The sequence below is a fragment of the Heloderma suspectum genome, chromosome 2, assembly GCF_057233095.1.
Source record: "Heloderma suspectum isolate Gila_16-S chromosome 2, 16-S_ref, whole genome shotgun sequence".
NCBI lineage: Eukaryota > Metazoa > Chordata > Lepidosauria > Squamata > Helodermatidae > Heloderma > Heloderma suspectum.
In genome coordinates this window covers 255,379,828-255,668,185 of record NC_139459.1, presented here as the reverse complement: position 1 = coordinate 255,668,185, position 288,358 = coordinate 255,379,828, and the positions used below count along the sequence as shown (strand labels likewise).

The 288,358-nt window shown below is 43.5% G+C and overlaps 4 protein-coding genes and 1 long non-coding RNA gene across 16 annotated transcripts; 3 read left to right on the top strand and 2 right to left on the bottom strand.

Moving 5' to 3' along the window:
• Nucleotides 1-48,925: 48,925 nt before the first annotated feature.
• On the bottom strand, nucleotides 48,926-65,274 carry IRF1 (interferon regulatory factor 1). Of its 6 annotated transcripts, none has more exons than XM_084838837.1 (12): nucleotides 65,174-65,274; nucleotides 63,967-64,131; nucleotides 60,242-60,349; nucleotides 58,524-58,617; nucleotides 57,689-57,788; nucleotides 56,728-56,904; nucleotides 55,840-55,880; nucleotides 55,098-55,224; nucleotides 54,479-54,589; nucleotides 53,168-53,202; nucleotides 51,909-52,047; nucleotides 48,926-50,058 (listed from the first exon to the last, which is right to left on the bottom strand). In XM_084838837.1, the coding sequence occupies exons 3-12, from the start codon at nucleotides 60,271-60,273 to the stop codon at nucleotides 49,964-49,966; spliced, it is 951 nt and encodes a 316-aa protein (XP_084694963.1). In that variant the 5' UTR covers nucleotides 60,274-60,349; nucleotides 63,967-64,131; nucleotides 65,174-65,274; the 3' UTR covers nucleotides 48,926-49,963. The 6 variants fall into 6 exon arrangements, with proteins under 6 accessions (XP_084694963.1, XP_084694964.1, XP_084694967.1 ...); XM_084838838.1 differs by having other exon boundaries at nucleotides 51,909-52,044; XM_084838841.1 differs by lacking the exon at nucleotides 60,242-60,349.
• A 32,015-nt stretch (nucleotides 65,275-97,289) lies between these two features.
• On the top strand, nucleotides 97,290-178,648 carry RAD50 (RAD50 double strand break repair protein). Of its 6 annotated transcripts, XM_084838832.1 has the most exons (27): nucleotides 111,225-111,450; nucleotides 115,349-115,515; nucleotides 117,668-117,846; nucleotides 118,589-118,672; nucleotides 121,248-121,399; nucleotides 125,336-125,521; nucleotides 127,324-127,528; nucleotides 129,187-129,315; nucleotides 132,218-132,383; nucleotides 134,749-134,942; nucleotides 136,445-136,651; nucleotides 138,402-138,584; nucleotides 138,933-139,090; nucleotides 143,599-143,774; nucleotides 144,880-145,117; nucleotides 147,310-147,499; nucleotides 147,852-147,978; nucleotides 149,426-149,619; nucleotides 149,785-149,895; nucleotides 153,258-153,350; nucleotides 153,430-153,543; nucleotides 157,670-157,797; nucleotides 160,295-160,519; nucleotides 171,150-171,235; nucleotides 172,035-172,177; nucleotides 174,085-174,218; nucleotides 177,988-178,648. In XM_084838832.1, the coding sequence occupies exons 3-27, from the start codon at nucleotides 117,718-117,720 to the stop codon at nucleotides 178,172-178,174; spliced, it is 3,939 nt and encodes a 1,312-aa protein (XP_084694958.1). In that variant the 5' UTR covers nucleotides 111,225-111,450; nucleotides 115,349-115,515; nucleotides 117,668-117,717; the 3' UTR covers nucleotides 178,175-178,648. The 6 variants fall into 6 exon arrangements, with proteins under 6 accessions (XP_084694960.1, XP_084694959.1, XP_084694957.1 ...); XM_084838834.1 differs by lacking the exons at nucleotides 111,225-111,450; nucleotides 115,349-115,515 and adding an exon at nucleotides 97,290-97,308; XM_084838833.1 differs by lacking the exons at nucleotides 111,225-111,450; nucleotides 115,349-115,515 and adding an exon at nucleotides 97,959-98,003.
• Nucleotides 178,649-188,754: 10,106 nt separating this feature from the next.
• Nucleotides 188,755-198,104, top strand: LOC146354424 (uncharacterized). Its single transcript, XM_084829806.1, has 6 exons — nucleotides 188,755-188,836; nucleotides 189,678-189,782; nucleotides 190,438-190,532; nucleotides 193,192-193,251; nucleotides 195,577-195,708; nucleotides 197,946-198,104. The coding sequence occupies exons 1-6, from the start codon at nucleotides 188,755-188,757 to the stop codon at nucleotides 198,051-198,053; spliced, it is 582 nt and encodes a 193-aa protein (XP_084685932.1). The 3' UTR covers nucleotides 198,054-198,104.
• Nucleotides 198,105-237,188: 39,084 nt separating this feature from the next.
• LOC146354423 (uncharacterized) lies at nucleotides 237,189-241,729 on the top strand. Its single transcript, XR_014787425.1, has 3 exons — nucleotides 237,189-237,303; nucleotides 238,377-238,496; nucleotides 239,852-241,729. It is a non-coding gene; the product is annotated as an uncharacterized LOC146354423 (long non-coding RNA).
• A 592-nt stretch (nucleotides 241,730-242,321) lies between these two features.
• On the bottom strand, nucleotides 242,322-280,840 carry KIF3A (kinesin family member 3A). 2 transcript variants are annotated; one of them, XM_084838827.1, is made up of 17 exons: nucleotides 280,707-280,840; nucleotides 272,661-272,943; nucleotides 270,379-270,523; nucleotides 269,562-269,646; nucleotides 267,905-268,010; nucleotides 266,318-266,457; nucleotides 264,995-265,192; nucleotides 263,998-264,172; nucleotides 263,039-263,137; nucleotides 256,346-256,502; nucleotides 252,792-252,972; nucleotides 252,057-252,167; nucleotides 248,743-248,868; nucleotides 247,760-247,813; nucleotides 247,183-247,251; nucleotides 246,904-247,028; nucleotides 242,322-245,584 (listed from the first exon to the last, which is right to left on the bottom strand). In XM_084838827.1, the coding sequence occupies exons 1-17, from the start codon at nucleotides 280,710-280,712 to the stop codon at nucleotides 245,536-245,538; spliced, it is 2,109 nt and encodes a 702-aa protein (XP_084694953.1). In that variant the 5' UTR covers nucleotides 280,713-280,840; the 3' UTR covers nucleotides 242,322-245,535. The 2 variants fall into 2 exon arrangements, with proteins under 2 accessions (XP_084694953.1, XP_084694954.1); XM_084838828.1 differs by lacking the exon at nucleotides 280,707-280,840 and having other exon boundaries at nucleotides 272,661-272,949.
• Between the last annotated feature and the right edge of the window lie 7,518 nt (nucleotides 280,841-288,358).

Below are 288,358 nucleotides of genomic sequence, written 5' to 3'. Positions count from 1 at the left end.
TATGAAGACCTACAACATCTTCTAGAACTAACACCAAAAAAAGATGTCCTCTTCATCATAGGGGATTGGAATGCTAAAGTAGGAAGTCAAGAAATCACCGGGATTACAGGCAGGCATGGCCTTGGTGTACAAAATGAAGCAGGACAAAAGCTAATAGAGTTTTGCCAAGAGAACATGCTGATCATAGCAAACACTCTTTTCCAACAGCACAAGAGACGACTCTACACATGGACATCACCAGATGGTCAGTATCGAAATCAGATTGATTATGTCCCTTGCAGCCAAAGATGGCGAAGCTCTATACAGTCAGTAAAAACAAGACCTGGAGCTGACTGTGGCTCAGATCATGAACTGCTTCTTGCAAAATTTCAGCTTAAATTGAAGAACGTAGGGAAAACCACTAAACCATTCAGGTATGACCTAAATCATATCCCTGATGAATATACAGTGGAGGTGAGGAATAGATTTCAGGGATTAGACCTGATAGACAGAGTGCCGGAGGAACTATGGACGGAGGTCCGTAACATTGTTCAGGAGGCAGCAACGAAATCCATCCCAAAGAAAAAGAAATGCAAGAAAGCCAAGTGGCTGTCTGATGAGGCTTTACAAGTAGCTGAAGAAAGAAGGGAAGCGAAAAGCAAAGGAGAAAGGGGAAGATATATCCAACTGAATGCAGAGTTCCAGAGAATAGCCAGGAGAGACAAGAAGGCCTTCTTAAATGAACAATGCAAAGAAATCAAGGAAAACAATAGAATGGGAAAGACTAGAGATCTTTTCAAGAAAATCGGAGATCTCAAGGGAACATTTTGTGCAAAGACGGGCATGATAAAGGACAAAGAAGGCAGGGACCTAACAGAAGCTGATGAGATTAAGAAGAGGTGGCGAGAATACACAGAAGAACTATACAGGAAAGATCTGAATGTCCCTGATAGCCATGATAGTGCGGTCACTGAACTTGAGCCAGACATCCTCGAGAGTGAAGTCAAGTGGGCCTTAGGAAGCATTACTAACAACAAAGCTAGCGGAGATGACAATATTCCAGCTGAGCTATTTAAAACCCTAAAAGATGATGCTGTCAATATGCCAACAAATTTGGAACACTCAACAGTGGCCACAAGACTGGAAAAGGTCAGTTTATATTCCAATGCCAAAGAAGGGCAACGCCAAAGAGTGTTCAAACTACCGTACAATTGCGCTCATTTCACATGCCAGCAAGGTGATGCTCAAAATCCTACCAGCTAGGCTTCAGCAGTATGTGAACCAAGAACTACCGGAAGTACAAGCTGGGTTCCAAAGAAGCAGAGGAACTAGAGGTCAAATCGCCAACGTTCACTGGATCATGGAGAAAGCAAGAGAATTCCAGAAAAACGTCTATTTCTGCTTCATTGACTACGCTAAAGCCTTTGATTGTGTGGATCACAACAAACTCTGGCAAATTCTGAAAGAGATGGTAGTACCAAATCACCTTACCTGTCTCCTGAGAAATCTGTACGAGGGTCAAGAAGCAACAGTCAGAACCAGACATGGAACAACCGATTGGTTCAAAATTGGGAAAGGAGTACGACAAGGCTGCATATTGTCGCCCTGCTTATTTAACTTATATGCAGAGTACATCATGAGAAACGCCGGGTTGGATGAATCACAGGTCGCAATTAAGATTGCCGGGAGAATTCTCAACAACCTTAGATACCACCCTAATGGCAGAAAGCGAAGAGGATCTAAAGAGCCTCTTGTGGAGGGTGAAAGTGGAGAGTGCAAAAGCTGGTTTGAAACTCAACATTACAAAAGCTAAGATTATGGCATCTGGCCCCATCACTTCCTGGCATATAGAAGGGGAAGAAATGGAAGCAGTGACAGATGTTATTTTCTTGGGCTCCAAGATCACCACAGATGGTGACTGTAGCCATGAAATTAAGAGATGCTTGCTCCTTGGGAGGAAAGCTATGGCCAACCTAGACAGCATAGTAAGAAGCAGAGACATCACCTTGCTGACAAAGGTTCATATAATCAAAGCTACGGTTTTCCCAGTAGCAACGTATGGCTGTGAGAGCTGGACTATAAGAAAGGCTGAGCGCCGAAGAATTGATGCCTTTGAACTGTGGTGCTGGAGAAGACTCTTACGAGTCCTATCTCGTGTGATTGGAGCCTCCTGCAACTCTGGATAAGAAAATAGGAAGAGGCTGTTGCTATGCTGGTTAACAGTTGCTTTAGCGCAGTGGTCCTGGCTTCCATGCCCTCCTGACTTAAGACAGATTGCCTGTTTTTTTTTTAATTTCTGCCTGCTTCTGGCTCTGGGTTACCAATTTGATTGTTCCTTATATTAGATGCTTTACACTACCCTGGTCTCTCAGAGTGGACCCTTAGCCTATCCACATGATGCTCTGAACAAAATCCCTTAAAAAGGAAAAATTTGCACTGTCAGGATTCCAAGGAATTTTTTGTTGCTGTATAAGATGCTAAGTCACTTGGAGATGACACCAGGCAGTTCAGCACTTGCTTGTCTGTACTATTCATTGCAGAAATTACAGAGCATAGCAAACTGTAGGATTAACCAAAAAACAATAAAGGAAATCTACATTTTAAAAAGGTTTGTCTGTAGAGCACATTAAACACACACACACACACACACACACACACCCTTCCTCATTGCTGGTATAATTCACAGAATCTCAGTCTTCTGTCTTCTTTTATCTTTGTGGTATTTCTTTCTGCGTATTACCCATTAATTGCTTGTGAACAAACATGCAAGCCCCCACCCGTGTCTTTACTGCAAGCAGGAAAGATGGTTCAGAATGTTTCTGATGATATATAATTGAGTACAACAGTTTAGGACCTGGCTACCTAAAGAAGCACCTCCCATCCTGGCCCTGAATTGAGAGCCCTGGGGAGGCCTTTTTGGTTATACTATCACCTAACGAAGTCCAGACTTCTGGAACTCATAGCAGGGCTTTCTTGGTGGACTGCAGAATGCTCATCTCCTGGAGTTAAACTGGTGCCAGCAATGGTCAGCTGTTGTCACCAGGAGAGGCATTTCAACCTTTTAGAAGGGGGAAAGACCTGCAGAAAAGCTGGGAAACCACCAACTATCAGTGGCTAGGAGAAAGAAGGTGGAGCCAGGGGAAGAAGGGTGGAACCACCTGGGAAACCCTGGAGGGCCCAAATGGGACTGAGGAGGCGGGGCTGGATTTGGTCCCTGGGTCTGAGGTTCTGCACTCCTGGATTAGATCGTTGGGCCTATGTATTAGCGCCAGTTAGTTTTATATATTTGTTTGTTTGTTTATGGTTTATTGAAAGGTTTTTTTTGAGATTATTTTTTAACAATAAAACAAACTCCCCTCATTCCTTCCCAGTCCCAACTTTCCCTCCCCTCACCCTTCCCTTCAGGTCTCTACCTCTTTTGGCTGAAGAGTGAACTAATTAATAAATAAATAAGGAAATAGAATAAAGTTCTGTGTCTTACATATTAAACCATTTACTGTTATCGCTTTCACATCTTCTAATTTGCCTATTATGGTATTATACTGAAAAGAGAGAGAAAGAAAGAGAGAGAGAAAACAAAAGTACGTCAGGGTAGAGAAAAGGAAAGGGAAAATTTGCAAAGAAAGGAAAAGAAGATGATAAAAAATAAAACAAAACAGAGCATGGTGTTGATAGTGCAGAGAGGTGGGCAGTGTGAGGAGGAAGAACATGTCCTCAACCTGCACAGAGTTCTAAAATATTCTGTCAGATATTTTGGAATTTATCTTCCCTTCCTATACACACACGCGCGTGCGCGCGCGTGCACTCACATGCTATTCATTCATGAGCTGGGAGATTAGAGTGAGATTGTTGGCTGGTGATATATATCGAATTTTTGATACTGACCAGTTATTGTCCATATTTGTTGATTTTCTTAGTTTTAATGACATATTGTGAACCACCCTGGGATCACTTTGTGATGAAAAATGGGATATACATTGTATCAATCAATCAATCAATCAATCAAGAGTCTTTCACAGCTGTAAAAATAGCAGCCCTTCTATGGGGAAGATGCTTATTTTAGCCTGCCAACTAAAAAATATAGTATTAACTACATTGACAAAACAACCCATTCTTAAAAACTTGTTTACCTTGAAGTCAATCCATCTGATTTCAGTAGAACCTCTCTGAAGGCATTCTAAGGATTGCATCCTGAGTTTTACTTATATGCTCTTCCTAATTCTTTTATTTTACTTTGCGTAGTTTACAGTTTACAGAAAGGGCAGAACCATAAGAACAACATATAACAACACACAGAACCTAAAACAAAACAAAATAGCACAGTAGAAAACCAGAATACAAGCAGCAGCTAGGGATAATAGCAGTAGAAACATTAGGGGCGTAATCCTATGCAAGTTTAGATAGAAACATAGATAGAATAATCCTATCTATGTTTTCGCATAGGGGCGTAATCCGATGCAAGTTTAGATTGAAGCCCTACAACTTCTAGCATGGCTGGTTGGGGAATGCTGGGAGTTGTAGGGCTTTGTTCTGTCTCAACATGCATGGGATTGCAGGCAAAACTAAAAAAAAAAAGCCTGGGAGAATAAAAAGAACTTCACCTGGCATTCAAAAGACAACAGCAGAGGTGCCAGGTGAACCTCACCGGGGTGGGCATTCACAACCTGGGGGTCACTACTGAAAAGGCCCTTTCTCTTGAAGCCTTGATCCATTTGGTGGGTAGGAGGGCCACAGAATTTGACGTTGGAGTCTGAGCACTTAACTGTTTCTTTGCCTGCACAATGCTGTGACACTTTTAGCCGTTCTACATGACGCATTTATTGTGTGCTCGTGATTCCTCACTCATGGTAGTTTGCAGGTGCTGTGTACGACCTTGTCATCCTCCAGGGCCTCTCCTGTTCTTTGCAACCATTACAGCGGGGGGGGGGGGGGTTTCCACTAACAAGGAAAGTCTGATATTTCTGTGAATGGCAGTATGAAACCCTGGTATATTTGTGTAGTTCCGCTATACCACAGTGCTACCTAGTGGTTGTGTAATGGAATAGAAAGGCAGAGAAAGAAACCCCCCAGAAAAAGACTTGTGTAAAGGAGCCGATTTTAATTCCACAAAGAATCCAGAAGCAGAAGCCTGAAGCCGTTGGAAAGCAGACAACTGTGGAATAAACTGCTTACCACATGGTGGTGGGATGTTTAATGGTCTTCCTAGCATTTGGCTTATTCTATTTATACACACACACACATATATAATGGCCATAATTAGTGAAAGTTGTCAATCCAGTAGTAAGACCTATCCTGAAAATCTGGAATAAATGTAAAAGCAAGCTGAGTCCCAAAGTATCCTTTGGAAATTATTTTATGTTAATTCTTTAAGAATGAATTTCAAAAAACAATGGGATCAGTGTGAGATAGCAAGATTAAGGGCACAATCCTGTGCATGTTTCGACATGGCTGGTTGGGGCATGCTGAGAATTGTAGGACTTTTTTCTGTCTAAACATGCATAGAATTGTGCCCTAAAGCATATCGTTCAAAGTGACTGAATTTTTTTTTCCATATCAAGAGATATTAGAGTAAAGAAACAACCTAATGTTCTCTATATGCCAGTTAAGGAACTGGGCTCAAAGTAAGCTCACAGGGAACAGGTTAATCATAGAATCATAGAATAGTAGGGTTGGAAGAGGCCTACAAGGCCATCGAGTCCAACCCCCTGCTCAGTGGAGGAATCCAAGTCAGAGTATCCGTGAACGATGGCTGTCCAGCCTCGTCTTGAACACCTCCAGTGTGGGAGAGCCCACCACCTTCCCAGGTAATTGGTTCCATTGTCGTATTGCTCTAACAGTCAGAAAGTTTTTCCCGATGTTCAGCCAGAATCTGGCTTCCTGTCACTTGAGCCCATTATTCCATGTCCTGCACTCTGGGATGATCGAGAAGAGATCCTGGCCTTCCTCTCTGTGACAACCTTTCAAGTACTTGAAGAGCGCTATCATATCTCCCCTCAGTCTTCTCTTCTCAAGGCTAAACATGCCCAGTTCTTTCAGTCTCTCTTCATAGGGCTTTGTTTCCAGTCCCCTGATCATCTTTGTTGCCCTCCTCTGAACGCTCTCCAGTTTGTCTGCATCCTTCTTAAAGTGTGGTGCCCAGAACTGGACACAGTACTCCAGATGAGGCCTTACCAGTGCTGAGTAGAGGGGAACTAGTATTTCCCAGGATTTGGAAGCTATGCTTCTATTAATGCAGCCCAAAATAGCATTGGCCTTTTTTGCAGCCACATCACATTTTTGGCTTATATTCAGCTTGTGATGGACAACAGTTCCAAGATCCTTCTCGCTTGTAGTGTTGTTGAGCCACGTATCTCCCATCTTGTAACTGTGCACTTGGTTTCTTTTTCCTAGGTGCAGAACTTGGCATTTATCCCTATTAAATGTAATTCTGTTGTTTTCTGCCCAGCACTCCAGTCTATCCAGATGACTTTGAATTTTGTTTCTGTCTTCCAAAGTATTAGCTGTCCTGCCCAATTTTGTGTCATCTGCAAATTTGATCATCATTCCCCGCACCACCTCCTCCAAGTTATTAATAAAAATGTTGAAGAGCACTGGGCCCAGGACTGAGCCCTGCGGTACCCCACTCATTACCTCTCCCCAGCTTGAGAAGGTCCCATTGATAAGCACTCTTTGAGTCCGATTCTGTAGCCAACTGTGGTTCCACCTGATCATTGTTTCGTCTAGCCACTTTGAGCTAGTTTGCTCATCAGGATATCACGGGGCACTTTGTCAAAAGCGTTGCTTTTGTTTTGTATATATGATATAATTCTGAAAAGAAAAAAAAAGAAGAAGAAAACTCATATTAGAGCATTGCCATGTTCAGAGTATCGTATCTTGGTTTAATAAGCCAAGATATGAACAAGACCTTTGGCCATACACAGCCCTTTTGTTCCTCCTTTTGTGTGAGCAAACAAACTTCCCTTAACTGTGTTTCCTTCACAACAGCTTCAGAAGAAGCCAGGATATTAAACCATGATTTGAAATTGGTTTCATATCCTGGCTTATTCTGAAGCTGTTAACTATATTTTCCCAGTCTGGACAAAATGGAAAACGTTGCAGGAAGCAATAATCAAAAGGCCTGCATGTGTGCCCCAAAGGTTTGTATATATCCTGGCTTACTAACCCAAGATATGATGGTCTTGACTCACCCTGTGTGTTCTTTCCTTTAGGCATATAATCTCAGCATGGATGTAAAAGAGCATGCTAAGAGAGTAGTTAAGCAGTCTCACTTTAAGGGCAGTACTGCCTGAACTTGAGGTGGTCTCTGATGTGCGTGTGCAGTCCCCTAACTTGTTGGTGTTGGGGGACTTCAGTGTACATTCAGAAGCCATCCTCATGGGGGCACCTCGGGACTTCATGGAGACCATGGCTTCCTGGGAGCTGCACCCTATTTCAACTGGGCCCACCCATGTAGCCGGTCATGCATTAGACTCATGCATGAGTAGTTACTTACTTGATCCTTGCCCATCTTGGCTCATTATGACCTGCAGGGAGAGACTCAGGGAGGGGATCAAGGTGGTGGTGAATGCTACCTCAAGGAGGGAGTGATGCCATCAGCCCTCAAGGAGGCGGTGATAAGACCACTGTTAAAGAAGCCCTCCTTGGATCCACAAGACTTGAACAACTTTTGCCCAGTCTCGAATCTGCTGTTTTTGGGCAAGGTGATTCAGTGGGTGGTGGCAGTGCAGTTGCAGGCACACTTGAAAGAAGCAGATTATCTGGATCAGTTTCAATCGGGCTTCAGGCCTGGGCATGGGACAGAAACGGCCTTGGTCGCCTTGGTGGATGATATGAGGAGGACTTTGGATAGGGGCGAACGCTCCTTCCTTATTCTCCTCGATCTCTCAGCAGCTTTTGTTACCGCTGACAATGGTATCCTCCTGGACCACCTGGAGGATACCATAATATGGTGGTTCTGTTCCTTCCTCTCTGGCAGGTATCAGAGGGTAGTTCTGGGGAGGGGACTTCAGACCCTTGGCTTGTGGGGTGCTGATGTTATTTAACATCTATGTGAAGCTGCTGGGGGCTGTCATTAGGAGGTTTGGGGTGCAGTGTCACCAATATGTTTAACACCCCAAATCTGACATAAAGTGCCTGGCTAATTAGCCCTATCACACAGATTAGTGTGCCAAAACCAGAGAGATGAGACAAACCAGGGTAGATATGCCCTTGTACAGTCAGGGCCAGAAATATTGGAACAAGGAGAACTGTTTTGGCAGTTGGCCTCTGTACACCACCACATTGAAGTTGAAAGGAAACACAGCCAGATGGGAGCGAAGTCAGGACTTTCAGCTGTAATTCAAGGGGTTTGACAAAAGTGGGGCACTAACTATTCAGGAAGTACAGCCAATGGCATACGCACACATCCATAGTTGGTGGCTCATAAGTAATGGAACAAATGGCTGACAAGCAGCTGCATGGCCAGGTGTGGCCTGTTCCCTGGGTGCCCCATGACCAATCAAGCAGATAAAAGGCCTGGAGGTGGTTCTGAATGTTACATTTGCTTTTGGTAGCTGTTCACTGGAACTCCCAACATGAGGTCCAAAGAGGTGTCCATGCAAGTGAAGGAGGCCATCATTAGGCTGAGGAAACAAAATAAACCCATCAGAGAGATCGCAAAAACAGTGGGAGTGGCCAATACAACAGTTTGGAACATCCTGAAAAAGAAGGAATCAACTGGCAAGCGCAGCAACAGTAAAAGGCCCGGAAGACCACGGAAGACAACTAAAGTGGATGACCGCAGAATTCTGCCCATGGTGAAGAGGAACCCTTTCACAACATCTAGCCAGGTCAAAAACGCTCTTGCAGAGGTAGGCATGTCATTGTCAACATTTACAGTCAAGAGATGGCTTTATGAATGTAAATACAGAGGCTTCACAACAAAGTGCAAACCACTGGTAATGCTCAAGAACAGAAAGGCCAGATTAGCCTTTGCCAGCAAACACCTAAAAAAGCCTGCCCAGTTCTGGAATAAGATTCTTTGGACTGATGAAACCAAGATTAACTTGTACTAGAATGATGGGAAGAGAAAAGTATGGAGAAGGAAAGAAACAGCTCATGATCCAAAGCATACTACATCATCTGTCAAACAGGGTGGAGGCAGTGTTGTGGCATGGGCATGTATGGCTGTCAATGGAACCAGGTCACTGGTGTTTATTGATGACCTGACTGCTGATCAAAGCAGCAGGATGAATTCTGAAGTGTATACGGCTATACTTTCTGCTCAGATTCAGCCGAATGCTGCCAAACTGATAGGACGCCACTTCATATTGCAGATGGATAATGACTCAAAACTTACAGCAAAAACTACCCAAGAGTTTCTCAAGGCAAAGAAGTGGGATGTTCTGCAATGGCCAAGTCAGTCACCTGATCTCCACCCAATAGAGCATGCTTTTCACTTACTGAAGACAAGACTGAAGGCAGAAAGACGCACAAACAAGCAGCAGCTGAAGGCAGCTGCAGTGAAGGCCTAGCAAAGCATCTTGAGGGAGCATTTGGTCATGTCCATCGGTTTCAGACTTCAGGCAGTCATTAACTGCAAAGGGTTTTCATCCAGGTATTAAAGGCGATCCTTAAGTTTGAAATGGTGTTGGGTTGTTCCATTACTTATGAGCCACCAATGACGGGTGTGTGTGTATGCCACTAGCTGTACTTCCTGAATGGTTAGTGCCCCACTTTTGTCAAACCCCTTGAATTACAGCTGAAAGTCCTGACTCCGCTCCCATCTGGGTGTGTTTCCTTTCACCTTCAATGTGGTGGTGTACAGAGACCAACTGCCAAAACAGTTGTCCTTGTTCCAATATTTCTGGCCCTGACAGTATGTATACTGTCACATCTGTATTTATTTATAATTGTATTTATTTGTGGCATTTATATACCGCTGTAGGTTTGGCATGCAATCATGGATTCTGTTGCCTAGAAAACAATTCAGCATCTTCTAATCCATCACTTTCTGTTTTAATTTTGGGGTGCAGTGTCACCAATATGCGGATGACATGCAACTCTACCTCTCATGTAAATCCTCGCCAAGGGTGGCTGTAGAAACCCTGTCCAAGTGTCTGAAGTCGGTGAGCGGCTAGATGGGGAGGAATAAGCTGAAACTGAACCCCAACAAAACCGAAGTACTTTAGGTGGGACACAAGTGGAGGTTGGGGGATGTTGACCTAGTGTTGAATAGGGTGCAGCTGCCCCTGAAGGACCCAGTCCACAGCCTGGGGGTCATTTTAGACCCCCAGCTGTCCCCGGAGGTTCAGGTGTCAGCCAACTCCATCTGATACGGTGGCTGTGCCCCTACCTCCCTAACCATCTGCTCCCATCAGTGGTTCATGCCCTGGTCTCCTCTTGCCTGGGCTACTGTAATGCGCTGTATGTAGGGATGGCGGAGAATTTCTCCCCGAAACTTCGGGGGGCCGAGCGCCAACGTGTTCGGCCCCCCGAACAAGTTTCGGGGAGAAATCCTCCGCACCCCACCCCACCCCCCGCACACACCCCCGGGACGGGACTTACCTTCGCCGAATGTCCCTCCCGGTGGCGGGTCCGGCCGGCGGTCGGCGGGTGTTCGTGTGGGGCGGGAGCAGCAGCCGGTCTTTCGACCGGCTGCCGCCGCCGCCATTCCAATAAAAGAAAAAAAACACGCCCCCATGATAGGCTACGTGACGATTAACGTAGCCTATCACGGCTGACTTTGCAGATCTAGCCATGATAGGCTACGTTAATCGTCACGTAGCCTATCACGGGGGGGGTTGTTGTTGTTTTTAAACTTTCGAGTTCGCGGCCGGGCGAGGCGGGAAGCCTCCTCCCCAGCCTGAATTTCGGCCGGGGCGAGGCGGGAAGCCTCCCCCCCGGCCTGAACTTTGCGGGGGGAGCAGCGAAGCGCCTCCCCCCCCCACGAACAAGCTTCGACAAAAGTTAAGTGACTTTCGTCCACCCCTAGCTGTATGCGGGGTTACCCTTGAAGACTGTTTGGAAGTTGCAGCTGGTGCAGAACACGGTGGCCCACCTGATTAAAGGCAGCCGTCAGCGAGATCACATCACTCCAGTGCTGAAGGAGTTGCAGTGGTTCCAGTTGTTTTCTGGGCCCAATTCAAGGTTGTTGGTATTGACCTTTAAAACCGCATATGGTTCTGATCCAGTCTATCTTATGGAGCACCTCCAGGAACACCAGGGATGCTGCTCAACGAGATCAGCCTCGGAAGGCCTTCTGTCTGTCCCATCAGCCAGGACAGCTAGGCTGACGAGGACTAGGAAGAGGGCCTTTTCTGTGGTGGCCCCCACTCTGTGGAATTCCCTCCCTAGTGACCTCCGCCATGCCCCCTTTCTGATGAGCTTCCGTCGGGCTTTGAAAACCTGGCTGTTCACATGGGCATTTGGGGTGGGTTAGGGTTTTTTTTTAGAACAAAGTTGTTTTGTTCTGTTGATTATGTTGTATTTTGTGCTGTTATTTGTATTGTACGCTGCCTAGAGTGGCTGGGTAGCCGGCCGGATGGGTGGCTAATAAATCTAAGAAATAAATAAGCCAATAGCATGAAGCAGTGACATGAACAACACACTAGCATCATTAGTCAGACAGCCTTGGGGGAAATTCTTATCCCGCTTTTGGTATAATCAGAAAGTTCAATTCCAGGACCAGCCCACCCATGAAGCAGGGTGAGGCGGCCGCTTCAGGCAGTGGAGCTGGAGGAGCAGTGAATTGCATCACTCCCCTCCCCTGCCCCAGCCAGGAGAGCCTTCCAACGACTCCAGTGGGTGCTCGAAAGAACCCCGCCAGCCACTCTCCCACTATGGTATTTGCCACAGTGAGAGAGCGGGCGGTGGGGCTGTCTGGGGCAGATTTTGTGTTGGTGGTGCCCACAGCAGTTTCTCAAATGTGCCCACAGGTCCAAAAAGGTTGGCGACTGTTGGTGTGGACAGCGGCTGATGAAATCAAAGCAGCCAGGGCACCTTGGCAGCTGAGCATAATTGGTGAAAAGCTGGGTTTACAGTTCCTTATTCCTGCCCATGTCTAAGAGAAACAATAAATATGTACAAATTTGCTTAGTTTTCATACATTTATACATGTTACGGAATTTAGCTTTTTAACACATACTTTTGGATGACCTTAGCTATTACTTTGAACACTAGCAAAGAACAGCGCATGAGTCAACCAAAGCGAGATTAAGGCTACTATCCTATGCATACTAACCTGCAAGCAAACCCCACTGAATACAATGGGCTTTCTGAGTAAGCAAATATATCGGTTTGCATTGTTAGGCTGAAATCATATCCATCTTACCTGGGAGTAAGTCCTATTGAACTCAGTAGGATCTGCTGCTGAGTAGACCTGCATTTGGTATGTGTGTGTATGTGTGTTGGAGGGGGGGCTCTTTGACTTATAGAGCTGAAGAGGATCTCTTGATCACAATTTGAAATGTACAGCAATCATATACAAATTAGCACGTATGTTGGCTACTTATGCTTTGATTCTGTGCCTGTTCTGAAGAAAGGTTTTCTTTGATAAACCTTTAATCTGGTAACCCTGCTAAAAATCCACATAACATAGCTCCTTTGAAGTACTATCTGGTTGGACAACTCCCCCATTTTGACTCCCATGGCAATAACTTTGAAAAACCTTTCATACAGACATTGAGGTTACAAGCCTGTCTAATTAAAAGGTGAAAAATCAAGGCTGTCTGAATATAGCAACAGTTCTGCTTGTTACAGGAAAACCCACCAGATTTCCACCTTCTCTAAAGAACAGGGAGTAGTTCATTACAGTATTAATAAAGCCCAGTGTTCAAGTGACTTTGCTTTGGATATCATATGTTATTAGTCTGCTTTGTTTTAAACATCAATGGATTTGTTTAAAAAAAAGTCATAACAAAAGGTTATGGAAACCATTAAAACTGCAACAGAAATGTCAAAGCAGACTGTGAGAAAAACAGTCAACAGCATGCACATCTACAAATGTTGGGATGCTCCCTTACCACTGCAAAAGCATAGGGGGAAACCTTTTTAACAGCACCTCTGTAGCTTTTTTGTTTTCTTTTCTTACAGTTGTTCAGGTTGACCAGGTACATTGGCAAAGAAGCATGCTTCATTAGTGACAAAAATCCCTCTTGTTTTTCTTTAACAGGTGTAAGTGTAGTGTTCTCTTTTAGCGATACTTGACAGGTTATAATGACCTAATTCTATAGAGGAAACATATCCTAATCTACTTGAGTGATTTGCATCCCATTCATCCACCAAGGAGCTCAGAGCCACATATATGGGGCTATGTTTTATCTTCAAAACAGTCCTGGGAGGCCAGTGACTTTGAGACCACTCTGCATATTATGCTGCAGCCGACATCGGCCCATCAGACCCTGGGGGGATCTCCACAACAATGGAAGGAGAAGTCAATGGTGGCTTACTTGGATTTTTCAAGGAATCGGCTGTGGTCCACGCAGGGCTCCATGAATGAGTACACCGTACCATTCTAAGTTGCTTCACAGGAAGATACTTCCAGGTGGGGTGGGGGGATTGGAATGAATGTCATCAGACTGGCAGGGGCTGCTCAACCAATGAGAGAGGGGCCCCCCCAACCAGGCTCTACCCCCCCTTCCCCCTGAAGCTCCTGTTGTGAAGGATCGAAGCAGCACATTAACTACTTCCAAAAACCAAACACCAAAGGCACGCAGCTTCGGCTTAGTGCTCCGTAGCCATGGGGCGGGGGGTTAGTCCCATCAGCCTTTACCTTTAACCCCATAACACTTGATTCACTGTGGCTCCAACCAGCCCCCCTTCTAACCCCCTTTGTGCTTCCCCCCCACAAGCTGCCGCTATATGACGCTGCGATGAATCAAAGGTGTGCATTAGTTACTTCCTAACAGCAAGCGACCAAACGTCAAAGAATCACAGCTTCGAGATCGTGCTTCACAGCCTTTAGGGAATTAGTGCTTTAAAATGTGCAGTGAGGAGACAAGCCTCATTGACCACAATGGGAGTTACCTCTGAGTAGACACTAATTGACTTGTCCTGGGAAACACAGGGATGGGAAACACCTTGTGAAATGCAAACCCCTGGGCAGTGCTAGTGTACCCAAAGTAAATGCGGGGGTTGGGGCACACAACAACTATAATGTGGAGAACCCGACTTAAGGAAAATAATTGCACTTAAAGTCGTCTCAGGAAATCTGTTTTTTCCACGAAAAGCTCTGGGGTGGCAGCAGGATGGCTACGACGTCATGTGCCCCGAATGACCTCCAAATGAAGCCATCTTGCAGCAAATTGACCGTGGAGACACCTCCCCTTTCCAGTAGCCTCCCCTCAGGTACTTCCTCCATTCCTGCCAATGTTCACAAACACAGTTCCAGAACCTGATAGGGTGGAAGCAGCTGAGAAAGAAATTTCTGGGGGGGGAGTGACTGGCAGGAACAGATAAACCACACCCTCCCTGCCTTTTCTGCGGTTTCCCACCTCCTGAGGTAATATTGCAGTGGAGAAGAGGACCATTGAGTGAATATTACATGCAGAAGCGCCACGTACAGCTTGGCCTTGAGAGACTGTGACTTACCCACTGGGTTGGTTAGGGCAATCATAGAATCACAGAGCTGGAAAGGTATTGGAGGTCATCTAGTCCAATGTCCTGCTCAATTGCGAATCTGCAATGCAGGATGATGCCACTACAGTATCCCTGGCAGATGGCCTTCCTCCCTCCAGTCTCTGCTTCATACCTCTAGTGAAGGTATAACACCCCCCTAAGCCAATCAGCTCATACCATTAGGACATTTCTACTGTTTAGCCAAAATTTGCTTCCCTACAATTTCCATGCATTGGTTCCAGTCCTGAACTCTGGAACAACAGAAAACAAGTCTCCATCTTCTGTGCCTTTCCGATATTTGAAGAATTGCTGTGGGCTTGAACGACTGTGACTTGGCCTAACCCACCCAGTGAGCTTCATGGCTCTTTTTTAATAACTCTGCACCTAATCTACCATCTAAACCTGATCTCCAGCCTTGCTAATATAAGGCCTTTGCTAATATAAGAACTTCGGCTTTACACACACACACACATACACACACACACCCGATCATCTATCTATCATCTATCTATCACTATAACTATAACTGTCTGTGCGTGCGTGTGCGTGTGCGTGTGTGTGTGTGTTCCAGTTAGTGCCAGAGACAGAGCCAACTATTATGTTTTCAAAGGGAGACTAGCCATTTCTCACCCATCCCAGCATGCTTTGCCGCAAGCTTCCCCACCCCCACCAAGCTCAGCTTAGCCTCATTAACACCTCCCCCATTCCATTTTAAAGCTATTCAAAAATGCAGGCTGGAGCTTTTCACCATGCCCAGCAACACCTTGTGCATGCGTGCACTTAACATCCAGCCTGAAGAAGAGTCCTGGGGAATGTGAAAGTTTTCTCATGACTTGGTGACATTTTAGGTAATCCTAATAAAGCAGGGATGGAGAAGGTGGGGCCACCAGATCCCATTGGACTGAAGTGCCCATCATCCTTCACCACTGGGCAGTACTGGCTAGGGCTGATGGGAGTTACGCTCCAGCAACATAGAATAAAAATCCGTGGAACACCTGGCTGCATTCTGTCCACTTTATAACCCTTGTATGCTTCAATATTATCTTCAGCAGTATTACCTGGTGGTAATGGTAGTTAACTGCTTCTCAGAGGAATTGTCAGGAGAATTAATATGTACGTTGAAAAGCAGAAGTTGAACTTTGCACCCCCTTTGACTGAAAAGTTCTACAGGAGGAAGGTGGCTGTGGTAAATATATGAAGTAAAGAAATATTTAGGCGGGGGTTTTCCCTGTTCAAAAGCCACAGCAGCACCAGCTCTCCCCTCTGCAACTCAGATGAGAGGTCTTGTGATGTATGACTGCAGAAAGCACCAAAGATAACTGGTAGAAGAAGGCTTCACACTACATGGAGTTTCCGGGGCGGAGGTGTGTGTGCAGAACTTAGGATACACCTTGTTTTCATGCTGCATCCTGTCCCGTTAGCTCCATCTGCTTGCAAGCACACTTGTTGTGCATCTATCTTTGGCTCGTGAACAGGGACAATTGTATTCGAGCAATTGCTGAGCTTAGAGGCAGAAATCCCGGGGGTTACTCAAAGGCTGCTAATTTTGATTTTGTAATACTTAACTTAAGGGTATCATCTTTGTTGGTTTAGAAATAACCAGTGCGGTTACCTTGAAATAATAATGAGAAGCACAGGCGTCACCAGAAGGCTCAGCCCCAAGCTGTGCTTCGAGGCCTGCTGATGCTGTCATTTCAGCCGCTCCCAAACTGGCACCCTCCGGATGTGTTTTACTACAACTCCCATCATCCTTGGGCAATGTGGCCATGCTGGCTGGGAATGATGGGAGTGGTAGCCCAATACATCTGGAGGGCACCAAGTCGGGAAAGTGAGTGTGCTGGTTGGGGATGATGGGAATTGTAATCCAACACATTTGGAGGGCACCCGCTTGAGGAAGGCTGGTTTAGCTAATGTCATTCATTTGGGAATTTGCAGAAGGCAGTTTTTTGTCTGCTTTCTTTCTAGCTGTATTGACTTAACAAGAGAAAACAGTCCTCCAAGTCAAGGCTGTTGCCTCGCATGTGTTCTTCAGTGGAGGGGCAGGGGGGTGGGGGGCGGGGGAGAAGCAATATTACAGCTGCTGTTGCTCTGGCAATACAATCTCAATAATTACACCAGGGATTTTTGTCTTGGGGAAGATGCCTCCTGGCTTTATTGGATCAAACATGGTAGGCGGATGCTGTAACTCACAGCATTTCACATTCCTCCCCTCATTCCATTTTGTCATGTCACTGGTTCACCATTCATCACATCATCCGACTCATTAAAAAAAAAAAAAACTACAGGAGAAGCTGTGCAGAAGGGAGGAGAGACAACAGGCATTGAACTCCCTCTGACAGAACAGCTTTTGTTTATAAACTGGACGTTAAGGAAATAAATGTTTCTGTTTCCTATCATTATCTTTCCCGAGTATCGTTAGGAAAACAAGCTTCCCTACTTCAAGGGGAGAGGTTTGGCAAAGGTGACTGAGCTGCAGGAATCTCTACATACTGAGATATCTGTAGATACCAACCCTAACAATCATTTTAGTCCACAGATTTGAAGAGTTAAACAACTGGTACCCCACCACACATTCTCTCTCTCTCTCTCTCTCTCTTACATACACACACACACACACAGTGACATTAGTGCAAGGGGTGGAGTACTCAGGTCACATTGCCGCTAGATTACGCCATATCTGCTTGAACTGATTTAGAGCATGTTTATTGAGAAGTAAGTCCCACTGTGTCCACTGGGATTTACTCTCAGACATGCCTAGGAGTGTGCAGTCGTCATTCTCTCCTCTGTAAGGGGAGAAAAAGGATCTCTAACAGAATCCTCCCAGAAAACTAATTCCCAGGAGCCTCTGGGGAAAGTTGTATCAGAGGGGTGTAAAGCAGGAGTGGCCCATTTGTGGCCTTCCTGATGTTTTGGCCTACGACACCCGTCAGTCCTCACCAGCATAGCCAATGGTGAGGGGCGAAGAGAGCTGTAGGTCACAATACCTTGTGGGCCACAAGTTGCCTGCCCCTGGTCTACAGGCAATATACAGCGGTTGAAGTAGCATGGATGTGAAAAGAGAATGGTCTTTTCCAGAAGCCTCTGCACTGAATCACAGTAGCGTTAGGTATAATGCATGAGAGTGAGAGCTCACTGTTGCCTTCATAACTTTGCTTTAGTGGCACAAGCAATTTCCTCCTCTCAGTTTTCTTGGTGACCTTGACTAATTCAGCAGGAGCCTGAGCCTTCCCCCCGCCCCTTCTTTTCATGCATTAGTATAATCTGTGGAGTATGCTTTATAATTGCCTAGGAATGAGGTGCACAGTCTTTCCTAGCTGAGGTGGCACTCCCCTTCAAAGAGCAAGTGCTGGGTCCAGCGCTGTCACTAGAGGCTCAGATGGCCTCCCTGGCACAGCGTGCGTTTTACCCGCCTCTGGTGGTTTGACAGCATGGGTCTTTCCAGGACAGGGTCAGTCTGGCTCTGGTAATCATCCAGTTGGATTACTGCAATGTGTTCTACACAGGGTTGACCTTGAAGACAACTGGGAAGTGCAGAACCCTGCTTCCAGAAGTTTAATTGGGACAGCTAGATGGAATCATGTTACACCCGGGCCAGCTCTTTGATGAGGCTGTGTGAATCCCCCTCCTCAGGCATGGAGCAGAAAGGAGCAGCAGATTGCACACCCCTGTCCAGAGGACCTCCTGGCACTGGGTGTTCCAGAAAGCCCCGCCAGCCACTCTCCCCCTGTGGCATTTGCCCTCTGGCTGATCTTAGCCTCCCACCCTCTGGCTCACTCTAAGGATCCAGACAGCTAGCCAGGCCCAAATGCCTGGCTCTGAGGAAGGACCCCTTCAGAGACTGGCATTTGGGCAGGCAGTGGCAATGGGGTAGGTGCAGAGGTGGGTGTGTCAATGCAGCAGCAGCATATGTGTGCTCTCTATTCAGTGGTGGGGCAGATAGTGCCGGTGCTTCTGAAGGAGCTAAACTATCTCAGCAGTGGTGCAAGATGTCCCACCGTTTGCACCTCTATCACCTCCTCCAATGTATCAAAAGATGGGTAAAGAGACGGCAATCTGCCGCCCCTCCCATTCTACCACCTGAGGCTAAAGTTTCACCCTGCCTCATTGGAATGCCAGTCCTGCAATGGCTGCCTGTTCACTTCAAAGCCCAATTCAAGTTGCTAGTCTGGTGCTTAAATTCATAAAGGACTGCAAAAATGTGTTGTTGTTCAGTCGTTCAGTTGTGTCCGACTCTTCGTGACCCCATGGACCATAGCACGCCAGGCCTTCCTGTCCTGCGCTCTCTCCCGGAGCGTGCTCAAGTTCATATTCATTGCATCAGTGATGCTATCTAGCCATCTCATCCTCTGTCGTCCCCTTCTCCTTTTGCCTTCAGTCTTTCCCAGCATCAGGGTCTTTTCCAGAGAGTTTTCTCTTCGCATTAGGCGGCCAAAATATTTCAGCTTCAGCTTCATTATCTGTCCTTCCAATGAGCACTCAGGGTTGATTTCCTTTAGGATGGACTGATTTGACCTCCTTGCAGTCCAGGGGACTCGTAAGAGTCTTCTCCAGCACCACGGTTCGAAAGCATCGATTCTTCGGCGCTCAGCCTTCCTTATAGTCCAACTCTCACAGCCATACATTACTACTGGGAAAACCATAGCTTTGATTAGACGGACCTTTGTCGGCAAGGTGATGTCTCTGCTTCTTACTATGCTGTCTAGGTTGGCCATAGCTTTCCTCCCAAGGAGCAGGCATCTTTTAATTTCATGGCTACAGTCACCGTCTGCGGTGATCTTGGAGCCCAAGAAAGTAAAATCTGTCACTGCTTCCATTTCTTCCCCTTCTATATGCCAGGAAGTGATGGGGCCAGATGCCATGATCTTCGTTTTTTTAATGTTGAGTTTCAAACCAGCTTTTGCACTCTCCTCTTTCACCCTCAACAAGGGGCTCTTTAGATCCTCTTCACTTTCTGCCATTAGGGTGGTATCGTCTGCATATCGGAGGTTGTTGAGAATTCTCCCGGCAATCTTAATTCCGACCTGTGATTCATCCAACCCGGCGTTTCTCATGATGTACTCTGCATATAAGTTAAATAAGCAGGGTGACAATATGCAGCCTTGTCGTACTCCTTTCCCAGTTTTGAACCACTCGGTTGTTCCATGTCTGGTTCTTACTGTTGCTTCTTGACCCTCGTACAGGTTTCTCAGGAGACAGGTAAGGTGGTCTGGTACTCCCATCACTTTAAGAATTTGCCAGAGTTTGTTGTGATCCACACAATCAAAGGCTTTAGCGTAGTCCATGAAGCAGAAATAGACGTTTTTCTGGAATTCTCTTGCTTTCTCCATGATCCAGCGAACGTTCGCGATTTGATCTCTAGTTCCTCTGCCTCTTCGAAACCCAGCTTGTACTTCTGGTAGTTCTCGATTCACATACTGCTGAAGCCTAGCTTGTAGGATTTTGAGCATCACCTTGCTGGCATGTGAAATGAGCGCAATTGTGCAGTAGTTTGAACACTCTTTGGCGTTGCCCTTCTTTGGAATTGGAATGTAAACTGACCTTTTCCAGTCTTGTGGCCACTGTTGAGTGTTCCAGATTTGTTGGCATATTGAATGCAGCACTTTCACAGCATCATCTTTTAGGATTTTAAATAGCTCAGCTGGAAGATTGTCATCTCCGCTAGCTTTGTTGTTACTAATGCTTCCTAAGGCCCACTTGACTTCACTCTCGAGGATGTCCGGCTCAAGTTCAGTGACCGCACTATCATGGCTATCAGGGACATTCAGATCTTTCCTGTATAGTTCTTCTGTGTATTCTTGCCACCTCTTCTTAATCTCATCTGCTTCTGTTAGGTCCCTGCCTTCTTTGTCCTTTATCATGCCTGACTTTGCACAAAAAGTTCCCTTGAGATCTCAGATTTTCTTGAAGAGATCTCTAGTCTTTCCCATTCTGTTGTTTTCCTCAATTTCTTTGCATTGTTCATTTAAGAAGGCCTTCTTGTCTCTCCTTGCTATTCTCTGGAACTCTGCATTCAGTTGGATAGATCTTCCCCTTTCTCCCTTGCTTTTCGCTTCCCTTCTTTCTTCAGCTACTTGTAAAGCCTCATCACACAGCCACTTTGCTTTCTTGCATTTCTTTTTCTTTGGGATGGGTTTCGTTGCTGCCTCCTGAACAGTGTTACGGACCTCCATCCATAGTTCCTCAGGCACTATGTCTATCAGGTCTAATCCCTGGAATCTATTCCTCACCTCCACTGTATATTCATCAGGGATATGATTTAGGTCATACCTGAATGGTTTAGTGGTTTTCCCTACGTTCTTCAATTTAAGCTGAAATTTTGCAAGAAGCAGCTCATGATCTGAGCCACAGTCAGCTCCAGGTCTTGTTTTTACTGACTGTATAGAGCTTCTCCATCTTTGGCTGCAAAGGACATAATCAATCTGATTTCGATATTGACCATCTGGTGATGTCCATGTGTAGAGTCGTCTCTTGTGCTGTTGGAAAAGAGTGTTTGCTATGATCAGCATGTTCTCTTGGCAAAACTCTATTAGCTTTTGTCCTGCTTCATTTTGTACACCAAGGCCATGCCTGCCTGTTATCCCGGTGATTTCTTGACTTCCTACTTTAGCATTCCAATCCCCTATGATGAAGAGGACATCTTTTTTTGGTGTTAGTTCTAGAAGATGTTGTAGGTCTTCATAGAACCGATCAACCTCAGCTTCTTCGGCCTCAGTGGTTGGGGCATAGACCTGAATTACTGTGATGTTGAATGGTTTGCCTTGGATTCGTACTGAGATCATTCTATCGTTTTTGAGATTGTACCCCAGTACTGCTTTTCCCACCCTTTTGTTGACTATGAGTGCTACTCCATTTCTTCTAAGGGATTCTTGCCCACAGTAGTAGATATGATGGTCACCTGAATTAAATTCGCCCATGCCTGTCCATTTTAGTTCGCTGATTCCCAAGATGTTGATGTTCAGTCTTGCCATCTCATGTTTGACCACCTCCAGCTTACCTTCATTCATTGATCTTACATTCCAGGTTCCTAAACAATATTGTTCTTTACAGCATCGGATTTTCTTTTCACCACCAGACACATCCACAGCTGAGTGTCCTTTCGGCTTTGGCCCAGCCACTTCACTCTTTCTGGCGCTACTTGGAAATACCCTCTGCTCTTCCCCAGTAGTATACTGGACACCTTCCGACCTGAGGGTCTCATCTTCCAGCGTCATATCTTTTAGCCTTGTGATACGTTCCATGGGGTTTTCTGGGCAAGAATACTGGAGTGGGTTGCCATTTCCTTCTCCAGTGGACCACATTTTGTCAGAACTCTCTGCCATGACCTGTCCGTCTTGGGTGGCCCTGCACGGCATAGCTTATGGCTTCACTGAGTTACGCAAGCCCCTTCGCCACAACAAGGCAGTGATCCATGAAGGGGGCAAAAATGTGAACGAGTGCTATATCAACCTGCCCATGTCTTAACGATAATCAGATGTTCTCTATGTATCCGTGCCAGGAGACTTTTTTATGCTGTGACAAGGGAAAGGGAGAGCCTTCTCTGTGGTGGTACCCTGACTTTGGAATGCATTCGATGGCCTTGTAGGCCCCTTCCAAGCCTACTATTCTATGATTTTATGATTCATTCCCCTCAGGGGTTTCACTGATGCTGATGTTACTAGCGTTTCTGTGCCTGGTCAAGACTTATTTGCTCGGGCATCTTAAAGTTAGTTTATGGTTTTAGTCTGTTCTGCTCTTTTTAGCTGATGGTTGTTGTTGTTTTATTGTGGATTATGTTTTTAGCATGACTAATTTTAGTCATGCCTTGTATACTGCCTTGATACCTTCAAATGAAGGGCAGTCTAATGTGCCTTTGAAGATGTATGTGACATCACATTTGTAGTTTTTGTTTCACAGACCACTAATATGGGTGATGATATTCATGGCCTCATCCTGCCCTCTCTCTAGATAAGACAAACTGCTCTAAATTACATGGGTTAAGAAGCAGGGAGAAATGGGCCTCCGTAGTGTTCTGCTGTGCTATGGAAGTTGTAGGCAATGATGTTCCAGCAGATCCTGAACTGTGCTATTTGGGTCTGGCGGGCCCGCCCTCATCAAATTTCTAAACTGCCTGAATATTGCTGCTGATGCAGATGCAGATGTTGATGCAGACAATAACTGCTACAGATCAGATATGCCATATTAAGAGCCTGAACAAGCTGCACTGCTTCAGTTTGTGATGACTGGGGAAAAGACCTTGTACTGGGTGCTTACAGCTCCTTCAACCTGTGCCCAACTGGCTTGCCACAGACATGCACTATCTGCAGCATTATTTGGGGGCACACAACTGTGAATACACAGAAATTTCCAGCGCTGTCACACTGATCATGGACATGAATCTTACAGCGCCATCCAACGCATGTTTACCCACTCTGTTCAGTGGGGCGTAGTCCCAGGGAAATGTGCAATATAATAGCACACTTATAGTGCCATCCTAGGCATGTCTACTCAGAAGTAAGCCCTATTGAACTCAATAGGTTACTCCCAGGTACATAGGTATTGCAGCCTCAATGTACAAAAGATAAGGATCCTGGCTGCATAACATCTCAACAATATTTTAGATACCAGATGCGACGTTTGGGGCCAAAAAGGTTATGCATCCCTGATATATAGCCATCTCTGTTCTGATTGTGTCTACATGTATCGGACTACAACTCCCAGCATTTCTGGCCATTGGCCATGCTGGCTGGGACTGATGGGAATTGAAGTCCAAAACATCTGGAGGGTGCCAGGTTGGGGAAAGTTCTAATAGAACATCCTATCTGAATAAAAATATTGGAAAACTGCTGAAAGACTAACACTAAAATTAAAATTCCAAACATTATGTTGTGGATAGGGACATGCAAGTTTTTAAGTACAGAGTGATGTGTCTTAATTCTGTCCTTGGATAGCATTCAGTGGAAGGGAGCATTAGTCCTGAATAGAGGTTCTAGGATTTTATTTCAGTCTTTTTTAACAAAAGAAAAAGCAGTTTATTCCATCACTGTAAGTACAAGGTTTCTCTCTATCTGCTACCTTAGTTGAACTTCTGATAATACCCAAAAATAGCATGAGATGTAGCTTCCTTCCTAAAGCAGTGAGAAAGGGGTACTTAATTGCAACAGGCTTCCTATGGCCTAAACAATGAGTATCAGGAAATAATTTGGGTTACTTTTAGCTTGTTTTACACCATGGTATCCCAATTCTTCTGTGAATGTTGCAATCAATTTGGTCTCTTTGTCTAAACTTTTATTTGCAATTCAATATGTTCTTCAACATTTGCTGATTTTAATGCCTAGCTTAGTGACACTTTTTGTGGTATTGTGGACTTTTGCTTCAATTTTAATTGTTGTTTTAATGAAACTTGTACATCACCCTGGAATTTGTTAATGAAGGGCAGTATATAAATATCTTAAGAAAATAAACAAATCCTTCCAAATATCTACCCAGGTTTTTTAGAGTTAATTAAATCATATTTAAATAGTTTATTTGCGTCTGGGGGTGGGGGTGGGGATCAAAATGTTCAATAAGGGAACTCTCACAACATAACTGAATTGCAGAGCCCCAGTTAGGGCTCTCCTAGTTCAGACCAACAACCAGCCTGAAGATGTAAACATTAGCTGCATTGGGATGTCAGAATAAACCATAGTTTTTTCATGATGGAAACAAGCCACAGCAAGCCTCAGATTTGCATATCCCCCCCCCCCCCCCGCTCCATTCTCCTTTCCACTTCTGGTGCATCTGCAAAAATTTTTTATTAACCGTGGCTTGTTGTTTTGCCTGAACCCAATAAACTGTGTTTAATCTTAACAAAGGTTTGTTTGAAAGAAGCCAACTTCAAATCATGGGTTATGAAGATGGCTTGTTTCTAACAAACTATAGTTGAGACTAAGCACAGTTTAGGGTTTGGATGTAATGCTAAACTGCAGCCCGCCAAAAACAGAAGGAAATGTTCTGATTTCCTTTGCATGGTCTCCAGGATAAACCATGCTTAAGTTTATTGTGACACCCAACCACAGCTGTTACTATCCCTAATATTTGCTCCCAGCATCTTGACAACCCATTCATATTATGTTTTAACAACACATTTGAGACTGGCCAAAATCACACATCTTGTTGAACCAGAAGCTAAATCTTGTGCTGTTGCTGTGCCTATTACTTTCAATTACTGAGACTGAAAATGAAAAATAACAATCTGATGCTGTCCTATTTCTAGGAGTTCGAGGTATTTTGTGCTTTTCTGCAGCTTCTTACGAATTCTCTTTCTCTCAGGCCCATCTTTTTCAAATACTGCCTACTTAAAATTAATATGCAACTTGGTACCCTATGTACTTTAAGATTTAAGGTCTTAACTACCAACAATTCCATCTGTGAGAATGTATCCAATAATTGTGCGAGGGCAGGTTCATATGTGTTTGCCACTAGGTGACTCACAGCTGAATACATCAGGATCTATCAGAAGCCATAGAGCAAAGGTGGGCAACTTGTGGCTCTTCAGATGTTTTGGCCTACAACTCCTATCCGCCCCACCCAGCATAGCCAGTGGTGAGGGATCATGGGAGTTGTAGGCCAAAATATTTGGTGGGCCACAAGTTGCCCACTCCAGCCATAGAGCCTGAGGTTATATGGAAGTTCTGTTTGCAGTTTGGTCCATCATAGCTCATTCACATCAAGCCTTCATGTCATCAAATGCTCGATAAGCTCTGTGAACAAGCCAAAGTAAGCAAGGCTGTAAAAGTGATTCTTTATTCATTCAATAAAATATAAATTTGCTTGCATCTTGGACTAACTGGTAATGGGATCCAGATTTAGGCATGTGCAACATGGCTTGTGGAAGCGGACTACAGCAGCCCCTTCAGTGGAACATGCTACACAGGGGATCATGGAGAAGAACCCTGCTGAATGGGGTGAGCTGTTGTGCAGGAGGGGAGGGGGGATCCCTGAAAATCAGGCAGAGACACCTTCTGTGAACAGATCCTGGATCCAGCCCAACATCAGTCCAAACTGCTGATGTCATAAGATTCTATTTTAAAACATCTGTGTGTAAGGGGATATGGAAATGTCAAAGAATTTAAGGGCTAAACTACACACTATGTTAAATGCATAGGTCAGGGGTCCCCAACACAGCCCCCATGGGCACTATGCCGCCCCTGGGGACCTCCAACAGCACCCACCAAGCTGTCCACTCCCTGCCCCCTTCAAAAAATTATTTTTAATACAAAACTTGAAAAACGTTAGCTTGCCAGATTCTTCTTCCTGTTCCTGAACCTGCCTCACTCTTTCTCTCCTCTCCCCCTTTGCCTTTCTATTTCCCCCTCCCTCCCAGCCTCTAGCCTCGCTATTTCTCTCCCAGCCACCGCTTTTGACTAACCAGGCCCTGACAGCTGCCATTATGTGACTAGCCACATCCTCTGTGGGAGCTATTTTGTGTTGGTGGTGCCCACAGTAGTTTCTCAAATTCTCAAATGTGCCCACAGGTCCAAAAAGGTTGGAGACCCCTGGTGTAGGTGATCAGATTAGTGCCAATGGAGGTTTTTTTCTTTCTTAAGCTCCCAGGTGTAGAGAGTGATTTAAAGAAAAAAGGGGCTGGGTGGGAAGGTTTAACCTCCCTGCATGCAGTTGTCCAGATCCAGATAGGGGCCCCACATGCTTACACAAAAGTAAAAGAAAAAGTTATGATCACCTACATACTATGCATTTAACACAGCATGTAGCATGTAGTTTAACCCCAAGTGGATGTGGAAATGCCAAAGAATGTCAGTCTGACCAGAAATAGAAAGCTCACTCAAAAATGATGAGAATGTAATCCATTACCCTCAGGGCGCTTACTGGCTTAAATCCTGCTAAAGGCAAGGGAGACGGGAGGGGGGGGGGATGGGGATTGTCCGTTCTTGTATAAAATGTTTAAAAATCTTTCAATACATTGTTAATAATAACAACAAGAAGTCTACTGCTGCTATCTCTTCTGCAATCACTGGAATTTCCTCACTGGGGAGGTAATGGGAATCCGAGCAAGGCTGGATGCATCTTGAATCAAACTTTTGATAATTAATTTGGATGGATCCCGCCCCCCCCCCATGTTTTGCTTGAAACATGATAGCAGTACCTTGGGACACCATTACAATAGTAACTCAGTCACTAAAATGCCTTAGGTAAGCATGAGATTCCTTGATAGTAGTGTTATATTAGTCTGTAAACTGTTAATGACTCACATTAGCTATTGAAATGTATCCAGATCTTCTGAAATGAAGCGAGCCATGTTGTTAATCTGAAAGGAACGCTGCCACGCACACATTATGTGTCAAAAATACTTGGCAGTAAGGTTCTTACTTCACATCTGTAAGTAAAGACATCCTGGCTAATCAAAAACACCACATATCAGACTCCAAACAAACAGAAGGAGAACTGCCATACAAAACACGCACTAGGGATACTTTGAGGAATAGTCGCTAGTTCTTGAGACTGGAGTGGGGATATCTATATCTATGTATCTATCACAATGTAATGAAGAAGATTACAGATTCTAAGAGATTAGGGTGTGGAGCTTGGTCATTTTGGGTTGATCTCAAGGTGGGGGCCTGACTGTGTTTGATAGGCTATAAGGTGGGGATTGGTAGATCAGGGTATGAGGTCAAAAGAAAAATCCTGGGACAGTACTTTCCTACCACTGTATTAAAGGCTGCAAACTGTGCTGAGGCCTTGACTGAATTGCTACCCTTTTATTGGCCTTTCTTTCAACAGCAGTCTGTCACAGGAATTTAGCAAGTGAAGATTTCCTCACCACTTATGTCCATACTAGAAAAGGGTTCACTTGCTAAATTTCTGGCTCAGTCTGCTGCTAAGTTCTTTTAAACAGAAAGTTGACAGCCTTACTTTGCCTTGGGTTATGTGCATGAGGGCACTTATTTAGGCCACTGCTAACAATGACAGCTAGGATAGCCCTTCCTTTGTATCCTGATGTTATCTATGGGAACAAAAAAAGGGTCGGTGCTGCCCCCTCCAACACTATTTTGGCATAGATGTCTAAAAGGTGGAAACTGCAGGGAAGATTTCAGCCAAACACTGGTAGCAACATTGGTAAGAGCTGTTCAACAGTGAATCAGGCTGCCGTGAGAGTGGTGGGCTCTCATTTGCTGGAGGCAGTGGAAGCTGGTGGCTCTGGTGTCAGTGGGGTAGTGAATCCACTCCGGGTTTCAGTCAGAATTCCAAAGGAGCTATCCAAGGTGCAAAACACCTTGGATAGCTCCTTTAGAGTTCTAACTGGCTCTGACTGTTACTGCCGTACTGACATCGGCGCCACCAGCCTCCACTGGCTGGAGGTATTTAAGCAGATGCTGGATGGACATCCATCCTTCCGCGGTGTTGTAGTTGCATCCTGCACTGTGCATCTTGCATTGAGCAGGAGGTTGGACTACATAACCTCCAAGGTCCCTTCCAACACTAAAATACTACGAAAGGGGGACACATCCAGAAGAAGGGTAGCCAGATGCAAAAGGGGACAGGACTCCTCTACCTTGAATAGAAGAGGGAATTTCAGCACACAACTATTAAAGGTGCAGAAGCCCTGTCTTCTTTTGCATCTGGTCACCCTAAGTAGGCCCCATTGAGCACAGTAGAATTTACTTCTGTATAAACATGTACGAGATTGGACTGCGTATTTCCCATTCTGATATTTTTAAAAACTGGCAGACATGTGCAGTTTTCCATCACTTTCTGTGAAGAACGGGGTGGGATGGGGTGGGGTGAGGAGGGAAGAAGCATCAGTATCACATTTCAGCTGTGCTACTTAACCGTTTGTTCTGCCAAGTGATGCTCTGCTTGCTTCTGTGGGTCAGGAAACTGTGGTTTCCTAGCAGAAGATGCAAATGTGAATAATGTTCCCCCGCCTTTTGTTTTCCTATGACTCCTCTTGCAGACTGATTGCCTATTTAAAAACAGAGCTGTGCTCAGGAGAACTATGAGAGGGGTGGGGGTGGGGCCATCACCCTGCCCCCATTCACAGAATTTTACTGTGGAGGTGGGGGGGGGTCCAGACAGCATCTTCCCCTGGTAACCCTCTGGTGTCTTCCCACCACTTCTTTCATCTTTGTTCTTACTGCTGAAAATCCATTAAAGAGAAAAAGATGGGTTAGCTGCACAGTGCCTTCTAACTGGTAGCGCGAAGAGCCCTCTCTCTGGGAAGCACCCGGTGAATTATATGTTCTCTAAACAGAACATTTGAAAGTCTAATCTTAGGAATGGGTTTCTCGAGCCTTCCTTCCTTATTATTTATTATTAAATTTATATCCCACCTTTTTTCCTCTTGCAAGGAACCCAAGGCAGCTTACATGGTCCTCTTCCTCCCCATTTTATCCTCACAACAACCCTGTGAGGTAGATTAGGCTGAAACTCAGTGACTGGCTCAAAGTCACCCAGTGAGCTTTGTGGCTGAGTGGGGACTTGAACCCAGGTTTCCAGAGTTCCAGACAAACACTCTCACCAGTACACCACACCATGTAAGCCTCCCTTCCGTGTTCTTCGGTCACTAAACAAAAACGATCAAGCCTTCTGAAATTTAACTAAGGCTGCAATCTTAAATCCACTTACAAGAGCGAAAGTCCCATTAAACTGAATAGAATTTACATCAGAAAAAAACACGCTAAGGATTATGCTGTAAGGCTGCATCCTATGCATATTTACTTGGGAGCAAGTCCCCTTCCACACAGTGGGTTGTATTTTCAAGTAAACCTGCTTAGTCCGGGCTGCAGGAAATTCTTTGTCTAGGCAATCCCGCCCTGCCAAGGGCCCACAGTCCATTGGGGGCCCACTAACAAGAGCCCCCTGGGGTTTCTCCTCTTCACCATGGCAACCTGCTTGTTCCCCTGCCTCTTGCTCTGGCCCAGACAACCAGTGGTGAGGAGGCGGAGCAGGAGATGCCGCTGCCGACTTGCCCCCTGGCTCTCCGCCTGTCAAGCAAGCAAGCGGCAGCAGTGAGGAGAAGGGGCATGCGGGAGCAAGAGCAGCGGGTGACAATGGCAGTGAGAAGGTAGCCTCGCTGAGGGTGGAAGGCTATTGAGATGTCTTGCCCAAGCCACCCCCACCCCCCAAATCCTGGAGCTGCCACTGATCGCTGCCATGGCACTAGCTGTGACCAGACTGATAACACAGGGGTGCAAATATTACTACAGGAGCAGACGAACCTATTGGGGACTGTTTCCTAAACGCAGCCACTTCCCATAATCCCACAGAGTTCAAAGGAGATGCAACATTGTCTAGACCAACTCACAAGCAGTCTCTGTATGGCCAGTTTTACTCCCAAGAATGATACTTGCTTTGTTTTTGTTAGAAAGGGTTATATGAATACATATGTGGATATTATGTACACATCTTTTCAGGTGCTTTCATTTTAAAAGCTATTTCTAAAAGGTCTTAATGTACTCAAGACAGGAAGAGTGGGAAAATATATTATTCATCACGGATGCAGTCCAGTAGCAAACATGTCTGTCACAGACATACTTCAGTGGGGTTGTTTCTGCTTTTCTAGGATATAGCTTGAAATACTATGAACACCTTCACAAAGTGGTTGGACACAGCAATGGATGCAAGTACTACAGGAAAATACAGTTCCAAAATGTCACCCCCAAGTTTCCCAAAAAAGTATTATTCTGTGTCCGAGGACAGTTGTTCGCAACATGGTCTTTAGGTAGGGCCACATGTAAAGCCACAGAACATGCATAGTGTATGTAGTTGAGGTTCACAGCACAGTCATATCCCATAAAAGTCAGTGGAGCAAATCAGAGCTATCGCATGGGGTTTGAACCTCTTTCTGTGTGGCCCAAATCTATGGTGCAATACCTTTGGGCACATATTGTATTGTTCATGTGACCTCGCCCTAACCCCTGTCCCTCACTCCTGCTCAGGGTGACAGAATTACAACTCCCAGCAAGCAGTGGGTACAGCACATGCTGTGTGTGTCAGGGGCAGGGGGCAGGGGGCAGGGGGAACAGGTACATCTGAACTTGCTGAAACAGGCCCAATTCCCCTTTTGCTTGTGGCTACCGCTGGGATTGGTAGCTGGCTGGCACTGCTCAGAAATATTTGGTTGGTTCAACAAAGTGTGCCTGTGTCAGTCCAGGTAGAGCCACACAAGCCAAGGGACTGATTAAGGTGAGCTAGGGTGGCCATGTATCTTTTATAGAGGACAGTCCTCTGTTTGAAGGCCTGCCAGAGGCCTGTCCTCTCATTTAAGGTGTCCTCTGTTTGAAGGGCTGTCTAGTCCAAGTCCGATGTAAAGATAAAGGACCACCAGAAGGAAGAGCTGGGCCTTGAAGCTGCCCATCAACAGGTAGCATCTGGAAAGCAGGCTGAGCAAGGCACACAGGTCCCCTGGTCTGTGGGAGGAGGTTAGTTACACCAGCTCCAGGCTGGCATGGGGGTGAGTGTGATCTCAGGAACCCTCCAGTGAACAAAGGGGCTTTAATACATACCAGTGCAATCTTATTCTTGGGAGTAGAAAATGTAGCAGTAACGGCTTCTAGTTTGTGAGTCAGATAGACCACAACAAACTCATTGTGAAACCATCCTGCAAATATAGCTGAATTTGATTGTGGTAAGTGTGAATTATGTAAAAAGTTGGAAGATGAGCATAACCAAACCTCTGTCTAAATATGTTTAATAAAAACCCAAGAGATTGGAAACAGCCTCAGAAGTGTGTTACGCTGCTGCCTTGCTTTCCTAATTTCTAGGAAATAGATCAGTTCGTTCCACAGCTGAATTTTCTAATATGAACCTTATACCCCTTAGAGTGCATTCCTATGGATTTTTAGACAGAAAAAAAGCCCTACAATTCCCAGCATTCCCCTGCCTGCTTTTTACTCTTTTCCTTCCTGTTTACTTTCAAAAACCTCTTTCAATGCTATTCTTAACTCTTTTCCAGAATTTACATTAGGATATACAAACTATCAGAATCTGTTAACTGAAAATCTCAAACTTCAACGTAACAGCGTGTGTACTACAATGAATGGATAAGGGTGTAGTGGTTAAGTATTACTATTTAAAACTATCTTGGTTAAATCTTTACCTGTGCGACAAAAGCCAGTTTTATTTCAGAACAGGAAGTTCACATGGTTGCCAATCATTTTATCAAGCTGTGTGTGACCCATAATGCTTGGCAAAGTCTTATTCAAACTGTGTGACTTTTTGATCTTGCTTGGAGTGTTGTGGTTTACCTTCTCATCTTTGTTATCACCATTCCTTCTTGCATTGTGGGGGCAGGGGGCGGGAGAGCTTCCAGACAAGGCTTTATTCATGCAATCATCCTGCCTCATTAATTGAGTTTTGGGAGTGGGACAAAGCCATCTTCGGCCTCCTGTGTTTTCCCACCACTTCTTTCATCTTTTTTCTTTCCACCCCCACTCCCAATCCCTTAAGGAGGAAAGGCAGAGTAACTGCAGTGTCTTTTGATTCCTAGCGCTAGATCTCTGAACTCTGACTGGAAGACTCCCAAATCTCTTTCCTTTGTCAACAAGGTCATTGCTTTGGGCCATTCAGACCTGAGGATCTGGTCTGCAAGCACAAACATGTCCATCTTAAATCCCATTGAAATTAATGGGATTTAAGAAACTTAACTTTGTACAGGATTACAGTCATAAGTCACAATCTTCTAGACAGGCCCACTCAATTAGCATGAAGGATGCTTCTTATGAACAAATGTATGATCTTATAAACAAAATATGCAGCACATGAGGTGATATACGCAGAAGAAGTCCTGAATTTTCTTGTCCCAAACCATGATTCACTGCACTGTGTCAAAAACTGAGTTGCATCATCTCACCACTTCTTGCCTTCTGCTGCTAGACTGGAAGAGTATTCACATGAACCCCACCTTGCATTCCGTATGAAGGGGAGACATGTATCTCAAAAATACTCAAGAACATTCAGTAGGCTTTTACCAGGAAAATACAATTGGGCTATGGTTCCCCGGTGCTTGTCTCCAACTGTTTGACAATGCACATATTGCTTTACTGTGTTTATATTTTCAGTTGTTTACCAGTGCAAACACCAGTGTACCTGTGTAAGCATGCTGTGTAAAGTGTGAATCATCCCTCTGATACTTCAAAGCATAAACAGAATTGGGGAAAATGCCCTTCCTAACTCTTAATAGGAGACAGTCACACTAATGGCTGGAAAAAAAAACTCCTGACCTGCCAGCCGTATAGGATCCCCTTCTGAAATTCTGTAAGGCAGACTATAAAATATTCAGCAATACTTGTGTCAAGTTAGTGTAAATTAGTGAACAGTCAGCAAGGCACAATACTACAGAAGTTTCATTGTACACTTGCAAAAGCATTCAAAACAAATCAACCCGTGTGTTACATAACTAAATACTCTGGTGCAAGAGCAAAGAAACAGAACAAGGGCTTGGAGCCAGAATCCTCATTCTGACAGCGGAACGATACCATTTGTAGATATTTGGTGGGTGCAAGGGGTGGAGAGTTTGCAGTGGGGAGGATAGGACACGGAAGTCCCATTCTGCAAGCAATATCGTTCCGCTAGCGAAGTATTCGGGAATCAACCCACCATCTATAAGTGTAAAATTCCCATTTATCTGTTTTATTTATTAGTTAGATACTTAGGAGTGTAATCGAACATCCTGGGCAAAAAAGCAATGCCTAAGCAATCATTAGAATGTGAAACACTGAAGGCACAATCCAACAGACAGCTGGCCACATTTGTTGAAATCCATGGATTCAGTGCACCTAACTCTGGCTGGATTGTTGCCGCATACTTCAATTAATTTGTGTCTAAAACTTCCAGTTGCAGTGGAAGGATATAAAGCCATTCCTGAATCATTGCCATCAAAACAACAATAACTGCTCCTCAAATTTACTGCATTTTTAATGTTCATTCATTAATAGACTCTCTTGCCTCTAAGAAAGAATTACAATCAGTTAAATCAGAAGGTAAATGTTAGGACTGCTAATCAATAAAAAGGGGTTTATGATAGGACTTTTTGTGCTGCTTTGATGAATGAATTTATTGCAAAACTGATATTCGTATGAATATTTGAGAATGATGTCAAAATAACAATATAATGGTATATAATATGCTGAATGTTATGTCTCAAATAAAACATACTGACAACTGCTAGTATTGTATTTTAGGGAATGTTGACTTTATCCATCTATGGTGGAAATGTCCAATGATTTTGAATTTTTTGAATGAATTGCTGAAGTGCAGAAATAACTGGATATAAATTGCCATCTTTCTTTCGAATTACATCACACTCACTAACAGTGCAATCCTATACCCACTTATCTGGAAATAAGCCCTACTGAACTCAGTGGGACTTATTTCTGCACAGACATGCATAGGATTGCACTGAAAAAATAGTAATGAATTAATCTTGAACCTGATGGTAGGCAGTGAAAAGCAGCCATGTTTAAATTGTTTAAAAATGTATCAAAGATATCAGACATTCGGTGGTGCCATTGGGCAGGGCTTTGGGGCAGAAATCAAGGGCTCCACTCAGCAGCATAGGCAGAAGGGCTCCCAAATGCCGAAGGGCTGGCTTACCACATTTTGAAGTAAGGGAAGCAATACAAATTGCCATCTAAAGAGCCTCTTCCCCCAAAAGACCATTAAGTCCTGAGTCTAAAATTACCCACCTGCACCACTGAAAACATTGCAGTAATGGTGAGGTTGACTGCCTGCAAGAATTGTAAGCGCCTTGAGGCCTGCTGTCTGATTCTTTGTACAGTGCCAAGTATATGGAGAATGCTGTGCAAATACATTCATAATGATGATCTTTGAAAAGGATATGATTAAAGCCTGACTACTCATAATAACTTATATTCATTTGATTCATTACTCTATATTTTTAAAAAGAAATTATATTATGGAATTAATGTACAGTACTTCTGTACCACTTAATATAATAAAATATGTAAGCAAAATACAAAAACACTTGGTTAAAATACGTATATAATACAATATAATAATAAACAGTTAAAACTGCAACGTAGATAAATCAACAAACAGTGAAACCGAGCAGCATCATGATCAATTGCAAGCTGGGGAAAGCGTTTGTAAATCAGTGCATTTTCAGAAGATGTTTAAAACTCATCACATTTTCTGACTCCTCAGTCGCATGGGGGATGGTGTTCCAGAGGATGGGCACCACTACAGAGAAGGCTCTGCTTTTGAGACATTACATGAGGACATTCTGTTGGTCACATAATGGTCCACAAAGCCTCCTCTGAAGATCTTAAAGATCAGATGGGGAAAGTGGTCTCCTAAGTATCGTGGTCCCAAGTTATTTAGGGCTTTGTATGTCAACAATGAAATTCTGAACATGCCTCAGTAGATATAAACTAACTGTTGGATTGTGCATTTTGTGTTGGGTTTCTTAGCTTACATTTGCATTTTAAGCTGAAACTAATTACAAATTAATTATCACATACTGAAGGGCAGGGACTAGTTGGTGAATGTCACTTGAAAAATAAGCTTTGCACAATAATCTACTGGTGTGGTATTGCTCTACCATGAGTAATGTTTGGGAAAATGTAAAGCTGATTGTAATGTTGAACTTAAGTGTTTGGCCATGTGACCCTCATGCTGTTTCATGAGGCTATTGCAAATAAGGAAGTATGCAACACCCTCAACAACAGAAGGAATAATTTGTTTCCAATAAAACAGCTACTTAAATATACCTGGAGTTCCCCTAAATTTCCATAAGGAATATATCTTGGCTTCTTACCAAGGTCCGGTTGCCCTCTGTATGTGTCAGCTATGTCAGTTATTGCATGCCCTTCATCTTTTCTTTATTATAGGGATGGGCTTTTCTTTTCAGAACAAAGATGGCCTGGTGTCCAGCATCTCAGACCCTGGGACTCAAGAAGCAGAGCTTCGTGATGTCAGAAGGTGGTGGCTGGTGATGTCACAGGGCTGCCAAGTCTTGACAGTTAAAATTTTCATGACTGGGTTGGGCTAAGGAGCATATCCCAACGGCAAAGGGGTGGAGCTAGATCCCAAAAAAGAGAGGAAAAGCAGGGGAGGAACCAAGATCATTGTTCTTTCAATTCGAGAGTGGGGAGAAAATTGTGAGTGATGAGTGAGATACATTTTTAAAGCACTTCCTGCAACTCCATGTGCTTCTGTGTCCACAGGGCGGAGGGGGGATCTTCACGACAATAGAATGAGAAGCACGTTGGGGTATTACCCAGATTTTCATGGAATCGGCTTTGGTCCATCAGGGCCATCCACTGCTCCTCTGCACTGCTTATTTATATAACTGTTGGTGCTACACACGGAAGTTAGTCATGCAACAGGAAATTATTCCACCAGCAGGCAGCCATCAGCTTATCTAACACACTGAGGGTCAAACTGTATGTTTTGTTAGTTATGTAGCCTGCAGCTGTCTTCTGAGTGTGACTGTGTGTGTGTGTGTTACTTCAAAGTAAGTGTATGAGGCCCAGTCTAGATCAGGACCACTACACACACACACAGGAGGTTTAATCCTTCCCCCACTTCTGCTCCCCACAAAATTCCCCCTACATGCAGCAGTTACAAAATGTTTAACTGTTGCACACAGGGTGGGGTGGGGAGCAATTTTGGGGAGAATTTCTGGGAAGGAAATAATTAAACTTTTCCTCCACATGTGCGGTGGTCCTGGTTTGGATTGGGGCCTTGTGCCTTTTTTTGTTGTTTATTCGGTCAGTCGTTTCCGACTTTGGAATTAAAAAAAAAAAAGCAAGAGGGGCAGCTGCATGCTATATAATTACTGTAATGTGTCACTTGACCCTTAGAAGAAGCAACTGAGTGTCCAGGTTTCCTGGACTAGCTGACAGCCTTGAAATTTAACTTGCTGCCCTAAGAATGAGCCCACAAACCTGAATCTCATTGTCAAAGCCTGAGACCGGGCCATTCTATTCAGAATCTAGAACTGGGCCAGGCGTAGGCAACCTGGTTCCACCAGATGTTTTGAACGACAGCTTCCATAATCCCTTACCATTGGCCGGGACTGGTGGGAGCTGTAGTAAAAACATCTGGTTGAAGAAGGCTGGCATAGATCAATAAGTGATACACTTCCCTTTTCATTTAAATTGCAACATTCTTCAGTGTCAAAATATAATGGCACTTGTTAGGGAGAAGCCGTCTGAACTTGCGTACGAGAAGTGATCTGTCTAGATTTCTTCTAATGAAGTTTCCCCAATAGTTGTGTGTAGGGGGCAGGGTTTTGTGGGTGAGGATCTCACAGAATCTGTGGGTTCCTTCACACTGAGCTTTTATCCTGTGATTGAGATTGCTCCTTCACGGAAGTTTGCGGGCTCTTTACATGACGCCGTGATCATTCACGGCATCTCCTGCGCTGCACTAAATGCCCTTTGTTCTGTTTTTAAATAGATTGCAGATAATGAGCTATCAAATTACCCTGTTGTGTTTCGTCTGTTTCCTCCATGAAAAGAGTAAAAGTGGCAAGAAGAGGAGCGAGATCAATGAAAAATAATGGAAGATTCAGATATGGGGAGAAGGAGGGGGAAAGGGGAGGGGGACAAGGAAGCAGGTGAAAAAGGGAGCCGTGATCCTGCATTTAAAACGGAAGCAGAAAGCCTCATTTTAAATGCAGGATTTTAGGCTGGTGTAGAGATGTCCTGTGGCATGAAGGCCTAAGAAGTAGGGGACACTGAATGGTAGGCTGCAGAGTGGTACGAATTCCATTGACAGGTCTTTTTGGTGAAACTGTTTTTCTAAACAGGAATCTTGGCCCCAAAGGTACTAATTAAGAATGGAACCAAGTTTATATGATGTTAAACTAGGTCAAATTCCTCTATTAATAAGAAAAATGTGTCTCATTTCTGATTATATGTAGTCATATATAAATAAGAAAACAGAAAGAGGTGAGCATCCAAAGTAGATCACAAAGAAGAGAAACAGGTTCTCAGGATGCAAGATAGAATTTATTACAGGAAGCCCAATGCATTTTGGCCTGTTTTCTTATTTTAAGCCTTCTGCAGGGGGCTGTAACATAAATGATAATAACATTTACAAATAGGACAACACATAGTTAAAACATTACTGCAATACAAATTGCCACAGAGGCTAATACATGCACTACATTATTTTAAAAACCATATAAAATCTACTTTATTCCTAAAAATAACATATAAATACATACTTATTAAAGATTGTCTCCTGTGTCAATCTCCTGGCGACTGGGAAAAAATATTTCTCAAATCTTATACTCTTTTAGTCCATTTTTTTCTTACTCTGTCAGGTGTTTCTCCATACACTCCCTAGCTATCACAGCACAGTGCAGCTTTGAGACCTTGGCCAGATTACATCAATGTGGAAACACCTGACAGAGTAGGAAAAAATGGACTAAAAGATCATAAGATAAGATTTGAGAAATATTGTTTCCCAGTCACCAGTAGATTGACATAGGAGACAATCTTTTGCTAAAAGAAAATCTGCAGAATTTTTCTTTAGCAAATATGTATTTATATGTTATTTTTAGGAATAAAGGGGATTTGGGGAGAAATCCTAAGGACGCTAGTCAGCAGCTAGATGGCCATAGTATATGTCAGTTTCTGGGAACTGACCTTGGAGCCCGCGCTCCGAGGTCAGTTCCCTGAGAACCGATCTTCCTCCCCTTCCGCGCTGCCTCTCAGGCAGCTTGGAATGGCCCCACACTCTGTGCTTGGAAAAGGAGCACAGAGCGGCGAAAACAGGGCGTTCCTGGGGGCATTCTGGGGTGGGGAAGGTGGAAATGCTGGTACAACGCATCGTATGTGTCATCCGGCAGCCACTTCCCCCACTCCGCCGTCCCGCAGCTAGACAGCCAAAATTGGCTGTCTAGCCACAAATGCAGGGAGGCTGAAGCACGGAGGAGACAATCCCCTCTATGCTTTTTTATTTTATTTATTATTAAATGTATTAATCGCCAATCTGGCTGGTCACCCAGCCAGTCTGGGTGATGTACAGCGTACAATAAAACAGTTTAAAACAGTTTTACAATTCTACAGTAAAAACATTTTCTAAAATACCCTAACCCACCCCAAATGCCTGCCTGAACAACCACGTTTTTAATGCACAACGGAAGCTCATTAAAGAGGGGGTATGGTGGAGTTCCCTAGGGAGGGAGTTCCACAGAGTGGGGGCCACCACAGAAAAGGCCCTCTCCCTCGTCCCCACCAGTCTAGCTGCCCTGGCTGATGGGACAGAGAGAAAACCATCCGAGGCTGATCTTGTTAAGCGGCCTGTCTGGTGTTGCTGGAGGCACTCCTTACGCTTCTCCTTCTCTGCATTGGATAGGCAGTCGTCTCAGAGTTCGGAGGCGGCCACCTATCCCAATAGGATTGTGGCCTTTATATGCTTTTTAAAATAATATTATCCATGTATTAGCCTCTGTGGCAATTTGTATTGCAGTAATGTTTTAACTATGTGTTGTCCTATTTGTAAATTTTATTATCATTTATGTTACAGCCCCCTGAAGAAGGCCTAAAATAAGAAAAGAGGCCGAAATGCCTTGGGCTTCCTGTAATAAATTCTGCCTTGTATTCTGAGAACCTGTTTCTCTTCTTTGTGGTCATATTTAAATAAAGAGGCAAGGTTTGGGTTTATTTTGAAATTTGGTTATATCAGAGGGTCATAATCTGAATCACTTTCCCCACCTAAACAAAAGATGCCAGTTCAGACCAAAAATAAGTTCACTGAAGTTTCTTTCCTTACCATGTTGCTAGTTGGCCCATGCAAATCTGAGACTAGTCTATGTGTGTGTGTGTTTTATTAAAATTCAGGCTGTTAAATTCAGGCTGTTAAAAATGCCTTTGGGTGCAATCCTATGCGTGTTTAGACAGAAAAAAAGTCCTACAACTCCCATGGCTGGGAGTTGTAGGATTTTTTTCTGTCTAAACACGCATAGGATTGCACCCTTAATTAATGAAAAAGTAATACTGCGAATTATTATATATACTGTGTAAGAAAAAATGGTTCCCTCACCCCTAGACACACACACACACACACACACACACCTCTTCTTTGTTTATGGTTGTGTTAGTTGCCTTTGGCGCCATTGAGAACTTTTCACCAAATGCAAATAGCAGATCCAGAGGAGTGATTTTTGTCAGGGTCAAAGCAGGAGAAAAGGATTCCTCCATTTTCTTATCAGAGAAAATCCATTAAGAGGAGAAAGACAGAATAAGGCTATTCATATGTAATAATGGCAAATCATAGGTTAATTAACCCACAATTTGCCATGATGTGTGCTGCTGGATGTTTTCCACAGCCTTTTTGAATATTCAACCCCCGATCAGGCTGATTGGGGGTTGCTAAGTGACATCTGAACCCAGACACTATGGGCTAGTTTGCACAATTGCCACAGCCCACCATGGCTTACGTAGCCCGCAGTGGGTTGCAGTGCATGCAAGCAGCCATTTTGAAGATTCAACCCTCACTGGGAGGTTGCCATGGTTAGTCATGTCATCCAAACCCAGACAGCATGGGTTGTTTGAGGGTTAAACAACCCTCAACCCAACAACAGACCAACAACAACCCAAAAAATAAGCCATGGTGGGCTGCAACAATCGTGCAAACAAGGTCTATAGGTTAATCATGGGTTAAACAACCCACAGTTAACTTAACTAGTACTACTAGGCCCAGTTCAAGGTGCTTGCAGTTACCTTTAAAGCTATGAATGAATGAATATATATGAGTGGACCAGCTTTTGTTTCTGTAGGAAAATGAAAACCCTTGAGCTGCATATAACACTTCAACAGACAGATACATTCCTAAGAACTAGAATTATCTAATCCTTCACTATCTTTTCCATTGTGTATGATAATACTTCTGTGTAGCTTCAAAGATTACATACTACATCAAGAACAATTTATTGTTTAAGCTTCAGCAGCTACAAACAATATAATAAAAGGAAAACTAAATGAAATATACAACAGAAAAATGTGCCTGTTGCTAAAACAATCAATACGAAATATCATCAAGGTTTGCAGGAAAGAGGAGAGATCGGGAAAGTCCCATTGTGTCTATTGGAAGTACTGTCACACCATTTTGGATTTCTACCTATAGAACTACCTACATACCTACCTACCTACTACCTATGTAGTATTTGCATCATTTTTGTTTAAGCTACATGCATATCAGTGCAATCCTAAACATGTTCAGTGGAGCTTGCTCCCATATAAATTCTCAAACTATTAACATTATATCTGCATTGAAGGAGAAACTCACTGCAGGAAAATATGTAAACAGGAGAAGCTGATTTTCTTTAATGAAGGACTTTTTACATTCCTTCCTTTGAGGGTAGTGGTGCCTCTCATATTTTATAGCACAGTGAACATCACAAATTCATAGACACGCTTTATTTAAAGCTTTCATGTCTACTCTCACAATCTGCTCCAGAAGACATCACAATGAAATGTTGTTGAAAACTTTCATCACAACAGGACAAACTGTATTCTAGCAGCAAATGCCTTGTAAAAAGGGACATATGCTCAGTTTGGTGTGGCCATTATTGTCCACAAAGTGTACTGACCCTCCAAAGAGTCGTCATGAAGAAATGTCTGTGTGTTCCTTTGAGCCCACAGAAAGACTAAACAAAAATGGGTGCACAGACAAAGGAAATGGAAAATTCAGTGATAAACATTTTAATGAGAGAGAGAGAGAGAGAGAGAGAGAGAAGTTCCGTGGTTGCTAAATGTTTATTTTTCATCGCATACATTTTAAAATTTGACAATTGAACATTATATAATACAAAAAGAAACTTACACCACCAACAGTGTACATGTAAGTTTGATTCCAATCGTAATAGAAGGAGAACACAGCTGTAAGCTGTCTGGTGTCTCCGTCCGCTGCTACCAGTGTAATAGGTTAAAAAACATGTAAACACTTCAGCTAGCTGGGAGAGATACATAAATCAGTGTAGAATTTGCATCACACATAGAAATAAGGACATCTCTAAGGCATAGAAAAGAATCCTCTCTATGCATATACTCAGTGCGCAGAGTAGGGCCAGTCCCACCATTAGGCAGAGTGAGGCCTCAAGTGGCAGTTACTGGGGTGACAGGGAGGCAGCCCTCCCCCCATAATTTCACCTGAGTTTCTTGAGCTAGCCTGCCCTGCTTCCACTAAGCTAGCCTGTTGCCCCCCAGTGCAGTGGAGGAAGCTGTCCCATCACCACTGTTGAACCAAGACTGTCAGCCCAGTTGGGTTCTGTATTTGGCATGGAGGGTACCATCTTTGCCTCAGGCAGCAAATGTCTTGGGCCAGTACTGGTGAAAGAAACAGTGAAATCCTGCTTCCCAATGTCCGCACATAGGTTCTCTGTGTTTTCAGGAAGTGCCATCATGAGGTTCTCCATTAGGAGGAGCGTCTACTTCAAAGGGCTGGATGAGCCCAATCTCGTCTGATCTCGGAAGCTAAGCAGGGTCAGTCCTGGTTAGTACTTGGATGGGGGACCGCCTGGGAATCAGGCTTCCTGCATTCAGCAGGGGGTTGGACTCCATGGTCTTGTAGGCCCCTTCCAACCCTATGATTCTGCGATTCTACTCCCTACAGCTGTATGTACTTAGGCCCCCTAAAGCTGTATGTTTTCAGAAGTCACATGGAAGACCTCTCAGACATTGGGGGCAGGGCCAGCGTGTGCAGTCCCTTCTTCCCATCCATGTGTTAGATATTTATGTGGAGGGGCTTATTAGCCCTTCTGCACTAATTGCTTATGTCAGCGATTTTTCGAACTGTGGGATTCCTCAGAAGCTGCATAGGGATCCCTCAGTTGGGAGATCAGTGAATCACACCTTGCAAACTTCCCTTTTGAACAGTTCCTTCTGCATGAGCAATTTCCCCTGCAATGTGTAGCAGCAGGGGAGTGTGGGGTGTTCTTTTCTAGGGAGCATCTGGTCAGCTGGTATGTGGTTACAGGAAGGCCTATCCAATGCTCTGTGTGAACAATGTACTCTAGAATATGCTTCAGAACCCACTGCAACATTTAGAAGGTCAGTGAGAAGCCCATGTGGGTTTCTTGGGAGATGAACATATCTGGAAAGAGTTCCCTGAAGGTAGACACTTTGAAAACCATGGGGAAGGGCATTTATGTCTCTCGATGAGATAGGCAACATAATAGGAGCTTGACAAATTTCACTGGTTTCTCTATGACAAAAAGTGAAATTGGTTGTGGGTGGGTGGGTCAGTTATACAAAAGTAATTGCAATCCTATATCCATTTACCAGGAAGTAAGCCCCACTGAACTCAATTGGACTGACTTATTTCAGAGTAGACATGTGTAAGATCATGGCGTGAGTGTTCAAAAACATATAGTTTTTGTTTTGTTTAAATATATTCCTTGATAAAGAGCTTCTAAAAACGTGCATTACTTCCGTAAGAACATTAGAAGAGCCATGCTGGATCAGACCAAGGGTCAATCTAGTCCAGCATTCTGTTCACACAGTAGCCAACCAGTTGTCGAGTACGAATGTAATAGCACCTTCCTGCCCACGGTCCCCAGCAACTGGTGTACATAGGCATACTGCCTCTGATACTGGAGGTAGCATATAGTCATCAGGACTATATTGGGAAGGGGGTTCCAAGTTCAGAGGGAGAGATCTGACATACCGTATGGCCCTTGGGATGCCCTCCCAAGGACCATAGGATTGCATCTTAAGAATACTATTCTTAGCACCAGTTGTGAAAACAAGGGAATGGCTTGTCCGCACTGTTAATATAGGTTTTGTATAATTGAAATTGTAATAGAAAGGGTTACTCTTCTCACCTCATAATAGTGCAGTAGCACTGTTTCAATAATTCACAATAGCGCAGTAGCTGCTTCACCCATTCAGATTATGTAGCCTGTTTTTCCCATTCACAATAGTGCACTATCATTTAATCTTTCACAATATCCCAATGGTGGATGAGAAAGGAGAGGTGTGGGGTAAACTACAGGGGCTTAATTCAGCACTTCCAGTAAACTTCCCTGATCAGGGGAGCATGGACAGGGGTGGGGAACAAGCCTCTCTCATTCACTGAGCAGCACCTACGGGGTTGATGACGTTCAGTTCTACTCCGCCCACCCAACCCCAAAGTATGAGGGGTTCAAGTGCTGTGTGATCCGTGAAAGTGGGTTTTTAGGTAGCGTATACTCCACCTTTCTTGCTTCGTGTGCCCCGAAGGACCAAAGCGATTTCATGAAAATCCAGATACAATCTGAAAGCGCTTCTCATTCCATTTCCATGTAGATTGGGCCCAGGAGTAGAGCTGGGTTTTGTCTTGATCTATTAATGGTAATAAAGCTGTGGCTTCCCCCAAGAATGCAGAGAATTCCAGTTGCGCGTGGGTGCTGAGAATAACGTGTTGGAGATTCCTTGCCCCATTCACTCAAATTACTTGGGGAGAAGAAATGACTGTTAAATCAGTTAACATCTGTTGGGCAGATGGACTCTATAGTTTCCCAAAATGGTAAATGCCCTGATCTATAGAAAGCAACACCAAAATACATGCTGGGGTGTGTGTGGAAGAATTCCCAAGACATTTCACTAATTATATTTTTATATTTATGACATCTTGGGAAAAATGGTATTCTATCGCTGCCTTCAGCTGATGGTGTGAGACTATCCATTGTAATCTGATTTGATTCCCATTAAGTTAATTCTATTTATACAGAATGCAAAGACAAACTTTCAGTAGCTCTGTTAGAAAGGAAAGTTGCAATTCATTCATTCATAGTGCAATGTCCCCAAGCATGAACTCAAAGGAAGAGCTGAGCCATATCTTGGCAGAGAAGGGGAAGATCCGTTCAGATTCTTAATATTAGTCCTGTGTCGAAATTTTTTCCCCATATTTTTCAGCCAGTCTATAGCAAAGAATTGGAAAGAATCTACAGATTTATAAATAATTGTGTGGTATAGCTATCTTTGGAATATTGTGTTGGCTGAAAACCTAGCTAAACAGATAAGGGCACGAAGACAACAAAAAGGAATCTGAGAACTTCCATACAATCTGGTATAAATTCATTGAATTTATTAACAAATAAGGCTCCCAGAGAAAACCACCAGCATGCCATGGACATATGGAAAGATACATTTAGATAATTACAACTGAATCTTAAACCCCTGAAGAACTTCTGCGGATAAATATAAGGTTATTAATACACTGAAACCCCTGTGAGCCCTGTTGACTGTAACTGGATTTCTTATGTAATGTCTGTATTTTGTTAGGATATTTTATGTGCTCATTGATTACACTGAAAATGTATGACTAAAGCTCAATAACTTAAAAAAATTGATAGAAAAGAAATTGCTTTCGGAAAGAAATTCAAAGGAGAAGAAATTTCAGAGAAATTCTCATGGGTTTGGTTCAGGGTTCTTGTGCTTATCTTACTTATGAGGTGGCTGAGGAGTATGGGTGAGAGTGTTCTCTCTTTCATTATACCATCATCTTTCCGGCAGCCTGTAGCCTCCTTTACTGCTTGCACTTCCCTCCCAGGGGAAAACATCATGAGGTAATCCTTCCCACAGAGCTTTCTCAGTTCAGGAAGTGCAGGCAGCCTGGGAGACTGTAGGGCAATGGAGAGATGTATAACAGAAAGAAAACACACACACACAGTACTCTCCAGCCACATCACAATGATTGGGTAGGATCAAAACCACCACCAAAAGAAATTCAAAATAAATTATAAAATACAGAAAAACGGAGGCCTCTTTCATGGGGGAAGAAAACTTTCAGGAAATTGGAGGACAGATTTTGGCACAGCACTAGCTCCCCCTCTTCCCCGGAGCTGTACGTGACACTGTCCCCCTCACACCCACTACAGGGCTTGCAGGGAAGGAGTGGTGATATCAGCACCTGCATTTAGAGACAAGATGTATCCACAATCACCCCTCAGAAATTAAACATTTGGAGGACCCTGGGGAAGGTACTGAACCCTGAAGAATGATAACTGAAGCTGAACCGAAATTTCTCAGAAGACATTTTTCTCAGAAAAGTCCTAAGATTTTTCTTTTCTTACCGCACACCCATTAGACATAAAAGGCAACTTTGAGAATTTTCTCCAATTTTGCTTCTCTGCTACTTCTTGTGGTGACAGCATCCCCGACTGCCCAAATTGCCCTGGAATGATGCAATACAGTAGACGCTGTTGCGGCTTGCCGTGGTAGTGCAAGCCCTCCCCTGCTCCGCAAACCCTTAGAAAAAAAGAAAGCTGTGCTAAAACCCTTGGCAGTGGTGAGCCCTACCTGTGAGAAATTGTTCAAAAAATTCTCCTCCCCTTGGAAAAATTTCATAACCTCCCCCCCTGCCATTTCTCTTCCTACAAATAGGGTGGAGAATTTTGAGAGGCCATTTGTATACACCTCTACTTAAAATATTCTGATCGCATTAACTTTGTTTAAAAAAAACATATGATTGGGAATCAAGAGCCTCATCCAAACTGAGCCATTGTTGGAGCAGTTCCATTGTAATCAACAGGAATTAAGTCATTACTTACTTAAGTCCCATTGATTTCCATAGATATAAAAAGGTAAAGGTAAAGGTGTCCCCAACCAGTCATGTCCGACTGTAGGGTGTGGTGCTCATCTCCATTTCTAAGCCGAAGAGCCAGCGCTGTCCAAAGACGCTTCCATGGTCATGTGGCCGGCATGACTGAACACCGAGGCACACAGAACGCTGTTACCTTTCCTGCCGAAGCGGCACCTATTTACTTGCAATTTCTTGCTTTCGAACTGCTAGGTTGGCAGAAGCTGGGACTGAAGACAGGAGCTCACTCCGTCACGCAGCACTCGGGTCTCGAATGGCTGTCCTGCTGACCTTCCGGTCTGCAATTCAGCATCTTAACCACTAAGCCACTGTGGCCCTGAGGGCATTTCTACACCAGCCTAAAATTCTGCATTTAAAGCGGGGCTTTCTGCTTCTGTTTTAAATGCAGGACCACAACTGACTCCCTTTACATGTGCTTCCTTTCCCTCATCCTTCTCCCCATATCTGAGTCTTCCATTCCTTATCATTGATCTCGCTCCTCTTCTTGCCAGTTTTACTCTTTTCATGGGGGGAACTGAAGCGGAACACAACGGGGTAATTTGATAGCTCAATATCTGTGATCTGTTTAAAAACGGAACAAAGGGCATTTAGTGCAGGAGGGTCATGGCAGGGTCACGGTGTCATGTAAAGAGCCCGCAAATTTCCATGAAGGAGCCATCTCAGTTGCAGGATAAAAGCTCCGTGTGAAGGAGCCCTGAGTCTGGATCCAGCCCAGCAAGAAGAAAAACCAGTTGATCATTGCATATGCTTTCGTGGCTTTGAGCAATGGAATTTCAATACAAGACACCATTGCTCAGCCTTCCCCAACCTGGTGCCTCCAGATGTTTTCAAGATGTTTCAAGTCCCATCAGCCCCAACAAGCATGACTGATCATCAGGAATGCTGGGAGTTGTAATCCAAACCATCTGGAAGGCAACGGATTGGGGAAGGCTGCCAGAGATAATGCCAGCGACTAGATCTTGGGCCAAACTAGCCTACAAAGTGGCAAGAGCAGGTGTAGCATAGTGCCAAGGAGCCTGAACTACAAATACAAGAGTCCCTGGTTCAAGTCTCTCCTCTGCCATAAATTTACAATGCAACATAAGCTTCTCTCAGCTGCACCTTCCTTCTCCCAGCAATATGGGAATAACAATACATACCTATTTTATAGGGTTATGTCAGGATTACAACAAGACAATAAACATAAAGTCCTTTGAACACTCAAAAGTAATTTTAAGTGCTAAGTATTATATTACTCTTTTGTTTTCCACTGCATATCAGGAAGCCATAGGACTGATGGCCATGTGGCCTATGCCATGGGGGCAAGCAACAGCCAGCCAACAGATGACTAGCACAAACAAAACAGCATGTTATTAGAAAAATTCGCCAGCCATCTGCTTGAAAAGCAATGCTTTAAATTACTGTTCCCCTTTCGTTCTTAATTTTCTTTTCATTTTTGCATTAACATTGTGCTTTTTCACTATGCAGAAATGAAAACCACAAAATGAAAGGGACTCAAGTCATTTCAGCACCACCCTATCCTGCAGAAACTGACATGGGGGCTATTCAGAGAGGCTATTTAGGGCACAATCCTATGCATGCTTAGACAGAAAAAGTCCTACAACATTTTGGGAATTGCAGGACTTTTTTCTGGGGATTAATGGGAAGCAATAAAACAAGCTGAACATGGAAGCCATACACTCATTGAGGTTGCCAGGGACCTTTGCTGAATGGGATTTAATTTAGAGTACATGCCCTGGTCTCCTCTCGTTTAGACTACTGTAATGCGCTCTACGTGGGGTTACCCTTGAAGACGGTTCGGAAACTGCAGCTGGTACAGAACGCGGCGGCTCGCCTGATTAAAGGCAGCCGCCGGCGAGATCACATCACTCCAGTGCTGAAGGAGTTGCACTGGTTACCAGTTGTTTTCCGGGCCAAATTCAAGGTGTTGGTTTTGACCTTTAAAACCCTATATGGTTCCGGCCCAGCCTATCTTAAGGAGCGCCTCCAGCAACACCAGACAGGCCGCTTAACAAGATCAGCCTCGGATGGCCTTCTCTCTGTACCATCAGCCAGGACAGCTAGACCGGTGGGGACGAGGGAGAGGGCCTTCTCTGTGGTGGCCCCCACTCTGTGAAACTCCCTCCCTAGGGAACTCCGTCATGCCCCCTCTTTAATGAGCTTCCGTCGTGCATTAAAAACGTGGTTGTTCAGGCAGGCATTTGGGGTGGGTTAGGGTATTTTTTAAAAAAAAAATTTATGGTAAAATTTTATTGTTTTAAATTGTTTATGGTGGGTTGTACATCGCCCAGAGTGGCTGGGTGACCAGTCAGATGGGCGATTAATAAATTTAATAAATAAATAAATAAATGGTAGGGGAGGATCTGGCCCATGAAAAAGGCATTGCTGAATAGTATAGCATTATACTACATTCCTGTGTGGACTTGCCATTGTCATTCCATTTCCAGCTAATTTCCAGAACTTCAATGCCTCTGCAGGGCTAAAGGGGTTGGATCCAGGATCTGCCTACTGTCAATGCAAAGATTCCACTCACAGAAAGTGCCTCCACCTGATTTGGAGGTTCCCCCCTTCTCTCCGTCACCACAGCTCACCCCATTCAGCAGGGCCCCCTGACCTTTTGTGTAGTATTTTCAGGGGGCTGCGGGGGCTGCCATGGGGAGGAGGGGGCAGGGAAGCCTGCTTCCACCAGCCCAGTTGATTGTGCCTAAATCTGCATTCAATGCTGAAGTCCCTGGTTCAAAGCTTTAGCGTAGAGGCAACCCTTGTCAAGACAATCCAGAACATTTCCGCACACCAATATAAAATAAAACAAGAAACAAAATATATAAACTCTTTTATTAAAATAACTGTAAACTTTTTATATACACAAACGTATATACAAGAAGACAACTATGTTTGCAGCCTAGTGGTTTGACGGCTTGCCAAAACCCTTTCCTTTATCTTGTAGTTCAAGAAGTATACACTTTACTATGAATTCTATAGACCCATTCAGAGAGCTTTTGCTAATGGCACAATGTAAATGAAGCATAAATTACACCATTCCACCCTGAAAGAGGGCTTAAACATATTGTCCAGCTGAAGAACGTGATATGACAATCTGAAACTAGGAGCCAACAGAATGTCCTATGAGTAAAATTCCTGAATACCTAATATACAGAATGAAGCATGTATCTGATTTTCACATTTTAATGAGCTAAACATATTTACAAAACTGGGTTCCAGATCTGAGGCTGTGATATGCCTTCATTTCTGAAGACAAGAAGGTCCCTATGGAAATATTTGGTCAAATGCAAAAAACATGCATTAATTGTCTTAAAGTTAGAAAGTGCTTTACCTGCCTTTCACAGGTATGAAGTGATGACAAGTATAAGCTATGGATGTGATTAAAATGTTTGTTAATTTGTTACAGGCGCAAGGCACCTTTTCATGTATTTTACATGCTTAAAACAGTTTGAACTCTAGTCATATTAATGTATGAACAAGTTAAGGGCGGGGGGAAAGCAGCAACAATGATTTAGGGCACAACCCTATGCAAATTTAGACAGAAAAAAGGTCCTACACGTCCCAGCATTCCTCAGTCAGCCATGCTGGCTGAGGAATGCTGGGTGTTGTCGGACTTTTTTGTGTGTCTAAACATGCATAGGATTGCACCTTTAATTGGCTCATGATGTAGACAAGCAACTGAAGTGCACACAGTTTTACCACAAAGATATTTTTCACTCCACTCAGATGATATTCTCTCAGCTTTGACTTTTCAGTGCTACGTACTGAGAAGAGTACAACAACTTGCAGATGTGCCAGTTTCACAAAGGACATCAGAAATAACACAGTGAAGACCTACTGCTAAAAAAGGAGTTTACATGCCACAAGATATAGGGGTCAAACTAGTCATTCGTAGCGTCTCCAACAAAGTGAAATCCAGGCCGGCTTTTGAGTCGATTTGAATTATTTCTGCAGAAACAAGAAAACATTATACACATTTTAATTGATAAGGTGGTTACCATGGGACACCCACATTTGAGGGGAGGGTGTTTCATCACGAGAACAATAAAACTCCCATAAACCTAACCAAGCGTACATGTTTAAGATGAACCACTGGCACTAATAAAACCATGATTATGAATATGGGGGTTAGAGGTGCATAGCTAAGTATCTGAGGCATGATTTTAGGCAAAGGTATCATTAAAGTCAGTCAACACACAGCTCCATTAAATGCACATGTACATCTTAGGCACAATGTGCCATATGAGATATGATAATTGTCAAGGGCTCCTTGGCAGCCTCTTTCAGTCTAATCCAGTAGCCAAGTCCAGACACAGGCAAAGGGATTCTTTTCAAAGCTTTATTCATCTTTTACAACTTAACGACTCTACTGTTAGCAACTAGCTATGAGCAGCAGAGTACCTATGCCCTAAGTGGGAACTGTTGGTCCCCGTTTGAAGGAGAATCACTGGCAGACCCTGAACTTATGGGCTAGGGAGAGTCCCTCCCCTTTTCCCTTGGATCCTCTGGGCACAACCGTTGTTTGCGCGCCAACCGGGCACTACGCCTCCTTTCCGCGCCCTCCATTTGGCGCTGCTCCCTGCGTCGGCGTTGTGCATCCAGCAAGTCTTCTTCCCGCGCTCTCTCACTCCCAGGACTGCTATCTATGCCAGGAATGCCGGTGGGAGGAATCTTTGCCAGCTGTGGGCCCTGGGAAAGAGGAGCGCGCTCCTCTCCCAGGAGCGGCTGCTCTTCCTCAGAATCACAACTACTCTGGGATTCTATGGGCTCAGTGTCCACCCTGACAATAATGTAGGCAATTTATGGCCCATATGCTGCATCTGTTCCCTGCCAAAACTGGTTTTGTGTAGAAGGAGTGGTTTAAAAAATAAATTGAAGACATTCTTCATGTAAGGAACCTCTAGTGGGTTGCGCCCATTTTCTTTTACTGCCCAAAACCTCACCTGAGCGCACCAAGACACCATCTCTTTGTGTGCAAAGGCTGCCCCAGCTAGCCCTGACCTTCCAAACAAGCGGAAGCCTGTTCCGAGGCTTGGAAGGGAGAGCATGTGCTTGGCATGCAAAAGGTCCCAGGTTCAACCCCTGACATCTCCAGCTAAGAAGGGCTGGAAAAGAAACCCTGGACCTCCCGCCCATGTTCCCCAGCAACTGGTGTACATAGGCTCACTGCCTCTGATACTGGAGGTAACATAGAGCCATCAAGACTAGTAGTCACTGACAGACTTCTCCTCCAGGAATTTGTCTAACTCCCTTTTAAAGCCATCCAAACTGGTGGCCATCACTACATCTTGTAGACTCAATATGCGGAGACCCCAGTATAAGGCAGTTTCCTATGTTCCCATGTTGGTGGGGCACTGTATAGAATGCTGGCTATGAATATGAGTAGCTGGTTCACACATGCATATCCATCACTTGATGACTTCAGTATCAACTGGATGACCTGCATGCATGAATGAGCCATCACAGATCAAACATAGATAGAACTTCCTTATCACCCAACTTGGAATGTAATGGAGCCAATCAGTGTTTAGCCTCAAAATCTGGCCCAACTGCTGTCTTTCATTAAGGTAGTTTGGAAGATAAAATATCGCTATAATGCAACCTGTCATCCTAGGATGGGAAAGAAATGTGAATGAATAAATCCACACTGCTGATGCAAACTCCGTGAGTTCCAGAAGGACATGCACGGGATGAGAGGCAGGGGGCATTTTGTTTGTAGGATGGGTTGCTAATCCTGGCTATATATTTTTCTGTCTTTGGCGGTATTCTAAATGTAAAACTGAAGGTGTTTATTATACCTGAGTTCGTTGTACCTATGGCCGCATCCTGGTCTTGAAAGGCAAGGTCAAAGCAGAGACTTTGGACGCCAGGTTCATTGATTAGGAATCCTTTCCCGCCAACACTGGTTTGGTGCCAATCAGAGCTGTTAAGTAGCTGCTAGAAGACAAATACAGAAAAGATGTTAAATCAGCTCTCTGGATCCTCTCAGGACTTCTGTGGCAAGGGGTACTGACAGGGAAACATCTTACTCCAGTGTGCTGTTTGTATAGACATCATTTTAGATCAGGAATAAGCAATTTCCTTGGGTTCATGGCTATATCTGGCAATTTAAGAAACTCTCCTGGGCACCACCACAAAATGGGCATGCTGCAGATGAAAACATCAGCCTGCAGCCCCCTGCCATCTTCATTTCCCAAGAATGGCTCTGAGTCCCACGTGCAGCATTCATGGGGAAGAAGATGGGAGCAGCTAGAGGCTCTCAATTTGCTCTGAAGTAGGGATGGCATGGGTGCCCAATTCAGTCTGGGAATCCAGTGGACCCACTCCTGCCCGCACCCCGAGCCCTGCTCATTGAGCCCCTGCCCCTGCTCACCCCTCAGCGAATGGCCTGTCCTCACCCTAGTGGCCTCGTCGAGCTTCGCAGTTGCCATTTTTTGAGAAATAAAATGGCGATCGCAAAAATGTGCATATTTGTGCACACACAAAAATGCGCATTTTTGCGAATGCATATATTCACGTATGCAAAAATGTGCATTTTTGCATATGTTCAAAAATGCACATTTCCCCCCCAAAAAATGCACTTTCACACACACCCTAATGCATGCCTTCGCAAATATGTGCATTTCACACACAAGAATATGAGCATTTATAAAAATTCACATTTCGTGCATACAAGAACATGCACATTTTTGCAATCATCATTTTTATTTTTATTTTAAATGATGACTGCAGAGCTTGACAAGGCCACTTGGGTGAGTGCAGGCTGCTCGCCGAGCGTGGGAGGGGCTGGAGTGCGGTCGGGGGCCGGCAAGCAGGGCAGGGGCTGGGTGGTTGTCCAGAGAACCCGGACAGGGGTGAATTCACACATCCCTACTCGGAAGTGATCCCAACTGCCAGTAGGAAAAGTTGTTAGTAAAACCCCCACAAAAATAAAAAGTAGGATGGTTAGGTCCCAGAAAGATATTTGTGGGTGGATTGGTCCCCCACTGGTGCCAAGTTGACTACCCGTGTTCGAGATCATGCCCAAAATTATCCTGAAAAAAAGAGGAAGTCTTACCTGGTAAAGGTGTTGGCTAAAGTTATCGTCATCTTCTGTGATGTTAGATGTAGTCATTGGAGGGAGGAAAAGAGGGAAAAAGCACACAATGCAGCTCAGAAGTTTTGTTGACTTAATGCTTTTTATATTTCCCAATTTCCCACTACCAACAGTAACCATTACAACTTCTAGTCATGAAACAATACCAAACTGGAGAATGGATTGACCATATTTACACAAGTAATTTTATTGACATCTGTATGATTTACACCAGTGTAACAGGTGTATGAATACTTGTCAGCAAAGGCCACAATCCAGCCAGAGTTTACTACTTATTAGTCCTGTTTATTCCACTGGGTAAGATTTAGGCTTGTCCTTAATTTTCCCACTGACATCAATGAGATTTAGGCTGCAATCCTATGCATGCGTATCTGAGAGTTCACCCCATTGAACTCAATGGGACTTACTTCCAAGTAGACATGCATAGGATAAAAAAGCGCTTAACCTTCAGCTGGTTCAGGCTTGAAATGATTTGGAATCCCACCCCACCATCTACTATTGTGGTGGTATTTTTATTAATGATAAATAACAACAACAAACAACAACTTGGGAATGCAAGAGTCATTCACCTATAGGTTGCAGCCTTATGCACAGTTACTAAGAAAGTCCCATTAAACAAATAAAAACTTACTTCTGAGTAAACATGAATATGAGGAGGACTTTTAGGGCTCAATCCTATTGTGTTGATCACAAGCACCCGAACTCGGAGGCTTACAGTCATCCTATGCAGGCAGGAGGCAATCTTTGCCTCCCTGTCCTCTCGCCCTCCTTCTTCACTGGACGGGCTTTTATGCCCATCTAGTGAAAGCGTCTTGGAGGGGGAGGGAAGGAGGCTGGAGAGGCCTCAGGATCGCTCATATCGTGGCCTCTCCAGCCTCCTCCCCTCCATGCACCATGAAATGCCCCCTTTTCCCCCTCTCTGAGGTCATGTTCCCAACCTGGTTCATTCTGTGCCAGCTGGGGGGCGGGGAAGAGCTTCACTTCCCTCCTCCGAGGTTGGAATACTGTTCCTGACCTCGGTGTGCTGTCCCCAACCTCAGAGCTGGGAATCCAAAGTATATTATGGCCCTTCAGACACTGACTAGAGGCCAAAGGATTGCTCTCTCCAATAGGTAAGCAAACACCTATGTTACACACTCAATCTAAACTCTACCATCCTATATTCTTGGTTCTTTATTTACTACATTTCTATACTGTCCAATAGCCAAAGCTTCCTCTCAACCTAGTTATAATCAATCAGCTACCCAACGGTTATAACAATTAAATACCAACCATCAGAAGACGACGTGATGGGCGACACTTGGAAATGGTACATGTCGTTTGTGCTGTCAGGCAACTGGATATCCCTCCAGTCAGGATTGTTTAAGTCACATGTGGAGAGTCCTGCAAAAACCACAGAAAATATATCAGGATTATAATGAGATAGCTTGTTTTCTAGGATTGCTCCTAATAGCTTTTAATCATTCCAAGGAAACAGTCGATTTAAGTTTTCTTCTGGTTTTCAGTGGTTCTCTGACAGTTTATCAGGACTTTCACAATAAGAGGATTAAGAGCGTAACCCTATGCATGTTTAGACAGAGAAAAAGTCCTACAACTCCCAGCATCCCCCAGCCAGCATGGCTAGCTGGGGGATGCTGGGAGTTGTAGGACTTTTTTTCTGTCTTAACATGCATAGGATTGAATTCTAAGAATAAGCAGACAACTCCCCTGAAAGACTGCTTGCCAACCCACTACCAATCTTCCCTTGCAATATACAACCACAGGGGAGACTTGAGAATCTACAGCTTCCTTTCTGCTTATGCAGGGTGAAAGGAAGGCACAGTTGGCCTGGCCTGCACCATGTGAACAAAGTGTTCTGAAAACTACTGAGACGACTAAAACTGTCTCTCACCTAAAGTGCTCCCCACCTCCATTTCCTCTGGTGGGTAGCTAGGAAGCACATAACCACTGTGGTCATCTGGCAACTGAATGCTGTTTGTAGCTTCAGCAGTCTCTTCTGTCTTGATATCTTCCAGCGACTGCAAAAAAAAAAAAAAAGGACCACTTTTATTGCAAAATGTCTAACTATGTATTGTATATAGAAATGTTACCACTGAAAGCATCGCTCAAATCAACCCAACTTTCCAGTCCCTTAACCACAGGTAATCCTTGTGCATTTTTAAATTGAATTTTAACTGGAGTCATTCCTTAAGAATGATGGTTCTATGCAGAAAGTTTTGTCATAGGCACTCTGTCAATGCTGCACTTTCATTGTTTGAGATTACTTTCAGTTTAGCTGGGGAATGCTGGGAGTTGTAGGGCAGTTTTCTGTCTAAACATGCAGAGGATTGCACCCTGAGTGTATTAAATCGCTTCTCTGTTTACTTAAGGGAGGGATGATTTCTGCCACCTCCCCCCTCCAACTGCAGTCCCCCACACCATCCCCAAAGGTCCCCCCAACTTCGAGAAGTGGATTTCAAGCAGTTCGGGGGGAGGGGTTGCAGAGGGAACGGGAGGTGGCAAAACCCCTGTTCCATGAGCGGGGACTCTGTTCCATTCACGGAAGGTAAATGAGGATCCAAGCCTCCACCTCTTGTGCTGACTGTTTAAAGTTCCATGTGAATGGTTCACTTTCTGTCAGGGTGAATACATACCTTTCTTGCACTCTTGAGTTTTAGGGACTTTGATTTCTTTTCTGTTCAAGAAAAACAAAAGCACAGTTTTAGTACAAACAAATACATTTGTGAAAAGAAAAGAGGGATTACAGATAGTTCAGACAGTACTGAACAATTCAGACATCATCAGTCTCACGCTGGCACAATTCTCCTCTTATGACTTACAATCCTGAGGAAATCGTACAATACCGATGGCACCCTTATGCCCTACAAGGCTATACCCCTTCTTTGAAACTTCCCTACTGATTTCTGTAGAAACTCACAGGCTATAAGGGCAATCATGGTCCTCAGGGAGGCCACCATCGTTCATCTGCCAGGCTTCCTTTTGCCAAGAGTGAGCTCCTAGTGGCAGGCATATTGAAAGCCAGCCTTAAGAACCTAAGAAGAGCACTGCTGGACCAGACCAAAGGCCTGCCTAGTCCGGCATTCCACAGTGGCCAACCAGATGCCTATGGGAAGATCACAGGCAGGTCACAAGCACAGTAGCCATTTTCCTGCTGTTGTTCCCCAGCAACTGGCATTCAAAGCCCCTGATCTAGGAGGAAGTAGTCACTGGTAGCCTTATCTTCCACAAGTTTGTCTAAAGCTGTTGATGGTGGTAGCCATCATCACATTTGCCTCAAAGGCTTATCCAGACAAATAGCTCACAACAGTCACTTCTGTGGGGAGCTATTTTCAAATGACCACCACGTGGCAGTTTGTGTGTGTGTTTCTTTGCATGTGGGGCCTTGCCCCAGCCATCTGAACCATAAAATGCCAGAGATGGCTGCCCTTCAAGTAACACTGGGCCAAAATATCAAAATCCAGTTTTGAAAAAAGTCCACATCAATGACAGGGTGTGCACACTTCACATCTTTAGAGCAATACCTTTTTTCTGTGACTTTGCTGAGGGTTCCAGCATCCTGTAGACCCGGACGGCACTGGAGCCTTTGCTAATGCTTCTGTCCTTCACCTCTTCGATATCAGGCAATGAATTCATGGCACAGCGGAAATTTGCCTTCCAGGTTTTAGGATCAGGCTGTATGTCACCTTCTTTGTATCTCCCTGTAAAATTACAAGACAGTGTAAATCTGGGTTGAGCAGGAAGTAACCCAAGGGCAGGATATAACCACCAATGTTCAAAATCCAGTCATGGCATGTTCCACTAATGGTATGAGAAGAGCTTAACTAGCATAATGTGGTGTCCTTTCAGCCTGGGTGGCCCAAAGTAAGCTACCCATACATGGCATTGGATCCATAGTTAGTCATACTTCAGCGTAGCGTCTAAGTCTGAACCGAACCCACAATATTGTATGTGCTCCCAATTATTTGCAGCCAGTTGGAGATTCTCCCCATATGTTTCAATGACTCTACTCTGGATCAGCACAGGAAGGCGGACACCTTTCACTACACAGGTGCAATTCTTTAGGGCCAAAATACAGGAAGACATAAATGGTGCATACTAGACAAGGGCTTAGGAAGGCAGTCACAACCCCATGGCTGGCATAATAGTAGAAGTACTAATAGTAGTAACAACAATTATTATTGTAATAATAATGATATTAAATTCAGAGTAAAATCTAGAATGCCCACCAAAGCCCAGCCACTTCATATACACCTTTTTTTTAAAAAAAAGTACTGTATGACTGAGAAAAAAAACCTGGTTTAGAAACATGAGCGTCACATGGAGACAGAGAGCCAGGGTTGGTTGCAGCACAACCTCCAGATGTGTTGAACCAGTCACCCCTTTTGCTAATGTAAGCATGTCGATGCCTATTGGCCTCATTTGTGGCTATATGGAAGGAGACTCTAGAAACATTTTGCCCTGAGCACTGAAACCAGCACGTACCAGTATGAATAGCCCAGTTTTTGAAAAGGCAGGCATCTTTTTCAAGCTCCCAGCCATGTTTAGCGGCATGTTTCCATGGAATCTGGAACAACTTTTCTTCCTGCAGTGCAACAATACAGTTCTGAATAGGCATCATTGAGTGATATATGAGAAACAAAGCCAAGAACAACCCAAGAAGCCATTTTTCTAGTAGAGGATCAATGTAATGGAATGTAATAGCAAAATGAGCAAGAAATTCAGCATCAGCCCTTCTTGATTTGGTTGCAAAGAATTCATTATAACACACAGTAGTATTTTGGAGGGGGGAGGGGTAGTATTTGGGGGATGGTGTTAACCGAGGGAGACACTGTCTGTTAGTTCAGTCTGAGGATCTTACACGTATTAACAATTTTAGCATTAAAAACATCCCAAAAGCAAAAAATCAGTAAGAAAATAAGAATCAGTAAGTTAAATGTCAGCTATGTTAAAGCATATACTAGAGTATGGGGTGAATAATACATATCAAGTACAGTATCAAGATTAATTAAGATTTGCATGCTCACTTCCTCTCAGCATTTTAGCCTTGATCCCATTGAATAGTTAGGGCAGTAATTTGCGTCACTGGAATCGTTGACAATTTTACTTTTCCAGCTATGGAATTCTCAGCAAAACTTGTCTATCCAGCACAGTGTCGAAGTTGCACTGTTTTTCTGACCACAATTTGATGTTTTCCCTTAACACAGCTAATCTCTTTGCTATCTTTTCATAGTGGACTTGATCTGCGTTTTGAACTTTAGAAAGATTTAAAAGGTTAGCCTTTTAAAGATAGAGGAGCAATGGGGAAAAAATCCCATACCTTATTGATCCAGGAAAGTCCAGGAATTTTATTGGAATTAATCTGCATCTCCAGCCAAGGCCTCATGCGCATTCTTGTTTGTGGCATTTTGGCTCTGAAAAGAGAATTGGAACTTATAAGCAATACTGCCATGTGAAGGACAACAGAGCTTTCCCTTTAAGTTTTGACTTTTCCAAAATTCTACTGGTAAATGCTTGGAACCCACCGTTGGCTGCCTATTTCAAATGAAGGTAGAATTAGAAAGTGTGGTATATCTGGTGGTGTTTGGTGACTCTAATGCTGCTACCCTATACCCCAGCAGTGGGGAACCTGTGGCCCTCCAGATGTTGTTGGACTACAATCCCATAATCCCCAACCACTGGTCATGCTGGCTTGGGTTGATGGCAATTGCAGTCCAACAACATCTGGAGGGCCACAGGTCCCACACTTACCAAGGAGTAACTCCCTTTAAGCACACTCCGGGAGAGAGCGGAGGACAGGAAGGCCTGGTGTGCCATGGTCCATGGGGTCACGAAGAGTCGGACACAACTGAACGACTGAACAACAACAACAAGTCCTTTGAACTCAGTGGGACTTACTTCTGAGTAGATATGTGTAAGATTGTACTATAAACCAGTGGGTTTCAATGGCTTTCAGATTTGTCTGTCACATCAACTTGTCTACCATAGAAACCCTGACTGTCTGCCACAGAACCACAGTGGACTGCAGATAATGCTAGGACATGTTCTAGGCTCCACACTCTGTTCATGCTTGAACATTGGCCATGCATACTGGGCTCAGTGTTGCCCTGCTTGAACAGAGAGTGTGAGCTCAGTCTCCTGATGTGGCACGCCACATGGGAAGACTGATAGGGGCGGGCAAACTGTCTTTCAGGGATGTTTGTCTGCTATTACTGATCTTCTCACAGAACCCTTGATAAGCTTCTGAGGAACCCCAGGGTTCCCTGGATCACAGTCTGAAAACAACTGCTCTAAATAAAATAATTTTCTTTTTTCAACACTGCATCTTAAGATAACACATGCCTGATATCCTGAGGTCACATGCCATTAAAACGCTAATTCCAGAGTGGTAGCCATGTCAATCCATTGTAGCAAAAACAACAAAGTTAGTCTTCCAAGAATTGTGTACCTGTTTAATTGGGCTAGCAAACAGATCAAGTGCACCCAATGCACCAGGCAAATTTAGCAAAATATGTTATTTTCCCTGTGAACTTGTTTTAGTTATTTTTATTATTGTTTTTGGTAAACAAGCATAAGGACTATGTTCACATGATGACTACGCAGGCACAGCACCTGTACATGCAGGCATTCCTGTAGAGCTCAACAGATCTTTGTTTCTCCCCTACCCATGCTCAGTGTGCATTCCAAGAGGGCCATCGATCCGGGAATGGGAGTTCTACAAGTTCCCCACACAACCCTTCCCCTCTGCTCCGAAATTCACATCACTTGACTGAGTGGAGGGAAAGGGCTGGGCAGGTTATCAGGCATGTACAGACTTCCCTTTCCACAAACTGCCCTTGGGTGCTACCCCTGCACATACACCAAATGGTGTTGGGAGGGAGGGAAAATCAGGTATCTGTTGAGCACCACACTAATGTCTCCACACACTGGATTGTGTCCTATGTGTTTTCAAAGGGCATGCATTGGTCTTTAAATTCTTCACAATGACACATGTTTAATAAGAACTCCACAGGTATACTTCCTGTCCTGTTTTCTCACCTCAAACAAATATATCGGTATTGGCCAAACATTTGAATCCAGAGATTTGAAAACACATTTTCTTGAATAACCCCATCAAAGCAGCAGCATGGTTAGAATGACTCTTTTCTAAGGGGAAAGACATTTGATCAAACATTTCCCCCGAAGTCCCCATGGAATGTTTACATGCAACATTTCATTTGCGAAGCTGTCTTGTTTCCTAGGAACATTGGCCGCTTTAGCCTGCAGCCATGGAGTTTAACATGTAATGAGATGTTTGCAACTTAAAACAACGATATTGGTCATATCTTCCTGAACCTTTAAAGTAACATAATATTAGTTTAAACATAATATAACGGAAGGGTAGTAAAGGCAACTTTACTACCCTTACATTATATTAATATCTTACTATCCTACTGCAATCTTACCATTATTGTACTGTCTGCTAAAACCATCAATAACATTTTGTTATTGTGATTGTTATGTTAGATTCTAAAAGTTAGAGAATGCTGGTTTGTGGAAAGTATTGCTCATTTCAAGGACTAGATACGCTCACTGCTAGCAGTGTCTCTGGTCCCCACATTGCACATGCATGGGGAAAAGAAGAAGAACTTGTAGTTTAGAAAAAGAGGGCTAAAAGGGACATGGTGGAAAGCTATTCCATTGTGAACCATGTGGGCAAAGATTAATTATTCTCTCATTCTTTCTCATAACACTAGAACCTGGGGATCTTCCAATGAAACTTGCTGGAAGTAGCTTCAAACCAAACAAAAGGAAGTACTTCTTCACATAATCAATTTCCAGATGTCATTGCCACAGAAAGTAGTGATGGTCACTGCCATAAATGTCTTTTGAAAAAGCCATCAGAGCTAAGAAAGGAACCTCCATATTCAGAGGCAATATACTGAATAAAATAAAATATGGCTCCGGTTACAAGATGCCACAAACAACAGAGGACAGCTTTCATTACCACACCCTTCCTTCTGTGTTTTTTTCCCCTACAGCAGCAGTTTTCAGATCTCCTAACTTCAGGGAATACTTTTCACATCATGTTTCTGCTTGTGCAAAGCAAGGCATTCTGGAGCATGTTCTAGTGCACATACGCAGTTCGTGAAAGACACGGCCAGGCCTCGTGGGTCTCATCCTTACCCTGCATGAATGCAGCCTAGACAGAGCACACCCAGCTCAGCTCAGCAACTGCATATTGCAGGGCAAGATTGTTGGTGGTGGTGGGCAAGCCATCTCATACGGAAGCTTATCCATCATCACTTGTCTTTTCATTAAAGAGCCCCTGGGAGATTTGCAAGGAACCCTAATATTCCCTGGAATATTCTCTAACGTCACTCCCCACTCCCACTGGTACAATCAGCACATCTTGTGCTGTAATTAGTTTGTGATGTGCACTATCCATTACACACGTGTCTACATTTGTAGAATGCATTAGAGCAGCCTTCTCCAACATAGTGCTCTCCAGATGTTTTGGACTTCAACTCCCATCAGTCCCAGCCAGTATGGCCAATGGTCAGGAATGCCAGGAGATGTAGTCCGAAACATCTGGAGGGGACCAGGTTGGGAGAAGGCAATCAACCTTGTATCCATATTATGCAGGATGCATAATCGCATGTTTCAGTGTGGTCTTTTGATTAAAGGCCCCTTCTGAAAGGTAGTGTAAACAATCCCCTGCGACAACCCAGTGATGTCAGCATAACCCCAACAGTGCTGGAAAAGAAAAGGCAGGATGCATTTGGGAACAGGGGAAGAATGCCTAGCCAAAGGTGAATGCACTATAAATAATGAGGTAAAATAATGTGGAGCAACCTGCCCCATAAGAGTTGGTGAGAGTGTGTGTGTGTGTGTGTGTGAGAGAGAGAGAGAGAGAGGGATATAGAACTGTAAAGCTCTCTGCATACTAACAACCTAACCCTAAACACATTTGGAAGCAAATCCCATTCTGGTCAATCCCATTCTAACATCATTTTCACATTAGAAAATTAGGATTGGACTGAAACAATTCACTGCTTCAGTCCCACTGGTTTCAATGGCTCTTCAGTGTACTGAAGTTCACTGGATTTGTGGGTATTAGGGAGAAGGAAAGGCTGCTTTACAAGTGTAGGAAAAGACATATACACCTGAATGTCTGGAGTGCAGCATAATTATATTGGTTCAGCAGAAAACATACAACTGTGTTATTATAGTATGTACATGCTTAGGAATATAGGAAGCTGCCTTATACTGAGTCAGACCATGGGTCCATCTAGCCAGTGTTGTTGGCATTGACTGCAAGCTCTCCAGGGTTTCAGGCAGGAGTTTTTCCAGTCCTACCAGGTGATGCAGAGCACTGAGCCCCAAACCTTCTGCATGCAAAGCACGCATTCCACTACTGAGCTACGGTATCCCGTGGATACTGCTTCCCTACACAGAAATTATTGTTGTATGGAAAACATAATATGCAAAATGGATCTTCCTTCCCTGTAACCACTGCAATCAAGGTAGTTATGCATGCTTAAATGTCAATGAAGTTAATACGGTGCAAGCAGCTAACTGTGCACATGGCACCCTGACCCTAGGCCTCTTGCATGAAAGTCAGTTGGAAATTATGTCCAAGATGAGTAATTAGGCTAGAGCTTTAAGTCCCCTTGGGTTTAATGGGGACTGTACTTAGCGAGCTTTCTCTGGAATGCCCCCAATAGATCCAGGGAGCACTTCCTTGCACGTGCAAAGGATCGCAGGTATGCAGTAGGATACAGCAGTGCAAAGTTCTCCTTAAACTCAGGGATATGTTTATAAAGCACCATGAGATGCAGTGGTGAATGTTTGGCACAAGTAGACACAACGCCTGCCAGTTTCCTCTTTGCACTTCTCTGGATTGGGGCCAGATGGTATTGGATTGCCTGCCAGGCTAAGGGAAAAACAGAGCCCATAATAATGCAGTTAAAAATAAGGGCCCAGGCTGTACTGTTCTAATCCTTAAAAAAAAATATATATCGAAAAATGGTCCAAGAGTGTTTGCTGCTGCTTAAAGACTTTCTACTGATCCAGGAGATGGTAACAGGAAGAAGTTTCTGCAGTAAATTTAGCAGTGAGGATAGCAGCTTGGACTCACACATGCCTTGCGCCCCCCCGCCCCCCATCAAAGTTAAGACAAATGGCCCCCAAACTGCCTTCTGGTCCATCGAACTAAGTGCCAGTTCAGTGTGTCCTACATACGCACATTGTTCTTCCGTGGAATTTTGCTTTGGTTGGTGTCCTGACTGCTCACTGCCAAGCATAATATATGCATTACACTAATCACCGTGGCTCCTGTGCAAAGCATATTCCACAAGATGAGGTAAAGGCATTGCTGCATTTTCTTGCACTTGTGAATGAGGCAAAAATATGGGCTCATCTCATTGGTTCCATTTGCCATTCATTGACTTATGAGATTTAAAGGAACGGCTAAAAAGTTTATCCAGTATAAACTTACTGGGATGGAAATAACTCACTACTGAACTCAGTGGGGCTTACTGGTAAAACACATTTTTACCAGACTGGCACATTTCCCTTTTTAAATTCTGAAATATGATTTTGCCTCTCCCTCATCCCAAACCAGGTGACTAAACAATTATTTAGAGGACAGGTTCAAACACTGAGAAAGAGAGAGATTCATATCCAGTTCCTTCAACCAAGTTTCCAAAGATATCAGTTCACAAGCGTGCATACAGACACACACACGAACTACAAGACAGTGATACAAGTTGGTTCTCTACCTGTTGCTGTCTCAGTAGTTTCAAAGATTTGCAGCCTTTCCCAACATTCCTTGCAAGTCTCAGATGCTTTTTTTTCTGCTGATCTTCTTGACACCGATCAAGGGTGCCAAGCTAAAGACGGGTTGTCTCTCCCACTCCCTCCCTTCTTTTTACAAGCGTTACTTCCTGGTCCAACAACAAAATAAGCAATAGCACCCATTATTGCCAGTCATGTTAACAAATTTCCCTTTGGCAACGCTCTAAAAAAACAACACGAATAAGCAGAGCTATTAACTTTTTGCACTCTAGCTAATTAAGTAATTATTGATGCCGTTAAAAGCCCCTTTCTTCTATAGCAAGAATCATTCCAGTCAAGAAAGAGACACACCCACGCTGCTTGCATCTCGGATGCATTGGATCGGACTGGCCTGCGGGCGCCTCCGCGCTCTGCAACGTACTCTTTATCGTCTGTTATCGCTTGCATTGCTTGACCTTTCGGCCTCACTTAGTCTACACTTCTTCTTCTTCTGTACACACGCCGAGCCACTTAGGTGGCCGCTTCGTGCATTTTACGAAGTGGGCTTTGGATCAGGGCATTTGATGTCCCACCCAATCTAGTAGACTTTAAGGTGCCGCAGGACGCTTCGTTGTTTTTGCTGCGACAGGCTACACACGGCTAACCCCCTCTGGCACACGTCTCGTTTCTCTCTCGACAGCCGGCACACAAGGCTATCACGCCCTCTCCCGGGCTAATCAGCTCTGAATGAAAGAAACTTGACTTTTGCAGGACCGCACGTAATTCTTTTTAAAAGTTACTTATTAAACTTCCCGCTTGCTTGGCTAAATTTAGCGCGATCGCCAGGCTGCTGCCCGTCGCCTTTGATCTCCAGGAAACAGAATAGGGCAGGCTGTGGGGGGGGGGGGGAGGCTTGCAGCGATCTCAAAAAGTCAGCAGAGGCAGTGAACTCGCTGGCTTCGCCGAACCCTGCACCAGATGCGCCCCAAGGCCCGTTGCTACGAGCTTAAAGCCCACCCACCCGCTGCCCTGCTTGACCCGGGCAGTGCAATCCTACGCGCAGATCCTCCGAAGTAATTCCTCTCAATGGGACTTCAACGGGAGTTCAACGGGACTCGTATCTAGGTGACAGGGAACCGTGCGTAGGATTGCGCTGTTCATCTCTTGCTTTAAGCGAGACGGCGCAAGGAGCAGAGCGCTGACCCGACCCACCTTTCCCGCTCTTGTCCCACGATCACGCGCGTCGCTCTGGGAGGCGATACGTCTCTCGCAGAAACGAGCTCCTTCCCGCGCCAGAGAATCGCCGCTTCTGCGAGCTCTGGACCAGGCGCGGGCTGTATATTCCACAGGTCACCGGGAATCCCCGACCGAAGAAGACAAGCGCCGCCGCTGCGTCCAATCAGAGCTCCGAAGGGAGACCGCGCCGCGTCCAATCAGCAAGCTGGAAGGAGCCCGCTGCCGGCGGAGCATCATTTCGGGGAAATCAGACGGTTGTAGCACCAGCGGCTGAAGGGGAAGTCCGGCTTCCCTTCTCCCGCCCCGTCTCTCGGGCTCCGACAGGCTATTTGTTATGCTGCGCTGGTGAGAGCCATGCAGTCTGCAAGCAGGGACTAATGGCCGGCAAAAAAAGAGAGAGAAGAGTCAATGTGGCTAGGAGCACGTTGACAATCCTTGGGAGTAGTCCTGGATATCCTGCTGTACCCGCGTAGCAGATTCAAACACCCGCCCCGCCCCCCTTCAATGACACCACAAAGGGTACAGAATTCTCTAAAAATGATTTCTAGCAACACTCAAAGACGGTGCTTCCATTTTCGTTTCAATCCACCTTTTGTTAGGAGGTGAGGTTGGTTTAATTCCTGACGGAATGCCTCTCCTGACCTGAACCTGCCCAAACATTGAAGCTACCCAGCATCTGAGGCCTTCCTCCGACTGTCACCTCCAAGAGAGGCTCAGAAGGTGGCAACAAGGGAGAGGGCCTTCACAGTGGTGGCCCCCCGACTGTGAAATGAGCTCCCCACTGAGGCCTGCCTGGCGCCAACACTGTCATCTTTTTGGCGTCAGGTCAGACTGCCCTCTACTCCCAGGCATTTAATGGCATATAATGGGGCACTTATGATCACTGTCTTCGATAGGTCTGTTATTGAAATTGTTTATTGAAATTGTTTTAAGCTGTTTAAATTGTTTTAAATTTTGTATGCTAACATTGTTAGACTATGTTTTGTCATAATGTTGTCTTATGTAATGTTGTATAATGTTGTTGTTTGTATTTTTTGTGAACTGTTGTGAACTGGCCAGAGAGCTTCAGCTATTGGGCAGCAGAGAAATTAAATAATTTATTATTATTCCTGCTCCAATTGTTTTTAGAATATTTTGTGATCTGATGATATCATGCTGTACTTTATGCTGCTTTTATATTTGTAGGGGGGGGGGAAACGAAATTATTTGAAGTCTAAGTCATTGGATATGGATGATGTTGTTTTATTGCATTTTTCTTTGTGAGCCACTTTGGCAGGATTTTTAGTCTTGAAAAGGAGCATAAAAATCGAAGGCAGTGTTTCCAGACCTCTGATATGCTAAGACAGGGTGGACAAAAGGTAGATCTCCAAGTGTTTTGGACTTCAACTCCCAGCATTCTTGACCATTGGCCACTCTGGCAGAAGCTTCACAGAGTTGAAGTCCAAACATCTGGAGATCTACCATCTGCACAGTCTTGTGCTAAGGTACCTTTTAGAGCAGGGGCAGGCAACTTCCAGCCTTCCAAATGTTCTCCAACTCCCCTCAGCCCTAGTCAACATAGCCAATGGTGAAGGATGATGGGAGTTGTAGGCCTAAACATCTGGAGGGTCATAAGTTGCCCACCCCTGCCTTAGATATCACAGCAGCAAGCAGTGAGGAAGATGCTTTTCAGAAGATTCAGCCCATGGCACTGCTTTAACGTTTAAAGGCCCGCTACCACGCAGGCAGGGCCAGTCGCCTGGGCCCACTGTGGTAGTTGCCTGAGAGCCCTGCTGGATAATGACAAGGACCTGCACAGCGTAGTCCTGCCAGCATGGCGGTGGGCCTTGAGCTGTTACAGTGGGGCTGTGGAATGAGGCCACAGTAAAGCAACTCCCAGGCTGCAGCTGAAACATCTGAAAGGGACACCTATGGCACACTTATTTCTGCATTAAAATGGGAAGCATGCCTAACTCTTGCACCCAGTCCCTGGAGTCTCCAGCTAGGACTGAGAAAGACTTCTGCTGAAACCCTGGAGAGCCACTGCCATACAGCGTAGGCAGTAATGAGCTAGATGGGCCAACTCGGCATAAGGCGGCTTCCTACATTCCTATGATGATAATGCTGTGATAATGTACATGACATGCTTTGAACACTTAAAATCAGTGCAGGCTGGTGGCTCTGCCGTCAGTGGGGTGGTGAATCTGGGTTTCACTCAGAACCAGTCAGAACTCTAAGGGAGATATCCAAGGTGCTCACACATTGGATAGCTCCTTTAGAGCCCTGAGTGGTTCTGACTGAAACCCGGAGCACATTCACCGCCCCACTGACATGGGAGCCACCAGCCTCCACTGCTTAAAAGGTACTTATTATTGTTGTTGTGATGACAACAACAAAATGGCCTACTCTGTCACCATTCCCACACACTCTATACCTCTTTACTTCTATCAGCTCAGAGCCAGCACTGCTTTGCTTTGAGTCCTGGAGCAGGCTCTAAACATTAAGCCTAAAATGGCATACTGGATATGGCATCTCTTTTCAGGAGGGGACTCCAAGCCTGGACTCTGTTATTAAGCTGCCTCTTACTTAAGACCCAGGCCTCTTCCTCCTCACAGAAGAAATACTGGGCCAAAGGCTTAGGATGAGATTGAGAGTGCACCCAAGGGAGCAAGACCTTGCCAGTAAAGCAAATGCAAGACAAAGATTTTCTGGCCCTGCTGTCAAGACCCAAATCCATTCTGTCTATCCATCTCTCTTCTAAACCCCACTGTCTCCAAGTTTTGCAACTCTACACAGACTTCAAAATGTACACGACCATTCACTGTAGAGCCGTCAAGTCTGCCATTTTCCCAGAATGCCATGATGTTGAACGTGGATATAACTTTTGGAAAGGAAAAGAGAAAAGGAAATAACTTCTGGAAAGAGAAAGGAAAGCAACTGCATTCCTTAAGGAGGGGAGAGGTTAAAAAGACATTACTAAAGCTGCCTTGAAGCATCCTTAATTAAAGAAACAAAAATAGGATACTGGATAGGGGGAATGCAATGTCTGATAGGGTTGGGCATCACTTAATAAATATTTCCAACACCCTACTTGACATGGACCAGTACAAAATTCACACATGCTGCTTTCCACAGTTAGTATTAAACACCACCCCTTTCACAATAAACAGTTCCAAATATACAGGAATATAGGACTACGGACTACACATTAATGGCAGCTTTGTGATGATTCCCTTATCAGTATCACATGCTCACATGGCAGAAAATATGTGGGTGAAAGCAAACAAACCTTTAGATTTCATATGAATTCATGTAATGCTTTAAAAAAATGTGATTGATGTGATTGTTGTGGGTAAACAGTCTAGTCTCTTTTTTCTCTCTACCCTTACAAGAACCTCTACAACACCTTTCAAAAACGGAAGTTGAGATTTGTGATGTCTGTGTTGCTGTAACCTGACTGCACACAGGAAGGAACTGCAATTCAAAAGTTATTTGAAAAAGCGTTTATAGCTAAGAAAGAACAGTATTCATCCCAGGCCTTAGAAATGGTAAGACTTTTTTTCTCAAAGTCTGTGCCCCTTTTGGCCAGCCATAATTGCTAAGCCACTTGCCCCCACCATTACAGTGCCCATGCACTGAGGATGCCCATACAGATCAAATGAGCCCTGTTTCCCACTTCTCCTTCTACAGGCACAGGCAGTGTGATGGTGCATTGAGAGTATGGGAAGCACACACACAGGCATCTCATTCCCCCTAACTTCCCATCTGCCTGCATGTATGCATGTATGTTAACAGGAGGGGGGGTGCAGTGTGTGTGTGGGGGGGGAGGAATGCCCGTGGACACTGTGACTGTGAAAGAGCTTCATGTGGGGTATGATTTGCACTTAGTGATCTCTGTTTGTTTGTTTGTTATTGTTTTTTGAATTCTGTAGCACTTATAAAACTTTAACAGAAACATTTCTTAACAGAAACACTACTCTGGAGAGGGAGGGAGAAAGGACTTGATGAAGATACAGGGAGTCAGCCAATCGACAATATATGCAGCCATCTTTGGCTGTGAATGGGAAGAATGGGTCCCTTGAATGTGATCCTTAGGAGAAAATACATGATACATGCAGTTCCACAGCAGACTCACTGCTCAAATTATGTATGACTACACACACCCTTATATTTCTGGGAAATATCATGAAAGCAGAAAGGATTCTGAGCATGCCAGGGCCTTGAGATTAGCCACAGAGGGCATACTCACAGACCCACCAGTAGTACACTCAGGTTAGCAGGAATGCAAGGCAGGACAAGCCCTTTGTAGTGGTGCCCCCCCCCATCTATGGAGCTCCCTCCCTAGAGAGATAGATTTGGCCCCCTTTTTATTTTCTTTTAGGCAGGCCCTAAAGGCGTTTTTGCTTCAATCCACCTTTTGATAGGAAGTTCCGTTAGTTTAATTATTATTGTTTCCGCTCCAATTGTTTTTAGAGTGTTATGTGATCTGATGGTATTATGCTGGTGTATTTTATGCTGTCTTTCAATTTGTGGGGGAGGGGGGAACCAAAATTATTTGAAGTTGTAGTAATTGGATATTGATGATGCTGTTTTGTTGTATTTTTGTTTGTGAGACATTTGGGGAAGTCTTTTAGTCTTGAAAAACAGCATAAAAATCTCTTAAATAAATAAACTGTGAAAAGGACACAAAGCAGCATAAAATCCCAGGGTAGAATTAAGCACTTCCTCCTACCCCTACATTCATGTGACCTCAGAAAGCAGGACCAGCACCATGTTTAAGAGGGCTCTGGGCAAGGTGCCCTCCAGCTCAGCAATTTTGCTGGGCAGACAGCAGCGGTGGGGATTTGCAGTGGCAGCGCCACCAAGAGCAGAGGCAATTCCCCCCACTACCACCCGGCACCGAGAGGAGGACTGGCAGTGAATCTACTTCTAGGATTCAGCAACTCCTCTTTTTTATACCTTTGAACATTTTTTATGATATTTTGGTTGGCTTAACGATATTACACTGATATGGATTTTGGAATCCTTTTTATATGCACACCAAAATCCCTGCCCCCCCTGATTTTTATTTTATTTCTTAAAATGCTTTAAAATAATAATAATAATAATAATAATAATAATAATAATAATAAATATTATTATTATTTAACTGGGAGGTAGACATATTGAAAACTGAAGGGCTGCCTTCCAGCACATCTTTATTTGGGTTCAAAAGAGTGCTTTGTACTTAGCTTCTCAGCCAAGTTACTTTTCTTTTAGTCTCACCAGTTTGCCTTCTGGAAAATGAGTGTTTTGTGACCAGTCATGCCCACCGTGGCACCCATTTTATGAATGGGCAGCCCCCCCCCGGCAACCATTTTGTGAGAACAGCCATGACACTCTCTCACAATTCCAAACGTGCCCACCAACGCCCAAAAAGCTTGGGTTCCCGTGATCTTGACAGACTAAACACAACAGTATCTTCGCTATACAGCTAGTACCATGTTTATCCCCACTGAACACGTCCAAGCTTCTCTATTGCCTTTTCCAAATGCATGCCCTTTCATATTTTGTGTGTTCACAACTGTTATTTTTCTCCCTTCTATACTTTGTTTTTTCTTTCGTCCACCGTTTTAGGGATGTACGAAAGTCACTTACCTTTTACGAAAGGTGATTCGCGGTGGGGGGGAGGCGCTCCATCCCTCCCCCCGAAATTCTGGCCAGGCGGGGAGGCGCCCCATCCCTCCCCCCCGAAATTCTGGCCGGGGGGAGGCGCCCCATCCCTCCCCCCGAAATTCTGGCCAGGGGGGAGGCGCCCTGTCCCTCCCGCCGCGAATCTTGTCCTGCCGGGACTGCAAATGGCGGCGGCCATAGCCGCCACCGTTTGCGTCCCTGCAGTCAGCTGTGATAGGCTACATAAATGTTTATGTAGCCTATCATGGCTGAGTTAAAAAAAATAAAAAAACTAGCGCGTACACAAATGGTGGCGCCCATGGGCGCCGCCATTTGTGTTCCTTATTTTGGCACGTCTAGTCTACGTAAACATTTACGTAGACTACAGCAAAAATAAGGGGAATGCAAATAGCATAGTGTCTACGCTATTTGCGTTCCCCTTATTTTTGCCGTAGTCTACGTAAATGTTTACGTAGACTAGACGTGCCAAAATAAGGAACGCAAATGGCGGCGCCCATGGGCGCTGCCATTTGCATACGCGCGGTTTTGGGGTTTTTTTTTAACTCAGCCGTGATAGGCTACATAAACATTTACGTAGCCTATCATGGTATTTTTTAAAAAATCTAGCCGTGATAGGTTATGTAAATCTTTACGTAGCCTATCACATTTTTTTTTTTTAACTTAGAAATGGCGGCGGCAGCCAGTCGGAAGACCGGCCGCCGCCGCTGAACCGCCGCCGAACCGCCACCGGAGCCGCCGACACCAGGAGATTCGCCCAAGGTAAGTTCTGTCCCAGGGGGGTGGGGGGGCAGACCATTTCGCCACCGATTTCGGGGGCCCGAATGCGCTGGCATTCGGCCTCCCCGAGATTCGTGGCGAAATTCTCTGACATCCCTACTGTTCATACTACGAATCTTGCATGTTGTTACCTCGTCTGCTTAATCCTAACCTTAATTGACCTCTATTCTTATGTACGCTGGGAAGCAGAGAATAGAATCATAGAATCGTAGAATCATAGGGTTGGAAGGGGCCTACAAGACCATCGAGTCCAACCCCCTGCTCAATGCAGGAAGCCCGATTCCCAGGCAGTCTCCCATCCAAGTACTAACCAGAGCTGACCCTGCTTAGCTTCCGAGATCAGACAAGATCAGGCGCGTCCAGCCCTTTGTACGCCTACACTGGGGAGATACGGGGAGGCAGACTCATGAGGTGCCACAGGGATGGCTCTCCAGATGTTTTGGCCTACAACTCCCATGATTCCTCGCCATTGGCTATGCTAGCCATCAGGGCCAATGTCAAGGGTAGGCATGATGGGGCAACTGCTGGGGACCCACACCTCAGCAGGGGCCCACTGACAAGAGCCCTGTGGATTTGCTCCTCCTCTTGTTGCCACCTGCTTGTTCACCTGCCTCTTGCACTGGCCCAGACCACGCAGGCATGAGGAGGCGGAGCAGGAGATGCCGCTGCCTGCTTGCTCACTGGCTCCTCTCTCCCTGTCAAGCAAGCAAGCGGCAGCAATGAGGAGAAGGGGCACGAGGAGCAAGAGCAGGTGGTGACAATGGTGGTGAGAAAGGAGTCACGGAGGGAAAGGTCTCACTGAGGGCCCACAAAAACCTGGAGCCGGCACTGCTGGCTATGGCTAATGGGAACTGTATACCACAAGTTGCCCACCCCTGCAATAGGCAAATAATGTTCATCAGTGAGTGAGTCTAATAGTGACCTGTGAAACAGGAGGAAGAGAAAGGCAGGCTGGAGAAGAGGAGGAGCCGAAGCTGAAGCCACAGCGGGTGAATGTTGGTGTTGCAATCAGCCGTGGTTTCCCTCTGCCTCTTCTGGTATATCAGTTTCCCACCAGTTAAGGTTGGAAGGCATGAGATATGCATGTGTGTGTCCTCCACTAGAATCCCAAGGCCCGCCTACGCATGAGTCAGCATAATATGCATCCAGCAGCTCCAGCAATGAGAGGCTACGAAAAGGGTTATTTATACTCTTCTCTCCCTCCTCCTCTGTCAGCCCAGTCAGCTCTAAGCTGTTTCTATTTCTTCTAAACAGCCCTGCTACAAGGAAGCTATGAGGAAGGAGCTGGGCTCCAACCTTCGAAGGAAATAAATTCAGTTCTGCCCAGCTGGCGTCAGATAATACTGTTGACTGCCAGATATACTCAGGCTGAAGTAAATATGTCATGGGATGGGCTGATTATAGTTTCCCAGAAACTAAAACAGGGGCTTATCCTCATAGCTTGATTTTAATGAGGTTCTTTTTGTTTGTTTGTTTACTTTGAAAGGAAAAAACAAAAGGCCCTCTGGCAATTGACATTTTGATCAGGGGGAATTTCACAGGGAAATTTCAATATGTATTCCATCAAAACAGAATGGTACTGCTTTACTGCCATGCAAAAGCCAGGTGATTTTACCTGACAGTGGCAAACCGGTGGAATGCTTGCCATGTGGCCTAGTCTTCTGAGGTAAACACCATTGCAAGGCATTTTCACCTTCTTTAGGCCAGGTTCTTGAACCTGTGGTGGTAAGCCAACTCCAGATTTTCTTGGGTGAAAGAAACTGATGATTCTTTGGATCCACTCCAATCTGGTTTCCAACCTGGACTGGACCAAAGCTACCTTGGCTTGCTTTGGTGGATGACCTGCGCCAGGAAATAGACTGGAGGAGTATAACCCTGTTCCTTCTCCTGCACCTTCTAGGGGCTTTCAATTGGCCGTGGCCTGGCTAGGATGGGCTTGGGGCACCATTTTACAGTGGCTCCGTTCTTTCCTAGAGGAAGGAGGTCCAAAAAGTTAGTGCTGAGTCTCCTGGGGGACTGCTGCTCTATCCCATGGTCTTTGGCCTGCAGAGTATCACAAGGTTTCAACTTCTTGCCCATACTTGTTAACATCTACATCAGGGGTGGGTAACTTTTGGCCCTCCAAAAGTTTTATCCTGCAGCTCCCATCATCCCTCATCATTGGCTGATGGGAGCTGCAGGCCAAAACATCTGGAGGGCCACATGTTGCTCACCCCTGCTCTGTGGCTTCTGATAGATCCTGATGTATTCAGCTGTGAGCCATCTAGTGACAAAGAAGCATGTATGAACTTCCCCTCATGCACACCCCTGATCTACATGAAGTCACTGGATGAGGCCATCCAGAAATTTGGGCTGGGATGTCACCAGTAAGCAGATGATACCCAGATTTGTCTCTTGTTTTCATCAGCAAATCCTGGGGAGACAGTGAAAGTTCTGAACTGAAGTTTGTGGGCCCGAAACCTAATCCATATAAGACAGAAATGCTACTGGTTGCAACCATTCTAGTGTTCATTTTGGAAGTGTTTAGCCTATTTTGGACAGGGCTGAACTCCCCCCTGAAGCAACAGGTTCTCAGACTGGGGTACTCCTGGATCGATTGTTGTTCTTGAATGCTTATGTGATGGCAGTGGCCAGGAGTTCCTTTTACCAGCTCTGGTTCATCAGTTGTGTCCTTTCCTGGATAAGTTGGACCTGACCTCAGTCATTCATGTTCTACTTACTTCCAGGTCAGACTACTATAATGTTTTCTATGTAGGGCTTTGCTTGAAGACAGCTGGAAACTTCAGTGGATCCAAAATGCTGTTGCCAGGTTGGAAGCAGGAGCTAGCACATGATGTCACTTTTATGCCAACTTCACTGGCTGCCAATTTGTTTGTAGGTTCAATTCAAGGTGTTGACATTAGACTTTGGGAAACCTCAGGAATTGCCTCCTGCTATATGAGCCTGCCTGAAAACTTTGGTCACTTTCTGAGGCTCTTATTGTTATTCTCCACATCCCCAATAGCCATTTGGTTGATGACAAGGGAAAGGGCCTTTTCCATGGTGGCACCCATGGACTAGTCTCACCAGAAAGGTTAGTTGGCCCCCTCATTGCCCACTTTTAGGCAGAATAATACACTGAAAAGTGTGTTATTTTAGGCACGTTTTAATTGTCCTCTGCTCTTTTCTCTCTTCTGTATCTGCTGTTTTTATTGTTGTTAGTTTATTGTTTGATTATATTTATATTGTTTTATATAAGATACTGTAAGATGCTTCAAAAGGTTATTTTTTCTTAGAAAGGTGGGAAGTAAATATGAATATAAGTGAATTAATAAGATAAGAGGTTACAGCTTCATTCCTTGGAAATCATAGAATCATAGAATAGTAGGGTTGGAAGGGGCCAACCCCCTGCTCAATGCAGGAATCCAAGTCAGAGCATTCCTGACAGATGGCTGTTCAGCCTCGTCTTGAACGCCTCCAGTGTGGGAGAGCGTAATTGGTTCCATTGTCGTATTGCTCTAACAGTCAGTAAGTTTTTCCTGATGTTCAGCCGGAATCTGGCTTCCTGTCACTTGAGCCCATTATTCTGTGTCCTGCACTCTGGGATGATCGAGAAGAGATCCTGGCCTTCTTCTCTGTGACAATCTTTCAAGTACTTGAAGAGCGCTATCATATCTCCCCTCAGTCTTCTCTTCTCAAGGCTAAACATGCCCATTTCTTTCAGTCTCCCTTCATAGGGCTTTGCTTCCAGTCCCCTGATCATCTTTGTTGCTCTCCTCTGAACCCTCTCCAGTTTGTCTGCATCCTTCTTAAAGTGTGGCGCCCAGAACTGGACACAGTACTCCAGACGAGGCCTAACCAGTGCTGAGTACAGGGGAACTAGTACTTCCTGGGATTTGGAAGCTATGCTTCTATTAATGCAGCCCAAAATAGCATTTGCCTTTTTTGCAGCCACATCACATTGTTGGCTCATATTCAGCTTGTGATCAACAACCATTCCAAGATCCTTCTCACTTGTAGTGTGATTGAGCCACGTATCCCCCAAATGTAACTGTGCATTTGGTTTCTTTTTCCTAGGTGCAGAACTTGGCATTTATCGCTATTAAATGTAATTCTGTTGTTTTCTGCCCAGCGCTCCAGTCTATCCAGATCACTTTGAATTTTGTTTCTGTCTTCCAAAGTATTAGCTGTCCTGCCCAATTTTGTGTCATCTGCAGATTTGATCAGCATTCCCTGCACCTCCTCCTCCAAGTCATTAATAAAAATGTTGAAGAGCATTGGGCCCAGGACTGAGCCCTGTGGTACCCCACTCGTTACCTCTCCCCAGTTTGAGAAGGTCCCATTGAGAAGCACTCTTTGAGTCCGATTCTGTAGCCAACTGTGGATGCACCGGATCATTGTTTCATCTAGCCCACTTTGAGCTAGTTTGCTCATCAGGATATCATGGGGCACTTTGTCGAAAGCTTTGCTGAAGTCGAGGTATATTATGTCTACAGCATTCCCATGGTCCACAAGGGAGGTGACTTGATCAAAAAATGAGATCAGATTCGTCTGGCAGGACTTGTTCTTGACAAATCCATGTTGGCTTCGAGTAATCACTGCATTGTTTTCAAGGTGCTTACAGATGGATTGCTTTATCATCTGCTGCAGAATTTTCCCAGGGATTGATGTCAGACTGACTGGTCTGTAGTTCCCAGGTCCCTCCTTTTTACCCTTTTTGAAGATAGAGACAACATTAGCCCTCCTCCAGTCATCTGGCACTTCACCCGTCCTCCATGATTTCTCAAAGAGAATAGACAGTGGTTCTGAGAGTTCTTCTGCCAGTTCCTTTATTAATGTAGGATGCAGTTCATCTGGCCCTGGACATTTGAACTCATTCAAAGTAATTAGGTGTTCCTTGACCATATGCCTATTGATCGCAAGCTGCAATCCTGCCCCTTCAGCCTGTACTTCGCCTTTGCCAGGGGGGGTCATAGACCCTCTTTTGGGAGAAGACTGAGCCAAAGTAGGAATTGAGCACCTCTGCCTTTTCTTTGTCATCTGTTATCATTTTGCCATCCTTATTTAATAGCTGAACAACCATTTCTTTCCTCTGTCTTTTACTATGCACGTAGCTAAAGAAAGCCTTTTTGTTGTTTTTAGCATCTCTCACTAATCTCAGCTCGTTCTCAGCTTTAGCGTTCCTGACGCCATCCCTGCAATTCTGTGCTACCTGCCTGTACTTGTCCTTTGTTGCTTGGCCTTCTTTCCATGTCCTATATGTGTCCTCTTTTGTTTTCAGGTCATCTCTAAACTTTCTGTGAAGTCACATTGGCTTCTTCTGTTGTCTTCCACCTTTTCTTCTTCTTGGAATGGTTTGTAATTGTGCCTTGAGAATTTCCTTTTTTAAAAGCTCCCACCCATCTTCGACTCCTTTTCTCATTAGCGTTGCTTGCCATGGGACCTTACTGACCATTGTTCTGAGCTTATTAAAAACAGCTTTCCTAAAATCCAGGGTATGCATTTGACTACACTTGGCTTTTGCTTCCCTTAGAACCAAGAACTCAAGTACAACATGGTCGCTTTCCCCAAGAGTTCCTGTAGCTGCTACTTTATCCACTAAGTCATCTCTGTTGGTTAGGATCAAGTCTAGGAAAGCCGATCCTCTAGTTCCTTCCTCTGTCTGTAGGAGGAAGTTATCCACCACACAAGTCAGGAATTTCCTGGAGGGGCCATGTTTTGCAGAATTTGTCTCCCAACAAATATCAAGGAAATTGAAGTCCCCCATTACTACTACATCATGCTTCCTTGAAACATTGGCTATTTGCTTTTCAAAAGTTTCATCCTCGTCTTCTCCTTGATTGGGTGTCCGGTAGTAGACTCCAACCATCAGGTTCCTTTTATTCTTTGCTCCATTTATTCTGATCCAGATGCTCTCGATGGAGCTAACAAGCTCATCCTCCTGTATTTCTGTGCAAAGATATGATTTTTTCACATACAGTGCGACCCCACCTCCCTTTCTGTTCCTCCTGTTCTTTTTGAACAAGTTATATCCTTCAATTGCTGTATTCCAGTCATGAGAGTCATCCCACCAAGTCTCAGTTATACCTATCAAGTCATAATTTCCCTCCTGTATTAAGAGGTCAATTTCGTTCTGTTTGTTTCCCATACTCTGGGCATTAGTATATAGACATCGAAGACCATGTGCTTCATAGTCTGGCTTTCTTCCTACATGTGTCTGAAGACTATTACTGGGTGCTATCAGAGCTGTTCTCTCCGTTGCAGTGCATGCGCCTACGTCCATTGTTACCCCCAACTTTACATTTCCCTTCCCCATAGGATTCAGTTTAAAGCCCTCCTGATGAAGTTCTTCATGCTGTGGCCAAACACATTCTTCCCATCCTTTGTGAGGTGAAACCCGTCCCTTGCCAACAGCCCATCATCCAGGAAGTATAGCCCGTGGTCCCAGAATCCAAATCTCTCTCGTCGGCACCACCTTCGTAGCCAGTCATTCACCCGGAGTATTTTTCTTTCCCTTTCTATCCCTCTTCTAACTACTGGAAGTATGGATGAGAAAACTATCTGGGCCCCAAAGTTCTTGAGTTTCCTTCCCCAAGCTTCAAAGTCTGACATGAGTTCTTCGTAGCTCCACTTGGCGGTATCATTTGTTCCCACATGGATGAGAAGAAAGGGATACCTGTGTGCAGTTTCGATTTCCTGTTCAAATATTATTCCTACTGATACTTTGTTTCTTTTGAGCTTATAACATGCCACAAATATTAAGCTGAATGAGGGCAAGTGAGCTCATAAAGCACTCCTTCAGCTAGAAACTTTTGTTAAGCTTATTTTCAAGGATGAGTTAGCGGTGGAGAGGAATACACAAGTGTATTTCTCCTTGCGTTGAAGACATGCACTCCAGTCCAATGATTTCTTACAGGATGCTGTCAGGGATGATGTGGTTGCATCTTGCACTGCAGATCCTACATGGAGCAGGGGCTGGACTAGATGAGCTCTAAGATCACTTCCAACTCTATGATTCTAAGAAAGCTCCAGCGCTCAAATGTAACTCCATGTTTGGGCTGCCCCATTCATTTCAATGGCAAGAGGAGTTTCACATGCGCATTCTTTTGTACATAGAGATCTCCCTTTCTTCACTGAAATCAGTGGGGTGGCCAGTGTGTTCAAGGGCAGAAGAATGCACATTGGGGCTCAGGGTCAGGGTGATGGATTAATCTTTCTACTCTTTGCATGAGCTGCAATTACAGCTTCTGCTTCTTTGAATTGTTGGGAAGAGGCCCCTTGGTATGTTTCAAAAGAATGTCAGGTTAGTAGTGTTAGCCTGGGCCACCAGATACCTATTTGGGAGTTCGGGAGATGTGAGTGGGCATAGTCATACAAAGTGTCTGCAGTATATCAAATGTTCTTTGTTTTTATTCTGGAGGCCAAGTTGTATTAGCACCTGCTGCAGGAAACAAAACAAAGCCCCAAACCTGTGGCATTTTAAAGACTAATTTATTGTGCAAGGGTGGGTCTGACAAACCATATATATAACACTAAATTAATTAGTCTTTTGGGTGCCACAAGGCTCTGCAGTTTTTATATTTATTGCGATTTATAGACCATTCTCCCCACAAAGTCTCAAGGCCGGTGAATAAACTTTACAAAAATAATATTATTTTAAATAAATAATCCAGCAAAGGTTAGTTGTGATGGATGTGCAGCCCAATTCTATGCATGCATACTTGGAAGTAAGTCCAGTTTTGTTCTATTATTGGACGTCCAAATAAAACTGCATAGGACTGCAGCCTTAGTTGTGACTAACTTAAGTCCATTTGAATTCAGTAGGGCATTGGGCACAATCTTAAGCATGTTTACTCAGAAGTAGGTCCCACTCTGTTCAATGGGGCTTATTCCCAGTTGAATGCTCATAGGACTGCAGCAGCCTAAGTCATAACTTACTTTTGTTGGACTGCCTATTGATTTTAAAGCCATCATTGAATTAAACTATAATAAAATATATCTTTAAAAAAGGAAGTAAAGTAATACATGGCTAAAAGAATACCTTAATTATCCCTGACCATTAAATGTTTGTCCAGAGTCTTCTTGTGGTACCTCTGGACAATGGCCAGGTATAGTACTTGGTGAACCTCAAGAGGCAAATAAGTTTTGGAAGCTGGGGAACTACCCCTGAGAATGAGACCTCTCTGATCTGATTTTAATGGTCAAGTTTGCATATCACTTTAAGCCAGGAGTGGGGAAGTCTGGCCCTCCAGATGTAGGACTGCAGCTCCTATCAGCTCTAGCCAACATAACCAACGATGAGCGATTACGGGAGTTGCAGTCCAACAGCATCTGGAGAGCCACACCTTCCCCATCTCTGCTTTAAGCCCAAAATTATGATTTAATAAACCAGGATGTCAACAAGCAGCATTTACTCTTCACTTTGTTCAAGTGGGTTAACTAACCAGGACTGGGATAGCTTCTTGTTATGTCTGAATCTAGAATTATAGTTAAGTGCACTCAAACAAGTCAGGATTTGTAAACTAACAACAAATCCTGGTTTAAAGCTGGTATAACATGTGACATGCGTGCACCCCACTTCTGAGTGGTGAGAAGTTTCAGGAGTTCCAGCACCCAGGGTTCAGTTTCCTTAGAAGGAGGTCACTGGAGACTTATGGCACTTCTGTGATATAAAGCTTATTCATACCTACATACAGGCTTAGCATAAGATGAGAATCCACAGCATTAACATTCCAACAGTTTCCTTCAGATTTCTAGAGGGCCCACAGTGCCATAGGATTTCTTGCAGAGAGCAAGTCTTCCAGCATAGGTCAAGTTACAGCACAGACTGCGCCGGTTCGCATGACACGGGGCTGGCTTGTTAGCCACTCCTGCGTGTGCCAGTTGCATGCTAGCTGATTTCCCTAATCACCCTCGCTTGGTGCAGGTTGTCATGATGCCCGAAGCTGGCAAGGCTAGGTGGTTGGGATGGTTAACAAACCAACCAGAGCCCACACTCTGTGGTAGCGTTGCTCGGTGGTTTTTTAACCACCCCATCCACCCACTCTCTCCAGGTTCGGAAATCACGATATCCTGCGCCCAGCAAGGGTAATTATGCTAATTTTGTGGCTCTTACAGGGAGGGCAAATAAGCCACCATGGCTTATTTTCCCTCTGTGATCATGCGAAACCAGTCACAGAGTTGGCGGGGATCTGGAGTCTTTTTGCAAGCAAAGGCACCGGGTGTAAGGGATCCCTGGAAAGTCATGTAAACTTACCCCAAACACATAACAGTAACTTATGATCCTGGCTTGTTTGGGTTTGGATGTCACAAGAAGCTATCCCCTTCATGGTTAGTTTACCTGCTCACACAAAAACTGGAGCAAATGGGCTTCATGCACCAGCACGCTACTTGTTCACATCCTTGTTTATTAACCAATCACGGAGGGAAAATAAGCCACGGTGGCTTATTTTCCCATAATGTTTGTCTTAAAAATGATGTCTGAGTGCAGCCAATGTTTCAAGTTGGTCAAAAGATAGTATAATTAAAAGTACACCCTTAAGCACAGAGATCATGATGGGAGAATATAAGGGAGAAGATGGTCTCCCAGTATGGAAGAACTAAGCGTTGTAGATAAGTTGCTAGATTCAATAAGGGATGGGACATGACTCCTGTGCTTGCACAGAAAGGAGAGTTTTAGTAGATTACAGGTTTCCCCTGCAGCACTAAAAAGAGAGAGTAACCACATCTGCCAACATTCTTCCTTCGGCTTAACTATGAAAGGCATAACAGCATTTCTGAAATTGTGGGGACTTACTCCCAGGTAAGTGTGCATAGGATTGCTTCTATATGTGGTCTGGTAACTATGGAGTAGATCCATGATCTGCCTTCTGTGGATCTGCCTTCCACTTATGGAAGGTCCCTATGCCTGATTTTGGGGTTCCCCCTTTCTACCTGCACCACAGGTCACCCCATTCAGCAGGGTCCCCTGACAATCTGTGTAGCATTTTAGGAAGCTCAAAGGTGGGGAGGAAGGGAAGACCATTTCCACCAACCCAGTTAGAAGCAAATAGCCAATGTTTTAAGGAAGCACCTAAATCTCTATCTAGCCTTAAGAAACTACCAGACCCCTAAAATCATAATATTAGTTAGAAATGGGAACAAAGATATGGACTATTTTAAGTTTATTTTAAGTATTTTACATCTGAACAGTACATAAGAACATAAACACACACATACAATTTAAATTTGGTAGATGGTCTAATCTGCCACCACTGTGGGTATATAGTTTTATCTTTGTTCCCTTAACCCACATTAATAGAAATTGAGTTGCTATCTCATGTGACCCATAGATGCTGAATCTTGTTCTTGCCCTAGGATATCTCACAGTCATTCTCATCACATGGATCCAGGGCTCCTTCACACTGAGCTTTTATCCTGAGACTGAGATTGCTCCTTCACGGTTGTTTGCGGGCTCTTTACATGACGTCGTGATCATTCAAGGCATCTCCTGCACTAAATGCCCTTTGTTTTGTTTTTAAACAGATCGCAGATAATGAGCCATCAAATTACCCTGTTGTGTTCTGCTAGAGTTCCCTCCGTGAAAAGAGGGAAAGCGGCAAGAAGAGGAGCCAGATCAAGGAAAGATAATGGAAGACTCAGGGCGTCTCTACAGCAGCCTAAAATCCTGCATTTAAAACAGGGCTTTCTGCTTCCGTTTTAAATGCAGGATCACAACTGACTCCCTTTACATGTGCTTTCTTTCCCCCCTCCCCTTCCCCCCTCTTTCTCCCTGTATCTGAGTCTTCCATTATTTATCATTGATCTCATTCCTCTTCTTGCTGCTTTAACTCTTTTCAGGGAGGAAACTGAAGTGAAACAGAACAGGGTACCTTGATAGCTCATTATCTGCGATCTATTAAAAAATGGAACAAAGGGCATTTAATGCAGGAGGGTCACGGCAGGGACATGGCATCATGTAAAGAGCCAGCAAACTTCCAAGAAGGAGCAATCTCAATCGCAGGATAAAAGCCCGGTGTGAAGGAGCCCTCAGATATGCGGAGAAAGAAGGGGAAAGGGGTAGGGGGAAAGGAAGCGGGTGTGAAGGGAGTCAGTTGTGATCCTGCATTTAACGGAAGCAGAAAGCCCTGTTTTAAATGCAGGATTTTAGGCTGGTGTAGAGATGCCCCTATGAACTTGAGCACACTCCAGGAGAGAGCGGACGACAGGAAGGCCTGGCGTGCTATGGTCCATGGGGTCACGAAGAGTCGGACACGACTGAACGACTGAACAACCACAAGAAGAGATGCCCCCAGTCTGTGTTGTGCTGGATATTCAGACAACTTTTCTCTGACCATTCAAATGTGCAGTATAAAAACTGAACTCTAATCCTCCACAATCTGTTTTTTTATTGTTCTTAACGCGTTGATTGTGGAGGGTTAGAGTTCAGCATCAACAAAGTTTGTGGGAGAATGCATATATCTTTGCTGAGTTACCAGCTTATTGGTACCAGTGATTCTTAAACTGTGAGAAACAGCTTGTATAATGTTGGCTACTGAAGTAATATGACTACTGAAGGTTCTGGTTTGTTTATTTATTTATTGTGCTGAGCCACCCTGCTTGAAAATCCTTCCTCCCTCCCCTCTTATACCTATAGGGGACCTAACCAATTAAAATGTGTTGTGGGTTAGCAATCTTGTTATTAAATAAAGAATTATTAAAATCTGGGGATGGTATGAGAAAATATGGGAAGTGATGATGATGGATAAGATTTCTTTCCAACTAAAGGGGATGGCCAACCCATGTTACAGCTATTTTGTTTTTTGAGAAATGTATTTATTTTATTTCTTTATTCCATTTTTAATCTGCCCAATAACAGATGTTCCCCAACATCCCTTTCTGATGTTCACAGATTCCTTAAAATCAGTAAAACTAAGAGGCCAGCAAGGCTTAGCGCATCTCTACACCAGCACTTTCTTCCACACTCATGATTGGCCACTCATGGATGTTTACGGGTCCATTACATGGCAGCGGCGACATCCAGGGCCCCTCCCATGCTTTTTAGGTTTATCCCGCTGTAAAAACCACCAGACCAAATCAAGTATTTAAACAAAATATGCAGAATCGGTAGTGTGTAACGCTGCCGTAGCGCTATATTTAAGCCACTAGATAAGAATGTAAGAGCCATGCTGGACCAGACCAAGGGATCATCTAGTTCAGCACTCTGTTCACACAGTGGCCGACCAGCTGTCGACCAGGAACACACAAGCGGGACACGAGTGCAAGAGCACCCTCCTGCCCATGTTCCCCAGTAACTGGTGTACACAAGCTCACTGCTTCTGGTACTGGAGGCAACACATAGCCAACCGGACTAGTAGCTGTTGATAGCCTTCTCCTCCAGGTATTTAACCCCCTTTGAAAGCCATCCAAATTGGTGGCCATCACTACATCTTGAAGTAGCGAATTCCATAGTTTAACTATGGACTGTGTGAAGTACTTTCTTTTATCTGTCCTGAATCTCTTACCAATCAGCTTAATGGGATGACCCCAGCTTCTAGTATTTTGAGAGAGGGAGAAAAATGTCTCCCTATCCACATTATCATCTCTTACCAATCAGCTTAATGGGATGACCCCAGCTTCTAGTATTTTGAGAGAGGGAGAAAAATGTCTCCCTATCCACATTATCCACACGATGAATAATTTTGTACACCTCTGTCATGACTCCCCTTACCCTCCCTTTTTCCAAGCTGAACAATCCCAGCTGTTGTAATCTTCTCTCATAGGGGACATGCTCCAGTCACGTGATCACTTTAGTTGCCCTTTTCTGTACTTTTTCCAGCTCTACAATATCTTTTTTTAGGTATGTTGTTGACCAAAAATGTACACAGTATTCTAAATATGGTCACACCACAGATTTATATAACGGCAGCATGATATTGGCAGTTTTATTTTCAATTCCTTTCCTAATTATGGAATTTGCCTTTTTTTTACAGCAGCTGTACACTGGGTTGACATTTTCATTGAGCTGTCCACCACAAACCCCAAATCTCTTTCTTGATCGATCACTCATCGCTAGCTCAGATCCCATCAGGTTATACTTGAAGTTCGGATTTTTTGCCTCAACGAGCATCACTTTACACTTGCTTACCTTGAACTGCATTTGCCATTTGGATGCCATTCTCCCAGTTTGGAGAGATCCTTTTGGAGCTCCTCACAACCCCTTTCTGTTTTAACCACCATAAAGAATTTGGTGTCATCGGTAAACTTGGCCACTTCACTGCTCACTCCTAAATCCAGATCATTTATGAACAAGTTAAAAAGCATTGGTCCCAATACAGATCCCTGTGGGACCCCACTATTTACTTCCCTCCATTTGGAGAATGTATCATTTATTCCTACTCTCTGCTTTCTGTTCTTTAACCAGTTACTGATCCATAGGAGGTCCTCTCCTCTTATTCCATGACTGCTAAGTTTGCTCAGGAGTCTTTGGTGAGGGACTTAGTCAAAAGCCTTTTGGAAGTCCAAGTAAACAGTGTCTACTGGATCACCCCATCCACATGTTTACTGACACTCTCAAAGAACTCTAAAATGTTAGTGAGATAGGATGTACCTTTACAAACGTTGATTGTTTGCCATGTTGATTCTTTTTCAGAAGGGCTTGTCCTTCTATATGCTTAGTAATTTTATCTTTAATGGTGCTTTCAACCAACTTACCTGGAACAGATGTTAAGCTAACTGGCCTGTAATTTCCCAGATCCTCCCTGGATCCCTTTTTAAAAATTGGTGTTACATTGGCCATCTTCCAGTCCTCTGGTACAGAGGCTGATCCTAGGGACGTGTTGCATATTTTGGTTAAAAGATCAGCAATTTCATATTTGAGTTCATTGAGAACTCTAGGATGGATACCATCTGGGCCCAGTGATTTATTTGCTTTCAATATATCAATATGGTTGAAAACTTCATCTTTTGTCACCACTCTTTGCCTCAGTTCCTCAGACTCCGTTCCTGAAAACATCAGTTCAGGCACAGGTATCTGTCCTATATCTTCTGCAGTGAAGATGGATGAAAATAATTCATTCAGCTTCTCTGCAATCTTCTTGGCCTCCTTCAGTACTCCTTTAACTCCATTGTCATCCAGTGGTCCAACTGCCTCCCTAGCTGGTTTCCTGCTTCTGATATATTTTAAGAATTCTTTATTGTTGGCCTTGATGTTGTTAGCAATATGCTCTTCAAAATGCTTTTTTGCATCCCTGCAAGCTTGTGCTCCCTTTTGTTTTCCTCATTTGGGCATTTTCTGAAGGAAAATGCCCAAGTGCTCCTTCCATTTTCTGAAGGAAGCCCTCTTTTCTCTAATAGCTGCCTTGACACTGCTCGTTAACCATGCTGGCAACCTCTTGGACTTGGTGCTACCTTTCCTAACCTGTGGTATACATTTTAGGTGAGATTCTATTATTGTGGTTTTGAGAAACTTGCAAGTATTTTGAAGGGATTTAATCCTCTTGACTCCCCCTTTCATCTTCCTTTTCACCAGTTCCCTCATTTTAGAGAAGTTTCCTCCTTTGAAGTCAAATGTGACTGTGTTGGACTTCCTGGGCAATTTCCCACTTAAATATATATTAAATCTGATAGCACTGTGGTCACTGTTTCCAGTTGGTTCAACAACATTTACATCTCATACTAGGTCCTGGGCGATACCACTTAGGATTAAATCCAAGATTGCCTGCCCTCTGGTCGGTTCCCTGAGCGACTGTTCTAGGGCACAGTAATTTTGCGCTTCGAGAAATTTAACCTCTTTGTGGTGACTAGAATATGCATTTATCCAGTCAGTTTGGGGGTAACTGAAGTCACTCATCATTACAACACTTTCTCATTTGGAGGCTTCCCTGATTTAGTTTTCCATCTCAAGGTCATTCTGAGCATTCTGGTCTGGGGGATGATTTAGTTCCCAGCGCTAAATTAGCTTTGGAGCCCAGTATTGTCACCCACAGTGCTTCTGTGGAAGAGTCTACCCCTTTTAGGTGTTCTAGTCTGCTCAGCACTCTGCCCTCTTTGACGTACAGAGCAACACCGCCCCCAGTATGCCCTTCCCTGCCCTTCCTGTAGAGTTTATATCCAGAGATCACCATATCCCACTGGTTCTCTCTGCTCTACCAGATTTCTGTAATGCCCACTATGTCTAGGTTCTCCTTTAAAACTAAGCACTCCAACTCTCCCATTTTGGCTCAGATGTTTCTAGCATTTGCATAGAAACACCTATACATGGTGTCCCTCCCCAGATGTCTCTGGCATGTGCATTTTTTGCTATGGCACTTAGGCTTCTTTGATTGGCTATCATGTTCTACCATATACTCATGGCCTATTTCCTCCCCTTCTACATTTGAGCAATCGAAAACATTTTCATTTGCATCCCCTTCGGATGATTTAACCCAAACTGGATGCTTCCCAGCTCCTGTCGGCTTTCCCCCAAGGTTTAGTTTAAAAGCTGCTCTGCCACCGTTTTTGTGTTAAGCACCAGCAGTATAGTTCCATTTTGGTTCAAGTGGAGCCCATCCCTCTTGTACAGGCCTGGCTTGTCCCAAAATGTTCCCCAGTGCCTAACAAATCTGAACCCCTCCTCCCTGTACCACCATCTCATCCACACATTGAGACTCCTCAGCTTTGCCTGTCTAGCTGGCCCTGTATGTTGAATAGTAGTATTTCAGAGAAAACCATCTTATTGGTCCTGGATTTCAGCCTCCTACCTAGCAACCTAAATTTGGCTTCAAGGACCTCACAGCTACATTTCCCCACATCGTTGGTACCAACCTGGACCATTGCCCCCCCCTGACTCCACCTCAGCACTATCTACTAGGCTATCTAGACAGCATGTTGTTACTAGGAGAAGGTGGGAAATTTATTTATAGTTATTTATTTACAGTTACTTGCTGTGAGTAGGGAGGGGAGAGTTCACTGCCCTGGCTTTCTTGCCCTGTGCCTAAACTTGCAGAGTTGCTGAACTTGCTTGTTTACTGATCCTTTGTCACTGGGGCTGAGACGTTTCATCACTGGGGCTCCTGCGCTCGGAGAGCTGGCTCCCTTGCAAGCGTGCCTCCTTATATATAGATAGGCTCAACTGGTGCTGCAGCCAATCTGATTGGAGGGCCTCAAAGTGAGGTGTTGTGTGAACTCCTGAATCCTGATCAGCACTGACTTCCAGTGGCTGGGAATGTAGATCAGTTGGCCCCCCAGCGAATGGAGATTCCTATTTAGGAAGGAGGACTATAGAGAATAGTGAATGGGAGACCTATTTAGGGGAGACCCTCTATTCAATGGGTCCTTGGAGGGGACAGCAGACAAAGGGTAGGTGATTTGGGAAGGATGTGGCTTGCAAGGACTGAGTCTTTGTTCTCTCTCTGTGTGTGTTTTTTTTAACTAAATTTATAAGATGAACTCTTAAACTTGCTGGTGCTGTCTAAAGGAAACATAAGGAAAGTGGTGAAATAGAAGGTTTCAGTTCAAACCATGAGGTCGCCCATGTAATGGAGCTGATCCTAATCCCACAAAGATTCCGAGGCAGAAAGCCCCAGTAAAGTAGTGGGATTTTCCATTAATGCGGGAAGCCCTTAGGGCCATTTTTTTGGTATACTGATTAGTAATGTTTCATTTACAAGGATTATGCGGGCTTTTTTCTTTTCTTGTCTTGTCTTGTAAGTAAGAAAAGTGTATCAATTTAGAACTAATTCCTTTCTATTTTATGGTAGCTTTCCTGATGTGTTCTCTTACCCCCCCCCCTTTTTTGGTGACCTGTTAAAGAAAGATATATTTTAAAAATCCATCACATGTTGGATTTATTGTTCTGTACTTGACAAGAGGATGGTGCTTGTGGGTAGAGATGGGTTGGTACAACTCCCTTGCCATGAGCCATTTTGCCTTTTTGCTGCAGCAGGGATACTGGGTCTATTTCAATAGTCTGTCCCTGGTGGTTGATGGATGAAGGTGGACTTCTGCATAACTCCCCCCATGCTGCAGTCCTGCTGAATTCCTCACCCCCAATCAGGGATTAGTGCTGTTGGGAGGGGGGAGTTTCCTTTGATTCCAAAGGAAGCTTCCCTCTAAGAGCTAAGAATAGCTTCAGTGTGGATATTTGGAAGGACTGGGGCATGAGGTGAAGAGTTAAACCCCCAAATACACACACACCATGATCCTGTTCCTGCTCAGCACCCGTCTCATTGCTGTTGTTAACAGAAAAGAAGAGCCACGTCAAATGCATTCAGGCATTTCATATCACATCGGTATCTACCTAGCCTTCCCCTGAGTTGCAGGTGATGAAGGAGCAGGGGCAACACCCTGCGCAACGTTAAGTGGAACTCTAAATCAATCTGACTGAGCACAGGCTAGAGCCCATTTTGAGGCCTACTGTGTGGTGGTGGTGATGGCAAGGAAGTCATAGTTGTGCTGCTCAGAATAGCTTTTCTGAGTGGTCGGAGGCCTTTCACATCTCTGCCAAAAATTCTGAGCAGATTCAGTAGCTGGAGACCCACTGAGACATGTTTGTTCAGTTCAGCACTGACTTCACTTCCAGCTTGGATGCCTATTTGGTTGTAGATCAGGACTGCAGAATCTCAGGCCTGGAGGCCATATCCAGGTCTCTGGGGTATCCCAGATGACCATACTCCCTTCCTCCGCCCCACTTTCCCCTCTCCACCAATCCTTTGGTGGCTTCCCAGCTTTTGTGCAGTTTTCTCCCATTCTGAAAGGTTGCAATGCCCCTCCTAAGGCAGTAAGAGCTTTAAGTTACAATATGCTGGCATTTTTGGTACCTTGCCCTCTTTTGCCTTCACCCATGCCCACCACTGGAATGCGGCCCCTGAGAGCTTTTCCAAAATGGAATTCAGCCCTCGAGCTGAAAGAGGTTCAATAGCCCTGTTGTAGATGCTTAACTGTGAGTGGCCTTCTGGCTGCATTTGCTTGGATGATTTTTCAATGATTACCACCTGAGGATGCAGACAGTCCTTGGAATGGTCTGGCTGACACAATGTTTGCCTGACTCTTGCCCATTCTGTCTGGTTTTGTCCAGCTAAGGGAGACTGGCTGAGATGGTCCAGAGAGAAGAGTGTCCCTCTCCAGGAGGAGTGGTTCCCATTCCTTTGAAGGGTGCTGTCTGGGCATGAACCTGGATCTAACACTGCTCTTGGAGGCTGCAGTGGCATCTGTGGCCAAAAGCACTTTTTAAAATCAGCTTAATCAGTGGACCACTCCTGGACCCAGGTAAACTGACCACTGTTTTACATGCCTTGGTAACCTGTAGGCTGGAGTACTGTAATGGACTCTATTATGTAATGGACTCTATTATGTAATGGACATACACTATTATGGAGTACTGTAATGGACTCTAATCGCTGCCACGATTGTCTAGGGACTTAGACTGGTTCTGAATGTGGCAGCCCACCTGTTGGTGGAAGTCATCTGAACGTAACACCTATTCTGAAAGAACCACTCGTGCTTGTAATTAATTTTCAACCACAATTCAAAGTGCTAGTTTTGAAGTATGCCTGATGGTGAAGCCCAGACCTGAATACTAGATATCTGATTCAGCCACCCATCCAGCTGAAGACATTTCTGCAGACATTCCCAACATAACCTATCTTCACAGCCATGAGGACAGATTTTCAGGAAGCTGAGTTCTGTACCTAATTCCACATTCTGTGCTTTTCCTGGGGAATGGGGACATACTGCCCTTACACACACAGCTAATAGACCTTCAGGGACCTATTAGCTGTGTCCCACTCCCAGGGTGACAGGTTCTCTGTTTTCATGGAGAATGCAGGTCTCGGGGAAGGAGGGCGTCATTCCGAGGAAGAGGGAAATGATCCCTTAGAATGGACCCATTCCTTGGAAGAGGAACAAATATCCCCTCGCCCCAAGGATGTGCCTCCGGGGGGAGCGGGGCTTGTGGTAGTGGGAGATTTGATCATTAGACACATAAACAGTTGGGTGTGTGATGGGCGTGTAGACCGCATGGTGAATTGCCTGCCTGGTGTGAAGGTTGCAGATATCATGCACCGTCTAGATAGCCTAGTAGATAGTGCTGAGGTGGAGTCAGGGGGGGCAATGGTCCAGGTTGGTACCAACGATGTGGGGAAATGTAGTTGTGAGGTCCTGGAAGCCAAACTTAGGTTGCTAGATAGGAGGTTGAAATCCAGGACCATCAAGGTGGCTTTCTTGGAAATGCTACCTGTTCCACACGCAGAACCAGTTAGACAGGCGAAGCTGAGGAGTCTCAGTGCATGGATGAGATGGTGGTGCAGGGAGGAGGGGTTCAGATTTGTTAGGCATTGGGGAACATTTTGGGACAAGCAGGGCCTGTACAAGAGGGACAGATTCCACTTGAACCACAAAGGCGATGCAAGCAGACAATAAGAGATGCAAAAAAGCATTTTGAAGACCATATCACTAACAATATAAAGGCCAACCATAACAAATTTTTTAAATAAACCAGAAGCAGAAAACCAGCTAGGAAGGCCGGTAAGGGGAGACATGATAGAGGTCTACAAAATTATGCATGGTGTGGAGAATGTGAATAGGGAGACATTTTTCTCCCTCTCTCAAAATACTAGAACTCGGGGTCATCCTATGAAGCTGATTGGTGGGAGATTCAGGACAGATAAAAGGAAGGACTTCTTCACACAGCGCAGAGTTAAACTATGGAATTTGCTACCACAGGATGTAGTGATGGCCACCAATGTGGATGGCTTTAAAAGGGGGTTAGACAAATTCCTGGAGGAAAAGGCTATCAATGGCTACTAGTCTTGATGGCTATGTGCTACCTCCAGTACCAGAGGCAGTGAGCCTATATACACCAGTTGCTGGGGAATATGGGTGGGAGGGTGCTGTTGCCCTGCTTGCAGGTTCCTGGTCAACAGCTGGTTGGCCACTGTGTGAAGAGAATGCTGGACTAGATGGACCCTTGGTCTGATCCAGCATAGCTCTTACGTTCTTAAGGTCCCTGAGAAATGTTAGGCCTGAGCCACATAACAGAAACTAAGCAGGTTGTAGGGAGTGAGTACCAGTGCCCTTAACAAGGAAGTCCCATAAGAAGAATGAACCTATTATTGTGTTTTCATTGTTTACCAGAGAGTAACCCCCAATAAGTTTAACTCAGAACCACAATGTAATAAGCCTCATGAGGCATTTTCAGTGTTCTTTGATTCCTCAGCCAAAATCTCAGGGGAAAGAAATCGCCACCACTACACCCTGGTTACTGCCTTGCAGGAGGGTTTATTTATGTCTGTGCAACAACAGCTAAGAGCTTTTAGGGCAGGGCCTGAAATATTTCCTGCCTAAAACAAACAAAGGCTGTCCCAGTTCAACAGAACTCACAGCTAAAACAAGCCTCTCTCTGGAGACTGAAATGCATGTTTTGAGAAAAGCAGAAATTATCTTAAATACTGTCAAGCTAACAGAGAAGCTGCTTGCAAATTTCAATCAATCACTCTGCATTTAAGGGAATCACAGGATCAAACCATGTATACTGTAACCTTTCCACATTAGCCCAACAGCCCCGCTCTCAGCAGGTAAAATGTTCTTGGGAGGACACACAAGCAGGAAAGGGGGTGCTTAACCCTTTCCCTGCCTGTTGGCCTCCCCTCAGAACTCCTGTTCACAGCAGCTGCAGGGAAGCATAAAATCATATCATATTGTGATGGGTTTGTGGTTAGTCTTCATTACCTTTTGGGGCCCCTAACAGCCCAGTGCTTTTGTCCTACTAGGCCAAGGGGAAGGGGAAGTCTGTATGTGTAGCAGCGAGTCTTGATCTGAAAAGGAGGCAGAGGGCTGATTTGCTCTCAACAAGAAATCCTATGGCATTATGGGCTTCCTGGGAAACTGATGGGGAAAAGGAATCTGTTGGAATGTTAATGCTGTGAACCCTCACCTTATGCTCTGCCTGTGTATATTTGTAAATAAACCTTATATCACAGAAATGCCACAAGTCTCCAATGATGACCATCCAAGGCAGGGGCATAAAATGTACAGCCCACAGAGTGCAGGTGGCCCCCAAACCCTGACTGGTGGCTCCCAGGTTTCCAGCATCTGCTGCTACCACAAAAGGGGAGCAGGGGGGAAAGAGAAACAAAAGCTCTAGAAACAGGAATAGAAGCCTCCTGCAATAGAAGCCTCATTCCTAGAGTGTCCCAGAACGTTCTAGGAAGCAATGCTTGAAGCTTTCAGCCTGCTTCCTAGCACACTTTGAGGACTCTCGGGATGGGGCTTCTATGGCAGGAACCATAGAGCCCATTCCTAGAGCATTTTTCCTCTTTCTTTTTTTAACGCCCATCCAGTTGGAGGGGCGCTGGGCGGGCTTCAAGACTTTGATGCTGTGACATGGAACAGATACTGTTGCTGCAAGACTAAGAGCTGTTGTGGCTGGGATGTGTGTGAGTGGTGTGTGTGAGTGTGCTTGTGCATGTGCATGTGCGCGCACACACCTGTAGGACCCCCTACCACCCCAGCAAACACTTTAGGGCCAAAATAGTTGTGCATCCCCTGATCTAAGGAAACTCAACCCTGGGTAAGTAAAGGAACACCTGAAACTTCTCACCATTCAGAAGTGAGACGCACATACATTTGTTGTTGTTCAGTCGTTCAGTCGTGTCCGACTCTTCGTGACCCCATGGACCATAGCACGCCAGGCCTTCCTGTCCTGCGCTCTCTCCCGGAGCGTGCTCAAGTTCATATTCATTGCATCCGTGATGCTATCTAGCCATCTCATCCTCTGCCGTCCCCTTCTCCTTTTGCCTTCAGTCTTTCCCAGCATCAGGGTCTTTTCCAGGGACTTTTCTCTTCGCATTAGGTGGCCAAAATATTTGAGCTTCAGTTTCAGTATCTGTCCTTCCAATGAGCACTCAGGGTTGATTTCCTTTAGGATGGACTGATTTGACCTCCTTGCAGTCCAGGGCACTCGTGAGAGTCTTCTCCAGCACCACAGTTCGAAAGCATCAATTCTTCGGTGCTCAGCCTTCCTTATAGTCCAGCTCTCACAGCCATACATTACTACTGGGAAAACCATAGCTTTGATTAGACGGACCTTTGTCAGCAAGGTGATGTCTCTGCTTCTTACTATGCTGTCTAGGTGTGCCATAGCTTTCCTCCCAAGGAGCAAGCGTCTTTTAATTTCATGGCTACAGTCACCGTCTGCGGTGATCTTGGAGCCCAAGAAAGTAAAATCTGTCACTGCTTCCATTTCTTCCCCTTCTATATGCCAGGAAGTGATGGGGCCAGATGCCATGATCTTCGTTTTTTTAATGTTGAGTTTCAAACCAGCTTTTGCACTCTCCTCTTTCACCCTCAACAAGAGGCTCTTGAGATCCTCTTCGCTTTCTGCCATTAGGGTGGTATCATCTGCATATCGGAGGTTGTTGATAATTCTCCCAGCAATCTTCATTCCGACCTCTGATTCATCCAACCCGGCATTTCTCATGATGTACTCTGCATATAAGTTAAATAAGCAGGGTGACAATATGCAGCCTTGTCGTACTCCTTTCCCAATTTTGAACCAATCGGTTGTTCCATCTCTGGTTCTTACTGTTGCTTCTTGACCCTCGTACAGGTTTCTCAGGAGACAGGTAAGGTGGTCTGGTACTCCCATCACTTTAAGAATTTGCCACAGTTTGTTGTGATCCACACAATCAAAGGCTTTAGCGTAGTCAATGAAGCAGAAATAGACGTTTTTCTGGAATTCTCTTGCTTTCTCCATGATCCAGCGAATGTTGGCGATTTGATCTCTAGTTCCTCTGCCTCTTCTAAACCCAGCTTGTACTTCCGGTAGTTCTCGGTTCGCATACTGCTGAAGCCTAGCTTGTAGGATTTTGAGCATCACCTTGCTGGCATGTGAAATGAGCGCAATTGTGCGGTAGTTTGAACACTCTTTGGCGTTGCCCTTCTTTGGAATTGGAATGTAAACTGACCTTTTCCAGTCTTGTGGCCACTGTTGAGTGTTCCAGATTTGTTGGCATATTGAATGCAGCACTTTAACAGCATCATCTTTTAGGATTTTAAATAGCTCGGCTGGAATACTGTCATCTCTGCTACATTACAGTGTATAATAGGCCTATTAGCTCTAAACCCCTATTGGGACAAACTAGATGCTGGGAAGAGTGAGGAAACGGTGGGGATAGGGCATGATGTGTTTTTAAAAAATGATTGGCGGGAAAGGAGTGCTTAACCCATCCCTCAACTTGGCTGCTGCTGTTTTACTGAAACCCCAAGGCATTTTTCCTGTGCCATGACAAACATCTCGACCCCAGATTTGGGGGGGGGGGAACAGTTGTGGGTGTTGCAGGAGGAAAATGGTGGCACTAGAACACTAGTATTAACTTATTTTAGCCCAAGGGCCAAATTCTAGTTTGGAGAAGGTCTTGGAGGCTGCATTCCAGTTGTGTGCAGGGCTAAATGCCATAGGAATGGGGACAAAATGTGAAAAATACAGCATATTTTATTTTAAAGTTCTTACTCCCAGTAATTTAGAAGAGGTATTTCAACCTTTTAGAATGGGAAAAGAAAAGCCAGGAAGCACAAAAGCCAGGAAACCACCAAATAAATGGGGGGTGGGGGGCATGGCCTACTGGGGAACCCCAGAGATCCAGATTGTGCCCCCAGGCAGGCTGGATTGGACTGTTGGACCTGAGATTCTGCACTCCTGAACTAGAAAGATTAAGCACTGTCCTTCCTCCACCACTTAACCCTCCATATCACCATTTTACAGCTCTGTAGTAGTAAAGAGAGTTCCAAGTCCTAGGTCTGCAGCAAATATATAATTCAGCCCTCTGATGTTCATTTCTGATGACTTAATCCAGTTGCCAAATGCTCCATTTATAGGTTGCCAGAGAGCCTTGCAGTTGCTGCTTGCCTATGGATGGATTGTATAATATTCTTGTAGCAGCTGAATAGTGGAGATCATGAAGCTAACCTCAGGTGTCTGGAAGGTGAAGATGCTGGCACGAGTAGTAAATAACCCTATGACCTTGGGAACACAACGAGGTTCCACCAGTCAAATATTCTTGTAGCAGCATGGGATCCAAACATGCAGAAGCAGTTCCTGTCTAACACACTAGGATGATACGAGCGGTGCCTGGTAGTGCTGCCAAGAGCTGCATTGTGCAGCTATTCTGACTTTCCCTCCTTCACAGATTCTCTGTGGTAAGAAAAAGACAGAAGCAGCAGTGGGAAAACAAATAGTAAATGACCGTGTCTGTTCCCCGCCCCTTCCCTGAAAAATTCTGTGAATGAGGCAGGGTGATGGCACAATAACAGCCTCCTCTTGAAGCACCCTAGGTAATGTGATACTGTGGGTTAATATAATCTAAACCAAAGTAAATGATGTCCTTTTGGTGTGTTGCAGCAGTCAGGGGTCTTGCTAGGCCTGGGCCTAAGGGAAACCCCAGCCTTGTATCTATTTCACAGGGCCCTATATCTATTCAACAGAGCCCTGAGTGCCCATTGATGCTAATGGAAGGCCTCTTTCTCTGCTTAATTGCCAGACTGTAGCTGAGGAGGGGTTAACTCTCCCCTCTCCACATGCTGCAACACTCCACACAAAACTTTCCCCCACATGGCAATTATGCTGAGAAAATGAACTTTTCCTGTTGGTTTGGGATAGAGCTGTGCACAAATGGCATCTTGACATTTTCCACCCTATTTGTGGGCAGAGAAATGGGGGGGGGGGCAATGTCATTAAATTTCTCCAGGGAGATGAGAATTTCTTCAACAATTTCTCACAGGTAGGGCTCATCACTGGCAAGAGTTATACCACAGTTTTCTTTTTTTCCTAAGGTTTTTGTTGTTGTTTTGCACTGCCACTGCAAATGGCAACATCATCAACTGTATTGCATCATTCCAGGGCAAATGAGGTGGACGGTGGGGGTGAGGAATGCAGTCACCACAAGAAATAATAGAGAAGAAAATCTGGAGAAACTTCTCAAACTGGCCTTTTATTTCTAGGATGGGTAGGATAAGAAAAGAAATCTCAGGTCTTTTCTGACAAAAATGTCTTCTGAGAAATTTTGGCACAGCTCTAGTTGTCATTCTTCATGGTTCAGCACCGTCAACACAGTCTCACAAATTTTTAATTTCTGAGGGGTGTGGATACATCTTCTCTCTAATGCAGGGGCTGATAATACCACCCCTCGTCTACAAGTTCTGTAGCAGGTGTGAGGGGGGCATTGTCACGGACAGCTCCAGGGAAGAGGTGGAGCCAGTGCTGTGCCAAAATCTGTCCTTCAATTTCCTGAAATGTTTCTTCCCCCATGAAAGAGGCCTCTGTTTTTCTGCCTCGTTCTCGGGGCATTTATAATTTATTTTGAATTTCTTTGGGTGGTGTTTTTGACCTTAGTAATCACTGTGAGGTGATTGGGAGTAGTGTGTGTGTGTGTTTTCGTTCTGTTACACATCTCTACATTGCCCTGCGATGAAGCACTTTACTTGCTGTGTACTGCGTAATGGTGCTCTAGCAGCAACGCCTTCTAGTGGCTGCAAAATGAAACATATAGAACTTGCTGAGAAATAAAAACAGCACATGTCAGCTTGTGTAAAGGAGCCAATCTTAATAGCGCAAAGAATCTGGAAGCAGAAGCCCCGGTAACGATGCGGGATTTTAGCCCTGTGTGGTGAAGCCCGATGTCTTCCCCTCGGTGGGAGGCCAAGGAGGCTACAGGTGACGCTCACCCACACTCCTCAGCCACCTAAGTAAGGTAAGCACAAGAACCCTGAACCAAACTCTTAAGCCTTTCTTTGAAATTCCTTCTCCTTTGAATTTCTTTTCTAAAGCAATTTCTTTTCTATCAAATTGAACGGGAATGGTCAAAAAATATGTGAGAGAAATTTTCGGCACAGCACTAATGTGGGATGATTTGGGGCAGAATGAAAATTAACTGAAGAATTGATTTTGAGATGATTTGGATGAAACATTAATTGGCTGGCTTTGCATCCTGTGAAATGTAAACAAATCCTCATATTTATTTCTAAATGTGCATATATAGATATAAATTTGCCCAAGAAATTTTATCCTGATTTGTGTCCTGTGGACTTGGGCCCCAAATCTTTGACGTGCCTAGCAACACCCCTGGTAAGAAGGTCCTTAGAAGGTCACCCGCTCCTTTATTTCCCACCCTGGACATGTCAGACATTCCTCTTGAAATTCCCTCTACAAATAAACATCCCACAGGTCCTGCAAATAGCACCTTTCTAGCCCAAAGTAAACTGAACGCAACCCTATCTGACCACAGGATGGCCCGTCTCCCCTTTGACCCTTTGCAGTCTGCCTGCTTCTCTGTGGGACTAAGAGCCGCTGCTCGGCTTGCTGTTGCTCATTTTACAACGCTTTCTGTCTCTGCCTGCAATCTTGTGCGTACTGAATACAGCGGGACTTGCTTCTGAGTAAACACAGGTAGGCCTGCGCTGGCTCTGGGGCTCTCTCTCCCTCCCTCCCCTTTTTGCAGCAGTAAGTCTGGTGACTTACAGAAACCCTGCAACGAGCAACCACGATCTGAGAGTTCACATGTAGGTTAAAGGGAAAGCCAGAAGCACAGAGCTCGTTGCTGCTATGGGAGAGCGGGCTGAGGAAGCAGCTTCCTTCCCTTGGCGAGGCGCCTGCCATGCATGACACCGAGGGACGTTTAAGTTTCGGTTTCTTGCAAAGGGAGCGCTCTGTCAATGAAATCGAGGATAATTCCGGGAATTTGCCAATAGCAGCAGGTCAGTAGAGGGCGCTAGAGCTGAAAAAAACAACGAACACTCCACAGAAGCAGCCAACAGCCGAGGAAGGGGGAATTTCCTGGGAGGGGAGGCTTTAGGAACAGGGGCATTCTTTTGTTTGATGTAAGAGTGTGGGAGAGGAGAACAGTTTGATACTCTGGTGTCGAAGTGAACAGGGGATTGTTTTGAATCCCTTGCCAGTTTGGTTTCTGAGATTTATTATTTGGTTTGGGTATTTCTGAGAAGACACGTATAGGATTGTGCTGTTAGTAGATTAACAGCACAATCCTATGCATGTCCACTCAGAAGTTAACCGCATTGAATTCAACTGGACTTACGAGCAGGTACATGTGCATAGGACTGCAGCCTAAATCAATCTATCTATCAATTAAAATATACATAGAGCTAAAATAAATATTTCTGAATCAAGAAGCATACTTCCTTTATTTTTAGGTAATGTGCACATGTCTCACAGCAAGCCTAATTTTACAAGAGGCATTGTGTCCTATGTGAGAGATAAAGGTGGAGGGAAGCCTCTTTGAAGATGCTGTCCTCAGTTTTTATATGTGGTTGCATTAAAAATAATATGTTAATATGTTTAAAGTAATGTATAAAAATCTGCCCAATTAATTAGGTGCACCTTTTTAGCAGATTGAAATATTGTTAATCTATTAACTGCCTAAATGGTGCAGCCTGAATTGTAACTCAAGCATTTCTGTGGGTGTCAATCAGTTTGGTGCATGCATCCATTCTCCTAGGCTTGCATGCTCGTCTGGATTGCCTGCCCTTCCATTTCTGCCAAATTTCTTGATTTCCCAGACAAAAAAATGGTTGACTCCAAATGTGGAAGCAATATCCTCTGATCCTAAAACTTCACCTATAGGTGTCAATATTTGAGGGGCAGCTGCAGTTAGACAGTGGTAAGAAAAAGAAATGCTCTGCATATGCTCGGAAGCACACTCTTCACATATTCTGAGGGCTGCTCGATCTGGATGTCTCTAAAGGTGCAATCCTGTGGTTGTTTAGACGTGTAGGACGTGTTTCTGTCTAAATATGCATAGGATTGCACCCCAACTCTCTCTCTCCCCAGCCCATGTGTGCCCTAATGCTCCTTTTCGCCTCTGCAGTAGTCATGTGTCTAAACAGCCCTGCAGTTGTAGTGAAAATTTGTGGTGAGTCAGCCCTGAGCACAGATGCGCGGGGAGGGTGATCTGGAAGTTCCAGATCAAGACGATGGGGAAATCCATGGCTTTGGGAAAAGTCCTTGAAAACCACCTGCCTTTCCTTAACTTACTCTTCGCTGGTTTTGCTGGATGGGAATTGAGCCAACGGATAGCCAATGCGATCACCTTTAAAATATGATCTAAACATTAAACATTCTGAGACAAAACAAGGTGAAAACAAAAAACCGCGCAGGCGTGCGAACGTGCTCGGCCAGGAAGCCGACCTCCGGACAGGGTTCGGAATACGTTGGGTTGAGACGGCGCGCCACCTAGAGGAGGCTGCAGCACTGTACACTTCGCCCAAATTATTCGCTGCAAAGCTCGTTCTCACGGTTTCACCCAGAAGGCGGCCGGCCCTCTCTCTCTTGTGCAGCGTTTCCCTCATTCCATTTTCGCAAGCGAAAGCCCATGAGAGAAAGCTTCGCATCTGGTTAGTCTGTATTACCATTATGCTATAAGGGCAGCGATCATGGACCTGGGCGGCGCAGTGTTTGTTTCAGCCTCACTCTGGCTCAGTCTTTTAGGGAGATGATATCTTGGGAAAGCCCCAGAGATTACGAAACGACAAGGGAAAGGGAAACACAGCTGTCAACATGTGAAAGAGTGACCACCGTGTGCCTGTCCTGACAGTGCAGTTTCTAAAATTCAAACATACTGTTTTAAGGGAGGGTTTCCAGAACTATTTGCGCGTGTGCCAAGCCCTGCTTATGACTGCTTCACCTTATATAAGGTGAAGACTATTTGTTTACATAACAACAGTTGGCCACTTTCTATGTTTACATTCTTAGTGGGTGCAAAAATAATAAGGGTGCTGTCACCCAATTAAATAAAGTCGAGTAAATCATGTGATTTTTAATTAGTTAATCGAATCAGCCTAAATTTGCCTGTGGCTAAAATAACAGTGCTGAAGATAAAAGTGTTTTGTGTTGGTTTGCTTTTTGGATGGTTCATGGAGGTGTTGCTACGGACCGCATCTTAGAAGGGGAAGCTGCACTAACTTACTATATTTATATCTCACATTTCCTTCAAAGAAGGTTGCTGTGGTGTAACCCTTTCCTACATTTTATCCTTGCAACAACCCTGTGAGGTAGATTAGGCAGCAATTGGCCCAAGGTCACCCAGTGAGCTTTGGAGCTGGGCGGGGATTTGAACTTGGGTCTTCTTGATTAGGTCCAACATTATTTACTACACCACACTGGCATTTCTGCTTTCACATACAGGAAGGAGATGGCTACCTGTTTTTGTAAGTACTTGTATAAAGAATTTTTTTAAAGAGCTTCTACTTGAATAAAAAGGGACAGTTTTCTCAATCAAAATATATTAATTGACTTAGGCTTCAGTCCTATTCCCCAGACTTCTCCAACCTGGTGCCCTCCAAATGTTTTGGACTTCAAATCCCATCAGCCCCAGCCAAAATAGGCAATGGTCAGGAATGCTGGGAACTGTAATACAAACATTCTGGAAAGGCTGCTGTACATGCTTAGTACCTGGGCAATAGCCCCACAGACATATTGCAGACCTTTGAGTAGACATATTGCAGACCTTTGAGTAGACATATTGCAGACCTAGGAAAAAGAACCCCCTTATTCACACGATGTTTCAGTTATCAAGTAATTAATGTGTACATGGGACAGAATCTATTATAGGTCATTCAAGACAGAAAGAGGATTTGAGATCACTTCAAACACTACTTTTCATTGGAAGCCATTCCCCCATTCAGCTTCAAATCATCAGGTGCTAGGGACGCTTGATGTACATGCCTTTAGTTAACCCCAGACTAATTTAATCCCACCACTCTTACTCTCTTGTAGCTGATATTCTGAGAATGTGTACTGATTCCTGTACAACAGAAGCCTGGGATTGTAGTGATGTGGGAAGTCAGAGGGGGTGCCTCCACCAGTGATTTACTCCGAGCTGGCTGCGTGTTGAGGTCGCTACGGATAGATGACGTAGTGGCCATCCAGCAGCCACCCTGGAGCCTATCAGGGAAAAACCAGACTTCCTGAGACTGCGTGAAGTCCAATTCTTTTCCTCAAGGCAGGTTCTCTGCAGTATAGCTGTTGTGTGCCCCAGCCCCCGCATATACCTTGGGTATGCTAGCCCTGCGCAGGGGTGTGCCTTGACCCTGGTCCCCCGGTTTCCGGTCCCCCAGTTTCCGGTCCCCTGTGTTTCCCAGCACAAACCAATTAGTGTCTACTCAGAAATAACTCCCATTGTGCTCAAAGAGGCTTGCATTCATCAGAATTTACAGAGATCCCCTGAACTGAATACAGAGGTTAAAGCGCTGTTCCCCTGAAGCCTGTAAAGTGCTTACCAAACCTGTGATTCTCCATGGCTTGGTTTTTTGCCTTAGGAAGTAACCACTTCACACCTGTATTATAGAGATCCTGCAGTCAGAAAGGGGGCTAGTTTCCCATTCCTGTGTCTCCCCCTTTTCCCAGCACAAGCATATGTGTGTCTACTTGAAAGTAACTCCCATTGTTGTCAATGAGGCTTGCTCCTGAAATGCAGGTGCATCTGGAGTTTCAGGGGAAAGGAGAAAGGGGAGGGGGAGAGAAGGGAAGCCTCTCTTACTGGTTGAGAAGCCCCAGCCAGTCAGATGACATTCACTCCAACCCCCACCCCCACCTGGAAGTATGTTCTGTGAAGTGATTTTTACTGGTGTGGCACACTCACTCATGGAGCCCTGCATGGACTGAAATGCAGCAAAGCTGTTTCCTATTTTAAAATCCAGTACTCCTCCATTTGCTTCTCCTTCTGTTGTCATGGAGACACAGTCAGAGACCTGGCTCGTACATTATGCTAAGCCATGGCGGGTTGTTATCATGGGTGGTTTCAGGGTGGCTTAGCATGATGTTTCAACCTGGAGTGGTTTTTCTGTAGTGGGTTTTTTCACAAACAAGCCACCCTGAGAACCCATGGTTTGTAATAGGGTTGTTTAGGGTGGCTTGTTCTCAGGGTGGCTTGTTGTGATTTTTAAACCTGGCAGGGCAATTTTATCATGGGTTGTTGGGAAAGAGCTACCGGGCAAGAGCAGCCACCCCCGCCCGCTGCTCCTTGCAATCTCGCTAGCGCCACCACCATTCTCCCTCATCCCTTCTCAGTGCCCTCCCCCTCAAGATGGATTTTTTTTCCATAGAAAACTTGACGAAAGGACACTGGAGAGTGTCCAACATGCGTTCACTAAAAAAAAATCAGCTGAATGTTTGCTACTAGGAATTTTGCATAATTTCCCCGTTTTACTGTTCTGCCTTGAAATTTGTGCAATTTTCTCCTCTATTTTTACTGCTGCTGCCTTGAAATTTGTTAATTTTCCCCTTCATTTTACTTCTATGCCTTGAAACTTGTGCAATTTTCCCTTCTGTTTTACTGCTGTATGTATCATAAAATGTGTGCAATTACCCCCTCCATTTACTACCCTGCTGTGGAATGAGTGTATTTTTAGCAATCTGCCTCACTTGTCTGCCTTGAAATTTGTGTATCTTTACCCAGTTCTGCCTTGCATATGTATAGCAATCTTACTCAAATTTGCATATGTTTAGCGATCCCACTCACTACTCTGTAAGCCTCATGTACATCTGACAGCTAGCAACCAAGCCGAAAGCCTCTGGCAGCTTGGAACTTGAAGTTGAAATTGACAAGAACCTTGACAATAGGGGGATATTGGTATGCTTGGCTAAATAGCAGACAAGGCAATTTTTGTGCACTTGCATGAGGCCTGGGTGGGTCGGTGGGTGGGTGAATTGCGAACGTGTTCCTGCATTCATAAGGGCTCAGAAAATTATTTCCTTTTTGTGATCTGATGCAGGAGGGTGGGCAGGATTCACTCAGGAAGTGCCAAAGTGGAGGATGAAATTGATAATGACATTGGAAAGGGGGGGATGTGGCTACGGTGGGTTCAACAGCAGACAGGTGGTCTTGCAATCCCGTGCAAGTCCCCCCAAATAATAAAAAAATGTGAATGTATTCCTGTGTTTATAAGGGCTCAGAAACTTAAATCCCTTTGGCACTCTGAGGGGCGGGGCGGAGTTTCCCTCATGAGCTAGCAATCCCAGCAGACCAATTGGAGAATGGGTGCTGATATAGGGAATGAGGAAACAGGATTTCTGCTGCAAAGGCCCCTGAGATACGTGCTGGCAGTGGCCTGGAGGACTGAGAGCGACTGAAGGAGAAACAAGCCACAGCAAGCCCTTTGTAAACATAAATGTCGTCATGTTTCCTTTGTGTAGTTTTAAGGACATTATGACCTTCCATTTTATCTATTATATTTGTTTGTTCATTCATTCCCTGAGTGGCTTACAATCAAAAGAAATAAAATACACATATAGGATGTATTGAATCCAGATTTAAGGTAGATCAACTTCACTGGCAGTAGTAGAGCTCCCTCCCCTCCCTCCCACAGCAGCCCCTCCAGCCCCCTGAAAATGCTACACAGAGTCAGGTAAGCTGGATGGGGTAAGCTGTGGGTGGAGGGGTGATCCCCGCAAGTTAGGTGAAGGGACCTTCCATGAGCAAAGCCCTTCCTCTTGTGGAAGGCAGATCCTGGATGCAACCCATAATATTACAATAATAAATAGCAACAGTACAAGCATCTCTACAGGCTTCTTCACATGGAGCTTTTATCGTGCTATTGAGATTGCTCACTCATGGAAGTTTGTGGGCCCTTTAGATGACATCATGAACCTCCAGGGCATCTCCTGCACTACATGACCTTTAGTCCATTGTTTAAAAGATTGGAGATAGTGAGCAATCTCAATAGCAGGATAGTGAGAAATTACCGCACTTCTGTTCTGCTTGAGTTCCCTAGGTGAAAAAGAAAAAGCTGCAAGAAGAGAAGCTAGATCAATAAAACATATGGAAGACTCAGATAGGGGGGAGAAGGAGGGGGGAAAGGAGCCAGGAGGAAGCATGGTGATCCTTTTAAAATGCAGGATTTTAGGGTGGTGTAGAGATGCACTCTAATGAGTGAAAATTTAGGCATTTTTTTCCACTACATCTTTGGTAGAGCCTCTGGAGACATTCAGTCCACAGACTGCCAATTTGCTAACTCTGAGTTAAGGCATCAGTATCTGTGCATGAAAGAGTCATATGTGAATGGGGAATAGACACAGACACATCTCTGACCATGATGATTATTTTGGTCTCTCTCTAGTCTCTAGTCTACCAATTCTATTTTTAATACTGGATCGCCATCTGCTGGTATCAAGATGTAGTTGGCATCCCTGAATGACTGCCCTCTGCTGTTGTTTAATGTTGTTACACTTTTGCACTTGTGCAAAGTCAATAGAGGACTATGTCAAGAGATACCCCAGCCTTCTCCAACCTGGCGCCCCCCGGATGTGTTGGACTACAACTCCTATCATCCCCAGCCCGAGCATCTGTAGTTTGCTGATGTTCCTAGATCTTGGATTCAAGAAAAGCAGATAGGCAGGAAAGGAAGATAAGGGAAAGTTGGTGATCAGGGATATTCTTCTCTAGGGCTGTGCACGGACCCGCTGATCTGACTTGGAAGCCACTTTGGGGCTTCTGAGGCAGGCCCAATTCAGCTTGGGCTGATTCCGGGGGCCACCAACCCGCCTCAGCCTACAAAGCTGAAGTGGGACTCGGACATCTGAATCCCACTTTGCGCCCCCCCCCCCCACTGCCCAGGCCCCAGCTTCTTACCTGGGCCCTTGTTAAGGGGGGGGGGAGTGTCGCCACCAGGGGAGCCACTGCTGCTGCTCGGGGAGCTGCCGCCGGCGCTGCCAGGGAAAATGCTGCCCCTCACAGCCTGTCAAAAAGGCATGAGTGCAGGAGTCGCCCTCCACCTGCGCTCTCTCCCATCCTTGGAAGGAGGGGAGGGCGCCCAGTTGGAGGCCGACTCCTGCCTCTGCTCAAGCCTTTATGAGTTCCTTGTTTGCAAGGAGGCCAGTGGTGGCAGCTTGCAATGAGGGTGGGCTGCCACTACTGGGGGAGCCACTGCCACCACCAGCTCCTAGGCCCTCTGGACATACGCCGGCAGCTGTTGTTCCAGGGGATGGTGGGAGACCTTTTTAAAATACAGGGAGCCGCCATTTTAAACATGGCTCCCCCCGTTCCCTGGAAAAAGATGGCTGCTGGCACACGTCCAGAGGACCAGGTAAGGAGCCAGGGGCTGGGCAGTGGCGTGGCAGCTGGGCCTCCGGATCACTCTGAAGCACACCAACGCGCTTTGGAACCCGATCTGCTTCAGGCACTTCATGCCCCCTCCACCTCAACTCAGAGGTGGCCCAAAGTAGCCCAAGGCACCCCGCTCCAACTCGGAGTTTGGGCTTCTGGCCAAAGCGGTGCACAGCCCTATTCTTGACACCACTTCATGTCTCTTAAAAAGGGGAGGTGTTTATGGGGGCATGCAGCCTTCTGCCTGCAGGGAAACTAAAACCGGCATAGCAAAGAGATTTCTTTGACCTAGCCAAAGAAAGAGTTTTCTGAAGCTGGCTAGCAAGAACAGCTTTGGCGAGTGGCAGAGGCATAACATGCTTTTGCAGGGACTGATGCCACTTCAAGACTAATGTAGTACTGTGCCTGCCTACCTGCTCCTCCCGTGGTTCAAAATGTACATTTGTAAATAAATAATTATTACACAACCACCACCATGACAACGGAAGGAGATGGAAGGAGAAGCCAATCGTGGCTTACCCGGATTTTTCAAGGAGCCGGCTTTGCTCTGCGCAGGGATCCACAAGTGAGTGGATCGCACCAGTAAAAGTCGCTTCACAGAACATACTTCCGGGAGTGAACGTCATCTGACCGGCAGGAGCTGCTCAACCAATAAGAGAGGCTTCCCCCCACAGTCCATGCTCTCCCCCCACTTTGTCCTTTGAGAATAAGAGAGGCTTCCCCGCATTCAGGGGACAAGCCTCATTGATCACAATGGGAGTTACTTCTGAGTAGACACTAATTGGTTTCTGTTGGGAAATGCAGGGGGGACAGGAACAATCTCCTTCTCCCCCGCCCCTTACTTCCTTAAATAAACAATCCTTTCTGGAACACTGTTCTAGCTGCCCTGCTGCGATCAATCAAAGCTTCAACACTTTGACTTTAAGGCTCTCTAAATGCGTTTTATTTCAATTCATGGGAATCTCAGTGCGCATTTCAAGGACAAGCCTCATTGACCACAATGGAAGTTACTTCTAAGTAGACACACACGTTTTTTCTGGCAAAGACAGGACAGGAAATACCCCTTGACCAGGGTCATGGTGAAAGGCACACCCCTGGGCAGGGCTAGCATACCCGAGGTAAATGCAGGGGTTGGGGCACGTAACAACTATACCGCAGATAACCCGACTTAAGGAAAAGAACTGGACTTCAAGCAGTCTCAGGAAATCTGGGTTTTCCCTAATAAGCTCTGGGGTGGCTGCTGGATGGCCACAATGTCATGTATCCCTAACGACTTCCAAATGCAGCCATCTCAGAGTAAATCGCTGGTGGAGATACCAGCCTGGTTATAGGAGGAGTTCTCCTCTTATTCCATGACTGCTAAGTTTGCTCACGAGTGTTTGATGAAGGACTTTGTCAAAAGACATTTGTACGTCTATATTAACAATGTCTACTAGATCACCCCTGTCCACATGTTTATTGATATTTTGTGTCCGATATCTGCTAAGGACATTTTTATTTAAACAAGCTTTTCCTGAATTTATCAAGTTTTATTGGTATAACTTGAGTTTACACATTTGTATTCTTTTGTATTTAATTGTTTTTTTCTTTACTGTTTCCCACTCAGGAATTATTTATAGATACAGACCGGGTTTGCACAACATGGACTATTTAACCCATGATGAGCTGTGGCGCGTGCGGGGCATCTGCCCTGGCCGTTTTGATTGTACCGATTGGGGGCCACACCATGTTGTCCAAACCCGGTCATCATGGGTTATTTGAGGGGTTTGTAGGGGTTAAGTGAGGGTTGTTTAATAACCCTCAAATAACCCATGATGACCAGGTTCAGATGACATGTCTGAACCCAGTTATCATGAGTTATTTGGGGCTTGTGCAATCAAGTCCAGTTGGGACTTGTGCAATCAAAATGGCGGCCCCACATGCCCATTAAACAACCCAGGATGAGCCGGCCATGTTGTGTGAACCGGCCCACAGAGAAGTTTATGAAGTGAACTTTTACAATGTCTTGCAGTTTTACACGTTGTCTCTATGTCTCTAAAGACACAGCAGATATAAATGAGTTATTCCAGACCATCATCTGTGCCAAAAAGAGGGTAGCAGAATCACATCAACTGCTCCCTTGCTAGACCTCTCATTTGTCATCCTAGTTACCAAACCTTGGGAAGCCTGTCCCAGTTTCCACAGATCTTCCACATATTCCCACTCCACACATGGTTATGGACAGAGGATGGCAGTGGTACTTACCATATAGTGGATGGATGGGAAACTAGTACCAGAGTCAGTTCTGGAACTGTTGTCCTTCAGATATAAGCAGTCTTGTGCAGGAGATAATGACGATAACTTTTATCGTTAGTCGTAACATTTTAGAACTGTGTACTTCAACGCAGATGTTTTCCGGATTTGTGAATGCAGGTATGAATGCAACATACTGGCATAATAAAAAGTAATATCATGGGATCAATCTCTCTTTCATTTTCATCTCTCCAACCTTTATTTCACATAGAATGTGTTGTATTGTCAAGTTGTTTTGTCACCTTGCGCTTACCTTTGAGTAGTTTGAACTATTTATTTTTACACAGTTGAGGTGTCTTTGGTGAAAGCTACTCCTTTCCAATGGCCATAATGGCTAATAATGTTACTAGGGTCATAAGTGATTTTAAAAAATGGCCACCTCGCTGAATCACTCCTGATGGTACAACCACCGTATTTTTAGGGCTATGACTATTCCTCCTCCCAGCTGCATGGGAGGAGGATAGAGGAGAGTGCTCAAGCCCAGCACTTCAGGTGGGTTCCTTCTGCTTGTACATGTAGTGGAAAACTATGGTTTATCATTACATGCAAATGCAGCCTGTGTCTATTCATTCCAATCCAGCTGTGGTCATGCTTTAAAAAGGGGGGTTACATATGACTAGTTGCACCAAAATATGGAAGGGATTGCAGTGTGGATAGTCCACACCCACACTTTGACATGCTTGTGTATTGTATTCATAGCCATGGTTTCTGATCCAGGCAGAGTAGTGTATGTAGAAGCCTGCTTAGGCATTGGGATCTTTCTAGCTGAATCAAGGATTTCAGCTTTCTCCACACAGAGCTTTTATCCTGTGATTGAGATTGCTCCTTCAAAGAAGTTTGCAGGCCCTTTACATGATGCTGTGAACCCCCAAGGTGTCTCCTGAACTAAATGCCCTTTGTTCCGTTTTTAAATAGATCGCAGATAATGAGCTATCAAATTACCCTGTTGTGTTCTGCTTGAGTTCCCTCCATGAAAAGAGGGAAAGCTGCAAGAAGAGGAGTGAGATCAATGAAAGATAATGGAAGACACAGATATGGGGAGAAGGAGGGGGAAGGGGAGGAAGGAAGCACGTGAAAAAGGAAGTCATTGTGATCCTGCATTTAAAACGAAAGCAGAAAGCCCTGTTTTAAATGCAGGATTTTAGGCTGTTGTAGACATGGCCTCTGTCCCTTAGCATTGGGCTTCCAGTTAATTTGTACTGCTTCAACACATTTGGCTTCCAGCTAGGGTTGGCGGAGAATTTCTCCCCGAAACTTCGGGGGGCCGAGCGCCGTGTTCGGCCCCCCGAACAAGTTTCGGGGAGAAATCCTCCGAAACCCCCCCACCCCCCCGGGACGGGACTTACCTTCACCGAATGTCCCTCCCGGTGGCGGGTCCGGCCGGCAGTTCGGCGGGTGTTCGAGCGGGGTGGGAGCGGCAGCCGGTCTTTCGACCGGCTGCTGCCGCCGCCATTGCAATAAAAGAAAACAAAAAACAAAAACGCCCCCTGATAGGCTACGTGACGATTAACGTAGCCTATCACGGCTAGATTTGCAAAGTCAGCCGTGATAGGCTACGTCAATCGTCACGTAGCCTATCACGGGTGACTTTAAAAAAAAAAAGTGTGTACGGATAATGGCGGCCCCCATAGGGAGCTGCCATTCCCGTTCCTTATTTGGTCGCTGTAGTCTACGAAAATGTTTACGTAGACTACGGCGAAAATAAGAGCAACGCTATTTGCGTTGCTCTTATTTTCGCCGTAGTCTACGTAAACATTTTCGTAGACTACAGCGACCAAATAAGGAACGGGAATGGCAGCTCCCTATGGGGGCCGCCATTATCCGTACACACTTTTTTTTTTTTAAAGTCACCCGTGATAGGCTACGTGACGATTGACGTAGCCTATCACGGCTGACTTTGCAAATCTAGCCGTGATAGGCTACGTTAATCGTCACGTAGCCTATCAGGGGGCGTTTTTTTGTTTTTTTTTAAACTTTCGCGTTCGCAGCCGGGCGAGGTGGGAAGCCTCCTCCCCGGCCTGAATTTCGGCCAGGGCGAGGCGGGAAGCCTCCCCCCCGGCCTGAATTTCGGCCGGGCCGAGGCGGGAAGCCTCCCCCCCCGGCCGGAACTTCGCGGGGGGACCAGCGAAGCGCCTCCCCCCCACCGCAAACGTCCTTCGAGGACAGGTAAGGGACTTTCGTCCACCCCTACTTCCAGCCCCTTTGGTAGGTTCAACAGGGCAGGATGTAATGAAATGAATAACTTACCTTTTCACCCTGTACAAAAGTGTGTGTGATTTTCCTACAGATACAAAATAAATAGAAAACAAAATAAATGACTTACGATTTATGGCAGGGCATCTCCCCACCTCTGCAAACAAGCATCGCTGGAATAGACTGGAAATGTCATTAAAAGGTCAATAATCTTTATAGCTATTACTCATGCCCTACGAAATGTTATTCATAACTAATAATGTTGCTCGCTGGAGTATTATGTAAAAAAGCAGATACTGATCTAAATAAAAAGAAACCTTCTTCTGGGATGAAGTAACTGAAAGATTGGATTTCTATATGAACTACGTACTATGTCTTTGGATAACATTGTCAAGATATAATTACTCTATGTAATGATATTTTAACAGACATATTCCTACATTGAAAGATTTGGAGCATTGTTAACTGAAAACTTTAAAATATTTATAAAAAACAGGAAGAGCTGCCACCTCTGCCTCCCTCCCAGCCCAAATTCAGCGCCCCTCCAAAGTTACACACAGAAACCGTGGGCCCCACCGACTTGCATGTGCTGCACTTCCTAAGGCACAGCCCTGTGCCATTTTAAACAGGAAGAAGCACGCAGCGCGCGCGGGGCTGGCTGGGCCGCGCCGGCAGTGGCCGGCGAAAGGACCCGGAAGTCGAGGCCCACGTGTCACACCAGGCATGAAGTCCGTGGAGGCCGGGAAGCCTTCCCCCGTCGACGCGGGCGGCGTTCCTTCCTCCAAGGCGGGGCGCCACGAGAGGCGCCGATTGCTCCGAGGCATCAGCCCTCGGAAGCGGCGGAGGGGCGGCCGTGGCGGTCTAGGGCAGCAAAAGCAACGAAGCCTACGCGATACTCGGAAGGCGCCGTTGGCCGCGTCTGCCCGTGCGCGCCGCGTGGCGCCGCTCTATCCCTGCGTCGGGCCCATCTCTATCCCCTGGCACGGGGAAGACGGAGTGAGACGCCCGCCCCATTTCGGAAGGGGAGTGCCCGCACGGGGCGCGGCTCCGCCCTTTTCCTAGCTCTAGGCTGGCGGCGCGTTCGCGAGGGCGGCGGGGCGCCTCTGTCACGAGCGCGAGGCGCTCGGGGCCGCTTTCCCGAGCCTGCGCTGCGGGCCGCGGCGAGGCCGGCCAGCCAGCGCGGAAGTTGCCGCGCGTGCGTGTTTGCCTCCGGTCGCGAGCCTCGCAAAGCCCCCCGCGCCGTTCGCGCCTCTCCTGCCGCCGCCTGGTCCTCTCAGCCCCCGCCAAAGCCAGGTAATTCCTCTCCCACACGACCCCGGGCAGCCCCGCACGCGCCCGAGCCCCTTTTCTCCTCTCACACGAGCCCCCCCCCGCAGTGCTCGGGAAGCTCCCCTCCCACGAAGGAGACGAGCCACCCACGCCTCTTCCGGGGCGCCGGCGCCGAGGGCCGGAGCAGCCGTTCCGTTAAGCAGAATAGAGCAGAGTGTATGGAATTGGTCCGAAGACCGTATCAAACATAACGGGGGGAAATGCATTCAAAATTCTACATAAACAAACCACACCGGATCCACACCACATTAAAAGGAGAGCAAGATAAGATGCATTTTAAAGTGCTGCATAAAATTATACATGGGACAGCATTTAATATTTGGGCTTTACCAAACAAGACTTAAGAATTAAAAGTGTTGTAAAAGCAGTACAATTTGAACACTGAGAAGGTACATATCAACGTGGCCTCAGAGCTTAGGATCTCCACCATAGTTAACTGTGATAGATTCTAAATATTTTTTTTTTCTAAGGCTTGGAAGCCTTTACTGCAAAGGAAGCTGTTCTCTGAGTTACATACTGATTAGTTCCTTGTAGTAAAGGGCTTAATTTTTCATTCGCATTCCATTATTTCATTTTCTTTAATAAAGGCTCTAGATAGCGTTCTCTAATATCAGAACATAGCCAGCATTCCAAAACTGAGTGGCGCAAATCCTCCAGTGCTGCTAGTGCTAATCCATAAATGCATAATCTGTCTTTGTCTGATATGCCCAGGAATCTTGCCAGCGGAACCACTATTTCCATCGGTTCAAAATGGAGTTGGGTAAAAGCTTTCTGGCATTCTGTTCTCATAGAAATGACAAGTATTTTTCATGTTAATGCTGATATTTTGCACTTGCTAACCAGCATGCAGTACTTGAAGAGGAAAGGTCCATTTGAGCTCCCACATCTAGAACTCTTTGAAGCTGTTTCTGGTCGCATTTCCAAGTGGATTTAGTGCCTGCAGTTAGAATCCATACTGCATTAGTAGGTGTGCAAACTTTTGAAAACAGAAACATCCCAAGGTTAGCGCCATCTGTTCCTCAAGGCAAATCTTAGGGAGCCTGTCTTCACCCATTTGATTTATTCTAATTAGTCATCCTGACATGTATTAGGCCATATATTGCCTCAGCACTCAATTCTGGTTTGATTAAATAAACAGGAGTAGATTTTAGTACTCTTAAAATTAAACGCAGAAAATGGCTTTGAACTCTTTCAGTTGTGGTAATATTTGCAAAGCCCAAATTTCTGGACCAAAAATTAACATTCCTTTAAGTATGCGGCTAGCAGCTATGTCTTTTCATTTTTATTCTAGAGTAGGCACAGGGGCCCTGATCTGGATTGGTACCCTATGATGGGGGGACTTTTAAGATTCATATTGGAGCCCCTGTGCCTATTCTAGAGTAAAAATTAAAGGAAGATTTATCTGCTGGACAGATTTAAAGTGATGTCTGTTTTGGCCCTCAGCGCCAGCATGTGGGTTCCCATGATGAAATATGTCAGGGCTTGATCCTTCCTTGAAATCGTAGCCAGTGTGAGGGAACCCCGCCTCCCCAGAGCATTGGCTGGCATGACCCTATGGTTACTGAATCACTGGTGGTGGATAAGGGGGAAGCTTTATCACTTACCTCCTTGTCACTTACAGTGGGACGACTAGTGGGATTTACTTGCTGTAAATGACCACTTGCCTAGTGGATGGGGTTGGAAGTTGTTGTTCAGTCGTTAAGTTGTGTCCGACTCTTCGTGACCCCATGGACCATAGCATGCCAGGCCTTCCTGTCCTCTCTCCCGGAGTGTGCTCAAGTTCATATTCATTGCATCGGTGATGCTATCTAGCCATCTCATCCTCTGCCGTCCCCTTCTCCTTTCGCCTTCAATCTTTCCCAGCATCAGGGTCTTTTCCAGTGAGTTTTCTCTTCGCATTTGGTGGCCAAAATATTGGAGCTTCAGTTTCAGTATCTGTCCTTCCAATGAGCACTCAGGGTTGATTTCCTTTAGGATGGACTGATTTGACCTCCTTGCAGTCCAGGGGACTCGTAAGAGTCTTCTCCAGCACCACAGTTTGAAAGCATTGATTCTTCGGCGCTCAGCCTTCCTTACAGTCCAGCTCTCACAGCCATACGTTGCTACTGGGAAAACCATAGCTTTGATGATACGGACCTTTGTCGACAAGGCGATGCCTCTGCTTCTTACTATGCTGTCTAGGTTTGCCATAGCTTTCCTCCCAGGGAGCAAGCATCTTTTAATTTCATGGCTACAGTCACTGTCTGCGGTGATCTTGGAGCCCAAGAAAATAAAATCTGTCACTGTTTCCATTTCTTCCCCTTCTATATGCCAGGAAGTGATGGGGCCAGATGCCATGATCTTCGTTTTTTTAAAGTTGAGTTTCAAACCAGCTTTTGCACTCTCCTCTTTCACTCTCCACAAGAGGCTCTTTAGATCCTCTTGGCTTTCTGCCATTAGGGTGGTATTGTCTGCGTATCTGAGGTTGTTGATAATTCTCCCAGCAATCTTAATTCCGACCTGTGATTCATCCAACCTGGCGTTTCTCATGATGTACTCTGTATATAAGTTAAATAAGCAGGGTGACAGTATACAGCCTTGTCATATTCCGTTCCCAATTTTGAACCACTCGGTTGTTCCATGTCTGGTTCTTACTGTTGCTTCTTGACCCTTGTACAGGTTTCTCAGGAGACAGCTGTTATCAAGTCTGGAATCTATCTTTAAACCCCTCAGTGTAAGATGGGACCAACTTTATTTACAATAGGTTGGATCCAGACTTAGCCATACGTAAAGTAGACTCATTGAAATAATTCAAGTCTTATTTCATTGTATCTACCCTTCTCTCTCCCCAAGTCCTTGGCCAGTATCCAACGCTGTCTGTATGCCAGCGGGACTCACAGCTAGTGCAACAGGAAGCTAGCAGTTTCTAAAACAATCAGGAACTAGCCAAAATGCTCATTTCTGGAAAGAGACAGATCAGCAGAGCTTGCAGAACGGAGCCCAGCTGACCTGTCCCATTCCAGAAACTAGTGTTTTGGCTCATTTCTGGGGTTGCTTTGGGAAGCCCTTGCTGCCCATTGCACCAGCGGTGTGCCCCACTGACTCGACAGAATGAGGGGAGGTGTAGTGGCAGTGTTGGATACTGCCCTTTCTTCTCATCAGTGATGTGGGGTGGAAAATTTTCCAATCCTTAATTTTTCTGTGGAAAATTTCAATTTCGTAAGTTCATGAATATATGTCAATTGCAAATACAATATTAGGCAAGCTTGGCAGTTTCAAATTTGTAATTAATGTTTTTCAAGTGATTATCTCTAGCAAGTATGTGAAAGAATACATATATATCACTGAAATACATATGTCTCAGTGTGAAATAAGTATCAAGAGCAAAACTGAAGGTGCCCCAACAACTTCAGTGGAAGAAGTTTGAACTCTGCTGAAATAGAGGAGTGGTTGTCAACATATACATAGTGTGTCAACAGTTTTCAGTACCCTCTGTTTTTCTTAACAGTTAAACAGTGTAAGTCAAGTAAATGCTATTGTCTAAATTTTTACAGGTATTTCACCAAAAGTAAATTCTGCATAATACAACATTAATTTTCCCCTAAAATATTTCGGGTCAAATATTTGGGGTGTTGGGACAAAAATTAACACGGGGTACTGTTTTAAAGCTTTGATGTTTACTAAGAAAGAAAATAAACATGCTAAATTAGATAATTCTCTAGGGTATCAGAAACTTTTCCCATGCAAACTGCTTTTTCCCCATGCAAATAACCCTAATTTCTATAGGAAAATTTTCTGGAAAATCCACATCACTACTTCTCACGCCCCCTCTTTCCCCACTTCTCTCTTCGCTTCCATCTTCTCTCTTTTAATGAACTGTCAGTGACAAGAGGAGAGATTGGTGGTGGTGATGTTGGTGTGACCCATCTTGTGTTGGGCTGTAAACTGATCATAGCTTACGACCCACCAGTTGAAGACCACGTTCTTGACCTTAATCCTCATCCACTGGGCATGTGATCATTTGGACTGTGTAGGGTGCAGTTCACTGAGGTGAGGCATAAAATAGCAGAAATGCAACTCCAGGTACTCTAATATCTTTAAAATAAAGTTATTTAATTTAATACTATTGAAAATGAATCCCAAGTACTTCTCTGTCATCCCAGTGCTTTTGAACTCATTGGCTGGAATACTGGGCACTGGGTTGATCAGCAGGTAACTATGGAGGGGGGTGGTTAGCAGAACCACATGGCACCGCATGGTTCCATGATTGTTTGGCGGGCCTGCACGTTGTGGTTTTGCTAACCCCCCACTCCTCTGTAGTTACCCTAACCCCCCTCTCCCTCTCTGCATGTGAACAGGCCCAGTAGGTCCTACTTCTCAATAAACATGAATGGGATTGTTATGCTATTAAGGCATCACAATTGGCTTTGGGATGCTATATATATATATATATTTGGGCAATGTTCATATACAGGTCTCTGTTGCCCAGCTCCCTTCTGAATCAGAGTTTGGTCAGCCTTGCCAGTGTAGATTGCAATATTTTGGAATAGTATGTTGGTGCTTGAAACACTTGCACATAAATCAACAAAAGTCAAAACTAGTGGATAAAAAAAAATTAAACATTTGCCTCTAATACTGGTGTAGCATAGGTCTCCCAACATTGCTCATGCCTGTCCGTGGTTAGAAGCCATGCTGCTTCTTGGTATAACAATGCTGTAGTGTTACCTATCATTGATGCTTCTGTATACAAGTTATATGTGGCAAATTATAGATATCTAATCCTTGAACTTTTACAAAAGCAGATCTCGTTTTGCTCTAAAATGGGATATGTTGCAATATTAGTTATCATGGATGATGCTTATCATGACAGCTATGGGTTGGATCCAACAAAAGCCTTCCGCTGATGAAAGGACTCCTTCTGTCTGTGGAAGGCTTCTGATCCAGCAGAGCATTTCTGCTGGTGGAATGGTGGAAGAGGTGATAATCAATTCCCCACTCTCCCTGTAGTCCCCTATGCTCCTTGAAATCTGCCCTGGAAGGTTGGGGTAACCCTCGGAAACAGTGAGGGAGGTGATGCTGGGGGCTGCAATGGGAAGGGGAATTGGAACTCAGCTCCAGGGATACTCCAACTAGCAGAATGAAATGCTGGATCCAACCCTATGGTTGTTATGACTTTGTATTTATAAAACATGATCAATGTACATAGCACTTCATAGAGTGATGTAAGCAGGAAAAAAGTCTTTCCTAAAGGAGCTTACAATTTAGTAGGGGGTATGGACATTTGGAGGGGAAGGATGGAAGAAGCGAAGGTGACAATACAGTGGAGGATCTGAGAATGGGAGAGACAGGGGTAACAAGGAATGAATGTGAGTAAATGCTATTACATCTGCTTGACTTCATGTCTGTTGGGGATGAGGACTGGGTGCCAAGGAAGGGCATAATAGAAAATGTAGGATTTGAAGGCAGAGGGAGATGATACTATGTTCAGGCATATAGGACACAAGGGAGAATGGGTGGAGAAGTTGTGCCTTTTCATATGCCCCAGTAAGCAAGCTTTGGGCAGATGATAGTGCTAGAGGTAAAGAAATGAAGGTTGCAAGCAGGAGAATACTAGGAAATAAGGGCAGAAAGGTAGGCTGGAGGTTCTGTGACTTTTGTCATGCAGTACTGGCTACTATATTTTAGATAAAGTATTTATGGTTTGTAGATTTTGATTTGTTTTGTTACACATATCGACCACCAGAATGTTGTCTTTGTTTTGTGCTGGGCTTCAATAAAATTTGGCAATTCTGAAAACCCTAACTCTTACCCATTTGTGTCAACATTAATACAGCCTGGTAAGCTGCTTGCCAGATGCTTACAAGGCCCTGAAAACCATTTGGTAGTTAGGTTCATTATATATCAATATTTACTTCAGCTGTGCCTTTCTTTCCATCATGTGGTCATGATCCAAAAGTACATGTATGCTAGTATCTGGGTTTAGCTAAGTAAGAGATGGCTGATTGAAATGTCATCTATGGGCTATGCTGCTGTGTTCTATAAAACCTCTACTCTGCCTACTGATCTGGGAATGAAAACTAGCCTAAGGATTATATATATAAAACAAAAGCATTTGCCAGACAATTCTTTGTCTTGTCTAGGATGAAAGTGAAATGGTGGAAAGTGGCATATTTTATTTTTTGATTGCACTGTTATTTTGCAGGCTATTTAAGATACAACCTAGTGCTTATAGAAAGAGGAATATTCTTCAAAATGTCTAAAATTGATAAAATGAGCATTCTTGGTGTGAGAAGCTTTGGTGTAGAAGACAAAGACAAGCAAGTGATCACTTTCTTTAATCCTTTAACTATCTTGGTTGGTCCAAATGGTGCTGGAAAAACGGTAAGACTCAAGTGGATTTAATTTCATTTTAGATGAACGGCATTTTCCTGCCTTCCGAATTGAATGGGGATGTGACTAATAACAAAATTCTGTCAGTTTCCAAAATGTTGCAGCCCAGTGAGGATGCAGTTCTTCAACAATGCATGCAATGAACAATGAACACAGATCCATTTGCCTAGTCCTCAGTGGAGGTTGTGGTCCTTTGTGCAGTCAATACAAATAACTTGCTAAATCATAACGGCTCTTTGGTTGGATCTGTAATGCTTATAGATACATATCTATGCACTATAATGTGTTTAAAATAATAGACTACGTCTACAACTGTGGAAGATGTTGAGGCACTTTTCCTTCGCAGTGCATGAATGTGTTTTTAAGGAACCAAGTTCATATGATCACTTTACCTGTCTCCCCTGCATGTTTAACAGCTCATATGAGCAGTCAGCTCATATCAAAAGTGTAATACCTGGCAGAAGGAATTTGCAGACTTATGCAGATTAGCCTCTACCTAATGTGCTGAATCCCTGCTAATGGAGGGTGCTCTGCAAAATCCCATGAGACCACCTCTTCCAACATTTATGTTCACTTGAGTAAACAAGTTGCACAAACTGTTAATCATCCCAGATAGCTGGAGAAAGTAAAGTATGAGCTGGCTCTCTATTATGTTTTTATCTCATTATCTGGAAACAACAAGAGCAACAGCTATTTGTGTCTTATTATTGACACTTGTTTCCATTTTCATTAGACAATCATAGAATGTCTTAAGTATATTTGCACTGGAGATTTCCCACCTGGCACCAAAGGAAACTCATTTGTCCATGATCCTAAAGTAAGTATTAAGATTTCTAGTTTGTTTGACAACTACTACTAATTACCAGCAAGTAGAATAGCATGATTGTGACAGGAAAACTTTGAATGTATTAATAAAGGAACTCCCATTTTCCACTTTAAAGAAAAGTGACATGTGGCATGTTTTATGCATGCCTCAAGATCCAGAATTTTTCTATAACGGAGGAAAATATTGAAACAAAGCTGTAGAGAAGGGAGGCTTGGAGGGTGGCAACAAGGAAGAGGGCCTTTTCAGTGGTGGCTCCCCATTTATGGAATAATCTCCCTGATGCGGCCCACCTAACACCAACATTGTCATCTTTTTGGTGCCAGGTTAAAACTGCCCTCTTCTCTCAGGCATTTGGCAGCATATAATGAGTCTCTTGATTGTCTCTGGCTGATTGCTTTAAATTGCTTTAGATATTTGTTGTTGTGTGTGTGTGTGTGTGTGTTATTTATGTCATTATGTGAATGTGTATTTTATATAATGTATTTTAATGGGTTTTAAGTTTTGTGAACCGCCCAATGAGCTTTGGCTATGGGACGGTATAGAAATATAATAAATGAAATGAGAAATAGAATAAAAGGTATATCCAGAATAAAACAATCACTGGATTCTAACCAGCTAGTTGAGAAAGTGATCTGGTTAACACATAATGCTAAATCCGTGATTTGTTGCCCTACCTAGGTTTTGTCTGTCAGGTGATCGAAGAAACCATGGCTTGTTTTCTCAATCCATGGCTTGTTTGTTTCCCTCCACCTTCATCTTCTCCCTCTGTGTATCCCAAATGCCTTTGCAATGCTGTAGTACTGACGTGTAGAGCAGCAGGCTTTTTTTTTATGCCTCTGTAGCCTGGCAAAACAACCTATGGACAACCCACAGTTCTAGGTTGACACATAACTGCAATTCATGGTTTAAACAACTCAGAATTCACAACCCAACAATAAACCATGGGTTCTCTTTCTGGGTTGTTTGTGCTTAACAAACTATGGTTTGTTACTGTAGCTGCATTTGTACATCATGGCAACCCAGAATTTAACAACAAAGTGGTTAAATAAATAATGGGTGAGTGTTATGTGCAGACCAGGTCACCATGTTTGTAGAAATAATAATTGTTCCATTATATTTTACTTACGAATTCTTGTTTTTCTTTGCAAAATCTTGTTTTGCAATTAAACAGTGTAAGCCACATGAAGTGCTGTTCTTCTGACTCCCATTAACCAGTTATATTTTACCCAGAGAGGCTCTCTGGCACTTACTTTTCAGCGCTAGTCAAAAAAAGACCTTTTTATTTGCTCAGGTCTTTTAGATGCTGTTTCAGAAGTGTCTTTATCTTACTGGCTCTTTTATTATGTGGTTTTAACCACTGCTGTCAAAGTCTGCTGTTTTAATACAATTGGTTGTTTTAATTGTTAGCTGCTCTATGGCCCCTTCAGAATTAAAGAGCAGTATATAAATACATCTAAGTAAATAAAATAAAATGTATTTATGTTCAGCTTAAGTGTGTGTCATTATTTAGTGGGTGGGGTGAAAGACAAAAGGAGAGGGGGCAGAAATATCAGAATATTTTAGCTTAAAGCTCTTACTGCCGGTAGCTAAGCCTTAGAAGAAGCTTTCCAACCTTTTAGAATGTGAGAAAACCGCACAAAAGCTGGGAAACCACCAAATGATTAGTGGTTGGAAGAAATGGGGTGAAGCTATCTGGGCCCCCCAGAAGGGCCAGATTTCAAAATGTTACAGCCCGAGCATGAGGTTCTGCACCCTTGATGTATAGATTTCCATGTGCATCAAATCACTAAAACAAATATAACTTTCTAACCTTAATAGTAACAGAGAAATACCTGGAAGTGCATGTTTTCCTGAATACTTAGAAAATAGAAAATGTTTTAGTTGTGGTTGCAGCAGTCACAGGGGTGTAAACTCCTCTTAGTCCAACTGTTATCTCTCTGTGGTCTTCAGTGCATGTCCCCCACCCCTCTCTATACACTTTCCTATTCCTCAAAAAAGATAAGATCACCCGCCCGCCATAATTTTTTGTGTGTGAAATGAGCAAATTGTGTGACGCGTGCAAATTGAGCATTTAAATGTATATGTCTGGTCTCTCTCGAAGCCAAAGCAAAATTCTCTAAACAGTTTATGTGAACAAATAATATCAAACAAGGGTGAGGAACAACTCACCAGCTACTCCTGCAAAAAAACATAGTTCAATTTAAAGCTTTTTGAACTAAAAAAGACTTTCCTCTGTTTTGTAAGAGTTGATAGGGAAGGTGGCAAGTGGACCTTCTTGGGCATGGTGTTCCATAGCCAGGATTTGATGTTTTTAAAAAATATATAGACACAGGAACATGAATGTGTGTGGCACTGCTTGTCCACCACAACGGCTAGCCTCATTGATTCAAAGAGGAAGCAGATCCATATGCTCATCTCCTCTTGTTTTCAGATCTACACTCTTCATTGAAATGAGTGGGACACCCTATGTGCCTGTACTAGAGAACAAGTGATGATGAACAAGTAATGAGAACAAGTTAGAATTAGTTGAGATTATTTTACAGAGTTTATTTTTTTGTTGCTGAAGGTTGCCAATGAAACAGATGTCAGAGCTCAAATTCGACTTCAGTTTCGTGATGTTAATGGAGAGCTTGTAGCTGTCCAACGCTCCATGGTGTGCACGCAGAAAGGAAAGAAAACAGAATTTAAAACTCTTGAAGGAGTCATTACCAGAACAAAGTGAGTGGGTAGATACGAACGCTTTCTGTTGCATATATTTGCATGCTTATTCCTACTCAACTTTTCTAACATCTGCCCGCTGTTAACCAGGTGCAATTAAATCAAAATAAAATGTTGAGTCATTATTTGTTTGGATTATTTATCAAATGTAGTGGCCGTGATCCTAATATTTCCCTAGTGCATCCAGTGGGGTGTCCAGCCACTCTTTTTGCACAATTAAACTGGATCATTTTCAGCTTGTGACTCCTGATGATGTGGGCAAGCTGCTTGGTTTGGTCAAAAAGACAACTTGCCCTCTCGATCCCTGCCCATCTTGGCTTGTAGTCCAGGGAGGGGAGAGGGTAAAGCAATTTTTGCTGAATATTATTAATGCCTCCCTAAGGGAAGGTAATTTTCCATAATGTCTAGGGATGTTGGAGAATTCTGCCATGGACTCCAATGAGGCTGGATTCTTTAGTAACCGGTCCCCCGGAGTCCGTGGCGGAACAGGGCAATCCCCCCTGCCACCCTGCGGAATTCCCCCGGGACGGAGCCCACCTGGTGGTGGCGGCGGCTCCAGCAGGGGCTCCGGCGGCAGGGGCTCCGGCGGCTCTGGGTTGTCTTCCAGCCGCTTCCAGGCTGCCAAGCCGTGATAGGCTACATATATATTTACGTAGCCTATCACGGCAAAAGGCAGGGACGCAAATGGAGTAGCGGCCGCCATTTGCGTTCCTGCCTTTTGCCGTGATAGGCTACGTAAATATATATGTAGTCTATCATGGCCTCCGCAAGGACGCAAATGGCGGCTGCTACGGCGGCTGCCATTTGTGGCTGGCACAGCCCAGCAGCAGACGGAAGTCCGGCTGCGGGCAGCCCCAGCTGGCGGCGCTGCAGAGTTGCCGCGGAGCCAGCCAGGGAGGATTCCGGGGGGAGGGACGGATTACCTCCCCCCCACCGCAGATGCCCCGGATCAGAAAGGTAAGTATTTTTCGTACATCCCTAATCATGTCTAAAAGAAGTAATTGTTAGATCGCTTCTGAAGAAGGCTTCCTTTGACCCCCTAGATGTCAATAATTATAGGCCAGTAAGTAATCTACTGTTTGGGGGCAAGGTAATTGAGAAGGCAGTGTCTTTTCAACGCCAAGCAGTCTTGGATGAAACTGATTATCTGGACCCATTTCAAACTGGCTTCAGGACAGGATACAGAGTTGAGACTGCCATGGTCGCCTTAGTGGATGATCTTCGCCTGGGAATCAATAGGGGGAGTGCATCCCTGTTGATTCTTTTGGCTCTCTCAGCGGCTTTTGATATCATCGACAATGGTATCCTTCTGGATCGCCTGAGGGAGTTTGGGGTTGGGGGCACTGCTCTGCAGTGGTTCTCCTCCTTTCTCTCAGGCCGGTTCCAGATGGTGTCGCTGGGGGATAGTTGTTCCTCAAAAAAGGAACTATTATGTGGAGTCCCTCAGGGCTCCATTCTATCCCCGATGCTGTTCAATATCTACATGAAACTGCTGGGAGAGATCATCAGGAAGTTTGGTGCTAGCAGTGTTAGCAGTGCACTGATGACACCCAAATCTGTTTCTCCTTATCTTTATCCAAGGAAGGTATGACTCCTCTGAATGTCTGCCTGAAGTCAGTAATGGGCTGGATGAGGGAGAACAAGCTGAAATTGAATCCAGGCAAGACAGAGGTGCTCATTGTGAAGGGTCCTAATTCAGGTATTGAGGTATGTTAACTAGTTCTGGATGGGGTTGCACTCCCCCTGAAGGAGCAAGTTCGTAGCTTGGGGGTGCTTCTTGACCCAACCGTTCTCCTGGTACCCCAGGTGGAAGCAACAGTGAGAAGTGTCAGTTATCAACTTTGGCTGATACGCCAGCTACGCCCATTCCTGGAACATGTGGACCTGGTAACCTCTAGGCTTGATTTCTGCAATGCACTGTACTTGGGGCTGCCTTTATATTTAGTTCGGAAATTTCACCTGGTACAAAATATGGCAGCCAAGCTGGTCTCTGGGACATCCCATGGAAACCATATTACACTGATTTTAAAATCTTCCCACTGGCTGCCAATTTGTTTCTGAGCCAAATATAAAGTGCTGGTTTTTACCTTTAAAGCCTTACATGGTCTAGGTCCAAGGTACCTTAGGGAGCTCCTTCTTCCTACGTCCCAGTCTGCCACCTAAGGTCCTCTGAGGGCTCTGTGCTGCAGCTGCCTATGTGAGACTGGCAGCCACATGCAAGAGGACCTTCTCCTTTGCCGCCCCTCAGTTGTGGAGTGCCGGTTGAAATGTGCCTGCTAACCTCATTGAAGGTTTTTAAGCCATTAAAGACTGTATTATTCTGGCAGGCCTTCTCTTTTTATAACTTTTGTTCCTTTTGCTGACTTTTGTATATTATTTTTAAGCAGTGTTATTTTAAGCTGTGTTTTATTGTTGGATTTTTAAAACAAATTGTTTTTAGTTATATGTTGTTTGTATGTTTAATGTAAATGGTTTTTAAACTTTGTATATTGTATTTTAATGTTTTAACTTTCGTAAACTGCCCAGAGAGCTTCAGCTACAGGGTGGGATAGAAATATAATAATAATAATGTCTTGATCTTTCTGTTAACTAAGTAGTAGATTATCTAACTCAGGGGTGGGCAGACTTCAGGCTTGTCGGATCTACTCTGTTTTTTTACTAGAACTCCAAGATCCATCTACCAGAGCCTGGTGCAAAAGACATATGTATAATTAAAGAACAGGGTGCCTCTGAACATACTCTGAGCCTAGGAATTTGTTTAAATAATCGGAAAAGAACTGAGTTCATAGTCCTTTCACACCAAAAAACACCCCTTTCAGCAGCTTAATTTAGGTGGGGAAATTAATTTTGTTGCTCCTATTGTTAAATAATTGGGAGTCATAAATTCTTGCTGATGTACTGGAAATCACCCAGAGATCTACCAGTAGATGAAACTACCTTCTGCTCACCCCTGCCCTAACTGATATTATACACTTTGCTTTTGTGGTACTGCATTGAGGGAAGAATAATTGTAGTATATGATGTTGTATTAACCTCTCAGGGCCCAGTCAAAACAGATTCTGAGGTTACCAGATGAAACAAGACCACATGTGCAAAAGAATAGCATACAGTTTATTGAATACACAGCTGGAATATGGATGCAGGATATAAACAACAAATGCAAAAGAAAGCTAACATACACCCATCAATCGGTAGACCATGATCTCCTCAACTGTTGTTGTATCGGTTCTCAGCATACAACGGGGTGTTGCTCTGAAGGCCTTAAATCTTTGGGCAGGCGAGTGATACTTCCTAAGTGAGAACAACAGACAAGCCAGCTTGCTAGATTTTATAGGTGTCTCTCCGAAGTTCCAATGCCTGTCATGTCAAATGCAGGTGGGGGAAAAAATCACTCCCCTCAGGAGAAGGGGGGCTCAGCTTCTCAGGAAGATGAGGGCATTGGCTTCAGTTTCTCAATGGAGAGTAGAAAGACATTCTTCTCTAAAGAATGAGGTATGCAGCAGGAAGAGCCATGGAGCTGTGAGATTGTTCACTCTCTGTCTCTCTATTACCATCTATACTGTGTGCAAAGAAGAAATTGACTTCTAGCATAGCCACAGTAAAACGCCCAATATACAGGGCTACAGAAGTATCTGCACTACAGATGCTATATAGGATGCTGTGTAAGTTCACACCTGACTCCTTGCCATTCTTCTGACTGTTTCCAATACAGATGGAAGAAAATAATATAAAAAGATAGAAGAAAATAATATAAAATGTCACATCCTTATAAAATACACGGAATGGTTTCCATATCAAGAGTGACTTCCTTATGAATGAACACTTCATTATAGAAAAGATGGTGAACCTGTGGTCTGACCTAGTTAATGTATTTTTTTATTAGAGTTTGGGTTGTGCTACATTTTCAGACCCATATGCTTTTCTATGTTCATACAGACATGGGGAGAAGATCAGTCTGAGCTCCAAATGTGCAGAAATTGATCGAGAGATGATTGGTGCCCTTGGTGTTTCCAAGTCTGTGATTAATAATGTCATTTTCTGCCATCAAGAAGAATCCAACTGGCCCCTAAGTGAAGGAAAGGCTCTGAAACAAAAATTTGATGAGATCTTTTCAGCAACAAGGTTAACTTTTATCTATAGATTCTTTAGTAGAATTAAAACATTTGATTCCTTTTAATCATAATACTTATTCTTATTTTTATTTTACAAATCATACAACTTTAATATTCATAATTCTTAAACCCAGTATGAAAAAATAAATCACAAGTATTCGTAATAAAGGGAAAAAAATGAGAAGTTAAATAGCATCCTGAAAGTTATGGTTCCAATATGCTAAAATTAGGGATGTCGGAGAATTTCTCCACGAATCTCCGGGAGGCCGAATGCCAAAGCATTCAGCCCCCCGAAATTGGTGGGGAAATTCTCCGACACCCCCCTGCCCCCCCCGGATGGGACTTACCTCGTGCGAATGTCCCTCTCGGCAGCGGGTTTCGGCAGCGTTGCGGCGGGGGTGGTGGCCGGTCTTCCGACCGGCTGCCGCCACCACCATTTCCCAGTAAAGTAAAAAACAAAAACATGATAGGCTACGTAACGATTTATGTAGCCTATCACAGCTAGATTTTCAAAGTCAGCTGTGATAGGCTACGTAACTCTTTACGTAGCCTATCACGGCTGACTTAGGGGGGAAAAAAAGCGCGTACGCAAATGGCGGCGCCCATGGGTGCCGCCATTTGCGTTCCTTATTTGGGCACGGGTAGTCTATGTAAAGATTTATGTAGAGTACAGCGAAAATAAGGACGCCGCCATTTGCGTACGTGCTTTTTTTTTTTTCAAAGTCAGCTGTGATAGGCTACCTAAAGATTTACGTAGCCTATCACAGCTGACTTTGATAAGCTAGCCATGATGGCTACGTAAATCGTTACGTAGCTTATCACATTTTTGTTTTGGTTTTAACATTTTTCTTTAGTGGCCGGAGAGGCGGGGCACTCCCCCCCGGCCAGAATTTCGGCGGGGAGAGATGGGGCGCCTCCCCCCTCCCGGCCTGAATTTTGGCTGGGAGGGGCAGGGCGCCTCCCCCCCGGCCAAGAATTTTGGGGGGAGAAACGGAGCGCCTCCCCCCCCCACCGAAAACAGCTGCGGGACCAGGTAAGGGACTTTCGTCCATCCTTAGCTACAATCAGTATCCACTTTCTCATAAATCCCTCGGTATTACGCCCCCTTTGATTTTTCATATAGTAAGTAATTTTAGACATGACAGCAATGTGCCACATCTTTAAATACCATTCTGAAATAGAAGGACCATTATTTTCCCCCCAGTTTCTAGCTGTGTGTATCTTAGCTGCTGTCAATAAATTAATTACTACCTCCAAGTCAGATTCTGGCACTATGTTCTTCAGATAACAACTTTAGGATCCACTGGTAAAATGTGCCCTGTTATATCTTCAATTAACCTAATAACCTCTCTCCAAAATTGCTTAATAACTGGACAAGTCCAAAAAATGTGGAACAAGTCAGCATGTGATACAGAACATTGCCAACACACATCAAGTCCCGTATTATAGATTAAAGAGATTGTATGGGGTGGGCGGGGGTAAGATACCACTGATACTGAATTTTATAAAAGCTTTCCTTTAGGTCAACTGAAGTTAATCTAGATGGAACATTTTTCCATATCCACACCCATTCACTCTGTGGAATAAGTTAAACTATCTCTCTCCCATTTTTCCTTAAAATAGTAATTTCCTTCTTGTATATTTAACAACATGTGATCGATTTTACTAATGGGACCTCGAGCTACACCTTTTCATACCTCTAATTTGAACAGATCATAGCATGTTAAAAATGCTCATTACTAAAAATTTCATCTGGTGAAGGTATTAATGCTATTTAGATTTAAAACATTTGCATGATTTTCTTTTAAAAAGGTACATTAAGGCTTTGGAAACACTTCGTCAGGTACGTCTAAAGCAAGGACAGAGGATTAAAGAGTGTCAGGTGGAGCTGAAGTACCTGAAGCAGAATAAAGAAAAAGCGTATGAGATTCAGAATCAACTTACTAATAGGGAAACTCAGTTGGCTGCCTCCAGGGAAAATGTCAAATCTATTGAGGACCACCTTGAACCTCTAAAGGTAATTCATTGTCTCTTATTGCATAGCTAAGATTTTGATATAATGGTAGGTGTCCTTGTCAGGAACAGAAATGCAGTTACAATGGAAATTTCCTGACCTTGGAGAGATGAATGTCTCAATCTGTACTCTTGTTCATACAAATACTTTTAGAGCCAGTATGACAGGGAACAGGGCCCTGCTCACTCATTCTGGATGGAAAGTAATGTATAACCTGGCATAATATCAGGATTGTCTGTAGCTGAGGTCTCCCTGAATATGCTATCAATACTACTGTTTTGTGTGTGGTGAGAATAGTAGATTCAAGAAGATTCCTTCTACAGATAAACCTGGTATTGCACTGGGTTCTAGGCTACTTCCTACCTGTAGAGAAGAGGATGTGCATGATCCCAAGGCTTGTCTCCCCTTTCATGGTAAATATAAAAATGTTTATGCAAATAATCTGTTTCATTAAAAGTTTTTTTCTGTCTGAATTATATTAGAGCACAATTGAGGCAGTTGTGATCATATAAAATTAGAAAACAGAATGAGCAGAGAGCATTGACAGAAATGATCTGTTTTATCTTGATGCAGTTGTGGTTCAAAATACATACTTGCTGCTATATTGACCTACGATAGCACTCTTCAAGTACTTGAAAGGTTGTCACAGAGAGGAAGGCCAGGATCTCTTCTTGATCATCCCAGAATGCAGGACACGGAATAACGGGCTCAAGTTACAGGAAGCCAGATTCCGGCTGAACATCAGGACAAACTTCCTGACTGTTAGAGCAATACGACAATGGAACCAATTACCTAGGGAGGTGGTGGGCTCTCCCACACTGGAGGCATTCAAGATGAAGCTGGACAGCCATCTGTCGGGGATGCTCTGACTTGGATTCCTGCATTGAGCAGGGGGTTGGACTCGATGGTCTAGTAGGCCCCCTCCAACCCTACTATTTTATGATTCTGCCCTTTTGTAGCGTGCATATAAACAAGTTTTCCTATGTATGCTTGTTTGGGCCTAAGTCCCAATGTATTTCATGGACCTTACTAACTAGGAATATGCATGAGATTACAGCTTTAGTCTGCAATATTCATACTCAAGGCATTCCACTTCAGGGTCTGCTTTGGAATATTTGTTAACTGTGCATCCCTCTTCTATGTGACGGTTGGATACTGCAGGCCAACTAGAGGAGAGTCAGTTGACTCTGCCCTGCTTGCATGAGTTGGCCTATGCTTTAGCTGTGGTGATGCAAGGTTAGGTTGAAACACAGTACGTGTAATTTGTTTTGTTAAGCACTTGCAGAGTACCCATAGGTGACGAGGAATTGCATGTAGGCCAATGCATGAAATTCCATGCAGGTTAGTGAGCAGGCTGACAGACGAGGGGCAGAATGCTCCATCCCTCCTCTGTGCCCAGCACAGAAACCCAAGTGGGCTGCCAGAGAAGGGAAGCCTCCTCCTCCATACCTAGCCTAGAAATGCATTGGGGCAGTGCTGGAAGAGACAGTGCTAGACAGGCAGATCTCCATCCCTCCTCTATTAGTCCCCAGTAGGCTAGTAAAAAACCTTACAGGCTAGTAACTTTTGTGCGCATATGTACAAGGCTGTTTTATAACTCCCATAATTGTTACGCAGTTCATTTTATGTTCAGTTTATTTTTTACATTCTTTCCTTCTCAGAATCATCTGACAGAAATAGAACAAAATCTTGTTAAAGTAATGAGACTTGACAATGAAATTAAAGCTCTTGAAAGTCGGAAAAAACAGATGGAAAAGGATAACCAAGATTTGCAACAAAAGATGGAGAAGGTTTGCTTGATAATATATTGTTGCTTGTCTTGTCTCCTCTGAAGCAAACGATGAATGCACAATAAAAGCTATGCTGGCTCTGTAGTAAAGCTTAGATTTTTTTTTCCCCCCAGCAGCCTTTATGCTTGTTCAATCACAATGTGAGCCACATTCTTTTAGGAATAATTTGTATTATCAAACTTCCAATTTTCTAGTGATTAGGTTTATGTCCAATGTTCTCCTGATTCAATTTTCATGTCCAAAGTAAGCATTTATTAAAAAAAAAAAAACATTGTAGACATTTTTTTCTTATCCTGTTTGCTGTCATTTTTTTCGGATCTGCTGCTGCTTTGATACTATATTTGTTGTTGTTCAGTCGTGTCCGACTCTTTGTGACCCCATGGACCATAGCACGCCAGGCCTTCCTGTCCTGCGCTCTCTCCCGGAGCGTGCTCAATTTCATATTCTTTGCATCGGTGGTGCTATCTAGCCATCTCATCCTCTGCCGTCCCCTTCTCCTTTTGCCTTCAGTCTTTCCCAGCATCAGGGTCTTTTCCAGGGAGTTTTCTCTTCGCATTAGGTGGCCAAAATATTTGAGCTTCAGCTTCAGTATCTGTCCTTCCAATGAGCACTCAGAGTTGATTTCCTTTAGGATGGACTGATTTGACCTCCTTGCAGTCCAGGGGACTTGTAAGAGTCTTCTCCAGCACCACAGTTCGAAAGCATCAATTCTTCGGAGCCTTCCTTATAGTCCAGCTCTCACAGCCATACATTACTACTGGGAAAACCATAGCTTTGATTAGACGGACCTTTGTCGGTAAGGTGATGTCTCTGCTTCTTACTATGCTATCTAGGTTTGCCATAGCTTTCCTCCGAAGGAGCAAGCATCTTTTAATTTCATGGCTACAGTCACCGTCTGCGGTGATCTTGGAGCCCAAGAAAGTAAAATCTGTCACTGCTTCCATTTCTTCCCCTTACGCCAGGAAGTGATGGGGCCAGATGCCATGATCTTAGTTTTTTTAATGTTGAGTTTCAAACCAGCTTTTGCACTCTCCTCTTTCACCCTCAACAAGAGGCTCTTTAGATCCTCTTGGCTTTCTGCCATTAGGGTGGTATCATCTGAATATCGGAGGTTGTTGATAATTCTCCCGGCAATCTTAATTCCAACCTGTGATTCATCCAACCCGGCGTTTCTCATGATGTACTCTGCATATAAGTTAAATAAGCAGGGTGACAATATGCAGCCTGGTCGTACTCCTTTCCCAATTTTGAACCAATCAGTTGTTCCATGTCTGGTTCTTACTGTTGCTTCTTGACCCTCGTACAGGTTTCTCAGGAGACAGGTAAGGTTTCTTGTAATTTACTGACAATCTCAGCCAGCCAGGCATTGTCTAGTGCAAGGGTGGGCAGAAAGTAGATCTCCAGATATTTTGGACTTCAACTCCCAGCATTCCTAACCATTGGCCATGCTGGCAGGGGCGTCTGGGAGTAGAAGTCCAAAACATCAGGAGATCTACCTTCTACCCACCCCCTGGCCTAGCGAACAGGATGATATCATGACACTATATGGCCAGTCAGACTTGGTTACATGAAAATGTTGGTAAGGGCAAACAGGGGCAGTTCAGAGTGAGGGAAATTCTTCCTGAATTACAAAAGACAAAACAAAAAATAAGTTCTTGTGCAGCAGTCACCCAAAACTTGCCAGAAGAAAGGAGTTCTTTTTGATGCTGCTGAAAATGTTGACAAAAAGTGCCCCAGCCTTTGAGTTGGCCCTATTAGTGAAGCATCTTCCCGCTTTCACGTGACCAACATGTAGGTTAATGTACAAGTGCTTTTTAGGCAAGTAGGAACTCTTCTGTTACCTTGTTTGCATATTTTGAGTCTTTTGGTTTGAGGCTTTCTAAGGGCCAGACTGAACATGAAAGAAGGCAACAACGTGATTGACATTAGCTCCATGGGGAAGTGAGCTAATCGCAGTTTTCAGGGATGGATGGGCATGAATTTAGATCCCAGTCTTCAAATCAACTATGTCGGGCTGCTGATTAGGACTTATTCTTTTTTAGGACAAACGTAATCACAGATCTCCTGCATCATGTCTGGAGGTACTCCTACACCCATCATTGTTGCTGGAGGCCCAAGTGGCCACAGAGTGCCTTTTACCAGCTTCTGCTGGTTAGCCAGCTACGGCTGTTCCTGGACAGGGATAGTTTGGCCACAGTGGTATAGGCACTAGTAATCTCAAGACTGGATTACTGCAATGCACTGTATGTAGGGCTGCCCTTAAGGCTGCTCTGGAACCTGGAGCCAGTGCAGGATGCAGCAGCTCGGTTGTTGTCAGGTGCCACCCCTTTTCAGCATGCAACTCCTTTGCTGAGGGATCTGCACTGGCTGCCTATCCGCTACTGGGTCAGGTTTATGGTTTTAGTACTAGTGTGCAAAGCCCTAAACAACTTGGCACTAGGGTACCTGAAAGAGCACCTTCTCCCTTATCAACCTTCCTGGTCACTGAGGTCATCAGATGCTCCTGGTGGCTTTGCATGGACCTATGGCCCAATTAGAGTCCACCTAAAGAGCATTCAGTGGGGTGGCCCCCTTTCTATGGAACTCCTTGCTTCTAGAGGTCAGGCAGACACCAACATTGCGTTGTTTTTGGTGCTTACTGAAAATACCTTGATTTCAGGAAGTCTTCCTTGACTGACCAGCCATGGTTTTTACTGGTATTCTGTGTTTTTTAATAACAAATTTTAATATGGTGTTTTATTCTTTCATATTTTATTGTTCACTGCTCCAGAATCTTTAAATGTGTAGCAGTATATAAATGTTGTAAATAAATAAATCATGTCTACTTTGGCCCTTACAAGACTCCCAAACTGAAATATGATAAAGTATTTTTAAAAGCTATTTTTCTGCACTGTAACATTAGGTTTTTCAAGGATCTGATGAGCAGCTTAGAGAAATGTATCAAAACCATCAGAGAACTGTGAGAGAAAAGGAGAGGAGATTAACAGAGTGTCAAAGAGAGTTGGAGAGAGCAAACAAAGAATGCCAGAGATTCAACACAGAACAATCAGAACTGTTGGTTGAACAAGGTACTGTGGTCAGTTTGCTTTTAATATTTAATATACATTTCGAAAGAAAAGTATATGACAAATGGGTATACTTTTCTTGGGTTGCATATCAAAATCTGTTCACACACTAGATAACTATGGGTGATTATTTTGATCCATCATACCAATTATACACATTTAAATTAAGAATATTACATCATCCAGTCATCTAACAGTTAGCACAGTGATGGCCAACTAGCAGTATGTTAGTTGGATCTAGCTTCCAGCATAATTTTAGCTGCAGTTACCTTGTAGGGGGGGAAAAGGGCAAGTTATCAGGTCTCAAGAGAGAACATCCATAATTATGCGTGTCTTTGGATTTTCTATGTAATATCAATGTAAATCGAAAAACAGCCACTGGTTAGGCAGTCTCATTCTTCAAAATGCTTAATTCTAAATTTGAAACAAAGTAGGCCTTGATACTTTTAAATGGTGTCCAGCTGGCCAAATATTTCTCTAAAGTAAAGTATAACAGGTAAGATTAGGAGTTGGAACACAAAATTAATTGACCCATACTGCAATTTGAGGACCTTGAAAGCAAGCTTGTAAATTAGTTTGTAAAACTTATCACAGAAATGCTAATATGCCTGCCCACACACAGTAGATTACTTTTTTTAATCCTTTATTATTTTTTTTAATCCTTTAATCATGTGCCCTTCAAGCAAAGATGGGTGACCTTTGTCCGCTAGTCATACAGCCCGTGAGCCTGAGGGAGCTCCACCCACTTTTCCCCGCCACTAAACTGATCAGCTGGGCTGTAGGGAAAAGACCAGTGAACCTGATCAGAGTTGCTGGAGCGGGAGAAGGCCTTGACCTTCCCCTTCCTCATTGGCTCCAAAGCAGCCAGAATTGCTGCTTTCCTGCTAATGGTGGTGGGAAGTAGCAATCCAGGTCCGAGTGGGTGGGAAGAGGTTTAGCCTTCTCGTCTCCCACAGATCCCATCACCCCTGCGTGTGTAAATATGTGCATGGCCCCTGACACACCAACCAACCCTTCATGGGGCCCTCAGGGCCAAAACGTTTGCCCGCCCCTACCTTAAAGCAAAATAATACGTTTTTAAAAGTTGTTCTGGGATTAAGATGCTTTTCTGTGCATATGCATTTTGGAGTAATTTCTATTAAACTCAGAAGGACGTATTTCTGAATAAACACACTTAGAATCAGACTGAAAGGAAGTACCAAATGGAGGGGAGAATATTTAGCATTCCTACCTAGAGGTAACTTATTTTATTTTTTTTCCAATATTTATAGTCCGCCTTTCAGGACTACCTTTTTTGAGGCAGCTTACAACATAGTAAGACACAAAATTCATTCTGTAGTATAAACCATAAAATCATAAGATTACAATATAAAGTATTAAACTCCTTTTTCCCCCCCCCCCAACCCCCCACCCTCCCCTGGCTAAAGAGAAAACCCCCTCCATCTTTCTTTGCCCAAACTGAAGACGATGAAGATCAGTGATGAGACTCCTGATTTATTTCTTTATTTTAATTGAAATGGAGTCCTGGGTTGGGGCTGCAGGTTTGATTGTAATGGGTATTTAACCCTATCCCCATAAGCTGTATTTTGCTATCAAAATCAGTTTCCCTTCCCCATCCCCCCTCCTGGTTGCAGTACTAGTTGAAAGGGGGAAATAGGGGGACCCCCCCTCAAATATAAAGAGGACGACTAACGTTCCAAATGACCACCTCAGATCATACAAAAGAAGGTAAGTAGGAGGGGAAGGTAAGCCCACAGTACTAAACTAGCACAGGCAATCAAGGTGACTCATAATTAAAGGTCTCAGACTCAACACAATACACAGACCGCTGTGTTTGTGAAATAATGCTGGAGGCTTCACACATGACTGACTGTTTCATGCATGGGCACTAAAAGCTCACTTAGTGCTGAAATGAGCATGTGAACTGGATTTTTCTTTATAAAGGGCTAGACGTTCCAGATGGCGTCCAGTGCTATCTATGCTCATGCAAGGTGTATCTCCCCCATTCCTCACTGCAGCCCTCTGAACCACATCCCAAGCCTTTCCTTGACGGGCCCCTAACCCATAGGGAGAGGCTTTTTGGAAGGGCAATAGGACTGCAGCGGGGAGGAGAGGACAAGGAATTCTCCTTCCTGTGAGTGTAGGATTAGATGCCAAGCTCTGAATATAAACTGGAAAGGGGAGACTCTGAATAAGCCCTGGTAGAGGCTAAGTTTACTCACCCCAAGTGACCAAGCAAGTAGTAATTTTCTATTTCAGAATAGGTTAGCTGCTTACATCTAATAAATAGTTGTAAATCCGTAACTTTTTAGCAGTGAAAATGAATGTGTTTATGCTTTTAAACCTCATTCTTTATGTGTCTGTGAAGGTCGCCTTCAGTTGCAAGCAGATCGTCACCAACAGCATATTAGAACCCGAGATTCATTAATTCAGTCTTTGGCAGCTCAGTTGGAACTGGAGGGATTTGAAAGAACACCTTTTAATGAAAGGCAAATTAACAGTTTTCACAGGCTTGTGAAAGAGAGACAGGACAAAGACATGGAAACTGCTAATCAGTTGATGGTAAATATTTATGTTTTTACATTTCCTAAAGGGTCAGTTAATGTAAAATTTAAAAGATGTCCACATTCTAAATCTGTAGAGAGATTAGGGTGCAAGCACAAGCACATTTACTTCAGAGAAATAGTTGGACTTTTGAGTAAATTTTAGATTGGCGCATTAGTATGAACTATGCCTTTGTATGGATTTTTCTGTCTGGCTATAATTGGTAAAATGTGGGATTGATTGTGGGGTGGGGGCTTAAAGCAAGTAGTAAGGATTGCCTTATGTTTGTGAGAAGTAATGAGGAGTAGCAACTAACAGGATGAAATTCTTTTCTTTCTTTTTTTTTGCATCCGCCCAGTATATTTCTGAGAAGGTGAAGAATCACTTTTAAGTAATAAAAATAAGGGAAATGTTTTACACACACTAGTTAATGCCTTCTGCATACAGAGATATGTACCTGGTTACCAATGAAAATCTTCCCCTTCCTGATCCAGTAGGCTACCTCTGCATGCAATTGAGATGGTAGACTAGAGTGTATTTTTCCACTTGAGATTGCAGGTGGGGGATTTTGTAGTGTTCTCACTCTCTGTCTCCCCCACACGCACACACACGAGTGTTTCAAACAAACTGGTACATGAGGAAGAGATTCTCACCCAGCTTTTAGTTTTCTACTTCAATTTTTTCCGTTTTATGTAGAGAATGATCAAAGATGTGTTCCTTTCCTACAGTTGAAGTGGTACAGTCCATTCTGCTGCTTCAGTACTCTACCACCCCATTCCTACCTCATTTTTGCAGCATTAAACAGATATAAAATGTTTAAAAGGAGAAGCCCTACACTCAGTTGTGCCTGGTTCTATTTTCAAAGTATAGTAAGGGGAATAGCGTGTTTGGGATCCTCCCCATCAATAAAACCTCCATAAGCATCTCAGGGAGAAGGATTGTACCCTAGCCTAATTGATATACTATTTTCTATGTGCAAAGGGAGCATTGAAACAAAAAACCCTTGCTTGTAGTCTGAAATACTGCAGTTCAGGAAGAAGGTGTCATGTATATTTCTAAACATGTAGTTCAGTTCATACATTCCTAAGAACTCTCCCTCCCTGCAAACCAAGACCACTTCAAGATTATGAAAGGGGAGCTATAGCAACCTGACAACAGTTCACTCCATTTGTTTCCTGGCCTCTGTTCTGTCTTGCTGGCTGCTATTGTGAAGCAGAGATTTCAAAGGGGAGAGGCAAGATACCTTTTTGTCTAGGTTTTTAGAAAGAGATTTTTAGCTCTAATGGCTGTTTGCAAGTTGATAGTGACACATATTTCTGCACAGGACTGGGGGCGGAGGCGTTAGATGAGCATTTTTCTTTTGCATTTATTGGGTAAAGGACTTAGAACAGAATACTTCTGAACTTATACTTCATCCCAAGCATATTTAATTTCAACTAGGTCCTGTTGATTTTGTGGGGCTAACAAAGTATGCTTAGGATCAGGAGCATTTGTGTAAATACATTTCATGACTCTTACAGAGAGAATTTGATGAGAAGGAAACAATGAAGCAGAAGCAACTAGATGAAATAAGAGACAAAAAAACTGGACTTGAAAGAACCATTGATCTAAAATCAGACATTCAAAATAAGAAGCAGCTTGAAGTAAAGAACCTGAAACATGAGTTACATCAGCTTGAAGGGTCCTCAGATAGACTCCTGGAACTGGATCAGGAACTTGCCAAAGCAGTAAGATTAAAAAATTTTAACATCAAATTGTGTGCATAATAATTAGCATATCTAAAACTTCCTTGATCAATCAACAACATTACCTTTCTTCTTCCAAGTATCTCATCTATATTATTGGAACTCCGTGCCCTATGCGGATGTGCCTCTAACTGTGTAGACCCTGTGCACACTGAGGTAGCAGGGTTGTGTTTGCCTGAGATCCACAGAAGTTGCATAGCACTGGGGACTGACATATGATCTCTGTGCATACAATTGTGACATATGATTATTGTGATTATTTGTGATCAGGTTTACATATGATACTCTACATGTAGAACCTTCTCCCAGTGCACAGATGTCAAGTAGCACTGGAGCTCAGGCTGGTATGGTCCCACTCATCATGCATAAGGTCCACATATTTAGAACCATGTTGGTATAAGGCTTATGTTATCTATGAAGGAAACACTTAAGAAAAGGTGGGAAAAGAAGATATCCACCCTCATATTTTTCTCTTATTTGCTAGATTAAGTGCATTCATAAACTAGGCCTTCAAAAATCAGAAAATGCCCGATTTGAAACATGGGTGCGCGTGTATGTGTGTGTATATATATATATATATATGAAAAAATTGAACTTTAGTAAGAAAAGTGTACATTTCCCTGTATGGGCAATCAACCATCAAAACCGCTTTCATAGATTCAAATTCAGCATTAACTCTCACATATGTTTAGCAGCCTCTGATTGTCCATTATGGTAAGTGAACCCACTTGTTTATAATTTAGCGGCTTTAAAACTTGTTCTGTTAAAATACACGTTTTTGCTTGTACATTCTACTATAATTTTCAAGTATCCTATTTCCAGCTTAAGTATACTATTGCACTATTTACTTGTTTTGCTACTGTAGAAATATTATTTTTGCAGTTTCACAAATGTGTATTACAGATTGAGTTTATATAGTGGTGGCGTACCATAAAGTTTTAGCATCTTTCCCCGTAAAAAAACCTTTGATAGTAATTCCGCATACGTATTTGGAGATAACTGAAATAATGCAGGAGATGGATCCATGCAACACTCACCCTGTTGCAACTATTGGCTCCAAGTATGAGCCTCAATTCTGGCATGAGTAAACTGAACCATCCCACCCCAGGCTTGTCTTCAAGAAACCATGTGCATATTTTGAATCTCTGGTTGTGCTATATGACACTTTGGCAATGGAAAATTCTAATTTCTTTCTTTCCCTTTTATTACCTTGTATTGACACAGTATAGCGATAAAATGTGAATGATGTGGCACCAGTGGAGAATTGGACTCCAAGGTTTTTACTCAGTCTTGTTACCTGCTAAAGTGATAAACCTGTGTCTGGGCTCTTTTGCTTCAGACTGCATGTGGGGGTTCACATGAGCTCCCTTATACATGTTCCATTCACATGGAAAAAACAGCAACAGGGAGAACAGTTCTAACCTAGCCCTCTACCTGAATTGCTGCTTTTTTAGGTGCAGGGAACCTTTTCATTGGGAGGAGCATTCAACCATGTGAGCCACCACCTGCAGTCTGAAATAGTACAATGCAGACTTATGTTTACTGTATCAGCGAGAAATAGAACTGACAGTTAAGAAAGGACTTCAACAGCTACAAAGAGTATCTTGTATTTGTTACTAATACTGTTTTTCACTCAGTGTATAACATTCCAGTTTTGATGATCTTTTACATTTGTTAGAATATGTGTTCTTAAGAGGTATAAAAAACCAGCTCCTTTTACTTCTCTGTTTAGAAACATGAACTAGATGAAGCTGAGAAGAATTGCAATGTCGAAGCCCTAGAAATGGAAATACAGGGGCTGCAAAGAGAGAAGGCAAATTTGGACGGTTTTCTTCGGAAACTGGATAAAGAAATGGAGCAGTTGAACTTTAATACTACAATAATAACCCAGATGGACATGCTGAAGAAAGATAAAGTAGTGTATTTTCTCTGACACTGCTAATATGCTAGGACACACAGAATATGTCAAGTGTTACCTTAAAATAGTGGGTGGTTCAAAAGTAATGCCAAATCCATGGTGCCATGGTTTGGCATTGTGTGAATGAGTCATAGCTTGCCACTTGGAACAAAATTGCAAACTAAGGCAGGGAGGGAATCGTAGAGTGCAAGGGAGCACACTAGCTTGAAGTTTGGCATTATGTCTGAACCAGCCCAACATTTTCAGAATTATAAATGATTTGTTTGCTTATCAAGTGTTTTGACACTAATTTTGTAACTGTTAAAACCAAACCAAAACTTATTTGTAGGTATCTTTTTTTAAAAGGCAGACAAAGAAGAACAAATCAGAAAAATAAAATCCAGGCACAATGAAGAGTTAATCTCCTTGATGGGATATTTTCCAAACAAAAAACAGCTTGAAGATTGGCTTCACTCTAAAAATAAAGAAATTAATCAGACAAGAGACAAACATGCTAAGCTCAAGTAAGTTTTGCTCAACTGAAATGTGCATGAATTTTGCTGCAGTAGTGGGGAGATTTGTAGTCATTAAACAACTTTTTCATCTTTTGTTTATTAGTAGAGGACACAATCTGCTACATATTGCCACTAAAGAACCTGTGCTTGTTGCAATAACTGCTGTTTAAATGAATAATTATGCATGATGGTTTGTATCCAAAAATTATTTTCAACATTTTATCTTTCCTTTTCATTAAAAATAAATCCAATACTTGTAAACAAATATGCAAAGAATAAAATATGTAGAAAGTTATCCAGCTGCATTCAAAACACAGTTTTAAAAGGGCATACCTGAAAATGCTGAAAAAGGTAAGTCATAGTTGCCTGGTGAAAGGTGAGAAGTGATGGGATCAGGCTAACTTCTTTAGGCAGAGCATTCATTGCCTTGGTGCCACCATATAGAGTGTATTGCATTAATCTGCACGGATGACTGTGGCCAAAAATCTATAGTATGTCATCTTACTTTACTGTATTCTTTGTTTAATTCGCAGGAATTGGGAATACTCCCTATTCTATACATAGTGTGCTGGTGGCAGTGATGCCTTGCCACAAACGGCACAGCTGACAGTGGTGGCGGGGGGTGGGGGTGGAACATGGAGCAGGGATCTCAAAGGTCAGGCGGGCTTACATGAGTGGGGGCAGTTCTTAAGATACTCTGGTCTCTGACTGTTTAGGACTTTTAACAGTCAGAACAGGACTTTGAGGAAGGAAGTGGAGGAGACAAACAAAACCAGGAGTGAGGGTGGAAGGAAGTGGAGGAGACAGACTTGGGAGATAGGGTGGTGTGACAGATGGAAACATGCCAGAGAGAAAGAGATTCTCCTATGGTTTGCTGCTTAGATAGCTGAATGATGGAGGAGGGAAAGGGTTGTATGCATTGAAATTTACCAGTCACCTAGTTGTTGGAAGGTTTTGTCCCTTGCCCATGCAATTATGAATGTGTAGTTCTTGAATTTTTTCTTGTATAATTGTGTCTTGTTGTTCAATCGTTAAGTCGTGACCCTGTGGACCATAGCACGCCAGGCCTTCCTGTCCTATGCTCTCTCCCGAAGTGTGCTCAAATTCATATTCATTGTATCGGTGATGCTATCTAGCCATCTCATCCTCTGCCGTCCCCTTCTCCTTTCGCCTTCAATCTTTCTCAGCATCAGGGTCTTTTCCAGGGAGTTTTCTATTTGTATTAGGTGGCCAGAATATTTGAGCTTCAGCTTCAGTATCTGACCTTCCAATGAGCACTCAGGGTTGATTTCCTTTAGGATGGACTGATTTGACCTCCTTGCAGTCCAGGGGACTCGTAATAGTCCTCCAGCACCACAGTTCGAAAGCATCAATTCTTCGGCGCTCAGCCTTCCTTATAGTCCAGCTCTCACAGCCATACGTTACTACTGGGAAAACCATAGCTTTGATTAGACGGACCTTTGTCGGCAAGGTGATGTCTCTGCTTCTTACTATGCTGTCTAGGTTGGCCATAGCTTTCCTCCCAAGGAGCAAGCGTCTTTTAATTTCATGGCTACAGTCACCGTCTGCGGTGATCTTGGAGCCCAAGAAACTAAAATCTGTCACTGCTTCCATTTCTTCCCCTTCTATATGCCAGGAAGTGATGGGGCCAGATGCCATGATCTTAGTTTTTTTAAAGTTGAGTTTCAAACCAGCTTTTGCACTCTCCACTTTCCCCCTCCACCAGAGGCTCTTTAGATCCTCTTCGCTTTCTGCCATTAGGGTGGTATTGTCTGCGTATCTGAGGTTGTTGATAATTCTCCCGGCAATCTTAATTCTGACCTGCGATTCATCCAGCCTGGCGTTTCTCATGATGTACTCTGCATATAAGTTAAATAAGCAGGGCAACAATATACAACCTCGTTGTGCTCCTTTCCCAATTTTGAACCAATCGGTTGTTCCGTGTCCAGTTCTTACTGTTGCTTCTTGGCCCTCGTACAGGTTTCTCAGGAGACAGGTAAGGTGGTCTGGTACTCCCATCTCTTTAGGAATTTGCCACAGTTTGTTGTGATCCACACAATCAAAGGCTTTAGTGTAGTCAATGAAGCAGAAATAGACATTTTTGTGGAATTCTCTTGCTTTCTCCATGATCCAGCGAATGTTGGCGATTTGATCTCTAGTTCCTCTGCCTCTTCTAAACCCAGCTTGTACTTCCGGTAGTTCTCGGTTCACATGCTGCTGAAGCCTAGCTTGTAGGATTTTGAGCATCACCTTGCTGGCATGTGAAATGAGCGCAATGGTACGGTAGTTTGAACACTCTTTGGCATTGCCCTTCTTTGGCATTGGAATGTCAACTGACCTTTTCCAGTCTTGTGGCCACTGTTGAGTGTTCCAAATTTGTTGGCATATTGAGTGCAGCACTTTAACAGCATCACCTTTTAGGATTTTAAATAGCTCAGCTGTAATACTGTCATCTCCACTAGCTTTGTTGTTAGTAATGCTTCCTAAGGCCCACTTGACTTCACTCTCTAGGATGTCCAGCTCAAGTTCAGTGACCGCACTATCATGGCTATCAGGGACATTCAGATCTTTCCTGTATAGTTCTTCTGTGTATTCTTGCCACCTCTTCTTAATCTCATCTGCTTCTGTTAGGTCCCTGCCTTCTTTGTCCTTTATCATGCCCGTCTTTGCACAAAACGTTCCCTTGAGATCTCCAATTTTCTTGAAGAGATCTCTAGTCTTTCCCATTCTATTGTTTTCCTTGATTTCTTTGCATTGTTCATTTAAGAAGGCCTTCTTGTCTCTCCTTGCTATTCTCTGGAACTCTGCATTCAGTTGGATATATCTTCCCCTTTCTCCCTTGGTTTTCACTTCCCTTCTTTCCTCAGCTACTTGTAAAGCCTCAGTGGTTGGGGCATAGACTTGAATTACTGTGATATTGAATGGTTTGCCTTGGATTCGTGTTGAGATCATTCTATCGTTTTTGAGATTGTACCCCAGTACTGCTTTTCCCACCCTTTTATTGACTGTGAATGCTACTCCATTTCTTCTAAGGGATTCTTGCCCACAGTCGTAGATATAATGGTCACCTGACTTAAATTCACCCATGCTTGTCCATGTTAGTTCACTCATTCCCAAGATGTCAATGTTCAATCTTGCCATCTCATGTTTGACCACCTCCAGCTTACCTTGATTCATTGATCTGACATTCCAGGCTCCTAAACAATATTGTTCTTTACAGCATCAGATTTTCTTTTCACCACCAGACACATCCACAGCTGAGTGTCCTTTCGGCTTTGGCACAGCCACTTCACTCTTTCTGGCGCTACTTGGAAATACCCTCTGCTCTTCCCCAGGAGTATATTGGACACCTTCCGACCTGAGGGGCTCATCTTCCGGCGTCATATCTTTTAGCCTTGTGATACATTCCATGGGGTTTTCTTGGCAAGAATACTGGAGTGGGTTGCCATTTCCTTCTCCAGTGGACCACATTTTGTCAGAACTCTCCTCCTTGACCTGTCCGTCTTGGGTGGCCCTGCACGGCGTAGCTTATGGCTTCACTGAGTTACGCAGGCCCCTTCGCCACAACAAGGCAGTGATCCATGAAGGGGAATTGTGTCTTGATCTATGTGTAATTTGATACACTGGCAAGTAATGCATTATTTTAAACCAGGGGTGCAAAGCTTCATGCCTGGGGACCAGATCTGACCCTCATGGGTCCCAGTCTGGCACTCAAGGGTTCCCAGAAGGCCATGCACCTAGTAAGATTTTCAAATGACCTATAAATAATAATAGTATTTGTCAGTGACAAGGATGCGTGTGTCTCCTCTCTCTCTCTCTCTCTCTCTCTCTCTCTCTCTCAGCCTGAATATGAGACATTGGTCAGGAGGACTGAACAATTATTTTCCAGGTTGAGGAAGGCTCTGTGAAAGTGGCCCTGTTCTGTTGTCATGTTTCTGTTGGGGTTATGCTGTAGGCTTGTACACTGCCTCCTGTCTCCCATCCCTTATTGCATACTGATTCCTTCCTCTCTTTCCTGGTTTTCTCATACTTTTCTATGATAATGTTTAAATTGGGCAAACTATGATTAATGTTAAACTCCAAAGCATGGTTTGAAATTAGTTTGCAAACTATAGTTTGGAATTAAGCACTGGAAAGTTATGGTTAGAGCAACATGGAAATTAAGGAGGATATTGGTGAGCTAGAGTAGAAGAGCAAGTGCATAAACCCAAGGTGCATTCCTGGTTCTCCAAACGATGGTTTATAAGATTTTGTCTGAACTAAGTCAATTTGAGAACCTTGCCTTAAACGCATGCACAGAATTCTCTAAGTAACAAAAAAGAGGCTATTTTTAATTAGTGGTTATCATCTGGCAGGCCTCCTCCATCCAGCCTATAAGTTGGCAAGCTTATAGTTACAACTCTTTATTTTACTTTATATTAAACAAGCAGCATTTTCAACCCACTTAAAAAAGTTAAAATTGCTCTTGCACGTCCTTTTAAAAAATCTCATTTCTGATTACAATACTTATGTTTCAGCAAAGAACTTGCTTCAGCAGAGCAAAACAAAAATCATATTAGCACTGAACTAAGGAAAAAAGAGGAGCATTTGTCCAGTTATGAAGAACAGCTTTTTGATGTTTGTGGAAGCCAGGATTTTGAAAGTGATCTCTACAAACTTCAGGATGAAATTGAAAAAACATCCAAGAAGCGAGGCAAGTTCGTACAACTCTCTCTCCACTCCCTTATAGTTTTCTGTAAAGTTGTACATATTTCAGTTTTAAATTATGCTGGATGCTGATGAGTGTATTGCCCTATTTTGTATATTATTTACACCTTTGCTTTTTATAGTTATAATAATAAAGACAGCTGTTTTTGAATATGCAAATGGTTAGTGTGAAATTGAAATTGCACCTCAAGTCTTTCCTGTAGATATCTAAAATGCTTCAGACTTCCTCTTGCTTTATGCGTCTTTTTTTCATATTAAAACAACTTCCATACATCCTTTTACTTCAGGTGATCAGTAATGTACACTGTGACCCTTCCATGTTCCTAGCTCCAGGACAGCGACAGTGAGGGTATTTTCTGTATGCCAGCACCAAGACCGAGGGTCTCGGCATAGCAGTTTGTAGGATCACCCTGCCCCAAAAGATTTGTGAAGGGCCTATACTAATATCATTAGGCAACGGGCTCAGACTTATTTTAAAGAGTCCTTTAAATAATTTTTTTATTGTGAGTTTTAACAAAATAAAAAACCAAAAAAAATATATAACATATATGATGTAAATGTTCTCTTAAATTACTTACCTGCTTTTTCGAATGTAACACATGAACAGCATAAATGGATCCTTCGTGTCCTTTTGGTTGCTAAAAGACTGATACTATGATACTGGAAAGATAAAAGCTCACCGCCTATAATGCAATGGATTGAAGATTTAGCAACGCTAGCAATATTTGAAAGAGTGGTATTTAGGCATAACTTGCAAATGGACTTATATATTTGGATATCTGGTCTGAGTTGTGCTTCTGCTGTTTTGCTGGCAAAGTTGGATTTACTGAATTGGTATTTTATCTGTTCTTTGCTGCTTGTTTTGTTTTATCTGTTTCTTAAAACATTTCCTTTGTGTTTTTACTTTAACGTTGACTTCATGTTCATTGTTGACTTGCTTCTAAGCTCCTTTGGAGGCTTTTTAGTGGAAAAGGAACATAAGTGTTTGAAAGTAGAAATGTAATCTCTCCCTTGTTGCCTTGATTGGTGAATTTGATAAAATAGTGCTGTCTTATCAATATAGTATTAATGATTTTTTTCCTTTAAAACAGCCATGCTTGCTGGAGCCACAGCAGTTTATTCACAGTTCATCACACAATTAACAGATGAAAAAGAATCTTGTTGTCCAGTTTGTCAGAGGGTCTTCCAGTCAGAGGTAGAACTGCAGGAAGTAATAGATGATCTCCAGGCCAAGCTGCGCCGTGCTCCAGACACACTGAAGACAACAGAGTCTGAGCTAAAGAGGAGGGAGAAAAAACGTGATGAAATGATGTCGCTTAAACCTGTCAGGTGAGGCAGAAACTGTAGAAATATATAAGACAGGCATTCAGAAAATACAACTATTTTAAAATCACTTCTTGGATGGGCTCTTGGGAAGGAGCTTTTATATACCTTTATTTATAATATTTATATGAGGCATATAAATCTTAGATTTATGCAACATATATGGCATCCAAAGTGGCTTCCAATATAAGATAATACAGTGGTTTGGATCCTGACTTGCCCATCTATGAACAGAAGGGACTCCAATCAAACGGAGGCTCCAGCTGGCAGAAGGGGAAGAGGAGAGGTCTTTTTGTAGTTGAAGGGGGAGAGGAGGGATTTTGTTGTTCACACCCACTCCCACCCCATCCCAGTGCCACTTCTCATGCTCCTCTGGAGGGTCCCCCAGTCACCCTGAGCAGATTCTTGGGATGGCACAAGGGGAAAGGGGAACTGGCAAAAATCCCCTCCCCTCCACTCGGTCCTGTAGTGGGAGTATGCCATGACTGGATTTCTACTCACAGGAAATTAGGATCTAAGCCAATAACATCCAAAAGAAACAAAATCATAATATATGGAACAAAACAAATATAAAACAGAATTAAACAAAACTACATCATCAAGACAGAATTTTTAAAAATAGTGATCACATAACATTAAAATCTTGCCTAAAGCAGGCAGTTTTCACAGTCCTCCTGAAGCTGGGGTGCAGAACCTCTTTCAGGCCAAGGGCCAGATTCTATTTTGGAGAAGCTCTTGAGGGTCACATTCCAGTGATGGGAGAGGACAAAGGCAAAAGGGGCAGGGGCAGAATACAAAAGAAATAATGGCATGTTTTCTCTTCAAGCTCTTCCTGCCAGTAACTGAGCCTTAGGAGATGCATTTCAACCTTTTAGAATGGGGGAAAACCTGCAAAAGCTGGGAAACTACCAAACAAGGGTTGGATGGGACCCCATAAGGCTGGATTTGGCCCCTGCCCCTGAGGTTCTGCACCACTGTCCTAAAGGTTGAAACTGAGGGGACCAAAGGGTTCCAGAGCCTCAGCATCACTACTGGGAAAGCCCCATCCCATGAACTTAACGTTTCCCACTTGAATCGGTGGTAGAATGCACAGCTGCTGCAATGATCTTAGCAGGCAAACAGGATCATGTGGAAGCGGTGGTCCTTTAAATACTTTGGGCCGCACCAAAGCCCATATAAGTCTAACCAGTATAACCAGCACTCTGAATTGGGCTTGAAAATAAACTGGGAGGCAATTCAGATTGAAAAATATTAAAATGTTAAGCTCTAAATAGTAAGCCTCCAATAACAGTCTGGCAAAGATAGCCTCACATAAAGTGTGTTTCAATAATCCAATCTAGATTTAACCAAAGCATGTGCAACAGTGGTCAGATCTGCCTTCCCCAAAAGGAGCTGCAGCTCCTGTATCAGCCAGAACTGTGCAGAAGCTCTCCTGGCCACAGTGGAATGAGTGAGCTGATAAGTACTCCCAGGCTGCAAACTTGGTATTCCAGAATGAGTGCTGCTCCATTGGAAGAGGCTGTAAAGCCATTCTCGGTTTGGCTTTCCTAGTGACCAAAATCACCTCCATCATGTCTAAATAAATCATGTCTAAGCTTCAAACTAAGCTTAGAGTTTGTCCATATTCATCCCATTGCAGCCTCTAGAAACAGAGGCTCCATTGCTTCTCTGGAAACTGAAGGGAAGGAGAGAGAGTGCATGAAGAGACGATGATGTTTTGGCAGGGCTACAGCCAGTAGGCTGTAAACCCTTCAAAGACCAATTGTCACATTGCATTTTGCATATGCATGCTTACATAAGCACACACCAGAATGTGTGAATTTTGCAAACTAGGAATGGCTGTCCCAGCATTAACTTTTGTTTTGGGCATAAAGGTGGGAGTAGGACAGATTTGCCCAGCACTAGGAATATATGTTGAGTTAAATACGTTCAATCTATTATTTTTTGACATTTCATGATGGTAATGGAGATAATTTTTATTCACAGGGGGCAGCAATAAATAGTGACATTCCATAATATTGAGTTTTTAAATACTTGATAAATTAAGCTAAATCAAACACAAGTGAAGAGATGTTTTCTGTAAAATTATTCTGTATAGGCCACTTGTGAATCCAAGCCCAACTGTCTCTTGTACTGAGCTGATTCTGTTGCTGTTATAGAAGGAATGTATTGTCATGAATTTTATATTTCTTGTTAAGGCAAATGGTAACTGAACTCCAAGAAAAGGACATACCTGACTTAAGGAACAAGCTACAGACTCTCAACAGAGAGATTCAACGCATTAAAGGTGATATAGAAGAACAGGAAACCCTCTTGGGTACTCTCATGCCTGAGGAAGAAAGTGCCAAAGCATGTCTGCAAGATATTACATTTATGGAAAGGTATCAGGTAAGTGTACTGCACAGGTCAGGCTGCATATTAAAGCCCCCCTTCACTTTACTCATGTGAAGAGGCAAAGGGTGTTGAAATGGGCTATGTCCCTGTCCAGGTTTTCTTCCTCTACTTCTTCAAGTAGTGTGAAGGAGGCCTGAATTGGGCATAGGGAGGCACACATAGGCTTCATGTTTCCCCATGGCATATGTACTAAATGCACCAAGCTACAATGGGAAAGAGTGGGCCCCATTATGTCCTAGGGTGATCATTATGCATGTGGGCACTTGCACCTGCAGTGGACTAATTGGAATCCAAAACATGATATCAAGCACTACAAGAATATCAGCATTTTCCTGTTATTTTCCAGACTGATCTAAGAGATGTTGAGCGAAAAATTGCACAGCAAGCTACTAAGCTGCAGGGAGTAGATTTAGGTCGAACTCTTCTACAAGTGAGCCAGGAAAAGCAAGAGAGAAAACATCAGTGGGACACAGGTAACCAGATATGAACAAGTGCTAGTCTACTTCCATAACTGAGGCTCTGAAATCTATTTCTGTATTTCCTACATGGGTATGAAGAAAGGCACACACTGGCCTGGTCCACACATAATGCTAACCCATAGTATGAGTTGTTCAATTCTGGGTTGTCATGATGTCTGAACACAGCCATGCTAACAAACCATAGTTTGTTAACCACAAACAACTAAGAAAGAGAACCCATGATTTATTCGGTTGTAAACTCTGGATTGTTTAAACCATGGGTGGTTGTTATGTGTGAAGCCAGGACCATGGGTTGTTTATAGATTGTTTCACCAATGCTACACAGGCAGTGGGCAAGAGCAGTAAAAAAAACCAACCAGTCGCTCTGCATGACAGTCCTACAGTGCCATGAAGGCATTTGGGCTACAGAGAGAGTGGACAGAAGAGTGAAACAACCTAGGGATTGAGAAAACAAACCATGGTTTCTTTGACCATCTGCCAGACAACCCCTGGGTAGGACAACAAATCATGGGTTAAATAAACCATGGGTTAGTATTATGTGTGAACCAGACCATTGTCTATATGTTCAGATGTAGAAATGCAATTCCCTACATTTTTTTTAATATTCCCAGAAGGAGATTGATTCAAAAATGGGTAATAGCCACCACTTGAGCATCTTGAAAACCACATCTTTCCAAAGAACAGGGAAAAGTGTAGTCATCCAGTTTTCAAATGAAATAATTACACTACCATTCATGTTGAAGTGGCTGTATCAAATTATACATATTTACAATTAAAAGAGAACAGTTAAAGCCAAAAGGTGTTCTTACTTTCACTTGTGAAAGTGACCAGTTTGATTATAAGCAATTCAGAGTTTCTTAACTCAGACAAGGAGTTCTCCCTTACGAGCCTTTGTTTCCTTAATATTTTAAAATACAATCTATAATTTTTTATTTTACATAGAGAACAACTTTCAGTAGCAAACCTTTCTTAGTGTTTATGTGCATCTATACTGTGCACAAGAAAAGGTCTTCAGTTCATGTAAAATTCCTTGTAGTCTACCTCGTCTCAGTTGAATGTAAGAATTTAACTTCACCACAACTGGTATCTTATTAAGCCACTTACGTATCTCTGGAGACCCCTTTTCCCCCAAATAGTTTTGCTAGCACCATTGTGGCAACTGTTAAATGTTTGCAGGTGTATCATCTTTAGTTCTGGTCTCTTCTGTGATAAATCATAGTAGTATCACTACCACATCATACTACTACTACATATACAAGTCTACCAATTATATTATGTTCATGTGGCTACAGCAGATATCTTATTTTTCATTTTGAGCCAAGTAAAGTTATATCCTCCAGTGCTGATAGTACTTTAGATAAGATTTCATCTAGTTAAGATGAAAATTGTATTTTGACACTCTAGTTTACTGTATTGTGCCTTTCTCTAATTATACCTGCAGTTACAGGCAAAATTGAATTGAAGCAAACTCTTAAACAAGACCAGCAAAATCAAATCCAATATCTAAAGAGTACAGTGAATGAGCTTAAAGCAGAGAAACTTCAGATTTCCAGTTGTATGCAACGTCGACAGCAGCTGGGAGAGCAAACTGTGGAGCTGACTACTGAGGTGCAATCCTTGAACAGAGAGATCAAGGTAAGATGAATAACTAATATAGATGCTAACATGGGTTGTTCTCCCCTGCCCCCAGTGTGTTTCAGTTTTGTTGAGCATCAAATTCTGCCAAATCATAAAAAAGACCATAATGTGCAAAGACAAACTTCCAGAGCATGATGGACACAAAGGTGGTTTCTTTTTCAGGAAGCAAAGGAGCAGATATTTCCTCTGGAAACAACTTTAGAAAAACTGCAAGAAGAGAAAGAAGAGTTAATGAACAAAAAGAACACAAGTTACAAAGTGACACAAGAGAAGGTGAAGACCGCTTATCCTCAGTTGTTTGGTAAAATATAGCTTCTTGTAAGCAAGGGTGCATTCATTTCCTGGTCACAGCTCTATCTTATAATGGATTTTGGTGGCCAGAAACAATTTGAAAACACTCAAAATTAGGTAGACATGAACAGAAAAGAATGAAATTTAAGATCTTCTTAGCTAGGACCAAGCCCCCCAAATACTAGCATATTTTAGCCTTAGGAGAAGCATTTCAACCTTTTAGAATTGGGAAAAAACTGCACAAAAGCAATAAAGCAACAAAATGATAGGTGGTTGGGAGAAAGGGGGTGGGGCCAGGGGAAGGGGCGTGGCCTTGTAGGGGACTCTAGAGTGCAGATTTGGCCCTCAGGCCTTGGTCCTACATCTCTGTTCTAGTGGTTAGCCAAATGAGTTGGAATTCTGCCATCTGTTTTAATGGACTGTGAATGGAATTCTATGTCTATGCAGCATTTAGTGATGACTACTCATATACATAAATATCGTGCGCACAATCTTAGCTTCAAAACATTTTGAGTATGTTGGTATAATTTTCATAATTGAGCAGGTATATAAAGACATGGATGTGTGACTTCAAAGAGGAAACTTCTCAGAAATGAGGGACTAGTTAAAAGGATGTTGAAAGGGGAAATCCAAGAAGTTAAATCTCTTTGGAATGCTTGGAGGTTATTTAAAGCCACAATAATAGCAAGTTCAGCTAGAATGTATGCCACAAATTAGGAGGGATGCTGGCACTGTAAGCAGTCACAGTTAAGGGAGCTGTAAAAGGCAAGAAGCATTCCTTCAGAAAAATGAATGTTGCTGAAATGAGAAGAACATAAGAAACACAAATCCTGGCAAAAGAAATATAAACTGACAGTTAGTGAAACGATAATGTGAGGGGTATAATACCAGAAACATTAAGAAAAAGAATAACAATTGCTTAAATACATGAAAAACAAAAATACCCACAAAAAAACACAAACTCTGGGCTAGGGAGGCAGTCTGACGGTTACACAACAAGAGGGAAAGGAGTGCTAAAGGAGGCTAGGGAGATTTGCAGAGAAGCTGAATGAATGTACATCTGTCTTCACTGAGAAAGATGTAGGACCGATATCCGTACCTTAATTGAGTTTTTCAGGAGGGATTCTGAAGAGCCAAGTCAAATTGAGGTGGTGACATGAAGTTAGCATTTATAAGATAAAAGGATAGGTCCTTATGGATCAGTAACTGTTTAAAGAACAGGAAGCAGAGAGTAGGAATAAATGTCCCTTTTTCAGACATTTGCTATTCTGGAGAACCACAGATGTCTGCATAGCAGGCTGTTTGGCTTTGTCCCACCTCTTTGGTGATAGGGGATAAAAGAGTTAAGGGAGGAGGCCAGGAGGAGAGTTGAGAGGACAGGAGGGAGGCACTACAATACTGGCAGCTTTATTTTTGATCCCTTTTCCAATAAACCATAGCACAGAATTTGCTTTTTTCCCAGCTGCTGCATACTGGATTGATAGCTTCAGTGAGCTATCCACAGCCTTAATAACTTTTTTCCTGGTTAGTTACTGTCGTTTCAGAACCCATCAGTGTAAGGGTGAATTTTCACGTCATGCTAAGCCACCCTGAGAATAAGCCACAGTGGGTTGGTAGGTTGCCTTTAACTCCTGATAGACAATCTGTCACTCTGTGGCTTGCCGTGGCTTGCTTCCCCCTCAGTCTTCCCACCCACTCCTGGTATGTATCCTAGTTGTCTTTGCAGCAGAAATCCTTGTTTCCTTGTTCCCTACATCACCCTTTCTTCAATTGGTCCACTGGGGTTGCCAGCTCGCAAGGGAAACCCCACCTCACCCCTCCACCCTGACATCAGATTGCCAAATGTATATAATTTTCTGTGCCCTTATGAATGCCTTCGCAAACTTAAAAAAAAAAATCAGAGTCTGTTATTCAAATTATTTTGAGAGGTCCACTGTTTAGCCCAGCATACTGAGATCCTCCTCTTGTCAATGTCCTTATCAATTTCATCCTCGATTCCAGCACTTGCCATGCTAGTGAACACCTTTTTTAAAAAAAGGCTGCTTCACATAGTACCGAAGTAATTACACCCACCCCAAAAACTCCTTCTCCTGCAGCCCCCAGCCACTTTCGCATCCATCCCCCCTTTGTGCTTGTCACTTCCCTCCACTGGTCTCCGTTGTTAGCTGTCAGATATACTTATGAGCAGTAAATATATGCAAATTTCAAGGCAGAGCAGTGAGGTGGATCAGTAAACCTACACAAATTTCAAGGCAGAGCATGGAGTGAGGTGGATTGGTAAACATAAGCAAATTTCAAGGTGGACAAGTGAGGTGGATCCGTAAATATGCACAAATGTCAGGGCAAAGCAGTGAGTGGGATCGGTAAATATACACAAATTTCAAGGCAGAGTAGTAAAGCAGAGGGGGAAATTATGCAAATTTCATAACAGCAGACTTTCAAATGTGTGCACTTGTGCAAGACCAAAAAAAAAGGCTGCAAATGCGTTCAGGACACACTCTGGTCTCCTTTCTTCTTGATTTTTAGGAGCATGGGGTAGAGAACACTGACAAGGGATGAGGGAGGATGGCAGAGGCACTAGCGAGATTGAGGGGAGGGCAGGGGTTTTCACTGCTCTTGCCAGGCAGCTCTCTAGCCTTTCCTGACAACCCATGATGAAGTCATCCTGCTGGGTTCAGATGTCTCAACAAGCCACGCTGAACAACCCAACAATAAGCCATGTGTTCTCAAGGTGGCTTGTTTGTGAAAAACAACTAATGATGAAAAACTGCTCTGGGTTTGGACGTCACAACAAGCTATCCTGAAACAAACCACGGTGACAACCCATCATGCCTTATTGTGTTGTGCGAAGCAGGTCTATAACTGGAGTTAGGACATTTTGCCCCAACATGTATCATGTTCTGTTTACTTACACTGAACTTAATTTGCCATTTTAATGCCCATTCATGCAGTTTGAAGAAATCCTTTTGGAGTTCTTCACAATCTCTTTTTGTTTTTACCATCCTGAATAATTTAGTGTCATCAGTAAACTTGGACATCTCACTGTTTACCCCTAATTCTAAATAATTTATGAACAAGTGTAAAAACATCGATTCCAATACAGATCCTTGGGGGTCCACTGTTTATATCCCTCCATTGTGAGAATTGCCTTTTTTTTAATTAAGGCAATTTGAGGTAAACCTCATAAAGCTTACCTTTTCAAAAAGTTCTGATCTGATTTTTTTTAAGGTGGAGTTGGGATGTGTAATATTGTAAATGTAATTTACTTGAATAATTTGTTGCTTTTTCTGAATTTATATGCATTTCTTATAAGCAAACACTCTTCCATTTCTGTTTTCTCACAGATAAATGACATTAAAGAAAAAGTTAAAAACATCCATAACTGTGTAAAAGAGATTGAGAATTACATTCATGAAGGGAAAGAAGAATACAAACGGGTAATTAAAAAAGATAGCATATACCTTCCAAAGTGATATTAGTTGTTTTTAAATTAAAATATTTCTTTTCCTTTTATAGCAAAAGGAATCCGAACTTGATGAAGTCAAGGCTCAGCTAGCACAATGTGAGAAAAAGAAAGAGAAGATAAATAAAGAAATGGGAACAATTAGGCAAGATATTGATACTCAGAAGGTAGATCTGTCTTATTCAAACGTTATTCCCAAATATTAGGTTGATATCCACAAATGGTAGACAATAGCCCTTCTGTATGATTCCACATCAGCGGCAGAAACATTACAGGGACCGAAGGAGGGGGTATCGCTATTCTAGTGACTTGGGGCAGAAGGAGATATGGCAGGAGGAAGGGGTTGGGACATCAAAGTAGAATGGGCTATAGATACCTACACATTGTTCCCCTTCTACCCCCTCCCTCTAGCTCTCATGTGCCTGGTAGCTCATCCACTGAGCCCTCCTGTGTTGTGCTGCTATTTAATGCCAGGTCAGTCTGCAACAAGACTGCACTCATTCATGATTTAATCTCGGATGAGAAGGCCAACTTGGCATGCGTTACTGAGACTTGGGTGGGCGAGCTGGGTGGGGTTGACCTGACTCAGCTTTGCCCACCTGGGTACTTGGAGCAGCACCAACATAGCTTGGAGGGCTGGGAGTGGGGGAGTCACTGTGGTTCATAGAATTTCCATCTCTATCACCAGGAAACCACTCCACCTTGGAGCAGGCCTTGAGGGGCTGCACCTCCTGTTGGGTCATAGAGACAGATTGGGGATGCTGCTGGTGCGCTGCCCACCCTGCTGCCCAGCATCCTCCCTGACTGAGCTGACAGAAGCAGTCTCAAGTGTGGTGTTGGAGGAACCCAGGACGGTGGTTCTGGGTGACCTCAGCTTCCATGCTGAGGCTGCTCAGGACTTCACAGCCTACATGACAACCATGGGGCTGTCTTAGTTTGTCATTAGCCCAACACATGAAGTGGGGCACACCCTTGATTTGGTTTTTGCTCCAAGTTGTGAGTTGGGTGGTCTGAAGATTGGGGGGTCCATGTAACCCCATTGTCATGGTCAGACCATTTCCTGGTGAGGTCTGAACTCACGGTGTTACTTCCCTCCTGCAGGGGTGGGGGACCCATTCGGATGGTCTGCCCCAGGAGACTCGTGGAATCCAATGGATTTCTGAATGCTCTTGGGGATTTTCCAGTGGAGAGAGCTGGTGATCCAGCTGAGGCCCTAGTCTCACTGTGGAACGGTGAGATGTGGAGGGCCATCGACTTGATTGCACCTGAGTGCCTTCTCCAGCACTGTAGAGCCTGCTCCGCTCATTGGTATACTGGGGAGCTGTGGTCGATGAAACAGGCTGGGCATCAGCTAGAGCACAAATGGCATAAGGCTCGAAACAAAGATGACCGAGCACGCTCTAGAACACATACTCGTGCCTGTTGTGTGGCATTGTGGGCAGCAGAGAAGGCTTATTCTGCTGCCTCCATTGTGTTCTCGAATAGCCATCTAGCGGAACTTGTCTGGGTGACCCGGGGGTTGTTAACACCCTCCCCAATAAATGGGGCTCTGGCCCTGTCAAGGACCCACTGTGACCTTTTTGCATCACACTTTGAGGACAAAATTGCTTGTCTTCACAGCAAACTTGACACTGTTGTTATCACAGTTCCAGTCGAGGTGTCTGATGCCACCATCTGCCCGATTTTGTGGGATCAGTTCCAGTTCCTGCGGCCTGATGATGTGGACAAGGTGCTTGCAGTAATGCGACCGACCATATGCCCTCTCGATCCCTACCCCTCTTGGCTGATAAAAGCTAGCCGAGGAGGTATGACTGGGTGGGACCAGGGAGTGATAAATGCTTCCCTGTGGGAAGGAGTGGTCTCTGCTGTCTTTAAGGAGGCAGTAGTGCAGCCACTCTTGAAGAAGCCCACTCGGGACCCAGTGGTATTAGATAACTACCGCGGAGTCGCAAATACCCCTTTCCTAGGGAAGGTACTTGAGAGGACTGTGGCGGAGCAACTGCAGGCACTCTTCGAGGATACTGATTATCTAGACCCATTCGTCTGGGTTTTGATCTTGTTATGGGACTGAATCAGCCTTGGTTGCCCTGATGGATGACCTGTATTGAGAGAGGGACAGGGGAGTGCAACCCTGTTAATTCTACTTGATCCCTCATCAGCTTTTGATACCATCAACCATGGCATCCTCATGGATCGAGTCCGTGGGATGGGTATCAGAGGCACAGTGTTACAGGGGTCCTGGTTCTACCTACGGGGCCGATTTCAGAGGGTGACTATTCCTTGGCAATTGAGCTATGGGGTGCTGCAGGGCACCATCTTGTCACCAATGTTGTTTAACATCTATATGAAACCGCTGGGAGCAGCGATCATTAGGGGATTTGGAGCTAAATGCCATCAGTATGCTGATGACACACAGCTCTATCTCCCTGTGACATCTGAATCAGGAGAGGCTGTGCAAGTCCTGGATCAGTGTCTAAACTCAGTAATGGGCTGGATGAGGGCCATTAAACTGAAGCTGAATCCTGGCAAGACGGAAGCCCTGTGGGTGAGTGGGTCCCAATTCCGGGAGATAGCTCATCGCCTGTTCTGGATGGGGTTGCACTCCCTCTGAAAGATCAGGTTCGTAGTCTGGGGGTACTCCTAGATCCATCATTGTCACTGAAGCCCCAAGTGGCCACTGCGGCTCGGAGTGCCTTTTACCAGCTTTGGCTGGTTCGCCAGCTACGGCCTCTCCTGGACAGGGATAGCTTGGCCACAGTGGTACAGGCATTAGTAACATCAAGACTGGATTACTGCAACGCTCTGTATGTGGGGCTGCCCTTGAGGCTGGTCCGGAAGTTAGAGCTAGTGCAGAATGCAGCAGCTCAGCTGTTGTCGGGAGCTGACCCTTTTCAGCATGTAACTCCTTTGCTGAGGGAACTGCACTGGCTGCCTATTAGCTACTGGGCGAGGTTTAAGGTATTGGTACTAGTGTACAAAGCCCTAAACAACTTGGGACCAGGATACCTGAGCGAGCGAGCGCCTTCTTCTTTACCAACCTGCTTGGTCACTGAGGTCATCAGAGGGCTTGGTCCTGGTGGTCCCACATGGACCTGTGGCCCGGTTGGAGTCCATCAGGAAGAGAGCCTTCAGCATAGTGGCCCCCTTCCTGTGGAATTCCCTGCCTTTGGAGGTCAGGCAGGTGCCAACATTGTGTTGCTTTCAGTGCCTCCTGAAGATGTTGTTGTTCTGAGAGGCTTTCCCTGAGTGACCAGCCATGGTTTATTATGTTCATCCGTTCTTTTAAAATATTTTAATTGTTTTAATTATGGGATTTTATTCTTTTATCTTGCTGTTCACCACTGAAGTCTTTGATGTGGAGCAGTATATAAATATTGTAAATAAATAAATAAACATTAAGGGCTAGAGGAGTGACCCCCCATTAATAAAATAATACCCTACAAGTGTGTTTACTTGTAGGATATGACACATAACATAGAACACCCTGGCTTCTCTACCTTTACTCGGCCTCGAACGCCAGGGCAGGTGACGGAGGGAGCAATCCTGTGGCCACTAGACACTGTCTAGAGGGCTATAAGCTATGCTCTTTTCCGGAAACCGACCTCAGAGCCCGCGCTCCAAGGTCAGTTCCTGGAAAAACAACCCCCCACATCCGCGCTGCCTCAGAGGCAGTGCGGAGAAACCCCATCCTCCGTGCTCGGAAGAGGGGTGTGGAGTGATGGAAAAGGGGCGGGGCTGGGGGCGTTCCAGGGCGGGGAGAGCGGAGCTGCATGTATGACACATCCTGTGTGTTGTACACGCAGCCTCCTCTCCCGGTCGGCCCCCCATGGCTAGACAGCCGAAAACAGCTGTCTAGCGGAAAATAGTAGGGCAGGAGAGGCACAGAGGGAACGATCCCCCTGTGCCTCTCTTGGCTTGCTTTGGATAGACGGTTGCCTCCAAGTTCGGAGGCGGCCACTGATCTTGATACCATTGCTCTCTAAAAGTGTTGTTTTTTATAGTATGGAATTTTAAATTGGTTTTATACTGTTCCTATAACTTTCTAATCTAGACTTTATTCTTATTGCCCATCAGATATGTGATGACATGGTTCACCTCAGATTTCACTTAAAATGACTTAGCTGCCTAAAAGTAACAATTAAAATAAATGTACAGCGGTGACTGTAGACAAAACACTGCTAAATTTTGTGAAGTAAACACATAGTCCATTGTTAACTAACACCCATGCACATCAAACAGTATTGGTACAAACTGATGCAGCATAACTCACTAATATATTTTATTTGAATTTAGATTCAGGAGCGGTGGTTAGAAGATAACCTTACTTTAAGAAAAAGAAATGAAGATCTAAAAGAGGTTGAAGATAGCATAAAGCAACATTTGAAGGAGATGGGGGAAATGCAAGTCCCACAACTGAAAAAGTATCTTCTGATCTTCCTTTTTAAAGAAAAAATATTTCTTAGTGCAAAGCCTGAGGTCTTACCTATTTGCATATTTACCACATCGTGGTAGAGGAATTGCTTATACACAAAATTATTTTCCTCCTCCTTTGCTTAGATCATCTCATCTTCTAGTTCTTTGTACACATGATTATCCTTGGGCCAGCTATAGCACAAGCAGGTTGATTATACTGATTCTAACAGTGGCCAGACAGATTCCTCTGGGTAGCCCATAAACCGGGTATGAAGACAACAGCCTTTCCCACATTGTCTTTCCTTAGCATATGATATTCAGAAGTGTACTGCCCCTGCTGCTGGAATTTCCACTCATCTATCATGGCTAACAGTCATTGGTAGACCAATTCTCCATGAGTCTGTCTAATTCTCTTCCAGAGCCAGTCCCTGACACTTCCATATCTTGCTTGCAGCTGGATGGGTCTTGATTAGAGATGTAAAACTTCTGGAAATGTTGAGGCCATGGGGAAAAAAAGTTTTTTTCTGGTGGTGAGTTTTTTTTTTTTTTAAAAATGGAAATTTTGAGGAAATGGAAAAATAAGGAATAGTGGTTTTTTTATCGCTCTTTACAGATCCCCAGGCTGGGGAGGGCTATTTTAGGAACATAAAGCAGCTTTTCTGTTCCTAAAGTTATTTCATGTATGACTTATTTTGCTCATAAAATTACTATATTTTAAAACTTTTAAAAGTAAATTCAGTAAATTTGTAATTATTGTCTGAATAATACATTAAATGACCCCTACGGCATCAGAGACACAGGACTGTATAGAACAAAACCCAAGCTGTCAAGAATGCACATTTACTGTCGAGAATGCATAGTGGTGACGCTACTCACACATTGGGAAGGTGAGCATAGATGTCTATCAGTAAAATATACTTTAGTTCAATAATTTTAATAAGGAGTGAAAGAACTAACTATACTCGGAATCTTACAGAGAGATTTAAAAATATTTTTCCCCATGGCTTCATTATTTCCAGACATTTTACATCTCTAGTCTTTCTACAAAAGTGTTCTTATTGCATAGTTTTTATCAATCATTTTGTGGGGAGTAAGGCCAGAAAACAATATATAAATACATTTTCTTAAATTCTAAAAATATTTCATAATCCAAAGCTGTTCAATTTTTCAAATTTTTCGGGAAAAGAACAAACAAGATTATGTCTATTGTGAGACATAATCTTTGTAAACCACCCAGGGACTCTCAACTTATGGAGTAGTATAGAAATGTAATAAATAATAACATAAGAATGGTACTGCTCTGGTCAGCCTCACCTGGAACACTGTGCACCAGTTTTGGGCCCCACAGTTTAAGAAGCATAGCAACAAAGATGGTGAGGGGCCTTTATATACTTTTGGGAGGCTATGAAATAAGTCTAGCTTGTTTTCACTTAATTTATCTATGTCTCACTGATTTTATTTATTTAATAGATTTATATACCACTTACATATTTTTTAAAAAATCTCTAAATGGTTATTAAGCTACATTCCTAAGGATACATTTCTAGTCTTAAATCAACCTAGGTCTAAACATTATTACTGAAATGTAGGGCGCAATACTATGGATTGTGCCCTGGGTACTCGTAAGCCCCCGAACTCAGAGGCTTATGAGTATCTTATGCAGAGAGGGAGGAAAGATCTTAGGACTGCCACCCCGGTCTCCTCCCCTCCCCTCGGAACGTCGCACCAGCTACGAAGGCAAGGGGGCGGGGAGCGTGGTTTCCTGCCTCCGAACTCGGTGCCCTGTCTACGAGCACAGAGCCAGGAACCTGAAAATTCCTATGTCCCCCATATGCTTCCTATGGGACATAGGATTGCTCCCTCCAACTTCTTATCAAGATAAATGATTATAACAACGTACGTATAAAAACATTTTAGAATTCTGTGACATGTTACAGGCGTGTTTGTGACACAAGAATTACTTCTTTGACTCCGTCCTGTCTTGTGAGTATGTGTTTTCAAAAGATAAAGATAACTCTGTAATCCCCCCAGAGAACATTAGTTATTGGGCAGATTAGAAATGTAATAAATAAATGTATATATGATCTGAGAAGATTCTTCTTGTCACCTTATCTGATCATATTCCAGTTTTTATTATCCTTTTACACTTTAGGTTACTATAAATCTAATATGGGCACTGACCTGGTGCCCCAAGTACAAAACTTGGCACTTATTGTTTGGATTCCTTTCTTACCAGTAAAGAGTACCAATGAGCCAATCATCAATAATTGTGTGGCACTTCTGTTTCCCATCTGAGAAGCCTTAAGGATAAGACAGGTTTAATTACTCTTGTACCAAGAGGCCTTAGCTATTGGAATCCCATATTTTAATCCAGAATTCTTTTGCAGGAATCTAATTATAGAATTTCCTAATTTTGCAGCAGGGGCAAGGTGGTGCAAATATGGAAGATTTGCCACAGTGTGTACCATATAAAACATAACAAAGCTGTTATGTTTTCCTTTACAGGGACAAACAGCATTTAGAGGAGAAAATAGAAGGTTTGAAAAGAAACCACAGTTTGGCACTTGGTCGACAGCGTGGATTTGAGGAAGAGATCCTTAGGTATAAGAAAGAACTGAGAGATTCACAGTTTAAAGATGCTGAGGAGAAATACAGAGAAATGATGATAGTTATGAGAACAACAGAGCTGGCAAACAAGGATCTTGACGTTTACTACAAAGCACTGGATCAGTGAGTTATGTTATATGGTAACAATCTTTCCATTGCAAAGTAACCTCAATAATGCTCTTTCACAAATCAATAATATACTCATGAGAAAATATTTGGGGGAGCAAAATGAAGAACCATGGGATAAGAACAACTTAATTTCCTATCGGTAACTGAGGCAGGCATCACACTTCTTAGACTGCAACTTTTCGAAACATAGAACTTCATCTTGCTCCATTCTTGCGTAGTTCATGGTGAAATTAGTGAACTGGTCCAAGGGAAATCTATATTTTAGGTGGCAAATGGGCTGATAAATCTGGGTTACCTGTGGCCAGTGGTTGAGTCACCCTATGCCCACTCATACTCAACTTTAGGTATAGGCAGTGTATAAGTACAACTGGGGTTTGTTTTGATAACTATCAGTCCATTTGCCCTTCTGATGCATAAGGAGAACCTTAAATCTTTGGCTGGAATTTTATTCTCCATGTTGGTTTGAGAAAGGCATTCCACAATGGGTTAACTCTCCCTATCACGCAGGAAAAGCAGGAACCATGTGTCAGAGTTTTGAATAATCTGTTGGTCCCAGGTGCCTCCTTGCCAGTTTATTCCTGCTTTTCCCAGGATAGAGCTACTTCTCATCTCCCCCTAAGCCTATTCTACTTTCCTGTTATTGATCTTACTCTAAAAAAAATCCTTTGCTTTCTTACCTCTTCTTCTAAATCTCCAAGTTTTTGTCTTAAAAAAAAAAGAAATCTTTTTATTCTCCTCTTCTTCTGCCACTCTACTTTCACTTTCCTCATGGCTCCCCTGACAAAGAAGACAAGCTCTAAGGCTGCAAGCAAACAGAAAGTGGTTACTCATGTCCGGATCATCAGTATCCTGCTAAAATCAAAATCATCTTTGCCACCTGCAAGAAGTGCAATTTCTCTGACCTCACGCAAGAAGATTGGCTTTGAGATAACCATCTTGCCAGCTATGGCCGCTAACTGAATCTTGCCGAAAAGGAGTAGAGAGGCGCAGATCCATCCAAGAGGGAAATGGCTGAGGTCGAGGGAATTGGACCACACCACCCTTTCCCAAGACAACATGGAGCCCGCCACCAGACAGGATTTGGGCTCAGAAGAGGATGAAAGGGGACAACAAGAACTCGACGCCAGAGCAGCAGTAAGGGTGAGAACACAAAACAATCCTTCCCCTTTGGAGGATTCCCATCAAATTTGGCGGGCGGCTATTTTGGAGGGTGGTTTCTATAGCCAACATGAAACTGCCACTCCTGCAACCTCTTCTAGCCTGCAGCAGGGGAATAAAGGGCCAACACCCCCTTCCTATTCAGAGCATTTCCCAAATTGATAAGTCAGGGCTCTCCCAGATTACAGTGGCAGCACTAGACAATTTGACTGATCACATACTAGCCAAACATGCCTCAAGAACAGGCCATGCGATAAGGTGTACTCGCAAGACGCATACATCTGATTCTCCAAACCCTAAAAACAGAAAAAAGAATTCTAAGTCAGAAGAACCCAGCCCTAACCCCAGTCATCATTCTTCTGCAGACGCTAAAGAATGCTCTCCAGACCCACACTCTGTAACTACAGGCAGGGTCAACAGGACAAAAGCTACTACAACTGAGCCCCACCCTGATAGTGGTTCCTCCAGGCCTTCACAACAGGAGATCAATGAGGAAGGGGAGGAAGGGAAATGGTCAGATATAGAAATGGCAGGCAACACTTCATCAGACAGATTCTTGAATAAAGATGATTTTCTACATTTATTGTCCAAAGTAATGGCCTCCTTAGCCTCTCAACCAACGGAACAAGAGAAAAAGCAACAGTTATCCAGAGGGGCGGCGGTGTTCCCAGAAACCAACTACCAGAGAATTACCTTTTCCTAACTCAATAAATTGATAAAAGAGGAATGGAAATCACCCCTTCAGGGGAAGAAAAGTGCTTACACTGCACAAAGATTTTATACCTTTATGCAAGATATTATGGAAGACCTTAAAACACTCTTAGTAGATGCTCCCATAGCTGCTTTGTTGTCAGGGGCAATAATGCCAAAAGATGGAGATATACCCCTTAAGGACCAGGGTGAAAGAAGGTCTGATGCAGCATTAAAGAAAGCGTATGAAATACCAGCACTAGCCCTAAGGGCTTCAGCAGTTTCCTCATACTTTGCTGAAGCCTCTGTCCTATGGGTAGAAGATATAATAAATAACAAGTACTTAAATCAGAGAGATTTAAGGAGAATTAATTAAGCGCTCTGTCGTCTTAGCTGTCGTCTTAGCACACAAGAAATGCTCCAATTTAATGCCCATTCCGTGGCAGCTACCTCTGTGGCCTGACATTCCACCTGGCTCAAACATTGGAATGTAGATGTTTGCTCTATAGGAAACCATGCTACAGTTCTCTTTACAGGAACACAACTATTTGGAGTAAAAGCCTTAAAAGGTGTGCTTATCGAAATCAAAGATAAGAAAAAGTAATGCCTTCATCTTTTAGAAGAGAAGATAAAAAAGCCCTTTGTTAAACCTTATCCTTCTTTTTGTTAACTAATATTCCACCAGGACTTTGGGACTCTGTCTGGCTCCCTGTAAGGTAATAGTCGCTCTGCCTTTTACTGACTGTTAAATCTTCTGCCTGGACTTTGACAGATTCTTTGCCCTGGACTTGTCCTCTCTGGAACTTCCTCTGTTGAACCCTTGTATTGTTAAAACCTGTTGTGGAATATAATGCCGGGCTTCTCAGAGACCATGGATTAATGTTTGCAATGAACTGAGTACCTTTGTCTTTGATAAACCAGAATGCCTTCTAGTTTGGACTGTTAGTGACTTTTAAGACTGTTGCTTTGCCTTGATGCCTGTACATCAGAGATTTCCAGTGCAGACTCTTGTTGGACCTGATCCCTGTGGGTGTATTTCTGGCCTTTTAAAATTCTAGGCGTGTCTCCTGAACCAAGATCTGCAAAGGGCCCTTTACAGTACAACCTCTGAAGGGAAAACTTCCCTAGTGCTTGGGAACTGCTTCTTGTCTAGTCTATTCCTGAATCCCTGGACCTAGTTTGATTTGCACTCTGGCCACGCGAGATAATGTCTCCCAATAGGCCGGGAATTCGCCTTGTCGTAACTTACTTCTTTTAACCTTGAACCTGAGTCAGCTTGGGGCCACTGTGCATAGAAATCCTGCATTTTGGACTGTTTCCATCGCCTAGGACTCTTTGGCTTAGTTTACTCTTGAGCCCCTGTCCTTAGTTGAACTGGGGACCCCTGCCAAGTAGCAATCCTGTCAAAGGGGCTATCCCAAAAGCAGAGATTCTGCCTAGTTACAACTATTCCTGACCCTGAACCTGAGTCAGCTGGGGCTCTTGAGTATGGAGATCCTATTTTGGGGAACCATCTCCATTTTTGCCTGGGACTCTCGCCGTGACTCCTCTGGAACTGTGAACCATAGCCTGTTTTGAATCTTGTATCATGAACCTGGATCTCCTACTGTTTTGAACCCATAATGTTGTTCTAAGAGTTAAGTCTATGGCTATGTACTTGCTTCTAGAATGCTCCTTAACGTAAGCCTTGGGCTGTTAGCTCTGGAGTTAATGTCTAAGATTAAGTGCTGTGACTTCTAAAGTGAGATATGTGTCACCTGATTCAGCTTTGAATAAAGCTAAGTCACCGAATCTCTAAAGCTAAGTCTCTGTCATACTGTTCTGTGGTGAGGAAGCTAGGCACACCTGGACAGTATCCCAATTTCAACACATCACGGACAGTTTCTAAGCTTCGCTCACTTCCAGTACACAGCCATGCCAATCTCTGCACCCCAAATCTTCACAAAGGTCATGGTGTTTCTGGTGGCCCATCTATGTTACAGGAAGTACACTTCTATCCATACCTGGACAACCTCCTCATCAGGTCCCACTCAGATCACAAAGCTTCAGAAGATCTCACCCTAGCAGTTGCCTGCCTCGAACATCACAGATCCATCATAAACAGAAAAAAGAGCCACCTTATACCCAGACAGTCTCCTCCATCTCGGAGCCGTAATCAACACTTCCATGGGCTACCTATTCCTCTCTCTGGAAAGAAGAATAAAGCTCAAACTTCAGTCAAAGGAATTTTGACATCAAAGACAGGCAGACTTAATGGTAGTACACCTACTAGGTCTAATGATTCCTGCCTGGGCATAATTCCGTGGGCCAGATTGCGCTCTCGCCCCCTACAATGGTTGCTGCTACCATTCCAGCTTCCTCACAAGTTCAGATCCTTACTACAGTGGTGGCAACTCCCTCAAAACCTATAGACGGGCACGTCGTTTCAGGAACCCAGCAAGATCACGCTGACACAAGACGCCAGCCTAAAGGGATGGAAGACTCGCAGCAATTGGGTAGCCCAAGGAAAATGGTAACCATCAGACCAGAAACACAGTATCAGTTAGCTAGAACTTAGCACAATACACCTAGGCCTGAAACACTTCTCATGCCAGATGCAACTCACCCACATCCTTATAGGACAGACAACTCTATGGCAAAGATGCACATCGATTGTCAAGGAGGAACATAATCACGCTTCCTTCACCAGGAAGCCCAGTTCATGTGGGTAGAGCAGAACCTAGCCTCAATCTCCGTCCAGAACGAACGACAATTAGACCTGGGAAAATGGAGCCTACATCCTTCAGTATTCCAGGAAATCCAAAACCAATTTGGTCCACTCACAGTGGACCTCTTTTCCTCAAACACAATCACAAACTCCCAAGATTCTTTTCAAGATTCCACTGTTATGGAACAGAAAAGAATAGATGCAGTGAACAGCAGTTGGCCAAAGGAGAAACTACACCCTTCCACCAATCCCACTCCGCAGGCAACAGTCCTGATAGCCCCCCATTCTGGGCAAGACAACTGTGGTTCTCCGAGATCCTGTACTTAGCACAATAAAGGCCATGATTCCTTCCCCAGAAACCACATCTCCTATCCCAGGGAGCAGTTTTTCACCTGGATCCAGGATGGCTTTGCTTAGCGACATGGCTGTTGAAAATTCCATCTGTACCAGCCTAGGTTATCCAGTGTCAGGAATGAATCTGAGCACGTGGAGATGTCTAGCAGCTGAGGTTCAGAATAGGAACAGCCAGAATTGGGGGAGGCTCCCCCCCTAGTGAGCTCAGATATGGCAAGGCCTTCTTTCCAAGACCTTGACACACAGATGGCTCAGGCTGAACGCCCCCACCCTTTCCTCCTCCATGAGAACCCAGGTTTTGGGGGAGGAGGAGAATGAGGGGTGTGACTTGAGGGATGCTAGGGTCCATCGCAGAGTGAAGCAGGAAAAGTTAGAGGCAGAGCTCAGATGCTCCACCAGGTTGGTTACACGTGAAAGCCTACGTAGGAAGGAGCTACCTTAAGGGAGGGGCATCCCTGCAAAGCTAGTCTGACGGAGAAGTGCTTGTTCAGACTGCTGGCAACTTCTCTGACTTCCACTTCGGCTCTTCGTATTCCGCCACTTCGGCTCCTCATATTCCGCCACTTCAGTTCCTCGTATTCCATATATTCATAATTGTGTGGATTAGCTGTTTTCATTGTAGTCTGAGAGTTTTCTAGAATTTGCATTTGTAAAGAAGCTAGTTGTTAACTAATAAAGTAGTGAGTCTGAAGCCTGGTATCCTGGAGTGTGTTGATTGTGAAGGGGGAGGACGAAGGAGCGTAACATCCGGCTACAGTCATAAGCACTCTGCTAGGATCCTACAAAGAGTTCACATCATGAATGTATGCGACCACTTGGAAAGCCTTCTCTAGATGGTATAGGCAAAAAAAGATCAACATCCAAACAGCTAGCATCAAGGAGCTCCTACAGTTTCTCCAAGCTGGCCTTGACATGGGCCTAAAACCAGGCACCTTGCACAGGCAAACATCAACCAAATCTTTAGTTCTCTCAAAATCAAGACACCCCTCGTAGAGTTCACACGCTCATCTCAAAAGGTTTCTACATGGAGCCTCATTGATAAGCCCTCCCACGGTACACAGATTTCCATCTTGGAAACTATATGTGATCCTGTCAGCATTAACTAAAGCCCCTTTTGAACTACTCAAATATTTTCCACTTAGAATTTTGTCCCAAAAGGTTCTTAGTAGCCATCACTTCTACACACAGAATACCAGAAATATCAGCCTTTTCAGTAAGTAAAGGGCTCACCAGCTTCCAAAAGGACACAGTCACTCTCCAAATGGACCCAACATTCATCCCAAAGCTTAACACCTTGTTCCATAGATCGCAGGAGGTTATCTTACCCTCTTTCTGTCCTAATTCCTCTCACCCACAGGGGAGGGACTGCACAAGCTTGATATATGCAGGGCAGTAAAGATCTGCCTAAAATGTACCAAGTCCTTCACACAATCTGACCCCTCTATTTGTATCTTTTAACCCTACAGCTATGGGTAAAAAAAGTATCTCGATCATTCTAGAGGAATGGTTGAAAGCATGTGTTTCTCCAGCTTCATGCCTCCCAGAGCTTTACATACCTCTCAGCTTTACAGCACACTCAACTAGATTAGCAGCCACCTCAGCTGCCTTAAGTACCAGTACACCTTTGACTGAAATATGCAAGGATACAACTTGGAAAAAACCAAATTCTTTCATTGGGCACTATAAAATAGACACATATGTATCACCAGATGCCTGCTTTGGAAGGAGGGTCTTTCAACAGGTTGTAGCCTCATATTAGACTCAGTTATTTTAGAAAATTTTATTCCCACCCAAATTGGCACTTAGTTTTAGCATATCCCACTGTCTTCCTCACACCAGCCTGGAGAACAGAACGTTGTTCCCAACCCAGAAGGAACCGTCTTGATTAGTATGTGGAAGGCACCCAACCACACCCTACTATATTACTGAGTCTATTTCTACTTACAGCTTTATGGCCACCTGCCTGTACGCCCACTTCTCCTGATGGAACTTCAGTTTTTTCTTATTCATATGTAATACCTGTCTTCACATATTCTGTGTTCCTCTGTGGTTCTTGATGTGATTCCAATGGGAAGATTTCTCTGTTTTCTCCATTCTCTGAGCTATAGCCATGGATGGAACTAGCAATGAGGAGCATAGGACCAATAGATTACTCAAAACTCCATTACGTGGTCCCTGGCCCTTAGGGGTTTAACCCATTGTAGGATGCCTTCCCCACACCAACCCCACACCAACATTGTTAGTACCAATGTTTCAGTCTCCTTGTTCCTTGAAAACACAACATTGGATGTATTTTATGTTTCCTTCTTAGTATATTACTACTAACCTGCATTTGGGATGAGGCTGACCTATGAATGCGAATGTGTCACAAAGTGATCTGGCAAGCTTGACCGCTGGGCTTGAGTAGCTGTCAGCCAAAGGAGAGGCCCCTCCTTGATAAATTCCAGGAGGTGAGGGGGAAAGAACTGCTTCACTGGCAGTTAGGACTTGTCAGTTAGGGAGAGAAGCTAGGTGACTTGATTTTAGCATATCATTTTTCACATACATAGTTGTCCTACCCTTTAAATAAGCCTAGGGGTAGGGATAGTGTACCTAGAATTGTAACAAGTTTGTTTCCTTCAGGCTTTAGTATATGTTCTGTATGTTAACCTTTGTTTTTATCTGAAAACCCTGTCTTTTTAACTTATGTATACATAAGCCCATTTTGGAATGTATGAAACGCCTAGTGTGCCTATCAAGGAGTAAAAACTTCAAAGAGTTCTTGTTTTTGCTTCAAAAAACTAACGTGATACACCTCTGGAAATCCCTACGGTCTTCCCCCACAACCCCTTACCCTTGATCTTGCCTACTATTTTCAGATTTATAAAGTATGCTTCCAGACTAGACAGAGGAATGTGGCAAAACAGGGAGTAGTGACAGTAGCCCTGTCTGAGCAAAAACCGGCAACATTTTATTCATTTTTTTAACATTGGAGGGCCTGCTAGGTCATAGAAGATCACAAAATAAATTTTACAGATGTTCAGTATAAAGTGTTCACATGCAGTGGTCTGTCATTTTGCCAAGCATAAATACAGTTGTGAATTTGCAGCCTTCAGTTTTCCCTTCAAGTGTCCGGAGCTTATTTGTATATTTTGGGAAATTAGTCTTCTATATTAAAAAAAGAAACAAGGGCAAAATAGAGGATCCTATATAAAAATAAGTTCACTTGTATGCTACTAATGTTGACAGTGTAGAAGTCTGTCTCCTTTATGAAGATTATCAGTTAGTCTCAGGATATAGCAGTGCTGCTGCACAAGTACAAATGCTGTTTAGGACTGGGTTCACAAATGCTCTACAAAGTGCCTCATAGCCAGCCATACCCATTTTAATACTCGCTGCTTTTCTTACTACCATTATTTCCTGTTCCTTTAGTTTGGAATCCTGGGAACAAGAGGCTATCGTGTTTATAATCAGGTGGGGAGGTTGAGCTGGCACAGCAGCAGTCAGGAGCACTTCTTGACCTTTTCAGTGTGAGGGAAAAGGGATGGGGGCTGGCCCAAGGCAAAAAAGCATAAGTGCTTGTATAGTGACAGTACAGAGGTGAAAACTGCTCAGAAACTTACCTGTGTTTTAACCTGTTGTAAATGCGTCCTAGTAAGAACTGTCCTATAGTAATTGCTGTAGAGCAGAAATTCTGTATCAGACATTTCCATTAAACATAGACCTTCATTTCAACGATTTGTGGAGGTGATCCGTAGCAGGTCCAGTTTACATACTTATAGCCTTTGATGCTGAGAACTATGAGAGGAAGGAAGCTCACTAAAGGGGAATTTCCTAACTCCTCTTCTCCGAAAAGTCTTCCTGGAGGGTTGAGAGACCTTTCTGAACAGTATGGGATGTGGCACAGGGAGATGCTGTGGGAAGAGAGGAATTGGGCACAGACACATTTGTAGAGGCATTGTGAGAACTGATCAATTCGTAATTTAAATATTTCACCTGGCTGTTGTAACATATAAACCTTCTTAAGCTACTTAAGATCCAGCACTGATAATAGTTTCACACATCTCAAATGGAAAGTGATAGCTGTTATGAAGGGGGGAAATGTAATATTAGCTTCTCCTTGTTCTACTACTTAAAAAAAACACACATCTTTTACTGCCATGGTTTTTTCCCCTCAAACACGATAAGAGGCAAATTTGCTTCTCTTTTTGCAGTCTTATCTGATGCACCTAAATGCAACTCAGCTTACCAGCAAAAATAACCATGACTCAACATTAAACACATTTGATGTTATCAAATGGAGAGCTGCTATAAGAACCTTTACTATAATGGAAGCTATGACTAAAGATAACTTATAAGAATAAAGAAAGCAATATTTCTTGGTATAGTGGAGGCTAAAGGTGTTCCATGCCAAGTTACCATTTTCCATTATCTCTCTTCCATCTTCACATCTAATGTTATTGTTTCAAAACATGTGACATGTAGGTAAATGTCCAGGCCTGGTGTTCTCTGGTGTTCAAAGGACAAACGTAACTTTATTCATGCTCAGCCTGATCCATGTGTTTCAAAGCACAATGGAGCTCCCCAGTGCAAGATTTTCATTATTGACCAGTGGATTAGTGTCTATCACAGTTTGTCCTTGAGTTAATCATCATAACTGATGTCTTCGTTTTGTGTTAGTTTAGTTTGACATGGATATACATCCGGAGATTTTCTTGCACCCAAGGGATGTAAAGTTGGTTTACAAAACCCAGCTTGTTTGCAAGCAGCTAACCATAATTTCTGGTTCACATATCATAGGATCCTATGTTGAAGTGATGAACCCTGGCTTGTTAGCTTGCTTGCGTGAAGAGAGAAGCAAAGCATGGTGCATACTGCTTGTGCATATTCTGGCTTATTAAGCCAGGAGTTTTGGCTTAGTATTACATTTGAACTCAGTCACAGGGATAGGATTTGCATGTGTATTACCTATTGAATATATATGCCATGCTTTGAATGGCCTTTATATTCCAAGTATGACTTCGTGGTTGTATAACTTTTATGTATTTGTAAGAATGAAAAGGGCTTAAGTCTGAAACTCAGCATCTTCAGCAAACAAGGTAGGTTTTTTAAAATTGTAAAATTCATAGGATTTTTTAAACAATTAATATATATTCCCTTATTTAACTATTTAAAAAACCTAACTTTGCTGATTTAATTACTTTGTTACTTTCCAAGTAAGTTTTTCAACCTTTTAATCATAGGAAATATTTTTTCTAATGCACAGGACTTCTAATTTGTGTCTTCCTGTGCCCTTACTTTCGGCCCTGCCTGAACACTTCCCTACCTTAGGCCACAATCCAGCACAATTAAAGCCAGTCAATTAAATACGTCAGTTAAAACCAGTGGCCTTCAGCACACCAAACTCTGTTGGCCTGTGGACTTAACTATTGACAAAGGGCTCATGAGATTTATTTTAGGTCTCTTATCCATAATGGCTCAAGGTGGGATACCGAATTCAAAATACAAAATCATAAGATTTCATCCTATGAACAAGAAAGGCTTTTTCTAGAATAGAAGCAAAAGCTAGGTTTATGTGATTTAAAAGCAGATGTATAACACTTCTGGCATCTATAATTCAAATATTGTAGTACAATCTTGTATGCTTGGAGTACGGAGAAAGTGAAGTCTGGTGGAAGGCGCTTATTTGATGATGTAAGCAGTAATATCTGAGTTTTTCTTTTTCTTCTCTCTTAGGGCAATAATGTCATTTCACAGCATGAAAATGGAAGAAATCAACAAGATAATTCGTGACCTTTGGCGAAGTACCTACAGGGGGCAAGGTACCATAGATATACATATAGATATATAAGATAATCTTATCACTAACGTCGCTAGGTTTTTTGGTGGGTGTGGGATTCTGACGCAGTCCTTTGTTAAGTTAAAAACAAGTCTTAAAATTAGGACCGAGGCAGGGAGGGTCCTTCCTGTAATAAATAATATGATGTTACTGGCTTGAATCATCGTGAGTTATACTCTAAATGTATTCTTTACCATGCACTCACCTTTATCGTGATGCATCTTGATAATTCCTCCTCTCGTCATATGACATTTAACCAGGGCTTTGTGCATTCTGCAAGTCTTCCATTCAGTTCTAGAATGCAGCATTCTGGGAATTTCAATCCCCCCACTTTTTTTTTTTTAAAGAAGCACGATCTATGGTATTTAGGTCTGTGAAGATAGAATATTGAGAAGAGACAAAACTTTGTGGAATCTTGGAGAAGGCTTAGGGGAAGCTAAGCAGTTTTTCCAGGGTTATGCCTTGCATAGCTCTTTGCCCATCGCCCTGGCTCACAGAAGCAAAACTAATTATGTAAAGATGTACATACATATATACACATTTTCTTGGCACAGAATTTCTTTTTCTTCTCTTTTTTTAGCAGAGTATACCTAGTCTTGCATATCTGGGAGCTCATAGGTAGAATGGTTGTCTTACAGGCTAATCATTTAAGAAAACTTGGGTATAGTGCATCATACCTCCATGCAGAAGGTTGGACTATGGATTGTACTCAGATTGCTTCAAGCCCAACACATGTACTGCTTTGGCAACTGAATGTCTGAAACTATTTTCTTCCCCTGTAGATATTGAATACGTAGAAATTCGGTCTGATGCAGATGAGAATGTTTCTGCTTCTGACAAGAGAAGAAGTTACAATTATAGAGTAGTAATGATAAAAGGAGACACTGCTCTAGATATGAGGGGCAGATGTAGTGCTGGACAAAAGGTATGTAACAGCACTTCATTTTTGTAGAAGTTCACTGAATATGTAGAGGTTTGTATTGGATAAACAGACAGTTGTAAATTAGGAAAAATGTGTGAAACCGTAAGTTAATGAAGCAATGTGTTTCGGTAGAATTGAAAAGAACAGAGGGTCAATTCACATGATCTTCTGCCATGTGGAAGATTTGGATGGTTACCTTATGGCAACCTACATGAATGTTCAAAACAAACTTGAATAAGTGAGCACATTCATATTATCATATCTTGGCTTAATAAGACATTTGCCGTGTGTGTGAGTGAGAGAGAGAGAGAGAGAGAGAGAGAGAGATTCTCCCACAGTTTGCTGATGGGAGAGAAAGATGTGTGTTTATAGGCTATAAATATAGTCTATATTGTAGGCTTTTAAAAAGGCATTGAAAACATATTATTTTACCTTGGCCTTCTCTTGATAAGATTGCTGTTGCCCCTATTGCCATTGTTGTTGTTGCTAGTTTTATTGTTGGCTCTTACTGTTTTTTTATTGCTATTTTTTGTGTTTATGTTTTTATTGCTTTAAATATTTCAACTGTTTTTATGTATTTTATTCTGTAAGCCACTTTTGAAGGGCTTCTGCCCTGAAAGTCAGCCAAGAAGTATTTTTAATAAATAGGCTGCAAACTACAAGTAAATTGTGGGGTTTTTTAATCTCAGCCAAGGATTTGATGCTATTCTTATTCACACTCTTATTAAATACACTGATTTGTTATAGCTGTTTTCAATTAACTGTTGGTGAAGAAGAAAGACCTATACACTCACTATAGTTGGATAGTACCTGCTGTAGGGTAAATTACAAATCCTGTAACCTTCTCATATGTTTCCACCCACCCTTGAGTTAAAATAATAACCAGACTAATGAGTCATGATGGTTAAATCCTGGTTTTGGTAGACAATGAAATGGTACTGTTCAGATAGGCCGCACCACATTATCTTGCTGACAATCGCAGCCATCAGAGAAATATCTAGCCCTTAAAACAGAAGATAATTTATGGGAAATCTTGTGAGAGAAGTAATTGTTGGATTCATTCTCACCTAAGAAGTGGGCAGGATGTGCTGCTCTCCTTCTCTGTTCTTGGGTTGGTGCTGGGATATCCACTTAATTAAAATGTATTAAGTAAAACTTCACTCAAGGTGGTAAATAAAATGTAGCAATGCAAAGTCAATGACAGATGGTAGCTTTCTCTTAAGGGCCACTTCACATGTTGCAAATATTAGGAGTATACACCCAGGGTTCCACATTTTTTACTCATCATAGTGAGTGTTCCGTCACCTTGTGAGTCCCAATCTTCCTTCCAGCATTGGAGCTGTAGAGGTGTGCAGGGGATCATCATGTGCATCAGTCCCTGCCTCCTCCCCAGCACCAAGATTGGGAGGAAGGGAAGAGGGATTGTTTGGCCACTGTGTTGCTGAGTCGCCCAGAGTACTGCAGCTCCCAGCTCATGAGAGGCCCTCCCTTAGCTACTGTGTTGCCAAGGAATCTGGAGTACCTTGGCCATACAAAGGAAACTGCCAAGGCCTGACTACACTTTGCAGCTCCAAACTTGCAGCTGTGGAGGGGAGCAGAGAATTGTCCCCAACCTTGTGAAGATGCGCATGGCATTAGGTCAGTGAGAAGAGCAGGGGCAGGTTGGCTTCCAAGACCAACATTTATCCATGTAGAAAACTAGCATGTGAGCAAGAAAGCTAGGCTGGAATCCTTCTCCCTAACTTGCTAATTTTCTATGTAGAAGGTTTTTATATGAAGTTTTTATGTGAAGAAGCATTCATGTTGGTCCCCATCTTCATTTTGAAGTGGCACAGCCCAGAAACAGTGGTTTTAGAAACCTTTGTGTTTTGGTTTGTTTACTGAACTGTGACCTCTTGTTTTGGTTTTAGGTTCTCGCTTCCCTCATTATCCGTCTTGCTCTAGCAGAATCCTTTTGTCTCAACTGTGGCATTCTTGCACTGGATGAGCCCACCACCAATCTTGACCGAGAGAATATTGAATCTCTTGCACATGCCTTGGTGGAGTAAGTATCTGCAGATTTCATTGAAAAGCCTGGGGGAAGTTTCTTATGTAGCCCCTAAATCTACATTAGTGATAAGCAACTAGTGTCCATGGGTCAGTCCTGAGGAAGTCCTTTCTAGTGCACCTCAGCTGCTTTCTCTGCATGTGAAATGTCAACAGCAGTGTTGGCCCAGTCTTTTCTTTGTTATGCACCCTTTATTCACACTAAATTCAGAGGTTAGATACACCACCAGATACCATGTACCCAAATGCAACTAAGTGAAAGTGATTTTGTCAAGATCTTGGTATATAAAAGAAAGTGGGAGAAATCTGTTGTTATGCCAATTAGTCAAGCCGTGACTAATCCCTCCGTCGGGAACTGGTAATGCTGCTTGTCTAGATTCTAATTTGTTTTTTAAAAAGAGATGGTGGCCTGGTTCAGACCTAATTATCTCAGTTATAAACCATGGTTTCTTCTTCGTGGTCTTTGTGACTTAACACGTATGAGTTATGCACCTGTGCAGAACAGTCATTCAAAACATTCTAGAGTTAAACAGAGGCTTAGGTGGGAGCCCTGCCCACCTGCTTAGCACAAGCTCTGGGTGTAGCTCCTACCTGCTTCTCAGTTCCTTTTCACCCATTGCAGTGACTAGCAGCATTTGGAACATACCCTTGTCTCATGGCAACTGCTCCCTCCTGGAATGCTGAACAGGGTTCTCTTTTCTTCTTTCTCTTCTCTTCCTTTACTAGTTTCTCTGAGTTTTTCTTCTTAGTCTCTATTCATTACCCCTTTGGGGTGCATGGCCTGCAAGACCTTCTTCAAAAATTGCACCCACTATGGCAGGAAAATGCCACTGACTGACAGACACTCCAACTACCTTCTCTGCCTCAGAGAGGCATACAGAGTGGACCTCTGTACCCACTGCCAGGTCTTGACAAAGCGGGCCACAAGAAACAGAACAGCACATCTCCGTGCCCAATTGTGGGAACAAGCCCTCAAGGCAACAGATGCAGCTGCACTGAACCAGTCTCTGTGTACTGCCTTGGTCTCCAGATCTTTCTCAGCTTCTTCCAGCACACATAACAGAAAGCACTTCAGGGCAACCATCCCTGGTATTGGGAGTACCAGCTGTTGCAGTACCGACAGCTTCAGCCATCCCCTCAGACCAACAGCTTGAACTAGTCCTTCAGTATCATCGGTTGAGACCAAGAAGGTCAAGCAAACCAAGTCCCAGAACAAAAGCCTTGCTAATCCCCAGGCTCTGGGACTGAAAAACTAAAAGGCAGCTCGTAGGATAGAGTCCAACATCAAATACAAGCCTACACCAACTCCAGTTCAGCTACCCTCAGTGCAGATAGTGCCTCAAATTGTCATGCAATCACCAGTGCTGATCCTAGAAGAAACTACAACTCCCATGGGACCATAACTCCCTGAATGATATCCAGTGCCTGGGTTTGCTATCAGAAGGTGAATCTAGGGATCACTTCTTGCTGGAACCATACTGTCACCTACACTGAGCAAGTATAAATCCCATTCATACCAACAGACCTCACCAGCCTGTTTGGGAAGTTTTTTTCATCAGTATGATATGCCATGGGAGAGCCATAGAAAGCCTCCACTTCTACAGATCTCCCTCCCATTATTATGAGGACCATTCACTGTCAAGAAGGCATCATTGTGAATATAGAGGTAGAGGTTACTTGTGTGACCATCCTCACTGCAAACACGCTCATTCCTCTCACGGTCTTGAACTATCTAAGGCAACCTTTAACCATGCAACACCTTCTCACATAGTATCTAAACTGCCTGATGCTCAGTTACAGGAACCTACTGCAGTACCAAACTTCCTAAGTTTGCTATTCACTCTCAGCCCTCCTCTTCAAGGCAACTTGTTTCAGGATGTAATCATGAAAATACTCCCAGAGCCACCTGCAGTACAACTTACCCAACCTTCACTGGCTCCTAACACACAAACAACAACCTCTCTTCAGCACGGGATGACTATTACTCAGACTCGTCTTCCACCTCTTCTGTCTGGGCTTCAGCCTCCTCATCGGATGCTGGCATAGGAGATCCAAATTTCTCTCTCCCTGTCAGATGACATCAGGCCATATGTGGAGCAAATCCTCAGAATGGCAAAATCCCTTGGACTAGAGATTGAAGTCCCCCAGTCCTTGTCACAGACCTGGTCTTCAAAAGGGTACAACCAGACTTGGCTCCACTGGTTACCATCCCAGTGCTTCCAACATTACTACACATAATCAAACAACCCTGGGTGAAACCTTCTACTCTCCTGCCCATGTCTAGGAAAATAGAGAATCTATATAGGGTTGCTTCGTCCTCTTCAAACACCTGGATAACACTACTGCCTGGATATCAGAGCTCATGCCAATGCAGCTTCTGGCAAAGCGGTCCTTTCTTCAATTTTGGCATGCCATCTCCCTCCTTTAGTAAGTCTCTTGCTTTTCAGATACCCATATGTGTGAGTCACAGAGACCATGAAGAGCAGGTTGCTTACTTGTAACTGATTCTTCAAGTGGTTATCTGTGAACTCCGACAACACACCCTCCTCCCTGCTTCAATGCTTTGCCTTCTTTATTCCTCCACTGCGGTGGACTTGGAACTGAGAAGCAGGCCGGAACCATGGCTGGAGCATGCACAGAGGATGTGGGCGGGGCTTCTGCCTAAGACTCTGTTTAGCTCCGAATTACTGTTCTGCACAGGCAACTAACCCATGTGTGAGTTCACAGATGACTTCTTGAAGAACCACAGTTACAGGTAAGCAACCTGTTCATATCAGCTAAAGAACAAACTTTGTGCTCACATGCTCGTCTTCTCCCTTCTCCTGTGTCTTGTAATGCAAGACTTCTGGGATGTGTTAAACCTAAAACCACAGTTTCTCATTATACCCAAACTGGGAAAATGCCGTTTAATCTGACGACAAACTAGAATCTAATTCTAGAAACCCCAGTTTCTTCATATCGTTGTAAGAACTCTTCACATTAACTTTTTCTGGAGAGCAGGGAGAGTATTATGCTGTGCTTAATCTTCAGGATTTGGAGTCTTACTACATGTATTCCGCAAACCTTCCCTCAAATTGTCTGTCTTTTATCTTTGTATGAGGAACCTGCAACTCTCAGCTGGAAAAAGAGTTATCTCCCTACTGTCAATGCTTACCACAATGCATTTCTAGTTGCACTAAAGAGGGATAAAATATAAAGTGAAGAGCACCCAGAATGTTGCTATGGGAAGAAATAGTTTTAGTGTTGCAAGGCTGGGAAACAGTGGACCCACAGCACCCAGCCATATACTTTCCCAGTATAGTTGCTACTAGAAGATGTGAGAGCCTCTTTGTTCATTTGCAAATCTCACATAGGGCAATCCAGAATTTAAGAAGAGTCAAAGGACAATAGTTTGTGGTACTACATCAAATCATGAATTGCATCTCTCACCACTGATCAACAGCAATAGCTGCTCTAAGCCTTCTGAGAATCTCAAATTGGTTCTGTGTATTTCTTGCTGCTTACCTCACCTTGGCTTTCCCTCCCTTTCTCCTTTCCCTTCACCTCCCCCACTTCTCTTGTTCCTACTTGTTAAGGGTGATTGAGTAGTGGGTATTGTTGAGGGTTTGTTTTGTATCGTATAAACAAAAACACCACAAAGCACTTCAATTTAAAAATCAGGTAGTAAAACAGCCTCTAGCTAGAGTTTCATATGCTGTATGTTTGCAACTTGTCAATCTGGAATACATGTTCTTTTGGTTATATGTTCTAAATGTTGTTTTTCACAGGATAATCAAAAGTAGATCCCAGCAACGTAATTTTCAACTGCTTGTGATAACACACGATGAAGATTTTGTGGAACTCCTGAGTCGGTCTGAATATGTGGAGAAATTCTACAGAATTAAGAAGAACATTGACCAGTGTTCCGAGATTGTGAAATGTAATGTCACATCTTTGGGATCATATGTTCATTAGAATTTGTAAATGATTTTGCATTATAAGATTGGTCAGAAACACGGAGTTAAAATGAAGACTGATCATTGGATACATTTAGTATAGGTTGGTTCCATACTGAATTATTCTTAGAGTACACCCATTGAAATCATTGGGACTTCAGTTAGTTGTGACTACCAAGTTAATGACTAACTTAAGCTCATTGATTTGAATGGGTTCTCTCTAATATGACAGAGTCTGGATCCAACCCTATATTATTTTGATATGGGAGAGTGTTTTTTTTTACTGAATGTATATATCTTGTTGACTAGTACAGGACACTTGTACTATTAAAAAGGAAAAAGGAGAATAACAAAATAAAAACTGCACACAAAAAAGTAGTAGTCTAAAAATTATTGTCTGCACATCCCAGAATGAAAACACAGAACAAGGTTATGTGTTTAAGCCCACATCTTTATTAATAAACTTGAGGAAATGCAACAATAAATATAACACTAAACTGAATCTATGCGGGCTTCCCTCTATGTGTAAACAGTGGTGTGAAACACCAGCCATCTCCAGTGTGGGCGGCCCATCCTGACTCTAAGCACTGGATAAGCTGATATGCTGATCACTGTTTATTACTGCCCACTCACCAATTAGGCAAGCTGAGGGGGAGGGGGCTTCTTGCCTTCCACCCCTGCTAAGCAAGTTCAGAAGAATGATGCCTCCAGGGCATGGGCGATGTTGAGCAGAGCCCTCCTGGGCCCAGGCACACGATCTTTTGAGCTGTGCCCTGGATCTTTAGAGCTGCCCCAATTGCTATCATCTGCCTTAATACAAGCCTGCTTCTTCTCCCTGAGCTCAGTAGCCTTGCAGTTACTAAGAGACCTTAGGACTCACTCCTTTAGCAGACTAATAGGGAGTGCAGCCTGAATGCACCAGCCTTTTAAACTTGAGGGGAGACTACCATCTTTCCTTACACAGTCTGCTGATTTTTTTTTCCTCCCTACTTTTCTGTTTTTTCATGTCCACTGCTGGAACCTTGCTTGCAATGAAATTTTGAAGCAGGATTGGGAAGGTCAGGAAGCTCTCCCTGTGAAATACTGGCATCTGATTTTACTGCCCCAAACTGAACCTTTGGCTTCTGCAGAAGTTCAATAGCAAAGGAGTTAATCAGCCTCCACAAATTTTTCTCCCCCTCCGCTTTAATTTCTCCCATTATAAATAGGTTTTACATTTTTAAAAAGCAAGAAAAAGCCCTCAGCCACCTCACCTTATAAAGTTTTAAGCATGAGCAACCCTCACACACCCTCTTCATCCTTCTAAATTCCTCTGAATTGCTACCCCTCTAAAAGGAGGAACTTGGCTTGGAGAATTCTCTCTCTCCCCCCTCCATTTCCATCACAATTCTTATTTTCCTGTTCTTCCATTCCCTATCCTGGAATTTTTTATTCTATCCAGAGCATGGAATTCTCAAGAGGGGAAGGTGGCAGGCAAGAGAAATTCTGAACTGTATTTGACTTTATACAAACAAGAGGATTTGTTTTTCTTCTCCTCACCCAGGTCTTTGAGAAAAGTGGGTTCACATGGTTGCAGGGAAAGGAATCTGGGGCTAGTTTGTTGTTGCTAGTTACTGTTATACAGCAATAGGAAGAGCCGTAGCTCAGTGGTAGAGAAAATCTGTTTTTATGGAGAGTTGCTGGAGGCTGGAAGAATGAGAAGGGATTGTGTGTGGAGGCTGGGAAGAGAATGGGGAAGGGGAGACTGTATGTGTTTTCAGTGGTGAGAGAAAAGGATTCTGAATGAGAAGGGGGGAAAGTGGCAGTCCCATACCGCAGCTCCTGCATGAGGAGAGAGGAGAGCTTAACACCCACCTCCAAGAGCGGCCGGAGAGGAAGGAGCTCTTGCAGTTTGGTTCCTGCCCCTTCACCCTTCTTTTCAGCACTACTTTTCAAATCAGCAGGCTGTGCCTGCTGCTCTCACCAAAACTGTAGAGGTTTTTGGCTGCTCAGCTTTGATGTCTGTGAATGACCCACACTCATACTTCAACTGGAGAATGAGTACATGAGTTTATCTGTGCACTGGAGTGTTGGGAGTGATGCACGATGCGGAAGTTTAGAGTGGGAAGGTTGAGTGCTGGAATTTTAGAGTGAACTAGTGTTAGAAGACAAATGGCTGTTGGGGGCTACTTCCCTCCTTACTAAAAGCTCTCTTGGTTGTTTGCTGTTGCCATTGCTGCAAATACGAGCCTGGAGGAGGAGGTAGTGGAGGAGGAGAAAGCAGCACTTTCTACAAGATCACTTGTTGCTTGGCACTAGCAGGGCCACTGAAATTCTTCTCCACCTCTGTTTATTTTAGGGTGTTCCTCCTTTTGTTCAAGTAAACATGATACATCAAGCTAATTCTGTGGCAAATGTAGTGAGGGGGGAGTCTTGTACGGTAACGTAAAAACAGTTACAATGCAGTTGTATGTATATCTACTCAGAAGTAAGTCCCACCGAGTTTAGTAGGACTTTCTTTGAAGTAAAAATGCATAGGATTGCAGCCTATGCAGAAAGGAAGATGACAAGAAAGCAGGGGGCAGGATGTATAAATGGAAATATTGCCAAAAATGGGGTAGCAGAATGCTGTGAGATGTTTTAAGACTATAATGTGTGAAGCAATAAGAATAATGCCCCTAAGCATGAACAGAGTGCCTTTCAGTTGTACAAAACTGCATTTCATTTCTAACCAAATAATACCATGATCACTGCACTGAACTAGCCAAGCTTTCTGTGGGGAATCCTATGTACTTGGTTACAGATGCTCATTTTATATTTGAGATATATATATATATATATATATATATATATATATATATATATTTCCTTTCTACAACGAAATGATGCTCACTCCTACGTAAATGTGTTTACTTAGTCAGCGGCTAGACAGCCATAGGATAGATCGGTTTCCGGGGACCAACCTCGGAGCCCGCACTCCAAGGACACTTCCCTGAGAACTGACCTCCACCCCGTCCCACTCTGCCTTGCAGGGAGTGCGAAATGGCTCCGTGCTCGGAAGAGGAGCGCGGAGCAGTGGAAATGGGGTGTTCCTGGGGGTGGGCTGTGGCGGGGAGGGCGGAAGTGCAGGGCGAAATCGGCTGTCTAGCTGCAAATGCAAGGCGGCTGAAGTGCAGAGGGTACGATCCCCTCTGCGCTTCTCCTGCCCTGCATTGGATAGGCAGTCGCCTTGCCTATCCCAATAGGATTGCACCCTTAGCATTGTACCATGATGAGCGGAGTTTGAAATGTGAAAATCTGCTCTATGAACTCTCTCTCTCTCTCTCTCTCTTCATATATGTGTGTGTGTGTGTGTGTGTGTGTGTGTATATACACACATACACACACACACACACACACACAGTCAGGGCCAGAAATATTGGAACAAGGAGAACTGTTTTGGCAGTTGGCCTCTGTACACCACCACATTGAAGTTGAAAGGATACACAGCCAGATGGGAGCGAAGTCAGGACTTTCAGCTGTAATTCAAGGGGTTTGACAAAAGTGGGGCACTAACATTTCAGGAAGGACAGCCAGTGGCATACACACAAAATCATCATTGGTGGCTCATAAGTAATGGAACGAATGGCTGACAAGCAGCTGCATGGCCAGGTGTGGCCTGTTTCCTGGGCACCCCATGACCAATCAAACAGAGAAAAGGCTTGGAGGTGGTTCTGAGTGTTATATTTGCATTTGGTAGCTGTTCACTGGAACTCCCAACATGAGGTCCAAAGAGGTGTCCATGTTAGTGAAGGAGGCCATCATTAGGCTGAGGAAACAAAATAAACCCATCAGAGAGATAGCAAAAACAGTGGGAGTGGCCAACATAACAGTTTGGAACATCCTGAAAAAGAATTAACTGGCAAGCTCAGCAACTGCAAAAGGCCTGGAAGACCACGGAAGACAACTAAAGTGGATGACCGCAGAATTCTGCTCATGGTGAAGAGGAACCCTTTCACAACATCTAGCCAGGTCAAGAATGCTCTTGCGGAGGTAGGCATGTCACTGTCAACATCTACAGTCAAGAGACAGCTTTATGAGTGTAAATACAGAGGCTTCACAACAAGGTGCAAACCACCGGTAACGCTCAAGAACAGACAGGCCAGATTAGCCTTTGCCAGCAAACACCTAAAAAAGCCTGCCCAGTTCTGGAATGAGATTCTTTGGACTGATGAGACCAAGATTAACTTGTACCAGAATGATGGGAAGAGAAAAGTATGGAGAAGGAAAGGAACAGCTCATGATCCAAAGCATACCAAATCATCTGTCAAACATGGCGGAGGCAGTGTTATGGCATGGGCATGTATGGCTGCCAATGGAACCGGATCACTGGTGTTTATTGATGACCTGACTGCTGATCAAAGCAGCAGGATGAATTCTGAAGTGGAGGGCTATACTTTCTGCTCAGATTCAGCCGAATGCTGCCAAACTGATAGGACGCCGCTTCATATTGCCGATGGACCATGACCCAAAACATACAGCAAAAGCTACCCAAGCGTTTCTCAAGGCAAAGAAGTGGGATGTTCTTCAATGGCCAAGTCAGCCACCTGATCTCAGCCCAATAGAGCATGCTTTTCACTTACTGAAGACAAGACTGAAGGCAGAAAGACCTACAAACAAGCAGCAGCTGAAGGCAGCTGCAATAAAGGCCTGGCAAAGCATCTCGAGGGAGGAAATTCAGCTTTTGGTCATGTCCATGGGTTCCAGACTTCAGGCAGTCATTGACTGCAAAGGATTTTCATCCAGGTATTAAAGGCAATCCTTAAGTTTGAAATGATGTTGGTTTGTTCCATTACTTATGAGCCACCAACGATGGGTGTGTGTGTGTGTACGCCACTGGCTGTACTTCCTGGATGGTTAGTGCCCCACTTTTGTCACACCCCTTGAATTACAGCTGAAAGTCCTGACTTCGCTCCCATCTGGGTGTGTTTCCTTTCACCTTCAATGTGGTGGTGTACAGAGGCCAACTGCCAAAACATTATCCTTGTTCCAATATTTCTGGCCCTGTGTGTGTGTGTTTTGTATGTGTGTGTGTGTGTGTGTGTGTGTATATATATATTTAAAAAAATTAAATAAAATCAGGGTTGCCAGGGTGGGTGCTTGCGATTTGAACTAAGTGAAGTGATACACCTCAAGGTTTGCAGGGGTGGGGGCTGTAAGACCATTAAGTCCAGAGTCCAAAATTGCCTAACACCACCACAGTCACTTGGCTTTCTCCTGCATCAGGGTCCCAAGGGCGGCTTCTCCTAATCTTGAGCTGGCAGACAATAAGGGGCAGTGAGGTACAGCAGTCCCACACCATAAAGGTGCACACCAAGGTAGCCTGTAACTGCATTCCTCTCAGCCCACGTTACCTGTCGCAGTTCCTCAGCTCTAGCTTGATGAACCCCAGCCCACTTCCTGACCAGGTTGAAAGGGGCATGTTTCAAATTGAGAAAGTAGCCAACCCCTCCACAGAAACATGTACCTCATCATTCCTATAAAGGAATGGCAGATAATGCTGGATGCGCCATAAGGGATCTACATTCCCCTTGCCCCCCAAAAGCACACAACCATTTCTTAACATCCCGGATCACTTGACACTTGGCTCTGTCAATTTTACTTGAGTGCCTGGGTTCCCTCCTGCCTTTTCCAGATTTCTGACCAAATTTCTAAGCAAATTTGCCCTGGCATTTATTTTAAGTTAACTCCTTATTTATTTGGTGACTAAGGCAGACCAGTTTGATGAACTAAGTCATTTTCACCCAAATATAGTGACAAAATTTGAGGCACAGGGTCCCAATGAGGCCAAACAGCATAGCATAGGGAGTAGCTCCCCACAAAGATACTTGCCCTGAAATCTGAACCCCAACAACCTGTAGCTGTGCAGATGAATGGGAAGCAGGTGGAAAGCCAATTCAATATTGCACTTCCCAATAAGCATTGCTACCCCAGTGCAGGAATGCTGGGAGTTGTACTTCAAGACATTGGATGGCAAGTAGCTAGGTCTGGATGTCACCATGGTGCAGCCCTCACCCACCTTGACAGCCCCCATCCCCACCCACCCTGCAATCTTGATCACACCAGCCAAGCTGAGGAGAAATGGGCAGATATCGTGTCTACAATGGGAAATTAACAGAACAAAATATTTTTTCAGATCTACGAAAATACAAATTTTATGTATTTATTTTAAACATCAATTTAGAAGTATATATTCACACACATTCACGCAGTAGAAGTTTGCTTTAAGGGCCACAGGTATCCCTTACAGCTGGTGCATAGTCATTCCTAACTTTGGCTGGATCTGCACCTACATGTTTTTCTCCAGAAGAAGCACTTTACTTTCAAGAAGCACATCTAATTCTAAAATATATGATACCTGATCACAGGTTAGCATTGCCACTTTTTAATAGAGGTAGTTATACTACAGGTGCTTTATTATAATGCTTTTATACCAGTTAATATATTAAAATCCATAAGCAGTTCACAATAAAATACAATATAACTATATAAAAGCAAGATAAAATAATGCATCATTCAAAATATTACAACACCATAAACAGTAAAACAGGGTAGCAGTAGTAGAGTCTCTTACAGGTCAGGGAAAGCCTGTGTGAACAAATGTGTTTTCAAGAGGTGTTTAAAACTAGCCACCATTTCTGCCTCTTGAACTACATGTGATATTCCAAAGTATTCCAAAGAGTGGGTGCTACCACTGAGAAGGCCCACTTACGGGCCGCTACCCGGCAATATTCCATTGGCTGGAGAACAACAAATAAGGCTTCCTCAGAAGATCTCAAGGGTCAACTGGATTCATGTAGGAAAAGATTGACTAGGTATCCTGGTCCCAAGTTGTTCAGTGCTTTGTTTGTCAACAACAGGCCCTTGAACATGGCTCAGTAGCTAATCGGCAGCCAGTGCAGTTCTTGCTTTTGAACCAGGTGCAAGGGCAACCCCATATAGAGTGTATTACAGTAGTCTAATCTTGAGGTTACCAGTGTGTGGATCCCAGTGCCTAAGCTGTCCCTACCCAGGAATGGGTGTAGATGGTACACCAGCTGAAAGTGGTAATGGGCACTCTGAGCCACTGAGGGCACGTGGGCCTCTAGTAACAAAGGTGGATCCAGGAGCACCCCAAACTACAGATCTTTTTCTTCAGAGGGAGTGTAACCCCGTCTTGATCAGGTGAACAACCCAATTCCCAGACCTGAGAACCATGTACCCATAATGTCTTTGTCTTGTCAGTATTCATCTTCAGTTTATTAGCCCTCATTGAGCCCATAACTGCAACCAGGCACCGCTTCATAATGAGCATGGTATTACAGAGAAACAGATCTGAGTGTCACCAGTATTCTCCAAATCACCTAATGCCTGCTCCCAACAGCCTCATATAAACATTAAACAGTACTGGGGGCAGAATAGTGCCCTGTAGCACCTCATAGTTCAATTGCTAGAAGGCTGAGGCACAGTCACCCAGTGTCATTCTCTGGGACCAACCCTGTAAATAAGAGTCGAACCAGCATAAAACGGTACCCCCAACTCATGGAGCTGGTTCAGGAGGATATGGTGATCAATGGTATCAAAAGCTGCTGAGAGATTAAGCAGAATTAATGGGGTCACACTCCTGGCCCTCTCCTGAAGAAGGTCATCCATCAGGGCAAACAAGGCTGATTCTGTCTGGAAACCACGCCTGAACCCAGACTGAAATGGATCAAGATAATCCATTTCACCCAAGAGGACCTGCAGCTGAGATACCACCACACTTTTGAGCACCCTACCCCAAAAGGGGATATTTGTGACTGGGTGATAGTATACATCTCTGGATCAAGGGAAGGTTTTGTCATGAGTGGTTGCACCGCTGCTTCCTTCAAGGCAACGGAAATGATACCATCATGCAATGATGCATTCACACTCCCCTCATCGAGCCACCCAGTCCTGCATGGCTACCTCAAAGAAGCCATGATGGGCAAAGGTCAAGAAAGCATGTGGTGTGTCACACAAAGGCTAGCCATGGTCCTCCCAGAGCTGCTCCAGTCACCAAACGAGGCTTGGTTCTGTATCCAAGCACTCGATCCCTCCAGCAGCAAACTGCCCCACAATCAAAAGAGAACAAGCAAGGTAGTTTGCTGGTAGATAATAACAAAGCAGGGGCTCGATGTCTTCAGTCAGCCTCGCTCTGCCCTGTTCTCTCTGCACCATTCCCTGCTTCCAGAGAGACTGCAATGACAGCTACCCATCCAAAGACATTGTGCAACAATTGCATCTTTCCCTTCTTATCAATTGTCTGTGGTAAAGGAAAAAGATGGAAGAAGTGGCGGGACAACAAGTGGAAGATGATGAAGTCTGGACCCCCCTGTAAAATTCTCCGAATAAGGCAGGGCAATTGCATAATAAAACACCCAAGGTCTGGAAACTTAATATAATTAAAAGCTGATATTGCTGACAACTAACATAGCTTTAAGCATGAATTAATCTTTGCTTCGACTTTCCACGCCATGTATTAGGGCTGATGTAGCAAGTCCGGTTATTTAAGTTCTTAATTTAATTATACTTGTAAAATCCATGGGGCAAATTCTCAGAATGTCTCTCCTTTGGCTCCTAAGAATTTGTCATCCACTCACACTGAATTAATTGTCTTCACCATTTCCAGTTCTTTGTTTAGTACTGTCTTTTTCTTTTTCTTTTCAGCGTCATCGTGTGATAAAATCTTTTATCTTCTGCTTTCTTGAAGTGACATATCTGCCCCATAACAGTCTATTTTAAGAACCAGCACTCCTCTTTCTTGATCATGCCTATAATAGGCATTTTTTTCTTAAAAAAAAAAAAAAGAAAGAGAAAAGGAATATTTGTTTGCCATAATTTGTTTGAAATCAGCATCTATCTTTTCCTGCAATGTAACTTTTTTCATTCTGTTAATCTTGGCCACCATTCAAAATCCTGTGCCCACAATCATATAGCATAAGAGAAATCCATCATTATTTATGTTTATATATTTATTTTGACATTTTATATGCCACTTTCTATCCCAATAGACCCTCAAAAAGCAGCTTACAATAAAAAACAACGCACCAGAGCATTAAAAATCAACCCCACAAAAAACCCATAAACTCCCGTGCAGTTCAGGAGACAGAAAATGTGGCATGTTTCACCCAGGATTTCCCTGGCTTGTAATTAAATTGCTGCTCCATCTTACTGCTCCTTGTATTGCTCTATACTATTAGTGTAACTGGAATTGATTTTAATAATTGTATTTTAAATGTGATTTTAATATTTATATGCGAAGCACTTTGGGATGTTATTATATTAAGTGGTAGAAGCCTCACAAATAAATACATAAAATAAAGCAATAATATCTACTACCACAAGCATATAAAACTCTGTTTTCTGTGGCAGCAACCCAACTGTGGAATTCCCTTCCTAGGGAAGTTAGATTGGTCCCAAATTGTTTAGTTTTAGGTGGACCGTAAAAACATCTTAGTTCTGTTCATCTTTTGATGGGTTTTAAAATGGGATTAATTCTGCTCTGATTAACAGAAGGGGTGGGCAACCAGATTGGGCCCGGGGGTTGAATGATATCAGGGAGTGTCCTCCTCCCCTGAAGCCCCTCCCTGCCCCCTGATATCACCTGCCCTGTTCTCTGAGCAGAAAGAGGCATGGAGCAACCTGCACCAGATACCTGGAGGTGAGCGAAGCAATTGCATGCTCAGACAGGTAGCGCCTCGAGGAGCAGCTTCTCCTGGTGCCGGCTGAATGTGCAGCCAGGTTTGCTCTTCCCTCCCCACCCCTTCCCCTGTAGGAGAATGGCTTTTCCCAACTGGAGGAGCCAGCTGAGTCCAGAGCCGGATTTGCTCCCCGCTCCCCTGCCCTGATCAGCCTCAACTGGGGAACACAAGAGAGGAGCAAAGCACACCCAGCCAATGCCTCAAGGAGGCAGCTGAGTCCTGAAGCAGCTTCGCTTCCCCTCCCTCTCCTCCTCCTCCAATCAGGAGAAGTCGAGGGACTTCCGGAGCTGCACAAGGGCCGGATGAATCCTGAGCAAGCTTTGCTCCCCCCCTCCTTCCCAATTGGAGAAGGCGAGGGGGAAACAAAGCTGGCTCGAGCGGTAGCCAGCTGAGCGCACAGCCAGCTTCCCTTCGGCCTTCCCTGACTGGGCCCACAGCACAGTCGCTCCCACCCCCTCTTCCTTCCCAGAGGAGGTGGGGCTTTGGGGAGGGGGCAGGGCCTTGCCTGAGGTCCTGCAGGCCAGATGGGGCTACTTGCAGGCCAGAGGTCCCTCGTGCCTGTTTTAAAGATAGTTCTGGTCTGTTCCTAATTTGGTTTGCTTTGATATGAAAATGTTTTTAGAGTTTGTATGATGTTGGGGGCACCTTTGGGACAGAAAGGCGATTCACAAATATTTTGATAGATAGCTAAACCAACAAATAGCAGCAAGATCAAAAACATTATAACAGATACGCTTTCCTTTTAAAAACTAGAAGCAAGACAGCAACCGTGCCAGGCTATCCTAGGTAGTAAGTTCCAGAGAACAGATGCCAAAACCAAAAAGGCACTGCTGCTCCTCATACTCACCAACCTTTCCTCTCCTTAGGCACTTGGAGCATAATGACCAGAGTGTACAGGAGAGCACCAATGGAAGAACGTGCTCATAGCACCATCATCGTCTCTGGAGACCCAAGGGGCTGTGGTGCGAGGGAGTTTTGGCTGAGTGTCAGCTACGACAGTCCTTGGACAGGAATAGCTTAGCCACAGTAACTGATGCATTGGTAACCTCATGTCTCAGCTACTGTAATGTGCTCTATGTGAGGCTGTCCAGAAGCTGCTGCTAGAGCAGAATGCAATGTCGGGATTATTGGGTGATGTGTCCAGCCAGTGCCATATAATACAGTTCTTGAAAGAACTGCACTGGCTGCCAGTTTGCTACCAGGCGAAGTGTAACATAAGGCTCTAAGCAACTTGGGACTGGGATACTGGAGAGAACGCCTTCTCCCATGTAGAGCTGCCCAGCCCCTGCGATCATCATCAGAGGCCCTCCTGTTTGTGCCACATCCTGCAGATGCCCATCTGGCCACGACCAGGAAGAGGGCCTTTTCTGTGGTGGCACCCACTCTCTGGAACACCCTCCTCTCAGAAATAAAACATGTGCCAACTCTGATGAGGCTCAGGCACGTGTTGAAGACAATGGAATAGATCCATTAATAGATTAATTAATAGATTAGAATGGGATCTAAGTAATACTGGATACACCCCACTTTGAATTCCACGGAGGAAAGGTGAGATATTAATATAATAAACAAACAAATAAATAGTGCTGGTTCAATACACCTGTAGCCATAAGCCACAGGGAGCCTCTGCAGAACTCACACAACAGGTGATTCCTTCCAACTCCACCCTTCCCAACATCCGTACATGGTGCTCCTGGACAGACAGTCATTCACTCACTGCAGTATCAATGCAGCTGTTCTTAGTCATACAAGCTGTAACTCTGTGTATGCTTATATCTCTCTAATATCTTGACTGAGATACAGGTCGGTACATCTTTCATTTAGATGTGCAGTTCTGCAGGTCTAAAAGATTTCAACCTGATGAAGATGACAGGTGCCGTGCTGCATGGGTGGCCAATGCCTCCACAGGTAAGTTCTTCTTGCTCACCTAGGGCTAAACTAGACGCTAGGTTAAATGTGTGGCAGCAAGGTCAGGGGTGGGCAACTTTTGGCCCTCCAGTTGTTTTGGCCTACAGCCCACCATAGCCAATGGTGAGAGATCATGGGAATTGTAGGCCAAAGCATCTGGAGGGACACAAGTTGCCCACCCCTGGTCTAGGTGGTCCTATCTTTTTCGTTCTTGCGTGTCAGCACAAGTGGGGGAGAGTTTAAACCTTCCCACCCAGACACTTACCCCCACCCCTAAATTCATCCCCCCCCCCCCCGGGCCAGGGTAGAAAACTCCAGTGTCACCTTTAAATTGGGCTTTAGGCCCAAAGGGAAGACAATACCATTAATTCAGAACCCTTTGTCAGGTATCCCTTTAAAATGCTCCGCTTGCATTAAATAGCAACCATTACTCATTTTCATCTTATCATGAAGATGCTGAGAGAGATGCGGTTTCGATATAGGGGGAATCCACTACGTCATCTACTTTTTTCCTTTGGTGTATGTCATATCATGCACTATGATATAAATATTCGGGTTGCAAGTGAGCTATGAACAGTAAAGATTCTATTCATAGCTCTTAACAATCAAACAAACATGTATTTGAAAGCAATTTTGGTGATCTTCTGTTTGGTAGAAATGGCTTTTACCGCTTCAGTACGAGAAGACAAGTTTAGAAGATCAGTGGAAGATTTTAAGCGCAAAATTCATAACGCAAATGAGAATTTGGAGGTAATATACTTATTTTTATTGCCATGTTGTTTTGTATTACTGTCAATGTATTACTTGTTTAACAATTGCAAAGAAGGCAAGGAGGACACAATTCATTATTGGACCAATTTTTGCAAAATCTGCAAACATTTGAGCTCCTTAGAGTCTCTTGTTTGAAGACGTTTGTAACTCCTTCTCAACAGAATTAGTCCAATAAGAGGTATTATTTTACTGAATATGCAGTCTTGTCCTTTAGAAGCATTGGTGCGTTGTCTGTTTGTGCATTGGACAATGATACCCAATTGTGTACCCTTCATAAACACACTTATTTATTCTTTAAGATGGACTGTAAATCATTAAATTGTATAACTGTAATTATTAGGCAAAATCTTCTCAAATTTTGTAATACTGAGCCACATCAGAACTCTGTTTATAATTCAGTGATTATTTCTGCTCATTCTAGAAATAAAATCTGTACTGAGCAGTCGTGTAGTGGAACCAGGGCTTGCAGGGCCAAAGTTGCAGGACTTTTTCATTAGCGGGAACAATGATGTCATATGCCACCCGCCTCAGAGTTCCCTGTTCCCTCTGAGCTTAGCTGCAATCCTCACAATAGCTGGGGCATGGGGGCAGGAATGTATTTCCGCACCAACACTATCTTGCTGTAAGCTATCCTTATTGTAATGCAAAGTATTTTGGGGTGGCTGTTTCGCTCACGCCCTGCTTGTGTGTCCCTGGTCGACAGCTGGCTGAACAGAATGCTGGACTAGATGGGCCCTTGGTCTGATCCAGCAGGGCTCTTCTTAAGTTCTTATGTTCTTATGGCTTGCTCTTGAATGGGCAATTAAGACTCATTGGCTTTACAAAAGACCTGCTCCTGATGGAGATGAAAACACTAGAACGGGTTTGTTGACTTTGAGATAAAGGCTGGTTCGCAAGGCAATCCGCAGTGTGTTGTCACCCTTGTTTGCTTCAGGGTGGTTTGTTGTGATGTCCAAACCCAGCAGTTTCCTCTGAGTGGTTTGTTAACCACACAGAAGCCACCCTGAGAACCCATGGCTTGTTGTTTGGTTGTTCAAAGTGGCTTGTATTCAGGGTGGTTGTTGTGGCTTCTAAACCTGGCAGAGTGCCTTGTGCGGGTTTTGTCAGAAAGGGCCACAGAGCCACCTGGCAAGAGTGGCAAAACCCCCGGCCTCTCCTTACAGTGCCTCCCCCCGCCTCCCCAAGCTCAGCGCTTCATTTGACAGCAAATGAAGTAAGTCAGTCACCCAGAGGTAAGTCAGTCACGCATACATGCATAGCTATGCCAAGTTAGCACAGCTATGCATGTACTGACTTATCTCTGGGGAAGCACACATGTACCCTAATTCAGGACCATGGCAATTAAGAAGGGGGGATTTCAGCTGTCACCCCTCCTGTTTTCATGCCAACCCCCCCTTTATGGGGGAGATTTAAAAAAAAACTCAATTTTTTCCTTAACCAGTCCATCCATGGCTTCACAACATCTTTCTAGTGCACATTTTGTGGCACATGGGGCAATCTGCATGGGATCATCCATGCATTGATCCCTTTCCTGGATATTTCCACATGCAGGAGGCTTTTGTGCATGAAGTACGATGTTTTTATGTTGTTTTTATGTATTTTATTGTTGTAAGCCGCCTTGGGAGGGCTTCTGTCCTGAAAGGCAGCAAGAAAATATTTTAAATAAATAAATAAATACAGTGGAAGAAGCTGCCTGTAAATGCTTGTTCCCTCACATGGAATTAGGACAAATGTGTTCATCTCACTAACGTCAGCTTGCAAGGCCTACATTTTTTTTTTTTTATTTTTTTTTACCAAAGTCCTCTGTTTCCAACAGTGGCAGGCCAGACATATCTGGCAAGCCCACAAACACTGGGCATGATGAAAACATCCATACCCAGTTTTGTCTCCGAGATCTTACAATAATCACATATATACTGTCTGTGGTGGAGGCTTCATTTTGGGCCATTATAGCTAACAGCCATTGAGATCCCTTTCCTCTCTGAGTTTGTCCAGTCCCCTCTTTTTAAGTCCTTGGACCGTACACTGCAGTTGCCACGAGTCCCTTCTGCGTCTTTCCTCTAAAACGGGGCGGGGGCAGCAGCCACTTGCTCACAGCTCTGTCCAGGTAGCCCAGAGCCCCACTCCCCAGCAAAGCCAAACAAAAGGCATGCATGGCCGGACAGCGGCCAGGTCTGGCACTTGGGAGTAGTGGTAGCCGTCGTGGCAGAGAGAGGGGCAGAGCAAGCTACCTCTGCTTTGCTTCGCAAGAATCCCAGCCCCCAGGAGGTGCTGGGCGGCCTACGAGGAACTGGCCAGTGGACCACTGGCGGATCACGGTCCACTCTCTGGCTGCCCACACTTGCGCGAAGAAGCGGAGTGCTCGTGGCGGTGATTTGCAGTGCTTTACTAGATGTACAGGGATGACGGTGCCCCGGCCCAGGTGGATGCCTGCCCTGGAACAAAGCATACATTCAAAGGCTGGGAATACCCTAGAATACCGTACAAATTATTTTAAAGGCTTTGTAACTGGATGAAAACAGACTGGCACTAGAAATGGAAGAATGCATCGTATTCCATTAGGTCTGGCTTCTCACTCACAGAAAATGTAAGCAAAAGTCTCCTGCCTTATCTCATCTGTCACCTTTTTGTCTCACAGCATAACCAGTATAGGAACTGCAGTGATGCAAGAGTAAGCGATATCAACTTCCAATTCAATGTAAGTTAAACCTTTACATGTAACAAGCAAAGGCCAGTGTCTATACCATCTACTATGTCCTTGAATTAAAAAACTACATCATAAACAAGTTTAGCAGATAATACTGAGTAGTTGGGGTCATCTGCATGAAAATGCTGGAATTTTGAAAATCTTCAATAATTTTCAGATGTGTCAATAGTGCATACCAAATAATTCTATAGTAATTATTTTTAAAATGTCATATTTGGATATTGAGAATTTAAAAGGTTGTCACAACATGTGAAAATCTTGGTTTAGAAATTCTCTACAGATTATTGTCCAGATTGGCAAAATATCTATGTCTATGAACAGGTTAGTGGGAGGGGAACAAGAATGAAAACACATTATGAAAGGGTACTTCTACTGCTTTGACTGCTTGGGAATGGGGAAAATGGTCTTGTACAAGGAGCTGAGTTAGGTGACCTTCAATGATAGAATATAAATTTGGGGAAATTGTAATATTTCCCATACACCTTTTTTTTTTTTACTTTTCCCCCCAACAATGTTCTGCTTTCCTCAATTATGAAATGTTTTTGGACATGCCGTTTCTCAGTTGGCATCTTATGCGCTTCAGGCAGATCCCAATTACTGCCTCTTCACAATACCCATTATGGTTTAGGTTAATAAAACTTTAGAGCAGAGAAATGTGGAAGCATTTTCGAAATCGTGCAATGCACGCCATAGTCAACCAGTTGGAGGTGGACAATGGGTTTTGGACTTAGGGTGGCCATCTGTCCTACTTTACACTCCTCTATTTGAAAGGCTGTCAGAGGACAGTCCTTTATTGGAAGGCATTTTCTAATTAAAGGGCTGTCCAGTCCAAATCCATTTTAAAGATCAAGAACCATAAGAAGGGACCGCAGGGGCACTGAAGTTGCCCATCAACAGTTAGCCCTGGGGAGTAGCCTGAGCAGGCAGGAACACACTACAGGTCTTCTGGTCAGAGTCTTCCCCATTATAGTAAGATGTACTGTATTTCTATTCAAATTATATCATCATTTCTAAATTTGTATCTCTACATATATATTAGCAGATGCAAATTTTATGCAAATAGCTGCCCTCTTTTTTGGTAATGCATAAGTGGCCACCCTAGTCTTGGTCCTGAGGGCCTGAAAGCCCTTAAGAAGACTGCCCTGGCCTGGAACACAAGGAAGTCCTTAGTTAGAGAATGGGCAGAGCAATCCTATGGAGGTTGTGGGGGGCAGGGAGGGGAAAGGGGGAAAAGGTTCATAGTGGAGAAACTGTCCAAGCCAGGGCAGAAAGTGCAGGAGCAGTTGTCCCCCTCCCCTTTTAGTCTCTGGTCATTCTTCTTTTTATTGCCCCTCCCATTGCTTTCAATGGGAGGAGAAATAACTCCATTAGCTCTAGCGTTGGCATAGTTTTCCTCCCTTGTTAGGGACATAGAATCATAGAACAGAGTCATAGAATAGTAGGGTTGAAAGGGGCCTACAAGACCATCGAGTCCAACCCCCTGCTCAATGCAGCATGTTGGGGGAAGGGCAGGGCTTTGGATCCTGCATATCCAAAGCCCCCCCAGTCCCTCCCAGACATGCCCTGTTTCATCCCTTACTGTCAGAGAAGTGATGCTGGAGGAACAACCGTAGCAAAGCTTTCTGCCACCACAATGACGAGGCCTTCATCAGGAGACCTCCCGTGTCCGCACATCCAATGACTCCTCAGCTGCCCTCACTTAGGATTGTCCCCTTAAAGTCGTGAAGACTCCAAGTATAGTCCACTGCAGTTATTTTGTTGTCTGGCATCCTACTACATAAGCATGTGCTTCTTCTGAAGAATGTTATATACTTCAAAAAGTATGTTTAAACCATGCACATGATCATCCAAAAATATGTCTGCAATGCAAGTAGCTGGCCAAGTGGAAGACATCTCTGTGATAACATGAAACAAAAAAAGGCGTTATGGGCAGCATCCAACTGTGTCATTCTGCTAGTACGACATTGCACTAGCAAAAGCTAGGTTTCAAACTATGCGCAAGGGGAGAATCCAACTAAAGTCACGTTTGCGCAAGCGGTTGTACATGTGTTTGTGCAAGCATAATGCGTAAGTGCTTGCACAACCGAAAATTTTGGCAGAGGTCTGCTAGCACTATTTGAGTTTGCGGAATGTCCTACATTAATACATGTCGATCATGAGTAACAAGATTCCTTTTGTCAGAACAACACATATAGAAACTCTCAAGAACATTGTTTTCCTAAACTTAGTCCAATGCACAAGCATCACCTTCTCAAATGACAGAATGGTATGAATATTGCATTAAATATGTGTTGACGTGATCATGTTGCATTCCAGCTTTTGCAACAGTGTGACAGTTCAGTTTACGAAAACGTGTTCTGCCAAATCAACAGTGCTCTAAAGCAAGTCAACAAATCCATGTGCAAAAATTTGACGGAAATACATCCAGACAAGTTCCTGCTTGGGCGTGTAAGTATCCTTTGCAGATATATACTTCCCATTAGTGAAACATAGTAGAAAGAAAACTTTTTTTTTTAGTTGCAAAACTATTGGGTAGGTGTAGCAGCATGGGACTGATGTTTACAAATGTATTACAAGTGATGTTTAAAATATCTTTTTTACTTCAGCTTATCTGACTGGAATATTTCTAGGTATTCAATCAATAAAGTTGGTTTCATTAAGTGTCATTAAGGCTGTCACAGCTTGCAATCAAAAGCAGGTGTTCCCTGACCCCATGGTTAGCAATATTGTTATTCACTGTAAGTGTTAAAAACATTTTAGATTTACTAAAATGGCAAGCATTAGAGGAAAGTCTCCTTTTTCCAATTAAAAACCATCAATTTTTGCAATGTACAAATGATGAAGAGCCCTCATTCTCTACTTTCATTTTTTGGAAGATCAGCTACATCAGAGGGTGCTGCCAATAGTTAATTTCAACGGTGCTGAGAATTCCAAATGTAATTTAAACCTTAGCTCTCATCATCTATCAGTATAAAAATAGCCATCAGCTGGCTGGGACTGATGGGAACTGGAGTCTAAAACATCTGAGGGGCACCAGGCTGGGGAAGGCTGGTTTATAACATGCATTTTCCTTTTCAGGGCTGAAAACAGGATGCAGGGGGCTGGGACAGAACATTTCAGTTTTACATCGCAAATCCCATAATTCATAATCTCCACCATGTTTCTGCAGATTTTCAAAAATCTGTAATTTGAATTGTGAACTTGAATATGAACCAGCTTTGCTTTCCCAGTCGTACTCCAGCTGGAATTAAACTTCAGCTGTAACCCCAATTATTTATTTATTTATTCATTCATTTCTATACCGCCCAATAGCCGAAGCTGTCTGGGCAGTTCACAAAAATTAAAACCAAACAGCACACAATAAAACAATTTGAAATATATAGAACATTAAAACCACAATATAACAATACAACCACAATAAAACCTAGCAGCAGTGCAGGAATTTAAAATACAGATTTAAAACAGCAAAGCTAAAAGTCTAGAAAGCTAAAATGCTAAAATGCCTGGGAAAATAAAAAGGTCTTCACCTGGCGCTGAAAGGAATACAATGTAGCTGCCAGGCGAACCTCACTAGGGAGCTCATTCCACAGCCGGGGTGCCACAGCAGAAAAAGCCCTCCTCCTAGTAGCCACCTGCCTCACTTCCTTTGGCAGGGGCTCACGGAGAAGGGCCGCTGACGATGATCTTAGGGTCCGGGCAGACACATATGGGAGGAGGCAATCCTTCAGATAACTTGGCCCCAAGCCGTTAAGGGCTTTAAATGTTAATACCAGCATTTTGAATCGGGCCTGGAAATGGACTGGCAGCCAGTGCAGCTGAAAAAGTACTGGCGTAATATGAGCTCACTGGCCAGTCCCTGTTAACCATCTTGCTGCCCTATTTTGGACCAGCTGAAGCTTCTGGACCGTTTTCAGAGGCAGCCCCACGTATAACGCATTGCAGTAATCCAGACGAGAAGTTATCAGAGCATGGATAACTGTAGCTAGGCTATCTCTGTCCAGATAAGGGCGTAGTTAGTATACCAACCTAAGCTGATAAAAAGTGCTCCGTGCCACTGAGTTCACCTGTGCCTCAAGTGACAGTTCTGGATCCAAGTGCACCCCCAAACTATGAACGTGATCCTTAGGGGAGCAACCCCCCCCCCCGAACAGGTTGAATATCACCTAGCCAGGCAGACGAACCACCTGCTAATAGTACCTCCAATTAGAGCCAATTAGAGCTAGCTGCCCCATCCAGAAAATTGTGTGAGCCATGAGAGGCCACCTGCCCCCGTGATCATGGGAGACAGCATCTACCTACTTTGGCTTCTCAACAGGGATGTGCATGAGGTCCCCACACACAAACTGGCGTGTGGGATGGAGTCCCTCCCTGCCCCAGCTGGCTTCTGCTAACCCAGTCCTTCCTGCTGAAACCTATTTCTGCATATCACTAACTGTCTCTGGACCAGGGCAAAACAGTTTGTGTGATCAAAATTCATGCATGAGGTGCTGAATAGCTCCTGTTATATCAGTATATTTGATCTTGTATGTGTGTTCTTTGAGGGAAGATAGTACCTCCCCAAGCATAGGACATCTTTTAAAACAGGAAAATATTGGATGCTGTCATTTTCAGCTGATTTTATTTCAATAAGAGCATGCATGTGGAACTGTACAAAAAAGTCAGAGCTCTATTTCTTCTTTTTAAAGGCCAAGTGCAGTTTGTCAACTGATGGCATTACTTTGAAGGAATTCTTCTCAGACCTAACCAACTATCTCCAAAGGTTATATAGCCAGTGCACAAAATGGCAAGGATAAGAAATGGCATTATTTAACAACGCTTAACAACAGTACAAGACCACACAACGACAAGAAAAATAAGGACCAGAAAAAGCCTTTTCTTCAGAGAAAAGCTGTCACCTGACCTGAAATGCAATAATTAATTTATTTAGCCATAATCATATAGAGATATATGTCAGCTAATTCCTTCCTATACGCATGCATGCCCTGTCCGACTGATTAGCCCACACCCCTTTTATGGCATGTGTAGGAAGCATGTTCTTCACCCATTCATCTATCAGGATATTGAAAATAATCCATCCAGCAGGTGGTACTACCATACTTTTTAAATGGGCAACAAAGTAGCAGAATCTTCCCAAGTCAGGTTGGTCTAATGGGCAGCTGTGCCCCAGTGCTTAGCAAAATGGAAGCCTGCATGAGGATTCTGCATGGAACTGATGGAACAGGCTGTTTAAATCAACAGTGGAAAACGTATCACACATATAGTACAGTATGGCATTAACACCTCCTTTCCCTCAGTTCCAAAAGGGGATCCACACAAACTCAGGGTGTTTTCATATGTGACACTATTCAAGTGATTTTGAACATTTGATCTCTCCTGCAACCATGCCTTAGAATCAAAAGGAAATCATATTTCATTATTGGATTTTCATTCTTCGTTATTTTCTTTCAAATGATTGGTAATATAAGCTTGCTACAAATGACCTTTTACCAAGAAGTAATTCCCCATGGTGTGTGAGTGCATGTCTGTGTGCATGCGTGTAACAACTGCTTGCATTGTCCTGCCATATTGCACAGAACGTTTTACCACAAATCAAGTGCAGATGTGTGGTAAAATGGTTGTCTTTATTTATCCATAAAGATGGAGGAATGTGTAAAAGGCCTGGTACATTGTTTATTGCCCCATAGTAATTCCATGACATTGAACTTATTTATTACTGCTCTATTTAATATATATATTTAATATTATATATTCTAAACATTTTCTGATCCCAATCAGAAACCTGTGTTTAAATGTAATGATGCAATATTGTAACCCTCATGAAGAGGGAGGTTTTCTTGAAACCAGTAACCATACAAAGTTATGGCCATTAGTTAATACTTAACTTATATATTTTGTTGTTCTTAATTATTTTATTGGCATGTGATGTTATTAGGTTGGATCCAGATGAAGTCATACTTGAAATCAATGGGACTTAAGTTGGTCATGACTAATCTTACAGGAAGCCAGATTCCGGCTGCACATCAGGAAAAACTTCCTGACTGTTAGAGCAATACGACAATGGAACCAATGACCTAGGGAGGTGGTGGGCTCTCCCACACTGGAGGCCTTCAAGACGAGGCTGGACAGCCATCTGTCAGGGATGCTCTGACCTGGATTCCTGCATTGAGCAGGGGTTGGACTCGATGGCCTTGAAGGCCCCTTCCAACCCTACTATTCTACGATTCTATGAGTCTATGAATTTAAATCCCATTGATTTCAATGGACCTACTCTAAGTATAGTTACATCTGGATCCAATCTTCCTGCCTCCAAATAGGTGCTGGATCAGTGCTTGGAGGCAGTGATGGTTGGATGAGGGCCAATACACTTAGACTGATGGCAGTCCTGTCAGTTGGTGGCTCCCGGGTCCAGGAATTGGGTGGACGACCTGTTTTGGATTACCTAAGATCTAGTCCTTGAGTATAGATATCATTCTATTGTTGGATGTTTAAATGCTTTTGTTATCCATCCTGGGATTTTTTTTGAGGATATAAATGGAAATAATAAATGAACAAACTTTCCTGATTTTCTACTGACCTATAATTTAATATAGTTTGTAGTGCAATATTATGTAATTATTATTATGTACTAAGTATTATTATTAAGTATTATGTAATGGCACGTCTCAGTAGTGGCACCCATCCTCTGGGACACTCTCCCGTGTGTGGTGTGCGAGGCGGAAACCGTGGTGAGGTTTAGATGCCTCTTGAAGATGCACCTGTTTACTCAGGCTTTCCCTGACTTATTACTGCACTGCTCCAGTTTACTGTTTTTGCAACATTTTAATGTATTTATTATTGTCTTTACATTGTTTTTTATATTGTATTTTATATATTTTAATGTAAACTGCTTAGAGATCATATGATATCAAGCACTATATAAGTAGTTTAAACAATGATAATAAATCAATAATAAACTAAGGGCACAATCCTATGCATGTTTAGACAGAGAAAGGGCCTACAACTCCCAGCATTCCCCAGCCAGCCAAGCTGGCTGGGAATGCTGGGAGTTGTAGGCCTTTTCTCTGTCTAAACATGCATAGGATTGCACCCTAAACTGATGATATATTTAAGCTGATATGGATCCTCATTTTATATTATATTTATATTTTTATATTATGCTCCTATTTTAAACATTTTAATACTTTCATTATCAACTTGATATATAATGTTTCATGTATACCAAATGCACAATTAAATCATGAATAAGACTCCCTTGAAGTGTTGTTTTTTTCCTGGATTGTAATTTATATTCAAAACGCTCGAATCTAGTCATTTGTTAAACTACTTGAATCTAGTCTGTTCATCAGAGGAGGAGGGATGCTAGAGTTCCCAGGCAACTACAGTGCAGCTGCAGTAATTAAGGGCACAATCCTATGCGTGTTTAGACAGAAAAAAAGGCCTACAACTTCTGTGCTGGGAGGTGTAGGCCCTTTTTCTGTCTAAACATGCATAGGATTGTGCCCTAAAGGACCAAACAATATCCTATGCAGGAAAGGAAGAGGCCTAACCAGATTCTTCCAAGCTCTCCATAACATGGCCCACCAACAAGGCCTTTCTTGTTCTTCCTGCAGTAAGAAAGGGCAGGAAAGAGGAAACTAACACACTTTACTATGCCAAGGTGAATCAAACACAAACTGCTTAACTAATTACAGCCTCCCACTGTAAGCTTCAGGAAGATAACAGACAGTGATAGCAGTTGATGCTTGGTAGACAGAAGTAGGATTTTAAAAGAAAAGTTTTCCAGCATATCTTTCAAGTCACTAAAGCCAGATGCAAACTGCCCTCACACTGGAATTCCTAGGCCTTTATAAATCTGAGTTTGATGTTACGCCCCAGTGAGTAAACCTGAACAATGATAATAAATTCAAAATTGTAACTGAAACGAATTAAGCCATTTATTGAAACCTAATTCTCAATAAAGAAACAGTAGATAAAGAAATTGTAACACAAATATAGCCAATAAAGAAAGAGATCAAATAATAAAGCAAATAAAGACAGGGAAGAAAAGGATAGAAACAACAACAACAATGAAATAAAATAAATACAGCGAATAAGGACCATGAAGGACTAAACAGAAACAATCAAATGAAGTCCAGCCCTGTCTCATTGTTGTGGAATTGAGAATTGGGCTAATTGATTTCTGTGACTAGGATTTTTTTTAGCTGTGAACAACAGGTTACCTGAGGCATACTTGGTTTTGGACTTGTTAATAGTCCTGGAAAAGATGCCTGCTGGCTTACAATTGCTGGCATTATCAGTGGCTAAAGGAACAGCCAGAGAGAGAGTGTTCTAGACAGGGAGAGCCATGTTGGAGAAAGGGGGGGGTGTCTTTCTTCCCTCACCTTCCCATTCCTTTGGCTGGGGATGATGCCATCAAGCTGGGTGTGTGGAGAAACTGCCATATTTGGGGCTCAGAAAGAGAGACCGAGAACAGAGAGATAGAGTTCAGCTGGCTCTGGAAACATTTTAGGGTGCTGGCTGATCTCCTAGAAGTCTAACATGGGAGCATCTTGGACAGCTCCTTTAGAGTTCTGACTGAAACCCAGAGCAGATTCACCGCCCCACTGACATCGGCACCACCAGCCTCCACTGATGTTGAGTTCACAATGCCTCGTGTGAAGCTTGAATATAACACTCTTCTGCATTAGTGCTGTCAAATTCCCAGGTTTTTCTGCCACTCGGTGTAGGCTTCTAAATGTCATGGAATATGACTCCAAGCAACAAAGCATGTACAGACACACAAGGAAAATGCACGGGTGTGTTGTAGCAACACACGCTATGCACATGAATTGTAATCACATACCACTGTGCAACTTTGCCTCCCACCCCACATGTCCTGGAACAAATCCTGTGGCCACTGATGCACCTGTACCGTTCATAATTGTGTAGAAGAAAGCATTTGAAAGCTGCTGAAATTCCCTCTTCAACACAACTACACAAAAGGTGCAGGAGCCCTGCCTGCTTTTGCAGCTGGCCACCCTAGTTGGGGGAATCTCTGGAACAGTCTGGGATATGGCGTGGTTGAAAATCAGATGCCTTGCCTTGCGGAAGCATTTTCCACTAGCACAAAGCCACACAATGGGATGCAACCCCATCAATCTGATCTCTTCATAATTATGAGCAAAGCAGATAGAGCACACTTAGTTATAACAACAAGGCTCAGGAAATAATGTGGCACATTCTAAAATGTAATTTTTTATGTAAGCGACAGCATATGGTAGGATCTGGACTTAATTTATGCCAGGGCTCAGTCCTGGGATATGCTTCTGAGTATGTACAGAGGGCCTTTTCTCATTAACTAACAAGTAACCTCAGCTGCAGTCCTATGTATGTTTGCTAGGAAATCATCTCACTTACCCCAGTGGGAATTATGACCAAACATGCTTAGGGCTGGGCTTTAAAATTAAAGTGCGAGGCACCAAGAGCAGAGCAGGCTCCCTGTCAGGCTTAAATTCCAATGGTTCCAACGTTTTAAAAACAATGCAATACTGCTGCAGTGGAATAATTTTGTTAAATAACGGAATCATTTCCTTCTCTTTAAAGCATAACAAAAACCCAAGGCTGGCCATAGAAATTTTGTTGCCTGAGGTGAAGGGCAAGATGGCTCCCCCTCCCATTCCACACACAAAAGCTGGCAGGACTGGCAGGTTAATCTTTTCTGTTTTTAATGGCAATGGGATAGCATCTTCTACCACATCTGATAGCAGACCAGGCCACATGGTACACCATTATCTCCTCCAACACTGTGCTGCTGCCTCTCCACATTTGCTGCCTGAGGTAACCGCTTCCCTTTGCCTAATGATAGGGCCAGCACTCGGGGGGGGGGGGGAATCCACTTGTACATTTCACATTTCAGCACAAATGTTGATGTTTTTAAAGAAAAAATCTGTTATCTTCTCTCTCTCCTGCTTACACACAAGTAGCACCTCCATCTTGCCTTGCATTAATATTTCTGTCTTCTTAAAGAGAGAGAAATTTGTTCAATGACACCTTGGGACTAACTTTTTACTGCAAGATGTTATAAGCTGTTGTAGGCAATAACCTAATTCTCAGTTTAGACATTTTTGTATTTGTTAAGATGGTACTTGTAGTTAGGTAGAGATTCAAGATACCTAAGCCCTTTGACCAGCCCTTTTCTGGTGAATCCTATGCAGTTTCATGGGGCTGGATGAGGGTGAGAGGCCACTGCATTGTTTCAGGTGTTGCCATTTTTTTTCTTCTGTTTTATTAGTGCTTACTTCCTATGGCGGGCTGCTCTTGTATTACTGGCTCACCTACCGGAAGATGAAGATGAGAAAGAAGCAGGGAAACTCATGCCTTGATCTGCCCTACAACTAACCTCGAGCTTTAGTGGGAACCAGACTCTCAGGATGTATAGCTTATTGACTTTGGTAGCTTGCCCGCTCATGCACCCTCTCATTTATGCCACTAGGGGGCAATGAAGACTGTGGCCACAAAGAATCGATGCTTTCAAACTGTGGTGCTAGAGAAGACTCTTACAAGTCCCCTGGACTGCAAGGAGGTCAAATCAGTCAATCCTAAAGGAAATCAACCCTGACTGCTCAGTGGAAGGACAGATACTGAAGCTGAAGCTCAAATATTTTGGCCACCTAACGCAAAGAGAAAACTCACTGGAAAAAACCCTGATGCTGGGAAAGACTGAAGGCAAAAGGAGAAGGGGACGGCAGAGGATGAGATGGCTAGATAGCATCACCGATGCAATGAATATGGACTTGAGCACACTCCGGGAGAGAGCGCAGGACAGGAAGGCCTGGCGTGCTACGGTCCATGGGGTCACGAAGAGTCGGACACGACTGAACAACTGAACAACAACAACAACGGGCTGCAATTCAGTAGTTACTTGGAACACTGAAGGTCCTGTAGGCACTCGTGAGCATGAGCAGCTCCTGAGGGATGTGAAAGAGAAAGTGGATGGTCTTTTTGCAATAAATGCCCTGCAACCGGAGGTGCACCAGCTGCATAAAGACTGGGCAGATCTACTCTGTGGTCTTCCTTTATGAAAGACTTCGCTTTCCAGGATATCTGGCAACTGCTAAATCCTTCGGAACAGGACTACACGTTCATTTCCCCTGCATGTAAGACCAGCTCAAAGCTGGGCTATTTCTCCACTTGGTCGTAGAATCATGGCCAATTCTAATTTTGGATTAGGCCCCAGCAAGTTTAGTGCTACTGTCACTAGATCAGACTTTCCCAATCTGGTGCCCTCTAGATGTGTTGGAATACAATGCTCATAATCCCCCAGCCAGCAGAGCATAGATGGCTGGGGATTATGGGAGTTGAATTCCAACCCATCTGGAGGGCACCAAGTTAGGGAAGGCTGCACTGGATTATCACTATGGAATTACTCCCCAGTGAAGACTCTATTCTTCCCAAAAGTGAGGCCCTAGTTTTGTTTCTGTAATGAAGTTAAAGCCATGCAGTATTTCCTTGAAATTAATTAGCACCCCATAAATTAGTAACCCCGCTACGAATGGGTTACACTGAAAGCTTATTTGCAGGGTAAGGTCATTTCACACACCTCGTTTAAAAGGAGAGGCCCAAAGTTCTGATGCATCTGGAGACTAAACTGATTGATGAGCTGGATACTTATGTGAAACACCTCTTGCCCATGACATACAGTGAAATGCTCTTGCAATAATATTAGGGTCATAAAATTCATGTCCCACATGCTGACTATGGGCAGTATCCAGTGCTGGCAATTTGCCGGCGCTAAACATGTTGTGTTAGCAGGAATAGTTGGTAGCACAACGGGAAGCTGGCACCAACTTTTGCAACCATGAGTTGCTTCCAGACAAGTCAGCACAGCTCCCTCTCGTGAGCTCTGCTGGCATGTCCCATTCCAGGAGCAGGAGTCTCCAGTAGTTTTCTCTTGCACTAGCTAGGTAGCACTGACTTCCAGTTGGCGCTGGTGGTCATTCCGGCTAGCACAGCAGCAGTGCTGGATGCTGCTCTATATGTTGACCCACACCGGGCGGCAAGCACACTGGGAATCAGAGAAAAGCGTCAGCCGACCCCTTGGCTGCAGCCTCAAAGAAATTAGATCCAAGCCAACGATTCATGGGATAAAAGAGAAATTATAACAAATACACAAATTCGCCACATCCATTTGTGATTTATGTTATTTAAAGAAGGACCTGTGCAGGAGGGGGACGACAGAGCTGCCTTCTTTAGTGTTTAGAAATGCCAACACTGTCTATATCCCATGGGATTTCTTTCAAAATCCACTCGCTGGGGAACCAGTTGGGAAAATGGTAGAGTAGATATAAAGTAGAAATGGTAATGTAGGTATTTTTGTGATGATTATTCTCGTTAATGGAGGGTGTTTTGGGTATGTTTTGAGCATTGTTGTGAACTGCCCAGAGGGCTTCAGCTATTGGGCAGTATAGAAATGTAATAAGCAAACAGACATTGTTAATCGGTGAGTGTTGTGTTGTTAGCTGGCTAATGTGTATATAGGTGTTGTGATTTATTGAATGATTTAAATGGAAATTAAAATCCTAGAATTATAGAGTTGCAAGACCCTTGGAGGTCAGCTAGTCTAGCCCCCCTCCCCCCAATCAGTGAAGGATCTGCAATGCAGGATGGAACTAGGGCATCCTTGACAGATGGCTCTCCAGCCTCTCCTTAAAGCTGATCACCTCCCAAGGCAGTCTGCTCCACTGTCAAACAGCTCTTACCATTAGGAGATCTCTCCTAATGATTAGTTGAAATCTGCTTCCCTGAAACTTCCACCCATTCATTCTAGTCCTGCCCTCTGGAGCATCAGGGAACAAGTTTGCTTCATCTTCTGCATGACAGCCCTTCAGATATCTGAGGACCAATCCTTAATCTTACCTTCTCCAGACTAAACATACCCAGCTCTTACAGACATTCCTCAAAGGGCTTGGGGTTACCAGCCCCCTCACCATCCTGACTGTCCTCCTCTGGACATGCTCCAGTTTATCAGTGTGGCACCCAGGACTGGACACAGTACTGCAGAAGCAGCCTTACCCATGCAAATAGAGTGGAACAATTACTTCTTGCAAGAGTTAATGCAGTCGAAGATTGCATTCACATTTATCAGCCGCATTGCACTGCCAGCTCATGTTCAGCTTGTGATCTACTAAGTCACCAAGTTTCTTTTAAAATGTACTTCTGCCCAGCCAGATCTCCCTGATACTTGTGCCTTTGATTTCCCATACCTAAATATAAGACTTTACATTTATCTCTGTTTAATTTAATCTGATTGGTTTGGGCCCAGTGTTCCAGTTTGTCAAGATAATTTTGAATCTTGATTCTATCTTCCCAGCTTCATGTCATGTACAAATCTGATAAGCCGTCACATGCAAATTTCATAGGTATCCCCTCTACACACTTATCCGAGTCATCCATAAAAATGTTGGAAAGCATAGAGTTCTGCGGCACTCCAGTGGAGCCATTTATTTCCAAAGACAAGAATTGGTGTGGTGCTGCAAACCTGTGAAGACAAAACAAAACAGACTGCAAGGCAGTAACATATTCTTGGATCTCTAAAGCTCTTACTTTGAAATTCATATTTAAGCTATCAGCTATAGGTACTGAGGTGGGTGCCCATATAACATTTCAAAGGTGTCAGTTTAATACTTCCCTTGGAGGTTCACCATACTTGAGTCAAGGTGATTGGCAAGAACTGTGAGCATTTCAACTTAGTCTCTGAACAAATTTTCTAGCAAACATTGACTTTAGGATGTGGTTCATCCTCTTAACTTGACTTGTGGATTGAGGTTTCCAAGAAGGTGTAGCTTCCAGTTCATTTGTAATGCCTGGGCCACTGCTTGTGTCACTTGTCCAACAAAATGGGGCCTCTGATTTGATTTAATCTCTTCAGGTAACAGGAACTTAGGGACTACTTCTTTTAACAAGATCTTGGCTACTGTCTGTGCGAGTTGGGTATGCCTCAACCCATCTGGTCAACTGGTTTACTATTACTAGCAGGTACCGATAGCCATGAGTCTGGGGCAATTCTGAAAAGTCAATTTGAAGTCTCTGAAAAGGATAGTAAGCCCATGGGCGACTTCTCATTTGAGCTGGGGGCTTAAACATCTTTGAATTGTTTTTGAGGCACAAAGGGCAATTAGCCACTGCTCTCTGGATTTTAACATATAATCTTGGGACTACAATGTGTCTCACGAGTAGATCTTCTATCACAGTTCTTCTTAAATGCGTAGTCTGGTGCAAGTCTCTTACTATAAAACTCAAAAGAGGCTTGGGTATGAATACTTTGCCTCTTGGGACTACCCACCATCCATCTTCAGTTTGTTTTACCTGGTATTCAAGGGCTTTTTTATTTTCAGCCGGGGAATAAATTAGAACCAAGTCTGTGCTCAAGTATGGGATTAGGGCTCCTTCATAATGTACCTCTTTCCCATCTGTGCTGCTTTCCTTGTAGCTTTATCTGCAAAAGCATTGCCTTTTCCTTTTTTTCAGGAATGGCATTCTTTCTGTGTGCTCTCACGTGCATCATAGCTAGTTCGTTTGGCTTCATCAAGGCATCTAAAAATTTCATGATCTGGGGTCTGACAAGGATAAAGCAGGTGGTAGTATCAAGGCTTGCTTCAATTTAAGAAAAGCCTTTTTATTTCAATTGTCCACTCGTAGTGGGTAACATTTTTGTCAAAGCTTCATACAGGGGCTTCACCTTCTTTCTATAATCAAGTCAATCAAAGATTTCAGTCTCTTTTTAACTTTTATTGTAACTAAAGGGTTCTTCAGAGCCAAGCAGCCCTTCAGGGTGGAGGTTTTGGACCCTGGTCTTCGTATGGCTATTGTGGTCCCCCTTTTTTTTCCCTTTAGCTCTGGGCAGTCTTTTGCCAATATCTTTTTTTCTTCTCAGTAAACACATTTATCTTTCTGACTTGCCTGTTCTGCAGATCTTGTTTCAAACTCTCTGTGCCATGCACCAGCTTTAATTCTTTACTTGCCTTTTCTGCAAATTAGGCTGTTTGCTATTGTCTCAACAGAAACTCACTTTTTAAACCTTCTTGCCTTACATTAATCTCAACAACGCACATTTGGGATAAGCTCCCTTTTCTTTCTAGTCACATTTTCTCATCTTAAAGAACTCTTACATTGTTGTGGCTACTTCACTTCTAAGTGATGGGCTGTAGGCATCAATTCCTCCCAATTCACCCCGGAGGCAATTCATCTTGGGGACAACTACCGCCACGCTTTTCCCCTACAAATGTTCTTTCTCTGAGTTCTAAAATTCTTCTTCAAGCCTTTATTTAATCAGGGACTCGTCTTGTGACTGCCACTGCAATCAAAGCTACATTTTGTCTAGCCTTTTATCTGCTTTTTTCTTCTGCCTCTTCTGCTTCACACCATTGAAATCTAACACCATGACTGAAAAACGTTTTTTACATGTAGGGCATGGTGGAGCAGATCTAGCAATCATACTGTTCCTCCATCTGCATAGTCAGGGCCCATCAAGATCAAGGGAAGGGCATTTTCATATATGCAAAAAGTTTTAAGCCACCATTTTTGCATCGGCAACTCCACACTTCATGAATTTTGACAAAGTGTCAGGCTTGCCTCCGAGCATATGGAGTGTCCAGACAGTTCAGATTTTGAGAAAGAGCTGGAACACGTGGGGCAGGAACTTTCTCAGGCTTTAGAAACACAGCTGGGCTTAGAGGTGCCATGGGAGAAGGGGGGGGAATTTTCCTCTCTCACCTCTTAAGAGAATTTATTCCCCCCTTTTTTCTAAACAGAAACTAACTTTCGTAGTTTCTCTTTGAACTTTTTGAAGGCTGTTTCCTTTGTAGTCTGTGAATCTCTAGCAATTTACATCTGTATGCTTCATTAGGATAAATGAAATCAAAGCCTTGGAAATACAGCTTTTTATCTGAGTGTTGAAGTTACAAATCAAACTGTACACTGAGCTGATCACAAACAAACACGCAATCTACAACAATGGGAGTTTAAGGCTAGGACAAGCCTCACAGTACTGTTCATGGCAAGTCTCTAACAGTCTAAAGTTCCAGTCCATGTGCAGAGTGCCTCTCAAAAGTCTAAACAATAATGGATCCAAACAAAGAAGGCTTTGGGCAATAAAAACGGGATGTTTTTAGCAAAGGCTCTCTGTCTCTTCATTAGTTCAAAAGGGGAAGGTGCAACCTTACACCTCCTCCTTATACCTCCTCAACAGATAAGAACAGAGCAGTACTGCTCAGCTTTCCAGCTGTGATGCTTTAACTTGGGCAATTCTTTCGCAAATCTTACTGTTTCTATTAGGTCCTCACAGACATCTTCTAGCGGGGCCAGGCAACTACCTCTTAGCTCTGCTCTGAGTAGACTGGCAGAGATAAGCTCACACAGACCCAGACATTTTAAGAGCTTGCTCTGTCTTTGTTTTTTAATTTTGCCACAGTCTTTAAGGCTTCAAACAAATCTCTTTCTTCAGAGCTTACAACTTTCTCAGCTGTTCTTGCTTCCTCTAACAAACTTGAACACAGTGGAGGATTTCTCAACATAGAAGGAGCAAGACGCGAGGATGTAACAGATAGGTTCTCCGTGGGGGGGGCTTCCCTCCCTCCCCCAGCAACCTCTTCTCCCAATCTAACAGGCCGAATAGGGCAGGAGAAACACAGGGAGCCTTGGGCAGGATCTCTTAATCTCCAAGCTCCTTCTGTGGGGCTTGAGTCAGGGAGAACAGGGGCTTTGGGCTTCACCTTGGAGCATACCATCATGACTTTACAATACTGACCTTCACATTTTCTTATCCAGTTAGATTTTTTTTCAACATTTAAGCATCAATATAAGGAAACTGATCCCAATGATTATCAACAGTCACTTTATTCTAAACCTTGGACACAACATTCTTTTCCCAGCTTCCCCTAGTCAGCCAGCTGACACTAAACATTACTAATTCTCTGTTACAAAATTTTATGAGCTCTTCTTTTGTCATTTCAACACCATAATCCAGCTTGAACAACTTAAAATTCTTAAGCATGCATCCCAATGGGTCTCAGCTGTTCTGTTCCACGGACCGTCCCAATCCCCCCCACCTGCCAGCCCTATATTATTTCTTTTCTCTTTATCCAATCGCTGCTAAAGCAAGGCTCAATTGGACACGATTTGGAGATTTTCACTCCCTAAACGGCTCAGACAGTGTGGATTTGACTTACCTCGTGGTTTAGCCTAATAACGACCCCTCAGACAGCGTCCTGTCCTCCAAAAGACCGCCACTCACCTCGTCTCTTTAGGAGTCCTTTGCTAGCCAGGTTGCCAGGCAACAGCCGCCTCAAACCTCATGGTGAACCAAACAAGGTCGAGGGTGCCCTCTGCTTGGGTTGATCCAGCCTTTGCGTAGCTCTCAGGTCACACAGGGAGTCCCGTCTAGGGCGCAAAAAATTGTTACAAAAATTGTGTTCTTTCCCTGGTAGACTTTCCAATTTGTTTACCAAGAACAAGAGGAGGCAGAGATCTGGTCCAACATGATTTTATTCTGCAGAATAAGGCAACCTTTGGGGCTAAATCACCAACAAAGATCACAATCAAGTAATGTGATCCAGAGGCTTATATACACAAAGTCTCTGGGGGCTGTCTTAAGCCTGCTCTGTACCACTTTCTTTGTCTAGCTGAAAGGGAGACAGGAAACAGACAACACCTTTTACATACTCAGGCATGCATAGAGAGAGGCAGCAGAGAGATAGCTGTGTTGTTGTTGTTGTTCAGTCATTAAGTCATGTCCCACTCTTCATGACCCCATGGACCATAGTACACCAGGCCTTCCTGTCCTCCGCTCTAACGTAAACACATTCTTGGCATTCCTGAGTCTCTGATAAGGCACTGTGTCTTTGTTTAGCATGGCAATCTCACACAGAGGTAGAATAGACATAGCCTAGCTTATAAAATCATGGGATAACAGACATATTACAACTGAAATTTCTATAACACTAGCACCAGCAGCAGCAACACTGAAAACTTCTGTAGTTCCCTAGACTCTGATATTATTACTAAAGAATAACAAGCTTTAAGAGATGACAGCATCGACCAGAACTAAGATCTTTATAACGCCAGATGGTTGGCACTGCACTCTAACTAACAGATCCTGAGCATGGCAAACATTACCAGTGCAATCTTTCTCCAGAAACTAAAATGAAATTAGCCCTATCCAGTTAGATTTTTGCAAGTTGAGCACCAATGTCTGAAGAGGGCTCTATAAGTGCATTCAACTGAATGGGCTTATAGATCATGAACCCGGCCTTATCAGGCTTTCCAATCATTCAATGTAAGCTCAATCCGCGAAGGTCTAACTGGGTAGCTGGGCATGCAGGGGCACTGGGGGAGGGGGTTATGTGTGCACCCCCTCCCCCTCCCCAGTTTAGCCCTACACGCCTGCATACAGCTATGGTATAAAGGGCAATCAACACAATTTGGCACATTGCATTTCTGGCATTCTTACTCATACTTTGTTGAAAATTTTGCGTTATTATACATACTGAAATGCATCTACAGCCAAAATTTCTATCGCTGGGGATAGTGCCACACCCCTGCAAAAATTTGTTCAAGGTCACATTTCCTGTAAAATGTGTGCTCACTCTTTTTTCCATAGAATGAAATATACTTTAGCTACAACAATAATTAAGGGCTCATTTGAAGCTCAGGCCTTTAAAGAAGAATATATATAGTACTATGGGTCAAAATTAGCAGGAAGACAACAGTAACTGACAGCCAAACATTTAGGAGATGTCCCAGTTTTCCTGGAATTTCTGCAACCATTCTCTAGGGATGGGGCAAAATACATTTGGTTCGAAGATAAACACGAAGTGACCTAATTTGCACTTGCCAAGCTAATATGTGAATTGGAATGCAATGATCCTTTGGTTTTCACTTCTCCAAAGTCTGAGATGCAGTTCCCTGATAAAAAATAAATGGGTACAAAAATGCATATGTTAGAGGATATTATGTACAAAAAGGCATATATATATATATATATATATATATATATATATATATATAAAGTGCTTACAAATAATGCATATATTAGGGAAACTTTCATACAAAAATACATATGGATTTTTCTGCACATAAAAATGTGCACAAATGTGTATTTGAATCTTTGTGCAGACTTTTGGAAAACTGCAAGGAGGTCAAACCAGTCCATACTAAAGGAAATCAACCCTGACTGCTCATTGGAAGGACAGATACTGAAGCTGAAGCTCAAATATTTTGGCCACCTAATGCAAAGAGAAAACTCTCTGGAAAAGACCCTGATGCTGGGAAAGACTGAAGGCAAAAGGAGAAGGGGACGGCAGAGGATGAGATGGCTAGATAGCATCACTGATGCAATGAATATGGACTTGAGCACGCTCCGGGAGAAAGCGCAGGACAGGAAGGCCTGGCGTGCTATGGTCCATGGGGTCACGAAGAGTCGGACATGACTGAACGACTGAACAACAACAACAATGCAGAAAGAGGATGAAAGAAACTTGTGCTTGAAAAAAAATGTGAATTTAATAGAAAGTGAAAGACAGATTTGTCCATCCCTACCATTATCTTCTGTGTTCATGTAGATCTGGCAATGGCTTTGGTTATGTTCATTCAGCTAGTAGCAATCAGTTCACCTGACACTTTTCATTACATTCTCAGGCAGGCATGATGTTTTGGGCTGCCAAATTTCTGAAAAATACAAAAAGTCCACTCCCTCTGTCCCAAACCAGCATGTGTGCAAGGTAACTATAATGTTCAAAGTATGCTTAGTATGGTAGTGTGGGATGCATTTAGAAAGGCGGAGTATACATGTTGAAATAAATAAAATATGTTTTCCAAAGAATAAGAAATTGCATAAATTAATAGAGCAAAATTAAGTTATCTTCTCTGAGTTCCCGCAGTGTTATCTACACCAAACCATTGCTGAAACCAAGAGTGGTGACTGATTTTTAAAAGTCAATTCATACATTTGCTCATATTCTTTCTTCATCTTTTAGGTCTAGACTGTGGTTAGATGATACAAGCTGGAGGCCATCAGCAACCATACTGATATTACATGAAGAATTTTCATAATAGCTGTAGGTACCAAACCTACAATCTGAGCAGACACTTACATCTTACATGGGCTTACATGTAAGTAGACATGCAAAGGATTTCACTGTAAAGCTACACTCCTATGCACACTTACTTGGCAGTACGTTCCATTGAACTGCATAGGATTGATTTGAGTGAACATATCTAAATTTGTATTGCATGTCAATCAGTGTACATTCTAAAAACTATACAATTCATCACAATTCTAAAGAGTTGCATGTTGAATTTTTCCACCAAAGTACATGCAGATTCCCTGACAGCTTCAAAAACTATACAAAGTGAAGGTGCCGGAGCTAAAACAACTAAAGGTACCTGGGCTAAGGAAGCATTGTCTTCTCTAGTACTGATTGGCATAAACTTCTGCTTTATTAAAATGCAGCTATTTTATCTCATGTCCTAAAAATGGTATCTTATGGTATCCTTTATAATTTTTATTATGCATATCACCACCCAACATGAAATATGCGTTACGTATATTAATACAGCATTACATCCAAATATTAATGAGAACTACATAGCAACCTGATACATGTTATCTTCCCCTTCAGACAACAACCAAGACATCTATATGTCCAACCTATGTATATCACATCTCCTGTCTTCTCTACAAATACCTATCTAAGGGCGCAATCCTATGCATGTTTAGACAGAAAAAGTCCTACAATGCCCAGCATTCCCCAGCTAGCCCTGGAGCCTGGAAGGGAATTTAGGGTGCAGATAATTCTCTCAGGGGATCTGATCTGCCCTTCTACGAGTGCGTATGTTGCTTGCCTCCAGCTATGCTCTACTTGTATATTTGTAAATATATCAAATATTAAAGAAGCAACATAGGTCTCCAGCTATCTGTCCTCCCAAAGGAAGCTAAATCCACCTGGTGCTGCTCCTGGAACATCTCTCTGCTTGGGGGAGGGGGGGGGAGCATAAATGGCTATATATCTCAGCCCAGTTTTGAGGCTTTGCTTCCGGTTTTGCTCACTTGTGCTGTGGCGCCCTCCCTTTCTTTTCTCCCTATCCTTTCACCACAGTGGTTGAGGAACTAGAGGCAGATGCTACCATAGCGCAACACACTGGCTGTCCATTAAAGACAACACTGTGTGACAGCTGCCTGCACCTGCCCCCCCCCCCCAATAGCTCATGGCGGGCAGGTAGAAGAGCTGGGGTGAATTTCACACTGGTGCAGCTCATTCAGTGCCACAAAACAGCAACAGCAGAAAACTGTGGCCTAGCTACCTGACAGACTTCTGCCAACCTGCTTACTCACATCAGCCAAGTTGAAGAGAAATGGGGAGATGTCAACTTGGTGGGAAAAAAAGGAACAGGAAATCTGGTATCTAGAATGGCATGGAAAATTAACAGAACTGGTTTTTTCCAGAACAAAATTAACAAAAAATATTCTTTTTCCAGATAATTAACAGAACAATTTCTTTCAGATTTACAAAAATACAAATATAAAAGTTTCTGTTTGTGAAAGAAATTTCATTAGCTAAAAGTGAAACTGCACGTAGCCAAAAGTTCTGGACAAGTAAGCATGATTATGTAGATTGTGTGAGATAAGCTTGAACCTGATGAGTAGCCAATGAATGATTTTCTCTGACTTTATGCTGGATTTTGTATCCACTCTACTGTGGCCAAACATGCCTTTGTCTGTATCCAGGTATAAATACCCTGAGAATTATTTATTTATTAAGCGAATCCATGGATTCTCTTCCATACATGTCTGTCTGTCTTTTGTTCAGCTGAATCATAAAAGTGAACGCTTGGCAATAAACAGAAGAAAAGTTTTTGTTTGACATGTTTCATCAATAAAATAATGGAGACCTTCCTTTCTACATTTAAACTCGACTCCAAGGGGCTGCCCTTATGACTGGTGCTTTGTCATTACTAACTTCAGCTGAATCTGTACCTACAAGCCTTTCCACAGAGTAAGCAACTCACCTTCAGGAAGCACATCTAAATCTTAAAATATTACGATATCTGATCACAAGTCAGTGTTACGGGTTTTTAAAAATAGAGGTAGCTAGACTCAGTAGCGTAGTGGCAAATTCGGAGCTGCAGGCTCCCTTCGTGGCAGTCACGGCCACGTGCCCTCAGCCACGCCCCTTCTAAGACTGTACAACCTCGTAAGATAGACTGCCTTCAACTGGGATCCAGAAATGGTGCAGCTGAGAGCAAGGCAGGGGTATTTCAATTGGACGTCTGAGGAAAAAAGCAGGGGTGTTAAAATCTTTTTCACTCACTCACTCACAACATTTTAGGTTTTCAAAATATGATACTCTGTGGAAGCTTCACCCTCTCAACTCGGCCCTCACGGACAGGTATATTCTCATGTAAACAGCCCCCTGGCACACTCCCTTAGCACCCCAGCGTTACCCATTAGCCTTCCCTAAGCTCCTTCATTATATCTCCCCGATCCCGCAACAGAAACGTCCACACACCCAGCTGGATTGAACCACACATACACACACACACACACCCCTTTCTCCTCTCCCTGCAACTGATTTTTGTCTGTTTCCCTCCCTTCCACCAGGGTTTGTCTGCCCAGATACATGCTAGCCTTGTACCAAAAAGTGTAGCTGATAGAGCAGGTTGCATCTGGCAATTCCGCTTACTGTAGAAATTAATATTCAAGAATTAACACTGCAATCCAATGGGTGTTTATTTCAAATTAAATTTACAGAGATCTTGGGAAGGCAGCTAAGGCTGCCGTCCTAGGCACACTTACCTGGGAGAAAGCTCAATTGGCAACTGAACATAGTGGGACTGACTTCTGAGTAAACATGAGTTAAACATGAGTAGGATGTGTGTGATAAATCCTAAAAACTGGCACAAACCAACTCTTACAATGAATACTAATATTTCAATAGCTGAACAAGACATCATCTTGCTTCTCATTTGCACCACCCATCTGCCTCCATCTTTTTCATGTTCATCAAGATGTGAAACAAACTTTTCCATGACATTTCTCCAGCCCCCCCCCCCGCCCCCCGGCACAGTAAAGCACAACAAGGCACCAATCCTAAACACACTTACTGAGGGAGCCGATGTATTGCTGTGGCCCTGTTTCCCTTTCCTGCCCTGGAACTGTGGGAGTGGGACAGGATGGTGTTCTAGCTGGCTCTGGCTGCTGGTACTGAGGTATAATTTGGAGAACTGCCAAGAACAGGTTTAAGCATCAGGAGTTTTAAGGGTGATGCAGTAATGAGGGCCCCCCCCACCACCATAAACAAAGCTCACCTACAACACCCTCTAGAACTAACACCAAAAAAAGATGTCCTCTTCATCATAGGGGATTGGAATGCTAAAGTAGGAAGGCAAGAAATCACCGGGATAACAGGCAAGCATGGCCTTGCTGTACACAATGAAGCAGGACAAAGGCTAATAGAGTTTTGCCAAGAGAACACGCTGATCATAGCAAACACTCTTTTCCAACAGCACAAGAGGTGACTCTACCCATGGACATCACCAGATGGTCAATATCGAAATCAGATTGATTATGTCCTTTGCAGCCAAAGTTGGAGAAGCTCTATACAGTCAGTAAAAACGAGACCTGGAGCTGACTGTGGCTCAGATCATGAGCTTCTTATCGTAAAATTTCGGCTTAAATTGAAGAACATGGGGAAAACCACTAAACCATTCAGGTATGACCTAAATCATATCCCTTATGAATATACAGCGGAGGTGACAAATAGATTTCAGGAATTAGACCTGATAGACAGAGTGCCTGAGGAACTATGGACGGAGGTCCGTGACATTGTTCAGGAGGCAGCAACTCAATCCATCCCAAAGAAAAAGAAATGCAAGAAAGCCAAGTGGCTGTCTGATGACGCTTTACAAGTAGCTGAGGAAAGAAGGGAAGCGAAAAGCAAGGGAGAAAGGGGAAGATCTATCCAACTGAATGCAGAGTTCCAGAGAATAGCAAGGAGAGACAAGAAGGCCTTCTTAAATGAACAGTGCAAAGAAATCGAGGAAAATAACAGAATGGGAAAGACTAGAGATCTCTTCAAGAAAATCAGAGATCTCAAGGGAACGTTTTGTGCAAAGATGGGCATGATAAAGGACAAAGAAGGCAGGGACCTAACAGAAGCAGAGGAGATTAAGAAGAGGTGGAAAGAATACACAGAAGAACTATACAGGAAAGATCTGAATGTCCCTGATAGCCATGATAGTGCGGTCACTGAACTTGAGCCGGACATTCTAGAGAGTGAAGTCAGGTGGGCCTTAGGAAGCATGACTAACAACAAAGCTAGCGGAGATGACAGTATTACAGCTGAGCTATTTAAAATCCTAAAAGATGATGCTCTTAAAGTGCTGCACTCAATATGCCAACAAATTTGGAACACTCAACAGTGGCCACAAGACTGGAAAAGGTCAGTTGACATTCCAATGCCAAAGAAGGGCAATGCCAAAGAGTGTTCAAACTACCGTACAATTGCGCTCATTTCACATGCCAGCAAGGTGATGCTCAAAATCCTACAAGCTAGGCTTCAGCACTATGCGAACCGAGAACTACCGGAAGTCCAAGCTGGGTTTCGAAGAGGCAGAGGAACTAGAGATCAAATCGCCAATGTTCGCTGGATCATGGAGAAAGCAAGAGAATTCCAGAAAAACGTCTATTTCTGCTTCATTGACTACGCTAAAGCCTTTGATTGTGTGGATCACAACAAACTGTGGCAAATTCTGAAAGAGATGGGGGTACCAGACCACCTTACCTATCTCCTGAGAAACCTGTACGAGGGTCAAGAATCAACAGTAAGAACCAGACATGGAACAACGGATTGGTTCAAAATTGGGAAAGGAGTATGACAAGTATTGTCACCCTGCTTATTTAACTTATATGCAGAGTACATCATGAGAAATGCTGGGTTGGATGAATCACAGGTCGGAATGAAGATTGCTGGGAGAATTATCAACAACCTCAGATACGCAGATGGTACCACTCTAATGGCAGAAAGCGAAGAGGATCTCAAGAGCCTCTTGTTGAGGGTGAAAGAGGAGAGTGCAAAAGCTGGTTTGAAACTCAACATTAAAAAAACGAAGATCATGGCAACTGGCCCCATCACTTCCTGGCATATGGAAGGGGAAGAAATGGAAGCAGTGACAGATTTTATTTTCTTGGGCTCCAAGATCACCGCAGACGGTGACTGTAGCCATGAAATTAAAAGACGCTTCCTCCTTGGGAGGAAAGCTATGGCAAACCTAGACAGCATAGTAAGAAGCAGAGACATCACCTTGCCAACAAAGGTCTAATCAAAGCTATGGTTTTCCCAGTAGTAAAGTATGGCTGTGAGAGCTGGACTATAAGGAAGGCTGAGCACCAAAGAATTGATGCTTTCGAACTGTGGTGCTGGAGAAGACTCTTACGAGTCCCCTGGACTGCAAGGAGGTCAAATCAGTCCATCCTAAAGGAAATCAACCCTGACTGCTCATTGGAAGGACAGATACTGAAGCTGAAGCTCAAATATTTTGGCCACCTAATGTGAAGAGGAAACTCTCTGGAAAAGACCCTGATGCTTGGAAAGACTGAAGGCAAAAGGAGAAGGGGACAGCAGAGGATGAGATGGCTAGACAGCATCACTGATGCAATGAATATGGACTTGAGCACGCTCCGGGAGAGAGCGCAGGACAGGAAGGCCTGGTGTGCTATGGTCCATGGGGTCACGAAGAGTCGGCCATGACTGAATGACTGAACAACAACAACAACAACAAATCAGCTTTATGTGTGTTTTTCAATAAAAGGAACAAAACAATGGGAGCATATTTTCAACAGGAGGACAATGGTCTAGGCCATTCACATCTCCACACCCTTACTTCCTAAAGGCACATTATATCTAAATGGTGTGAGGAAAAAGGAGAACATAATAATGATAATAATGATAATGATAACTTGTATAATCAAAAATTAAGTTTCTAACAGCTATGTAATTTATTTTATTAAATTTCTTAATCGCCCATCTGGCCAGTCACCCAGCCACTCTGGGCGATGTACAACAATGCAATTTAAACAGTAAAATCATACATTAAAACATCGTCTAAAAATACCCTAACCCACCCCAAATGCCTGCCTGAACAATTAAGTTTTCAATGCGTGGCGGAAGCTCATTAAAGAGGGGGCATGGCGGAGTTCCCTAGGGAGGGAATTCCACAGGGTGGGGGCCACCACAGAGAAGGCCCTCTCCCTTGTCCTCACCAACCTAGCTGTCCTGGCTGATGGGACAGACAGAAGGCCATCTGAGGCTGATCTTGTTGAGTGGCCTGTCTGGTGTTGCTGGAGGCACTCTTCGAGATAGGCTAGGACGGAACTGTATGGGGTTTTAAAGATTACAAATTATATTTAAATTTAGATTGTAGGCTTCTAGGGGCAGAGACCTGACTTTTTTGCCTATGATTCTCTGTGAAGTACCACATATATTGTAAAAACCAAAGTCTGTGCATCTTCTGGAAGCAGCTGAAGACATGTTCTATTCAAACTGTCTTTTGGCGACCAGCAACTGGGAAAGATAAAGTAAATTGATTAGCATATTGTTACCAGCCCTGAGCCTTTGGGATGAAGTAGATTTAATTAATCCAATCAATTAAATAAATAAATAATACATCAAATATGGACAACAGTGATAATATATTTGATGATGTACCCCACCCCCCACCACCTTTTTTGGCTGCCGCCACCGCCACCACCCAACAAACTGACTGCGCTGACCCATCTGAGCCTGATGTTGGCCAGCATGTTCTCAGGCACATTGTGTCTGCGTGCTGGGTTGCTGCCGCTCTACAACTGGCTGGGCTTGCTGGGGGCACGGGATTGACGATCAGGATCAGATCAGTGTCTCCAGCAAGCAACTTAGCCTGGTCCACATGCTCTTGCCCTTCCCTGAAACCAGATGGGGACAGCGCAGTCTCGGGCACAGGGACGGGAGCTCCTCCATCTCTCCCTCTCAGAGCGAGAGCAGGCGGGCTGCAGGAGAGGGTAAATTAACCCTTTGCCAGGCAAGGCTGCCTTGCCCAGGCAGCCTCTCAGGACAGGGGAGAGGGAAATTCACCATTCTTCCTGCCCCATGCCTGGAGCTTTGGGGAGAGTAGCTGCTGTAGCAGCAGCAGTGCCCGCCCCGCTCACAACAGCATCTCAGGCTCTTCCAGCTGCCTGCCCCACAGCGGTAGGCTGGGAGTGGGAGGGACCTGTCTGAGACCTGGCTCTAAAAAAAGTCCCGGGTCTTCGTCCCGGTGAGACCCCCCACCACTACACCCCTGGTTAGATTACATTGAGGATCAAAAGCTGATGTTGCTGACAAGTCATTAATAGAGCTTTTATCATGAATTAACCTTTGCTTCAAGTTTCCAACCCATGCATTTTGGCTGAAGTAACAAATCTAGTTTCTTCCATTCTTAACTTTATAGGCTTGTAAATTCCCACTGCAGCCTGGGGCAAATTCTCAGAATGCCTCTCCAGTGGGTCCTAGAAATCTCCACTCACACAAACATAATCATTTCCTGTAGTTTGCCTTAGCCATCTTGGTAGTGTCATTTCCCCCTCAGCATCACTTTAGTGAGAAGAGATTTTTATCTTGCCTGAAATAACATAACTGCCCCGTAGCCCTCTTTCTTGATAACATTAATCTCTGCATTCAGTAACTTTTCTCACAGTTTGAACCTTTACATTTTGCTAATCTCAGCCTGCATTAGAAAGTTGATGACAAATAGGGTTTATGCAAATTCTTTGTTTTGTTCTTACTGTGCATAAAGATATGTTCTGTCACCATCATATAGCACAAGGGATATCAATGCTTATCTAAGTTCATTTGTTTTTTAAAACTCTATATGCCACTGTTTCTGGCCAAAAGGAGACCATCAAAGCTACTTACACTAAAAAATGGTCAACACCACAATAAAAGCACAAAGCACCAATATCTAACAGCAGAAAAAATCATCTAAAGCATCAAGCAACAGAAGCTTTATTAAAATAATTATAACATATATTTTTTCCAGACGTCCCAAAAACCTTTGGAAACAGAAATGCTTTTGATAGCTTTCTAAAAGCTATGAACAAGCAAGCTTGCCAGGCCATCTAGGAAGGAAGCAGGTATGTAGTGCTGGGTGGTCGCACAAGGTCTTCACTTCAGTACTTTTATTGGAGCCGGCGCCCAGCCAGATCCCAGCCTGCTGCTGCTGCGGGGGCAGAAACGGCAGGAGAAAGGAGCAGAGGAAGTGACTGCGGGCGATTGATGGCTGCCTCTTGCCTACTACGCAGAGCCAGACAGACAGAGCGGGTGAGAGAGGGAGCCTGAGGGAGGGGGGGGAGGGAGAGGGAGAAAGGAGGCACATGGGGCTAAAGCCCCCTTCCCTCTCCTTGGCGCCCCCTATTCTCCTCACCCCTTGGCTTCTCCACCTTCCACCCCCTGAGCAGCTGCCATGCCTTGCAACTCGACCGTCCCCAGCCAGCCCCTCAGCTTCCTGCCCCCTTTCCCACCCTGCTGCCTGTCCCCGCTTGGTGCATGCATGTGCACTTGGGGGGCTGCACGAGGTTTGCCACTATTCTCTTCTCCTCCACTCCTCTGCCCTCGTTGAACTGCTCGTGCTGGCCATGGCACCAGGAGCAGGCCAGGGGCCGCTGCTGCCCTTGTCTGCTGCTTGTGCTTATGGGTGATGTCTGCTGTGTGCAGTAGCGTAGTGGCAAATCCAGAAGTGCAGGGCCCCTTCGTGGCAGTCACGGCCACGCCCCCTCAGCCACGCCGTCCTAAGATTGTACAACCTTGTAAGATAGACAGCCTTCAACTGGGATCCAGAAATGGTGCAGCTGAGAGCAAGGAAATTCTTTTAAAAAGGAAATTCTCAAGGCACAATCACAAGCAATTCCAACAAGAAGAAAAGGTGGAAGACAACAGAAGAAGCCAATGTGGCTTCACAAAAAGCTTAGGGATGACCTGAAAACGAAAAAGGACACATATAGGAAGTGGAAAGAAGGCCAAGTAACAAAGGAAGAGTACAGGCAGATAGCACAGAATTGCAGGGATGGCGTCAGGAAGGCTAAAGCTGAGAATGAGCTGAGGTTAGCGAGGGATGTTAAAAACAACAAAAAGGCTTTCTTCAGCTACGTGCATAGTAAAAGGCAGAGGAAAGAAATGGTGGTTTAGCTATTAAATAAGGATGGCAAAATGATAACAGATGACAAAGAAAAGGCAGAGGTGCTCAATTCCTACTTTGGCTCAGTCTTCTCCCAAAAGAGGGTCTATGACCCCCCTGGCAAAGGTGAAGTACAGGCTGAAGGGGCAGGATTGCAGCTTGAGATCGACAGGCATATGGTCAAGGAACACCTCATTACTCTGAATGAGTTCAAATCTCCAGGGCCAGATGAACTGCATCCTAGAGTCATAAAGGAACTGGCAGAAGAACTCTCAGAACCGCTGTCTATTCTCTTTGAGAAATCATGGAGGACGGGGGAAGTGCCAGATGACTGGAGGAGGGCTAACGTTGTCCCTATCTTCAAAAAGGGTAAAAAGGAGGAACCTGGGAACTACAGACCAGTCAGTCTGACATCAATTCCTGGGAAAATTCTGGAGCAGATCATAAAGCAATCCATCTGGAAGCACCTTGACAACAATGCCGTGATTACTCGAAGCCAACATGGATCTGTCAAAAACAAGTCCTGCCAGACAAACCTGATCTCATTTTTTGATCAAGTAACCTCCCTTGTAGACCGTGGGAATGCTGTAGACATCATATACCTCGACTTCAGCAAAGCTTTCGACGAAGTGCCCCATGATATCCTGATAAGCAAACTAGCTCAAAGTGGGCTAGATGAAACAACGATCCGGTGGATCCACACTTGGCTACAGAATCGGACTCAAAGAGTGCTTATCAATGGGACCTTCTCAAACTGGGGAGAGGTAACAAGTGGGGTACCGCAGGGCTCAGTCCTGGGCCCAGTGCTCTTTAACATTTGTATTAATGACTTGGAGGAGGAGGTGCAGGGAATGCTGATCAAATTTGCAGATGACACCAAATTGGGAGGGATAGCTAATACTTTGGAAGACAGAAACAAAATTCAAAGTGATCTGGATAGACTGGAGCGCTGGGCAGAAAACAACAGAATGGCATTTAATAGGGACAAATGCCAAGTTCTGCACCTAGGAAAAAGAAACCAAGTGCACAGTTACAAGATGGGGGATACGTGGCTCAACAACACTACAAGCGAGAAGGATCTTGGAATTGTTGTCGATCACAAGCTGAATATGAGCCAACAATGTGATGTGGCTGCAAAAAAAGGCAAATGCTATTTTGGGCTGCATTCATAGAAGCATCACTTCCAAATCCCGGGAAGTACTAGTTCCCCTCTACTCAGCACTGGTTAGGCCTCATCTGGAGTACTGTGTCCAGTTCTGGGCACCACACTTTAAGAAGGATGCAGACAAACTGGAGAGGGTTCAGAGGAGGGCAACAAAAATGATCATGGGACTGGAAACAAAGCCCTATGAAGAGAGACTGAAAGAACTGGGCATGTTTAGCTTTGACAAGAGAAGACTGAGGGGAGATATGATAGCACTCTTCAAGTACTTGAAAGGTTGTCACAGAGAAGAAGGCCAGGATCTCTTCTTGATCATCCCAGAGTGCAGGACACGGAATAATGGACTCAAGTTACAGGAAGCCAGATTCCGGCTGAACATCAGGAAAAACTTCCTGACTGTAAGAGCAATACGACAATGGAACCAATTACCTGGGGAGGTGGTGGGCTCTCCCACACTGGAGGCCTTCAAGACGAGGCTGGACAGCCATCTGCCAGGGATGCTCTGACTTGGATTCCTGCATTGAGCAGGGGGTTGGACTCGATGGCCTTGTAGGCCCCTTCCAACCCTACTATTCTATGATTTCAATTGGACGTCTGAGGAAAAATGCAGGGGTGTTAAAATCTTTTTCACTCACTCACCCACACACAAACAGTTTAGGTTTTCATAATATGATACTCTGTGGAAGCTTCACCCTCTCAACTCAGCCCTCATGGACAGATTCCTTCTCATGTAAACAGCCCCCTGGCACACCCCCTTAGCGCCCCAACCTTACCCATTAGCCTTCCCTAAGCACCTTCATTATATCTCCCCCATGCCTCAACAGAAACGTCCACACACCCAGCTGGACTGAACCACACCCACACACACACTTCTTTTTCCTCTCCCGGCGGCTGATTTTTGTCTGTTTCCCTCCCCTCCACCAGGTTTGTCTGCCCAGGTACAATGCCAGCCTTGTACCAAAAAGTGTCGCTGGCAGAGCAGGTTGCATCTGGCAATTCCGCTTACCTTACCGTAGAAATTAATGTTCAAGAATTAACAGTGCAGTCCGATGGGTCTTTATTTCGAATTAAGTTTACAGAGATCTTGGGAAGGCAGCGAAGGCTGCAGCCCGACGCACGCTTACCTGGGAGAAAGCCCAATTCAATTGGCAACAGAACATAGCGGGACTGACTTCCGAGTAAACATGCGTAGGATTGTGTGACAAATCCCCAAAACTGGCACAAGCCAGCCACCTGCCCTGCCCATAAGTAGGTAATGGTGGCAGCCCCCCTGCCCCCCTCCTGCTGCTGCCGTGGCCAGCGGCAGCAGCCCTGAGCGGGTGGCCGGTGTTGCGGCAGACGAGGGCAGCGCGGGCGCGGAGCAGGCCCGGGCGAGAAGCCAAGAGCTGAGGAGGAGAGGGGTGAGAGGAGGCCGCAGAGCGCCCTCAGGCTCCCTGTCTCGCTCGCTCCCTTCGTCAGGCCAGCGGCCGAGAGGCAGCCGCCCCCTCCCTCCGCCCCCTCCGCCCCCTCCGCCTTCCCCAGCAGACTGCGACCGGGCTGGGGGCTGGCTTCAGAAAAAGTGCCCGAGCGACGCCCCGGCCCGGCCTGCCACCACTACACTGGCTGTGTGTGGCGGAGGGATTCTAGTGGGCTTGATGTGCAGACGTTAGCAGGCGATCATGTTTTAGCACCACGCAGTGAAATGTTTTCACCTACTGTTTAATTGCACATCAAGTGTGTCTTTCAAGGCGCAGGAGGGGGGCTGGGGTTGGATCCAACCCTTCTGGTTGACAGGAGGATCCTAGGCTTGTTTATTCGGAAGTAAGTCCCAATATGTTCAATGGAGTTTACTCCCCCAGTGAGTGTAGTTATGCTTGTAGCCTTGTAGGGCAATCCTACTTGTCTATTCAGAAGTAAATACCATTATGTTCAATGGGATTTACTCCCAAATAGGTGTGTATAGGATTGCAGCCTTAAAGGAGTTGTGGGTCACTGTGGACTAAGTTCCTTTTATTTTAATGGGGCATTGCTTCACACCTGGTTGCAATGGCTCTTCATAATAATATTTAATAATAAATATACTATGATATTATTATTGTTGCTATTCTTATTATTATTATTACTACTACATGTTTATTGAATTTAAAAGGACTAACCAAATAATATTTTCTAGTAAATTGCTGGACAAGACTTTGTGTGTGTATGTGTGTGTGTATTTTCTTTTCAAATTGACATTTTAATAATTTTGAATTAGGGTGACCAGATACTCCAAACAAAGTAAGTGACTGAAAGCTCATTTGTATTCTATAATCTTACAAGGTTGTATAATCTTAGAAGGGGGCATGGCTGTGAGGGGATGTGGCTGTGACTATCATGAAGGGACCCTGCACTTCTGAATTTGCCACACTACTGGTAGGAAGTTCCAGAGAGTGGGTGCCAAAACAGAAAAGACCCTGCTCCTACTACTCACCAGCCTTTCCTCCAAAGGCTAGGGAACTTGGACCCTGAAGACTAATGTGTTCATAACAGCACCAATAGAAGAACATGCTCCTCACTGGCCCTAGATAATTTGGGGCTTGAAAACACAAAAGACTTTGAACTGGGCCCACAAACTAACTGGGCATCCGGTGTAGCTGCCTCCAAATGATGTCATATGCTTCTGGCAATTGGTCAACAACCAGGCCTCAGTATTCTGGAGCAGCTGAAATGTCTGAACGCTGTTCAAAGGCAGCCACCTGGAGAGCACCTCACAGTAGTTCAAATAAGGACCTAGTTCACACAATGAAATAACCCATGATTTGTTAACCACGGATTTTGGGAGCACGCAGAAACAAGCGGGCATGCTGGCTCCTGAACACTCACCTGCTTTCAGTGTACTAAACAATCCCCATCCTTGGGTTGTTCTCTGTGACATGGAAACCAAGAACTCTGGTGGAGAAACAACCCAGAGTTTTAACCCAAAAACACACCATGGGATCGATTGTTTCTTCCTCAAGAACCCTGAGTTCTGGGAACACACATCACAGAGAATGACCCCTTTCACAAAGAAGTATTAGCTGCCTTCTGGGCCCATCCCTCTGGCTTGCAGCTGGAAGCCAAAATGGGTAAGGACCAAGAATGCAGGGGGTTCGCTGAACTCCTACCAACATAATGCACCCATCATCAGGCCACAACAGCTGACACTGGTTCCATAAAACCAGAGCAGATGGTGCTCTGGACATCTCCACAGGGATTGTGGAAATAATGGTGTCAGATATGCACCATTCAGCACAAATATGAGCAATCTTGCCCCTCAAAGTGCCTCGGACCACTGTCAGAGCATGCCCCTGAGGACCCTCCCCAGATTCCCCACTAGGGTGTGATCATGGTGACCCATTCACCACCTGAACATGCTCTGCTGGATGGGTTTGTGAGGATGCAATGGTGACACAGAACCAAGAGTGCTTTGCTGTCATCACTGTCGCTAAATAGGCACGATAATGTGCTCTCACTTGTGTCCAATCACAAGTTGCTGTGGGACATGTGCCGTCTGTGTTCCAGCCACCACCCTGCCTGTTTCGTTGCTTGCACTTCCTCTGAGCTAATTGGGCTTTACATCGCAGAAGGGGGCAATCGTGTTGACAGCTCTCTCCATCTCCATAATGAGACCAGAGCTTTGATAGGAGGAAAGTCCCCAAAAGCATTTAGGAATCTTTTAGATGCCAGATGCTTGCAGAAAGCATGGCCATCTTAATGGGTCCACCATCCCTGTGCCAAGCTGAACTTCACCAGGAAATTCTCTGACCATGACAACGGAGTTATAGACACAGACTACCTGTCTGGTAGAAAATACTAAGGTCAGAGTGGAATGCATTGGGTTAATGATATTTTTGAAACAGCCCCATGGTTGTCATGGCAGCCATGAAGTCCCACATTGTTTAAAATCACCTTGAAATTCCTGGGCAATGTAATTTGGAGATTTGGAGCAGGTTGTCATGAGTATCAAGATTACACCCAGGTCTGTTTCTCTTTTCCATCTGAACCATGTGATGCAGCTGTTTTGCTGGGCCCCTGTCTAAGGCTAGTAATGAACTGGACAGTGAATAAATTAAAGCTCAATTGAGACAAGTCAAAGTTGCACATGGAGTGATGGAGATGCCTACTTTGGATGGGGTCACAGTGCCCTCAGAAGGTCAGGTTCATGGTTTCAGAGTGCTCATGGATCTGGGCCCCCTCTTGCATGTCAAATCTGTGGGCAGGAGCATGTTTTATTAACTTCAGCTAATTTGCTGGCTACTCCCTTTCCTGGGAAAGAGGGAACTCAACAGTCCACAAGGCATGCCCTGGCAACCTCTTGACCTAATTTCTGAGATGTGCTGTACATGGGGCTACATAAAGACAGTTTAGAAACTTCAGTTGGTCCAAAACACAGCAGCCAGGTTAATATCTCTGCAGTAAACACATCACACTGAGCTCCGCTGGTTGCTGATTTCTTTAAAGTGTAAATTCAAGGTGGTGCTGGAGCTCACCTTTAAACGGTTTGATAGCCTGGAACCAGGATACTTGACCCAGGATATCTTCTTTGATATAACCCCATTCTTTGAGAACTAGGGATACAAGTCTCTTTGCAGCCCCATCATCTATCAATCCATCACCCATCAGGCTGCCAACCTGATAATCAGTTACCACAAAATATTCAGTTATCAAGTTCAGTAAGACGGATGGTAGACCGCATGTTTTGCATTTATTTATTTATTTCATTTCTATACCGCCCAATAGCATACAAAAGTTTCCTAGGTTCAATCCTTGATATCTCCTGCTTGAAACCCCAGGGAGCCACTGCTGGTTAGTGCAGAGGATTTTGAGCTAGATGGACAATTTATTTGATGTGGTATAAGGCAGTTTCCCTTCCCTTCCTTTCCTTTCCTATCCTTTCCGTTCCTTTCCTTTCCTATCCATCTGAGATTGCTGCTTCTAACCCAACTGCTAAAGCCTCCCTCTTCAAGCAAGGCTTTCATGAGTAAGGGTGCAATCCTATGCATGTTTAGACAGAAAAAAGGCCTATAACTTCCAGCATGCCCCAGCCAGCACGGACTGCTTCTGCCTAAACCTACATAGGGCTGTGCCCTGAAATGCTGGTTTAAAGCCAACTCTGTTTTTAATCCGACCCTGTTATAAATAATGTTGCATTGTTCTTGCGCAGATTGTTTTGGTATTTTCTTTTTCTTTCAATGTAATCATCGAGAACAGTGGCTGAGAAGCGGATAAAAATGGGCAAATAAACAAATCCCAGACTCAGGCTTTGCTCCAGATTTGGGGAGACCTTGGTGTGCTCCCCCAGCACCGACTGCCTGCAACGCCCCGCAGCGGTGGTGCTGCTACAGCTGCCAGCCTCACCTTCCTGCTGCCCCTTGTGTGGGCTTGCCAGCGCCAGGTTAATTCCCTTGCACGTGGGGCTGGAACGGTCGGTGCGGGGGGCAAGCAGGCTTCCCCTGTGGCAGCGCTGGTGCTGCAATGGGCTGGTTGCCCAGGTGGCCCCGTGCCCTACTGTGCAGAGGACAGTCCACGGTTTGACAACAGGCTATCAGAGGGCAGTCCTCTGTTGGAAGGCACCCTCTCTTTGAAGGGTTGTCCAGTCCAAGTCCGGTTAAAAGGTGAAGAGCCATAACGCAGGGGAGCAGGGCCTTGAAGCTGCCCGTCCACACATAACTCCGGACAGCAGACTGAGTGGGCACACTGGTCACCCACTCACAGTCTTCCCCACTGTGGTGAGGCGTATTGTATTTCTATTGAAATTCTAGTAATTGTTTCTACGTTTGCACCCACACGTATAAATTAGCATATTCAAATTTTATGCAAATCTGCATCCTGTTTTGTGGGTGAGGCATATGTGGCCCCTCTATGGGCTGGGTGTACATGCCTTGGCAAATGCCCCATTATGCAGGATGTTGATGCCAGGTTGACCTGTGTGTGTGTCCCATGAGGGAAGGTATCCATTTTGGTGTGAGGTTCCCAATACCTTGATTTCTCTGAGTCTGCTTTCACTACACTTGTGCTCAGTAAATACAACTGAACACAATTTGAAGTAAAAGGGGAGCTCTGAAAATGAGGTGGATCCTAGATCACCCTTAAAACTACTTGGGGGAAACTCGGGAAAGGGTGGAATGGAAAGGGAGACCCCCAAGGGTAAATCCCACACTTTAAAACCTAAGGAGAACTTTACTAAGGGGCCGATCTGGTCCACTTTACCCCCCCCCCCGACCTGTCAGCTGTCAAAGGCTGTCAAACTAGCATATATGCAGCCCCATCTTGTCAATTACTTTGTATGTTATTCCTTTTGACAGCTTAAACATACAAGGCAATAGATAAGGCAAGGCTATATATAGTTTGACAGCTGCATTTGAACATCTCGGCAATTGTGAAAAACCGACTCCCCACCACCACACACACACAATATTAAAAAAAAACACACACAAAGAAATCTGTGCACATTCATGGGACAGAAATATCTCTCTCTCTCTCTCTCGCCCTGTTTTGTGCAATTGTCAGGAGACAAAAAAGTAAAAATACAAAGCTCTGAACACAACTGGGGTCGCCATCGGAGCAGGGAGGGGGACTTGGTGGCAGACAAGACAGGGCTATGTCCTGAAGCCTCTGGAAGACAGACGGGGAAGGAGAAGGAGAACAACCCATGGTAAACCCGATCGTACGTCCGGCTCACCATGGGTTGTTCTGATGACAACTCACACTACATAGCTTATTTCATTGGGTGGGCTGTCATGTCGTGCGAACTCACCCATTCACTCACTAGGGTCAACATTGTTAGAATACTTCCACAACAGGTGAAAAGCTGCAAGACTTGCATTCATGCATTACTTGCATGTACCTGTATCATATGAATTCCTGTACTTGTATGTACAGGCCTATATGCCTAGATCTGTCCACCGAGATATTCAAACACAGTTCAGAACATCTAAAATATGTTTAACTTCTGCTGAAGTGGCCATGTGCCATCCTGGAAAATACAAGTAGTGACAAAGTAGTGGCAGACTAACAGGGAACCAGTGGTGGCAATCTCCACATGACTAAGTTCGTCTTGTTCACCCAGTGTCACATTAAAATTGTGCTTTACCCCCCCCCCCAATCAATACTCTTCATTTTGAAGTCCTATCAGGTTCAGTTTAAAATTTCCCCCTTTCTATTAACAATTAGTCATTTTCCACTTGATCTTTAGGATGATATGTGGTTTTGCATTTTCAGGGCAGGGAAATCCACAATGCACCTCTATATTTACATCAAAACTTATCTTTTCCTCTGGTGCATGATATAAATAATCATGTTGCAAATGAACTACCAGCAGTAGGGATCCCATTCATAGTTGCTAACAATCACAAGAACATGAACATGTTTCTGAAAGCAATCTTTGCAGTCTGTTTTTTAGTGGAAATTATTTCTACAATTCCATTACCATTGAAGGACAATTTCAGAGGAGAGGTACTACACTTGACCAGGATTACAAATAACACATGTAATACACTGAAGGTAAGTCTAAGATCGTTATTTTCCTTGTCAGGTTGTTCTTGTTGCCAATGTATTAGCAAGCACAAGAATTAGTTCAATATGAGGTACTGATCTATTTAATATGAGATCTTATGCATGTGATAATGATGTCTAATTCAGGATCATACATATACAAACATATTTGGTGCATTGAAAGAAAGAGACTGATTTTTTAAAATGTACACTTTTAAAAGTGTACCTAGGGAATACACTAGGGAGCTTACCTAGGGAGGTGGTGGGCTCTCCCACACTGGAGGCCTTCAAGACGAGGCTGGACAGCCATCTGTCAGGGATGCTCTGACTTGGATTCCTGCACTGAGCAGGGGGTTGGACTTGATGGCCTTGTAGGCCCCTTTAACCCTACTATTCTATGATTCTATGAAAAGGTAAGGCATCATTACATTGTGTAATTAGGCAAAATCTTTCCATATTTTGCCATTCTGAGCCCAATCAGAACCTTCCTGTTTATTAGTCAGTGGTTAATTCTGCTCATTTTAGGAATAAAATCTGCACTTCTGATGGCATAGCTAGGAGATTTGCTGGCTCGTATTTGTAGATGAAGGAACCAACATCTAATAAAGTTATCACAAATACCAGTATAAGCAAGAATCACTACTGCTGATTCGAGAATATGTTCTTTGAACAATGAGACTATAAGAAAACCCTATAGTAATCTCAACTGGAAGTCAGTTTGCCAACAGTAAAATCAAGAAGGCCACTGAAAGTTGCAGATCATACATACAACTTTGCCCAGAAGGTACAACAGGTGTTCCAAACATTGGATAGAGAAGTTTCCATCCTTGATATCACAGATGATATATAAACTTCAAGCAAACCTCAATATGACTAATAACAAATCACACAATATTACATCAAATTAATAATTTGTTTCCTGCTAAGTACCAATTTACACACACACACACACACACACACACACACCTCTCTATCTCTATCTCTATCTCTATCTCTATCTCTATCTCTATATCTATCTGTCCTGTCCTGGGAGGTTCACAAAGCCTGATACCATAAAATGAAAAAACATAATAAAACATTAGATATATAATGTATGCTTTTAAAAGAACAAGGGACGGTAGAAGATTAAGAAATAAAGAGGGATTTAAAATTATATCAATTAATATTGTCTTAAAAATAAAGTTAAATGCAAGAGGTTTCATAACTGATTATTAGCAGAGGAAACTGGGACTTAATACTATTGCAGGAGAAACATATAAAGGAACAATATTGACAGGTTCTAGAACATAAGATTACATCAAGATTTTACTTATTTTTCTCCTTCCAATGATAGTTTTTCAAGAAGTGGCCTATATTTAATTTCCCCTAAAATATTAAAACAACGTAAGAAAAAAAATAATAAAACTGTTCCTGTACACAGATTATAATCCTGTAACATTTTACTTATTTTTCTCTTTACCATTATATTTTTTTTAAAAATTGGCATCTTTTTAATTTCACCTAAAATATTAAAACTGAGAAACATAAAATAAAACTTTCCCTGTGTGCAGATCGTAATCTGTAACATTAGAAATTCGAGTTTATGAGATGAATGCAAAGAGAAGCTGGAAAATCAATGGTTACTAGAGAATAAAGAGGTAAAAGAGAAGATAAAGAGTTAAGATTTTAAAAAAGTGAAGGTGCAATCCTATGCATGTTTAGACAGAAGAAAGTCCTACAACTCCCAGCATTCCCCAACCATGCTGAATGGAGGAATGCTGGGAGGTGTAGGACTTTCCTCTGTCTAAACATGCATAGGATTGCGCCCTGAGCGACACAAAAGATTTCTCCATATCTTCCCATCTACCATAAGGGGAAACAATAAAGTTTATGAGAGGTTTTTTTTTTTAATTAACATAGCTGGTGGATTAAGTAAATAGTGGAATGTGGAAAGATGTCAGATTGAAAAAGAAATATCAGTTTTAGAAACATTTCATAATGAAAAATAAAGAAGTATTACCACAATGAAATATAGCAAAAAAAGCTGGAAATATTAGAAGCTTATGAAATTCATAAACATATATAATCCAATAAACAAAGATATTTAAAATTAGGAGAAAATGCAGGGAAATTCTTAGTGCATAAAATAAAATAGAATGATAAATGTCAAATATCTGTTATGAGAAAGCAATCAGCTGAGTTTCTGGAATAGGGCAGGTCAGCGGAGTTTGCATAAGGGAGCCCTGCCAACCTACCCCATTCCAGAAATGAGTGTTTCTGCTTGTTTTGGGGATTACTGCCCAAAGCGCTAAATCTCCATTGCGCAATGGAATCCCCACTTGCACAATGGAATCAATGGGGTTGGCTGCCTGCAGAACTGAAGTGGGTGTGGGCCCCACTTGCAGACAGCCCCCATTGGACACTGTAGTTGTGCAGCAACTGCAACATTTGAGATGAATAAAGCTTACAACCAGATGGGTTTATAACAGAGTATTACCAATGCTTCCTGGATAGTCCTGATAAACCTTTGACACAGACCATAAAGTCTGAATCTTGCAACATGAATATAAATTGGGTCTGTGTGCTGATGGTGTTCTTTATTTTACCAATGTACAAAGTTTCATCTGCCAATTAAAAGAATTGATAGATACTTACGGATAATTTCCTTGATACCAAATATATATATATATATATATATATATATGACAGAAGTATTGCTTTTAATTTTAAAAGATATCTGAAAGTAAGCGTTTACAGGAAATTAAGACTGCAGTCCAATACCCATTTACCTAGGAGTAAGCCCTATTGAACTAATTGAGAATTACTGCTAAGTAGACATGTATAGGAATGTACTTCAAGCGGACTAGGAAGTTGGTCCAGTATTTAGGAATTATGTTAACTCAAGATAGTAGTCATTAAAAAAAAAAAAGTGATATCATTTATTTCAGAAAATGCAAGACGATTATTATTAATTATAGAAGGTGTTGAAATTATCTCTGCAAGAATTAATAAAGATGAAATTAATGTGTGTTTTTTAATTTCAAAACATCTCTATTAACTTGACTGAAAAACTTGGAATGAATGGTAAAAATCGACATCATCATTTATATGGAACAATAAAGAGGCAAGAGTAAGAGAAGCCATTAGGAAAATAACGAATGGAGAATTGGAGATACCATTAAATATTACAGTTATGTGGAGTGCTCTGTAGCCACTGGAAGTTTTCTTCCAAGGGCTGATCTCCCTCAACACCCATGGAGAGGGAGCTCTGATCTAACAATGGCTCCTAGAGACCGTAGGATTCCAGATTAAATCTCTGTTGTTATTTTTAAAAGCTTTGGTTGGAGTCATAAGCATTTCCAAAAGACAACATTTCTGTGCCACTTATCCCACCCCTAAAAGAAGTAAGTAAATGACTATGTAGGATGGATTAGGAAAAGCACTTAAGAAAGATTTTGATATCTTTAATTTCCATTACGATGATCTTTTTGTATTTATTTCTTTATACATATTTATATGTATAGAGCTTTTATACATATTTGTATCATTTTAATTGTGTAATGAGCAGAGAAAATTATGTATAGATCTATATCTATATAAATCAGCTATACTCAGAGACCCAGAGAATCCAAGGATATGTGGGAGCGGCAGGAAGCTCCATGCATGATGCTCCATCCATGGCATCATCTTGTCACACTAGTGCACATCTTGGGGCATATGGGGAACGTTACATGGGGTAATCCATGCACGATCCCTTTGCTGGATATTTCCTCATGCAGGAGACTTTTGAGGATGAAGTACAGTGGAACACGCTGCCTGTAAAAGCTTGTTCTCCCACACGGAATTTGCTCTATGAGAGCAAATGTGTTCATTTCACTGATGTCAGCTTACAAAGCCTACGTTTATTATTTTTTACCACTGTCCAGCCAGCCCGCAAAATAGGGCATGATGGTAAAAGCCATTCCCCGTTGTTTGTTCCCATTAGGTTGGATCCAGACCTAGTCATGCTTAGGCCCAGTTCGTATGGAGTGACAACTCATTGGTTATTTAAACCATGGGATGTTGGATCTGAGCACACTGCCTCCCTTCCACTTCCCACTTCTGCTTTGCATCCACTTTGCTAAACAACCTACGAATGCCCCATTCCTGGGTTGTTACTTGTGACATCTAAACCCAGCACTCTGGGTTGTTGAACCCATGGTTTGTTGTTGGTTAGAATACTGGGTTCCGACATCACGACTGACAGCTCAGGGTTGTTTAGCAAAGTGGATGAAAAGTCGGAGTGGCAACTGAGCAGGAGGCAGCAAGCTTGCTCGCTCCCATGTGGCCCTGCTAATGCATGGGTTGTTTAACCTGTAAATTGGTGTTAAGTGCAAACCAGGCCTTAAAGCAGACCCACTGAAATTAATGGGAGAAGTAAATTATGACTAATTTAAGTCCCACTTATTTCAACTGAGTCTACTTTAAGTATGTCTAAATCTGGATCTAATCCAATATATGGTAATCATAGATGCTGTCTCTGAAGGTGGAGGCTTCATTTTGGGCCATTATAGCTAACAGCCATTGAGATCCCTTTCCGCTTTGAGTTTGTCCAGTCCCCCCTTTTTAAGTCCTCGGACTGTACACTGCAGTTGCCACGAGTCCCCTCTGTGTCTTTCCTGCGTCTTTCCTCTAAAACGGGGCGGGGGCAGCAGCCACTTGCTCACAGCTCTGTCCAGGTAGCCCAGAGCCCCACTCCCCAGCAAAGCCAAACAAAAGGCATGCATGGCCGGACAGCGGCCAGGTCTGGCACTTGGGAATAGCAGTGGCCGTCGTGGCAGAGAGAGGGGCAGAGCAAGCTGCCTCTGCTTTGCTTCGCAAGAATCCCAGCCCCCGGGAGGTGCTGGGCGGCCTACGAGGAACTGGCCAGTGAACCACTGGTGGATCACGGTCCACTCTCTGGCTGCCCACACCTGCGCGAAGAAGTGGAGTGCTCGTGGCGGTGATTTGCAGTGCTTTACTAGATGTACAGGGATGAGGGTGCCCTGGCCCAGGTGGATGCCTGCCCTGGAACAAAGCGTACATTCAAAGGCTGGGAATACCCTAGAATACTGTCCAAACTATTTTAAAGGCCTCAAAATTGAATGAAACGGCAGAGGTATTTCACCAGGCCGGGCTTTTCATTCACAGAAAGTGTAAGCAAAGGTTCCTTCCTTATCTGATTATCACCTTTTTTCTCTGTAGGATGTGCCATGCGGGAATCAGAGAGTAAGAGAAATCAAGTTTGGATTTATTCTGGATCAGAACAAAACAAATCTTGTGAGTGTTCAGTTTGATTCAATATGCAGGGGCCAGTATGTGTATAGCATCTATTTTGTTATTGAAACTAATCTAAGGCCTAATATGGTTAGTTGAGAATGTGGAATTGTTTTGATTTTTTTTTACATGAAAATGCTGGCATTTGGAAACTCTTTAGTAACTTTGAAATGTCAGCTACAGCAACATTTTTACAAACAGCGGCAAGAGTTGGCATCAACCATTTGATGTTAATTGCTTTAAAATTTAATATTTGCACAGTGAACATTCACAAATGTTTCACAAAATGTACATCTTGCCTTAGACCCTCTCTGCAGATTATTCTCCATACTAGCAAAATACATAAACAAAAATTTCCTTCCCTCCATTTTGGAAAGTGCAATTTTTGTTAAGGACTATTGTGTCTTTTTGTTTTTTGCATACTAGTCAAATGTCCACTGCTAAGACTGGTATAGGAGAGGAGCAGAAAGAGGGCCTATATTATTCCAGGGAGATGCATCTTGTATCTACCATACCCAGAAGACATTTGGTTCAGTTATGTTATTCTTGGTCCTCCAGCTATGACAACTGTTGCATTACAGAACTGAATTTACTTTTACAGTGAAAAAGAAGCCATGTAATATTGGTTAGGTCCTATAGAAAGGGAAATGGGAAGCTAGTTGTGGAACGAATGTCTTTGGGCCATTCTACACCAGCCTAAAACCCTGCATTTAAAATGGGGCTTTCTGCTTCCGTTTTAAATGCAGGATCACGACTCCCTTTTTCACCTGCTTCCTTTCCCCCCTCCCCTTTCCCTCCTCCCCGTATCTGAATCTCCATTATCTTTCACTGATCTTGCTCCTCTTCTTGCTGCTTTTACTCTTTTCACGGAGAGAACTCAAGCGTAACACAATGGGGTAATTTGGGGCTCATTCTCAGCGATCTATTTAAAAACAGAACAAAGGGCATTTAGTGCAGGAGACGCCATGAATGATCACGGTGTCATGTAAAGAACCTGCAAACTTCGGTGAAGGAGCAATCTCAATCGCAGGATAAAAGCTCCGTGTGAAGGAGCCCTTTGTTTTCTAGGTTTCACTTTGGTTAGTGTTATCCAACCAAAGATTTCTGTGTGCTTCTGACAAAGGTAATCTTAAGATGTTCAAACAGAAAGCCTCTTGCAGGAGCAAGAACCATTTTCCTCTGCTTAGAACTGATTTGTTGTCAGTTGTCAGCCTTCCATTGCTTGGAAAATGCTGCTACCACCTTGCTCTTAATGCTCTGTAGTACTCCTGATCTGAACCATTACAATGATTGTAAAAAGGCAAGAGCCAGAAGCTTACCAGAATTAAAAAAGGACATGGCCAAAACGTTTATAATCAAGGGAAGAAGAAAAAATAATGGGCAAAAATAAAGTCTTGGTCTATGGTTGCCATCTTTCCAAAACTGATTTTATTTATTAAATTTCTATACCTCCTGATGGCCGAGGCTGTCTGGGTGGTTCACAACAATTATAGTATTTTAGTTGTCTTAAAGTAACTCTTTGGAAAGAAGCAACTTTAAAGAAATTCCTGGGTATTTATAAGAGATTAATCAGACCTTTTTCAGTAGAATTACTCCTTTATATGTGTTTGAAGTCTTCAGGTAGCACCCTCAATAATTCTGCTTTCATGTAGCATCCCACTAGGTGAACGTATGCTTGTTCTGAACATTTTTTAAAAAAAATTAGTCTTGTCTTGGAGTATATGACATACATTCAAAAGTGCATGTTATCTGGCCTGCCTTGAAAACTCTAGAATACTTTTCCTATAGAACAAATAAAAATGATGTAAGTTGATATAGAATGAGGAATATGATTCCTTTTGTCAGCATAAGGTGTATAAAACTGTAAGATCAAAAAATTCCTTCCCTGGGACTGGTCTAACACAAAATCATTTTTAATCCTGTGTTCAACAGATGTTGAAATGATCACATTGTATTCCATTTTCAATAGTGTTCTGCCTACCAAGAGGTGCTCTGCCAAGTCAACAAGGCTCTGAAGGAACTTGACAACACATGCAAAAATATTACCTCACCAGTTATCGAGAATACTTCAAAGTTTCTCAAAGAACCTGTGAGTAGTCTAATTAAAAGCACCTATGTTTCCTATAAAAGAAAGAAATCTCTCTCTCTCTCTCTCTCTGTCTCTCTCTCTCTCACACACGCACACACACACTTATATATTAGTCATTTTTTAAAATACTTGAACTTTTATGACAGGAATATTTACATACTATCAATACCTGTTTGTGGTCGCATTTCTGTCATATGCAGCACAATCCTATGCATGCTTACCCAGATGAAAGTTCCACTGTGTACAATGGACCTTACTCCCAAGTAGGTGTATTTAGAATCGCAGCTTAAGGCTACAGTGAAAATCAGGCTTATGATTCGGTGTTTCCCCCACTGTGACTTGCAATGTTATTCTTCGTTGTAAGTTTTAAAAACATTTACAATGGCAAGTCTTAGAGGAAATGCTCCTTTTTGCAAATAAAAAAAGCATTTTTTTTTTGCAGCGTATAAACAATTCGTAGCTATCTTACTATCCACTTAAATTCTTTTTAGACATCAGAGGGTGCTGCCAATAGTTAATTTCAACAATATTGAGAACAAATTTAATTTAAAGCTCAGCTCTCATCATATATCAGTATAAAAATAGCCATCAGCTGGCTTGGTCTGATGGGAACTAAAGTCTAAAACATCTGAGGGGCACTAGGCTGGGGAAGGCTGGCTGGTAACATACATTTATTTTTCAGGGCTGAAAACAGAATGCAGCGGGCTGGGACAGAACATTTCAGTTTTACATCGCAAATCCCATAATTCATCATCTCTATCACGTTTTTGCAGATTTTCAAAAATCTGTAATTTGAATTGTGAACTTGAGTATGAACCAGCTTTGCTTTCCCAGTCATGCTCCAGCTGGAATTAAACTTCAGCTGTAACCCCAATTAGAGCTAGCTGCCCCATCCAGACAATTGTGTGAGCCATGAGAGGCCACCTGCCCCCCACTGTGATCATGGGAGACAGCATCTACCTACTTTGGCTTCTCAACAGGGAAGTGCATGAGGTCCCCACACACAAACTGGCATGTGGGATGGAGTCCCTCCCTGCCCCAGCTGGCTTCTGCTAACCCAGTTCTGCTCAGCTGCCTACAGAAACCTATTTCTGAACATGACTAACATTCTCTGGACCAGGGCAAAGCAGTGTATGTGACCAAACTTCATGCCTGAGGTGCTGCATCGCTTCCGTGAAATAAATCTGATGTTGTATGGGTGTTCTTTGAAAGAGGATGGGGCTCCCTGAGCATAGGATGACTCTTAAAATGGGAAAATATTGGGTGCTCTCGTTTTCAGCTGCTTTTATTTCAATAACAGGGTGCTGTTGGAGCTGTACACAAAACTCATTTCTATTTCTTCCTTCTTTTTAAAGGTCAAATGCCATTTGTCTACTGATCGCACTACCATGAAGGAGTTCTGCCCAAAAATAAAGGATTATCTCCAAAGATTTTATAACAGATGTATAAAAGAATAAGGAAAAGGCATATTATCAGAGAAAATATGGCACTGGACATTTTCAAAAGACTCCATTCATGTTTGTTATTCTTAACTTATGCTGTCAAAAGAGGAAATGCAATAATTAACTTAGCTGCGATCATATCTGAACATAGATATGAGGTTGTATCCAATGTTAGTCTAACTTAAATCCCATTCATTTCAATGGGCCTACTGTAAGTAGAGCTAACATTGGATACAACCCATATAATAAGTACAGATTGACTAATTTCTGCCTGTACATTCCAACACACATATGCCTTGCCCAGCCCTCTTTTATGGCAGATGGATCATGAGATCAGTGCACGTGTAGGCATATGCATGCTAGATCATACAGCGTGTTCTTCACCCATTCATCTATGATCCGTCTAGCAGGTAATACCAAAATACTTTTTTCACAGGCAATGGATAAAAATGCATCCTGACTTGCAAAAGATTCAAGTGCTTCTCATACTTTCTGAGCTTACCCCTCCGCCCCCTATTCTAAATGTAGTCTAACCTGCTCCCAGCACCAACCACCTGTTTGTTCCACAGCAGAGTTCAGAGAGCTTTGAACACAGTCATGCATTTGCAGACTGCTGCTCTGTGTAAGCATTTGTGGTCTGAGGCACTAATCTGACACTGGAATTAGAGAAAAGGAGTAACTAGAACAAGGCATTATGACACCTCCTAAAACCACAGGAGGGAAACCACCGTTAGAATAAAAGATCCGTTCTTACCAAGTCAAGTTGGTCTGATGTAGCAAAAGAGAGAGTAACTGTAAGAATGACATGGCCAGTATTTAATATTTAAATTTATGTTATTTAAAGTTCTTGGTTATATTATATTATTGGTATTTTTTCTGCTTGTTTCCTCATCCTCAGGGTTGTTTCTGTCAGCTTTGCTTGTTTGCTCAGCAACATCTGCATGAGGCTTCCCTTTTGGAACCAACAGAGCAGACAGCTTAAATCAATTGTGAAAAATGTATAGCAAATATTGTACAGGATGGCAAGACTACATCCTGTTCCACAGTTCCAAAGAAGCCCAGCAAGGCCCAGGACTCAGGGTGTTTTCATATGTGGCACTACTGAAGTGCTTTCTAACATTCAACCTCCCCTGCAACCATGACCTTAGTTACAAAGGAAAACCATGTTTTGTCATTTGATTTTTGCTCTTCACTGCTTTCTCTTTAATCATTTGTAATATAGGGTGGATACAAATTACTTTTGACCAAGTGGTAACTTACTATGGTGTACGCATGTGAGCGCTTGGTAAACCAGCTGTCTGGATTGTTCTCTCAAGACATAAAGAAAATTTTACTACAATGCATGTGTGGTGAAATGGTTGTTTGTATCCATCTATAAAGATGGAAGGATAATATTATATATTCTAAATATTTTCTGATCTTGATCAGAGAGCAAACCTCAAATGTAATGATGCATTAAAGTTAGGAACATCTTGAAAAGGGAGGTTTTCTAAAAATAGTAACTTTAAGAATTATATGGCCAGTATTTAATATTTAAATTTATATTATTTAAAGTTGTTGGTTATGTTATATTGTTGATATTTTTTCTGCTTGTTACCTCAACCTCAAGGTTATTGTTTCTGTCAACTTTCCTGATTTAGTATGGATATATAATTGAATACACATTTGTATTACAACTGAATTAATATTTAAGCTGACATGCATGTCTTTTGTTTTTATATTAAACTGATAATGAAAGTATGAACAATGTTTCAGTTGCCGAACACACAATAAAACCTTTAGCCAGACTCTCTTGAAGTGTTTTTCCTGGATTTTAACGTATCCGCAAAATACTTGAATCTAGTCATTTGTAAAACAGTGGTGAAATACCAGTTTCACAACAAACTCATAGGGGCCCCAAGTTATTGCTCTTACTCATATAGCAAGCCTAGCTGAAGTCACAGTAGTATTCAAAACCTGCAACGAAATATTGCAGTAAGGAGTTCAGCAGATATAATGTTCAGAACATTCTATCACATCTGCTCAGCCAATGGGTGCTAGAGGCTTCAAGTACTGCCACCACAAGATCCTTTAGCCCACTGCAACATAGATATTGCACACTGGTTTAGCATTAATGTTTAGCAAATGACTTCTGCTATGTCTCCCAAAATGATCACTACCATATTCTCTGAAGAGAGATTCTAGGAGCAGAGCAAACACACAAATGCTGTCCATCCATCAGTGGAATCCTCTCCCCCTGCAGCCCTCCACTTCCCACAAATCTGGTCTAGAGGGTTGGGGGATGCTCTGAAGTAGGTACGGGGGACATGCGAGGGTGCCAGGGGAAGGAGAAGGGTATGTCCACCCATGTAATGCTTACATTACCAGCAGAGAAAACAAATTCAGTGGGAATCCAAGATGTTTATTTCTTGGCATCAACATGCTCAGTGTTGAGACACCGTACCACTATATACAACATAAGGAATCACTTTATACACAACAAAACCACAAACCAGAAATGTAACTAAGTTAGCAAAACAATAAATGGGGATAAATTGTACATCTCTTCCCCCCCCCCCATTATATACAGAATTAATGGTGTGGACCAGTTATCAACTGCTAGAATTTAAAATGTAAAAAATACAAGGTAATTAATTGCAAAGGCAAAGATAGAGGCATTTTTCCTTCTCTTCTTGCAATCAAGGAACTTGGTGAGATATTTAAAAACAAAGCACTCCACACACAAATAATTTAAGATGCTGCAATAGAAACAAACGAAAAATAGAGGCTTCAGGCCAATTTTCCTGAATAAATATGACTGTGCTTGGGTGTGGTGGTGGACAAGCTAAGAGCCACATCACATATGTCGAGAGTCTCTTGCTCCCTTGTTCACCTAACAGTAGGCAGGTTAAAGCCATGAAAGACATTAGACCCCAAGAATTGCAGGCAGGATGTGAATTAAGCCAAAAGAGAAAGATGTGGTTAAAGCAGGTAATGGGGAGACAGGCTGAACACTTTATTAAGCTATGGACAATTACAGCACTAGTCATAGCAGCCATCCCTTTAAGCACTCATTAAGTATAGCCTGCATGGCTAGTCTAGTGGTGGAGAGGGGCTGTTGAATCTGTAACACCACTGTTTCTTCTCTCCTTGGACAAGTCCTGGTGGGTCCCAAGGCTGTGCCTAATCCAGAATGCTGCTTTTGATTTATTGGTTTGGGTTTTTTAAACCAGCATGTTATTGTTTGGGCTAAATAACTGGCATAGGTAAAGAAATCAACAATGAATTATATAATATGCTGCCTAAAAATAAGCCAAATGTTTTGACTTTTTAAAAAGTGAACCCTCATATCTGCCAGGGTTCTCACTGAATGTACTTTTGGGGGGGAAATCTTTAAAGTTGGCCAGCTCTTAACAAGCAGGGATTGTAACTCTCCAGAACCAAAGCCACTGGAAAAAGAGATAAACTTGTAGCTAATTATTCCAGTAGCAATCAAAGGACAATGCATGCATTGGCATTCCCTTTGGCTAATTGTTAGGTATCATTCTTCATCAAGCTGCTGCCAAACTCTAAAATCAAGATACAATTTACCACAAGTTGCATGCTCAACGTGCCCCATGTGACTCAACTCTGCATGGAGCCACCAGTGGGCTATCAGGTAGATGGGCATTTGGGTGGAGACTTTGCCCACTGACAGTTACAGTCACAACACTGTGCTGATCAGAACAGAAGTACTCACATGGTGCTAATATCGGTTCTGCCTGACTTCTGGCTCCTTGTAAATGCTACTATGCCTTACACTATGAAGCATACCATAGCAGTGAAGAGGTCTTTATATTCCTTAGAAAAGTTACTAAAAATGGAATATTCAGATCGGTGACACAATACCTTTAAGTCCAGCTAATGCATTAATGTTTTTGTCAGCTAATTATAGAGTGAACATGTACTGAATTCTTTAAAAAAAAAACCCACCATATTCAAATACATGATTTGACTAAGAATTTTATGTACAACCACCACAGCATCAGCTAACAGTTATATACCTTTATTTCATAGGACAACTCTTTTTTTTGTTTGGACCTTACTATGAACATAACGCTATTCTTCTTCCAGCTTCATCCTTCTTGCTTTACCCGAGTATCTGTTCCATATTCATAATCCACTTCTCTCCAGCTGACATTGAGCTGAAATTGTTATAGTAGTTTTAAAAAATAAAACAATATGGCCTATAGCAATTCGGTATAATTAGGGAGACTCAACAGCAGTCAATTGCAAATCCTTTTGCGAAAGTATAATCAAAATTCTCTTTTTGTTTGGAGCATTTCACATCAGCCATCACAGTTTTGTTAAAATACATGTTGCACAGGAAGTGTCATCTTAAAATCAGACTTTTAAAATACAAACAGTAACAGATACATCCAGCAACCTCTATGTAACAAAAGTAATATTATCATAATATTCTGTGTGCGGTAGCTGCATAGCTTCATAAATAAGAGATTGGAACTGGAAGATAAGCTGGTGCCAATTAAATATGTGGAATGAACAAGAAAGAACCCGTCTTTCCTTTAACTGGAAACAGGAACTGCTAGAGAGAGGGTAGCAATGTACCAAGCTGCTCATGCTAGTGTAACCCCATTGTCTCAATGTTCTATAAATCAATCCCTGGTTCAGCAGTAGTGAAGTAGTTCTTGACATTCTGGGGAGATTTCTACTTTTCCTCCACTGAAACACTGTCTATGAGGCATTTTCTAACACATTTCCAGGCTCACTTATTCTATCCAATAACTTATTTGGCATAGAACCAAGCAGGTGTTTGTGCTTAAGTGGATTGTTCCCATAAACCAGCAGTGCTTAAGTGGATTGTTCCCATAAACCAGCATGGCCCATTTGTAGTAGAATACTTGCTGCAATTTTAATCCTAAGGATTCCTTATCCTTACCCTCCAGACTAGGGCAAGCCCACCAACACCTAGGCTTGCAACCATTCTTCTTTGTATAACAATGTTGACTTCAGTCTATGCATATCATGTGCATGCTAAAGGAATTGTAAGTTATTTGAACAGGTATGGTAAGGATGCTTAAGACAGAAGGGGATTCAGCGTATTTCAAGACTCTGCAGCTACCACTCCTTCAAAAAAGAAAAAGAAGTCTGCAACAGTGCAAACACAGGAAAATGTCAGTGGCAAACGACAATGTACAAAGCAAAACCAATTTATCAGGGTATGGAATTCAGGTTGTCTACTTACAATCTGTTCAAAGTTTAGACACACACACACAGAAAATCCCTTCCATTCTATACATGTCACTTTAAAACACAGGATATCCCAAATAGCTTTCCCTTGCACAATGCCTGGAGCTGCATTAGTAACATTAACAAGTTTACAGTTAGCACATAGTTTAGACTGAACATCTTACATTAGTATAACAGATGACATAATGGCAAATCAAGGAAAACAAATGTATTTTCTTGTTGTCGCAACTGCACAGGCCTTTATAGCTACTTCTGCATCAGCAGTACATCACACTCTCCTGTGATCTCCAGAAAGAAAAAAACTGCATATTTTGGCCAAGCGTTATGCCGCACAGAGATCTTTACTGCAGTCCCAGCACTGTTTTAGTCTACTGCAGCAATGACTCAATTACAGCTCCTGATTTCGCAGAACGTTTTCTGTTTAGAAACGAGAAAGTTCACTTCAGTCATTGTTCTTAAGAGAGAAAGGAATGCTTTTGAGATCAAGAATATACATAATAACAGAAACTACAAACCCAGGTGACTTCAAGAGGAAACCAAGCTGCCCATGTTTTAGCTTGTGCACATGATCACAATGAAGCATTAAAAAGTGACTGATGCTCACAGAACAGTTTAAACGGCTAGTTTTTAATGGGTGCGGTATGTAAGTGATCAATGGCATGTGTGGATGTGGGGGCATGGAGTAGAGTGAGGCAGCAGAATGGGGGAAGTCACCATAGCCATAGTCAGCTATACAATGGGGATAAATAGGCTGGTTCAAGTGATGACTTGGATGGAATCAGACCAAGCACTTCTCTCCCGCATCAGCAATTCTCTCGAGAGACACTTGATGGGACCAATTAGAAACTTTACATGTACCACTGACCTGTCTAAACAGCTATTTAAAAATCCTGAGGCCATCTTTCTCTCATACAGTACCCATGGCAATATATTAAGAAGTATACAATATTCCATGAAAACATGCGGTTGACCCCCACAATGTTGAGACTAAGACAACAGCTAAAAACTTATTTGTCCACCTGAGCTTCTGAGATGTAACTTGGGCCTGGAATTTTACTGCTTTAAGATTGTGTGTGTGTGTTTTACATTTTTGAGTTTTATGGTTGATGTTTTAAATCACATATAACTGAGGTATTTATGGTGTTTTTAATTATGTATAATTGATGTATTTTTATTATGTTGTGTATCATGCTGGGCTCCCTTGGGTGGAAGATCTTCACCATCATCATCTGCAGTAGTACAATCCAGTATTATTTATGCCAGCAATGTTACATGAGATAGTTTTAAAGTCAGGACTTCTTCATATGGAGAGAAAGCCTCCATTAAAAAACAAACAAATCACAAACATCTTTTCCCACATGTAACGTCAGACTGCAAATGGTCAATATTCTGAGATCAAGAATATACTTGATCAAGGTCATGTCCCAGTTGAGAGCCATTTTTATTGATTCCACTTCTATAAATTTCCCTGATTCCACAGAGTAAAAACTGAAAATAGAATTAAGCTCACCACACACACCTGGATCCCTTGGCTCTGGTATGCACACAAAACAGGGTCATCCCAATCTCTTCAGTATCAGACCCATACATGTAACAGGGATACTCATGGAGCTCTTAATGACACTGAACAGAACGGGGATGATGCTCCTGCCTGCTTTGAACCACGGGCCACCATGTAAACACCCCTTTTTAAGTTTCAAGCTGGGTGCAAAACAGTATTTTACAGCAGTTCTAACCTTCTGCCAGTTTTGGGCCTTGATCTTCCTTTTGAAGTTCTTGGTCTCTCTAGTTTCATCAAAGACTGTCTCAAGCTCTCTTCAGTGTAAGCTAGATATACATGGGAAAGGTCCACCTCAAAGGGCTGGGTGTGGGGAAAAAGTGGACATTATGAGTTGACATTCATGGGTCATAGTAAAGTACACCATCAACACTGAAAAAATCATATTGAAAAGGTAATGGCAGACAACTGGACAAATGTGGAGTGAAACAGCCTACATTTGCAAATGGTCACTTACATCTTTTTCTTTTTTATCTGGCACTGGAGTCTGTTTTCTCATGTTATTTCCGGTATACGCCACACATTTCTTCAAGAAAAAAAGTTAATTAAGGTAATTATATACTGCATCACTAACCACACTTGTGTGAGAGACTTTGTTTATTTTATCACAGTGAGGAGAGATCTCACCAACTTATGGAGAGGCACTTTTAGTTCCCGATTAGCCCAACACAAACTAGGCAATTAAGGCTGTAACGCAATCCCAAGCACACTTACTTGGGAATAAGTTCCACTGAAATCAGTGAGATACCTACTTCCACGTAAACCTGGACAGGACTGGGATACTTGTGTAAGAGGCAGCCATTCCATTTAATGGAAATATCACACACTTTAAACTGGTTAATGAAAAACTAAAACACAAAGCACTCTGAGCAGCATTGATTTCACAACTGCCAGTTGCTGCTTTTGTATCTAGCAGTACAGTACGGGGAGCGTTGGCAAATTAAGGTGAGGACTTAATATGAGAGTGACATCCTTCAAGCTGAACTAACTTTTTTACATCACCATTCCCATTTATCACAATTGTGCTTACATACCAACTGCCATTCCCCAATATCTTCATTCCAGTGAACGTAGTTTTCAATCATTTCCTTGAAAGAAATCAGCAAAAAAGCCTTTAACTCATGACCTCTGCTCTCACCATTAAGCAAGACAGATTCAGAACCACATACCTCTTTCTAGTTCATCACCTCCCAAAACTACTTGCGGGAGGTGAGCTGAACCCTTCCCCATCTTCTCCGCTTCCCATTGCTGAGGAGTTGAGACCAGTTTTTATGTAACAGGAGATAATAACGTAAAAGAAGTCCTGCTGGATCAGTCCAAAGGCCTATCTAGTCTAGCATCCCAAATGTATCTGGGAACCACCCACGCATAATGACAATAGCCCTCTGCCACTGTTGTTCTCTAACAGCTGATATTCAGTGGCACACTGCCTTTGAAACTGGAGGTTCCATTATAGCCTTTATAGACTACCTGCGTGGCTGCTACTACCTCATGACTCCATTCCATGCTACCTAAGTGTTATCTGAGTCTAGGGAGAGTGTGTGGGAAGTAACCACATTGTTAGTCCCTCCCACATAATCTCTGAGCTCCAAATCAGGACCGGCCTATCATTAGACAGCATGAGGCAGCTGCTTCAGGAAGAAGATATGGAGGGATGAAGAGCAGACAGAGTTCTGTGGGTCACAGAGCCTGCCCTGTGTCCCTAAGCTAGCCTGCAGTACTCAGATGCAGTGGATGCTATTCCATTGCCAATATTGAAGTAAGATTCGACCGCCAGTCCAGTGGGCTTCTGTACACTGAAGGGGAAGGTGCCATCTTGTCCTTTCCTCAAGCAACAAAGTGTCTTGATCAGGCCCTGCTCCAGGGCAGCCTGGGAAGCTACTACAGGGGAGCTGCCAGTATGCAGCTTCTTGAATATAAGAACTGGCCATTAGAGTGAAAAAGTTATAAGGAGAGGTGCCTTTTCCAGAATTACTGAATCCCTCCAAACAAGCATGGAGCTCCCTTAGTTTTTCACCTGATAGTCCTGAGGTATAAAGTTGTCAATGATGAGCATCTGAAGACGAAGCTCCCTGCTCAGCTGTCGGATGTTCTCCAGTAAGCCTTCAATTTCTCTCTGATGTTCCTGCTGCAGATCTGCCATCTATGAATTCAAACCAAGCCATCAAAAAGTTACAGCTAGGATCTTCCACTATGAATTTAAATATTTAAATCAGGATTTCCCCACCACATGTTACTTTTCTGGTAAAGATAACCACAATAATCTCTAGCAAAGCCTTGTATTTTTCTCTAGACAGTATTTTCATGTTGAGCTGATAGTAAGTAGGCCATTTTTAAAGTGAACAGACCAAAACTCTACAGTACTTTGCTTTCTTCTTCCTCATTATCCTTTCTTCCCTTTGTGTCATATCTATTAGACCTTGGGCTATTTGGGCAAGGACTGGTCTATTTTGTTCCTCAAACAGAGACTAATGACATTCTAAGTGATTGATAAAGAAAATTATAACCATTTAGTGGAAAGTAATTTTAAGCAAATGAAAACTGCCTGGAAAGTGAAGAGAACAAAGAGTCTTGTGGCACTGTAAAGACTAATAAAAATATTATGGCATAAATTTTCATGGACACAATCCATTTCAGTAAGGTGAAAGACAACCAAAATCTAATTAAAAGATTTCTTAGCCATTTTTCAATTAAAACAATACCCAAAGCCAATAACAAAAATAATAAAAAATTAACAATATCAGTAGAGATAAGTACAGAATATTAAAACTTAACCAGAAGAAAATGAAATAAAAATGAAATAAAATCAATGCAATAGAAAATATACCAGCAACAGAACATTCAGTAAGCCAACCATCAAAGTTAATAAAAACAGTGAAAAGCCAATTAAATATCAAGAAAACCAGTCATGCCACTAAAAGCATCAGAGTACAAAGAGGGTTTTACTTGACTTCTAAAAAAAAGATGTGTTGACGCCTCTTATACCCATCTTGGAAGAGCATTCCAAAATGGGACACCACAACAAAGGTGGCCAGTTGCCTCCCACTAACCTTGCCTGGCAGGGGAACCCACAGTCGGGTCTCTGAAGCAGACCAGACAGTCCAGACAGGTTCATAAGGGAGAAGATGGTCCTTTAAATACCCTGGTTTCAATCTATTTCAGTCTATTTAAGCCTTTAAAAGATTAAGACCAGCATCTTGAATTGAGCCTGGAAACACACAGTGTGAATAATTAAAAATGGGTGATATACAATCAGAACAACCAAGTGTCTGGCCATTGTGTCCTGACCCAGTTGAGGTTTCTGGACCATCTTCAAGAGTAGCCTCACAGAGAATGTACTGCAGTAGTCTATCTTTGTCTAGGCAAGTCCATAGCTGGTATACCAGCCTGAGCTGGTGAAAGGTGCTTCATGCCACAGAGGCCACCTGATCATCCAAAGCGATTGACAGATCTAACAGCAGCCCCACACTATGAACCTGTTTCTTAAGGTAAAACACTTCCTCCCAGATCCACCAAACTTCCAACTCACAGAACCCCTGCCTTGTCTGGATTGAGCTTCAGTCTCTTATTTGTTATCTAGCCCATTACAGATGCCAGGCTGCAGATCAGAACTTCCATCGTCTTGCCATTTCTAATGGAAAGGAGAGGTATAGAGTTGTCATCAGCAAACTGATGGCACCTTACTCCAAGTCTCTGGACAACTTCACCCAGCATTTTTATATAGATGCTGAACAACACAGAATACAAAAATAAAGCCTTGTGGAGCACCATAGCATAAATGCCATGGCACAGAAGTACACCCACCAGTATCGGCTTCTTGAATCTCCCCACCAGGTACCACCATAAAATACTGGCCCCTCTCCCCATCCCAGACATATGATCCAGAAGGATATCTTGGCTGATGTTAGTAAAAGCCACAGAGAGACCCAGGAGAAAAAACAGGGTCAAAAGTTCCTGTTGCCCCCTCCACAGGTCATTAACCAGGGTGGCCACAAGCAGTTTCAGTGCCAAATCCAGGCTGGAACCCTTTTTAAAAAGGGTCTAGATACATCAGTCATCCAATAGTGCCTGAAGTTGCTTGGCTACCACCTGTTCAAGCATCTTGCCCAGGAAGGTTGGATGTACAACCGGTCACCTGGGTCCAGAGTAGGTTTTTTGAGGAGCGGGTGCACAATGACTTCCTTCAAGGTGCCTAGACCACTCTCTCTTGAAACGAGGCACCAAGAAGGGCAAGGATCAAGCAGGTACATGGTAGATGCACCCCCACCAAACACTTTACACAGGCTGCAAAAACTGAGACCCATCCAAGCAACCGTGGCCAGGTGGGACACCTGTAGCATCCTGCACTGACAATATATTAAAAGCAGGGTTCACGACGGGTCAAATACAAGGGATTTTCTGAGCAGAATGTTTAGCAGACAAGTCACAATGGCTGTTCAAGGTATTCTCTGAGATCTTGACAGCCTATACCATACTGGCCCCACACTACCACTAAAACAGTACCACAGGACCATTCTGTGCTGATGCAATGTGCCAGAGAAATGTTGCCTCTTCCATGCCATTGATGCTACAGAGCTCCAAAGTGAATTTTTAGTTTACTTTTTAAGCTCCTCAGGACTGTTACCTTATTTTTTTTTTATCCTTATACTATTGTGTAAAGCACCTTGCATATTGATGATCCTGTATAGGCAGGCAACAAGGGAGAGGGCCTTTTCAGTGGTGGCTCCCCATTTATGGAAAAATCTCCCTGACGAGGCCTGCCTGGTGCCAACATTGTCATCTTTTTGGTGCCAAGTTAAAACTGCCCTCTTCTCTCAGGTATTTGACAGGTATAATGAGACTCTTGATTGTCTCTGGCTGATTGTTTTAAATTGTTTTAGATATATGTTATTGTTGTGTGTGTTGTTTATGTCATCATGTGAATGGTTTTTATATTTTATATAATGTATTTTAATGGTTTTAAATTTCTGTGAACCACCCAGAGAGCTTAGGCTATGGGGCGGTATAGAAATATAATAAATGAAATGGAATGAAATGAAATGAAATAATACAACTGTGCACTGTTAGTATTAACGGATATAGCATACCTGTGAACTTCTGTAGCCAACCACACATTTGTTCTATATGGATCCTGAACATATGGAAAACACACATATACCAACAGCAGCATTTCTTTCTCTGGTTTCTTCTTACTCCAACATGTGAGTGATGTCCTCTTTTCTTCTTACAAGGGTCAGTTGCATGTGCATATCTGCCTGCAACATTGCTCAGAAACAGGGCTGTTCAATTCCTTTCCCATGGGATCAAGCTCAAACTGTTTAGGATACTGACCTCTGACTTGGCTGCCATTAGCATTGTCCAGACTTTTTTCAGTTTCTTTGTCTTCCCTTGCGCTTCCTCTTGAAGGCTGGTATACTTTTCCTCAATGTCCAAACGCTCTTGCTATTTAAAATAATTAAAAAGGCAACAGGTTAATCAGAATTGTCCAACTGACATGCTGGTGAAAAGGTATTTTTCAGCAAAGGGTTTTTGTTTTCTTTTTAGGAGTCACATAATGAGTGTATGTTAGAGATCCTATGTTAATTGTTGCCTCCTTTTTGTCCCCACACTATCGCCTTGGCTCAAAAGTTGCCATCTCATCTGGATGTGGCATGGTCTTACAAATCAAGACAGGATGCATTGACAACCTCAACTGAAGGGCTAATTTGGGGTTCAGATCTATGGACTCAGAATCAAGCCAGGGCTGCAAAGTGGAAAAGGTTTCTTTGCACTAAATTCCACCTAGCAAAATCCATGTTCTGGAAGGGTCTATTCCCTCAATATGGACAAGTAGGCTTCATACATGTATAGAAACACATGTCCCGAGCAGATGCAGTTCCATACTCGAGTGAAATGTTTCTAATCTTTTAGGCAGTGCCATGTAGACATCATCTCTCATTTCAAATATAGCTTCGCCTTGCCTGCACACGACATGACCATAAACTATAACACAGAGATAAAGAATAGCATAATTAATGCTGTTTAGTAATGAAGCAATCAACAGCATAGCAAAGAGACTAATCGAACCTCTTTCTCTTCAAGTTCTTTACGGAGTTGTTCTGCTCTTTTCCTTCGTTCCTCAAGCTCCATGTTAGATTCCTCTAGAAGCTTCTCCTGCTCCTCTGCTTTTGCCAGCAAATCCACACCTCCCACAATCACTTTTTTTTCCAAGGCCAACAACTTCTCCAGCAGAGACTGATGTTCTTGTCTGGATAAACAGAGAGGAAAGAACTTAAGTTCCTATGAGCCAGAATTCTAATGCTACAGATCCCAAATTCACCTGAGGGGCCCATGCAGCACACGCCTGAAGACCTAAATAGTTTCTTACATCTATTTATGAGCTTATAGCGTGTGTGTGGGGGATGCTACTGTAGGAATATTTAAGCCTAAATCTCTGTCAACTCTAGTCAGGCTGAACAGGGCCTACTTGTCAGCAATTCATCCTATCCACCAGGGGCTGCTGGTTTACAACAAGAGTTTCATCCTTCTGTCTAAAAAATCTCTTTTGTTGTTCCAAGTCCCTGTGCTGTCAAGACTGTTGCAAAGGGAGCAAGACAGAAGGCTGTAAGCCTTGCTTCCATTCATAGCTCCCTGCAGTATTTCCTTCAAAACTAGGGAGGCTGAAAAAAACTTCAGACAACAGAGGCAGTATTAATCCCCAAGTACTTTTCATGTAACCGACTAACATTTGAACAATCTCAGCATACATTTGTGGCGCGGGATGCTGTACCTATCTGAAAAGTACATGTAGGCAAGGAATGCATGTTTGGAATGTGCAGCTTGGATGTCTGTACAGGGTGGGGCAGGGTGGATGAGAAAAGGCCTTCTTTGAGCAGTGAACATTTGCAGGATGGGAATATGAAGAATGCAACTGCATGCATGGGGCGTTCGCAGGTATGGTTTGGGAGTATTTTAAGTACATTTGGGCTCTTTGAAGCATGAAAGATCCCCAGAACAGGGGCATTTAGAGTGAACAGGTACATATGAAAAATGAATACTACCAGGCTGACGAAGTATGGAGTTTACTTACAAAGTGGCATGCCCACAATTGGTGGTTAAGTATCAGAGACCTGCCACCAGGCATGTGAGCATGATGATTTGCAAGCCATACCATGTCAGTCTAGTAGTGCATGTTTAAGTATGTGTGTCTGTGGGTGTGCATACCTACCACAGATTGGGGGGATGGGACCTGTGGCCCTTCGGATGTTATTGAACTGCAATTCCAATCAGCCCTAGCCATGCCCAGTGGGGAAGGATGATGGGAGGTGCAGTCCAATAACATCTGGAAGGCCACAAGTTGCCCACCCCCTGCGCTCAATGCCTCCCATGTGGGAAGCTTGCATATGCCAAAGACCCAAAGCATATCTGAAATACTCCCAAATCTCACATGTTTGTTTGTTTGTTTGTTTATTTATTTAAAACATTTATATCCTGCCCTATATCATTGGGATCTCAGGGCGATGTACAGATAAAATCAATTTAGACAGCATAAAACAATTTACACAGCTAAAAACATATTAAACCATTAAGCAAGCTAATACCAATTTAAAATCAAAAACTGTAAAACAGTGTGCTACTTTAGGGAGTGCATTCAGCCCTCAAAGGCTTTGATAAAGAGCCATGTTTTAACTTGGTGCTGAAATGAAACCAGTGTCTGTGCCAATCAGGCCTCCAAGGGGAGGGCATTCCATAACCAGGGTGCCACAGTGCAAAAAGCCCTCTCCCACATCCCACCATAGTATATGCCTCGCACTGGTGGGACACAGAGGAGGGCCCCTCCAACAGATCTAAATCTTCAGGGAGGAATGCATAGGGGGAGGCGCTCCCTCAAATATCAAGGTCCCAAGCTGCTTAGGGCTTTAAATGTCATCACTAGCACCTTGAATTCTGACAGGAAGTGTATCGGCAGCCAGTGCAATTCCTTCAAGATGTGATCTCTGTGAGATGTTCCGGTCAGCAGTCTAGCTGTTGCATTTTGCACTAACTGCAGCTTCCAAATCATCTTCAAGGGCAGCCCCACGTAAAGTGCCTTACAGTAGTCTAATCTGAAGATTAGCCACTCCTGTGGCTAGGTTATCCATGTCCAGGAAAGGCCATAGCTGGCAGATCAGCCGAAGCCAGCCCCAAGTACCCCGGGCCATGGAGTCCACCTGGGGCTCCAGTGACAGGGATGGATCTAGGAGTACTCCAAAGTTACGCACCTGCTCCTTCAGAGGGAGTGCAACCCCATCCAGGACAGGTTGCTTACCCAATTCCCAGACTCAGGAACCACCAATCCACAGAGCTTCCGTCTTGTCAGAATTCAGCTTCAGTTTACTGGCCCTCATCCAGCCCATTACAGCCTCCAGGCACTGGTCCAGCACTTTCACCACCCCAGCTGGCTCCGACGACAAGGAGAGCATCATCACCGTACTGGTGACACCCCACCCCCAAACTCCTAATGACCTCACCCAACAGCTTCATATAGATGTTGAACAGCATGGGGGATAGAATAGAACCCTGTGGCACCCCACAGCTTAAAGCCATGGGGTAGAACAGGAATCCCCCCAAACCACTCTCTGGAATCAACCCTGCAGGTAGGAGCAGAATCACTGTAGCACAGTTCCCCCATCCCGCAGAGCCGATCCAATAAGATACCATGATCAATGGTATCAAAAGCCACTGAGAGATCCAGGAAGATCAACAGGGTAGCACTCCTTCCTGTCTTTCACCTGGAGGAGGTCATCAGTCAGAGCAACCAAGACTATTTCAGTGCCATACCCTGGCCTGAAACCAGACTGAAATGGGTCCAGATAATCAGTTTCCTCCAAGAATGTCTGAAGCTGCCCAGCTACCACATACTCAAGCACCTTACCGAAAAAGGGGATATTAGCAATGGGGCGATAGTTCTCACACAGCTCTGGGTCCAGTGAGGTCTTCCTCAGGAGAGGGCACACTACAGCTTCTTTCAAGGCAGCAGGAACCACCCCTGACAGAGCGAAGCATTTACCACCCCCTGGACCCACCCAAACAATCCACCCCTGCTAGATTGTATTAGCCAAGATGGGCAAGGGTCAAGCTTGCATGTGGTGGGATGGACTGATTCAGGTGTCTGATTCAAGATATGTACATATCTTAAGCCTCATCTCAGCAAGCCCTAATCACCACTGAGCCTTGTCAACATAGTACTCAAGAGACTGAGTGACGGCTCAGGAAGTTCCTATTTCAAATCTTGCCTCTGCCATGAACTTACTTGGTGGCCTCGGGGCAAGCCACTTACCCTCAGCCTCAGTTCCTCCATCTGCAATATGGGCTAGGGGGAGAGAGAATAATATTGACTTGCCTTATAGCAGCCTTCCCCAGCCTGGTGTCCCCCAGATGTGTTGGACTGCCATCATTCCCCGCCCATGGCCATGCTGGCTGGAACTGATGGGAGTTGCATTCCAGCACATCTGGGTGACATCAGGTTGGGAAAGGCTGCCTTGCAGAGTTGTTGTAAGGGTCAGAAGTAGATACGGCCTGTTAAGTACTTGAAACACCTGAAAGTGCTATACAAAAGTCATGAATATGAAGCGTTATATTCCAAGTTCAGAACTGCTCACTGTGCTTTAAGCAGGTCTTTCTCCCTCTTTTCAAGCTCTGCCCGGGCTTTGTTCCTTTCTTCCTCTTCCATATCAAGCTTGGTTTCAAGGGCTTTCCGTTCTTCATCAATCTTGGCTTGCATCTCCACCATCTTGTCAGGAGAAACCTTCTTCTTTACTTTGAGGAGAATCAAGGGGAGGTTTAAAGAACGTTAACATGCTGAAAACGTATGGATATGCAATTTTCCCCATCATATGAATGATATGCCTTCACATTAGATGAGTTCTTGTAACAAGAATCAAAGAGCTCATGGTCACTAATGTAACTTCAAAGCTCCCAGGATGTACATCACACAGTCAAGAAGGAGCCAGTTTAATGGGCCCTCTTAGTCTTGGTACCACACGCATTTTGAAGGGTAGCTAGCAGCTGCAAAACTTATCAATACCCTTAGCAATGCAGACACACCAGGAGCTTTTGCCCTCCAAGATATCCTCCAGCCACGTAGCGGAACTCTAGTTGATGTAGTGACATGAGTGACTTTAAAAGAAATATGAAAAATTGTAATGGAGGGAATTAATTAATTGATTTCTGAAGGTCAACTGGGTGGACAGTGCCACTCTTCATTACACAAAAAATATTTCACTGAACCAATTTAGAGAGATTTGGAAATTTGCTTTTAAAAAACACACACCCATACATAACCCAGAGAGGTCAGCATTTTTTAAAAAAAACAAAACTCCAAGAATTAGATGTATAATGTTGGAATAAAAGTGCGTGCGAGAGAGAGAGAGAGAGAGAGAGAGAGTGTAAATTAGAATGTTGGAATGAAAAAAAGAGCAAAATGATCAAGCTAAATCAAGCTTGCAAAAATCAAAAGAAATCTCTTTGTACTGAGATCAGAGGGAAGAAAATAGAGGTGGGGGGAAGAATCACACCTTTGCCCGATTTTGCTCTTTTCCCCTACCACATTCCGGTACATCTAAGCTATCTAGATACATCTAAGGAAATTGTCTGTAGATAAAAACAAGCAATCGTTTTGTTCCTGCTGTAAGGGAAAATCCCTCAGAATACCCTTGCTCTGTCTCCCACAGCTACATTTGGCTAATGTTACACTATCTTTATCTTAACAGTGCACCCCATTGCAATTCAGTTTGTAACTGCACTGAATCCATCAGCTTAACACTGTCAAGACAGTATTGTGCATCTTGGATCCACTGTGGTTTGGGAAGAAAAAGGGCTAGGCAGTCTGAACAAAACCTTAAACAAGTCCTTTAAACGGTATTAGATGGAGTGCAAATCAAACACACCAACCTGCTTGATCTTGCATTTTAAGAAGAGGCAAACAAATCGCAGAGAGGCAGCACACGCACAAAGAGGAAGGGAGTAGGGAGGGAAAAAAGAAACACATTATTGCTTGATTTTTTTTACAAAACAAACAAGGTCATAAGTAAAAGCATTCATTGAGATCTGCATCTACAGACAAGAAAAGAAAAATCAGCAAATTAAAACACCAAAATGCAAGATTAAATGTCAGCGTTGCAGTCCCATTTCTATACTGAAACAGGGTAAGCATCCCAAACTGAAGAATGCAATTTATTTTCAGCTCATTGCACGATGACATTGTTTTTCTGAACAATATTATGCTAATTCTGCTGTTCAAGCTATAAGCCTCTCAAAAAGACCATGCCCTAAGAAACATCCAAGAGGATTATCTCCTACCCTAGAAGAAAACCTGGGTATGTGACGCAGCCAATTGTCATAGATGTCCAGTTAAGATTGCTTGGTGTTTGATTACAATTGCCAGTCAACTGCCTGCATCTCATATGACCAATCACAATCATGATAAGATGTCAAGGTTAATTTGAGCAGCACGTTAAACAGATCTGTTTCTAGAAACTCAGATGCTTCCACAGAGGTAAAGTGGCACATTTTAGTTGCTGCTATCAAAAAGGAGGGGGTGAAGGATAAGGGAAGAGGGAGAAATGCAGTAAAAACATGCAACATGCAAAAAGAACCCCAAAAGTCACCACATGGGAAGCATATTTTTACTGAAATTTGAAGACCCAATCTATGTCACATTCATGTCAAGCTGGAGCTTATTCCACAAACAGTGAAGTGTTTCTCAAATCAGAACATTCCATTGTGATTTAAAGCAGAGACAGAAAAAGAGAAAAACCCACTTCTTTCAAACTATGAATGGAAGTGCCTAATAAAGGCCTCTTGAACTTGATCCATCTCTTCAGCTGCCAGGAACAATGCAATCATTGAGACATAGATGTTCCCAAGGGTGAATGCTACAGCCTAGCAGGTCTAATGCACACAACCAGCCCTGTGGCCTGGTTCACACATAACACTAGCCCATGTAATTGTTGAATTCTGGGTAATCATGATGTGAGAATGTGGCTGTGCTAAGAAAACATGGTTGTTTAACCACGAACAACCCAGAAAGAGAATCCAGTGTTTGTTGCTGGGTTGTGAACTTTGGATTGTTTAAACCATGGGTTGTTGTTACATGTGAACATAGAACTGTGGGTTGTTCATGGGGTTGCTTGCCAGGCTACAGAGGTGGCAAGCAAGAGCAGTAAAACAACAACCTCCATCCACTTTACATGCCAAATCTACAGCACCACAAAGGCATTTGGGATATAGGAAGGGAGTGGGCAAAGGAGAGAAACCATCGACCCAAGGACTGAGAAAACAAACCACAGTTTGCTCAATTGTGGCTAGGGGAACAAGCCATGGGTTAAATAAACCATGGGTTAGTGTTATGGGAGAACCAGGCCTGGAGAGTAGAGAATGCCTGACATGCAGACTGAGAAAAATATGTTCAACACACATATGTTCTGCCCTGCAGAAGCTACTGGGAACACCCCTTAATGAGCTGAGCTTTGGGCCCAGCATAGGCGTTTAAAGCCATGGATTGTTTAGGCACAAATGCTTCAGCCGGTCTTCTTAAAGATGATCAAATTACGTATTTTGTCTAGCTCCATTTCCAGAACATCTTTCTCTAGATGTATTGTGAACATCCTACTGAAATATTCTTCACATTTAGTAGACTGCTAATATATTAGAAAACACCAACAATATTTTAAAAATCCACTCTATTTCCTGCCAATACAATATTTTCCTGATGAATACTAAACATGACTTCTTGCTTTCCTGAGCTATTTAGCCAAAGGTGAGCCTCAAATAGATTTTTTTTCTGTCTGAAGTTTGAAACAGCAAAGGAAAAAAGCATGCTTTGCTTAGTGGGGTGGGGGAAGAGATCCACATTTCACTCTGAACAAAACCAATGTTGGGGACAGGGAGCAAAATGCAGCATCAAAACAATGTGTGCACAGGTTATAGAAAGGCTGAAGTTTCATTGGATGACTTAAGAGCTCCCACTCACTAGTGAAGGATTTGTCCAGAGGTTTTTCTATGACAGAGCATGTAGAGTCTGAACTACTGCCGCTGCTACTGCCTGGAAAACAGAGAAGTGGGCCCCATGGAAAAACCAGGAAAGAAGAAGAAACAAGAAACACATGCGAAGCATTAGCTCTAAAGGACAAGAAACTCAAGAGAGGCTAGTTTAATGATGCATAATCCCATTTCCATATCTTTACTGCACAGCTGCATAAATATAAACACACCCTGAGTGTTGGACAAGCAATCCCAAATCATTGTAGCAGCTTAAGTGAAAAACGAAGTCAACCGCACAATTGACAATTGTCTTGGTCTCAGTAAAAAGGTGCCACTCGCCACTTCTTCAGGCAAAGTGTTTTATTTTAAAAGTTTATTTAATAAAACTGCTTTTGGTGTTGGATCACTTATTAACCGTGACTAGCAAAGGATCAACTAAAAACTCAGCAGGCCAAAGGAACGTATCCAGTACTGAAAATGTTGACATTTAGAAGCAAACTAGTGTCACCTGAATTCTTGCATGAAAGCAAAAATCCATCATGATAATCTTTACTGTTTCTATTTTGCATTCCTCTATTACGTCAGGCCCGATCAGAAAACCACTGAATTGCGCTGTGGGGGGGGGGGGGGCAATCTCAGATATCTGCTATGCTGTTAATAGGGTTCAAACAGCAATTTTGTTTATTGTAGAGCTGCTTCATTCCTGAAAAAAGCCCTAGCATTTGACTAGTAGGAGCAGATAATAAGTGGGCATCCAAGATATTTCTTGAGGAACTAGACTCCAAGTGGCTGTTACTGTGCCAACTTGGGTGGGTGGGGGAGTAGTTTCCCTCCCAAAAATGTCTCTTACTTGGGTGACTACATCAGTTGCTGTCATCTGAGCTAGTTTCTGAGACAATAAAGCTGTTAGTTTCTCTCCCCCCTCCCCCCCTCTGTTTCCCTTTGTAGTTGATAATAACTATCTAATAAGAGCTCCTCTTCCCCTGAGTATTTTTGAACAGGCTCTGAGATCTTCCAACAAACACGCTACACTGCTCTGAAAGAGGAATAACACTGGAGACACAGAGAGAGAGAGCCTGCTCCTCTTGACTGTGATCAAGGCAATTATCAGGTTTCTTGAAATTTGCCCACTTGTCCCAGAAGGAGGGCACAGAGGACTGGTCAGATCACCCACTTGGAAAAGCCAAGGCCATCTTTCCAGACCTCTAGACCAACACCAGTTACACACAATTTTGAGCGGGCTCTATTTCAATCTAAACAGAACCCACTCAAAAAGTCTTAATAGAGCAGACAGCTGTCAATTCTTCATACGGAAAGGGTGGAGTCCCACAGTGGTTGCCATGATTTAAACAGATGTAACACAGGGCTCATTTGGACAATCTCCACTGCCAGCCCACACACAATGCATGATGCGATCAGAAATCCTCAGGCTCATGTACTACCACAGTGCACCTAAATGACAACATCTAGTCCAACAGACGCTGCATTCAGATAGCCACAGGATTTCCCTTACTCAAAATATGGCAAGTCTGTTCTCAGGTAAGTCCAACATCCAGTTGAATCTATGTTCAAATAAGTGCCAAGATCTCCCTGTTTGGACCTTCTATATGCAGTGCTGGGTGGCACGGGACAACAATGAGGAAGTACATGAGGCTCAGGGCCTGCTCTGTCCTGATTGCTCCACACAGAGCCTATAGATATTATCCATCAATGGGGAAAATATCATAATAAACCTGAAATAGTTCACCTATTCAAATCACATACAAAGTCATTATTTTAACATTCAAGTAGTAAAGAAACCATGTCCTCATAGCATGTCTTTACATTATATAGTTTGAAAATACTTAAATTCCATCCCAAGTTATCACCGTGACTTGATGCATTTTGTAGACTAATTTAAGGCTAACGTGCAGTTAAATGGGACTAAAGTGATATTCCCATATGTACTTTTTACCTTTGATCAAGCAAGTAAAAAAAAGAAAATCAAATGAAACAAAAATCAATGGCTGGCTTGAAGTCTTGCAGACTTTTTCTTTAAAGAAGCCTCTTGTAGCACCAAGGACACCATCTACTTTTAGAAGCAAACTGTAGAAGACCTGCCACCCAAAAGCAAAATAGCAGAAGACACAGCAAATCTGCCCTTGCGAACCATGACAGAATGTCACATATGTTCAGCAAGGTCTCTCCAATGACACCATCAAAATCTAGGAACAAACACCCAAGTCCAAACACACATTTGCTGAAACGCACCCTACTGATTCCAGTGGAGCTTGATTTCCTGTTGTATTTTTTAGGACTGGGGTGTATATCCTAAAGTGCAGAAGTCTGTACTAAGTAGGCCAAAATATTGAGGTGAGAAAACAACCACCTAGGTAAAAACATGGAAAGATAACACAACCCTTAACTGAGATGAGTTTATATTACGGATTGGTGGGGAGACCTGTGGTCCGCTGGATCAGGGATGGTCAGACCTCAGGCTTCTAGGATGTACTTAATGTAGTTTGTTACTAGAACCTCAAGGTCCATGAACTGGAGTCAGGTGGAAAATAGTGGCTCAGGCAGACATACACCAAGGACAATTAAGGAACAAGGCACCTCTGAACACCTGGCTTAGACCAAGAATTTGCTTTCAGGATCAAAACTGAACTCACAGTCCTTTCATATAAAAAAATCGTCCTTGTTCTCCCCACACCCCCCCCAACAAGTTTTTTTCATTTCAGCAGCCTAGTTGGGGGGGGGGGAGCCTTTTTGTTGTTGCTATTGAAACAATTGGGAGTCAGGAACACTTGGCTGTCTACTCCAAGTCACCAAGAGATCTATTAGTGGATCCCAATCTACTTTCTTCCCTCCCCTGTTCTAGATGTTGTTGGACTGCACCTCCCAACAGCTCCAGCCAGCATGTCATCAATGGACAGGGATGATGACAGTTGTAGTCCAACACCATCTGAATGTCCACAAGTTCCCCACTGCTGGTTTAGACAGTATTTAATTCAGTTCGTAGAGCTAATTAACAGGGAAGGTGTAGGGCTAGTCCAATATAGCCTCTTAACATTCCCCACCACCACACACACACTACACCAAGAACCCTTGAACTATCATGAACTGCTGTCATTTGGCAGCCACTCTACTCTAGTCAACTACCACAAAGAAAAGCAATTTCCACCCCCCTTCCCACTGCCTTTAAGTGTAGCAAGACATTTTAAACCAAAACATGTCAAGAGGGTCTGTCTCTAAAAAAGACAGGATAATTGTACAGGCACTCTGACAGTAATCGTAAAGAGGAAAACATGGCGACTTTCTCAGCACCTTACCCCTCCGTTTCTTTCGCTTTTCCCCATCTTCGCCAATCTCCCCATCATCATCATCGTCATCTTCGGAGCCACTGGTCTCGGAGCCAGAGATCTCTTCGCCTACAGGATCAGTGCATTTACTTATAGATTTACCAAAGAAAAACACTTTTTGCAGTGAATGCTCACCTACAGAACTGTATTTTGTCAGGAAGGGGCTTAGGGTGCAATCCTATACCCACTGTCCTGGGAGCAAGGCCTACTGAACTCAGTGGGTCTTACTTCTGAGTAGACATGAATAGGATTGTGCTGGTATAGACTTTAATTTAAATCTCATGCTTTAAATCTCATGTTTCATATCTTTTCCCATCCGTCATAGCAAATGGAACTGAAAAACAACCTGACCAACTTTGCCAAGTAGATCAGCAGGAAAGTCTTAGCAGCTGGAAGCAGCCCCCAAGGGGCCAGATGTACATTAAATCCAATTATTTGGATTCTTTGCTTTACATTAATTGCAAACAAGCTTAAACTAAGTGAAGAAGAAGCGGTGACATTCACAACCCAGGATTGGCTCCAAGTACCATCTAGTGGGCAGATGGAATATTTTACTGAAAGAAGTTAAGCTTTAATTTGAAGTTGAGAGCAAGTGTGTTATAGTGGCTAAAGTGCTGGACTTACAAATAGGGAAGACCCAGATCCATCTGTCCGCTCAACCACAAAGCTTGATGGATGACCTTGGGTGAGTCACAATCTCTCAGCCTAACCTACCTCACAAAACTGTTGGGAAGATAAAGCAGGGAAACACCTTATACACTATCCTCAGCTCTTGCAGCTAGGACAGGATGATGATGATAATCATCATCAGCCAGAATTTATCTGTCTATAGACAGCACTGAATGTATTTGGGGCCCGTAAAGCTCTTTCCACTACGTGATTGTAATTTCTATAGCAAAAGTACTGCTAAGAAAGAGTCAGTGGGTTACCTTCCTCCAACTTTTTCTTAAGCTCTTCTATTTCTTTTTGAAACTGGCGAAGCAAGGCATCCTTTGGATCTTCATTAATTCTAGCCTTATTCTTGATGTTCTTGGCACGGTTGGCATATCGTAAAGTGCTGATAGTCTCATCATAATTGTAGTCTGCTGGGCCAATGTTTGCACACTAAGACAGAAGAAAAACATAGACAAGAGTTTATAGGAACAAGAAAACAGGAAAACTGCAATTCAATGCAAAACAAGGTTTCTAGGGCAGCCCCATGCTCAGTTCCAAGATTACACAACTCTGTGGTCATATTTAGGATAACACTAGTTCTAGCTGTATCCTAAAGGTAACAACAATTTTGTGTGGTCTACAGAACTGAACATGGGGTTGCCCTATAGACCTTCAAATTCCTAAGGCTTGATCTGTACTTATATAGGGGTACCCCAGTCTGCATTTAATATGCAAAGAAGGCTCCATATGAAGTTATCTATGTGGTTAGTGTCGTATTTCACTACTTCCCTACTCATTTCTAAAGGGAACTTTTGTATAATGTGCAAACACATACAGCTTACATGGTTCTTTTATTGTAGGGATTTCCTGCATCACGCTTTAAGTAAGTATGATCCCTTACAAAAGATGGAAAGCTAAAATTTTATATATTTCGCCACCACATGCTGAAACTAATCTATTCAAAAAAATATCCATCAATGGCCAGTGTGGTGTTGCGTCTGACTCAAATCCCTGTTCACCTATGTAGCTTCAGTGGGTGACCTTGGGCTAGCTACTACCAGTCAGCCTAACCTACCTTGCAGGGTTGTTCTGAAAACAAAATATGTGTGTGTGTGTGTGTGTGTGTGTGTGTGTGAATACTGTGTAAGCAGTCCTGATCTCCAGATGTGGAAGCATGGAATAAGGATAATATCATCATCACACTGCAGCTATTACAACAAGTAATTTTGTTACCTAGACCCACTAGACCACCACTAAATCTCCCATTATTACCATCATAGTCTTGGAGTTGCCCCCAAGAGAATCTTGCAGCAGTCGAGTCAGCTTGGAGTTACGGTACGGCACATGAGTGCTCTTTCCATCCACCAGTGCAGAAATGACATTCCCAAGGGTAGACAGAGAGAGATTAATTTTTGTGGCTTCCTTGAGTCGTTGCCCAGTGGCTCCAGTTTTTGCTTGCCTTTCTGATCCCTTGAAAAAAGAGAAAGAGAGATGGGGAGAAATTTAGGATAAAACATTCAGGTGAAAGCAATTTCTACAAACAAGAGCACAGAGCAGGGTACACCGCAAAGCAACTGGAAAAGGAAGCAAGATGACTGCCTGTTTGAATAAGTTGGGTAAGCAAGAAGAATATACTAGATGCATGACCTGCATTCCTGGGGCATTCCTCTAAGATCATATGTTATTTCAATGGCATCCCTAAAAAGCAGTGCTTGGCTTGCTTGCATGTACTTGGACCAGTCCTGAACACAAGGAAAGAAGCAAAAACAATTACAAGGCCACTTCAAGAAAAGAGAACCGTGGAACTATTTTTATTTAATAAAATAAATAAATGTTTCTAGCCCTCCGTGTTGCAGAGACAGATGAGCTAATCACGACTGCAGTGTATTCTAAAAGGCTCACAAGCAAGAAAGCAAATTAAACTCGAGGCTCTGTTTTTCAATCTCATGAGCTCAAAGAAGTGATGCAGGGTTTTATATATGGGTAGAAAGAAATATCCCAGCCAGTGCATGGGAGTTCTATTTTTCAATAAGCTATGGACTGTTTTCCTGAAGGGAAAGTACAGAGAACCTTGTCCTGGGCAATTTGAATATCTGTGAGAAAACATTTAATAGTGATGTAATGCAGCCTTCCCCAACCTGGTGCTCTTTAGATGTTTTTGACTACAGCCCATGGCAGTCCTGACCACTGGCAGCGCTGGCTGGGGCAGATGAAAGCTGCAGTCCAAAATATTTGGAGGGCACCAGAGTCATGTTCTGGTTTAGGCCTTGAAAATATGAGGCTCTTGGGGCAAGGGGCCCCACTGCATTTGCACTTTTTAGTACTTTGCTCAGAGGCCAAGTCCTTATTACCAGCAGCTAGGCTTGGGCGAACTTGTCTACGTTGTATCAATCTTATCTTTATGCTCAGAGGCTGCAATCCTATGCACACTTACCTGAGAGGAAACTCTGCTGATCACAGTGGCATTTACGTTCAAGGAACCCCGCATGGGATTGCTCTCCATGACATGTCCCCTACAGTGCCTGTGATGGTGTCTCAACTCTAGCGCTAGGCACGCTCAAGATGGCTGCATTAGAAATACGTGTAACAACTTACCGCAAGATCTACTAGGTGCAGCTTGCCCATGCGCACATGTATATTCCCATCGACACCCTTCTCACTGCACTCAATTGTGATTGTGAAGATCGCATGGGAGCGGGAGCTGTGTTCATTCATATTAGTGGCACCAACAGAGCCTGTTAACCCAGAGAAGTCAAGTTAAAGGCTGAATAACAATGATCCTGCATTAACTCCATTTAATAGCTACCAGAGCAACTGCTTCACTTTGCACAGGTTATAGTTTCACTTCTTACTATACCAAAGACTCATGTGATGCTCTTAGCCCTTATTTATCAAAGTTATGCATAATCATGGGCATTTCTTTATTACTAAAAACTAATGCTCATATAAAATACTCCAGTTTATCATAGCACACGTGCTGTTACAAGAAAACACTGCCAAGGGCGAACTGCGAAATTATTTTCCAATGCACTAAATTTGCGTTTTGTAAATTCAGTTTCACACATATTCATTCAAAAGGCCAGAAACTGATTTAGATCTCACCATGGGTGCCAATTCTTTTTTAAGGACTTGGGTAGCAAGAATCCATACACTCAAGTTGCCTCCAGTTTGGTTTATTTACATAGGAAATGAAGACAAAAAATAAGTCAAGCGGAACTATCATGAATAGGAGTTAACTTTAATTGGTATTCTGCAGCTTAGATATCTTTCATTTGGTTCACAACCTACCATATGCAGCAAATACACACTAGCTGAATGGACAAGTGAAACTGATAAATATTTTTGTATATTAGGGAGATATCCAATTAGGAAAGGAAAGGTTCCTCCTGTGCAAGCACTTGGTCATTACTGACCCCTAGAGGGATGCCGCTTGCGCTGGCGTTTTCATGGCAGACTGTAGCAGGGGGGGGGTTGCCATTACCTTCCTCAGTCATGACTACCTTTCCCCAATTAACCCCTCCCCAATTATGGAGCAGCTTCTGTCAGTAGAACAGGAAGGAGGGATTATTTCTCCCTACTGGAGCCCTCAACATTTGTTCTGGAGTATCAGGGGACCCTTCAGAGCAGATCTGGAGGGGCATGGGGCAAGTCCCAATGTGTGAGCATAAGTCCACTCATGTGATGCTGGATTTCACCCTTGGTAGACATTTCCCTGTCTTTTCATAAAGACCAGCTAAACAGCCGGTGTGGTGTAGCCAAAGAGCACTGGATTCGAACCAAGGAGACTAAGTTCACATCCTTCCATAGCCATGAAGCTCACTGGGTAGCTCTGGGCAAATCAGCATACCTCAGCCTAAGCTTTCTCACAGGGTTGTTATTACAAAGATAAGAATGGGACAACTGCACATATATCATTCTGAGCTCCTTGAAGGAAGGATATGATACAAATAAATGATTTAGACAAGCTTCAATAATTGAATCTAAATTTGATCATTTCTTTAAATGTTCCAAACAAATGCAGAACCATATGTGCAAAATTGGCTACATCGCAAGTGACACCCAATCACCATGAGTACTCTGGGCAGCTTTCCTCAATCCCTCATAGTCAGTGGACCACACAAAATGGAGGTGGGGACAACCCATTAACAGTGTGAAACACCTAGATGGGGCAAGGCAACTCACGGTTTTTATGGCCCAGTGTCATAATTCTGTCCATGTCATCTGCATTGTTTACAACATAAGCTGAAAGATCTTTGATATAGACTCCCACATCAGGTCGTTCTTTAACCTACAAGACAAATGAGGCAGTCGTTTTCAGGAGGCACCTCTAAAAAGTGTGTGTGTGTGTGTGTGTGTGTGTGTGAGTTAGACAGAGAGAATTACAGTCCTTTATAACTCTTGTGTTCAATACCATTAACAGATCACAGGAGTACTTCTATTCTGGTAGTATTACAGAAATTCTGGAAAACATAGATAACAATTAAAGGATAATTCACAGAAGTCTATCAAGGAAGGCTGATAACACCACAAGGGTATACATATTTACACAGAAGCCAGTCCCATTTAGTTCAATTAGATTTAGTCCCAGCTAAGTGTGAGTACAATTGCCGGCTAACAAAGCAATGTTATGCGAGAGGGAGAGGACAAAACGGAGGCAGAGGAAGTGCCTTTTCTTGTGCCCTGTTAGCTTGCACAGACAGGAGGAAAATGCTGGGAGTTGTAGGATTTTATTCACTTTTGTAAGTTATTTCCGGTAATTAATATCTTATTTTCTGTTCATCTTGAAAGGTGGTCTCTTGTGATAGTGCCAACCCCGTGCCTTCACCACAGGAACCAAGCTACTGAATTTATTTTCAGTAGAGAGGTTTTATTCTAGTGAAAGCAGCTGATGGCACAATTCTATGCATGTTTAGACAGAAAAAAGTCCTTCAACTCCCAGCATTCCCCAGCCAGCATGATCACTTCTAGTGACAGTGGCAGGATAACCTACAGTGTTTTTTTCACTGTGGGTTTTAGATTAGAACGACATTAATTGACTGCTACAGCATCTTACCAGAACAAGCCCAGAAACACAGGACTCTGTAGAATGAAACTCAAATTGTAAAGAATGCACATTTTCTTCCTTATTATAATAGGGTGACTCTAATGATATGTTGGGGAACTGAGCATAACTTGGAGCATCCCTAAATGTCTATCAGTAAAAGGTACATTCAATCAATAATATTAATAAGGAATGGAAGAAACAACTATGCTGGGAATCTCACCGAGAGGATTAAAAAAACATTCTCTGCAGCTTCATTATTTCAAGACATTTTACATCTCTGGTCTTAAGTGTTCTTATTACATAGTTTTTAGAAATCATTTTGGGTGGGAGTAAAGGCTGGATAACAATATATAAACACCTTGTCTTACATTCTAAAAAAATGTTTCATAATCCAATTATGTTCAATTTTTCCAAAAAATAAAAAATAGTCCTTGGGGAAACCCCCCACCCCTTTTTTTCCCTCAATTTTTCTGGATTTTTTTCTGGGCCTTTATATCTCTGCCCGGGAGCATGACTGGCTGAGGAATGCTGGGAGTTGTAGGACTTTTTTTCTGTCTAAACATGCACAGGATTGTGCCCTTAGAAATGTAAACATTGCATTAAACTTGCCATAGAAAAGCCCTTTACACCCTCTGGTTAGAACATGGAGTAAACACTGGAACTGATCTCTCCCTGCCACCTTCTTCCTGTTTTAAAAATGTATGGACACCTGCTTCAAAGTTTAGGAGTTATCCAAGTGATAAAGTTCCTTTTCAATACTTTGTCAGCAATAGTTTAGAAGTGCTCAGTTCTTACTTCTAGCCTCTGTGTCTGGTCCTTCCCAAGCAGGTCACGCACTTCCTCATTGTAGATTTCCAAATATGAGACACGAACCAAAAATCTGAAGTTTAAATGACAAAAAAACAAAAGCATTACCAGAATTAAGTTGATCATATAAATGAATATATAGACAAAAAAGTCAACATAAACTGGATTGATGAAAATAATCATAATTAAGGGACCTATTTTCAAGAAGAGGACTGGAGCATCTTTCCTATAGGAAAATGAGAAAGTAAGAGGGGGACGTTACTTTAGAAACAACAACAACCACCGAGGTGGTAACATGATGGAGGTTCATAAAACATGAATGTCACGAAGAGAGGGTTTTTTTTTCACCCTCACAACACTAAAATGAGACCATGCGCTGAAACTGGTGGGCAGTAGATTTGACAAACTGAGGCAATATTTCTTTATGCAACACATATTTAACAATGGAATTAGCTTGCACAAGTTGTGCCGATGGTCACTGGCTTTAGTAGGGCATTATCATGGAGAACAGCTTTTGAGAGACCCAATACCAGAGAGAGTAAGGTGGAACCTCCATGTTCAGGGGTAGTATATCACTAAATACCAGATGCCTGGGGACAAACACCAGGGAAGGGCTGGTTGCCTTCATGTCCTGCTTGTTTATTTCCCAGAAACATCTGGTTGGCCATTGTTAGAAACAGGATGTTGAGCTTGATGGATCCTCAGTCAGAGCCAGGATGGCCCTTCTTCAATAAATATAAGCATGGAAGTGAGGTTAATACCAAGGGGAGGGGTGAAGTGAGAGGAAAGCAAGTGAGTGATTTACCTTGTATCACCTTCTGCCTTTGCAATGTGCCCAAAAATATGGGCAAAAGAATTGGGAATGATCCCCCTGAGTTCCGGAACAGCCCGGACACCTTCCATCGTAAATGTCTTTCCTGTTCCAGTCTGTCCATAAGCAAAAATGGTGCCTGCAAATACAAGACAGCACTAACAGTTCCTCATAATGACAGAGAGAGAAGTTGTTAATCCCTTCTTTGGCACCAGCAGCACTAATAAAGCAGAATAATGTAAACGGCAGCTTTTCCAACCCATGTGCCTGCCTAGAAGTGGGAAAGAAGGAAGCTCATGGAGCTTGCAAGGAGGGGTGGAAAGATACACGTGAAACTGAGAGGGACCAAAAAGAGATGTTATGTATTGGTTAAGTCCATTCTGTCCCATTCCTGCATCAATTTGCAATTTTTAAAAAGCATGAAAATGCACATTATTTTTGTACGCATTTTACCCTAAGCGGTGCCTTTGCATATGCATTTTGGTATGTTTTTGAGCTGAGAACTGTTTTGCAAAACTAGGAGAATGGAGAAAATTGAAAGATAAAGGCATCCCAAGCGCTAATACAAACGGATGAGGTTTGCCTGTCTTAGTATATTGACTACAAGATAAGCCCATGAAGGAGGAAATCAACATTTCCGAAACGTGTCAGGACAATATAAAAGAACTACAATCAACCTTTTTCCATAGACACCTGGGATTTCTCCATTTTCTCTTCTTCGTTGTTTTTTTCATTTTAAAGTGTGGACTGAACAAAATCCTACTTCCAATTCCTACTTCCCAGCATCCTTACTACACATGTGCTCATCTAATTTGCAAGGTTGTGAAAAGCTGAAATGACTCCGCACATGTGTCTTCCCATAGACAACTATCACTATGATGTGATCCCAAGGCGCTTCCAAAGATCTCCAGTCAGGTGTTGGGTGCACCTTTAAAACCATTCCCTCCAAAAACAGCTGCTGATGTGAGCAGAAAAGCACATTTTAAAGACCCTTTGGGGCTCCTTATACAAAGACTGGGAGCAGAGAGTGGGCAGAGTGCTTAACCCTTCCCCTGCCAGTTGATTTCCCCCTAAAATGCCCATCTCCCTGCTCCTTTAAACCTCATGGAGTTTCAGAACTCTGTTTGTGAGATAAGGTATGAGTATGGAACATCGGTTGTGGTGATGTAGAGTTTCAGAGGGCTGGCAGGAGAAGGGTCAAGCACTTCCTTTCCCTCATAAGGGCACTTTGCAACGCAGAAAGAACCATCAGGCTAACATTACATGCAACTGCACGGTAGTGTGTAGTTTGGGCCTTTGATTTATCTGAGATAGAAGTACAAATGTGATAACCTAGGCTAAGGGGGAAAATAGTTACTTATAATCAAGAAAACATTATTGTGCCTAACACAGAAGGGGAAACTATTCTCATTTCTTTTTGAGTGGCAAGTCAGGATCACTAACATAACACTAGTCTATGGGCTGGTTCCCATGATCAAATAAGCCACCGTAGTTTGTTCACATGACACGTCAAGTCACAGGTTGAATATTCATAATTGCCACCTGCATGCATTGGCAGATGCCACAGCCCACCATGGCTTATTTAAGCCACATGTCATGTGAACCCACGCAGTGGGGGTTGTGTGAGGGTTAAACATAACCCATGGCCTGATCTAGGATTACATGAGAGCCATTTAACCCTTGCACAACTCCCACTGCCCAGGTCTGGACAACATGACACGCTGTGGCTTGAATATTCAAAAACTGTGTGGCATGCACCAGCATGTGCTGTGGCTCACTTTGGCTTAAAACAAGCCACCATGGGTTCCTGTGATCATGTGAACCGGGTCTATGGTTGAGCATTATGTCTGAATTAGGCCATTATCTTGCAGAGTGGGAGAGTGGGGAGTTGAGACGAAGGCAGCAGTTGCACAACTATTTCCCTGAGCAAAACAGTTTCCACTGCAACAAAGTACAGCCCTAAATGCCACCCCATGGGGACCAGATGTGGATCTACAAGGAATTGCGAGAGGATTATGGAGAAGAAAAATGCAGACAGGATGTATTTTGCAGCAACATGTGAATAAAACTCAATCAGAATATCTTATTGATGGTGATTTCACTGTTGCTAATGACAAAAGCAGAGACACTAGGAAGAAGTAAATCATTTTATAAATAGTATTCTACAATGAAGCAGTATTTGGGATATTTGTAATAGGAGGTTCACCTGCAGAAGAGTGTTTACTACAATTATGTTCCCCTACCCCATCATTTTTATACCACAAAGAAGCACTCACCATTGTATCCTTCCAGAACAGAGTCAATAATTGGCCTTGCAGTTAAATTATAAACATCAAGCTGTTTGCTCTCTGGCCCAAAAACAGTATCAAATGTAAATGTCTTGGGAGGTTCATTGGAAGAATCTGTTTTATGGACAGTGATAGTGCCTCGCATTTCATCGACGTTAACTGCCATCTTGTAACACATCACTTTCTCTCGCTCATTGAAAGGCCGGCAGCGAACAACGACCTTGACATTATCAGAATTTTCAGGCTTGTCTGGCTTTTCAGATTTGTTGATCTACATAACAAAAAAAAAAATGACCAATTATAAAACTCACGAAAGAGCAAGAAACAAAACTGTAACTCATAAAAGCGAATGACAGTGATTACCATAGACTACTAGGGAATAGCTCTTTCTAAAGCTAGTGGAGATCATCACGTGATTTTCAGAAATTTTGAAACTGTAATCAGTTCTGGACCAAAGTGGCCACCAATCACCTATTACTAACTTACTTCTACTAAATACCATTCAATTTCTCAAAGCAGACATGAAATTAACGAATCACTTAATACACAATGGCCTGGTTCACACATAATGACAAACCAGGTTTAAAAATAAAAATAAAACTGTATTGTTGTGAATGAGCCAGTGTGCTAGTTCACATTGTTCGATCACTCTTCCCACCAGCTGGAGCAGCTAAACAACCCAGGAATGCTCCATCCTTGGGTGGTTTATCGTAATGTCCAAACTCTGGTTTAGCCCCTCCTGATGGCAGGAGGAGTGAAGCGGGAGCAACTGAGCAGTGTCCACTAAAATGCTCGTTGTTCATGACAACCTAGAGTATTAAAAAAACCACTAGGGTTTTTAAATGTACAAACCAGGCCAATTTTATCAAGCAGTTTGGAAGGGAGATGCTTTAGGATGAAAGCCACAGGAGCACTGGAGCAGGATATTTTTCCAGAGTTTACTTTCCATAAGATGTCCCCCAGGACCCTCCCTGAACTGCCCTTTAAACATCCCTCTGTTCAGAAGTCACACTGGGTATTCAGCACAAGAGCCACGTAACAAGAAATTCAGTGGAAGACAGGATGCATGCACCAGCAGCTTCTCTGCTTTTAAAAGCCTATGTGCCAAACCCCCAAACTTGGTTTTTTACAAATTTTTGGCTTGCTATACAATCAAAATTTCTGGTTGCCCTCACCCCTCCCTCAGGAAGCAGGGGGGAATCTCACACTATACCTCCAAATGTCAGAGACGATTCCATGCTCCCATCCCAAGTTCTAAGCTTGGAACAGAAGATGGGTTGGACTCGATGGCCTTGTAGGCCCTTTCCAACCCTACTATTCTATGATTCTATGATGCCCAGGGCTCAGCACAAGATTCAGTCCTTGTGAGGTCCGGAGCTTGTTTTGGCCTTCCAAGTGCCTAGGAAGCAGAATGCCAAACCCATTTCTCAACTTCAGAAATGGAGATGAGGATTGTCCCTGTTGCTGCTATGGTGTAGTTCCAAAGAGCTCCAAGTGCCTCCATAGTCCATGGCAACTGAAGGGACAATCTCTGCCTGCTGGCCAGCTTCAAGGCTGGGAGGAAGGCTGGACATTATTACACTTGCCATGGTGAGGGGAATTGGGGATCCTTATCCAAACTTTCAAGATCTTCAAGAAAAGTTGGAAGATGCTTCCCCAGGATCTCCAAGGAGAAAAAGAAGGCACCCCTCTATCATGCCTGGATACAGCTCCAGCGGACAGCCTTCTTCCCTCCAGCTACCAGCTATCAATGCTGAGGCCATCAGAGGGAGAGAAAGCAGCAATCCACCAATTCTCCAAGGTGCTTAGATCCCGGTCCAGGAATTGTGGCCCGCAATGTAGATTTGGGAGAACAGTAAGTCAAGACAACCTACGTCAGCCTTCCCCAACCTGATGACCTCCAGATAAGCTGGACTAAAACTTCCATCATCCCTACCAAGTACAGATTGTGTCCATGCCGGCTGGAGATGATGGGGGTTGTAGCCCCACACATCTGGAGGGCACAGGGCTGGACTAAACCACTCCTGAAAAGAAGTTGTTCAAATTCCAAAATCTTTCCATAATTTCCTTCACAGACTGAGGATGGGGGAAGGAATAAGGGCTGGGAACCGCTTTGGTGGAGAGGCACCACAGAATGGATCTGAGGTGAACAGGCAAAAGGAGGATCATTTGGAGCTTGGACCTGAAGCATAAGCAAGTGGATGGTTCTGCAAACCCTTTGGAAACATGATGTTCCTGCCATTTATATGAAGCTAACTTATATTTCATAAGCTGCCTTGGAAGGCCTTTGCCTGGAAAACCAGCATATATGTACTTTAAATAAAGAACGCTTGGGGGCAGGGGAGAAAAGGCATGTCTGCATAAGAACTATGTACTGGTGCTACTCTGGCTTGCAGCCTAGATACTTCAAAAAGTTAAACTGCTAGGGAGATTTTCCATGGGTAAAATTCTCTGATTTGAAAAGGCCTCCCCATTTAAATATGCTGTACTTAAATCCATTATATTTCCCAAGTAAAAGATTTGCACTGAGATGTTCAGTTCTAGTTGCACTATATTATAAATGCTATGTGCTGGAAGAACACAGCCAATTTCAATATTATTTGACATCCATGTTTTTAAACTAAAGACGCTTAGAAACAAAATTAACAAAATGCAAAAGAAGTCCTATGAGGAAAGGTTGAAGGAACTGAGTACATCGAGCCTGAAGAAGAGAACAGGATGAGAAGACTGTGATGGGGGATGGAAGACCAGAAACAGGAAGACCTGTTTCCCGCCTCCCAGCTGAGCAGAGCTGAGCAGAGCAGAGCAAGCTGCTCCAGCTGGTCCAGGGACTACAGAAGCAGGCAAGCTCCCAGAGAGCGAGCGAACAGAGCGAGCGAACGGGGGGAGCAAACAGGAGTTGGCCAGGGGAGGTCAAGGGGGAGGCCCCTAACATTTTTTTTATTTTTTTAACTAACTTTTTTCCATTTATTTGTCTTGTAACACACACTTTCACACCAGTGGGACTCTGCTTTTAACCTCTACTGAGTAGAGGAGCAGGCACAGGCTCGTCTAGAACAATCACAAAGCTAGACACAAAAAGGAAAAAGAGGCTATGGAAGGACAAGACTCTTCAGTGGTGGTGACCTGCAAGGTGTGTGCAATGTTTGTTTTCTTGCCTGAGAACAACATGGCCTACACCTGCAACAAGTGCAAGTTGATCACGCTGCTGGAAGAAAAAGTAAGTGGACTGGAGCGGCGACTGTCGACCCTCCGGGGAATAAGAGAACACGAAGAGTTCTTGGAAAGAATGGGGGAACTACAGCAGCAAAGGGAAGACTAGAAACTTGAAGAGCAACAGCAAGATGAGGCAGTGGGAAATGCTGAGGTGAAGAAAAATGGAGCAGAGGATACTCCTTGGAAAAGGGTGACAGTTAGGAGAAGAAGAACTAGATGCCACTCTGCACCAGTGGAAGCAGTGGAGCTGTGGAACCGATTCCAGGTACTTGCGGATGAGACTGGAGGACAGCCTGCAGAGGAAGAATCACAGGGGAACCTGCATGAGAGTAAGCAAGAGGCTGAAGGTCAGTCAAACAGAGGCAATGAAACCCAGGCCTACAAGAAGAAGAAGAGAAGAGTGGTAGTAGTGGGAGACTCCTTGCTGCGTGGGATCGAGACCTAAGTATGTCGTGAAGACCCGTGGACTCGCCAGGTATGTTGTCTCCTGGGAGGACCGATTAGAGACGTGACTGAAAGGCTGCCTGCACTCATAAAGCCCACTGACAGGTATCCCTTTCTTCTCATCCATGTGGGAACAAATGATACCACCAAGCAGAGCTACGAAGAGATCACGTCAGACTTTGAAGCTTTGGGAAGGAAACTCAAGAACTTTGGGGCCCAGATAGTTTTCTCATCCATCCTTCCAGTAGTTAGAAGAGGGATAGAAAGGGAACGAAAAATACTCCGGGTGAATGACTGGCTACGAAGGTGGTGCCGACGAGAGAGATTTGGATTCTGGGACCACAGGCTATACTTCCTGGAAGATGGGCTGTTGGCTAGGGACGGGTTGCACCTCACAAAGGATGGGAAGAATGTGTTTGGCCACAGCATGAAGAACTTCATCAGGAGGGCTTTAAACTGAATCCTATGGGGAAGGGAGATGTAATGTTGGGGGTAACAATGGACGTAGGTGCATGCACTGCAACGGACAGAACAGCTCTGATAGCGCCCAATAATAGTCTTCAGACACATGTAGGAAGAAAGCCAGACTATGAAGCACATGGTCTTCGATGTCTATATACTAATGCCCAGAGTATGGGAAACAAACAGAACGAACTTGAACTCTTAATACAAGAGGGAAATTATTACCTGATAGGTATAACTGAGACTTGGTAGGATGACTCTCATGACTGGAATACAGCAATTGAAGGATATAACTTGTTCAACATTTGTTCAACAGTGCTCTTCAACATTTTTATTAATTACTTGGAGAACGAGGTGCAGGGAATGCTGATCAGATTTTCAGATGACACAAAATTGGGTGGGATAGCTAATACTTTGGAAGACAGAAACAAAATTCAAAGTGATCTGGATAGACTGGAGCGCTGGGCAGAAAACAACAGAATGACATTTAATAGGGATAAATGCCAAGTTCTGCACCTAGGAAAAAGAAACCAAATGCACAGTTACAAGATGGGGGATACGTGGCTCAACCACACTACAAGCAAGAAGGATCTTGGAATTGTTGTCGATCACAAGCTGAATACGAGCCAACAATGTGACGTGGCTGCAAAAAAGGCCAATGCTATTTTGGGCTGCATTAATAGAAGCATAGCTTCCAAATCCCGGGAAGTACTAGTTCCCCTCTACTCAGCCCTGATTAGGCCTCATCTGGAGTACTGTGTCCAGTTCTGGGCACCACACTTTAAGAAGGATGCAGACAAACTGGAGAGGGTTCAGAGGAGGGCAACAAAGATGATCAGGGGACTGGAAACAAAGCCCTATGAAGAGAGACTGAAAGAACTGGGCATGTTTAGCCTTGAGAAGAGAAGACTGAGGGGAGATATGATAGCACTCTTCAAGTACTTGAAAGGTTGTCACAGAGAAGAAAGCCAGGATCTCTTCTTGATCATCCCAGAGTGCAGGACACGGAATAATGGGCTCAAGTTACAGGAAGCCAGATTCCGGCTGAACATCAGGAAAAACTTCCTGACTGTTAGAGCAATACGACAATGGAACCAATTACCTAGGAAAGTGGTGGGCTCTCCCACACTGGAGGCGTTCAAGATGAGGCTGGACAGCCATTTGTCAGGGATGCTCTGACTTGGATTACTGCATTGAGCAGGGGGTTGGACTCGATGGCCTTGTAGGCCCCTTCCAACCCTACTATTCTATGATTCTGTGATTCTAAGACATGACAGCACTCTTCAAATACCTGAAGGGCCGTCACAAAGAGGGCAAAGACTTGCCCGCTGTGGCTCCAGTGGGAAAGACTAGATGCAATGGACGTAAGTTACAAAAGGGTAAATTTCAGTTGAACACTAGAAGTGTCTCCCCAGTAAAAGCAGTTTGACAGTGAAACCTGTGAAAGCTTGGGGGCAGTGGGTTCTCCCATGCTGGAGGTCTTCAAGCAGAGGATGGCCAGCTATGCATTGGGGAAGCTGTGGCTCTGCATTTCCTGCATCAAGCAGGGGATTGGACTAGATCAGGGATGGGGAACCTGAGGCCCTCCAGGTGTTGTTGGACTGCCACAGGTTCCCCATCCATGGACTAGATGGTTTACAAGACTCCCTCCAATTCAATGATTCTAAGTCAGATATGCATTTACAAAAGTGGGTACATGGGCACTTTAAGATGCAGCATGGTCCAATGCTTACCGACTCATAGAACCCTGGGTACTTTCCCCATCTATGCTAACGTCATCCTTGAGTCTCAAAATACTAAGCCTTCGTTCATCCTTCACTGTCAAGATGTTTTGTTCAAATAATGAGTAAGGTAACAAATAAAACCTTCTGAGCCATAAAAAAGTGAAACTGATCTCTAGACTAGAAAGCCTAGAAAGCTTTGCTGTGGAACAATATACAGTATATTTGCATACTGTCTAACAGATGACATATATCAATTCACAGCAAATCACAGACATGACAGAAAGCACAAAAGGCTTCATATACTGTGATATCTATAGTAACAGGGAGAAAGTTTGGCCTTGACGCAATAAAGCTAATGAACAAAACCTAAGGGAAATGCAGCTCAGCATTAGAGAACATACATTTTGCAAATATGATGTTTCAGATTTGATAATTGTTTGAAGTCTTCAGTAACAGGGATGAAAAAATATTTTTGCAAAAGGCTTGGCAATTAAAGGTGAAACATAGTCCCAGTGAAACATCACAGTATTGGGTTAAGTATAAGGTATTATATTGTCATGCAGATAATGAGCAATACTAAGATTTACCTTATTAAGGGGCCAATTTGGAGAGTCTTGTTTTTGATGTATTTTATAAGTTAGATTTTTAATTTCAGTTTTTGCATTCATGTTTTAAATTTATTGTACCATGTAAAGACAGACAAAAATGAACTTAAATCCTACTACTACAGCTGAAGACACAATCCTATGCATGTTTAGACAGAAAAATGTCCTACAACTCCCAGCATTCCCCTGCCAGCAATCCTATGTGCCCTTAAAGGGTTTGTGGGTTGGGTTGCCCTGGAGTGATCTCAAATTCTTTCTCTCTTCTGACAAAGTGCTCATGCAATTCAATACTGCTAAGTCATAGATTAAATAAACCAGTAAGCAAGCTAGCTCTAAGATACAAAACAGAACAAGTCTAACTACTAAATAGAGTAATTCTGTTTATTGTGATAGACTGATTTGTCCATAATGAACAGGTCATGCTGAGAGGATGAAGAAGTGATGAATGCTGATCTTCTAAACATCAGAGACTAAGGGTGCAATACTGTGCATGTTTAGACAGAAAAAGTCCTACAATTCCCAGCATCCCTCCAGCCATGTATGCTGGCTGGGACATGCTGGGAACTGTAGGACTTTTTCCTGTCTAAACATGCACAGGATTGTGCCCTAACAGTAATGAACTAAACTAGTAATGCCTGAACAACATTTGTGTGATTTGTAATTGATGGTCCATCTCCAGACAAGAAGTGCACATAGCTAGTAGTTTTTAACACATCGGACCACCACTAGCTTGCTACCCCAACAAATCAGTGTGATATATGGACGAGTGAACAAGAGGCACACCCACAACCTTTAGATGCGTATTGAGTACTACTCGTTCAACCTTTTGTAGAAGCCTGCCCTCTACGCCTGGATATACAGGAGATAACTGTGGGTTACTCAGTAGCAATGTGTAATAGGGGGAGGCCTTCACGTTTCCTAGGAAACACCTATTCCACAGTCATTCTCAACATGCAAAACCAAGCCAGGGCTTAATCAATCCCAGAATAACAAGCCAGGGGAACAAACACATACATACCTCGCCGAGCAGGGTCCTGAAGGCAGCTTTCAAAATAAAATTCCACACATGGCCCTGACTATACATCCACAATAAAATCATCGCAGCCCGTGGCTATTCAGATCTCTTCGTGGAGAAGTTTGTTATCACAACAATAGCAGCTACGGTATGTGTTTGCTGCCCTGGCTTGTTGTCCTGGGACTGATTAAGCCCTGGCTTGGTTTTGCATGTTGAGAATGCCTGTGGAACAGGTGTCTCCTAGGAAACGTGACGGCCTCCCCCTATTACACATCGCTACCGAGTGACCCACAGCGATCCGAGTAACCCAGTTACCATCAGCAGCGCTTTGAGGCAGATGAGGTGCCATCCCACGCCACGAGCCCAGGGGATCGTTCCTGACCCCTCCGCAGCCCCACCGCACAAACTCGGGGCCCAGCCAGGGGCCCGGCCCGGCCCGGCCCCTCTCCGCCGCCGCCCTCCATCGCGCCATCCCCCGACGCTCGCCGGCCAGCACCGCCCCTAGCAACGGACCCGCAGCGGGAGCGGAGGGCCCGGGAGGAGGGCGAGGCGGGGTTCGGCTGCTCACCGGCATCCTGCCTGCGCTGGACTCGGCGGGACGAGCAGGCTCCGCTCGGGCCCAAGCGGGGGGCAGAGGGCAGGAGGGGCGCTCGCAGATACAAGGTGCCCGTCGTCCGCTTTGCTACAACTGTAACAATGACTGGGGCCAGTGCGCCTGCGCCGGCTGAATGACAGCGCGAGCCGCGCGTCCGCCCCCCGCCTGCGTCATGCAGAGGCTTCTCGGCCAATGGGCGAAGGCTCACGCCGCTTCTCGGCAGCTATTGGTGCCGAATTGTACCCAATGCGAGAAGGAGAAGGGCCGCGCGGCGGCGGCAGCAGGAAGAGGGCGGGTTTTAGCCGGGCGGATAACCGAGGGCATGGCAGCGGAGCGAAAGGAGGTCCGGGCATCCAAGCATCTCCATCATCATCTGTGGTCTCTGCAGGACCCCCCGGGACGTACGCCAGTGAGTAAATCTGGATAAGTTTGGATTTTGTTAAAAACAAAAAAGAAAAGTGGAATCTCCCCTTTCCATGGAATGGATCACCCGCATATTTGGGGAGGAATCCCATGCTGCTTATATCCATATCCCCGCCTTCGCCAAGCATCAGCCAACTTGGAATGGATCCATCGCGCCAATGGGAGACGATTGTTGTTCTGTCATGTGAGAAAACCTACTTATAGCCCGTCAACTCAAGACGTGCTGTCCAGTGTTTTTTTTTTTAAATATATGTATTTATTACATTCATATCCCGCCTTTTTCCTTCGTAAGGAACCCAAGGCGGTGTACATAATCCTCCTCCTCTCCATTTTATCCTCACAACAACAACCCTGTGAAGTGGGTTGGGCTGAGAGTCTGTGACTGGCCCAAAGTACCCAGTAAGCTTCCATGGCCAAGTGGTGACTAGATCCTGGTTCTCCCCAAGTCCCAGTCCAATACGTTAGCCACTACACCACACTGGCATTAATTTTTAAATTAATTTCTGCAGCATCAACCATGGTGTTTGGATTTCATGTATCTATCTGTAGATACATGCACTTAAAAGTCAGAGACAGAACATTCAAGAAGATTGACAAGCTCTCCCTGCGGTTTCTGAATCCTCCCATTTTACCAGTTCAATCCTATGCGCGTCTATGTAGAAGTAAGTCCCAATGAGTTCAGTGGGGTTTAGTGCCAGGTAAGTGGGCATAGGATTGTAGCTTAAAAGTCCTGTTTGTCCCATTCATTATCTGGCACAAGGATCAGTGTATACATGCATCAAAACCTTAACAAAAACAGAAGAAGCAAATAAGCTAAGGCAGCTGATATTGGGCAGGGGGTGGTGGCTAAGGATTTCTTGTTTCCTGACAGCTTTCAGAAGAGAGATCTGCTTCTGCCACCTCAAGAGGAGGAGGAGGAAATACCTCCATAATGTGTACCTGGTCTGCGGTTGTTTGGCCGCTGGCTGCTGTGGTGGTAGGCAGGCTTTGCCCCTACCTCACCATTGTTCCCAATCCCAAGTGCAGCACTTGACATTCCCCACAGGAATGACTGGTAGCCCATATACTTATAGAAGAAAAAAGGAACAGGAGCTCCCAGGGACAACATGTGGTGGGAGTTAAACCTGTTCCCTGATAGGGTTACCATTGATGAAGACCTATTTGTATAGCCCCATCCTGGGGCTCTGTTTCTTGGTCACACTAATGAGGTGGTGGTGGTGATTTTGTCAATGGGGAAAATAGCACAGGGGAAAAGGATTAACCTTCCCCCATTTCCAGGCTGGATTTGGGGTTGGCGGCTGCTTTTTGTAAGGAAAAAGACATGCGGAATCATGGGATTTAAACATGCCCTCAAAGTGTGAAAGAATGTTGGGAGAGAATGTGGTGGAACTGGCTTTATAGAGCTTTACTTGAAGTTATAGAAGAAAGCCAATTCTGTGCAACTGAGAGTAGAACATATTTTTACTTCAGATTTTTTAAAAAGTGTTTTATTACATAAATTATTAATGATGGCTTATTTCCCACTTTATTAGATTTTAGTATTTCTTGAATGGGATGCATTAATATTATTTTTGGCTTTTATTAGTTATTTGGAGTATTATTACTGTACTGCATTTTATCTTGGATGCCAATTTAAAAAGGTCTTTACCCTTGCTGCTTAAACATATTTTAAAGAGGTCTTTACCCTTGCTGCTTAAACATATTTTAAAGAGGTAAATAAAATTATCCCAGCTGACAAATAGAAAGTAATTCTATAACTTCAATAGTGATCATCGTAATATCTCTTGTTTATTAAGCATAAATCTGACCAAATCCTCTCAGACACAAAAGATAGTTTTCCTTTATTTATGTTTTGACTGTGTTTCCATAAACATTTTTTTTTTTGATGGGGGGAAGCCCTATAAAAATTAAAGCACAAGTTTTTTATATTTATTTTTTGGACAGCCCCTTCCCAAGGACATGTGGCCACAATGTACAAAATAATCATTAAACTAGAGCAAAATACAAGGCTATTAACAAGAGTACTCTTGGCTACCAAAAGCAAGGGTGTTTCCAAATGGAGGGCTCCTATCACTAACATTCAAAAGGCATTGTGCAGTTATTCCATCTTTTCTTCCTTAATGATTTTTTTTTCTGGTAAGGAGTGGAAGAAGCAGTGGGAAAACACAAGAGAGATGCAAACGGAACACAGCGTTGTCTGAGCCTCCCTTAAAATTCTGGACTTGCCTCATCTGGAAGCACATGTTGTATAAATATGCTTGACTTTGTTGATTCTCTAGTGAGTCTTTGAAGACATTACAGTTGGGAGTTCTTGACAAGCATGGGAAAGACTTCTAAATGACAAAAGAATAGTAATAAAGAAGATGAATATAAACTTATGGTTACAGGGCTATGTAGAAGGTTGCAACCACTCAAGAGAGGGGGAAAGCAGACACTGCTCATGTGTATACAAATTACATGGAAGGTATACAAATCTAAAATTAGTCATTATTTAGCATTCAGGATGACCTTTAAGATGATCAGCCAAGAGATTGAAACCAGATAGATTGGTTTAAACCAGACAGGTGTCAACTTGTATCACTTCCTCTTATTCACAGGGAGTTTCAAAACTGAGCCATCAAAAGCTAAAAACAAGGCATAAAATAGAGTGTCCATTCCCATTAATTGCTGTCATCACAACAACATGTTTGGTAGCTAATTACTAAATTACCATGAAATTTCATAAAGTTTATACCGCTGATATTATTTTAGAATTTTCTTTGAAAATTGTTTTTCAGGTATAAGAATTATTGCACCACTGTGTTCTAAAATGTCAAGAACAAACAAAAATACTGAAAATGTAGCAAGTAGGGATGCTTAGTTATTTTTTAGACAGGACAGATTAGTGATATATGGCTACTGATGTACAGGAAGGATAACAACACTTTGACGATATTCATTAGTCCCAAAGTTAACCATTTTTATGTCTCATTGATTTTACAAACTTACAGCTGCAATCCTATCTCCAGTTACCTGGGAGAAAGCCCTACTGAACTGAATTTTGTTGTTTATTCGTTCAGTCACTTCCGACTCTTCATGACTTCATGGACCAGCCCACGCCAGAGCTTCCTGTTGGCCATCACCACCCCCAGCTCCCCCAGGGTCGAGTGCGTCACCTCCAGAATATCATCCATCCATCTTGCCCTTGGTTGGCCCCTCTTCCTTTTGCCTTCCACTTTCCCTAGCATCAGCATCTTCTCCAGGGTATCCTGACTTCTCATTATGTGGCCAAAGTACTTCAGTTTTGCCTTTAATATCATTCCCTCAAGTGAGCAGTCTGGCTTTATTTCCTGGAATATGGACTGGTCTGATCTTCTTGCAGTCCAAGGCACTCTCAGAATTCCTCCAACACCACACTTCAAAAGCATCTGTCTTCTTTCGCTCAGCCTTCCTTATGGTCCAGCTCTTGCAGCCATAGGTTACTACGGGGAATACCATTGCTTTAACTATGCGGACCTTTGTTGTCAGTGTGATGTCTCTGCTCTTAACTATTTTATCAAGTTTTGTCATTGCTCTCCTCCCAAGAAGTAAACGTATTCTGATTTCCTGGCTGCAGTCAGCATCTGCAGTAATCTTTCTGCCTAGAAATACAAAGTCTGTCACTGCCTCCACGTTTTCTCCCTCTATTTGCCAGTTATCAATCAAGCTGGTTGCCATAATCTTGGTTTTTTTGAGGTTTACCTGCAGCCCAGCTTTTGCACTTTCTTCTTTCACCTTCGTCATAAGGTTCCTCAGCTCCTCCTCGCTTTCAGCCATCAAAGTGGTATCATCTGCATATCTGAGACTGTTAATGTTTCTTCCAGCACTTTTAACTCCAGCCTTGGCTTCATCAAGCCCAGCACGTTGCATGATGTGTTCTGCGTACAGGTTGAATAGGTAGGGTGAGAGTATACAACCCTGCCATACTCCTCACTGAACTGAATGGAAGTTACTTTTTCTGAGAAAGCATGCCTTGAATTGAAGTGTAAGTCTGCAGTCCTATACCCACTTACCTGGTAGGAAACTCCATTGAACTCAATGGGAATTACTTCTGAGTGGACATTTATACAATTGCACTATATATCTATTTCAGTGAACACAATGGGATGGAGAAGTGTTTAACTTGCCCTGGATTGTGCTTTTATATTGCCTTCAGTGATCAATGCCTGCGTGATCTATTTTTTGTTGTTCCGTCGTTAAGTCGTGTCTGACTCTTTGTGACCCCATGGACCATAGCACGCCAGGCCTTCCTGTCCTCCGCTCTCTCCCAGAGTGTGCTCAAGTCCATATTCATTGCATCAGTGATGCTATCTAGCCATCTCATCCTCTGCCATCCCCTTCTCCTTTTGCCTTCAATCTTTCCCAGCATCAGGGTCTTTTCCAGTGACTTTTCTCTTCGCATTAGGTGGCCAAAATATTTGAGCTTCAGCTTCAGTATCTGTCCTTCCAGTGAGCACTCAGGGTTGATTTCCTTTAGGATGGACTGATTTGACCTCCTTGCAGTCCAGGGGACTCGTAAGAGTCTTCTCCAGCACCACAGTTCGAAAGCATCAATTCTTCGGCGCTCAGCCTTCCTTATAGTCCAGCTCTCACAGCCGTACTTTGCTACTGGGAAAACCATAGCTTTGATTAGACGAATCTTTGTTGGCAAGGTGATGTCTCTGCTTCTTACTATGCTGTCTAGGTTTGCCATAGCTTTCCTCCCAAGGAGCAAGCGTCTTTTAATTTCATGGCTACAGTCACTGTCTGCGGTGATCTTGGAGCCCAAGAAAATACAATCTGTCACTACTTCCATTTCTTCCCCTTCTATATGCCAGGAAGTGGTGGGGCCAGATGCCATGATCTTCGTTTTTTTAATGTTGAGTTTCAAACCAGCTTTTTCACTCTCCACTTTCACCCTCAACAAGAGGCTCTTGAGATCCTCTTCGCTTTCTGCCATTAGGGTGGTATTGTCTGCGTATCTCAGGTTGTTGATAATACTCCCGGCAATCTTAATTCCGACCTATGATTCATCCAGCCCGGCATTTCTCATGATGTACTCTGCATATAAATTAAATAAGCAGGGCTACAATATGCAGCCTTGTCGTACTCCTTTCCCAATTTTGAACCAATCGGTTGTTCCATGTCCGATCTTACTGTTGCTTCTTGGCCCTCGTACAGGTTTCTCAGGAGACAGGTAAGGTGGTCTGGTACTCCCATCTCTTTAGGAATTTGCCACAGTTTGTTGTGATCCACACAATCAAAGGCTTTAGTGTAGTCAATGAAGCAGAAATAGACGTTTTTCTGGAATTCTCTTGTTTTCTCCATGATCCAGCGAATGTTGGCGATTTGGTCGCTAGTTCCTCTGCCTCTTCGAAACCCAGCTTGTACTTCTGGTAGTTCACGGTTCACATGCTGCTGAAGCCTAGCTTGTAGGATTTTGAGCATCACCTTGCTGGCATGTGAAATGAGCGCAATTGTACGGTAGTTTGAACACTCTTTGGCATTGCCCTTCTTTGGCATTGGAATATAAACTGACCTTTTCCAGTCTTGTGGCGACTGTTGAGTGTTCCAAATTTGTTGGCATATTGAGTGCAGCACTTTAACAGCAGCATCTTTTAGGATTTTAAATAGCTCCGCTGGAATACTGTCATCTCCACTAGCTTTGTTGTTAATAATGCTTCCTAAGGCCCACTTGACTTCATTCTCGAGGATGTCCGGCTCAAGTTCAGTGACTGCACTATCATGGCTATCAGGGACATTAAGGTCTTTCCTGTATAGTTCTTCTGTGTATTCTTTCCACCTCTTCTTAATCTCATCTACTTCTGTTAGGTCCCTGCCTTCTTTGTCCTTTATCATGCCCGTCTTTGCACAAAATGTTCCCTTGATATCTCCAATTTTCTTGAAAAGACTTCTAGTCTTTCCCATTCTATTGTTTTCCTCGATTTCTTTGCATTGTTCATTTAAGAAGGCCTTCTTGTCTCTCCTTGCTATTCTCTGGAACTCTGCATTCAGTTGGATATATCTTCCCCTTTCTCCCTTGCTTTTCGCTTCCCTTCTTTCCTCAACTACTTGTAAAGCCTCATCAGACAGCCACTTGGCTTTCTTGCATTTCTTTTTCTTTGGGATGGATTGAGTTGCTGCCTCCTGAACAGCATTACGGACCTCCGTCCATAGTTCCTCAGGCACTCTGTCTATCAGGTCTAATCCCTTAAAACTATTCCTCACCTCCACTGTATATTCATAAGGGATATGATTTAGGTCATACCTGAATGGTTTAGTGGTTTTCCCCACGTTCTTCAATTTAAGCCGAAATTTTGCAATAAGAAGCTGATGATCTGAGCCACAGTCAGCTCCAGGTCTTGTTTTTACTGACTGTATAGAGCTTCTCCATCTTTGGCTGCAAAAGACATAATCAATCTGATTTCGATATTGACCATCTGGTGATGTTGATGTGTAGAGTCGCCTCTTGTGCTGTTGGAAAAGAGTGTTTGCTATGATCAGCACGTTCTCTTGGCAAAACTCTATTAGCCTTTGTCCTGCTTCATTTTGTACACCAAGGCCATGCTTGCCTGTTATCCCGGTGATTTCTTGACTTTCTACTTTAGCATTCCAATCCCCTATGATGAAGAGGACATCTTTTTTTGGTGTTAGTTCTAGAAGGTGTTGTAGGTCTTCATAGAACCGATCAACCTCAGCTTCTTCGGCCTCAGTGGTTGGGGCAGACTTGAATTACTGTGATGTTGAATGGTTTGCCTTGGATTCGTACTGAGATCATTCTATCGTTTTTGAGATTGTACCCCAGTACTGCTTTTCCTACCCTTTTGTTGACTATGAGTGCTACTCCATTTCTTCTAAGGGATTCTTGCCCACAGTAGTGGATATAATGGTCACCTGAATTAAATTCACCTATGCCTGTCCATTTTAGTTCGCTGATTCCCAAGATGTCGATGTTCAATCTTGCCATCTCATGTTTGACCACCTCCAGCTTACCTTGATTCATTGATCTTACATTCCAGGCTCCTAAACAATATTGTTCTTTACAGCATCGGACTTTCTTTTCACCGCCAGACACATCCACAGCTGAGTGTCCTTTCGGGTTTGGCCCAGCCGCTTCACTCTTTTTGGCGCTACTTGGAAATACCCTCTGCTCTTCCCCAGTAGCATATTGGACACCTTCCGACCTGAGGGGCTCATCTTCCGGC

Bases quoted from the DNA above. Each gene is read 5' to 3' on its own strand.
- KIF3A (XM_084838827.1), bottom strand. The intron at 263,138-263,997 runs GTAACCCACTGA...CTGATCCTGTAG, and splicing joins TAAGAAAAAGTTGGAGGAAG to GCGAAGAGATCTCTGGCTCC. The intron at 247,029-247,182 runs GTAAGTGACCAT...CCCCACACCCAG, and splicing joins CAGATAAAAAAGAAAAAGAT to CCCTTTGAGGTGGACCTTTC.
- RAD50 (XM_084838830.1), top strand. From the start codon at position 110,293: ATGGCAGGGCATCTCCCCACCTCTGCAAACAAGCATCGCTGGAATAGA. The intron at 110,360-117,667 runs GTCAATAATCTT...GTTATTTTGCAG, and splicing joins ACTGGAAATGTCATTAAAAG to GCTATTTAAGATACAACCTA. The intron at 174,219-177,987 runs GTAAGTATCTGC...TGTTTTTCACAG, and splicing joins CTTGCACATGCCTTGGTGGA to GATAATCAAAAGTAGATCCC.
- LOC146354424 (XM_084829806.1), top strand. From the start codon at position 188,755: ATGACCAGAGTGTACAGGAGAGCACCAATGGAAGAACGTGCTCATAGC. The intron at 190,533-193,191 runs GTAATATACTTA...TTTGTCTCACAG, and splicing joins ACGCAAATGAGAATTTGGAG to CATAACCAGTATAGGAACTG. The intron at 195,709-197,945 runs GTAAGTATCCTT...TTCTTTTTAAAG, and splicing joins ACAAGTTCCTGCTTGGGCGT to GCCAAGTGCAGTTTGTCAAC.
- IRF1 (XM_084838837.1), bottom strand. From the start codon at position 60,273: ATGTTTGGCCAATACCGATATATTTGTTTGAG. The intron at 57,789-58,523 runs GTATGGGATTTT...GTTGCACTGCAG, and splicing joins GACTTTCCTGGATCAATAAG to GAAGAAAAGTTGTTCCAGAT. The intron at 53,203-54,478 runs GTTGGTATTTAA...CTAACATCACAG, and splicing joins CATCACGTCGTCTTCTGATG to AAGATGACGATAACTTTAGC.